Genomic DNA, 265,428 nt, shown 5'->3' on the forward strand with positions numbered 1-265,428 from the left:
CGGTCACAGCAATCTTGAGATAGAGAAGGAGCCTTTGAAAACTATTCCTCTATGTTTTGCCTGTTTTGGTCATGTTACCCATTTTACCCAATTTGAAGTGAATTGTGTCTGTCTTTGTTGTTGTAAAAAGTGGTCCTTAGGTAAACACTTACCTCTATTCACATTCCAAGCTGTAAGTTTTCTTTTCAAGGGCGTTTGGAGACTTTGGAATTGCCAAATGGTCAGAATTGCTGGCTTAGAAGCACAGTCCTTCAAGCATTTCATCACTATCACTTATTTCAAAACTTCTTAGCTGCTACCTAGGCTCTTTTGGAAGTAGCTGAATATTAAGAATTCAACACAATCCTTTTGAAAATCTAGTTCTAACTGTGGGAACGGAGGTTTGGAAATTCTATCCTTATGTGTGTTCAAATGACTACCCCAAAGTATTAACAGCTACTTTAATCTTGTTTGTGCCAAGGCAAAAACCCACTCGCATCAATTGGTCTGGGATCAGACCCGTAGGTATCACTCCCTGCTGTAAACAGAAAGTAAGGTCATATCGAGCTTGATAACTGTCAAACTACAAACACTTATGAAAAGACAAATATCATATCCCTTTTATAATAAAGGAAATGACTGTGGGAATTGCAGCATTTCAAAATCTGCATGAAAACTGAGCTTATGTATTAAATGAGTTTTATGCAGCAATTTGAAGAATAAGTCGCCTCTTGGAGAGCTCATATTATTTTTCCTCCCTATTTGTCAGTTGGAAGTAGTACTATCTTTATTGGTACGGTTCTTTTTTAATCTTTTTTGCCTTTTCTGGATGGCAGTTGAACTTGACAGATGCAAGTGGTTATGAAGTAGCTATTCACAGTGTCTTGCAATGTGAAACAATTGGGTAACTTCCTCTGTGCCTCCCCAGTGTCTCATTTAATACTAATCACTTGTAGTTTTTATAGTCCTCATCTCAAAGGATTTTCCAACGTGACACAGCTAAGCCTAAAAAGTGATAAGCAAAGTTTAACAGCAGTCATGAAAACAGATCTGCTGCAGTGGCAGAACCAGCGAAAACCACAAGGCTGGTTCCCAGTCCCTGTGCTGTAAACGTTAGACAGGTGCAGTGTTAATGAATCAGTGAGGCATGGCTTAGCTCTGTAGAGCTGCAGGAAGATAGACTTATTTTCTTGGGAGAATAATTTTCTCCAGCAATAATAAAGCCCTTAGATTTCCGTACATTTTTATCAGAAATGTTTGGTCTAAAAATGTAGCATGGTCATTGTCAGCATCAGTACCACAAGCAGCAGACAGAAGTCAGAGGAAGATGAAATGTGTGCTCCATTAGTAGCAGCTGCAGTAGTAGCTGTCACCTTGCACTCTGCCTGCAATTTAATCTTGCAGGCTTGCTGAAGAAGATAAGTTTGCAGCTTTTGTTTAAACAGTGACATCCAGTGACAGGCAGTAAGTGCGTACAGTCCATGGTTGTCTGGAGACAAGGAGTAAACTGAGGGGGACTGAGATTATTTGTTTGAGAAGGGCGTAGTGAAGTAATTTGCATGGCATATCTAGGAGATAATTGTTTTGGGTTTTTTTTTCCTGAAGAAAATAAAATGAATAAATAGCAGAAGAGCTAATTAAATCTTTTCCTGATAGATCCCTGTTTAGTGGTTGACTGACTTCAGTGCCTGTGAATGTTCAAGTTCCAAATGAACTTTTTCCTGCTTTTTTGAGCACATAGATGTCTCTCTTTGTGTAGCTTTCATTGGGGCACTTTACCCTCAGCTGAGGCATGTATTTCTGAAGAATGTCATGATTGTTGCCTGTATCTGTGTAACTAGTGCCAGATCCCAGGTCCGGTTGTACTCTGGCTACGTCCCAACTCCACGTCAGGACAAGACACAATTACATGTGTTTCACCTCCACCTGCAGCAAAGTGCACAGCTTAGGGGGACATCACAGCAAGTCCTTTCGTGTGAACGAGCACAGGACTGGGGTGTCATTGCTCTGGGAGTCAGACCAATGAAGTGTGTGGTCACAACAGCTTTGTTTCCCTAGGAAGGGAGGCTAATAAAATACAGAGCTAATTCCTTTACTTTCATGTGGCACAAGACACCATTGTTTCATACCATAACTGAGCTGATTCTACAAAAAGTGCATGCTTTAAAAAGATAGACTGAAGTTCTGGACTTGTGAGGCTGAGTCTACTCTGGTGTGAATTCAGTGGGAACAGACTGATGTGTGGCAAATGAGAAGCTGTTCTGTAGAAGAGAAAAAAATGGAGATCTGCAAATTCCTCTGAAGTGTGCTGTTTCCCATTTGTATTGCTTTACTGGCCTGCTGGCCACAGGTTAGTTTGATTCCATTGTGCCCTGTATGGTAGGAACATGCAGCAGCAAATTACAGACCCTGCTTCATAATGTAATTCGTCTCATAAACCACCCACTGTTTAATTCAGTCCATCCAAGAAAGCTGATTAACAAGGTGGATTTGGGAAGCTGCCTAGTGGGTTACCAAGACTTAGTGGATACAATTGCTGAACTGAGGACTAGAAGACCGAGCAGCTTGAAGAGCTAAACAGCTCACCTATCCCAGGTGACTATCAGTAGGCAGTAGAGGTTTTAGTAAGTCTTGTTCACTGGGCAAACTACAAAAACACTGTCTTTAGACTAATGCAATAAGGAAGACCTGATGTGGGGAAAGTAAATATATGACCAGAAAAAAAAAAAAAAGTGTTTTTAACTGCAACTGAAGCCCAAGGGAAAAGGAGCTGCACACTTCTCTACAGAAGGACTCAGCTGATCCCAACAGCAAGCTGTTGGTTTATTCCACAGGCAAGTAATGGGCTTGTCCTTCTAGGGAAAGAGAAGATGGAAACCAGAAGTTATTGCTTGTACTTTATATGTTTCTAGGTTTGCCAGAATTTGTCAACTGTTTTTTCTCACTGTTTTATTTAAGCAAATAAAAAGCTTAAATAAGAAAGTGTTCAAAATTTCCCAATGTTTAAACATTTATTATCCTCTTGTTGTGATTGATGGGTCATTTGCATTAAGTGTCAGTTCTGCAGATAGGAGTGCTTGTAGATGTTCGTCCTTTCTCTTTAATGCAAAGCTTTTGAAGAAATTTACATTCATATAAGTATTACCATAAAGAGGTTGGTTGAAAATCCCAATCCAGTCATGCTCTTTGCTTCAAAAGTTATTCTGCAATGCAAGGAATTTGGTCTGGAACAATTACATTATTTGCAGTGGCAACTTCTTAGTAAACTCTAGAATAGTTTATGTGGTTAAAAACCTTTTCAGTTGAAAAATTCTGGTATCCCATTGATCGTTTAAAGGATTCCATGTGGTACAGTTCTTTGAATATATGGGAAGCAAATGAAGCCAAAAAAGAAAATTTGGCAGGCAAAACCTGAAGAGCTTGTGTTGGCTCTAAATCTAGATATCTGAACATTAATGATCTCATTGGAGAGATCTCTATATTAAAATTCAAAAGCTTTCTGGGCTCCCAGGAGGCAAACTCATTGAATACTGTGGTGCACCATGAAACTAAACAATTTTTTCTTATCGCAAAATAACCAAGGAATCAGAAACCCATTACGTGTACATAACAAAGGACACATTTAAGAGGATAGTCTTGTGAGTAACCTTGCTCAGCAGTACTTCATTGGCATTGTCATTGCAGGGAGGCCTGAGACAGCACTGCTTTGTACTTAGATGTTTCTTTGTTGAAAGATCTAAAAATATGCCATAACTCATTCAGGCTCACAGCATCTCTATTAGCAATGTTATCTTCATCTGTCTGCAGATGTACAGAGAAGGATGCAGTGGGGTTCAGCCAACCTTCCCATGGTGCTTTAAATTTCTAGTGCTTTTTAGCCCGCTCAGCCCTTGCATTAGAGAGGACTGTTGCTTAGCCATGCTTAGTCTGAGCTCAGATCTGCCTTCATCTGTGATTTAAGTGGAGATGCTGGATTTTGCATTGCAGTAGTTGAAGTGTGAACACGCACAGCTCCTCCTGCAGCCCTCTTATTGTATTTCAATAAAAGAGAGCAGGTACAAGCAAAATCACCACACTCCCATCAACACACATCCAGCAAAGTCCAGCATGATACAGCAGTGGGAACAAGGGCAGTGCGGCCCCAGAGAGAACTCTGTTGCTTGTTCCCTGTTGAAGAGATTCTATTTTTACTTTAAAAAGCTAAACCAATAACGAATGAGGGGTTCTGCTTTTTATGGCTGTTTTAGATGGGTGTTTTGGAATTGGGAACACTAAAATGGCAGCTATGGCAAGTATTACACGTAGTTGTATTTTTCAAAACAAGAGACCGTGTTAGCAGTAGCATCTCATTCATTCAACTTCATAATCTTAGAATACCAGTTCATTAACACCAATAAGATGAGCAATATCAAATCTTCAGGATTGGGCCATTTATCCAATTTTCTCCCTCTGAGGCACAAGCAGATCAGATTTCCTATAAATTCTAAAGACTACATTTTCCACTTGCCAAGAGAAGGAGGGAATGTAGCTGGAAATGTAGCTGGAGTCCTCCTTCACAGCTGGACTCTTCAGTGAGTCCTGAGCTTTTTTTGAGACGCTTCCCATGCTCATTCATTTTGAGACCTAAATATTTGTCAGTACAAACTTAAATTACACATGTAGGATATAGGTCGGTAGGTAGACACACTGATCCAACAGTATCTCATCAATGCCATCCCATTGTTATGAATCCTTTAATTCTCTGTTTTCCCTGATCTCTACAATGGTTTCTCTACTTGCCTCTTTATTTTAGCAGAATGTCTTTTCCAAAGCTGTATCCCTTAGATGCAGACACCCCAAATAATTTGTTCTTTTATGGCACCTTTCTCTAGGAAGACCATTTTAGTGCTGCCAGAAGAAGAGAAAGAATCGTCTCAGGTTTACAGGCTGGGAAGCTAAGACTCAGGAATTTGCCCAGGGATACCCAGAAGTTTACCACAGCAGGAAAAATAAATAATGTATATCTCCTACACCCCTAAAGTTTTGAGTTTTTTGTTGTTTGTTTGTTTGTTCCTTCCATAGAATTTATTTCTTATTCATTACGCATTTAAAAATATCAAAAGGCTTCTGACCTCTGTTGGAAAATAGCTGAAGACAAACGTGTATTATAAAAGCAGTTAAAGGGATTAGATGGACTCATTTCCTACTGAAACTCAGTCTGATTCTGTCAAAAATATTTGCTGCTGGGATACCCTTTCTTTCCTTCTTCTTTCACCATTCTTGCAGCATTAAGAAGCTCTCTTCTCTGAGATCATAGGTTTCATGGCATGCTGTTAACCTCCTTCAGATCATTTCTTCCGTGAAAAATCCAAGTTACATTTACATGCAGACATAATGTCATTCAGCCCACTTTATGCCACTTAACTCTCTCTTGTTGCTACGGAGAACACTGATAAGAAGCCAATAACCAAATAAAATATTTGAGGAGGAATGTGAGAATCAGTACTTGGTGGATTTGTGTGTAATAGGCAGTGACACTTTCTTTGGCGTTTGTCCTTACGTAGCTGAGCTTCTTCCACTGCAGCTTGAGCTACATTCTCTGTAGTCAAAACATGTTCTTCCCACTGGATTTTGAGGGTTAGACATGTGTCTTTAACTGTATCTGACCCTGGGGAATTTTTACAATTCTCAATAGAAGAGGGAGTTTGCTTGTTTCGAAAGGGCTTTTGCTGCCATGAAAGTGCAAAGAGCACCATCCAGTGTTTCATCAGAGTAAATACAGAAAAATTCAATGACATTGATAGGAGGGCATCTGCACGTCTCACACTCAAGTTATGCTTGGTGGGGCCAGTGAGGATCTAAATAAGAAGAGGCTACATTCAATTAGAGAAGAGGCTTCTGAAGGAAGGCTGGCAAAGTTGTCTACCTGTCATGAAAACATGAGACAACCTGGAAGGTCACATCCTTTAAGGAAGAGCTGGATTTATTGATGACGGAGGGAGCAAAGAACACAAGCAGGAGGAGATGGAGGTAGCAACAGAAGGGAGTTGGGGAAGAATAGAAGCAAATTCAGTTTATTAAACGGATGAGATATGCCTGAGAGAGAAAATTGGGTCAGATCTTTATGTTGTAATCCTTTCTCTTAGTGAACTGAGCTGAAAAGAGGCTGGAAAGTTGCACTGGCAGCTGAGAAAGTGAGGAGGAAGTGACTCCTGCTGTCCCTACTCAGTCTCAGCAGCCTTGTATATAGCTTCACAAATGTGGGTAGCTCTGGGTTTTAAGATGTAAAATGATACAAACAAAAGATTTTGCACAGAAGAGTACGGTGAGCTGTAATTGTTATCACATAGGGCTGTGGATTTTGGTAGGCCAGAAAGAAGAGGCTGACAGGACATCAAGGGGTCTGTGAGGCTAAAAATAGGCAGAAGCCTGAGGAAAAATCAAAAATTAATATCTGCAGTGAACCTAAATAAATGTCCAAGTAAAAGTGTACAGCTTCTTCATGGAGTAGGAGTTGTGCTATCTACTGAAGCTCTAGGTAAACAAGCAAACAATTTTTGATATATTATGAAAATGATTCTATTAATAAAAAATGCAGAGTATTGGAGTGTTTGCAGTAACATGTCACTAATACATCCTCCTTAAAACCAGACTTTGGGCTGGCATAAATTAGAAATGCTATAATCCAAGACAGCCCTTCAGTTGTGTTCAGGATTTGCAAGAACAACTTAGCATGTGTTTGCTCTTACCCTTTTTATATTGGACTTGCAGAGTGGGACTCATTTCTTTCATTAATATTAAGCACTGTTTTGTTTATGCCTTGTGGCAGAAGTGCCCAGATGGCGTGGTTTGAATGTTGAAAACATGAGAGCATTTAATGTTCTGTGGTGCTCTGTTAAAGTTGTATGAATAGAACATCTGGTATCAAATCTTGGGATAAATCAATTCCTGCAAGTATTTGGGCCTGCTCTGGGTCTGTGCCTTGTTCCAGTTTTGCATTCCCTCTCTTACTTTCCTGTTTCTAGAGCCAGTGGAGGATGGTTTATTGCCTGGTGCAACCCATTATATTCCATTTGTTGGATCTTGGCAATTAGTTGAGCAAAAAGAGTATAAAAATCACTTTGGCATCTGTGGGGTTGAAATGACAACACTGACTTAAAATGCCCCTGAAAGGCTTTTTATCAGTCCTCGAGGTGGTAGAAAAAGGAATGGTCATCCAGAGATTCTGGGAAGGTGCTGCCTGATGTATGTGCAGAACGTAACCCTGCTGGGCAGCTTTTGTCAGCATAAAACTTCTCTGCCCACTGGAGGGATCTGATGTGGATACGTCCGTGCAAGACCTCCCTGCCAGGGGGAGTGAATGCTATCCCACTGCTCAGCACTGACAGATTCCACTGCCAGTCCTCCTTTATATGTGAGAAAAAGTCCCGCAGAGTTCAATAGTGAGATGGGGAAACACGAGCTGTTGTCACATTGTATGACTGATGCCATACAACAGATGCGAGTGCCCATAGTTAAGAACTCATCAGCCCCAGTCTTCCAAATCATGAGCCACTGCTGAGCATGAGGAAGGGCAGGCTCTTACGCTTTTTACTCCAATAATTCTTTTCAGCTTAGGAAGTGTTTAAAGAAAAGCTGAGAAAGGCTGATTACAAAGAGCTCCTGTTGCCCTTCCTGAGCCTTGGCTCCACACCTGGCCAGATTTTCAGGTCAGTGATATTGCAGTTGCTCAGTTTACCTCACTCCTAGATCTCTGACCAAAGCGATGAAAGAACATCAAATGGGAATTCCTGTGCTACATTTATAATATTATGAAGCAACTGACAGGTAGTGACCAGGAAAAACAGCTCATAAGGTTATACTATAGAGGAAATAAAATATTTTGAGTCTTGCTATGTGAAAAGGGCTGATTTTCTTCTCTTTTCTCCTCTTTGCAGGCTTCGAACATCAAACAAACTTCAGTGAAGTTATTCTTGCCTCACACAAATGGTAAGAGGAAAGAGAAGCAAGTTATTCATGTTTAATGCTATTTTGTGCCAGATGTTTTGCTGGTAGAAATCCATAGCTCCACAGGCACCAATTTCTTCAGGATCTGGAATGTCTGGCCCAATTTCTTTCTCATTCTGGATGGTCTGTGAAAGAAACCGCTTTATTTTGCAATATTGAATATTCTTGCTGGGAAGTTATAAGCAAAAACAAAATAATGAGAGACAGGGTCTCTAATAAGCTTCCTGTCACATGAGGCTCTGGTTCTATTGAAGCATATGTGTTTGCTGACTTGCTTCCAAAAGGTTTGTTGAGTGGTGGTGATTAGTTTCTGTTGTACTGATGTTATCTCTCTGTAGTCTCATTCAATACAAGTAGTTCTGTAAACAGTGAAGTCTTTTTTTCCTACAGACTTGTATCTTGGATTGAGTTTCAGCATGGATTCTCTGATGTTTAATGGGGATTGAGTTCATGTTTAGCCAATTTCTTCAATGAGGGATGAATAATCTGTCTTTTTGGCCATCTATTTTCACAGAATTTGCTGGAATTAAATATCTTGAATGCCCTCTATCAAAGTTGACTGGGATTTATGAACAAGTATTGGAGTTATTTGGGTCTGGCTGATGTAGACACAAGTGAGTCTCATTTTCTTACAAAAACAAAATGTAAAAATGCATTTTAAAAGTATTTTGTCCTTGTATACTACCAGCTTGATTCTATTCTATTTGTGACCAGTCATACAGGATATATTTTATTTGCAAAACTGTATGAAAGTACGGTGGGGTTTTTTTGCCCTGTTGAATGCATATTAAAGGATAGGTTAGTTTATTCTGTTGTGGGATGGTGGAGATTGCATTTTGTTGGAACGTGGGAAAAGGTGCCACACATTTAACTTCCATATTTACAGAGATGAGTGCAGAGAAAGGACATACAGTTGCTCATTTAATATTGGAATTCTCCACTTCTGGTTTGGAAAAGAAGAAAGGAAACATTGAATTGAATATGACCTTTTATCTTGGTGAGTCCAGTTTTGTGCTTCTGCAGGGAGCTAAGGTCTCAGTCCTGTTCACAAGTGGATTGTGCTGTTCAAAATGTGTACTCTTTCCTCCTTATTGTGTCTCCTGTCTTCCCAGTTACCTACTTTATTTGGGAGATTTCTCTAGGGTTTCCTAGAGAATTTTCACAAGAAGAAACCCACTAATTTCTATGGTCAATTTATGCCTTTGTTCTTATTCCAGGAAAAAAGACATCCATCCAATTTTTTGTTTACATCCTGTAGGTAGGACGGATCTGGATTTCTCTCTAACTTTTTAACCTTCTGCCAGGTTACTTTACTTAATGTAAATGAACAATTAATTTAAAAATAGGAAAGGACAGTAATTCAAGAGGCAGAAGAAGTAGATCAGACAAGAAGTCAAGTAGATCAGACACAAATGTGATGTGTTTATTATGCCATCTGTTTATGATAAAAGAGGAGCTATCACATGGAAACAGAACAAGAGGTAGAGATCAGGCCTCACTCATCTTCCCTTGCAAAATAGCCAGATTTCTTCATTTGATGATAGCACATTAAGCCCTTGATTCTGAGATGAATCTCTGGAAGATTCCAAGAAAGACAGCTATGGAAATTTTAAGCCCCATTTCTGGAACTGTGATTGCTCTTGCTGTGAAGCTTTTCCTTCAGAAGACATCGTCAGCTGGAACCAGTGCTACATTATGCAGTGACCACATTTTGGTGCTTGGCAGCCATGCTTAAACACTGGATGCTGCCTCTCACAGATACTGGCCACTGAGACCTCCTTCGGATTCTTCAGATTCAAATGATTTCTGAACAGTGGTCATCCTGGTTCCCTAAGAAAACACATCAGCAGCCAAAGGTAACTGGAGTAGAATGCGGCTACACTCATTAGCTTCCACATTGATTCCTTGCCTCCTCTAAGCCTCACCTAGTCCCAGGCCTCTGCAGGAGTGTGCATGGTGGGCAGCCCTTACCAAGGAACCTTGCCTGTGCCTGGCAGATTGAGATTGGAAGGAATATTTCCTGATTTCTGGACCGTTCTGGTACTGGTGAAAGGAAGCCAGAACGTGAGCAAAAGTTTTCCAAATCTTTGATAACTGGAAGGATGGTTCCTTTACACCCATACACCACATTGGCCAGTGGTGTCTGGGTGTAAAGGAAAAAGGGAATCAGATGGAGTCTCAGGAGTCTAACAGGAACTGCAGATGACTTGGGATGAATGTCCCAACTGGCTTTGTTGGTTTTTTTTTGTTTGTTTGTTTTGTTTTTTGAATCTTAGGTTTTAGCAACTGATGTAACAAAGAGCAACCACAGCCACATAACATGCACTTGAGAAGTGCATACATATCCCTGATCTTCACACAACTGTTGTTAATGATCTTGTTGCCATGTGATGCCACCTTTGTATTTAATTTTGGTTGTTATTCTGGCTATAAGAGTATGCTGACTACTTGTTTGGCTGCAGATTTGGACCTGTGCAGGTCTGTGTTATCTAAGATTTAATACATCAGTACCATATTTGCACACCTCTCCTCAGTTCCTGGAGAAATTAAAGGTCCAAAGTTCAGCTTTATGATAATAGATCCGGATATACCCAGAATTTAACTTCCATGGACAAAGGGGCTGCATCAAGAGTTGGCTTGTCTTGCTACATTTTGAAGGTGTCAGCACTGTGTGCTGCAAAACTTCATGCAACCTTAGGGAAAAGAGAAAAAAAAAGGAAAAGGCCGAGTGTATGCTCAATGGAAAACAGATGGAGTTTTCATTAGATATAACTTTTAATGATCTGCTTTAAATGTAAAGATATGCCATTCTGAGTAGAAGAAGGGCCTCCTCATAGCTTTGTGTAGGTCCCAGGATCATTATCTTAGCTATAGATAGGATTTCAAGATCCTTGTATCATTAGAAGTTGCAGTCAGACATCTCTGCCATTATTAGGCTTCCAAACACAGCAAAACAGTTTGGGGGCCTTAACAATATTTTTCCCTAAGACATATCTTTATTTAATGATGCAGTGTTGTTACGGGCTGGCAGTTGGTTACTTGGTTTCTGGAGTATTACCAATTAACCTAGGGTTAGAATAAAAAGCCTTGACTATTTATTCCAGGGCAGGTCTTCTGCTTCATTGAGGACTCATCTTCACAGTCAGCCATGGTATGACTCCTGCAAGTGCTCTTACTGGCCGTGAGAGGTGGCCTCAGCAGTCTAGAAAGCTTAAAGACCCTTCCTAAAAAGATGAACCCTGCACTCTGTGCCTGTAGGTACTAAATCAGCTTTTGACAAGCAGAGAACAATGCAGTCCCAGGGTTTTAGGAATAGATGGTTGCTGCCAAACCACAATAAATGCTTTTGTCTGGAACTCATGGAACAGTAACATAGCAAAGGAGGGTGTGCCCTTGTCTATTAGTCCCTCCAAGCAAATTCTCACAGACATGTTACCAGGAGTCAGATAGATTTCATGAAACTAGTGGAGAAATAGGCACTCTTTCCTTACAAAGAAAGGCAGAAACACTGTAACTCGGCAAAACATACAGCTATTTTTTTGTTCCTAAGAGTTATGCAAGAAACTCTAGTGCCCATCCCCAGACAGCACTCTCTAAAGTCAGACTCATATGAGAAAATTTGCATTACCTTTCTTCTACTACAAGTTGATAAAACTGCATTACTTTCTCAGTGTATGTACAAATACAGTCTGTGTCTCCAACTGTTTTCCACTTGGAGACAGTGAATCAGAATCCAAGCTTCTCAAAGTCCAAGGAAGTTTGGAGCTGATATTCTGGTTCACTGTCACCTCTGTAGAACATACCTGCTTAAATAATAATAATAATAACTGCATTAATAAGAAAGAAATAAGCTCCCTGCTTTTCAAAGAGGTGCTGGAAGGATCAATTGTATGCTGTTACAAACTATTAATTGAGCACCACTCTGAAATAATGTATGTTTTTCCCATTCCTTATTGAGATGAGTTTGTAACCTTCAGCTTCCAGACTAGATTTTTCAGTGACAGCAGTACGTCCGTATATATTCCTGTGCCCAAACTCTGTCCTAGTTTAGATTCTGAATTAGTTAATTTAATTAATTAAGAATTAGTTAAAGGGGCAGATGGCAAAAGAGTACTTCAGGTTTGTGTGGCTGGGAATGCTTCACCCTTGCAGCAGCAGTTTCCCTGCTCTGATAATTGCTCCTGTTATCGTATCTCCAGGTAAAGAGTCAATTTTCTTTCTTTGTGATTTATCGTGTGATTGGAGATGCAAACCTGTATGCTGCAAGAGTGAGAAAATCAAACACTTCTCATGTAATTGTTTCTTTCTTCTTCATTCACTCAGGTAGCCCTTAGCTGATTCACTGTAGCTTTCCAAGCACTGGTGAGCAGACCAGCAGCAGGCGTGCCCATCCCAGGGCCCAGCCCAGCTGGTCCTGCTGAGGAAGAGTAAAATTTCATCAAAAAATGAGACCTCACCACGAATTGCAAACACTGCCATTGAACCTGACTGGTACAACGTGTCACAGCAAGGTCACGTATCCCACTAGTTTTATGGGTTTGTTGCTCTCTTTTATGAAATGTTTTAATAAAATAATTAACAGTATAAGTTTTGTTAACTATGTACTTTACCTTTATCATATAGTTTATGAGGTCTACTCCAAAAGCAATGCCTCCTATTTTATGATGTTGGGCCCCAATGTCAGAGGTGGATATTGGTAATATGACAGTAGAAATTGGACCTTCCCACCAGTATTCCATTACATTTTGTTACCATGTGAAAGATGACAACAGAGGAGCAGTCTGACAGGATGGCATCTGATGTGGAAGTGCATAGGAAACAAAAGTATAGAATTGAATTCTTCCATGTGGAAAAAGTTGTACCCAATGACTTTCATTGATGCTTGTTGAAAATTTGTGGAGACCAAACCACAGATGTGAGCACAGTGAGGTTTCAGTGCCTTTCAGCAGGGGTGAAAGCAACCATAGGTTGCCTTCACTGGTGCAGCTTTTGATGAACATAGCATTCAGGCTCTTGTTCATCACTGGTGAAGGTGCATAGCTAATGGTGAATATGTTGAAAAATAGTGTTTTGTAGTTGAGAATTTGCTTTATCGAACAGTCACTGTGCTCATTGTATCTGTTATGAAAATAAATAGGAGGCATTATTTTTGGAATGGCCTGCATATATGTGGCCCAAGACAATTCCTCTACACTCAGTGCAGCCCAGGCAAGCTGAGGGGTTGGGCACCCATGGAGTACACCATTAGCACAAAGCCTCTTCCATGACTGGTGATTACAAGAAGTGGTAAAAAGATTCCAGATACTGTTTGTTTTTGAAGAGGGTGGATTTTCTGAGAATGAATCCTCAGCAAATTCTAAGCAGGCACCTTCAAGAGGCATCTAGCTATTCATGCCTTGGTCACTCAAGGGGGAATCTTGCCCTAAGTAAAAAATAAGCAAAAATATACACCCGACCCCAGAATTGGCCTGCTTCATCCACACGTCTTAACCCCCTGAACTGCTTGGAGTAGTAGCATATGGTATCTTTTATTCACAAATGCAATAGTGTCTGAGTGTATGATGAGTGCTGATTAAAGCTATCGTGAGTCTGAGAGTGCTTTTCTGGCATCTCAAGAGAGGCAAATGCTCAAAAAAAGTAAATTGATCTTCTGAGGACTCTTTGCTGCACCAGTATTTTAACAGTCATGACTTCCAGAGAAGTGATAGAGAAAATACTTGCAAGTGACTTCCAAAGCAAGGTGCTTCAGTTGAGAAGTTGAGTAGTTTAAAGAGATTTTAAGAGGTCCTGGATGCCTCCTAAAAGTTGCTTCCCCAAGAGTCTGCACATGGACTCCCTTCATAATTTAAGCTGAGCATACAAAAACACAGTATGAGTAGGCACTCTTGAATGTGCTGCTCTATGTGACTTCCTCCTAGTCATTGGCAGTTCAATAGAAATAAGAACACAGGGTTCTTTATGTCTATTGTATCCGTTAGAACAATGCTGCTGAGAACAACGGAAACAAAAGGCCTGGCCTTCAAAATACAGAGCTTGAAAGGAAAACTTTGGGTTTTTTTTTTTTTGTAAGGTCCAAATGTGTTTCATTCAGCTTTGCTGCTACTCCCAAAGTCTGGTTATAAACAAGTATGGTATTTACCCTGGAAGCTGCACATCTGGATTGCAGTGTCTGTAACTGTTTTCATTGTCATGGTACTTTTGAGCCTCGTAATATTCTGCGTGTGTTGAGAACAGCTTGTAAGAGGTAACCTGAGCCAACTCCATTTTATGATTGAAGAGCTTAAATATCTTAAATCACCAGTCTGCAACATAGCCTTCAACTTTCTACGTGTGACTCCACAGTCCTAAAGTTTTGCTTTTAATCCTGTAGAATTCCTCTAACTGCTCCCCATCAAATTTCCATGCTGATTTTTTGTCCAGATAGGTCACTGTCTGAAGCAATGCTGTACCAGCTACTTTCATGGGAGATGAGCATGAACTTCAGAAGAGTTCACCTCTAGGTATAAACTCTTTGGTACTGTTATGCAGCAGTAGAGCCTTGAAATGCATTTCTATACATTGCAGATATAGTGGTGTAAGCTGCCAACATTATCAATACTTAATCCCAAGTGACAAAATGCTGTGCCTGAATAACCCTGTGTAAGTAACGGGTTGTTTTTGTACTGTGCTGTGGAGGCACATGAATTAATATTTAAAATGTTTTGTTAATTAATGGCTTAGGAAAAAAACAACCAGTCCTGTGTCTTGATTCCACCCATGGTTGCCCTGACCATGACAATGCAGGTGATCCCTGAAAAGCTGCAGGAACAAACAGCCACTTTGTTCCAGTGTGAACAAAGAACCACTCAAAGGCACATACAACTCAGAGGCTTCCATTTGTGCATGATTCAGACAAAGTGAGGGTTTGAATGTACATAACTGCTGGCAGAATGGGAAGAAGACACAAACTGCTCACTGTAAGGAACTGAGGTCACCTAGAGAAGGCTGCATCTGCTTTTTATTTTATTTTATTTTTTTGCTTGGTTCTCTGCTTTCTCTTCTACTTCCTGGAAAGGTCATCTGAAAAGCTTTTCCAGACCTGAAGGCATGGTGGTAAGTGTCAGTGTGGAAGAGTTAAGATGCATCACTTCTGTTGTAAATTTACCTTCTGCTCTTAAGTTACTCCTACTCTTTGCTAAAGCTGTGGCTGGACAACTGACTGCTGACTTGTGGCTGATTACCTCATGTTCCTGGTTTCCTTTGCACTTGCCTGGGTAATTCTTTGCTCTCACAAGCAGAAATATGGACAGAGCCATAGAAGCCATTTATTAACCACGTAGCTTCAGGCAAACAAATCCAGTCTGGATAATACTGTGCTGTGGAACTGCTTGAAGCTCTGCAGATTTACTGATAGCAGTGGAAGGCCAGGCTGCAAAGTGCAGAGATAGAGATGTAACATCTGTTTGTCCAGCATCAGGCATTCTCCTACCTTTCTTCTAACTGGGCATCTCTTTCATAAATCATTAACACGCAATACTTCCAATTAAGTTCCTTCTCAGTAGCTGCTGCAATGCTGAGGCTTAATTTCAGCCTGCTCATTTATTCTGTTCTTCAGCAAGAGCAGAAATTAGTCTCTTGGACAGATTTTATGAATGATTATCCACATTTATTAAATATTATGGCCTTTCTGGATGATATAAAGTCGAATCTAGGGATCTCCCATTTGTTTTGTCTAAAATATTTTTTCTAATTCAGAATATACAGGTATTTGTAATTTACACCTTTTTTTTTTTTTTTTTTGAGCTTAAAGGTCATAAAACCCAGTGCAGTGGTGTAGGCTTGGGAAAGAGTGGCTGGAAAGTTGCCCAACAGAAAAGGACCTGGGGATGCTGGATGGCAGCTGGGCTGCACGGGCCAGCTGTGTGCCCAGGTGGCCAGGAAGGACAATGGCATCCTGGCCTGCATGAGGAGGTGTGGCCAGCAGGACCAGGAAAGTGATTGTTCCCTTGTACGTAGGACAGGTGAGACTGCACCTTAAATACTATGCTCAGCTTTGGGCCCAAGAACAAGGATATTGACTTCCTCAAACTTGTGCAGAGTGAAACAAAGCTGGTGAAGGGACTATAAAGCAGCACATATGGGAGAGTGGCTTGCTTTCTACCACTATCTGACAGGAGGTTGCAGTGAGGAAGGTGTCAGTCTCCTCTCAGGAGCAAGAAGTAATAGGACACAAGGGAATGTTCCCAAGTTGCATGAGGGGAAGTTTAGATTGGCAATGCTGGAAATATTTCTTAAGGAGAGGATAATCAGGTATTGGAAAGGGTTGTCCAAGGAGATGTTGGAGTACCCAGGTCTGGAAGTATTCAGAGGATGTGTGGATGTTGCACTAAAGGACATGGTTAGTGACAGGACTCAGCAGGTCAGGCTGATGGTTGGACCCAGTGGTCCTGAAGATCTTTTCCAACCTAAATGGTTTGAATGCTTTTCAGCTCTGACATCACACAAGCACTGGTTTGCATTTCAAGTACAAGTAGGTTTGCTGGGTTTCACACCAGTCTTTAGCAGTGCACATCGAAAAATGTTGGGAGAAACTGAGTTTATTAAGACAGTATATTTTAAAATTGGCTCCATTGCCACACAGCTGGCAACAAGGAAAAATAATCTAGGGCAATGTGTAAAAAACTTGTTCTCTGCTTAGTCTGAATTTTCCAATAACTGTCTCCAGTAGACCACCCTATGACACTGATTGCAAACATATAAAGCCTGGTTCTTTCAAAAGTCATAGAAATAAAATGTAGATGTTGAAATGCCAGCCTCCCTCTATTTCCTTCCAACCTTTTCATCTCTTACTGTTTATTTTACTTCTTTCTTTCACGGTACCTTTACTTTCTGCTGTTTTCTTTCAGTACCTCTCTGTTTCTTCTCAGAATCAAGTAGAGCTTTTAGCATTAATGGCAGAGTAAGAGCCAGCAGACAATGAAAAGAAGCTGGGGCAGCAAATTCTGCAGCATGCAAAGCAAAAAAAAGGAAGAAAGATGTGGGTTGCTGACACCAGCTTCACGCACCACACACTTGGTACCAAGTTGGAATTGCAATTCTCTGAAGTAAAGCCTAGCTCAGTATGTTTTGTTGTGTTAGCTTTAAAACTGTTTAAAACAGCTTCTAATCCTTTGCCTCACATACCTTCGTTCTAACTAAAAAGAGCTTAGTAATCAGCAAAAATAGCTGGGGAAGTAGCACACACAGCTGAGACAGAGAGGATTTCAGACTGTACCTATGTGTTCACTGATTTTGAGCTGCTACAGTCAATCCTTAGACTGCTATGGGGAATCCCACCGAAGTGGACTGAAGTCACAAAATGAAGGGAATGTTTATTTATTTATTTGCCTTACAGAGTTTGGGGTATTTTGAAGAAGCCAGCTCCACGCCCTGACAGCTCACGAAGTTTCCTCAACACATGCTGTTAGAAAACCAGGAGAAAGATGTGCAAGTAACAGTAAATTTTGGAGACACTCTTCTTGCCATCTTGGAAAATGGAGAGTATTTGCAGAGTAGGCTACTGAAAATTCAGGAAAAAAAAAAGAACTTTGAAAGTAAGAATAAAACATATATACCTCTGGTTTTCATTCATCGTTTCTTTGGCTATTTGGGTTCACAACAAGTTTCTGAAAACTTCTCTTGGATCTAATTAATGTGAAATGTACTACGAATATATCACAGCTTTCCTCACTAATAATTAAGGAAGTTGATAAGACATTCACAAAACCATAATTCACTTCCCCTTTGAGGGCAAAAAGGGTGCATTTTTTAAACAATTTTATTGCCTTAGTATTACATTACAAAAAATGCCTTCCACAGCAGAACACATTATTAATGGGGATGAACGCAAACCAAACAAAACACAAAGTAAATTATCTGTGAAACCACTTATTTCAGTACAACAGGGAACAATAATCCAAGTTTGATGCAGCTTTTTCTCCTCTGGGGAATGCAGCACTTAGTTTCCTCATTAGAGCTCCAGGACTAGGTCAAACTAATTCCACTACACTGAGATTTTGGTTTCTTCTCTCTCTGAACGACTCATACCTTGTTCCCAACAATGATGAGTTTGTTGCAATAGAGGAAAAGCCCAGTCATGAGGAAGGCTGCAACTCTGACTTGCCAGGGCAATAGCTATGAAATGTGCTCTGTTCAGATGCTGGAAAGAAAGGAGAATTTGGAATATTAAAACGTGGATTCCACACAACTACTTCTCAGATCTTCACTCCAATCAAATTTCAGCTGACTTCCAAAAGCATGACTCCTCCAGGAGCACAGCTAGCATGAGCACTTTACGATGTTTCAGCAGAACTCCACAAACCTCAAGTTCAGTCACGCCTTCTATTAGCATAAGGGATTCTTAAGTGAGGAGACAAATCAATATATTTATCTTTTGGTCCACATTAAACAATACCTTCCTGTACATCTGACTCCAAAGGAAATTAAGCACACCTAAAAGTACCCAAATTCTTGGATGTGCATCCAATCTCCTGGCACCACAGTTCTGACATCAGCACTTGGCTCTTCTGGTTAAGTTATAAATTATTTTCTTTGAAGCATTTATAGACTGGCAAATGCTTCTTGCGAAGGATGCTGCTAGCAGGGCTTCCAAGTTACAATAATCCTTTCCTTTAATGTTATGAAATAATTGACATTTCTTCCTTCTCTCTGCTCTCATTTATCAAGTTGATAATGCTTCTGAAGTATTTCATAAACTCCATCCGAACATCTTCAGGATCTTCTTCTAAGTTGGAATGTATTAGTTTCAGCTTGTTCAGTGGGTAAGCTTTGAATGTAAGAAAAAAATAATTAGGCATTATTCCTTTTAGAAATGCAGCATTCATGATCAGTGTCATGGGACAGCTCTTGCTGAAGAAATCAGTTGGAATTCAGTAGTATCTGATGTCTGCTACCCCAAATGACATATAATGTGAAGAAGAAATGCAGCACAGCTTATTGGCAGTACGAACAGAACAACTTGCTGCTAGTTTAAATCCCTTAAACATAATTAAGGCTTAAGGTACTGGGTTTGGTCTCACATTCAATTAGGCATACCTGAATAATTCAGCACTGAATTGCACTCTACTCTTGAATTGATAAGATTTTAAAATTATTTTAAAATTACAGAATGATGTTATTAAATATGTATTAATATATTAATGCTTATAATAAGCACTTGTTTAAAAACCAGAATAGATTGTCCAGAGGCAATGCATGCTTTCACTTGTAAAACATCCACAAATAATTGTGTTGCATATAGTAACGTAGCTATAATAATTTCAAGAGGAAAATCATTAACCTGGTAGTATAAAGGGCCTCTGGTCTTTTGATCACTAAAATGCAGGCTTAAGTGGCTTCAAAAGTGTCAGAATGCAAGCCACACAATATCACCAATTTCAAAGATTAAGAGATCAACAAAAAAACTCCTGTGACCAACACATTCCATCTTCTTACCTAAGGACAGATTTTCTGTGTCCTCTGCAGTGCCTGGCTTGTGATGTGCAACTAGGAGACACTGGTTATCAAGCAGTAGCTGCTGCTCCACAAAACAGGAGTACCACATCTCAATTTCTTTCAGGTGACTGGGCAGCTCAGGATTGAAAATTATTACTACACCATTGGAGTCCTTCATAAGAGCTGGCCAGCATGTTTCAAACCTTGAAAAAGAGGTGCATGGAAAATGGTAAGACTGATAGCTGGAAAATGGAAATATGCATTCAAACTTCTCTAAGTTTTCTTCTCCCTTCCTCAACAATAAATTTTGGTGGATGCTCCATTCCTGAAGACTCCCAGGGTCAGGCTGGAGGGGGCTCTGAGCCTGATGGAGCTGTAGGTGTCCCTGTTCACTGCAGGAGAGTTGGCCCAGATGGCCCTTAGAGGTCCCTTCCAACCCATACAATTCTATGACTTTATGATTTTGGTACTTTTTCGTGAATATAATGTTAGAAATCTTGCCAGTGATCTGTGATATTCCAAATATACTTTCTTACTTATTCCTAAAAACTGATCTGTCCAGTTCTTAACTGTAACCCTGGGAAATGAAGGCCTCAATCATGTAAATACATTCTTTGAAATCCATTCAAGTAATAATTTCAAGCAGATAAAGGCAGGGCCTCTGCTGTGCCTCTGATTTCATTCAGAGAGCCATGGACATTATTGTTACACTCAGTCCTTCGCCAAAACCAATGGTGTCAACTGGGAGCATGGAGATGATTACCCACTATTGCTTACAACAAAAAACAATAACAATTTATAATGAAGAGGTGGGAATCCAAAAGATCACTGGTTTTGGGGTCTTATGCATTAGAACATTGTGTAAATAGAACTACCACAAACTGAATAACCTAGAGGAAGTAACAGCAGTGCCAGCTTACTTCTGATCACCACTGCAGTCCCACAGCTCAAATCGGCACCCAGCTCCTTTGCTGTTCCCATTGAAGTTCGGCTTCTCATACTCCAGGATCCTGTGAAAACAAGCAGGTGCTCGGTGTCATCCACCACCGCCAGACCTTCTCCGGGGCAGCCCACTGGTGGGGGTGGGTTCAGTCCGCACCGCAGCACTCACCTTACTCCTTGCGTTGGGACATAGCCGCCAATCCCCTCTATGCTCTCTGACACAAAGTTTGCCAACACGGATTTTCCAGACTGGCAGATGCGAGAATAAAAGACAGCCGCATCAATTCGACACGCCAAAGGCACAGCGAACAGAAGGACACGGGGCTGCTCCCAGCACCCAGCCCACACCGAGCTACCTGCACGCAGCCCCGCCCCAAGCCCCCCCTCCCCCTTCCCCACCCCACACTGCACGGCCGCAGCCTCCACATCTCGGCGCCTGCAGCAGGCCGCGGAGACCCCGCCTGGGGACTGCGGCGCTCAGGGGGCAGGCTCGGGCCCCGGGGAGGACGCGGAGGGGTTACGTGCAGCCCCGAGGACAGGCGGCGGCCCCGGGGCTCCCTCACCTCACGAGGCCCCACCAGCAGCACCTTCGCCGTCAACATGGCGGCCGCCCGTCGCCTAGCAACGCAGGCTCGCGGCCTACGGGAGGGGGACGGGGGGTGGCGGTGTGCTGCGATTGGCTGCGCCGTCGTCACGTGGTGGTCGGGCTGCGCATAAAGGCGGGCCGCTGCGCTTTCACCTCTCTGTGTTCTGTACGGCGGCAAAGCGGGCGTTCCCTGGTGTCCCCGCGTGGTGTCCCCGCGTGGTGTCCCCGCGTGGTGTCCCCGCGTGGTGTCCCCGCGTGGTGTCCCCGCGTGGTGTCCCCGCGTGGTGTCCCCGCGTGGTGTCCCCGCGTGGGAGTGAGGGCTGTTCTATGGTACATCCGCAACTGTGGAGAGAAACGTGGCGGGAAGGGACCTGTTGTGGGTAGGGAAGGGTAAGAGGAAAGTGATGAACTGAGAGGGGTAAAGCTGGCTGCTTGCCGGCTGCCCAGAAAGCAATTAGGGCTAATTGTTAGGTGAAGTATCAGCATCCTCGCGTGTTTGTACTCTCCACTGGAGAGTCAGGAGAGCTCGGCTGGCTATGGCTGAGATTTGCAGACCTTCCCACGTGATTTCGGGTTTTAAGTCACTTTATGAAGTGGGAATTGAGCTGCCTGTCCACTTAGGGTGACGTTTTCAGAGCATCTAAGTCAGGTACACTTGCAGTCAGCCTCTGCTTTAGGAGTTCGAGTGTAGTTATGTTAATGACTGATACTCTGCTTGCTGTGGCTACACGGGTACAAATCAGCAAGGCCGTTCTGTTTCGCTTACTTAAAATTCTCTGTAAGACTGCAGAAAAGGAAACCCCAGCTGCATGTGAACAACTTCCAGAGCAGACCAGTGCATCCTGCATTTATGAGATGGCTGTTATTTCACCATAACGTTTGGGTAGCAAGCAGAAATTATCTCCAGATGATTCTCTGTGTACAGGCCCTCTTTCTTCCTTCAAAAGCAATTGCAAACTATCAGTAGTATTTGAGTAAAGTTCTTCTTTGCTCTAGAAATGCCTGTGAGAATTCGAGTGGAGATGCAGTGATTGCTCTATCACGACATGTGGTGCTTGCTGCTTGAATTGCAGATAAGAGGCTCCAAGTTAGAGGCCCACAGGTTTCACTGGAAGCAGCTGTGGATGTACTGCCAGACACCTTTCAGGCAACACTTTAGCTCTTGCAAATCATTCAGTCTTTTGGAGACCAACTATTTTAAGTTTGTGTTCTATTTTGTTGAATGTGGCATATAAAATTCTTCTTGGGAAAGCAGCCCCAAAAAAATCTTTAAGTTTGCGGCTCAGTACTGGTACTTGGTTTAATGCTCTCTAACAGTATTTCCAAACTTTATGAAACATACCCTGGAGCAGTCACATCAAGTTGTGTGTGAAAATATTGAATGCCTCCTCAGAAATACAACCACATGGCAAGACTTACCATGAGAATGAGTGCTCTGCTTGTTTATTGTGTATACCATGGCATTTAGTGAGTATGTGCAGAAACAGCCTTAGTAGATATGGGCAGAGGCCCACATTATATTTCATTTATTCACCCTTGGGGAGCAAGGCATGCAATGCAAAAGCTGAAAGGAAGAAACACTTATTTTTGTGTGCTGAAGGTAGTTTTTAAAAATTAAGGAGAATATCAGTATTGTTGTGAACTGGTAGCTTGCTGCTGAAGAAGCTCAGGGGAAGCAGTATCATTCTGATGTTGATTAAGTGGGTAGACTGAGGTAGGCAGAAGAGTTGGATGAAGTGTGGCTGCTCTCTGGATGAGGTTTTGGTAGAGCTGGGGAAAAGGACCAAGTGGAAATAGGACGTTAAGTTGCACGGACAAGGGGTGCAGCAGTGTGCTGCTCTTTATCATGAGTCTGTTTCACTTAAAAGTGGCTACCAAGGGGGTGTGAGCACTCAATCCTGTCTTTCCCCTCAGAAATCCTGTTCTGGAAGCACTTGGCAAAGCTCATACAAAGCTTGTTGCTTTGTTTATACCAACAGATCATCATGGACTATGTCAGTAGGATTTATCTGTGGTCCCAAAGTCTCTCCAAAGGAGATGAAGATCTTTACTTCCATGTCATATAGGGAGAAATAAAAGGTAGAGAAAATGTCATTGACTTGCCTGAGGAACTTAGCTGAGAGCAGAGGTGGCATTAGCTAAAATGCCTCAAAGTTTCCATTCAGTTTTTGCACCCAAGTGTGTTGCTTCTCTGCCTCTTCAGTGACAGAAAACTCAGTAGCCAATATATTTTCCTGACAAATACACACAAACTTAGCAACACCTTAGAGGCCAAATCTCTCTATGTACTTTCTATCAAAACCAGTGGCTGTTGCCAAGGATGAATTTAACTTGCTCTGTTGATAAAGTGATGCATTAAGGAAAAAAACCAAGAAGCAACACTACCTCCATGACCACTCCAAGTCAACGCACAAAAATGCTCTAATTTACCATACATGAATCCTGAGAGATTTAGCTCTGATGGTTTAAAACCTTAAGCTCTAACTGTGAATGATGCCTCTGATAGATGTTTTTGTGATTCTGGTTCTCTGATCGCATTCTGTGGAGCAACAGTAACACCTAGTGGCTAAACGTGCCAGTCCATTGCCTTCTTTTGTTCCTTCCCATCAAGGAGTACGAGTTGGAGGGGACGTGGTGTGATTGACAGTTTGACTTGAGAGGCCAACACTTGGAGTCTCTAAGGATTTGCCATTTTCCTTTCAACCCTCCACCATGTTCTGTTTTCTATTAAAAGTGGTAGATGAAATATGAAACTCTGCCTCCCACCTCCCAGCCCCCTTCACTTTTCTGGCTCATGGAGGAGGTTGTTCCAGTCCATCTTGATCTGTAGGTGGGTGGGCTGTGAGTGGCCGGGTCTACTGCTTCCAGCTTGGAGCACTCAGATTTCTGTATAGAATCCAATTTTTTGTTCTTTTTTCTTTCTTTTTTCTTTTTTTCTTCTTTTTGTTTCTTTTTCTTTCTTTCTTTTCTTTTTTGCATGAGAAGGATCAAGCAGATCATCCGATGGAGGTTTGGTGACCTTGGGACATTTGATAACGTGGTGTTAACTTGCCTGCGTTGAGGCAGACCAAACTGATCTGTTCCAAACAGTACTATTTCTTAAGATGTGGTATACAGGACTGTTGGCCATGACCTGCTGGGGCTGCTAATTTATCAGAGGGAGATCCCCTAGAAAAATAGTGTTTGAGAGGAAAGAAGCCACAGATGTTTCTTGTAGTAGCAGGGGAGCCCTTCAGAGGGTCTTCTCTCCCCTAGCAGTGGAAAGTTTCAATTTTTCCTTGGGAAAATAATAAAGAAAAAAACATGAAGCAGGAGTATTTCTGCTAAATCTCAGATCATTTGCATTCTTAAATAGAGCTTCAGCTCTCTGTGAGGATTACAGTACTGAGGTATTGTGGCCTTGTCATATTCATGCAGTTTAATCTTAGGATTCTGGTTCAGGTATTCTGAATTACCCTTTGGAAGAAGCATCTATTCAGGAGGATCTTTGTTGCCTGTAGACAGAGCCTGGACTTTTCATTTGTGCTGCGGATGCATTCTTCTTCCTCTGGCATAAACTTGTGTCACCACCCACTACTGCTTCCATTCACATCCCCAGCTTTCAATTTACCCCATTCCAATTACCAGAAAACCATTTTCAGCTGAAAACTGGTACAACCCTTCTGAAAAAAAAGAGTAGTTTGCAGTTGGACCAACTGCCTGTTCCTGCTCACTGTGCTGCACAAAAACCTGCTGCTAACAGACAGAAGGTAACAAGGACCTATGGGGATGTGGCTAATCTGGACCATTTCTTTCAACTACTGTACATATTAGCTGCATTGAAGCAGGAATATAGTTGTACCATTAGTCCTCTTAAATCTGGTATCTGTTGGTGAGAGCAGTGAGAGAAGTATTGCCTGGTGGTGAGGAATGAAGAGTATTGTGTAGGGATGAGCTGAGCACTCTTTGCTCTTAGAAGATGGCATAGCAGCCTTACTGAACTGGATAAAAAAGCCCTGGTGCCTGTGTGGCAAAAAATACTGTTTCATAGGTGGTAAGGAGTGCTGGATGACTAAACCAAGACAAACAAGGGATAACTGTGATTCGAAAGAGCTCATGCAACCTTTCCTATTAGACCCGTATGCTTCTTGTTTTGAATACAAAATTTCAAAGTAAATTTTGTTTCTCATTGACAGATGTGTCTGCCACCCCTGTGGGTCTGGAAAGAGCCTGCATTCATTAACAGCCTGATCTGTTTATTCACCCAAAGACAGATCCTTAATGCCTTCAGAGAAAGCAAGCCAAAAAAGCATGTACTGCCTTGAAGGGACTGCCTTGTGGTCCTAAATGAGAGGACATCCTACTGACAGGAAGATTTTGTTTTCTCTCATGTATTTTCTCTGTTGGACTTATGTGTTGCTTTGGCGATGATGGCCAAAGCCAGGAGTTTCTTAACCCCACAGCCCTCCCAGGCATTATGTTTCTGCTAACATCCTGGGTCAAATCAGCTGTCTTTTAAACATCTCACATTCATTTTCATTGCAGACTCAATTAACCCTTGGCAGCTTGCCAGTAGGGACAACAAATTTATACCGGTAATTACTATGTTTTGAGGAGTCTGGTACAAGATTTCCAGTCCTTGCTGCTTTGCTTAGTACAGTGATGAATGCTTAATCCTACACCTTCAATGTAAAAAGCCTGTAGTCTTGATCATTTTGCCTCAGTTCCCTTTGAAACCTGGGAGAGAGAGTAGTTAGTGTCCAATGCTTGGTTCACTTGCAAGCTCTTCATTTGAATGGTCCTCTCTAATATTTTTGGTTATAAATATGCATGTGAGACTGGCACTTTGATATGACCATGGCCAGCCAATGTGCTCCTGCTGCAAATGAAGATCTCTGCATTTCTGCAAGTGGGAGAGGAGTTAGGAGCAGCATGTTGTATTGTGTGGGGGATGTTTCAGAAGTATGGAAAGATAAATAGATAAATAGTGAATGCTATCAAAGTGTTCCTATTTAGTAAAGTTTATTGATCATGCAGTGTTAAGTTGTTCATTATTGTATTGGTCTTCAATAATTTGCAAACTTAAATATTTTACTTTTGGCTTGGGTAGTGATGTTGTCATGAGCTGGGTTATAAAAATACTGTGCTTCACCTAAGCACAGATTTTTATAGTTTTCATCTTAATTAGCAAGCTCCAGATTTAGATGGATTAATACAATCACTCTTTCTTTCTTTTTTAAGTTCAGAAGTATAATCTGTCACTTGTGAGAGCATAAAGAATTGGACTGGAAGCATTCCAGACTCTTTGCTGTAAGTGTTCAAAGATTTAATGGAGTACTCAGTCATAAAATCTTTAATTTGAACTAGCCCTTTATATCCCCCATTCTTAAATTCACTATTTCTACATCCAAGGGATTTCCTGTTATCCAAGTCTGTATGGAGGCTCTTTATTTCTGTGTTTGTGTTTTTTTTAATTCAAGTCAAATGTAAATGTCACTGGTAGACTGCACTTAACCTCCTTAGGTTCATATTTCTTATTTAATTGCATTACATTTTAAGGCTTAACACTGTATATTTACTGCTATTAATAGCATTCCATATTTTAATGAAGCTGATATCTTCTGCAAATATATACAGAACAATGGAGATTGATTATACCGGATCTTTCAAAGAAACTGTATCTCAAAGCCATTTAAAATGAATAAACACAGTGGAGGGCTTCAGTTAATGCAGTTCTTTACATAACACAGCTTCAATATTAAGGAAATGGATGGCTGGCTTATCAAGACTGGTTGCTCTTTTCTTCCTCAGCAGATCAGCAGTGTAACGGTGGTGTGCCCAGGTATATGTCACTAGCTGTGGTTGTTCTCAGAGATGTTCCAGAACTGCAGCACTGCCTTTTCCAACGTCCACTCAACTCCCCTGTAAGCTGGCCAGGCTTCCTTTCCCTACAGCCCAGCTCTTCAAACACATTGTCAGTCGGCTCAGGGAAGCCTCCGAACATGGAAAGTAATTATCTAATTTTCTTGAAACTTCTAAAAAAGGGCAAGTATTACCTAGAGATCATGTACGGAAAATCTGGGACAAATCTACTGTGCTCTGCTAGAAAGCCAGCCAGCTGAACACCTGTTTTCAATGCAGAATAGCGCGTTGCCCTACAGCTGGGGCACTGCACTGGCTTTTCACAACAGTCTTAGAGTTAAACATTCAAGATGTGAATTGAGCCAAAAAATGTCTGCTCTGAGTCGCCTCTTTCCAGGCACACAGCGAGGTTGATAATCTTGTCCTACCATTTCATTGCATACCAAAAATCTCCTTAGTCTGGTCAAAAGATTTTATTTCTTTTTTTGGGCAACAGTCAGCTTAAACATTTTGTACCATTTTATAGACTTTATAATTTTCTTTCTGCCAAGAAAAGAACAATTTATCACTTTAGATGGTGTCTCACCTTCATTCTTTTTTTTTTCTTTTTATTTCATTACTTCTACTATTTATACCATGCTGTTTTTTAAATCCATTCCTATTATCCTTACAATGCCACAAAATGGTACAAAGCACCGACCTCTGTGTCATAAATGGTGTCACCAAGAGACTGCCTGATAGCTCTTGCAGGTCAGGGATCTGAATCAAGTTCCCTCCAGCCCATGTATCCATCCTGCCTAGGACCTGGTGACATGAGGGCTGATAAACCTGTGTAAACTCAGGGGATTAATTAGGGGTTGGTTCTGCATCTGTAGAGAACTTGATCTCTCTTAGACAGAAGGGAAAGCAGGGAGATTAAGAGCTGTGGTGAAAAAGGTCTGCAGTCTGTGAAAGGAGGTGAATATTTGAGAAGTACGACTTAAAAGTTCCATTTTGGGTCATCTAGAAATGGAAGTGAGCGAGGAAGGGAGGGAAGTCTGCATGCAACCAGTTCAAGAAGTGCTCAGGCTAAAGCTTGTTTGACAAAACCACCCAGTGGCCCTGGAGGAGGGGTGGTTTCTGAATATCAAGTCAATACCAGGATGTGCTATCTATTAGTGACAACAGAGTCCACTGTGAATGCCTAAGTTAGCAGTAGTGTATGCGTGCATAGCCAAGCACTACATGGATCCAACTGCCTTGCAGTGGGTTCAGCCTTTAACACCCACGGAGATTCTTCCATCTTTAGCACCTTTGTGGCCTTTTTATCGCTTTCATGGAAGAATCTGTCGGATTCAAGAGAGATTAGGTAGCGAGCCAGCCAAGGAGCAAGACAGTGTCTCTGAGCAATGCTGAGGTTTACTTACCTTGGAATAAATGGAGCAAAGGTTCATAACAATAAATGGATAAATCTGGAGAATATTCTCTTTAAACAATCCCCAGAGCTCTCAGCCTAACACGCAGCTGTAGAATAAAGACCCCCGCCACAGAACAGGGTGTTGGGTTGCATTATGGTAAGAACAGGGTATATATATCAAAAGAGGTGTTACTGTTACTACATAAAACACTGGTGAGTTCTCCTCCCTAGTGATCTTTTTCGTATTGCTCACTTCTACCTGAGAAAGATATGACTAAGGGGATAAAGAAGGGCAAATGAGAATAATGCTGTGCCTTTTAGGTCGAAGTTATAAAGCAAGACTGAATAGCTTTCATATTACCTTGTTTAAAATGTTCTGTGATTCGGACAGTGATTTTAAAATAATAATGAGGTTTAATCACACCGAAACAGACAAAGTCTATGAAAACAAGGAAACTTAATTTGAAAAGTAGGATCTTGAGAGAAGAATGAGGAGAGAGAAGGGAGCAGCTCACGTGAATGCTTCAGGAAATATGTAATGTCAGTTATCAGTGGGGTCCCTTGAAGTCAGAAACTTAAGGCAGAATAAGGTGAAGATAGATCTGTAAGGAAAATATGGATACGATAGCTGTATTGTGGTTGACTGCTTACCAGTAACACACACAGATGCTGAATGCCATGCCAGGGCAAGCTCTGGAAAACACCTGCAGCACGGAGGAACAGAAGATCCTACATCCTGGTCCAACAGACAGTGCAGGAAGGCATTGACTGGCAAGAATTTTGCAGTGTGAGGCATCTGTATGGCAGCAGAATAAGGCAGAGAATGGAAGGAAAGCATATTATTGCTATTCTTCCACCATAACTGCAGATTTCTAAGTTTAAAATATAGGATTTCCTTTTAGAAATGTCTCTGGAGACATTCAAGACCCACCTGGACGCCTACCTGTGCAACCTGCTCTAGGGAGCTGCTTTGGCAGTAGGTTGGACTTGATGATCTCTGGAGGTCCCTTCCGACCCCTACAATTCTGTGATGCTGTGATCTTGGCTGGGAAGAATCATGGTGTTGAGGTGGCAGACCATGCTCAATGCCTACAGCCCAACCATTTCTGACTGGCAGCACACAAACTTCCGAATGACCATAGCCAACTTTTAGGGGGGGCTGTGAAAACCAGCTAAGAAAAGTGAACTGTTGTGGTTAGGCTTCATCATTGTGGGCAACAGAGAGAGTTCCTAGGAGACTGCCTTGCATTCTTCTGTTTCTTGGCTCTACAGGTGCAGATGCAGGGCTTTGGGCCCTTGTGTGGGGTACAGGAGCTGGGAAGGGAGTGCTTCTCTCTAGAGAGATTCTATTTGTCTTTACTTTTGTCAGGAAGGGGGTGAGCCTGTACCCTCTTGTATGACTTGCACAATGTGAGAGGGAACTCAGATTCCCATTAATGGTGGGGAGATGGAGTCAGACAACCTAGGCCATGGGGAGGTTGAGAGGAGCAGCAGATTTCAGGGCCACAGCCCAAATCTGAAACATTCTTTGGTCGTGAAAGTCCCTACTTTGCTAAGGTTCTGAGGGAATCTATGACTTAAGATGGATTTTCAAATCAGCTAAATGTATGGATATCAATGTACAGACTACAGATGTCTTACTGCTAGCGACTCCAAAATTGTGGCCTGACATCTGATAGCTTCTTTCACTGCATATTATGAAGTACTTTTGTGTTGTTGTGGAACTTCAAGATAGCCCATGGCTTGGGGAGTTTATAAGATCAATCTTTGTGTCCTGTGCAGAATCAAGGAAGCAGCCAGCCCTGAGGAACTGAATGATGCTTAATGAACAGTTAATGATCGTAATTTGAGGATGTAGACATGAAGACCAACCTTCCAATGTTTTCTTTAGTGATCTCAGTGATGGCAGAGGGAAAAATGCTTATTAAATCTGCAGATGAGGCAAGGCTGGGACTGAATGCAAGAACACTGGAAGGCAGGATTAAAATTTCAAATGATCTTGACAAATTGGTGATATGATGTGAATAAAAAAAGGTGAAATTAATTAAGGACAACTGCAGGGCACTACGCTTTGGCAGGGATAATTTTAACTTGCAGATATAGGATGGGGAAAGGTCAGGTTAGCTGTTCTGCAGAAAAAGGCAGGAGATCCCAAGTTAAACATGGATTAGCAATGATGTATAGATACCAAAACCATTCTCAGCAGATCTATGCAGAAAAGATACTGCATGGAGGTACAGGTTAGAGGAGCCATAATATGAAGTAGGCATAGACCAGCTAAAAAGCCCAGTGTAAAAAAGAGGAGTATAACAAAAAGGATCAGAAATGTGTAACGTATGACATACAATCTTAAAAAGTTTGGATAGTTTTGCTTCCATGTGGCAAGGTGTTCAAACGTTTTGTAAAGTAAAGTGCTTAGAGGAATCAAAAGTCAAAGAGATGGAACCATTTTCTATGTCCAGAGTGGAGAACGTAAGGCATTAAAAGCTTAAATTGCAATAAAACAGACAGGTTGCATGTTAAGAACCACCAGTACAAAGAGAGGAGCATTGGTATTCCCTGTCAGAAAACCATGGGAGATTTCTGTCTCAAGTTCTTTCAGAACAAGGCAAACAAATTTTTGCCTTCTAGTGAGGAAATGGAACAATTAGTTAACCCTTGCAGACCTTCCTACCTACTTCTGTTTGTGTCTTCACTCTGGCAGATGTTTCTGCAATGGTCCTGATGCTGTTTAATACTGCCTTTATCACACCTGTTCGAATCCCTGCACTTAGTTTTTTATTGCACTCTTGGTGAGTCTGATACATCATGAATGTGTCAAACTCCCTGCACACACGCAGATCTCTAGAGCTTCACTGCATGTCCAATTGGAAGAATTTTTACCTAACATCAGAAGTCATATGAGTTTTTCTTCCTGGGACACAATAATGCTCAGAAGATGTGTATTTCCACTGGATGTAGTCACTGTCTCGCTGATGTTCTCAATCAGCATTTTCCATCTGCTGAATTATGTTTCAACTTGAGATATTTTATCCCTAATATTACTTTAGAATATTCACACAAGTGTTTCTCTCAGGCAAAGCTCTCCTTTAAGTTCAATGAGTTTTGTCAAAGTTGTGACTTCTAGATCAGTTCTTGTGCTGTGTACAATACCACTGTGTATTATGTTTACCACTTCTATTGCATTTTGAATTCAGCTCTGATTGATTTATTCCAGGTCAAATTTAAGAAACCTTCACAAAAAAAAAACCCCAAACAAACCCAACAACACTGGCTTCCTTCTAGCTTAGAAAAAAAACAAAGTCCTCCTGGTTTTCATTTTGGTTCATGTTTGGTTGGACTCCTCAGTAACAGCCATCTTAAAATAAGCTTAGTAAAATTACTATTTAATTTAACAATAGAGATCTTTAGCTCTTACTGTCACTAAACTCTTATCCATCTCTTCTCTTTTTTTCCAAGGTTTCTTGACTACTTTGTAGGAGCAGAATGAAATATCATCTTCCTTAGGAAGATGGAAGGGTAATCCAAATTATTTTTGGTTTATATAGTCTTAATCACTGAGTTCTAACTTCAAAAGAGTCTTTCATGGCTGTAAAGTTCCACGAGGTTTCATTACGTAGAACGAAGCTGCATTTGCTTTAGTCTCATCTTCATATCCACATGAAAAATGCACTCTCAAAACCCATGGAATAGGGGTTTCAAAATTTGCCATGATTTTTATGCTCTCTAACAAAAATCTAACTTTTCTTCAGCTCAATACTGTCTCTGTGAGTGATGCTGAACAGCCCGGATGGCATTTCAGCTCTGGGTTGGGCTTTACTCTTACAGATGTGATAATTCTTTTCTACCTTCTTAGGCCACCTTAAGACCTTTCAGAAAATGAATCCCTCTTCTGCTCTGTCACGCCACTGATTTTCCCTTCTCAGTATGAACAAAAATCACACTAAAACGTTGAGTGTTCCTTTTATTGTCTCACTTCATTTGTTGGCTGCTTGCATGTGGTGTATGTTTATAGAGATTATAGGTATTTTTATCAATTTTTTATTTTCAAATTATTTTTAATGCATGCCAAATGGACTAGAAAGCTGATAAATGCTCCAGACCATGTGAAACCTCATGTGCCCACGCACGTCCAATTGATTAGTCTGCTGACATAACAGCTCGAGACCATCACTAGCATAGGAAGGGAGCAGCATGCAGGAGGAAGGCCCTCTGGGATTGCTTTTTTATGACAGCAAAGCTAAGCCAATAGAGTTGGTAAACTGCAAACCTGACCTCTGTCTCTGTACTATTTCCTCCCGTGCTTGCATGCTTTGTGGCTTTCCAGTATGCATCCCTGCCTCTTCTATCTTGAACTGAGTTGTGAAATACTTCCAGATAATTTATATAGCCTGATTGTCTAGGCAAATCTTTAATTAAAATACTTAAGCACAGGCATAAAATGTGTAGCTTTATCTTTTGAAATATAGCATGTCTGGTTTGTAAGAATTGGGCTGTTCATATTTCAAGGGTTCTCTTCTCAAAACCAGTCCCTGTGATAAATTGAATGAATTATGTTTTTGTTGGCCATCCCTGTTACCTCCATCACTGCATTTCCAATTTATCAACATAGTTTTGAGAAATTCTTAGAATACATTGTGCTTGTGAACACCGTGGGGAGAAAAAATATCCATTTATAACCACTATTGTGTTTGATTATATCACGCATATCCAAAGGACTAAAAATGAAATGTCATATTTAATTCTCTCCTTACAGTAGACAACATCACCCTTTCTTCTCTCCTTCCCAACACAGCTTGGAAATTAATTATTCACTTTCATCTTAAATCAGTCATACAGAATAGAAGCAAATATGCATTAGAGACAGGGCAGGAGAAATGGAAGCCTGGAGATCTGAGCTCTACTTCTGGCTCTGCCTTTTGCTCTTTACCCTCTTCAGCAAAGTCCTTTGACCTGTGGTCTCCAGCCTCTCAGCTCATGAAATAGGAATAGAATTAGCTTCCTACAGATGTCTCTAATGATTTGCCAAAATCATGTCTTATCACCTGCGTTTAATATCTCCCCTAAGACTCCTCCTAGGGTCTTACAAAATCAGTGAAGGTTGAAGTGGTGAACTTTGCATGCAACCAAATATAAAATCTTCTTGGACAGTCAAGAATTGAAAATGGCTTACAGCTTTCAAAGGCGCTAACTCAAACCAGAAGAAGAGATCACAAAGCCACTGGTACTGTTAAATACTGAAAAATGTTCAATCCCAGCCTGTCAGGACGTGGAAATAAACGTGCCTTCAGCAATAACTCTGTATGTGCAGGGACCTGCTGGGGTGGGAGCCTGGCACAACTGCACCCAGGCTGGCTGTGCACATGCAGCTGAGAATGATTGCTCACAGCTGATCACCCTGATTAAAGTGCGGTGGAGACTGAGTCGTGTGGAGTGTTCTGGAAGTGCAGTAGTTTCTGAGTGTGCTTTCCAGAGAAGCAGACTTGGTGCAGTTAGTTGCCCTGCTGAAAGGTGAGATTGCAGAGTAAGGTTCTTTTCTTCTTGCTGTGCCAGGCTGAGCAGAGGTTTCTTGAGAGCTGGCTCTGACAAAATGGCTCGAGTGGCTGAGCACCCTTGGGTGAGTTGCTGGGAGCTGTGCTTTGGATTCCTTTCTCATGGAGTGGAAGGGAGAAGTTCTTGCTGAGGGGAACTGAAGCAGGGGAAGGTTTTGAGGCAGATGTGAGCCAGGGCTGGGAAAGAAGGCTCTCTTATGTCGCACTGTAGGATTTTTGTAAGCAAGCAGTAGTTGCTTCTGAGCAAGCCTGGTAACTTAGCACTGCTGGAGCAGACCTGTTGAGCTCCCTTTGGGCATGGAAGGTGCTGATCCATCACCTGCACCAGCCCCAGCTTTGGGACACTGAGGGCAGTTGTAGGGTAACCCCAGGGAGGCTGTGCTGAGCTGCCCTGCAGACTTTACCCTTTCCTTCTTGTGTGATTTGCTCCAGTGATTAATGAGAGTGGCCGTTTGAAAACCTGGTGCCTTATTTGCAGTCTAAACTTGTCTGGTCACAGGCTCCAGCCAGGAGCTATTTGTCTCTGCAGGCTCCGGAGGTGGGCACTGTGGGGGGAGGGGCAGGTACTCGCCCAAGGAGGCAAACCTTGCTGCTTTCTTCATATCTTGCTGAGGTCACTTTGAAACTATGGCATCTCGCAGGGATTGTGCTTCCCCTTGGGTGGAAAGAAAGAGCCACACAGGGGAGCCCCAGAGATCTGCTTTCAGTGGTAAATGAGGACTGTGGATGGCCACACACAGTTGAGGTGCAAGGTGGGTACTGCGAGCTTGCAAGATCTGAGGGGAAGAGGCTTAGAAACACACTTGTGTGCTTTTGGAAATGAAATTCTTCCTTGTGGTGTTGGGTTCAGAAGAGCTGGTGGTGCAGACAGTGGGTGCTAAGGGCCCAGGTTCCTGCACAGCTGCTTGCTGTGGGAGCTCTGAAGGACTGTGATCCGTGACAGCACCAGACGTGGGGATGTTCAGGAGTACTAAACTAAAACTCAGCTGTTGCACGAAGAAGGGAGGGAGCTCCTGCTGGCTCCCACTTGGGGACACTGCCACATCCTTTCAGAACTTCAGAAGTGCAAGTGATCAGAGCTGGACGTGCAGTTTCCCAAGCTCTGGGCTGTCTGGGTGCTTAGCAAGGTGGGGTCTACCTGAGGTGCTGGCAAAGATGGTGCTTAAGTCTGATGTCCAAATGAGCGGGATGCACACACAGAAGTAGAGATCAGCTTTGCACTGGCTGCCTTGTGAATGAGGTATCTCAGGATATTTCTTTCCATCTTTACCTGAGTGAATGCTGTTGCACAAATGCAGCAGCAGGCACCAGCGTGACCGCTTCGGAGTGCGGTGGGTTCTCCTAGAAGCGGCTCTTGGTAAATCAGGGAAGCGCAGAGCCTTGTCGTGATCTTTGCTGGCAACGTTTTGGGTTTAAGCCCGGGGCCGGTGCTGCCTGCCCGCCCTCGGAGCCGCCCGCGGGCCGAACCGCCGCCGAGCCGGGGCTCCCCGCGGGGTCTGCAGCGAGGCCTGGCAAGGGTTAACGCCGAAGCCCCACGCCCCCTTTGACGGAGTCGAGCCAACCTCGCCAAATTTGAAAAGGCATCCGGGGCTGAGAGTGCGCCCTGCGCGCCCCGAGCAGCCCCGGACCCCGCAGCCGCCGCCGGGGCTCAGAGCGCGGCCGGAGCGGGAGACCGCGGGGTCCCGCAGAGCGAGAGCAGAGAGGGGGCGGCGGGAAAGCCCTCGCCGTGCAAACATGCACTTCGCTCTTTTCTTGTCCTGGTGCTGCTGCCTGCACGGATGCGCGCTGGGAACCGGCTTCCTCTATCAATTCCCGGCGTCGACCTTGCAGCACAACTACCCCGAGCAGAGCTCGGGCTCGCCGGGCAGCGGCTTCTCCAGTCGCCGGTGAGTACGAGCGGGTCCGCCTCCGCCGGTGGCCCGGGAGCCGCGAGGGCTGCCCGCGCCCCAACCCGCATCCCGACGTGGGCTGGGCTGCCCCATCCCCACCTGCGGTTCGGGAACGGGGGCACCGCGGCGCGGGGCAGCCGAGCCCCGGCGGAAAACTGCAGCCCCGCCCCGTGTCCCCTGTCCCTGCCGCGGGGAGGGGACGGGGCTCCGCGGCTGTGAAACCTCCTGACCCGGGGGATGCCGGCAGAGGGAACTGTTACAGCCCTCGGCTGCGAGGAGGTCTGATTCAGCTCAACAAAGGGAGAACTTCAATTGCATATCTCCCCTCGAGAGCTGCAGCTTTCGGATAGCTGTTTAAAACCCAAGCTCGGACTCTCCTCCCCACCCTCCCCAACCAGCTTCTTATAAACTTAGTATGAATCAGTTTTGATTTACTGAACCGTACTGCTTCAATAGAGCAAACAATTTAGGCTTCTCCCCCTCCCCTGTGTTTTCTCTGGGTATTTCTCTAGAGGTGAAACAGCTGTTCAGATGAATGAGCCGCACTGTATAAAGCAGGAGAGTGGCTTAACCTGATTCCAGTTGTTCTTAAATTTCACTTTTTTTTTCTTCTTCTTTTTTTTTTCCCCTGCAATTCCCTTAAATGGGAACTTGGGAATTTAACATTCAGCGCTCGTCCATCCTGTCTCTACCCTTTCCTCCTCCCCTTGCTAATAGCTGGTGTGCACGAGCTGTGCTGCTGTGCGGGGGGGCTGGGGTTGTGGCTGCCCATTGGGGCATCCGCACGGCGATTTGCATCGGTGTCACGAGTGCAAGAATGGGCACTGGCCTTGCATGGCTCTCACATATGGTGCATATTTCTTCTCCAAGTGGGGGTGGTTTTGTTTGCTGGCCTGTCAAACAGTCCTCAGTCTGTAGGGGGTGTGATGTTAAAACTACAGTAACTGTCAAAGGGTTTGAAACGGCAGAAAATTATAGGAGAGTAATGGGATAAACCTATCCCAGCTGGATCTGTTCCAAGGTACCCCCTTCCCCGAGCATGAGCTGCAATGAGAACCACATGTCATTTGTCTTACATATCTATTAGTCTGCAGATCTTTGTTCGGAGCTACCACGCTTACATGAGCAAGGTTGTGTCGCTGCTCACCAGAGACCTTCCCCAGCTCGCGCTGCTGCACGATTTTCCCATGCCTCAGTTGTTTGGATAGCTGACACATTGTCAGGAGGACGTATCCCTCTCCAAGTCTATAAAGCGTTGTATAAAACCGTCTAAAGCTGATTTAAACAATGATGTTGGGAAATCTTTTAGAATCTTCTCTGTCCAATGGAACATCGCACTGTGAGAATTTCACATTCTAGTTTAAAGCAGAGGGGGGGAGATAAAATGTCAGAGGGAGGGGAAATATCACCGGTGGATGTTTGGAAACCAAAAAAATGAGTGCTTAGTCAAATACTGTATGTTGAAGCAATTTTTTGTTTGTTTGTTTGAATTAACCATTGAGTAGCAGAGTTCTGTTGTTGGCAAATGTCGAACGGCTTCATTTTCTGCTGGGAAGATCTGTGTGGGAAAAGTTGAGCCCACCAGAAAGTCGGACCTTCAGGGGGAGCCTCCTGCAGGGTGCAGCTTCACCTTGGGGTAGCTGTGCTTTTCTGGGTTTCATGTGGTGCTGGATGAAGGGTGAGGCTTTTTGCTCTCAAATCTCACATTGATATGCTTGGATGTGAAGAGTTGTTTTTGTTTGGTTTTTTTTTCCTCGCAGGGACTGAATCATGGTGCTGTCATCTGCTGTTAACAGAGATCAGTGCCCCTCTTACCGTGTGAACAGGGGATCTTTCTTGCACCTGAATTACGTTAAGCAGCAGCACCTTTGTCACAGTAGAGCTTGCTGTCCCCTGCCCTGAAGAGGCTGTGCAGATGGAAGGCGGAGGTTGGGTGACCACCCGCAATGGCACTTGTTTCCTTCCCACAAATTTCCCAGTGAATGCTTTGTCTGGTGGCTCCTGGTATTTCTCCTGGGTGCCATCAGCCAAGGATAAACAGACCAGAGCCCTGAATGTTACTGCTGCAGCTCCAAGTTTCGCTGTGCTGCAGCACACACTGATGTGATGCTCTGCAGCTGGCATCTCTTGATACGAGACATCCTGTTACTGCAGTTGTCTTTTTCAGCCCTTGATCAGTAAGGGAAGACATGGTTGAACTGTCTAAGTATCTGCTATATATACATATTTTAGTTGTTAAAAAATTGTATTTCTCCAAGGAGGGGGAAAAACCTCAAATGATGTTGGAATCCTCTGGCACTGATGAGGAAAACCATTCCAAGCTCGATAGCTGCTTTAATATGTGATATCCAGGTTGCAGGCTGTCCTGGGGATGGGCTCCCAAAGCTCTAAGGACTGCCAAGGGGTGGTGGTTGGTTGGTTTTTTTGTCAGGTAACTGAGGCCCTGGGCAGTGTGAAAAGCATTTGGGGCATATGTGTGAAATTTGGAGGGGGAAACAGAAACCATTATTCGCATCCTTCAAAGTGGAATTGTGGAAACGTTTCTTGTGTCCTTTCTAAAAATGAACGTTCTAGGTTCTGGTTGGCTTAGTGGCAGATCTTGGTTATTAGTTATGATGTTTGCAGTCTCTTTGCATGTGCTTGAATTGCTATGAAGTTCTGTAAGGGCTGCATGACTCAGTGTCTCAAACCCATGCAGCAGTGCTTATTGGCCTTACATACTGTAGCAGCCTTGCTGTAGTGTTTGAAATACGCATTAAATTAGGCAGTCTCCTTAATAGTGTGCTTGGGTGGCTGGCTTTCAGGATCAGTTTTTAGATCAACTTAGAAGCCTAAGCAACTGCCTGCAATGTGCATAGTCCTGCAACTGCACTTTTGCTAGGAATACAGTTGACCTTCCCCGTCTCTGTTTGCAGGACTGTGCTCAACTATGCTGCAGGGTAACAAGCTGCAGCCTTGGAAGTGAGACTTCCTAAGTGTGGGTCTCTTATGCAATAGAAGCCTATTCTTACTAAAAGGTGATCTATAAATCCATGTCCTGATTTATGCAGTCTAGCAGAGCACTTTAAGAACTTATTTCTGGAGCTTTCCCAACTGTTGTCTGTTAATTCTCTCTTTCTCAGGGAAAGATCATTTGAGCATAATTTCAGCCCCAAGTTCTGAACCTCCTGTGATTCGAGTGTGGGGTATGAGACTATACGCATTGGGGAGATGCTGTTCTTTTCCCTTTTCTGAGAAAATCTTGCTCTCTGAGTTATTCCCTCTGTCACCTAATAGTCATTGAATCATTAAGGTTGGAAATGAGCTCTTAAGATCATCCAGTCCAACTGTCTACCCACCACCGATGCTGCCTGCGAAACCATGTTCCTTAGTACCACGTCTGCATGTTTCTGTAACGCCTCCAGAGACAATGACCCAGAGACAATGACCCAGCCACATCCTGGGAAGCCTGTTCCAGCACCTGACCACTCTCTCACAGAAGCATTTCCTAACATCCAGTCTCAGTTTCCCCTGGCACAACTTAAAGCCATTCCCTCTTGTCTTATCACTAGTTACGTGAGAGAAAAGGCTGACCCCCAGCTCACTACAGCCTCCTTTCAGGTAGTAACAGAGAGCAATGAGGTCTCCTCTGAGCCTCCTCTTCTCCAGACTGAACAATCCCAGCTCCCTCAGCCGTTCCTCACAGCCCTGTGCTCCAGACCCCTCTCAGCTTCGTTGCCCTTCTCTGGACACACTGCAGGGCCTCGATGCATTTCTTGCAGTGAGGGGCCCAAAACTGAGCACAGTACTCGAGGTGCGGCCTCACCAGTGCTGAGTACAGAAGGCAATTACTTCCCTGTTCCTGTAGGCCATACGACTTCTGATACAAGCATGTCTGGAAACAGTATTGTCAAGTGTAGGCTACTTCTTCTGTATTGTAATGATGAAATTCATTGGACCTCATTTCTGCAATGTGCTCTAAGCTCACAGTTCACTTCTAATTAGGTGTAGGCAGTGCTTAGATTCACTTTCAGTGAAGCATAATGTTTATTTTGAGGCTTTCAGCTTACAGCTAGCGTGTGCCAATTTAGATATCTCAAAGACTCCACTAAGGGTCATAGCTGCAAAAAGGATAAAAAAAACAAAATTACCAAACAGGTTATTGTCTTACAAATTTTCAGCTTCTTATATAGTTGGTCAATAAAGCTTCTGCTTAGTGTATTTGTGCACAATATGGCACCGGTATGAATTAAGGTTGCATAGTATTACAGAAAGGAATGAGGGTGGGAGATGAGGAACAAAACCAATAAGAAACCACCACATTTCCTTTTTAGGAAGAAACAATTATTTGTTGACTCGCAGTTCATTTTGTGGAATAGTACGGTTGGGATGTGTTGGCTTTTCTTGATGTCTTTAGCTTTTTCTCATCGTGGCAATGAAGAGATAATCAAGCAAAGCATGTGCATGAGTGAAAGTGTTTTTTAGGCCTGACTATTTGAAAAGAATTGTGTTTCGAATTACTGAAGAATAAGGGGAGACTATTTCAGGTCTGGGGCTCATTTTAAGCTTCTAGAGCAGGGAAATCATAGCTCTGGCTAAGATGAAACCTCTCCTATCTGTTTAGAAGTGGTTTTCTCACTGAGGCCTGCAGTGCGGGTGCTATTGAGATGAAAATTGAAGGCAGCTTCCAAATATTTAATGCTCAGTACAGGTCAGCTTCCTATTTCGTGCGTGTGGTTTATCTGGAGAAGAGAATCTGTGTCTTGAAAATTAGAACAGTTGGCTTTTGAAACCACTTTGAAGCTGAGAGGGTATCTGTGAGCTGCTTTTGTATAGGACTCTTCTCCATGGTCCTCTGCATGTCTCCTGTCTGTCCTATGAGAGCTGGTTGAGGCTGTTTGGCTACATCCCTTTGTGCTGAGCAAATAAACTGTTTGGTAAAGCTTTAAAGTAAGGTGCTGCCGTGTAGAAGTGCATCTATTCACATTCAATCTTGACATCAGGTTATGCAGCCAGTTATCTTTATAATTGGGACCGAGTTTTTCTGCCCCTAGGAACTGAATGGAAGTGAGGTTCTTTGCTCCATTTTCAATAGGTGTAGGTATGTGTTTATGCACAGTATGTCAGAAATTCAGTGCAGTGAACTTTTGGGGCAGGGAATATCCCCCTGGACCACCTCTTTTGAGTACACAGTTAAGAATGGGCCCTGTTTCTTCAGGGTCTGTATGTGTGTATGCTTTTGTGGGGAGTTGATCTGCTGCTGGACAGGACTCTTCTTGCTTTTTACTTCTTAATGGAATACTTGATAAAGAAAAGAGGTTAAAAAGTACAAGCTAACAGAGTACCATATGAAAACACTGTGCACTGCAGACTAAAGATGATTATTGTTATTATTTTATTAAAAGATACTGCCATAGGAGTTTTGGAGGCAGAGCTTGCAGAAGTGAGAAGGGAACCTGGCTGCTAAGTGACTGGTGGTCTGCTCTGGGTGAGAAACTGCAGTAGAATGCTCCTGACCTTCTGTGTGTTGGATGTAAGAGCACTTCCACACTAATAAAAGGAAGCAGTGTAGGTGCTAAATGAGCTAGATCTCCCTCTCCTGTGAAGATCTTGTGAGATGGAGCTGTTCAGTTATGGCATCATACAGAAGCTTCCCTTTTGTTCTCGTCTTGTCTTTGCCTGGGGTCATTCTCCATCTGCTTTTCCCCCACAGGACTGTGCTTATTTAGCCCTTCAAAAGAGTGGTGCTGGGAGCTCTCAGCTTGGTTCAAAACTCTTCTTCTCATCACAGAAAGGCTTGGGGCAGATGAGCTGCTGAGGCTATTGGGATGACATAACGTCTCTGTGCCGAGCCTCCCATTGGCCTGGTGCTGTGGTTCTTGGTGGGGTGTGGTAGCCCTGAACGGAAGGGCAGACATTTCTCTTCGCTGTGTGCTGCTCGGCCCTTATTAAACTCAGATGTTCCTAAACCCTTCCTCCGGGCTCTTGTTATTGCTGTAAACACAGTAAAGCACAAGGAGCTTTTTAAAATCCTCATTCAAGGCAGCAATGGGTGACAGCTCTACCAGCAGCTCTTCAGTGTGTGTCTGTGTGTAAAGGGGTTTGGCATAAATTTAACGTTCCAACCAAGGGAAATGCTGCTCATTTTCTCTATAGAAGGCTTTTTATCTGATGCCACTTTTCTTCCTCTTGCCTCAGGTTGCTCAGCTCCCAGCTCTCTTCTTGCCCGATTCTCTCTTACTTCCTCAGTTCCGGTCTGTTTTTTGCCACCCTGCCTGGTGTGGCTGTTTGGCTGCTCGTCTCTGTGCTCTCTGCACAAACATTGACTTGCTTACGTCTTCAAGTGGCAGTAAAAGGGACACCAGCTAAAACGTGATTTGGCACTGTGTTAAGATGACCAAAAGGGCTTCTCGTCGAAGAAAGCACCTGAATCTGATCTGATCTGAATCTCTGTAAGTTGCAGTGCATGCAGTGCAAGCTGTCATTTGCTCCCTGCACGGGAACTCATCACTCCTTGGCATCTCTAGATATAAGCCATTAATTGAGAAGTGTAACCAGGCAATTTCTAGCCTTCTTGCATACAATTCTCCAAGGACCAAATCCTTTGAAAATCTACTTCTGGATATCAAATCTTTGTCCATGTGCTGTCAATCTGCTTTGAGCTGAGAAGTTGCTGGGCCTGTGCAGTGCCAGAGCTGCTTTGTACACACTGTCCAGCTTTGTAAGAGCTGCACTCTTATGAGATTGCTGAAGATCTCAGGATTACCTGCATACTTTTTTTGGTGACATTTTTGGCAAATCTCACATGCTCAGTTGCAGATTGAACTGAAGATGCTGTTTCTGAGCTGCCAGGATCTATGTCATGCCAGGAAATTGATTCACTCTTTTTTTCTGTTTGTTTGCTTCTTTTAAAGAAATCTGGGTGATTTGAAGGCACTTGAAGATGAGGTGCTTTGCTGCAAAGTGCTAAAAATCAGTCCTGTTCGAGTTAGGCTCGGTCTAAAACGATGTTTCTGGGAGTTACCAAATAAAAAAAGCTGTCAGTACTCTACATCCCCAAGAAAGAACTGATATAATTAATGGTCGTTGCAGTTTGTGACAAACTTAGGCTGCTTTTAAAATGAGCTTAAAGTTAAAATGGCAGCAGTCCTGAGAACTGGGCTGTCAGCTTGTGTCTGTCATTGGCACTAGCAGCACAGGACAGGGAAAATCTGATAGGCGTAAGCTTCCATGTTTCAACAGGGCAAACCTCACTAACCTAAACAGTAAGGGGGGAGCCACATTCCTTGCTATGCCTAATCTCTGTATTTTGTTAAACATGCATTCCTGCCAGAACATTACTGGGCAGAACAATAGTGACCAGCTGGGCAAGTGACCCTAGCTTTTCTGGTCGGCAGAGGAATTCAGCATCTGAGGAGTCCAGATTCTCATGTGCAGCTTAAAATGATCTGGATTTAGTTGCTTTTAATTATCAGCTGGCTGATTTGTAAGGCTTTGTTTTCAATCCTGTTTCCCAAGAAAAGAAGCATTGCCTTAAATGCTCAGTGTATTCTATAGCAGCCCAAAGTCTGGGAACTGAGGCTTGTACTTTTTTTCTTTCTGACTTTTTTTCTTTCCCCCAGCTAAAGTGGAAATAGTAATCTTTCCCTTCATGTAAAGGAAGGCTCTGGGGAGTCCTCGGTGGGGGTGTGGTTAGATCTTAGATGGAAAGCTGTGAAGTCCAATGTATTGTATATGAAGCACAGAAGTTTATAATAAAAGCTATAAATGATAATACTTGGCACTTCTGTACACTTCCACTCTTGCAGAAAGGAGGTAATTGTGCTCCTTGTGAAACGTACCTCTCTGAGCTCACACGACTGACAAAAGCCTTTGGGAGTCGGTCTTTGCTTAAGTCCTACAGAGAAGGTTTGGTTCAGCAGGCAGGCTGGGGAGGGAGGGTAGGAGCAGGGGAGGTGGCACAGGGTGTGCTGCTTCCTTGCCCTTACTGCTGCAAGAGGCATGTTGCTGCTACCAAGCAGGACCCAGCTTTTGAGCATCTGGGCTGTAATGCTGTAAGCTTTCTGTTCCCATGCAGCATCTTATGTGTGAGAGCAAAAGAGGCGAATAGGGTCTACAGGATATTACAGCACTTGGCTTAATGCAGCCGAAAATCAGCATAACCTGCAGCAAAATATATAGCCTCCCTGCAGTGTGTTTCAGGGTACAGTGCTGAGCCAAGTGGTTTGAACTATCACACAGTAAAATGCTGTCTCTTGGGCTGCTGTTACTGGAAGTCACTAATGTATATCACAAATGATAGAAAAATTTTGGATTACAGAATTGTAGGAATTAGGCTATAGGGCTATGGATAAGCCTTGAGCACATGTTGCAGGCAGAAATAGTAAGGCACTATTTTGCCAAGCACCAGAAAAATATACTAGAGTCCTGATAGTGCAGTTAAAGGTCTGCTAAAACTCTTCTGAGACCTCTGCAATGAAAGCCATTGGAATTTTGTTGCAGGACTACAGCAACAAGTTCATTTTCTTGGGTAATGTCCTTGGGAACAGTCAAGAGCTCTAACTATGTCTGTCAGACACCGCCAAGTGGTTAATGGCACCTGAAGTAGAAGATTTCCAAAGCAGCTTCTAAAATTTTGCTGAAATTAAACTTTCGGCTCCCAGGTACCCTTTGGAGGAGTTGCTCCCTGACTTTTGGGAAGGTAAGGATGAAACTGTATCTGTCTTTAGTGGGTGGGAAGAGAGGAAAGAAAGGGGGCTGCTGAAGTGAAGGGAGTGAAGCAGCTTGGCTGAATGCAGCTGAAAACTGGAGGGGTTTGTACAAGACATTCCACCTTATGTCTCACTTGACTCTTGGAGTCACTTTGTACTGACCCACGTGTGGGTTACTGACTTGCATTTAATGTATCTCTAAGGCAAGGCTTGCTTTGCAGGGCACCACCATGAGCTCTGATGTGTTCTTGGGTGTGTTGTTTTTTCCTTCCCCTGAACAAAGGCACTTGATGAGAATTGCTCACAGCTGACAGGATTTGAGGCTCGGTTTGAAAAATTCATGAAGCTTCCACGAACGTGCTGAATGCTAGGGGAAGTGGTTCAGTAGCTGTTGTATCATGTCTCCCTGGTCCATGCTTTCTGATTGCATGCGTTGGGACGGTCTCAGTCCAAATTCATCTGAGTTTGCTTCCTACTACAAGAGGTGTGTGACACAGATGTGTCATCCTCTACTGAAATGCCATGTATATAGATTCCCTCAGGTAGCACTGAAAGGTGTAAAGGAAAACCACTGTGTGTATGAGGGAGAAAAAAGCACGAGCAAACTTTAGTTGTGATATGCAAAAGCTGCTTGCATATTCATTCTATACAATAATAATAAACTGTAGAGCATGCAGTTGCTGTGCAGCCTTATGTCCTTCATGGTTTTTCTGCTCTGTCTACAATAAGTAAAGCAAGAGAGTGCCCTTCCTAAGTGATGAACAAAAAGGCAACAATATGGAAATAACTCTCTCGCATCAGTCAAATGTAGGTCACAACTTTTCTTTCAGTAGAACTAGCTTCCACGCTCTTCTTTGTGTCACTCTGTCTGTCTACCTCTGGAAAAATCTGTATGAATAGGGACAGGAGGGAAGAGATCATCTGTCTTCAATGCCGCTGTCTGGAGCCTGCCCCAAGCTTTGGCAAGTAGTATAGGACAGGATGGGTATATCCAGTGTCTGTCACTGACTCTCAGCATGCATGGAGCAATGCTCTTCCCCTCCAATAGCTCTGAGCACTTCCAATCCCAATGCAATGGGTGCTGGTGAAGCCTTTGCTTCAGGAGTGCTGGTTGTTCACGTGCGTTGGTTCTCATCTCGCTAAAGTTGTGCCTGAAAGTACGCTGGAGGCTTTTCCTGCCTTGGAGAAGACAGCTGGTTCGCCCTTTGCTTTTGCATTGGCAGGTAACTTTAAACTTCAACAGCAGCAAGCCCTACAATCCCCCTTCTAACAGAACTTGCCATTCTTGCAATTCTCCACAGAGCAGGGCAGGAATTTTTTCTGGACAGCGGTCTGTAGCTCTCCTTCAGGCCCCCTGCTGTCACCTCGCTCTGGCTCGGTGCTCCTTCTCCCCGTCCGATTTCCCATGTGTGTACTCGGGAATGTTTAAGGCGCTGTTATCATTCCTAAGGAATCTACTGTGTGTGCACAGGCTATGGGATTTTTTTTCGGCTGTTATTACTTGGCCAAATCAAGCCCATTTTCCACCTGGATACCGAAATGTAGATCTCCTCCCTTGAGACCACCTCCCTTCCAAATAGAGGCTTCCAAAGCGCTAAGGCACTAAAGCTATTTCTTAGATTGCTCAAGAATTTTTTAATAATAAGGAAAGGTGTTAGTGTTTCTGTTCACGAGGGGAGGAATTTTTTATTTTTTAAAGATTTATTTCTAATGAGCAAACTGTATTGCACAAAAAAATATTCTTAGCTGGAAGCCAATGCAGAGTCTTCAAAGAAACCTGAAAACTCAGATATGTCAAAGGTAGAAGATGCTTTTAAATTGAAAATGTGTTATTAGAGCCCTTTAGGTATCTTCATGCGGTCTACAGACACTTCAGTGCAGTGGGCTGCCTTGTGATTCAAACACACGCCATCTGGCTCAGAGTAACTTTAAAACCTGATGAGGCAATACTGAGCCCAAGCTAGTAGGGGTTTGGGACTACTGTGTGCAGAAGAGCTGACCTACAGCAAATGCAATGCAGTTACATTTTATGGTGTTGGATCAGCGTGGCTGGCCACGTGCTAGAGTGGGAGCTGGAGAAAGGTGACTGGATTCTGTTGAGGTGTTACAGGTGTACAGCGTTGTTCCTACCACATCTGCACTGCAGTGCTTCTGTGTGGACCACGGCGTGAGGTTTCCACTTTGTGCAGAAGAAGTGTTTGTGGCTGGGGGTGTTGTAGGGCAACTTGTTGCTGCATTTAGATGGGCACTGGGAATGAGCGGCTTGAGAAGGAAGCAAGGAAGGGAAAGATAGGATCACCTAACCCACTGTGCATGTGGCTGCGTGCTTATGAAGGAAATTGCTACTCTACTACACTAAAGATGACTTAAACTTTGGGCTCTTGCAGAGGGAGTTTATTGAGACATCCTCCTGCCTTTGCTCACTATCTCTGGTCTCTCTCCCAGCATGCACTGGAATAAAAATGAGCTGTTGTAAAGGGCAAACTCAGCTCTGATTGCACAGCAGATCACAGTTTTCATGTTCCTACTTCCCTACACATGGAACTCCCATGGGTGTGACTGGAACAATAGGATTATTTTCCAAATTATTTTTTATTGTAGTAACGCCCATGACAGCCTTGTGCCAGACATGGAAGAAAAAGCTTTTTCAGTTTAAATAGCAAATTAATATGCAGGCTTTGGGTTTTGTTTTTCAGAATGATTAACACTTTAAACGCTCAACCAAAGGGATTTTGCAAGGTTTTGCTCCAATGGAATTATGCTCCAGTGGAATTATGGCATCAGGTGCCTCAGTCTGGGTGTCTCTGAGCTGGGCACGTGCAAGACAGCTTTCTTCTTTACCCCACTGCTGCAACTGGTTATTCAGAATGACCTGGTGTATCAGTAGAGCAGCTACTGGAGGGACATGTTCTGTTCCTGGAGTACAGGTGTGTTTGTAGGGTTTGGGATACAGCTGCCTCCCAAAGTCTTTTCTGAAGCATTGGAAGTAGCCCTGTCTTGGGCCTAAGGCAAATGCTGGCTGATGGACACATGACCTTCAGTTGCCTTGCTGTGCAGCAGTGGCTGAGCTGGCAAATCAGAAAGAGAAGTAGAGCTGTGGATCTCAAAGCAGTATAAATAAGATTATTATTATTATTTTAGATTAGTTTATTTCTAACACCTTTTTCACGGTATTGAGGTCATTAGAAAGTTTTAAGGTTTTCTTGTAGCTTGCATTTGAGGAAAGACTGTGGCTGGTGTTGTTTCTTTAGCTATTTCAGTGGGGATGCAATGGCTCTTTGTATGGCAGTCACCCGAAACAAGTGGTGAGAAATAAAGCTGAGCCTGCACGCTTACTGTGACCTAATGCTGAACTGAAAGAGGTCCCCCTGGTTCATTAAATCTAGTTCCCCACAGCGATGGGCAATCACGCAATAGGCAGCTAGAGTAGGAAGGTCAGCTGCATAGTTCCTCTGGATGTGCTCTGCAAGTTGCTGAACACATGCAAAACCTAGATTAAATGAAATGATTGTAGTACAGTACAGGAAAAAGGAAGGAGAGATGGCAGGTGGAGGAAGTGCTGCTGGAAAGGTTTGGGGATCTGTTTACCTGACACAGTTGTCTCCTTCCATACGTGTTTTATTTTTAGCTCTCAGAAGGGTGTACCTGCAGTAACAGTCATATCTCCACTGTTCAGAGCAGGGAAAAACCTGGAATATGTACATTAGATGGACGTATTAACATCATGCAATTAATACAAAGCCAAGACTTGTTCTTACCACCCTGATGTTTTCCCCTTTGATACTCTCAGCATTCTCCTTTTGACACCGCCTTTTGTTCGGGTTGTAATTTGTGGGTTTTGGTGCCAGTATAATGTTAATGAAAAACACTGCCTCATCTGGGCAGAGTCCTTGTGTTCCTGTCATGCATGTGGCTTTCATTGCTGCTGGTAAGTGCTGTGAGTTTGGCAGCAGAAGGCTGAGTTGGAGGGACAGAGATGTGCTGTGTGGAGCTACATAAGTGGAGAAAAAATAAATCTGGGAGCACACCCTCTTCAATCCATGTGGACTGGCCTCTTGTGTTGGGTTACAGGCTCTGTAAAGCTAAGTGTCTGATTTGAAGGAGATGCTGAAAACCAGCTACTTCAGCCCATAAATGCAGGAGGCTGATTTGGCCCTTTTGGTGGATGATAATTGTACAAAGTATTGTTTTGTTACGATCTAATGTAGCAGGGGATCTTTGACAGCTCTGAGTAGTGGTTTTATGGATGGTGAAGGAGGCTATGGCCACAACAGGAGCATTCACGAGGCATGGAGCACAATCATAGCGTTGCTGAGTCCCTATGCTAGTTTTCCTAACAGTTTTCTCTCTCCAGAGATCCTGAGGACAAGGTGGCACGTGTCCTGCTTCTCCACTCACAACTCTCTCTTCATCTCCTGCTACGTCAGAGTCAGATCAATTCTGAATGAAAGTATCGGTGCAAGTTTAGAGATAATGACTTTGATTAAAAACCAGTTTTATTAATAAAGACCAGAGTCACTGCCTTCACCATCAGCAGTTCTAGGTCAGATTTTCAGAGGCAGGTGCAACGTCAAATTACAGATGTGTTCTTTGAAATGTAAGTGCCTTTCATACAGTTGGTGTTATATTTTTCATCAAGGTCCTATGGATTTTTTTTTTCCTTCAGCTCCTCCCTCCAAGGTTAAGCTTTCTAGGAATGAAAAGACAGGTGCTGTGGGTGTACTGGAGGCAGGGGATCTGTCTGCAACTGTTATCCAGCTGTGCAAAAATGTTTAGACTCAGGTTCTTCTTTTGAAGGGCTCTGTTTCCAAGAGCTTTAATGTTGGAAAAATGACATCCTAGGTTGTAGTTGTCCATGGTTTCCATGCTGCATGGATAACAAATGCCAAATTCCATCGAGTCAGTCTAATTTAATAAAGACAGATTCCATGGATGTTTGTGTGTTTCCTCTTCCTTCTCTCAGTGAGTGTTGGAAACTACTGTCTTCTCATTGACTATGATAAGCCTGGGGGTGGGAGCAGCAAAAGAGTTCAGTGCATAAAGAATGCCTGTAAAAGCCCATAGCTTCGGTGGTGTGGTGGTGGATGTAAATTAATGGGATGTCGTGCTGAAGAAATCCCCCTTGAGCCCTTCTATCCCTTACTTGTGCATAGACAGGTATGTAGGCACAGAGGTGTATGTGCTGATTGCAGTATCAGTCGTTGAGTCTTGGCTTTATTTCCTATTGCCTGCTCAACCTTCCTTAGGTTCTCATTTCCATCTGCCGTTTGTGTTACTGCTGATGCAGAAAGTTGTTCTGCTCAATGAATCCAGTGCGTGTAGTAGAGGAGAGCGATCTCCTTCTGAGCCCCTGCTTTGTTAGCTGTGGCAGCTGGAAGGCCCCTTGTGAACAAGATGGGATTTTGGAAGAGAAATGGTCTCATGGCTGAGGAAGCTGAATGCTGCCTGGGGGAGTGGGATTCCCAGTCTGTCACCGAAACAGTTGCACCACAGCTCTGTGCTATTTAGCTATTCAGTTCCTAGGATTTTAATAATTCCATTAGGGAGAGGTTTTCCCTTAACTCCTGTAACTTCAATGGCTGCGGAAGGATAAGGCAAAATGTTTGAGCTGTTTCCTATGAACTGAAGTGAGTTCAGCCCCTGAGGTAATGCTGTTCAGAAGGTCAGCCATGCACACAACAAAGCACGGAAAGCACAGTGTACTTGGCTGTAGAACTGACTGAAGATTGAAACTGTTGTGCAGGCTAAATTTTGCTTTTCTCCTAAGGCAAAGGTTTCTCTGGGACTGAGCTCCCTTCGGCAGTCTGATGAGCCTCTTGGTGTGGGAGAACTTCAGACTGTTACTGGCAACTCACAAGATGGGGTGCAGTAAGCACAGAGCGCATTGATACGCACTGGGGAAGACCTGCGCTGTTGGGAGGTACACGGATAAATTGTCTGCTCTGACTCTGCTAGGCAAGAATTAATTTTCTAGCCTCTTTTTCAGACTCTTACTTGGGGGCAGAGAGATTGGAGCTCCTTCCAGTCTTTGTCTGACCGACACAGCAGAGTGGGAGATCTGGAACTTGTCTTATTCCCGTTTGTGCCTCTGGCTCTATGCTGCTTCAAATGGCTGCTGCCGTCTGGCTTCAGAAACACCAGCAACTGTCCAGTTTTACTCATTTCCCAAAACAAATGGACTGTTATAAAGATTTTCTCCCTTTTTCACAGGAGTCAGGGTAACCTCTATTAATGCCTGAAGTACTCAGTGGGAGTAAGGCATGCGTAAAACATCAATATTGACAACAAGATTACTGTGGCTTGTAACGTCTTCTGACTTGCAGACCCCTTAAAACTTTGTAATAGAAGAGCAGACTGCTTTGAAATGAAGCTTGCCATCACATGCTTCCATGCAGCCCCTGCCAGGTGGTCTTTTGTGAATGTCACAGCTGTGATCCATTGATCTGCTGTCCCAAATCAGTCCCTCATTTCTGAACATCCTCATTTCATGGGGACTGGTGCCCACTGCTGGATTCTGCTGCTGTTTTTTCTCTGGTCAACAATCAGAATGACAGCCTCTGCTCCCCAGACCTACTTACGTGGGGAGATCTTGCATGTGACTAAGAGCAGGAGATGCTTAAACTCAGCTTGATTGTTATTTGAGCTTTGCAGCGGTGTGTGATGGAATTGTCTGACTACTTTTTAGCCAGGTCACAGCAGAAAGGGGTAATCTGAGCACAGGCAACTGAACTAGCTGGTAAACTTGATCCTGATGGGAGCCAAAGCACTTTGAGGGAGGTGTGTGTTTGTGAACAAGAAAAGATCGACGTGGTGAGGCAGAACTGGATGGCTCGGGAGGAGATGCCCAGGGAGAGCATGGCAGGCTTTCAGTTGGTATTCTTGGCATGCACAGGGCATCTTCTGCTCCTGGCCTCAGTGGAGTACAGAAATAACTAACCCCTGCTAATAGTGGGCTGTAGCATGCAGTGTATAGATTGCTGTTCTGGCAAAGTGAGAGGATGCTGTACTATTTACAGAGAGAAAAGGGCATGGTTTGCTTTCATTAAGTCAGATTGGCAGCTTTTTCCCAGCAAAAGTCAGCAACCTTCTGATTTTATTGAAATTCCTCTCTATGATTGCAGGGAAACTGATAGCTCCAGTGAAAAATGTTATGAAAAAACTTGGGGAAATCTATCTAGCTATCAAAACACTCCTACTGTTTTCTGTGCCCTAAATGTTGATCTCTGCTAAGTATAACACACAGTGTCTTATCCTTATGGAAACAAAAAGATAATTCAGTGCAGTTGTTTACACAGCACAAAGCTTTAGGGCAGATCATAAGCATCAGAAGTGCCAGCCTTGTTGAGAGACATCTGCGGTATTGACTGGAGAGGTTTGGTTTGTGCCCACATGCATTGAACAGGTGCTGATGGGGCAGTTGTGCATAGAAAGCCTTTTGTTTTATTTATTTATTTATTTATTTATTTATTTCCCCCCCCCCCCCCGGAATACTGATTGCAGCCGAAGGGTTGTGATCAACCTTTGTGTCTGGGTGGAGGCTGTCACGAGTGGTGTCCCCCAGGGGTCAGTCTTGGGACCAGTGCTCTTCAACATCTCCATCAATGACATAGATGATGGAATCGAGCGCACCCTCAGTAGGTTTGTGGATGACACCAAGCTGAGGAGTGCAGTCGATACACTGGAGGGAACAGAAGTCATCCAGAGGGACCTGGACAGGCTGGGGAAGTGGGCATGTGTGAACCTCATGACGTTCAACAAGGCCAAGAGCAAGGTGCTGCACTTGGGCTGGGGCAATGCCAGGTATATATGCAGACCAGGAGAAGAACTCCCGGAGAGCAGCCCTGTGGAGAAGGACTTGGGGGTCCTGGTGGATGGGAAGCTGGATGTGAGTCAGCAGTGCGTGCTTGCAGCCCAGAGGGTCAACTATATGCTAGGCTGCATCAAAAAAGGGGTGACCAGGAGGGAGATGGAGGGGATTGTCCTCCTCTGCTCAGCTCTCATGAGGCCCCATCTGGAGTACTGTGACCAGGCCTGGGGCCCACAGCACAAGAAAGATGCAGAACTCTTGAAATGAGTCGAGAGGAGGGCCACTAAAATGATCAGAGGGCTGGAGCACCTCTCCTTTGAGGAAAGGTTGAGGGAACTGAGCTTGTTCAGATTGGAGAAGGCTCCAGGGAGACCTCATCATGGCCTTCCAGTACTCGAAGGGGGCATATTAACAAGAGGGGAAACATCTGTTTACTCGGGTTGTTAGTGACAGGACAAGGGGGAATGGTTTTATACTAAGACTGGGGAGGTTTAGGTTAGATGTTAGGAGGAAGTTTTTCACTCAGAGGATGGTAATGCACTGGAACAGGTTGCTCAGAGAGGTTTTGGATGCCCCATCCCTGGAGGCATTCAAGGCAATGCTGGATGTGGCTCTGGGCAGCCTACTGTATTGGCTGGTGACCCTGCCCATGACAGGGGTCTGAAACTCACTGATCTCTGAGGTCCTTTTTGACCCAGGCCATTCTATGATGCTACAATTCTATGAATACTTTGCTTTCTCCGTGGCTGTTGAAGGCTTGATGATTTCAGTTGCACTCCACAGCATGCATTTTCATCGGAAGCACTGAAAGCACATTACATCTTCATTTTCCTTAGCTCTACAGTGGTGTGAATGGCTTGGTTCAGTCTCACGTTGCTGAGAGTGCAGCTGGTAGGACTGCAGTGTGCCAGCATGGCTATGGAGAGCTGCAGCCACATCCTTCACTCCAGTGAAAGCATCAGCCAAAAAAAAAAAGTCCTGTGTGTGGCAGGCACTGCCTGCTGTAGGTCAGTCCTTACCCAGGCCCAGCAACAAGTCAGTTGTGTGTGTGGAGCTGAACTGTTGTCCCCCTGAAAGGAGTGATTAGGCAAGAATGTAGCTGCTTTGATTTTCGAGTTGCATGCTCTTGATTAAACAGGCTGCTTGCTGAGTCTTGATCAGTTCAGCCTGGTGGTTTCTGACACAGTTCAGTTTGTGATCACTTGTCCAGTGGAATGAAGCCTCCTAACAACCAGTTGGCTTTTCATTTGCAACCCCCTTGGAAGGCCCTCCAGGGACCAACAGGAGTCTGAGCTTGGAGAAAAGCCAGTGCCTTGGACTGGGGAAGAAGCTGAAGTGGTACTGGGGATGGGGATGTCAGCTAATTGTAGTGCAAACTGTTCTAAACATTTACAGTGGGTGAAGGCATCCCTGTTGGGTGGTGGCCTTAGCAAATGATTCTGTGCAAATCCAGATGGCCAGAAGTGGGGAAGCTTGTGGTCTGATGTTTTTCTGTCTGTGAAATGATTGCTCTAAGCTCATTCAATCATGTTAAGGAATAATCAGTCAGGAATAAAGCTTTGATGTGTGAGTATATGCCCTTCTTGAGCTTGTAGTGTTTAGCATGAGTATTTGTTACCTTAAGCTCCTGCACCTTCTGCAGTCTCTTTCTGTAAGTTTCCAAGGGGGAGAACCATGCATCCAAATAAAGCTTCTGCTGAGAGAGAGCAGCATTCTGGAAGCTGCAGGGGTGTAGAGCAGAGCCTCCTCCCTAATGTCTGCCTACAGAAGCAAGATGCAGCTCAAGCCTTCTGCACTAGTCCAGCTGCCATGGGACCCTCTCAGCCTGCTCTGGATGTTGGCCTTTTTTGACTCCAGGCACCTGAAGCCATGTGTCACTGGCCCTACTGGGTCTGCTGAGAGTGGGGAACTCTCTTGTGTGTCAAGCTCAGAACAGTAGTTCTCAGAGTAGCCTTTAATTGGCCTGTTGCTTTGTTGGCCAGTTTTTTAACAGTAGCCTGTTGAAGCTCTTCCTTTAGATAGGCTGAAATGCCTACAATAGTGTCCTGAACCTACGCATTACATGTGGTTGGATATCTTCTGGTATCAATGCTTGTGTTCCCTCTGGAATGCCTCATTGGCAGCCATGATCAAGATGAGGGATCTTGGTCTCTAGCATTGGATAGGAACTTTCTAAACCAGTAGCTTATGGGCCATGATCTGCAGATCTTCAGGGACCTGTGAACGTCTTCCAAGGATTAAATAGGCTGTGAGAGGAAGGCATCCATTTGGAAACAGCTGGGGAGAGTGGAGCAACTGAGACTCTCCTCTCCAAGCAGAGCAGTGGAAGACCAATTCCAAGAGGTACAGCAGGGCTTTGTGTTAAATGTGTTGGTGATGTGCTTGCATGAGATCCAACAGCCCCAGCCCTAAATGAGCTGCTATTTGGATCATTTAGTTTGCTGGGTTGGAATATTTTTCTCTCTGAATAAGCAGTAATGTATTCTCTGCCATCCTGGATGTTTGCCATAAAAGTTCTAAACCTTTCTTGCTAGCATATGTGTGTAATATAAAGGGTCATTTATAATCTCTGTAAGCCATGATATGGGGCCTTTCGTCACTTGGTCTGATTCCTGCTTGCGTTCTGGAGGTTGCTCTCACAGACTTCTGACTTGCAAAGAGAAATCTGGGAGTGGGTTGCTGTCTGTCTTTTCCTTTGTAATCACTGTGCTATTATATATCTACAGTGAGGCCAGAGCTAATCCTAAATACATGTCACATTTAGCAGTGCTGCTATCATTATTCTCCCTTGCTTCTATGCCATTGTAGAAGCCAAACACCTGAAAGTTCCATTTGTAGGGAAGTGATGCTGTTTATGGGAAGCAGAGAGTGAAGAAATGAGATAAATTTGTTCATGTTGGACTCAAAACACCTTTGGGGTTTGACCATTTGTTTCCCTTTGTGATTCACACCGTGCTTCAGGGAACTCACATTTCTTCATCGCTGTGATTGCACTCTGTGCTCTGATGAGGAGCATGGAGCAACACTTGTATATTCCCTAGCTCCGAGGGAAGGATGTTTCTCTGTCATGGGCTAACAGAGCTGGTCAGCCCAGCAAGCCCAGGAGATGGCTTTGGGCAGGGAATGCCTTTTTTCCCCACTGCTGCCTGTGGCTCTGTCTCAAGACTGGGACGAGGTCTACCCAGAGAGGCTCAATTTGAAGAGCTTTTCCAGGGCAGTGATTTGTTTGATCTGTGAAGGGATGTGTGTGCCTGAGCAGTTCCTTCTGAGGACCAGGTAGAACAAAGGTTCAGGAGCTCAGACCACAGAAATGCTGGGGTATTTAGAATAGGAAATCTGCATGCATGCCGACAGCACGTGCTAAATGAAAGACCTGGCAAAAACAGCTTTGTTTTTCCTCCCAATGAAACTCTGTGATGGGAGAATGCCAGAGGGGGGGCACATGTATGCAGACTGCACAACAGTTAAAACATAGTGTGTGTAAATAAATATTTGATTTATTTGGATTTTGCTGGCAAGCCTGACAAATGCTCTTAATGTGAGGAGAGGCCTACGAGTCCTCAGTAACTGTGCTCTGTTTTAGAATGTGGTAGCTGCGTTCTGGGTTTATTGCATCCGTGTTCCTCCTTGCTCTGGTGCGCAAAGTGCTGCTCTGTTCTTCCCCTCTGCCTGGACTGGTTCCTTTCCTCATCGCGTGTTAATGAGAAATTTTGTTTGTAATCATTTTAGGACATATGTTCCTGCCATTATCCCATCAGATTGTGTGTATGTGTGACTTGTTTGGCCTGACGTGAGATGTTTTTGTCCTGAGGCTCGAGCAGAATGCTTGTGCTGTCCTTCTGACAGCTGTGAGCACTGTGCTAAAAATGTGCTTGAGTTAAATGGTATAAAGTGGTGCTTTCCCAGACCTGGCTGCTGCTTCTCCTTCCATATGGCTGTTCCCATGGCGTGGGGAGACCTTAAGCAGCAGTACTCGCTGGAACACACACCCTGTGGTTAAGGCTTGGAGAGATGAAGTGAGAGGCAGTTACACCATTGCCTGAAATGAAATCCCAAAACAACAACAAGAACAAAAAGTAATTTGAGATAGCACATTTCCAGTCTCTTCTTCCTCCTGTTTTTGTCCCCTAAGCTTTGTGCAGAAGTTGTGCTGAGCTGCCTCAAGGATGTGGTGTCATTCTGTGACCTGAGGCTTTATTAATCTTATTTTTGGACTCATTGGGATGAAGTTTTGCCCTTTGCTTCCATTATATAGATGTTACTAGAGGCATCTGGATGTGATTTGATCCAGAGGTCCAGAGTATGTATCCTTAGTGCGGTAGCTATGCCTTATTGTCTGTACTGGGGGCAGTCTGGTGGCCTAAGCATTTCTCACTCCTTAAATACTTGATGTAACCTTTGGGACAGGGAAGAGAAGGCATTTCTCTGGTTTATCCCAATGAATCTGAGAGAAGGGGCTCTCCAAAACATCCCTGCAAGTCTACAAAGAGCTTTAGATATGAGGAATCGGGACTGGGTTTGCAGCATGTGGGGCAGTTGGAGCAGGGAAAGCTGCATTCCTGTGTCTTGGTACTGCTGCTGGGTGTGATGGCACTGGAGGGGAAGCCTCCATCCCCTGGAGCTCATGCATCAGGCTGGGACCACAGAGCAGCCTGCTGGCCCTGCCGTGCCTGTTGTGATCTGCAGCGTTCAGCTACTGGCATGTCTGCCTCCTGTTCATGGAGATGGGAGCAGGCAGCCTCCCCCAGAGATGGGAAGGGTGTCCAAAAAGAAGTGTGTGTGTCGGGGGGAAATGCAGGCGTACTGCAAAGAGGAAATGCTGGAAAAATTGGACCACTGCTGTGGAGGTGAGTTGTGGAAGGAGGAGGGGACATGCCTGTTGTCACTGTGCAAGCAGTTTGTTTATTTCTGGGTGCAAACTTAGGGAGCCACTGTGATGCTTAGAGGAGGTGCCAGCTGTGCTGGGGATGGTTGCCATGCTGTGGGTGAGGAGCACAGCTCTTGTCAGCGTGGAGAGAAGTGTACTGTGGGCTCAGGTATGTGCCTCCACCTCCTGTTGTTGACCCCAGTTCTGATCCCCAGTCAGTAAGAATGTGGCTCTGAAATTTGCTGCCTCAGTGCAGTTACAGAAGGAAAAACAGGAGCCAGAATCTGGCAGGTATGAATGATGTTTGCACCCTATTTTTCTTGCCCTCTCAATTGCAGCACTTGAACCTGGAAATGTTTTTCTATGAGAAGTTGGATGGTGTCTATAGGTACTGACTCCACAGCTGGCACTGCAGTTGCTGCCTTCTTGCACGCCGTGTGGTGGTGAACACTTCTTACTTCTGTTTTCTTCCCTTAGGAGGCAGCTAAATACTCTGGTCCATCCCTTGCCTGTATTTTGTGTTGCCCATTTTCAGACTGTAACCTCTCCTGGGTAGCAGCATGATTTGTTTGAGCCCTGCTGACAGTGTACTCCACCAAATAGCAGAATTCTTCAACTCAAATGTTTTTCAGCACACTAGGCGGCCGGGGAATGATCCCATAATGAGCAGGACAAAATGAAGACCAGTACAATGGGAGCTGTCTATTGGGAGATTAGGAAGACTTTTTTTTTTTTCCCCTTCTAAAACCCCATTGTTTATGATAAATTACTGAACTAATTATGTACTGGCCTCTGAGGACCAAGCAAGAGGCATTACTGGGTCTCTTGTGGTTCAGGTTGGCAGAAGTGGGGAATCTCTCTGCAGCTTTTGGGGGAGGAGGTGGAGTGGGAAATTGAGACTGCAAGATGGGTGAGCTGTGTCTGGCAGAGGCAACAACTCCACCCCATTATTTTGGTTTCAGTCATAGAATATCCTGAGTGGGAAGGGATGCACGGGGATCATCGAGTCCGGTTCCTGGATCCACCTAAAATGAAACCCTATGTCTCCCTGAGCTGCAGCAGCTTGGTGCTATGACTGTTGCTCGGGAAGCCCATTCCAGTGCCCGCATTCTGATGAACCCTTTCCTAACCTCCCCTCCCCTGTCACAGCTCCATGCTGTTCCCTTGGGTCCTATTGCTGGCACCAGAGAGAAGAGGGAGAACCCTGTTAGTGACCAGCTGCCAGCCCAGCTCTCTGAGCCTGACCCATCAGCCGTTTGTTCACTCAGTGCGTTGTGTGCCTGTCCAGCTGTGTGCTGGGCTTTTTCTCCAGAAGAATACTGTGAGAGACAGCACTGAGAAACTCTGCTGAAATTAAATCCCATCATCTGGCTTCCCTTGGTCAACTAGATGGGTTGTAGCAGTCTTATATATGTTGCTTCATCTTGCTGCCTTACTGAGAGTAACAGATTTCTTTCTCTCCGCAGGCATTGGTGTCACTACACGGTTACACGGACAGTCTCCTGTCAAGTGCAGAATGGGTCAGAAACAGTGATCCAGCGAGTTTATCAGAGCTGCCGGTGGCCGGGCCCTTGTGCCAACTTAGTGAGGTACAAATATTCATGTCTTCTTTTGCCTGTACGAACGTGCCTGTGCTTCTCATCAAACTGAACTGCAGAGTGAGTGATCAGATATTGGTGTGGGTATCGAGTGTGGATCGGATATTGGTCTTCTGCTTCATGATGGAAGAACTAAGGAGTACTCATTCTGTTATCTGCAGGGTAGCTAGGGATGTAAGCATTTGTAGCTTTAGAAGGGAGGCTGCGTGAAACAGTTTAACTTATGTTGTAATATCCACTTGTAGATGATCCCAGCTGCTACTTCAGTGTGTGGTGTAGAGCCCTGCCTTCTCAGAAAGGCGTTCTCACAGCAGAGTAATGTTACCACTCATCTGGGAATTGAAGCAAAAAGGCCATTGTCCTCTAAATTTACACCTAGCTTCTGTGACAACTTCCCATGTACACAAGGCTGTAATTTAGTCATTTTGTTGGTGTTTCCAATTCAGCCACGGAATGAGGTCCTCTTAGTCAGTAACCTAGCCAGAACATGAACTACAGCATCAATACCCAGAGAGATCTATTTTCTCATGCTTGTGGCTGCTGCACGCACCCATCTGCTCTTGTGTCTCTTCATCTGGAATTCACATTTTCCATGTGGCAGTTACCACAACTGATTATCTAGTTTCTCCTTGGCCGTTGGTCAGTCGAAGTTTTTTCACTTGTAATGTATATGCTTTGGTGTCTCTTTGGTCTTGTTTTATGCAAGACTGTGGTTGAAACACTTAATATTTTACACTGTCATGGCCAAACTTCTGTTGAAGCTTTTTAATTTCCCAGACGTTTTATACGCATAATTGTCATTAGAAACTTGTGAGCTTTCACCTTGTCTCCTAAACTTGCCAAAAATCTTGCATATTTTTCCTTGTTCACGTAACTGTAGTTTCACGAGCACTAAACAATTGATCGTGTTACTGGTAAAAATCCTTTCTGTGGGCTCCTGTGGTTAAGTTACTCATATACGTTGATTCTCTTGCTGCTAACCCAGAGACTTTAGGAGTAGTTTGCCATTGTGACATTGTTATTCACTGAATATTTACAGTTTCAGATGTAGTTTGGCTTATTTGCCTGACGAGTCCAATTGTTTGGAAACAATGCAGAATGGCAGCAGACTTCTCCATTTTTATTTTTTTTATTTTTTGTGTGTGAAAATAGCATGGAAAGAAGCTGGAGTTATTTTTTATGATTTTGGCTGGTGAAAGCTCAGCAATTAGAGGTACAGCATTTCTAGATGATGATCCCCAGGAAGGAGCTTCCCAGAAGAAGTGGAAGGATGCTAGTTGTCTGCTCCATTTGTAAGTGGAAGGACACAAGCAAAGTGAATAGTACCCTTCTAAGGGCTGACTATATAATTTGCCTTAATTATGCAGCAAATTACATAAAGTTGAGGCACTTGTTTTCTGATAATGTAATAAAAACCTGTCACTGAAACTGATGGACGTTGTGCAGTGCAGCTTGTGTGTGCAAACCTTGTTAACCCTGAGTCATGGTGTATGGCTAAGGCACGTGCTGTCGCCTGTTTGTGTCACGATGCTAGTGCCTAGGGATGTGAGGATAACTGACTTTCTTCAGTCTCAGAGGTGAGCTGAAATTAAAAAACAGACAAATGGAAAATGAAAAAAAAAACCCTCTACATCTCCCCTCCTTTAATAACGTGAATACTGTCTTTTTAGAAAATGCTCTTTCCTGTTTCAGGTGCACCCTATCTCCTGGTTTTGGCTGAAATCTACCAAGTATAACAATGAGAAATTCTCGGCTGTTGCAGGGCAGTTGGATCCCCCTTGTATTCATCATCTCACTTGCTAGAACAGTTCTCTTAACAGGAGAAGAGTTATATTCGATTTCCCTCTCTGTCAGCAGTCAAACTGACTTGGAAGAGACAGGTCAGCAGTCTGTAGGACTTCCTAGGGCAGGTCTTTCAAAACTCCTACAGAAGATGATCAGAGCAGAAAATAAAACTAAGGCCCCCTGCTTCAGTTTCCCTTCTACCTGAAGTACACACTTAAAGACCTTCTGACCCTACTCCTATTCTTCTGTTAGTGAGATTTCTGTTGCTGGAGCTTGAAGGGGAGATGTTCAGATTCATGTAGTATAACACTTGACTGTAAGCAACACAGAATGTCAGTAAGCTATTGGCATTACTTTGGCTTTTTTGTATGTCTCCCAGCTGTGACTTGAAATAAACTGTTTTCATCTCCTTGTTTGCAGGGAGTCAACCATATCTGGCAGAGCTTTCATTCTGCCAGCACCCGTTATCAGGCTTCTCACTAGCAAAAGGGACGCCAGCCAAAAGAAAAAGGCATCTCTCAGCCTCGCAGTGACAGCTGAGAGGGGCTCTCTGCTAGAGAGACGCTGCTTACAATCAGACATCACTGTGGCCAGACACGGATTTAATCTGTTTCCTGTCTCCCATTCATTCGCATTATGTTTCTTTTCCTTATTGCACAAACTGCAGCTGAGGGTTGAGCATTTGACAGAGGGATATCTTTGAGATCCCCAGCCTAGCGGCTTTGGTTGCACGATCTCCTCGCTCTCTGTTCACTTGCTTTTGGGAAGCTGGCAGCTCTGCTTCTCTTGCAGGAGTGTCGTCATCTTGGCTGGGATGGGTGAGTTGCTCTGTTCTTGCCCTCCACCCCAGACTCTTTATTTAGCTTGGGTGCTGAGTTGCTTTGGAGCAGTCTTGGCTGGAGACTTCCCCTCAGCAGATGTCCGCTCTTGAACTCTCTCCCTTAGTGCTGTGGAGGCTTCGGCGTAATGCTCCGTAGGATATGCCTTTGCTTTGTCACGCTACAAAGTGAACGGGCAACTTTCCAACTGTCTGGCTCAGGCTTCTAACGTAGAAGCTGCTTGCTATTTATCTGTATGAAGGAAGAGATAAAGTCTTTTGCTTGGTGTTTCAATGGCAACCATCTCTGTGGGTTTGCTGCCTCCATGGTTGCACCCAGCTGCCAGAAAACCCAGTGATGTGAATTGTAATCCTTCCTCCGAGCAATCATTCTGTTGCAATAGCTGCAGGCTGAGGGTGCTGCTCTTTGAGATTCACAGAGAAAAGAGTGGTCTTGTAGATTAGACAAGAGTTTGACATCAGTTGCCAGAGGCTCTGTGACTTTTTGTGACTGCTTGTCTTTCAGGTGAGGCAGCATCACTTGACCAACAGCATGGGACCAATACTTGCAGTGTTTTCTTTGCCTTGCTATGGCTTCATACTTGGAGAGCAAGACAGCTTCTTGCTGTACCCTGATAGGGCAAAATATGTCTAATTGTTATTAGACCTTGTGTGTGTGTCTATTGTGGCCAGTAAAATGTTATCTCAGCCAGGAATTAAGCGAATGGGAGAACAGCCTGACAGACCATGCACTGCTGCAGACTTATAAGACAAACTGTTGTTGTAAAAATCCATATATATCACCTCTAGAAACACGATTCTCCAGATTGTGGTGAAATACTCTGACTTCTCTCCTACTTGATTCATGCTAGAAAAACGAATGTTCCCAGTGAGGCTGCATGAGTTTTTGTCTTGCTATTTTTTTGCCATGGCCAGTGGTCTTATAGCCCTGTTTCACTCTAGCCTTTGAGCATCCAGTCTGTGCAGCACTGTCTGGCTTCAAAGAATATGGAGGCTCACTTGGAAACCCATAGCTGGTTTGTACAGGAATGGGCTTAGCTGACACCATTATTCATCAAGAGCCATTGAAAACCCCAAATGTGACGTTGCACATCTGTCAGTCTTGAACACCACTCAGAGATGGGGAGAGATGGAAAGGGCAAATGTTTCTGCAGTACAGTGAATGGCCTGTCGTGCTTTGCTGACTGCCAGTTGCTGCATCTGCCTTAAGGAGGGATCTGTGTGGGGATTGAGGATGGTGGTGTTGAAATCAAATATGTTCTTTGTAGCTTCTTGGGACTTGTTGGGTATACTCACAGGATAGTCTTTTCTATGTCAGCACTCTTTCCAATCTCCAATCTCTCCAGGACAGCTAAGTATTTCAAGATTTGCATATGCAACCTGACAAATTAGAAGTTTGATTCAGAACACTCTAAGTTTTCTTAGGACAATTTACATTTATGGCATGTCTGTAAGTCAGGCCATGGGCCAAACATTAGGAGTACTACCAATTTCTTTTTAATCTTCTTTTAATAAGCAGAATTAGTGTTTGTTTTAGCTTGGATGGATTGTCCATGCTCCAAACATGATACATATGCAACTGGTGAAGGTTAGAGACATCAGATTGATTCCTGACCTCATTGCCAGGAAAACAGTAGTAGAAGGAAAGCTTGTGTTCCTGCCTTTCCAGATGTTTTCTTACCTAGTAACAGCGGTGGCCACTAGTTGAGATTTCTGGGTTCCTCTTCCCGTGCTGCTGTGATCTCAAGGTTTGGCTGTGACCTTCAGCAAACAAGTTGGTGAATGGTATCTCCCTTGCAGTGGAGCTATAGGTTGCTCCTCTGAAATGCTTGGAAACCTTCTGAATGCAACTGTGCGTGCTGCATGTGTCTGGGAAGAAAAGAGGTGCAGGTTGTGGCTCATCTAACCTCTTACTGTGGTTTTGCAGTATTTCTGTGCCAGTGTTTGTGGCTTGGGTAACATCCAGAGGAAAGGCTTTCCTATTCTTCTACCAGCCTAATTTCCCTCTGTTGTGTTTTCTATGTGTTTTTGTTCTGAGGCTTATCATCTTCTTTTTCTATGTCTTTTTCTCTCTTTCAAGTGCAAGAGAAATATGAATGCAAAAGGAATGGTTATCTGAAGTGGTGGTTATGCTTTGGTAGAGGAGTTTTCTTTGCTCCCTTCCTGGAATGTCAGTAAGAAGTCTGCATAATGTCATAAGGTGATGTGGTGAGATGTGTGATGGCAGACCTGGGTGCTGTGTCACGGCTGAGTGAAAAAATGATGCTCTGAAGAATGGAAAAGCTTTAAAGCCAATTCAAGCTAGCAAACTAGGGCTCCTTCATGTGCCTGACCTGCATGCTGCTGAACTGAGCTGCAAACATCAGGGAACTCAGGGTGGGTGGTAGGCTGTGACAGCTGAGCTCTACGTTTGTCGTGCCCTGAGAAGTTCTCACTTGTTTGAGAATTAAAACTATAGCTACTTCCCTGTCACAGAACTGCTGCCAAGATTCCAGTCTGGCTCATGCTACTCTCCACACTTCATAATGAAGTTTGAGAGAGCTTTAACATCTTGGTGTTGGCAGAAACACGGTTTTAAAATCACGGTGTGGCTGGAGACTGGCTGGCTCTGGCCACTGGTAACAGGACTGGAGACTTTCATCTGAAGGTCAAATCCAACCGTGGTGTTAGTGACAAAGTCATGAACTTCTGACTGATGGCTGAGGGTTTGTGTGTGGAAAGATGTCTCAAGTCTGACGCCAAAACTGAGAGTTGGGAGACTTGGGTTCAGTTTCTGAAGTTTGCCAGAGCTGTTCTAGGAGTCTACCTACATCACTGTGGTGCCAAGTCCTCAAACTCACTTCTGACTGCAAGCTCCTGAAGGCCATTGGATGCAGAGGTGTGAAAAGTTAGGTGGGATGAACTGGCTCTGTCTGGAGCATGTTAGACAAATGTCTGGATCACAGTTGCCGGCATTAGCAGTAACTGGTGTGCTTTTTGGCAACTCGGATGGTGAGGACATAATGTTCCAGGGGACAGCACTGCTCTCCCATCTCTAGGTGATGCTGTACAGGCAGCTGTGTGCTCAGGAAGAAGCTTGTGCAGATCCTCTTATTCAGTAGCTGTGGTAGAATGGTTTCTGTGTTTGGCAACTGGCATAAATAATCATTCACAGCTTCCCAAGAAATTAGTTTCCCAAAACCTGCACTACCCATGACCAAGATGCTGCCTGCTTTCCAGGGCATACATAGGCAGCCTCTCCTGCTAAGTGCGTGCTACTGCTGTCCTCGTTAACAGCACCAGCATCTCTGCTCTGCTGTCCTTGATGTATGCGATAGCTGCTCTGTAGAGAGAGGTTTAGGTTGGATTCATGGAATATCTAGATCTGTCTTGGCCTTGTGTCTGGGTAGGCTGGGAGGGCACTGTTCCCTGTAGGTTCTTAGTGCTGCAGAAGGATGCTCTTCCTTGTGGAGATCCAGCCAGGCTTGTGTCTGCCCAGCCTTGACTGAGGAGCAGAAAGCTGCATCCTTTAGCACTGTAATCCCAATGCTTCAGCCACTCCCCATGGCTACCAAATACCTTTGGCTGTTACATGAGAGTAAGAATTTTGAGGGGAGCTTGTAGAGTACAGCTTCTGTTTTTTTTCTGTTTGTTTTTGTTTTTCAGCTTCATGCATAGCAGCAGTGACTTATCTGGACGTATGTGGGGGAAACTGATTTGTCAGCTTTGGAAGTCCAATGTTTTTGAAACAAAAGCTGAGTCTTATGAGACTGTCAGTCTTATGTTAACTTCAGAATAGCTGGTGTGGGTCTGCTTGTCTGCACGTAGCAGTCTGGTTTCCAATGGGGCACAACGGTTCTTGAGCTAGAAATGGAACCCAGAGGATGCTGTGTGCTGGCACAGGGCAAAATCATGTCCAGCAGAAACTCATCTGCAATGAGAAGTATAAAGCACACCCCTGGTCCAAGGGAAGATGTTTGACAGACTGAGGCAATTTGTGTGAAAATAGTGCTTTGGAAACTTTGAGAAGAAAGGCTAATGCCAGCCTTTGTTTAACCATCATCTCTGCTACTGAAAACAACTTGTTAGAGATGAGACCTCCATAAAGTATACTGGTATTATCTGGGGGAGAGATGTGACAAAGAATATAAGGGCTTTAGGAGAAAAACAAGGGTTGTTGAATCAGGTCCATATGGTGGTAAACACTTGACTGTGTTATTTTAAGTGTATTTTTTCTCTTCACTATAGCTGGGGATGAGTGGATGCTCTGCTGACATTGCTAGGCAGGAAGACGTGTTGTGAACGGGTGAAGAAGTGCACCCTGCTGACTTTTTGTCTGTGTTAGTTACAGGACTCTTATAAGGCCCACGTACAAAATGTCCTACCGAACTGTGACCACGCTGGAGTGGAGGTGCTGTCCTGGGTTCACAGGGAGCAACTGTGAAGAGGGTAAGTGATCCAGCAAAGCATCTTCCCTTGCTAATGAACAGGTCGGGTTGGTCTGGGTTTGTTAATTTGCTCTAAGCCTCTCAAACACAGGAACAGATTGCCTATTCTCTGCACTTCCAATTGTAATCCAGAAGGTGATACTGGAAAACAGACTGTGCTCATACTTGCAAAGAATCCTGAATGGGGGAAGAGAAATGAAGAAATGGGTACTTAGGTATGCTCTTCTCATAGATGCGTTCATGTTTAGTGACCCCATTGTATGGGTCGTCAGAAAATATGCTTTATACATGTTAATAAGTATCTTCTCTGCATTCCAGTGTCATCATTGTCAGTTGTTGTAGCTTAAAAAAGCTTTTGGTCCCTCAGTAACAGCTTGTAAGATTTATGCACGTAAAGTCCAGGCACAAGCTTCTCTGGGATAATGTTATTAGAATTAAAATAGCACCTAAGCACCTCCTATTCCCTTTCCAACCCTCCCAGAGACTTTTTGGTGCAACATTCAGGTTGCTTGACAATACACTTGTGTATTTATCATCTGTTCTGATGGAAGAAAACTGTGCTCTGGAAGAAAGGAAAATCTCTTCCCTTTCTTATTATGATGCATGTTCTGCATTTTTCTTCTGGCTATTCTTTGTTTTACCTCTTGCTTCTGGAACTTAGAAACAAGTCCTGCTTCTCCATTGAGCTCCATGTGGTATGTGCTTTCAGCTGAATCTCTGTTGATGTCTTATGAATGGGATGGAAATACCTTGAGGTTTTCTGTTTGTTTGCATCATGTTGGTGCATTCTGCTCGTGCTGGCTGCTGAAAGGTCACTGGGAGTGCAGTCTGTAGCTACACTTAGATATCACAGAGCAATGAAAACAGTGCTAATCACAAAACTTTACTAGTCTCCAACTAGGATGTTGTCTACTAAATCACAGAGGTGGGTGCAGACAGCAGCTCCTTCAGGCTGTTGAGGAAATAATAGTTTCCCAGGAGCTCAAGAGAAATCTAAGAGATGGGAAAGCCAGTCTACATGTAAGTGTGAGGGAGAGAGCTTTGCATTTTAACACACTGCTGAAAGAATTGGGCTTGGAAAACAATTTGCTGTTTGCAGCTTGGATTTTTACCTGTCATGGCAAGGGAGAGAGATGCTCGGGGCTGGGGCAGAACTCATTTCCTAGGTAGCTGTGGCAGAGGACCTGACTGGAGACCAAACAGCTGCGTGTGCAGCCCAGTCATGCCTGTAGGTTTGGACAGGTGTGAGTGATTACAGCTCAGTTGTGCTGCTGGTGTAAAGGAGAGCATTCAGCTCCCCCCACAGTGCCAGATCTGTCTCAGCAGAGTTCAGTGGAAAGAAAAAGCCAGTGTAATCTTGCTTTAGAAAGTCAGCAGTGATCTCGCAGGAGCAGCTCTGTGGAATGAGGTGACAACTTTACAGGACCGGCTTCCAAGGTGGACCTGTGTGTTTGGGTTTGGATGTGGACTGTGGAGTGTGAGCAGAAAGCCAGTAGCAAGCTCTCGCTTCCATGGAGGAGATTTTCCTAAACCTTTTTTTCCTTCTCTCCGAAACATCTGGAGCTGCTGACAGTCCCATGTTTTTGGAAGAAAGGAAAAAGACCCCTTTTTAGCAGGACATGGTTCTGCCACTTTACTCTTTAGCAGTAGTATTGAGTAGTATTTGAGTGGTGTGCACAGGGCCTTAAGCTGCCCAGAGGCACCAGGCTTAAGGCCGCGTTATTTACTACTTACGTTAATCCTTCATGTTAGTGTCACCTGGAGCTGTAAGAAATAGAGGTTGAGAAAGTTTCCCTGTTTTTTTTCGGCATATCTGGTCGGTACATTTGGCAAGCTGATACAAAGCCTTTTGTACTCTCTAGTTTTTTGGCCTTTCCGACTGTAAATGCTGTTCTTCTGGAAGAGTAGGGTGCTTACATCCTGTGAACAACAGAGAAAATGGATGTAAAGAAGCAACACAAACAGTACAATTATGGAGCAGTGTAGAACCTCAAAATGCTTTCATCTTTTTCTAATAATGAATTTAATCTGTATTTAATTTCATTTGTGCAGCTGGAGCTTTGGAAGTTGTGATGCAGTTATGGTTGAAGGCAGATCAGGCCTTCGTTATTGCTGACTTGTTCTTACTGTGTTGTAAATGCTTTAATCCTCTGACAGTCAGTGGTGTTCTCCACTGGCAGCAGAATGGCAGCTATGATGGCACAGCACTTCCACTTCAAGATGCTCCTGTTTCTAGAGACACAAAATGTTTTCTTTTTCCAGTTGTCACTGGAGTAGTGAGGTTGCATCCTCATAAGTCGAGCAGATGAAGCCAAGAGGTAACGACTGATTAAGCATGGAGTAATTTGGGGAGTTGAATGTTCATTGCCGTGGCGACTCTTCTTCACAAAGAGACAGTAAAGCATGGTTATCTAGCCCTGAAGTATGGCAGACTCCTGATGTACTGCTTGCTGTAACACACCGTCACTGAGAAACCCCCTTCCATGGTAACAGACTGCATGCCAATAGTGCAAGCTCTTAAATGCAATTTGAGCACTACAAAATGTCCCGACCCTTAGCTAATAAGTTTAGCTTGAGAAAGTAACCACTTAACTGTCACCAGCTGGCAGGCACCTATGTAATGCTGAAGGCTGCACATTGTTTAGATTTAAGTTATCTCGAGAATTCAATCCTTGCATTGTAACTGATAAAAGTAATAATAAAAAAAGAGCATCATCTGGAGGAAGCCCAGATCTGAGAGCTTTGCTGCCCAGCGGGGATGGCTGCTTCTAGTCTGCATCGTTTTTAAAGTCAACACTGCTCAGGCTGTCCTCCTGGCCCTCTGCTGCTGTCTTCTCACCCAAAGGTATGTCAACATTTGGAAGGTCTGATTCCTTCACTGTTTCTTTTTCAGCTGTGACCACCTAGTTGAATAGATAGCCCTGGTAAAAATGGTCAATTTAAATTTCCTGAAAAAGTTTCTTGCAACTTTTTTAGACAGATAAGGAGAATTGATGCAAACAAGTCTGGTGAATTTAACTGTCAGTAGATGCTAATTTTTTATTTTCACTTCTAATTTTTTTTGTTTAAACTGGAGCCCAAGCCTAACACAGGAAATGAATCCACTGAGCCACCCTGTCTGCCGACTGCTGATATAAAGAACATATGGAGGAGGGTAGCACAGAGGTGAAGTGGTTTAGCTGTTGCAATCATACATCAAGCTGATTGATTTGAATCCAAGATGATGCTGGCACTTCAACTCAGCCTTTTTTCTGTATGGCTGAAAGTTCAAAAGCAAGTGCAATCTCTTGGTAGAAGAAAAGTGTCCCTAGGAGCTTGGTACTGCCTTAGAGCTCTCCAACTAGACAAGGTCTTATTTTACTTCACAAACATCACAGATTTCTTTCCTGTTTGCTTGCATTACTTGAATCTGGGACAGTAGCCAGTATCTTATTTACCTCCAGTAGCAGATAGATGAGAGACAGCGACTTAGGCAAGAAGCAGCTCCAGAGTAACCTTGGCACATCTGAAGGGATCCCATTGTGACTGTAAGCTTCTATTTATTTATTTGGTAAAATGTCATAAGAATACAAGGAGAATCCGGAATTTGAGTGGCCTTGTTCAGGTTGTTCAGGTATGTCTTTAGTTTGAGAATTTACTTCGTTCCTCACTTTAGTTCAGTTCTTGGAGTTTTTATCTACTTTTACATAAAACTACTGTTTGAAACTTACCCTAATATTTTTCAAATCTGTTGGTTCCTCATGTGCTTACAATTTCCAAAGCAGCATAAGAAAACGGGGCCTTTCCTCTCTGCATGAGAAAATACCCTTCTACAGAACCCTTCTCCTAGTTCAGAATGTTTCTTTGGTCTCAAGAGGAGAAATGTGAAACAACACTGGGAACATCTTAAGCTAGCAAATGCAATTATGAGGCCAAATTTGAGGCTGTGAGCCTTACTGCTTTCAGAGCCCTTCAGTGGGCTTTCAAACTTTCAGGTCTTTAATTCTGATGTTGAGTGCGATGTTGGTGAAGACCCCTAAGATCCCCAAGTCACAGAATCACAAAATTATAGGGGTTGGAAGGGACCTCTAGAGATCATCCAGTCCAATCCCAGCCTACCTCACCATGTCTACTGACCACATCCCTCAGTGCCACATCCCCGTGGTTCTTAACACTTCCAGGGAGGGTGACCTCCCCACCTCCGTGTGCATCTGTGCCACTGGAGCAGCACTCTGTGACGAAATTTTTCCTGATATCCACCCTGTATTTCTGTACCTGTAGAACACAAGAGCTGCGTAGTATCTCCATTTTCCCCCATAGCATATACTTCTTCTGTGGCATACCTCCAGGTACTTGTTTCTGGTGCCTCTTCAGTGTAATGCAGAACCCCTACCAGCAGTTTCCCAGCTATGCACTGTATATCCTGACTGCTCTCCATTGGTGCGTGCTGACCACGCAGCAGCCTCTGCCTACAGGCACAAGGTGTGACCTTTGATCAAACCTGCAGAGCTCCTGGAGTGTGTGCTTGCTGTTGGAAGAATCTGTACCCTGATGAGAGAGCTTTCTGCCATTGGTGCTGTGTGACTACTTACAGTTTCTAAGTGTTCATCTTCTGTTTCGATGCACAGTCAAAAAATAAATTAATAAAAATCCCTGACAGATTTCCAAAGGCTTTAACACTGCATTCCAGCATCTGAGTCAGTTAAGTTTTATTGGATATGTTTAATCTGAACAGGGAGAATTTTATTCAGCACCCAACGTCAAAATATTTGGAATGCTGAATATCTACAGATGTTTTCTTAATGTAATTAGAAAAACTGTGTGCTGTAGTGTTACATTACTGTTCCAATTATTCTAGCTCCCATCAAATTACTGTGGTGTGCAGAAAATCTTTATTATTTTGGTAAGCTATTTGCTTGTTTTCCCAAGCATAATGGGTACTTTCTGTTTCTCTTAGTGCTATGTGTTTCTTAACTCACAAATTACAGACCTGCCTATTTACAATTCATGGCTATTCTATTAATTTGCTTTATTTCTAATTAGGACTGAAGATAACCTTACCTTGGTAAGGTCTGGTACAGTACCAGGCTCCTCTTTCTGGATGCTAATGCTGTCAATTCTTATTCAGTGTTTTTATCAGTTTAGGACTTTGTGATGGAACAAAACAGCCATGCAGCAGTGCAGACACATTGAGTACTGCAACTGTCTTTTTTGGATGCCTCACATCTTTTGATGATACACCTCGGTTTCTTTAAGAATTATTCTCTTTGGATTTTTATAAACAATGGTGGACAGACACTGTCCTGATATAAGTGCTCTGTAAAACATTCTCCTGCCCCTTTGGAGAAATCAGGTTTAAAAATCTATGGTAGCTACAGAGATGTTCAGAGCTTGAGGAGATGTCCCACGAGGTGAACTTGCTGCTTCTGCAGGTGGTTGCAGAAGGGTGTGCAAGGGATGGCTCCTTTGGTTTCCAGTATCCAAATCTGGAGACACTTCCTCATACCTGCTCCTTGCCATCTGTCTTCTGAACTGCAGTGAGATAAGCTGATGTTGTTGGCTTAGCAAATAGAGGAGGGATAAGCATGAGGAAGCATTTTTATTTGTGTAAGTGGGCTGTTGCTTTTAGTAAGTCAGGTAATAGAAGACAAAAGCCAGCGAGACTTTGCTAAGCCATTGCTTCTGCTGAGGACAACAAGGGCTTTGGACTAACGTGGAGCGTGTTGTAAGGTTTATTCTGGTGCTGTCAGCGTTGTCCTTCTTTCAAGGAGGAAGAAAGTACATGACACATTATCCTGTCAATCTTGCAACTGTTGTCAGTACGAAAATAACAAGAACATTCCTTAAAATTTCCACCCACTCCACTTAACAGAAGTTCCTGTCAGAGGTGGTGGAGGAACAGTGGGGTTGTGTTCATAACAGCATTTATTTGCACTCCTTACCCCATAAGGAGGTGCTAAATGAATTGTTCCTGGTTGGTGTCTACTGTTCATTGTGGTGCCTTTTGTGTCAATGGTAGGTAACAATGAAGAAGATATAAAACCACCAGTTTGAATGTGTGTCTGAACTTCCTTACAGCCACTGTAACTTGTTTTATCGGGAATAGGAACTGAGGCTTAGTCTTCAATATAAAGTATCTGCAATTGGAAGGGGTTTATCTTCCAATTGGAAAGAAAAAGCATATCCTTTCACTGAACTCTCAAAACTGTTGCCTGTTTAGCTGTTTGGTGTTATGCTCTGAAATTATATGTTTAAATGACAGCTCCCTCCCTGCTACTTTTCAAAATAACAGTGATGAAATGTGTGGACTTAATGTTGCTGTCAAAGTGCTGAATGGGATGCTTCTTTGTCGAGGAACTTGTTGAATTTCTTCCAAGAGAATGCTTGAGGCACCAAGTAGTGCCTGGTATGCAGAATGCCATTGTTCTGCGTATGAGAACAAGGGATGATGAGGGGAGTGTTCCTGATTTATTCATTTTTTACCCCTATGTGAGTTCAGAGTCCTGCTGCCACCTCTTGTTTCTATCTTGTCAAATAGAGAAATAAGGAGGAGAAATGGAAACATGCTTCACAGCAGAAGAGTTTTAGGATTCTTGTGCAGAGCTGTTCCAATGAAGAGTTGTCACTTTGTGTGAGTGATGGAGGAGTGGCTTGTACTGCTGAAGTCGAAGACACGGGAGTGAAGGAAATTCCTTAAGAGCGGGTGTCATTGCCAGGTTTCCACAGGTGACAGATGGGCAGGATGTATTAGGTCATCCATTCTGTCCTTTCAAGGCCAGTGTACTCTTCTTGTGAAGAGCTGTCTAATAATCTGAAATGAAGCCACTGACAGTGCAAGCTGTTTTCATGCGTAAGGGGTAACAAGGGTACAGGTGTTGCAAGACAAAGCAGAAAGCCTTAGGAAGATGAAAGAATATATAGGGAGTGGTGCAGTTGGTAGCAGACCAAGCTGGAGCCAAGCTTTGGGGTGAGGCAGGTGGAGATCGTGCTGTTTCTACCTTAGGGATTCTTATGTTTTTAATGTAGGCTTTTCATTAAATGAGTATGATAACATTTGTGGTTTTTCTGTGATAACCAGATCCAGTTGTGAGTTGTTTGACAGCATCAAAACACTGGAGAGTGTGAACAAGTGTGGTACCTGAGCACGCACAGCCTTATCCATGTGCTGAATATTGTGAAGAAGAAGAGATTTAGTGGGGACCCAAAGTGTTACAGCTATTTTGGGATACTTTGCCATGGCCGTGTGAGCAATCCCATGTTTTGGTAATGTGATTTAAATATTCAAACCCAGTTTCTGAAGCAGTTGTTTTTTGCATTGTTTCATGCCTCTAATTGTTCAGCTCTTTGGACAGGAAAGGGCAGTGAAGTTTTTAGTTTAGGACATATTTTACTTAGTATATCTTTATTGAACTCTTCTAAATAGGGATGCAGCAGCAGGTTTTAAACAAAAGCACGTATCTGAGATCTGGTGCTCTCTCCAAGAGGTTGGACTCCATGGACTTACCGAGTTTCCACCTTCCCACTGCAGTAGTGGGCATTTGTTAAGTGGGTGTTCTGCATTGCCAGTGCCTAGCAGTGGGCAAAGCGTTACAAAAACATCTCTAAACATTGCTGAGGAAGATATATTACTCTATTATTTAGTCAAGATTAGGAAGAGAATAAAGCTTCTGTTCTGCCAGCCCTACAAGCTATAAAATTGTCATATGTCAGCCACAGGAGAATTTGTATTGGCTCCTCCACTCTAAAACAGCAATGAAAGATGGGCTTTGTTGGAAAAGTTAATAAACAAGAGGGGTCTGGCTGAATGGGAGGAAGGCATCAGAGAAAGATTGCTCTTAGTTCCCTGACTTGTAGCACTTTGACCAAGTCCATGAGCAGTAGAGATTTGCTTGTAGAAGTGGGTCATGCAGCTGGAAATGGAATGGCATGTCCTTGAGTGAGAAAAGAGGTGGATTTACTGGAGAGGTTTGGGGTTGCATGATTTCATCTCTTTTAGGAGATATCAAGGTGAAAGCAGGAGGTAGGCATCAAGTTCCTGTGCTGTTGAATCTTAGACATTATTCATCTAGGATAAGACCTTGTTAATAGGAGTGTCCTTCCAAAGAATAATCTCTAGTAGGGTTGAACTGAAGTTCACTACCAAGAAGTTGAAGTGTGTTCCTCGCATGTATGCTATTCCAACATAATGTCTTCTCTCTGTGAGCTGGTTAGCAGGATAAAGGCAGCAAAGCCAGTGCAGCTCCATTTGCAGCTTCATAAGCTCATGTGAGATGGAGAAACTTCAAAATACAGTCAGTTCACACAGAAGACAACCTGTCCTGTTCCTAGGAAGGGTTCAGACAGACTGACTCTGAGTGGAGCTGTCAAACAGAGTTGTACCATGGGCTGTTCCCAGGCTGGTGTGGGTTGATATTTCATTTAAAAGTTGATGTGAGGAATGGAGGGAGCCCTCTAATTAGATCTGTGTGTGTTACAGGTTGAGCGGTACTGGGAATACGCAGCAGTCTGGGATTAAAATGCAGTCACATCTTGATTAAACTCGAGCTGGGCAGAAATCCATAAAGTGAGACTCAGTCAAGGACAGTCCGAGGCAGGAACAATCAAATGCACAAATCCTGAATGGAGGGAGACTTAAGATAGCAGGATCCCAGGGGAGGGAATGTGGTTTGTAGAAAAGGTGAAATTGAGCTCTTTCTGGACTCAGGAGTGGAAATGCTGTCCTGGAATCGGGTGCTACAAACACTCTGACCATGCCGAGACCTCACAGCTAATGCTTCCAGGAGACTGCCTGACACACAACATCTGAAATTTTAGGTACATTTATGGATAAGGGGTATCTGCATGTGTATGTCAGTGTTTCTCAGTGGGATAAAGTTTAAACTTTTACAAAAACCAGACTTGTGAATGCTTGGTTCTATTGAAAGTTATTTCTAATTGGTGCTGTGCTATAAGTACTGCAAGAAGTGTGTTGCATTTGTGAAAGTATGCCCTTCCTGGTTGGTGTTTGAAGATGCCATACTGCTAAATAGTTGATTAATTGCCAGATAGAGTAGTTGATGGGTACGTGTTATATGCACTACAAATAACATCAGCACAAATGATGTTTCCTAAAAATAGCCATTAAGAGCTGACTTCTGTATTTTTTTTTGTCCAGTTTTCCAGACTTATTCTAATGACTGTATGTGATTTCAAGTGCTAAGAATTATTTGATCAGTTACTAAGCAAGGAGCACTGTGAGACATCCTGGTAGTCACTGCAAACGAAAGAGCTCTTGTTGGGTGAGTGACTTTACTGTTCCTACATTGATAGAAGCTCCCATGTAACTGAAGGTTGGGAAGAACTTGCTGATGAACTTTCTGAAGACAGAAGCTCTGATTCTACATACCATTAAACTAGCTTTCAAACAGCGTTTAAGGACTTCATAAAAAATGCTTGAGAGTGTAAAATATCACCATTTTTAGACAGGTCATATTTGGTTCCTCAACTGCCAAAGCAGGAAAGGCGTTTGGAAATGGCACCGTGAAAATCCCATGTGGTGAAGTTCATTAAAGATTGTGGTACAAGTTTTTTTTTTTTTTTTTTTTTTTTTTTTTTGAATTTTGAGTATGCTTCTTGCCTGGGCTCCTGATTTGTCTCCTCATTGGATAATCATCCAAATCCACAAGTAACATGCAAGTTTGCATTTCATTTTGAGCCCAGCAGGCATACAGCAATGAGGTTACAAGACCTTTCCAAGTGAGCCTGGAGGGACTTGTTGGCTAGAGTTTGGATTTTTGGCAAGCAGCTTACTCCAGCTCTTTTCTATAATAAACCCAGGGTTCAGTCCCCAGCCTCTTGCAGATACTGAGTGCTGTTGCGTGTCTCTGGGTAATCAGTCACTGGAAAGGCACAGATGTTTCAAGATGCACAGCCATGGGTGCAGCATTTAAGAAAGGCAAGATCAGGGTCATGCTACAGATGCAACCACATCCTACGTGTTCTTTGACAGGAAAAATTCTTATGTAACACTAGCACTTCTCTAGTTGCTAGTGCCATCAAATGAACGTGTTAAAACTAGTAGTGCTTGTGAGTTTTGTACACTGTTTGTTAAGCCTTCCAAGGCCATGGATGGCTGATGCCTCTACTGCAGGCAGAGCAGTGGTGAGCAGGACTGTCCAAAGCAGTGACTTGTCTTCATTTGGAGAGCAATTCTAAGAAACTGAGCAGGGTAATAAGAACTATGGGGTTAGAAGAAGTCCTGGTCTATACCTGATTGTGGAGGAGCTAAGAGGTGGTTGAAGAAATAGCTGTAATTCTTTTGATTTTCTGAGAATACTTTAGGTTGGATACATTCCTTGTTACACACACATAAAAGAAAGCACACACTGTAAGTAAGGATTCAAAATTTAGTGTTTTGTTTGTGAATTAAAACTTCTGTAGCAGTAATGCTCAAGATGTCTTTGTGTGTGTCCACTGCAGGGCCCTATGTTGATTGCTGAGCGGTCCTTTGTTTTAAAAACCTTGATGAATATTGATGCACACCAGCCCCTTTGTGCTGCTGGGCTTTAGATTGTCTGATTCCAGTGGTGAAGTGTCTTCCTAGCTCAAGTGCTAGAGGTTTCTGTCAAAGGAGTCAGGTTGATTTCTCATGGAAAGCAGTGTTTCTGCAGAACTGCTGTGATGCCAGTGAGATGCTAACAAATAGTGAAATATCTTGCTTAATTTAGTTCTAGCCAATTTGTATGATGGATGCAAACGATTGCTGTGGTCAGCTGCTGTTGGTTTTTAGCTCAAACAGCAGAGGCCAGTGCTTAGGTAACAGAGGTTCTGGTTTTCTCTTTTCTGGTGGTGAGTCGTTAAATCCATATGGCTCATAGTACTTGTGGAGAGATGGCTCCAAATGCTGCAGCGAGTTGTATTGCTGCAGGGCTTTGCACTGTAAAATATTATAGTCCATTAAATAAGCTATTCCTAAAGTTGGCTTATTTGATATTTTCAAACTTACCCTCAAGTGATTAAGCAAACAGTGGCTTTTCCAGCAACCTCCAGTTCAATTATCTGCTAACCCCATCTCCCATTACGATCTGCCACAGATGCCTTGAACACGGCCTGTGTACTTGCTAGCCCTTGTTGAAAACACAGAAGCAGTTATTTCTGTTGCATCTCAACTGAGTGGGATGGAAAGGATGGGTATTGCTTTATGTCTAACAAAAGCTTGAAGACTCCTGTGTTTGTGTTAATAGCCCTCAAACAGCAAGAGAGCAGCTTTTTCTTAGCTATGCAGGAAGAGAAGCCGTCCTCCTTTACCTTGTGAGAAGTTCAAGTTCACTTATAGTGCACTATGTGACATATAAGATGTCATTCTTGCCCTGTGCTAGTCCTAGGCAAGCAGAGTGACTACTAGCAGTAGCAATTAGGGTAATAACAATATGACTGTAAGCTCTACACAGAACTGTGTAAGTAACAAGATCCTTCAAACACAGTAGGGAACCTGGATGAAACTTTGTACGTCTCTATTAATGTCTAGTGACAGATTTCTTTTCTAAAATTAGTGCCCCTTGATTCAACTCTGGTCCCTTCGACCTGGACAAAGGTGAACAGTGTTAATTGTGGAATATAATCTTGAGCTATGGAATGTGATTATTATTAATTTTTTTTTTTTTTTTGCTATAAACTCAGCTGTTAAGCTTTGATCTCTGTTGATTTAAGCACAAGAGAATAAGTAACTTTCACTTTTCAACTCCTTAAAAGCTGACAGGAGAAGGAAAAGACCACTCATGAAGTATATGTAAAGTGGGTAATTTATCAGTCCTGGAATTAGGGTGATCCTATAGTGAGGGAGTTACCCCTCTTTCAGTCTGCATGGTTTTAAACCTCATTTATTAAATCTCAAATCAACAGGAACTTGACTCTACCTGACTTCCTGTGGCAGCTTGTAGAATTGTCAGTGTGAATTCAGTCTGATGGCAAACCCTAAATCAACCTTTTGGTCACTGCAGGCTGAAATGATTTGAAAACCTATGTAACCTGTTGACCAAGCTCAGGCTGTTATTCAACATCTTTAACGAGAGCTGAAACCAGAACAGCCCTGCTGACTTCAGCTTTTCGTTATAAGCCAGCTGTAGACCCTAATGTACAGTCAGGATGGGACAAGAGAATTTGAAGGGCCAGCTGCAGCATTTGGGCAGGAATGTTCCCTTGGGATCCTGTGAGCAATGGCATTTTTGCTGCTGTGCTCTCCTTATCTGGCACTTAAAAGCAATGCCTGCTTACTGCTCCTTTCAGCACTGCTCATGAGCACCAGCTAGCTCAGGGCAAACTCTGCCAGCACCTGCCATTGTTTTCCATTACCCCCCAACTCTTATGGCTCTGAGCATGGTGATGCTGTGGGCAGCTCCGTGTGAATCTTAGGTATAGCTGTGCACAGAACCCACACTGCAATAGTGTACAGAGTCTGTAGGTCTGGGTATGTATGGTGCACAGGTGGCTTAAGAGGAGCATGGACCATTATTGTGGAACTAGGAGTTATGCATCACATGCTTTGCTCTGGCACAGACCCTTGTGTAACCTGGCATTGCATCAATATAAATTAGTCCAGGCAGGAACCTGTACTTGAGTGAACCAGCTGAGCAGAAGCTTAGCTTCAGTCTGGATGCTGTGGACTTGGTCCTATTAGTGCAGCACCGTGGGATCTCTTTGCTATTACAGGTTCCCTGTTCCTTAGTGGCTCTTGGAAGAGCTAAGAAGTAATCAACAAGGTTTTATATTTTTTTTTCTGTCGATGTAGGTACAAGAGGGGAGTTGAACTAATGTTTATATACATATGAAAAGTACCACAAAAACCGTAGGGCGTGTATAGAATGGGAAAGTGACTTAATTTCAAAGCACTTAAATACATTGATTCTACCCACTCACATTCTGGTGGCTGTAAGCATGTATATGGCCTGGAATGGATCACTTGTGTGACATGAAATAAAAGGGACAGCAGCTGTGGAGTCCATTATACATTGAGTCGTTCTGAGCTGGTGTTGATTACTAGATTTTGGGTAGGTCTTTCATGCTTTTTAGATGTCTGTAGTTATGATGTATCCTTTTGGCTTAAATTTGCTTGCATTTGCTTGCTCCATCCTCCACAGCTCTTAGCCTGTTGTCTTTGACCTTATTTTGTTATTTCCAGGGCTATGGTCTTTGTTTCCATTGAGATAAGAGGAAAAAGAATGGTAAAAATGAAAGACAGCGAAGGCTGCAGTACACATCACAGTTAACATCTGTGTCAAAAGAAAAAGAAATCCTTGTGACATGTCTGCATTTTTGAGATGCAGGGACTGAGTGCCACATAGTGCACCTGAAGATCTACTGTTCCCATTCTCTTCAGGATCTTTGGGTTGTCTTGCATGTGACAGCATTCCAATTGCTCTGATTCTAGTTCCTGCTCCTCCCTGGCTGGCTCTGGCATCTCGTGCATCCACACTTACAATGCCAGTTTAAAAAAAGAAAGCAAACAAAACCATTCAAACAACAACAAAGAAGGTAACCAAAACAAGACTTAGAGTTGAGGTTATGCTGCTTTCTCTACATTCTGATGTCTAAATTCCATTTTATCGATGCAGTATAGGATGCTTGAGGCCGTGCTCCCCAGGGCAGTGATTGCAGCTCCTCATGTGATTAAAGTCACTTGGCCAGCAGCCCTTATCACCGTGGGGTTCATTCCGCACTTCAGAGTGGCTGGTGCATGTTAACCACACTGTGGTTGCAGCTCTCGTAGCCTCAGGATTTATATCTCAGTGGTGAGAATACTCTGGTATTTCTTGTTATCCCACCTGAGACCCACCGGCTTATTTTACTGCTTTTTTGGATAACTGGTTTATCATATGGGCATATAGCAGGGCCTGTGTGTCTGTAGCCATCAATCTCCCTGGGCATACAGTAGATATTTATCTTGCCCTTGCTTATCTGGCTGTCCTTAGCTGTTTTAATATGAACCATACCAAATAAAGCTTCCTGAGAATTGAAGATTATCTATGGTATTCGTCACTTCTAGGAAGGGGAGTTGGTTTAACATTGGCTTTTAGCATTTGCTAGGCCTTGTCTCCTTGACAGAAAACAACAGACTAAAACGATTACCAAGAACAGCTGCTTAGAAGGGGCTTTGGATATTTTTTCCTCTTCTGCTGACCTGAACCATGGCAATTATAAGTTCTGGTTATTGTAAACTTACCACAGAACACAAGGCATACCTTAAAATGATGTCATGTCTAGACACACAATTCAGGTATAAATTATGGAGAGAAAGTAGCTTGTTCAGTGGTTAAACAGTAAAAATTTAACAAGATATTTCTGTGTCTCTAGCCTTCACTCTTGCATACGTATTTCTTTACTTCTTACCAGGAGAATTCTGAGACTGCCTCTTAATTTTTTTTTGTGTTGGGAGATGGAATTTCCTCCCTGTTCTCCGTTTCATTTCCTATTTCTGCTTCTCTGGGTCTCTGGGGGAGCAGCGCAGCCATCTACTTAGAGCAGAGAACTAGAGAGGAGGACTCTTGGGTCCAGTCATGACTCAGCTAAGATCACATGAGGGTGATATATGGCAACTTTTTCAGAACTAAGCTTGCTATTTTGGATAGATTTGCTTTGTGGGCTGGTGGGGGAAAGAGAAGAACTCAGCTGTGGTGCCCAGATGGTTGCTTTTCAGAAATACTCTCTATTTATGGCCTCAGCAGCGTTCCTGGTGTCACTGGTGGAGTTGCCTGGGCCTTATATTTAAGGGTAAGTTGGACAGCAAGCTTGACCATTCAGTTTTGCTACTAGAGTTTCTGTCTAGAATGCTACTGCTCTGCATATGAATGGTGGAGTGTAGCTGAGATGTTCTGTGCATCTTGTAGCTGGGAACTATGACCCTGCAAGTGCAGAGGATGGCTTTTACAGGTGCTATATAGAACAGTGCACATGAAAGTCATGCATTCTATCCACATCAGTTATTTGGGCATAGTTCCATTGACTTCACGGGGAGTCCTCCCACGTTACAGGACCTAGCTAGTCTGTTGGCTTAGATTTTAATACACATTTCCCCACACTTGGCCTGGACTTAATTTCATGATGAGATTGGAACTGTTGGCTTATCACCTTTTGTAATCTATATCCTTTGGGTACCTGCTATGAAACGCAGACTTTGGAGGTGGAAGAGGCCTGTTGGGTTAACAAGCCAGTGTAGGATTATTCTCTGTAGTATATTCTGTTGTGCTTTTCCTGGCTTAATTATACAGTTCTCAAGTGATGGAATTTGGCAAGAATATTCTTCCTTTTTAACTGGTATTTTGTCTCTTAGTAAGCCATCTCCATTATATCACGCTGCTGTCTAGAATTTCTTTTCTATATCCACGTAGCTGGCTGTTGTAGGTTTTTCTCCCAGGTCCAAATCTGATGCCTGTTCTTGTTTGCAGATCACCTCTCTCTCCCAGCATGGCTGCTCTGCCATCCATGTGTTTCCCTGAGGGTGAGGTTTCTACCTTGGAGTCAGTAACTGCGTCTGGATCTACGTGTTATCATTCCTGGGCCTTTTGTGATCTTTCTGCACCCATAATCACATCGGTTCATTTCCTGGAAGCTGTCTACACCACAGGTCTCCAGAGACAATTTTTAATGCTCGTGAAGCAGAGATGGCAATTGATGGTATGGAACTTGTTGCCATAGAGATAGCTTTTGATGTATTCTGAGGATCCATTTTACCCTTTCTGCAGTGTGTGCAGCAATGCTCTGGTTTACAAAGGGATATATGTGTTGGCATCTCATTATTTTGATATGTCCAACTGGTAGTTTGCTACTATGTAGAGACTTCCTTGGTACCTACAAACTCATATGGGTATGCCAAAGCCTGAATCTACTCCCACTTGCCTGCCTTTCAGATAGCACAGTGATAACTCAGCTTTCCTGCATTCTCTGTAAATCCTGGATCTCACAAAACTATGACCTTCCTGTCCTGACCTGATGTTTGTGATTAGAAAGACCTCATTTGCCTGGGGCCTTTCTGCTGTGCTGCTTCTTAGGATCATAGTAAGACTCGTTTTCATTTTGATGCATTCATGGGAATTGTCTTTTCTGGCCTGTTCGTCTATCCCAGCAAGGAATCACCACATATTAACTGCTTTTCTGCATTAGTACCCTCCTGTGTTATTTGCAAGCATTATACGAAGGGTGAACATAGCATACAGCTTGCAAAGCACCCCGTGTCCTTAGTGTGGTTAATGCCCTGTGCAGAGTGCAGTTAGGTGACAAACCTTGTGATACTTATGAATGAACTGTACCACAAATGGTTATAACATCTTCAGAGATCAATAAACCAAATGACTGTGTGCAGTGAGGCCATGAAGTAGGCATTTCCACTGAAATACTTTGTTGTATTAAGAGTGCTCAAGGAATTTAAACTTCCAGGCTCAACACCCTTCCAATCTGTTACACAGGCTGAGGTGGCCTTGGGGCCTTCTTTCAGTTTTATTGGAGTGGTGGTTTTTCTACGCAGACTTTTTTCTTCTCTTTTTTGTTCCCTCTACCATTTAATGGCTAATAAACATAGGAGGAGATTGCTAATACAGCTCTAAATACTCTGTCAGCCAAAGTTTGTCCTCGCTCTGGCATTTAAGATCTCCATTTGCTCAATTACAGTTTTCCTCTGTCCATAACTTTTTTGAAGGGGCTTTTTTCTTTGTGAGACTCTTGACCAGTTCAAGTGCAAATAGATGAAAGGCATCAGAGACCCAGCTCTATAGCAGCACCCTGACTGAGGTCTTAATTCTTGTGAAGTGATTGGTGCTTAGGGACTGGGGCCGCATCCAAGAACTGTGTAGCATGGAGCAGGATGTAATAAATTCCCCCTGTCCCTAATCTTACTTTTTCCTACTCTTTTCCCTTTCATCCCGTCTTACAGATCTGCAGCCTGGTTTCATATCTGTTTGCCCAGCTGGAGTCTGCTGCCTTTCTTGAGAGTATGGGGACTTCCCTCTCTTGGGCTGGTCCAAGGGAAGAAAGCTGTAAGCTCAGCTGACTCCAGTCACCTCCCTGGGCTGATGAGAACAGAGCTGGCAGAGACATCTGGAGAGACAGTGCTTCAGGCCAGAGCATCCTTGCCATTCTGTTCTCTCCTGTGGCTTTTGAAAGCGTTCTGCAGTACAGGAGCAGTTTCCTTGTATAAACTTGACATGCTGTAAAATCCACCTTCTGCTGCTCCTGGCATCACTGCTTCAAATGCCTTCAAAACAAACCTTCTGAGCCTTACTTAACCTAGTATGGGGTATTTCAGCCTTTGGGTTGCTTGTCCCATTGATAGGAATCCTGACTGGTGGGCCCAGTTTTGAATTCACAGATGAATCCGTTGCCTTATGAGTATGGTTGCCAGCAGAGGCTCATTCTTGTCCTGAGCGTGTGTGGACAAAGGATCATCCAGTGAGACCACTATATGTGCTTCTTATGTGGTATTACTATCCTGCCACCCTTTCAGTGTCAATGTGAGCCCCCTTCAAATGAATTTCATAATATAGAAGTTTGCAAAACCCATTGCCCCAGGGAAAACTAATTCAGTCTGAAGAAGCGCAAGGACTTGCCTCCTGCAAGTGATGCAGAAAGCAAAACTTCAGGTGGTTCTGGAATGCTGAATTGTGCAGAATCTGAAGAGTTTTCCTCCTTCTGTTCTACGTAGAGTAACTTGCAGCAATGATATACATTCAGGGAAGGGAAAATGGGAGAAATGAAAATATTGACGAGAGCTACTTAGGGCAGAGACCATGGCTGGATATGGGATTCTCTTTGGCCTCATAATTGATAGGACTTTTATGGGAAAAGGTGTGTTCTCCCCTGTTCTACAACTTTCTGTTTAGAGATGGTATTTAGGGAGTATGTGTGTTTAGACAGTCTCTAAAAATAGGAAGCTCTGCTTCAATAGTAAGTTCTTAACTGCATATCGTAAACATGATTGGTGGGAGTTCTGCATGGAGGGTTGTGTTTAATTCTGGTAGAAACACTGTCTCTTGGGGAAAAAAAAATGTTTGGGAAGTTGTGCTTCTCACTCCAGTATTGTATTTGGGTCAGTGCTAGGTTGTGAAATAAGCATGCATGGGTGAAAGCAAAGCAGTCAATGGAGTGTAGTGTAAAATATGCAGTGATGCTGACCTTGAGTAGATGGTTGGGTTGATTCACACAGAATAGTGATTTCTACTGATATAAGATGGTAATCATACCTAGAAAATGTGTACTCGATAGGTGGATGCACTTATTTTGTTGCATCTCAGAGATTTCTCATATTCTGTGTTTGTATACTGACAGCACACCTTGGCATTTTGAGTCAGGTAACCCAGTGACTCCATAGGACAATCCCACTGTTTTTCAGGTGGTGTTCTTAGCTGTACCAATGAGCTGAGAGCTCTGGGAAGACAGACCATAGCACTTTTTTTTTTTCTTTTCTCTTTTTATAATCACCATTTGAGCTCTGAAGCGAAGCTTGCAGGGACTGGTGACAGATTTGCAGTAAGTTTGGAAGCAAATGCAAATAATTTCAGAGAAAATCTTTTTTACAGAGCAAGCTTCTGCTGGCTGGGGAGGAGGGATCAGATATTCACCTAGGTTTTCTCATCTTGCCAGCTTTGCATTCCTTTCTCTGCTTCGCTCTTAATGCTTCTGTTTCTTCTTTAGTTCCCTCCAGCACCCATTGTTCCTCTGCTTTTACACTGATTGGGGCACAGCCTGGGTCAGGAATAGAATCATAGAATGGCTTGGGTTGGAAGACCCCAAGGATCATCAAGTTTCAACCCCCCTGCCACTGGTGGGGCCACCAACCTCCAGATCTAGTACTAGGCCAGGAACAGGCAAACTGTATGGCACTGGGGTCGGGATGCTGATGTGGGTTCCTAATTCCTAACCTCAGCTGTTCCTTGTCCTTGCTGGCTCACAGGAGCTCCCATTGGTGCTATTGCTCACAGCTGCTTTTGGGTACCAGTGAGATGGCTCTGACCATAGGGTAGGTTACCCAGAGTTCCTCCGCTTGTGCTTTCTGCCCGTTTATACTCTTCTAGACTATTAATAGGGGACAGTCACATCTATCAGGCTTCCCTAGGAGCAGGGAGAAGGAATTGGCACTAACTGTTTCATTTTATCTGGTGGAGATGTGACACCTCAGATGCTGTGGACAGACTTCTGTTCTGCATGAGCTATGGGAGAGTGGTGAAAGCTGGAGAAGCCTTTTTTGCTGCTGGCACTAAGCTGAGTTTCACCTGTGCTGCCAAGATGGTTGGGCAAGCATCGCTTCCATCAGTTTTTTGCCACTTCCCTCCAAATTTCCAGAGTTGCAGAGGCTGATCTATTGTGACTGCCTCGTCAGGTTGACGGAAGGTGAGCAAACTGTCTTAGCTGTCACCCTGGGATTGCACTGTGACCTGAGGGCTCTGCCTCCAGCTCTTCTCCAGCTGTTCAGAGGGCAAATCCAGCAGTATCTTCTGTCCTCAGCCACCTGAGGAAGGCATCTTCTGTGCATGCTTTCTGCAGCTGCCTTCCCTGGAGGGTTTTATGTAAATGCAGGAGGCCTGCTGGCTTGTGAGGAGGGGAAAGTGATACTTTGCAAATGATGAGAATCTAGGATTTAACCCTTCAGTTTCTAGAGGTCAGAAACACTGACTGCCCTTCAGAGTCTCACAAAGCCCTTACTTCCCAGGTGTTCACATCTGAGCTGCGAGGCAGCCCCTATCCATCTGCCCATCTTTCAGATCCCAGCTGTGCAGGTGGGAAATCAGTCTGGGCCAACACAATGAGAAGAGGAGGTGAGAGCAAAGACCCAAGCTCTGCAAAGGGAAGCTCTGGGAGCGGCTCATTGCGCTCCCCACCTTTCTAAAGCTCAGCAGCACTCATGGAGCTGGAATGGGGGCTGCATTTATCAAATTCCTGTCTGCAACAGCAATGCAGTTGTTTTAGATTAGTGTACAAATAGACATTAGTGTAATACATCTGTTGTTAATCCACATCTTGGTAGAAAAGAGATGCCAACACATCATTTATTAGCCACGCCGATCCTATAATGTCCTTTCTTTTGTCTTTAGAGCATGTAATAGGTTCCAGGATGTCTTTTATTTCATTGTATACCACGTTTCCTCTTGTCTAACTTAGCGGGACATAATATGTTCCAGGATGTAATTTATGCCATTTTAGAACTGGACGCCATAAAACGTATCCTGAATTCTACTGAAAGTTACTAGTTGTCATGTTCTACACACAGGTTAGTCTTTGCACATTTGATGGGAAGAGAAAAAAGCAGGGAGACTGGGAGGAAGAAAATCATCTTATCTGTAATCAAGGTGAGCTACAGGATCTTCAGGGACTCTGGATCCTGGTGTACAGCAGGCTGTGACTCTGACAACCTTAGTTTATTTGGAAAATCAGACAGTGATGTGGTAGCCCACCGTAAGAGCCTATCCTTGGCTGCTTGTATGAGAAGACACTGACAGTCTCGGGGAAAAGCCCTGAAGAATGTCGAGGAGGAGCTGTTGTAGGTGCATCTCTCTTTCCTGTGGAAGTAGAGGGCTGCTGCTGGAGTCTTATTTATCCGATTGTGCCAAAGCTCTGCCAGCCCAAAGCAAAAGAATGATAACCCCTTAACTGGCTCTTTCCTGTTTAGTGGATTTTGAGTAGATATTAATGGGCTTTGAGCAGCAGATGACATTTGCAGGTGATGAGGGAAGCAGGGACATGAGGCCTGCTGAAAGCTAGGGAGGTTGGTGGTATTTTGATTGCAGTATGATTGTGTGGGGAGGAATTGGCAGTGGCTATTTGCCTGATGGCTTCAGCAGGAGTGTATTCCTTTTGCTTTTCAGTCAGTCATATTTTAAAATCCCACCCAGAATGGTGGAAACCCAGTCCTACAGACCCTCACCACTGCATTACCCAAATGGTGGCTCTCCTCCCGTGCCAGGAGTCCACTGTGCAGTGAAGTAGGACACTACAGCCACGGTCTGGTTTCTGCAGGGAGAGCAGAATTTCCTGAGCATGGCCTTTGAGCTTTAGGATAGACCAATTACTCCTCTCAACCTGTGGGAAGGTTTTAGAGAGTATTTTGGCAAAGGAAAATGTTATCTTCTTATTTATTTGTTGCAGATCTCCCAAGAGACAGCTTACCTTGTGGTGTCTGGCCTCCCTGCTTTGTACCCCATTCTGTCTGATTTGTGTCTGCTTTCTGAGGCATGGATCTTGAGGACTGGAGGGGAATAATGACAATGTTAACTCCAGCCTCAAGCTTCTTGCTTTATCAGAACTTTAAGTATGTGCTGGTTTTAAGCATGTGAATCGTACAGGGAGTTTGGGAATGTGTTGCTAGGGGTAACCAAGATGTAAGACCAGGGGGAATAATGTTAATAAAATAAATTGCTGACTTGGAGAAGCCTGATAACTCAGACGGGTGAGTTCTTAGGCTTGACATCATGTTTTGCTCCTTTCCTCCCACTCTGCCCCCCATCAGCTGCCTCTCACTCCCAGGCATTCTCATTCAAAGAGATGAAGTTCAGTTAAATCCAATACAGTGTTATGCAATTAACACACAGGTCTCGTGCCAGGATCTCTTGTTTCCAGATCTCCAAAGAAATGAATGTTAAAAAAATTTAAAAAGGAAAACTATTTTTTGGAAATGACAAGCTCTTAGCCATCTCCAAACAGCTCAGCACAGTTCTTCTGTAAGAGGAGATATGGGGAAATATGAAATGGTGAACAACAGAGACACCAGACGAGCAATTAATTTTCTTGTTGAAGCATAGGAATACTGCAGGAGCCAGAGTTATCTGTCTTGTGTCTGTATTGTGCTATGTGCACGGAACAGGGTCTCCAACCCTTACTGCCAGTTTTAATTAAAAGATCACAGTTAAAGCACTTGGGAGATTGTGTTTTTGTACGTGAACTGTCTCAGGATCTCTTTGTCACATAACACCAACGCAGACAAATTTTCGGCATCGTTCAAAAGAGGCACAGAGCTTTTAGTGCTATTGAGACCAGTTCTGGTTGCATCACAGCAAGTAAAAGAACCCACCAGAGCACAGCCCAACAGGTAGACCAGGGTGCTGGAGGTGAGCCTTATTTAAAAGTAGTTTTGTTTTATTCTTCTGGTAACTGTTTCATAGAGGGAGGCTTTCACTTTCCTGTCAAAGCATCTGATCCCAGCCCCTTGCAAAATTTCATCCTCCCCAGCACTTCTTATCGGCACTTATCCTTTAGGCTGATGCCTGAGGCAAGTCATTGCTGTAGGTGGCCGAGATGTTTACGTGGCAGAAGGACAAAATTGTGGCTTAAGAGTTCTTTGTTAGGAGTGGTGTGTGTCTTTATGCACAGGAGGTAGGGAAAACCAACCCAGCATTCTTTATGTGCTTACAGGTTGGGACACTGTGGTGCCTGAGGATGCTTGTGTTTGGTTAGCAAACTGGTGATCAGTGGAAGGTACTGATGCTTAGTCCTGTCTGAACAATGGACTGCTTTGTCATCAGGAGACGGTTGACCTGTCCGTTTTGTATTAGACCAACCCAATTTTGTTTAGTAGCACTGATAATCTGATAGTGAAATACACATAGCATGGGCTTGTGTGCCCCTCTGCTCTGCATGTGTATAACTGTTATCCCAAATGTTGAGCCTCTAAGCTAATTGGCTTTCCTGGGGTTCAGATAAGACTGGCTTACAGTTCGCATCCAGTCTGTGGTGTCAGTTGGCTCTTCTTGCTCTAAAATCCTTGTTAGAGAAACATACTCTAGCTCAACAGCTTGTAATGGCCAAGTGCCTCAGCTGCATGTCGTCTTGTCGCTGTGGGCAGAAACCTGCTATGATTTCCTTACCCGTTCTGTGAGGATGTTATACTGCTCTGTGTGCCTTCGTATGGTAAATAATACGGTGGGAATGATCATCCCTTCATGGCAAATACTTCCTGTGACTTGAAGCTGTGCATTGAGACCTTGTCCTCGTTCTGGGGCAGCAGCACTGGACCTGTCTCTCAGCTCTTTCTTCCTTTGTCACTGCAGAAGCAGATGTCCATGCATATGGGAAGGGAGGAGGGAAAACTGCTTCTATTTTGTCTGTGCAGTCCCTGATTGAAGGAGAACTAAGACTGCTGATCCAGTATTGATCTGTTGGTTGAGCAGAGATGATATTGCTGGTGATGTGATTTCCAAGGCTACTGTGTGCTTGGGAGATGTGTTAAGTATGTGTAATTAAGCATAGCAGGCATCAGGCAGTATAGGAGCGTTCAGACAAATGCAGCACACAACAGGGGAACAGAATCTGTGCATTGGAAAGTGGATGCCAAGCAACCAAGACTGGAGACCTGTTGTTCTACTTTCTCAACTTAGTGCACTTTCACTTAATTGCACATCCTGTGGTCCAGTGTTTTATTTCTATCTACTATTGGCCCCAGCAACTGCTCTGAATCTGAACCAGCAGAGCTGAGGTCAGGGTGAGGTAGATGTGGAACTCAATGAGCAGTGCCTGCAGGAATTGGGCACGATGCAGAGCTGTGTGCTGCTGCCACTCTGTGCATCCAGTCAGGGAGGGAGGCTTAGGGGAGTTAGAGAAAAGGGAGAAGTCGTGGTGTGATGCAGTGTTTTGGCACCACTGAGTTATTTTGCTTAATAGCTTAGAGATGATTTAATCTCTGAGATAATTAAATTGAAGGTGTCATTTCAAAAGATAACAATGTCTGTGTGAGCTCTGTTAGGCTTGGCATAAGCTTCAGCTTGTTTTGTAGGGATTGAGGGATTTTCTTGTGTGGAGCATGGAGGAGGAAAGGCAGGGTTAGTTTGATGGTATTTATTTCCATTCTTTCTTGCTATAAAATATACTGACATAATGCAGAGCAAGAAAACAGCCCCTGAGACCTCGAAAGGGTGAGAGCAAAGCACTCCCTTGGAGTTTAGCATAGCTTCTGACAGCAAAACCTCTTGGATCAAGCTCTGCTTCCATCTGTCCTCTCCTGCAACCTGCCAAAGGAGATAGCTGGGCAGAGAACCAGCCTGGGAGCAGCAGGAGGCAAGCAGCCCTGCGAGCCCTGCAGGACTGGGTGTGGGTGTGCAGTCCCACTGCCTGTTTCAGCTGGAGCATCCCCATCCCAGCCATGGCTTGGGCCCTGCTCTGTGCCCGCTCCACGGTGGCCTTGTGCACTAAGAGTCTGCTAGCAGACTTTCTCCTCTTGGAGCACTGCACTGTTAGTAATATTTTCCCTGCTTGCTGTGTGTTGCATTTGGGTTTTTTGGCCTTGTTGCGCTGCTACCAGTGCTTTAACACCAGCTGTGTGATCCTTGAAGAAGAAAGGCTGTATGTAATGTGTCTGCTTTTTATTTTTTCCCCACTTTTCTCTCTTTTCTGCTGTGAAAGAAAAAGTCAAGGCTGGGCAGTTCAGTGGTGTGGCGTGATTTACACCCATTTATAGAGAAGTTGGCAGGGAATTTTTTTTCTTACTGGCAAGAGAAAGAAGGGGACTAGGGACCCCCTTCTGTTGAATTACTTAGAAAAACAGCCAACACTTAAAATTACAGCCATTGAACTACATATTCCAGTGAAGTAAAAGATCTATGAATAATTCGTCTTCAGGCTGAAATATAATTTGTATGCTTTAAGCAGTGGAGAGGAAATGGGATATAATTCCTATTAGTAATGTATATATTTTCCCTAATCAGGGAAACAGCTGTCCAGTGGAAAGTCTGTGTTTGCTCCATAAATATAGTTTTAACTTTAACTTTTTAAATGATATATGGAGCTTTAATCTGTTTTTCTTCAGCTGATGTGAAGGATTGCTTTGGGATTGCATGTCCTCCACAGCGCAGCCCATCTTCTCAGGGCAAGCATCTCATCCAGTGCAACACATTTAACACAAGATTTGTGAATCAAGGGCAGGTTTGTCTGCTGTTCTGACTGGCATCTTGAGGATGACCTGATCAGACTTAGAAATGCTTCTTGTATCTTTAGCGCAGAAGTGAGCAAGCCATTCCATGACTTGCAATTAAACATGGGGCCTTTTGCTTTCCTCATTTCGAGTTGGACCCAACGTGATTATAGAGCAGGTTGTAGTTCATTGGGAGCTATTTTGTTCAATCGAAATCTGAGGGACCACAGGAAGGAATTCAGCATAAGTGTTCTGGTGTCGAGGCAGATGCTGCTGAGGAGTTCATTGAAGTGTAGGATTGTTTGAGTCAGAAAGGACCCTTAAAGGTCATCGAATCCGACACCCATGCAAAGAACAGGGACACCTGCAGCTCCGTCAGGGTGCTCAGTTTAGTGTTTATTTCTTTTAGCATCACCCATCTCTTCACTGGCACAGTGGTGGTATCACAACTACAGCAGCTTGTTTCCCAGCAGGTAACCACAGAACACAAAGGATTACGTAAAACCATTTTCTTTAGAGTTGCTCTGGTGTAGCCTGTGTGAGGTGGTATCTTGTGTCTGATTTTGGAGGCTATATTTATGTAATCTGATTTCAGAGAAGTTATGTTGGCACAGAACTAGTGCAGCCTGTGGGAGAGCTGGGCTAATGTGCAACATGCTCTTTGGTCCTGAATGAGAATTAGGGATTTTTATATGTAGTTGGACCACTAGTAGTTTTTTCATATGATTATGTTTTTCCCCACCCTCTCTCCCACTCATGACTAAAAAGAACAAGATTGTTATGTTTGAAATCATAACTATTGGATCTTATAAGGAGATTTGTCTACATATTTATTTAAAAGATATGCATTTGAAGGGAGAGAAACACTTATTCAGATTTATATCAACCTTCATTTGATGGAAATAACTAAAACTGAGTGATGGCTGCTTGCCCTGGAAGGAAGATGCTTACTTAGGGTTTGGTGTGGTGTTGCTAATGCACTGTTAGGGTCAGACTTCATAGGAGATGTTATTCCTGAGCTTCTCTGTGCAGACAAGCATTTAGCTGTAGCTCCCATTTATTTCTTTCACTGGAATGGGACCAGGTCATTCAGATGTGCTGTGTGTTGGCCCCTGTGTGCAACCTGAAGGACCAGTATGACCCAGCAACGAGCCGTGCAGTAAGTGCAGACATTCGGGAACCTGGTGTGCTCTCACCACTTCTAACCAGGAGCATCAGCTAAAGGTGAGCAGAAAGCATGAGTGCCAAGCTGGCTGAAATGGCACCCTGAGAGCCCTGGGCTACGTGAGGAAGAAAGAGTTAATGAGCTCTGTCCAGAGGAGTAAGCGCAGGAGCTGCCATCCGGCGCTGACAGGCGGGGAGTCACTTGCTGCCTGCAGCTTCTATCAGTTTCCACTCTGATGTCAACAGGCCGTAAATAAAGGGGCTGCTGCTCTGGGACTGCGGCTGCAAGCACACAGGTCTGGTGGATGTGGGGAGGCCTGAGTGCACCTGGGGCTCCCCTGGCTGAGGGAGGGGATGCATCCTGCTGCTTCGTGGTGGTGGTGGCCTGGGTGGCTCTTGGGGGTGGCACAGGGCAGGAATGGGGCTGGTTGGGGAGTTTGCCCCCCAGGAACTGAAATACCATCTGAGGTGGTGTGCAGGCTGGATGTTCTGGGAGTTACAGAAGAAAAAAAAAAAGATTAAAAATCAGTGGAGGAATTGATGATGATGGTGATGAAAATGGAACGAGAGGGAAAGGGCCCAATCAGGCATTAAAACATGAAAGCTGAAAGTTGTTGCCTGCCTGTGGGCTGCCTAAAAGGATATTCAGAGAGCTAGCTTAGATGTTTTTGGATGTACTGTAACCTGATAGTGCTAGCAAGCTGTGAGATGGAGGCTCCTAAGCTCTGCTTTGAGGATCTGTGACCATCTCCTGCATGTGGTGTGGACCAAGTTACTCAGATCAACATTTCAAAACCATTTAATTGTGGGGATGTCTGATCTGGGAGCAGCCAACTCCAAGAAGTTTCCATCAGTGGTTTGAGTAAGGAGAGCCTTAAACATGCCACCCCTGCTGCCACCGTGCTCAGACATCCTAAACAAACACCCGAAGTCTGCAGCTCCCCAGGTTTGTTTTCCACACTAGGAAGCGTTGATTTCCACCTTTTGTTCCTTCCTCTGTGAAATAAGCATGTTACAACAAATGGCCTGCCCCCAATAGTTGCCATATGCATAGGCTGATATTTGCAAAATTAGTTTCCTCCGAGAATACTCAGTTGTGAAGCAGGCTTGGTAAGTTCGGCGCCAGGACTTTCATGATGGTCCTTTCTCCATGGGAGGCCACGATGCTGTGCAAATATCTGTTTTGAACAAGTCTTGTCCTCTCTGAACATGGGTGTTCCCATTCTCCGGTTTATTTTTCACATCCGTGCAGTCATCTGGAACAGCCCTGTTCTCTGGGGGAGGCCGTATAGGGAGTATTGAATTTGACCAGTATGGTGTTCGTCCCAAGGAAACGGCAGCTCAAGGCTGCCAAAGCAATAACCCTGGGAGGACGTTGGCAAAGCTGCAGCAGGGACTGTGGGTTTGAATGGTGGCTGTGGACCCGAGTGTCTGAAGCAAGTCAGAAAGCTTCAGCTTTTGTTCAGTGGGCATTTTGGTTTGCGTTTGCTAGCTGTGATGAACGCACGAGCTATTCCTGTCTCTGTGCTGAGTGTTTGGTTCTGTAACTTTAGCTGTTCGGCGTCTGCTTCGTTACCCCGTGCTCGAGGAGGGAACACGGCAGTAAACTTTCCAGGTCTGTCTGCAATTGATCTGCTTCAGTCCTACTGGCATTTTTGATGGGAATTTTATGACTTCTTTCTTGTGAGTTTGGTGCATGTTTTGTTTTCTTTGGAGCCCGTGTTGGCTCCTCTTTGCCTTTCTTTTGGAAGCTCCAGTGATCAATGCCTTTGGTTGTGGGAACTCTTGCAGAGAAGAGAGTTCTGTCATCATTTATGGGGGTACAGGAAAAACAGATGAAACAGCGTAATATATGCCAAATATTATCCTCAGAACTCCTCTTATCTAATATCTACAGCTGTACTTGCTTAATGTTAATATTATTTTACTCAGATTGACCTTTCTTTAGAAGGAAAAAAGAAAGCTACGTAGTCCTCTGCAATCAGACATCTTTGTTCAGCAACTAGAATTATCTCTGGTATTTATATGCGTGATTCACTTCAACTGCATCAGGACTGGGTCTTCAGTCCCAAATGCCTTTTTTCCAAAGTCAGCTCCTGGGGAAAGCCATCAGAAGGAAAATTGCTGATAGACTTTCAGGAGGTACTGAATGCTCTGCTGGTCAGGCTTGTAAAACACAACGAGTTTCTTTTAATCTGGCAGTGCTCTGTCAGTCTAGACTGGCAGAGTAGAAACTCTTTAAAAAATACATAGTATAAGAAAAAAATTATGAATGGTGTGGGCCAAAGGAGCAGTTTCTCCATGTATGTGTTGCATTTCCACTGATGTTTGCGCTGACTTTGTGCTAAGTGCCTGTCTGCTCCCTTTAAGTCATCTCAGCAATTACTCCAAGGTTCATCTATCAACCATTGGATATTTATTCTTATTTTTGGATCTCCCTCATGGCAGCGCCTAGATCTCACAAAGGGAGTACAATATAAATGCCAAAGCAGGTAAATGAAATAAGCAATGGTAAGTTTTTATATCCCTCGTTAACTTCAGTAATTAAATAAGCTTATTTTGGAGACAATGTATGTGCACTCGGCCTTTGAAGGGAATCTGTTGTTCTGTCTGGTAATGCAGACTCACACTTCATCCGTAATTTCTACCACAGCATGCTATGACCCAAGGCAAGACATCTCTGCATCTTGCAAAAGAATTGTAATTCAAGCTCTGACCATTCACAATAGTAATGATAATACCGGAGTTACTGCAGAGCTTACTGCACGCAGCCAACAGATCATAGAGTCATAGAATGCCTTGGGTTGGAAGGGACCCCAAGGATGCAACACCATTTTTAATAGGTGTAAAAGTGCCTTACTTTATTACCTGCCTGCATAAATGAGCTTAAATCAGAGTAGGGAATGGAGTCTTTTAAACACACCAGCCTAAGATTAAAATTTTTTTAAGTGAAAAGCTTAAATAATTTCCCCCAAAAGCCAGTTTGTAACTTAAGCCTTCCCAGGGAATGATCCAACGTGCAGTCTAATCATTTTATGTGACCATTTAATCTACTGTTTAACAAACAAAAATACTTGCAGTACCATAGCAACTAGTGCACAGTTTGGTGCCCTTGGGAAAGAGATCAGCTCCTTGATCCAAAGCAAATCTGCCTACTCAGGACTTCTAAGATATACTTTAAGTCAACCTTCTGGAACCAAGGGGAAGACTTTCCAAATTCCAGCCCCAAATAGACTCTATTGGTAAGAATATTTCATTCACCTGCCCAAACACGCATAAATGAGCTCCTTGATTTGGAATAAATAGGCATTCATAATTGTGCAAGGTTTCAAGGACATAAGGTTCTGGTCTCTGTGGGATGCAGGTGTATTACGTAGAAAGGCACTTTGATTCTGATTATGGCTGGAAAGCTTTAAGAAATCCTACAGAAACATTCTCTTTGGGAAAGGCTGTGTCTGCCATCTGTGGAGGTGTTCCAGAGCTGTGTAGGTGTGACACTAAGGGATGTGGTCATCGTGCATGGTGGGGTGGGTTGGGGTTGGACGTGGGGATTAGAAAGATCTTTTCCAACCCTAATGATTCTGTGATTCTAGGTCTAACTGCTAACCCTCTTTATTCCCCACCGTCTTCTGAATGTTTATTCCATATCTTGATCTCTCCAGCTGAGAATTTTCTGCCCCAGCCTTTCACGTGCTTTGCTGATGCTGTTGGATCAACATTGTGCAGAGGAAACTGTCCCAAACCACAGCACGGTTCAAAAATGTGGCTTAATCATGGCCACGTTTTCCTCAGCTGCATTTGTGCCACCTGATGAATATGCTCTGAATTGTGGGGGGTTTCATGGTGGTCATGGTGGAGAGCATCTGCCCTTTTTTTTCTGGATGGTATGGATTTATCCTTAAGGAAGAAATACTTCTGAGCCTTCCATCATTTGTCTTACATCCAGAGCTCCAGTCTTCATCAGCGGTTGATCCTGATTTAGCATGAACAGAATCAGAGTATATCCTGAGTTGAAAAGGACCCACAAGCATTACAGAATCCAACTCCTGGGTCCACTGGTCAATAGTTTCCCGACAGAGCTGTTCTTGCTAAGAAAATGCTGACTTGACAATGCATCTCTTTTTTTTCTTGTTGGTGTGGGAGACCTGTCAAAATTGGTGATGGGAACCAGACGCTCAAGACAGATGTTGGTGAGCGGCCTCGCAGCTGCCTCATCTCATCAATCAAGTCAGGGTGAGCTGGACAGCCATCCATCAGCTAAATCCCTGGTTCATCAGCTGCTGCAGCTCTGTGGGGTGGAGAGGTCGGGCTGGAGGGCATCCTTATGGATGCAGCCACGCCACTGGGAACACTGTAATGTGGACCTCTGCTTTTCTTTCTTCTCTGGCACACCCAAGCAGGTGTTGACAATTTGGAGCTGTCTTTGAAAAGCAGATCTTTCAGTTGTCTGATTAGCAAGGGAGAACCAAGTAAGGCCAAAGAGCCATCTACTGCCACTATTTGCTATTTACTGTTTGGGGCTGCTCTCATGATTTGTTTTGTGTTCACAGATTGAATCCTGTTATGGCATTATAGTATATGCGAGGGGAGAGAAAGGAAATATTCTGGGATTTGTTAATGTTCTTATGAATTTGAGTTGCCATAGAAGTTATTGGGTAGCAACTGCATGATCTTCTTTATGATAAATATATATCTTCTCATTCTTTCTCTTCTTTCTTCTCCTATTATTCTGTTAACTTCTGCTTTCACTGTTTCCTCTTTGGAGTTCATAGCCCCAGAGAAAGCTGTTAGTAAGCTTGCCCAAGAGGAGTGTGTTTCTCTGATACATATACGCAGAGGTTGAGAACTTTTCTGGTCCAAAAACATAAGTAGAATGTTAAGTTACCACAATCCTAAAACAATATACTGTACTTCATTTAAAAAGCATCTGTTCCACATTGCAAGATCTCTGGGCACTCTGTGTAAAACGATACCCTTCTAAGAAGTATAACTTATTAATGAAAGTTTTGACAGAGAAGATTTCATTTTGAAAATAATGTGTCCCAAAGCTTTTATGATAATTAGGTCTGAAGCAGGGCTGTGCAGACAAAATAACTTCCAGGCTGGGTGATCAGATATAATTCTTTCCTTTTTTTCTGCACCCCCAAAACCCACTTCAATAGCTCTCCCTCCCCCCCCCCCCCCCACACACACATACACAGTTGGCCATGCTGAACACTTCACATTGTGTAGTCCCATGAGGGTCTAACAGAGGTGAAAATAATTGGGGGTTGTGGAAAAAAAACACCAAAAAAACCCCAGGCAGATTCCTCCAAGCTTCTTTTGGCTTCTCACAATGTCCTCGAAGATAAAACAATTTGAGGACAAAATGGTATTGTCCTTTGCAGCCCCAGTAAGATGAAATTGAGGCCTTTCGGTGTAACTCACTCCCTTCTATAGGCTCTGTGTCTTTGCATGCAGCATGTTGATCTGAATGCTGGCAGTCCCCTGCCTTGTCATTTTAATTGTTGTAATTCTAAAGCAGTCACTTGAAGTTGCATACTCTTGGACTGCATTTGCATCCTTTACTCTGTTTTCTGGTCTGGTTTGATTACTGATGTGGATGAATGTTTTTCCTTCTATCCCTCAGCATGTGACAGTGATGTGGTGGGGAGTCTGTGAGCATCGACAGACCTGTTCTGTTTGCAGCAGGTCCTGTAGGGTCTCATCCTGATATGTGAAAGCTATGCATGAAGCAGGTGTGCTTGCAAGGCAGCTGTTTAAAGAGGTGTGTGTGGGGGGGGAAATATGCAAAACATGTTTGTTTTGGATTAAATGAGGAATGTGGGTGGCCATCTGCTATTGGCACTGCAGCTAAATGAGTTGCAGGCCATCAGTTTAGCTAGTGTAGTTGTCTTTTTGTATCCTCTGCTTGTTATGAGATCTGATTTATCAGCTTAAGCATGAGTAAATGCAGACAAACAGTGTAACTTCAGGAGAGGAGTAAGCAACTTCCTAAATTGTCATGAATTACTCTTTCACCCTTTTCCATCCAGACCCGCAGTTGGTTACTAGACTGCAATGGAGGCAACCACTCCACCTCCACACTTGCTTTAAACTGTGGTCGATATTAGCTTTTGTGAAGTAGTACCACCACTGCACACTGGATGTGTGGGTTTGTGCCCAAGGGATGTGGCACTGACATCCCCAACGAGATGAGAGAATTCAGAGTTGTGCTGCAACAGCACCAGAAAGGTAAAGTAGCTGGGCTGTAGCCCATGCATTTCTGCCCTTACCAGGTGAGTTGGGTGTAGATATTTGGAAGGTCATCCCATTTTTAAAATTGTTTGCTGGCACAGTGCTCACACCTTGAGCTCTTGACATTGGGTTTAATCCCGTACCTTGATATGGAGTAGTGCTATCTTAATTGCTCTTGACACAGTTCAGGATAGGTGCAGCATCTCTGGGGAGCAACGTGGTGTTGTTCTCTTGTTCTGTGAGTTAACTGAATGGCCTGGAGTGCAGCTGCCTGGGCGGCTGTGTTTTATTGCATAATTTTTAACTTGAGGTTTGTCAATAGGCCTGTGTCCTTGGAGAAGCATTCTGATTCTTTTCTTTTTTAGTTTTGCATAAGTTGAACTAAACAATATTGAAAATTCCTGATATTTTAACGTGCTCAAAGCTTCTCCAAATATTACACCTGCTAACATCCCAGACACCTCAGTGAAGAGCATGAATTTCAAGCCATCTATCTTTTTAGTGAATTAGATGGATAAATTAAGATGTGTTTGTATGGTCTGCCAAGGATGTTGGTCATGGAGTTGGGAATGGAAATGGAGAGACCTTTGCTATAGTCATCAGACCACCCTTCCAACCATGTGCTTATGTTTCAGGGCTCAGCCCTTTTGCAAACGCTCGCAATTAGCGATATGTGCTGTTCTGCTCATGCTATCAGAGACATCTCCATTTAATTTATTATCCTGCAAAAGATCTAAGCCTTTACATAGTTAGACCCTGGCTGTGTTCCTTTGTGAATTATTTACAGTAGTACTTTTGGTCTTCAGTCATCCAATTTTGGCTAAAACTGTTCTGCCTCCAGTTTCCTGCCATTTATCCTTCGTGCTCTAAGCCAAGCTTTTAGATTGTCCGATTACCGCGTTTCAGACGCTGTCGTTCACCTCTGCGTTGGAAGGAGCAGATGTTACAGAGGGTCAGCGTGTGGAGAGCAGATAAGAATTTTTTGCTTTTTGTAAAGGATTGGTGTCAAGAACTGTTGTGTCTCCTCTGCTTTTAGTAATGGCTGTTTATTTTGTAACACAGGGAGGGGACTTGTTTTTTAAGCGATTTAATTTTCGCTATTGATTCTGTTTACTGCCACTTGTATTTCCCGATCCGACAATGAGAAAGTGATTCCTATTTCAGCTGGGTCTTACTGTAAACACAGTTTCTCACTTCCATTGAGGAAAGTTATTCGTGGGAAGGGTGCAAGGGATCAGGTATTTATTTATGTTATTTCCTTTTTGGTTCTCATGCTCCAGGACAGTCTGTGATCTTTACATTGGCAAGCAGATATTGCTGATTTCATGAAACCCAGTAGCACATCTCAGTGAGAGTTACAGCTTCGAAACTTCAGAGCAACAGTAAAAGCTTACCTGCGGAAATGTTGTGTTTGAAGATGGGCTATACTATCTTCCCTTTAATTATAATGATGACTAAAGAGCTGCTGGAGACATGCAAAGACCAAGACATTCCCTGCAGTTGCTTTACAACCAGCACAGCTGTAGAAAATGACTTGTTTTACACTGGATGTGGAGGGAGATGGTTAACTCTTCTGATACCTGAATGGTATATTTTTATTCTGGAGGGGCACTGGAGAAAGAAATTAGGAAGACAGCCACGTGTATGTGTGCACCTTCCTGTTCTTAGTTCTGTACCACTCCAGTTCAACTCATTTTTGTTGCAGCTTTTTACAAGCTGAGCATGACTCACATGTGATCTCTAGCTTTTCTTTGTCGTGTTGGCATCACAGAGCTGTGCTGTCATGCATGGCTTTGGTCATTTTAATAGAAAGTAGGGAACTTCTTCCTGATGGCCATTTCTCATTTCTCTTCCATTGCTATGAGGCTGTCTATTTGGCAAGAAATCTTTCCTTTCATAGGAGTTTGTCTGCTGCTGTTTGTTCTACACCTGAAGTTAGGATATGGGATTTGTGATTCTGTGTCATCCCATTCACAACTACCCACTGGAACAGCTGTCATGATGTAGTGGAGATCTAGTGGGAGAATCTGGAGAAACTGGACAATCTTCTCCAGCAAAATAGAGAAACGTGAGAAGGATGGCCCCAGTGATGAGTGTGTTTTGAGGAAGTACTTGCTGTCCTTCAAATGCTCAGTGTTGTCTGGGGGGCCCAGTTGCTTTTTGTAGTTGGGTTTATCTTAGGAACAGCTCTGCTCCCCCTCCATCTGCTCCACCCCTTCACTTCTGTGCAAAACTAGCTTTGTTATTTGAAAATAACAGTGGGGGATCGTGAAGGAGCCTTAACAAAAAAAAATCTCTGAAATGAAATGGCCAGAGCTCTATGATTATTTCCATTCTATTTTATCCTTGGGCTGTTTAGGTTTGCTTTCTTGGATTAGATGTTGTGTGGATATTAGCATCAATTCTTGTCTTAGTGACTTGACTATTTTGGTACCAAATAGTGTTAACCTTCCGTTTGGATCAAAGGAGACTTTGCTTGGCTAATGACTGAGGACGTCTGGCTCAGTTGCCCTATGCAATATCTGCAGGTTACTTTGTAGCTTGCTTTGTCTTTCTTAATCTTTTTTGCCCTAAGTGTCATCTGCAAACTTGCTCGTGGTTGAGTTTATACCAATGTGATGCCCAAAAAAGGAAGAAGCGTTTTGAAACCTGATGCACAATAATCCAGGCATCCAGATGTGCGCGGAGAAGTTCAGTCCTTAAAATGAGACACTTGAAACTTTCAAGGTCAGAGGAATAAAAACTATTGTTTAAACTGTGCATTCTTTGCTGCTTTGGCAGAAGCAGCTCTATGGACCTCTAGTGGTCTAAGGATCACATTCTCGTAACCATTCCTTTTATCTAGCAGATAGCCTTAAAATAATTACAGAAGTTGGTAGAAAGTAGGAAATCTCAGGTCATTGTGTGTAGAGCTGCAGCGTATGGCTTGGGCACTTAAATGTGAAAAGCTGAGCAATGTTTGGAAAGCCAAGTGAAAAATGCTACCCAATGAAGTGGGAGAATTGGTCCACACAGTCAAAATAAAATGGAGACGTGAAGGACCAATGTAAGGCTGGGTTTCACCCTGAACCTCTGGCCCGTGTTCTCAACAAAACACCACGCTGCGTTTCTCTCAGGGTTGGATTTTGTAGAACTTTTATTTTCCCCTCTGAAAAATGCCCTACCAAAAGAAATGCCCTTCCTCAACCAAAATGTGGGTGTGCAGTACAGAATGTGGCATTTACATCCCAAGGGCTCCCATGTTTTGCTGGAACATGACCCACTGAAATGGGTGTGGGGTTGTCAGCCTGAGCAAGCCACCTTTCAGGGGGAAGCAAAGTCTGAAACCGTACAGTGTGATAAATGTGCAAAAGGGAATGCTTTCTAAAATGCTACATTTTAATAAGGTAAGGGGATCTGAATTATTGCTGGAAGCATTTCTTCATTGTTGAAATGATGTTATCTCTGTTATGAGACCATTTGCAAGTTCAGTGGGGCTGATGGGGGAGGAGTGTGCACTGTGCAGATTGCACCTGGCCCCTTGTTCTCCGCTTTAATGCAGACATGATGCTATGGAGACGCTGGGGAGCAGGGGAGCCAATCCTGGTTTATGGTATGCTGTCCCAAACAGTTCATAAAACAGCATTATTTTTAAAAAATTGCAAGCCAGTCTTCACAATAGAGCATTGTATGACCACTTAGTTGTATGTGTCCTTTCCTGCATTCACTTGTCTGCTATTCTAAAACCAGTTTTTATTGCAGTGCTAACTACAGAATACCCAAAGCATCAGAAATCAGATACCTGAAAGGAGAATTTTCTTTTCTTTTCTTTTTTTTTTTTTTTATTCTTTAATATTCTGATGATCCCCACATCAAAATAGGAGGGGAGGAATTTGGGTCATTTGATGCTTACCCAGCTGCAGCAGATAGAAAATGTGCAGCAGAAGCAGACACTGGCTGCACCGCTCCTGATGTGCGGTCAGGGTAAAGGGCTGTGAGGTTGGCCCGAGACCATCATTTCATTTGGGAACACGTTCATAGCAGTTACTGTAATTTTTCATAGACCTGATCGTGAATTTTCCAGCTTTCCTTTAAAATGAAGCTGCTGTTGGAAATAAAGGTGCAAGTTGTTCAATGTCAACTCGTGCTTCAGAGAAGAGTTGGAAGCAATGCCTGTATTCGGGTTGCCAGCCTTATTTCTTACAGGTACTGGTTGTTCACAGAAAGCCTTATTTAAATAGGATGGAGTGGGTGAAGGCACAGAACTCAGTGTCAGGATCCCTTATAATTTTCTGAGTGTTTGTAAAGTCTTTTTGTTGTTGGGTTTTTTTTTTCGGTTTTTTTTTTTTTTTTTACCTCTAATTTCTCTTGTAAAATTTTGGAGCAGGTTTTCTGATGGATTGTCTAGATTATTTTTAAAATCACTTGGAATTGATGGAAGGTGTCTGAAGTGGCGATGTGGGACCGGTCTGCCTGATGCCCATGGGAACGGCTGTTTGCAGCTCATACCTTTCTGCGGTTTTTGGGCTCAGCTGTTGGGACGAGGGGGGTGAAGCAAAGCTGCACGGCCTGAGAGTCATTATTTCAGCACTTTGCTCTAGATCACGGCTCGCACCAAGAGCCCCAGACTGCAGACTCCAGCTTTCTAATGTTCATATGTCATTTTGGCTGGGGCTACTGTTGGCTTTTGCAAAGCCAGATGTGATGATTGTCTCGCTCTTGAATTTTGACTTGCAATTAGAAGAGTTCACCTTTAGAGTGAGTGGCTTGATTCTCTTCATCCTGAAGTGTCAGAGTTTCCTGAGCAGCTATGACCATCCCATTTGGATATCGGATTTGGATCTGGGCCCATTTCTAGCTGACTAATGCAGTGGTTTTTGATGTAGGAGGCCACAATTAGTAGGTGAGATATCAGTGTCAGCATATGAAGAAGATGAAAGAGAAGGCACCTGAATGCTAGGATGCCACTCTGCAGTGTCTAAAATGGGAGATAACGATCTGCTGTGCCACGTGCAGTCTTCCAGCAGAAAAGTGAGTCTGTGTCTTGTGGGACAATGTTACGGCACAAAGCCATCCTATATGCTTTGAGTGGTGGAGAGCTTAACAAATGAGCTCATTTCTACTGAAACTCTAGCACTCTGAGCATATTACTACTATGGATCAATGTAATTTATTTTTGTCACTGACTGATTCATAGGGTGTTTTCTTGCAATTTGCTAAAGCACCTCGTGAATCATGTAAGCAGAAATTATAAAATTAAATGCTTCTTTCCTCTTGTGACGTTACCCCTTGGAGCCAGGCTATCTGGGGGAGGTGTGAGGGAAGGGTGTGTGGCTGTGCACAGCATCATGTCAGCAGTTTCTCCCCCATCCACTTATTTCAGACCACAGCTTGGGGGGACATATGGATGTCAAGGAACCTGCTAGCTTCACTCGGTACATTTGTCTTGCAGAGGGGATGAGTGTTTCTCCACAACTTTAAGGTGGTTGTAGTAGATGCAATGCTACATCCTTTCATGTGGTCATCTCTATTTTGTCTGTGTCTTTCTGCCTTAAGCACCACTGCTACCCCCTGAGATTGCAGAGCTCCATCAAACTGAAGTCAGTTTGCAGTCAGGTTTCCCAAACCAAGTGCTAGCTTTGTGCAGTCATCGTTGGGTGCTGAGCACCCATCACCCAGGCTGCAGACAGACAGGTGTCATCCAGTTCTTGCTGCTGTCTTCAGAACAGCCCCCCATTGATTCCCTCCATGGTGTCACACTGAGAATCATTAATGGCTCTTCCAGGAGTTATTCTCTTACCTCTGGAGACAAGAATTCCAGAACTGTTGGCTCTTGTTCCTCCTTCCTCCTCTTGTGGCTGGTTCTGCCTGTGCCTCAAGGTGTTTCAGGTGGTTGATGTTTTCCTTCATTACCATGCTGAAATTTTGGCATGGTGTTTTTGTGTAGCGTTAGGTGATGTGTGGCCTCAAGTAACTGGTGGACAGAACAAACTCACGGCAGTAAGAAGACTCCACGTGTAAATTTTATTTTGAATCTGTTTGTGGGGCACTTTCCTGATTTACTTTGAAGGTGCAGGTTACAACAAGCCTAGATCTTTTTGTGTTGTGCACTGTGCTTGTGGCAGCTGGGCTATTCTTTACTTGGTACCTAGATTTTTCCTCCACCTTACGCTTCAGATGGCCAACTCTTACACTATAACTACTTCCATTAAATATATCTGTAATAGTGGTTGTACTGCCCTTGTACTGAAAGACCTAACATGGGTACTCGGCTGAATTAACAGAGACCTAAAACAGCAAATACTTTCAAGCAGGTGGACAAATGAGCACTAACTGATAACAGTATCAAAACACTTCTACAATGTGATCTCTAAAGCAGACTACATTGACTGACCAGCCAGAAACGGTGAATCTGTTTTACTTTTAGTTATACCTTCCGCAGAGTGAAGACTTCAGCTGTTGTTTAATTAGGATATTCCTCTATTTGAAGGATCTTCTCTTTTCAAATACTATACTGTATCTTTAAAAACCCAGAATATTATAAACATATTGCAAGCATATGCTCTCCATGCAGAAAACCACAAAACAATAAACCTAATGTTGAAAACCACATTAAAACAAGGAAAAATCACTTCGCTAATGTTTTGTTTCATACAATTTTTTAAGACTTGGAATGGAGTGGAGTCCATTTTCTTGGCTGCTAATCAAAGAGCTGGCATGCTTTGCATAGGAAAAATGTAAACTTTGGAGGGCCAAGGCTTTTTACTTTCAATGCCCCTTTCAGGCACTGGTTTTTATGGGTTGACAAGCGTTAGCCAATACTTCTCTGACAGGGACAATCAGTGCGTGGGTATCTGAGAGCAGCTGACTTCCCTTTGGGGGACCTGGAATCATTTAGATCTTGTTAGCCCCGTGATTAGGGCTGCTGAGTTTTCAGTGTGTCACCATTTTTGTAACCTGTTAAGGAAATAAACAATATTTACAAAGGGAAGTAAATGAATGTGGATTCCTCAGTTAATTGCATTCATGTCTTCCTAAATCAAGATGCTTTATTTGGATTTGCTGGAGGGCTGCAATTCTTGTCAAGGGCTGATTGATTTGGACTTTTCTGTGCCTTCATCTGGATCCGATTCCCTCTTGGAAAGTCGACTAACAGCAGAAACATCTGATAAAAGGGCTTTTCACTTGGAGCCCTTTACAGCCGTAATTGCAAATTATCAGCCTGAATTAAGATAGGGAAAAATGATTAGTAAAAAGGTACTTGGCTGAAAAATCTCCTTACGTCGTAACTTTATCTAAGAATCTTCTGACTGCTTTCACGTTACATCCTCTGATGATTCAGAAGCATGCCTGTTGCTCTCAAATTCAATTATGTGATCTCCTGTGTCCGTGTGATCATCTCTTTAATGTTTTTAAAAATCTTTTTAAAGTCAAAGGTTATGAAACTCCAAAGGGCAGTGGTCCAGTGCTGATCACATGTGCTGTGCACTGGTTTTTCCTCAGTGGCTGATTTTATCCATGCAGGGAGAAATCAGTTGGGTGTGCAAGAGACCTGGAGATGCTGCAGGTGAGTCAGCTGCTCTGGTAATACAGGACAAGGATATTGCAAGTGTCAGCTTGGAACAAACTGTTGCTCGTTGTCTGAGTATCCAGGAAAGCGAAGTAAGAAGTGGAGATTCACTGTGGTTTATAGTCACTGATCCTGTCCATGCAGTTCTTGCCTAGGGATCAAATAAAACAAAAGCCAAGTCAGAGCTGTGCTCCCGAAGGTAAGGAACTCCAGTGCTGTGGGGATATGTGCAGTGTAAAAGCAGAGGCTCTATTTTAGCTCTTCGATTTCCTCCTGTTAGATATCCCATGGGAATAGGGCACCTGATGCTGGCTGCACAGCTGTATTTCTGTGCATTGAATCCTTCCTTGAAGGTGTCAAGCCATTAGTTTCATGTAAGGTGTGATTCAGTGACAGTGAGAAACTTGAGCTAGCAGTCAGTAGATGTCAGTAGAAACAGCCATTTCTCACCCTGTGGGACTGGGCTTTTCCTGTGAGTTCACTAGAGCTGATGGTTGATTTGCCAGCACTGAGAGTGTTCTGTTCCTTTTCCTTAATGTGTTGGCTGTCCTCCTCCTGATCAATAGTCACTCTCATGTAAACGCTCATAAGCAACCCAGATAAGCACAGATATCTTCAGTTTCCTTATCTTTATTACCCAAGCACCAAACATCAGCCTAGCTCTGTAGCTGACTCTAACCCTTCTGGGTGCCTTTCCTCCATAGGGACTGATGCCACAACACATGAAGTGCTCAGGGCTCATAGTTATCACCCCATCTGCTTTTCTGAGGTCTCCCATTTGCTCCTACCACGAACATGGATGTGGGAACCGTCAGCAAGGTGAACATGTGCAACTCTTAAAAATGTACTGTTCCTCTGCAGGCACATTGATTTGGTGGAGTTCTGCCTCCCTATCCTGACTCCTAAACCTCCCTGTGATTCAGCTGTAGTGGTTCTAGCTGTTCCTTAAGTATTTCCTGCTGTTCTGTGTACAGGACGTGCTGTGTGGAGTCCTTATCAATTCTTCCTGAGGCTCTTTGAAGCTAGCTTCTCTAAAGGAGAAAAAAACTCAACCCTACACCACTCTGCAAATGCATACCATCTCCTTAAGGGCTTCTCTGAGGTACTGATAAGGTCGGAATACCTCTAAATATCTGATGTATGTAATTCTGACAAGCGTGATTTTGAAGATTAGGAGCACTGTGGTATTTCCTCATGTTGTCTGCTCAGCACATCGAACTGAGGAGTTCCTCTTCTCCTGACATGTGTTTGCCCCTGCTTTGCTGTGCCATTGGTGTCATCTCAACCAGTGCTTGAGTCATTGGAGTTGTGGAGCAATCAGAATCCTGGCTCCTGCCTCTGGTTATTTTTTGGGGTTTTTTTTTTTTTTTTGGTCTTTTTAAGATGTGCAGCAACATCTCTAATCCACAGCCCAAATTTAGTATCCTGAGTCTTTGCCCCCTGGAAATGACAGTTGCAAAGTCTTTAAGTCATTTCACTTCCTCCATGGATTCTGTCCTCCCCTCTGTGTCTCCAGCAGCAGCTGTTTGCTGTCCTTCCTTCCTTCAGGGAATCTGTCTGGTCCCTGAGGTGGATCTCAGCAGGATGGAGTGTAGTTACCACCTCTTTGGAGCATGGACCTGGCATCTGGCACACACTGGCACATCTCATCTGCTCCCTCTTGCTGCAGTGCAAACATTCTGTACTTACGGAAGATTTTCGGTTGCTTTCATGAGAAATGCTGTCAAACTCTGAAGAAAGTGTAAGCAGTGCAGAAAAATTGACTCATCTTTTCAGGGAGCTCAGGAGCAGGTGCTTGGGTGGGAGGATGGGCTGAACTGTGCCGCTGAGCTCAGAGAGGGGAAGTTACTGAAGCATGAACTGCTGAGGCTGGGAGGTATTCCAAGGCAAGGATGGCCTGTCCTCTTGTACGCCCCACAGGCAGTGACTGTTGCCTGCAATCAGAACTGGGATCCTTGGAAAGCTGGAGCGTGGGTCTGACCATTTTAGGCAATATTCTAATGGTGATGGAGGAAAGATTCAGTTCCTCCTGCAGAGGCTCTATTATTTGCTCTCTTATGTAGGCAGTTCAGGTCTGTCTCAAAGCGCATCTTTGCACAAGATGTATAGAGTGCAGTGAATTTTTTATTCCACGCGGCAGTTTTTCCTTTCAATTACAGTTTGGGGTTATGTCTGTGGTCTTTTTTTTTTTTAATTGCATAACCTTTCTTTCCAAACTCTCCTTGACCTGTGTCCAAATGTACATCCCACGGTCCAGATGTCTGAAGCAAATACAGGCTGTGCACCAATGGGACAGGACTGCATGCTGCCAGTCCCCCCCTCTGCTTGCCCGAGGACAGGGAAATCCCTTGTACAAGTCCAGGCAGTATACTATTTCTTTTTCTTATTCCACATTGACTCAGTGTGTTTTAGAGGATTTTCATCTGGTATGGAAGGAAAAACTGCTACCTTCCCATCACAGTTATATGTAGAAAGGATCCGAATTGCCATCACAGCTGTTTATAATGTCTGCAGAAGAACAAAATACATCCTGCCGCTGTGCCAGCTCCCCTGCTGGCTGCCCTCCGTTCCTGCACAGATGAATAGGAAGTGAGCAAGTAAGTGAGAGCCTGCTGCATGCCATCACAGCAGCCTCAGTGCAACACAGCATGTAATGGTGCTGTGCGGAAGAATTGCTGTCCCTCCCTTCTGGACAGTCTGCTTGGGACACTGTTTTATGTGCAGTACCTCTTTCACGCGATGCTTGGCAGTCTGGTTTCCTGGTTCACTCAGCTCCTTTTTCTAAATAGAAGCAAAGATTTTTATTATTATTTCTTTTTTTTAGGGAGTTGTGCAGGTGATGTCATTTGAAATCCATAATTTGCTTCTCACTCGAGAGCAGCAAAACATTCCAGGAAAGGATGAGTTCCCTTTTGGCATGAAAATCAGTGGATTTGTTGTTTCTGGTTTGGTGCCTGATGTCTCAGTGATAGCTGAGCATGTGCAGCTCTTACCAAATTCACTGGGATACCAAACCATTGAGGACTCCTGGAAATCACACCTTCCTTGTCTAATGCAAGTTCCTCCTATTGGATCACTGAGGAACTGTAAGCAGCAGATCAGTGTCATTCCTAGAGTGGCTTGCATCTCACACTATTTTCTGTTGGCTAATACTGGAGAATGGTTTAATCTATACCTCCAGCACACTGTGTTCCTGGCTGGAATTTGCAAATCAGAACTCTCTACAAAGGGGTATAAACAGAAACCTACAGAATTAATTTGTCAGCCAAGAGGTTCTAGCTTGTCACAACTGCTGCTCTGCCATGAGAAGGTGTTTTTGCAGTTAGAAGTTCTTACTCCAAATGGTCTACTATATTAAACAGAAATAATATGCTGTCAGATTGGAACTCAAGCTGGGGTTATAGTGGAGGTAACTAAATAAACCAACAGAGGCTAAATAAAGGATTTGGCTATACAAATCAATTCATTTAAAGAGTTCCCCAGACGTATTGCATTTGTAATTGAATATAAAACAAATAAAAGGTAAACCAAATACAAACAAAACAAAATTATAATTAAAATGGTAAGGAATAATATTGAAGTTGCCAAATATATTGATAACTGGGGGGGGGAACTGCTGGTGAAAAACACTTCCTCTGGGGGATGCTTACAATTTCTGATGCAGAGTCTGGCAGTGCATCCCTAATCTGGGAGACTTTTTGTTGGTTTTGGTTATGTGCTTTCTATGTTTTGACCAAATACCCCAATATGTGTAACAGTATTGTGAGCTTGAAAGAAAATTGATTCAATTTAATTAAAAGAAAGTAGATATTGCCAAAAATTGAGAGTTTGAGCTAGTTAGAAACAGCTAATAAATAATCTGGGGGGAAATGGCCAAACATAACTCCTGGGGTAACCCTGCTAGCGCCCTGAGAGCTTGCCAGCAGCTGGGTGCTGGGCAGGGCTTAGTGCAGGGGAGCTCCCCAGGGCTCAGTGGAGATAGGCAACCAACTAATGAGCTGGGAAGATAAAGTATTTGCATGTTATTTAAGGAAGTAATCAAGAAGATGTATGAATTGGTGAAAAGTACGCAAATGAACATTGGCTGAGATGAAATTCAACAAAACCAAGTGCCAGATCCTCATCTTTGGTCACAACAACCCCAGGCAACACTACATGCTTGGGGCAGAGGGGCTGGAAGGCTGTACAGAGGAAAAGGACCTGGGAATATTGGTTAACACCTGGCTAAACATGAGTCACCAGAGAAGGGCAGTGAAGCTGTGAAGGGTCTGCAGCACAGCCCTGTAGGGAGTGACTGAGAGATGTGAGGTGGTTCAGTCTGGAGAAGGGACTCAGGGGAGACCTCATCGCCCTCTGCAGTCTTACAGCTGCCTGAAAGGAAGTTGTGGTGAGGTGAGGGTGGGGAGAGAATGGCCTCAAGTTGTGCTAGGCGAGGTCAGGTTGGATTTTAGGAAAAATTTTCTTCTCAGGTGATGCACTGGCACAGCACACCCAGGAAGGTGGAGGAGTCACTGTCCCTGGAGGTGTTTAAGGAAAGGGTACTAAGGAGCATGGGCTAGTGGGCAGTGTCAGTGGTAGGCGTATGGTTGTACTAGATGATCTTGAGGTATTTCCAACCTTAGTGATTCTGTGATTCAACTTTTTTTTTATATTATTTTTTTTTTTTAAGATTCCCAAGTCAAACTCCAGAATGTATAATTTACCTTGGCAATGTGGTAAAAATGCCAACGTTCGCACCGAAGGAGGTTTGTCATTTGGAGAAGAGTTGAGATCCCCCCAGATGTGGTCTACAGCGCAGTAGGTTCTCCAGCTGTGGGAAAATCACTGCCTAAATTGTAGCTTGGGATGGCCCAATCACAAAGTGGTGTGTAGTCATTAACTACATACCTGCCTGGTCTGTGTGCTTCTTCCTGCTGGTGTGAGCTGAGTCACTGCTGGGAGCGATGCAGCATAGGTGGTGGGCACTTACGTCCTCTGCTCTCCGATCTTTCAGCATCAGCGTACATGTTTAAAACATTTTTTTTTTTGGACCCAAGTGAGCAAAATTAAATGTAGCTTTCGATTTGAGATGAGCTGCTGATTTATATAAAACACACGCAGATTGCCTGAAGTGGTTGTGGAGCCTCCAGTGTTGGAAACCTTTAAGAACCACTTAGGCAAACATGTCAGGAATGATAAGAGCACTGCTGAGCCTGCCTTGGGAGGAGAGGCTGGGCAGATGGCCTCCCGGGGTCCTAGCCCTATGGCTGGAGGTCAGGGAGGCACTGCAGAATGAAATAAAACCCGAAAATCAGACCTCTGCAGACCAGCTCCAGCCAAGAAACACGCCTGTTATTAGCAAGTACAAAAGAGGAATTTGAGCCTTAAAGAAAGGAGACGGGGAAAAAAAGTCCTGAAATAGCATCCAGTTGTTTAAGTGACTCAGATTTTTGCTTTGACAGCATGCTTGGTAAGCTACATTGTTTTGAATGATTTGTTGATCAGTTCTGTGACATTTATGGCTTTTTTTTCTTTTTTTTTTTTTGATGGAAAGGAGAAAACTCCCCTAGGTCTGTTTAGAATTTGTTCATCTGTAGTTTCCACGTATGTTTCCTTATTTAGTGGTTGGAGTTGGAAGTGTGTGTTGGCATTCCCTGTTTTCAAATTTATTGAGTTACACTCAGAAGAGCCTCCAGTCCTCTGTGTTGGGCAATGTGTCCGAAAAGCCTTATTCAGCAGTTGCTAAATAGGTGATAGGTATGTGTGGTTTCTCCCCTTTCATTCAGTCTGTCCCCAGCCTCGAGTACAGCCGCCTTTTGGAGTCTCCTGGCTGCACACTGGGAGGGGAAAACCCACTCTGCTGAGCTGTCCCAGCAGCACCATGCCTGTGCCTTGGCACACACAGCCTGCTCGTGGGGTTTCAGACTGGGGAAGCAGCTTGAGGAGCTGCGGGGTGGACAGGGAGCTGCTGGCCAGCCCCAGCTGCAGGGAGCGGATCCAGCAGGGGCTTGGGGACGTTGATGTCATTGGGTTGACCTGGGACCCACCCATGTGCATGCCCAGCCCCACCGTGGCCATGTGGGAGATGACTGTCATCTCCCTCTTGCACGCCGTTCTCAGAGCACCTCCTCCCTTTTGCTCTCAGAGGTATTGTGGCCGGTGGCTTGCAGCTTCCAGACGTGGGAAGGGTTTGCATGTAGCTTTGGGAAGGTCAGCATCTTTGATGCTGTTTTTCTTGAGTATTTGGTTGTCTAGACAATCCTCTTTCTTTTAACACATTTCTTCCAGTATCGAAGGCTGATCTGTGACTCGTGCCACTGGCACTCAGAGGTAGGACAGGCAGCACACCAGGTGTGACTCCAGATGTGTTGTGAGTGAAACCTTTTGGCAGCAGAAGTTTATTTTCAATCCATTCATGAATGGTTTGAGTTGGAAGGGACCCTTAAAGGCCATCTGGTCCCACTCCCCTGTAATGAACAGGGACACCCACAGCTCCATCAGGTGCTCAGAGCCCCATCCAGCTCTTCTAGCTCTGGCTGTTGACAGACCCTTTGGCACCGTCACACTGCAAAGTTGTGTGGCTTGATAAGAACTGAAGGCTTTGCTTTTTTTCTCTTTAAAGACTTTTACAGAGAAAGAGTTCACAAGTCAGACCAAAGTGAACACGGGAGGGATATTGATTAGATCTCAGTTCAGCTGCTGTTCACTGTGTGCTTTCTCCTGTTGATAAGTGCAAGCAGCAGAAGCTGAATACACCCATATAGCAGGACTCCCTCACAGTGGAAGCAACTTCAGCAATTAATTCAGTGGTAAGGTATGGTCACTTCTGCCTTGCTGACAGAGGAATCATCAAGGAACGTATAAGCAGTAAGTTCCAGATAGAGCTTGTGGGTTCCAAAAACCTCTACCAGAATAGTGAGCAGAGGTATAAAAGTGCCAGCATTCAACTAATTCCTTCCAGAATGCTGCCAGAAATGATTTAATAATGTTCCGTTCCTAACAGCTCTTCCTTGTTGCTATACATTTCTGGAGAAAGTCCTCATGGTGTTTTCCGGACTACACAGACATTGATTGAGGTCAGACTTGAATTTCATCTCTTGCCTCCTGTATGACTCCAGTCCATGCAAGTCCCCCTTCCCCACCCTCCACAGGCTAGTGAAAATTTCCATTTTGATCACAGTGGTGTTATTAATTTTGGCATGAATAACTCAACTATGCTCTCTTAATTTCCTTTGGCCGCTGTCTGTCAGAGTGGAAAGCTGTAGCAGAGGCTGTGGCCCTTTTTCCATGTGCTTTTCTCATAGGTGAGCATATGGAGCAGCCAGGAGGATACCACATGGGAGGGACTACTTCTGTGTTCTTGTGTTGTTTGTTTTTAAGTAGATCACTTTGATCTCCTCAGAGGTGATTTGAAGAAATCTACTGTGTCAAGTGAGAATGTGTATGTGTAGGAGCAAACACACAGCTCGAAGCTACGAGGGCTGTGTGCCTTCGTGTCTGGGACCTCCGTGCTCTGTTGGGATGGAGGTTGCTGGGACAATGCTGGAGGCAGCTGGCTTGATCAAGTTGTGCTGAAAATTGCCTGGGGCTGGGAACGTGCTCGAAAAAGCTGCAGGAGTCTCTCAGGAAGATTTTAGGGAGGAAGAATGTAGTGTGTAAGGTTTGCAGTTGTGTTCAGTGCCCTGCTTGTTCCTGCCAACTCTGTTCCTCTGTCCAGGGGCTCATAAACATCTGTTAGCAGCTGAGCGTTACAGGATTGCAGGAAGACTTTTTGGTTAAGCTGCTTGATGGTGGCTGAGACGTGCCAGGAGTTAATCTCAAGCTTTGCCATGTGCATCCTAAGTGAGCCTCTTCACACTGCTCTCTGGTCTGCAAAGATGTGAGCATTCCTCTGTCTCATGGTTGTGAAATCCCTTCACTCTGCTCCAACACTGTTCTGGTTTTGTGTCTGCCTTTGCTTGGCTGTTGTGTGTGGTGTGGTTCAATCCAGCTGTTCAATGGAGGGCATGGAAAATTAACAGAAAAGTACATAAGAAAGCAGTTGGTGTATGGGAATACAGCTCTGCAGTCATTTGGAGAAACTGTAATTTTGATACCATCGCGATCCTACCCACGTGGTAGGCTACTTGTAACTTGTGGAAGAGCAGTTTTAAGAGTTTAGGCTTATGGTTGCTGGGTGGGAGGTGGAATGACTTAATGGTGCAGGCTTAAGTTTCTCTCCTCCTTCACTCCTGTGTGTGCAGCCCTTTCACATTCCCCACTCTCTCCATCTGCATTTGTTTTACGATTCCAGCAGGGGGGGGGGAGGGCAGAGGTGGGCAGAGAACAGTGCTGTCTTTTGGCACATCATATAGACTGAGCTGAGTATCTCGAAGTGTGGGACTCAAACCTTGTGTTTTAAGTGTTGTTGTGCAGTGCTTTATTAGTCTTCAAAAATATGTGGGTTTAGAAAAAAAAAAAAAGAAAAGTAGTTGAAAAAATCCTTCCTTTGCTCACTTGATGGCTATGAAATTAGCTTAGTCTTTACCTGTGTCTGTTCAAATTAAGAGGATGTGATCCCCAAGGTTTTGCAGCACGCTGTTGTCAGACCTGCCTGGTGTCCAGAGGTGATGTCAGGCAGTGCCACTGAGCCATGTGTGTTTTTTTTTATGGCACATGGAAGAGTTGCTTGGTACATGCTACCAAAACCCTGACATTAACATCCTGACTAATGCCACAGGGAAAGCAAACAGCAGTGGTTGCTTTGCCCCATCACCATGCAACCATTAGGAAGTCACCAACTGCTTTTATTGTGGCATAGCTGCTGATGAAATGAAAGTTGTGACTTTTACCTTAGAGGAAGACAAATAACAAAAATCTCTTATTAACAAGAAAAAATTACTTTGCACGTGGGCTGTGCAGGACGGACTGCAGTCCTCTGGTCAGTGACACTGCTGGGATGTGTGACAGCCAGGCTGGTGCTCTCATCAGAGCAGCAGGAAAGGTTTCCCCAGAGGTCTGTTCAGAACAGGAGCTGATAAAGATCCAGAAGGTGATTTCACTCTTCTGTCCATTGATCACAGGCATCCTAGGGAGACCAGACCAAACACAGACGTGTAGGCTGCGTCCCAGGGTTATGTGATACAAATGCTCTTGCTTAGAAGGAGGATTTTTTTAAGAGCTGCTCCTGTTGATGTGGTCAGCATGTTTCATTCCATTCTCTGCTGCATTATGAAGTGGGCTAAAATCTCCATCTCCCTTGATTTTCAAGGGTATTTCATGCTTCTCCCTTCCTCCCAAATGCCGCATTTCTGCTTGCCTTATGGTTTGAATATGCTGGAATGGGGCAGTGTGTGAAACCACTAATGCACTGCGGTGTTTAGGAGGATCGGAGCTCCGTGGTCCAGAATGAGAAAAGGTGGTTTAAAAACGTTCCACTGAGCAGGGAAGGAGGGAGGATTAGAGCCTTGCTTCCTGTTCCTTTTATGAGCATAAGTTATTTGTCGGTTGGAAACATGATAAATTAGGCAAACGTTATTCTTTCCCTCCTCCAGGTTGGATGTTCTGCTTCGCATTTTGCAGTGCAGTGAATAACGAAGCTTCATTATCACCAAGCTGTCAGCGCTGAAAAGCTATTGCGAAGCTCCGTGCGTGGTTAATTGAACAGTGTGCTGTGTGCCTAATTCATTGCCCTGTGCATTTGTCATTCACTGTGTGAATGGCGACAAAAGATGACTTTGGCTGGAGCATCGCTGTCGTCTGGTGTTTGCAGTTCCTTTTTCAAAGCTTTACCAGCACTGGGTATCCGTGCTGTGCAGTCTTGATAGTGGTGTCATGAAATAAATACCCCAGGGACCGTTTCATCATCTCAATTACGTGATTGAAAGATGTGGGGAGATGCAAAGCCACTGAGGTTAAGAATGCCATGATGTATAAATAGCCTTGGATAAGTGTAAGCATCAAATTGAATGCAGATGGGTCTGTGGACTGCACAAGCAGCTTGCTGAAGAATGACTGCACCATATACCCAGTCATGCATCCATCATGGTAAAATCTCAGTGTTTGTCAGCAGGTCTGAATTATGATACAAATATCTAATTCATACATAATTTTTCATGGATAACTGAAATGATTTACTGCAAAAGATGGCACTGATGTTCCCATCTTACATCTAGACAAACCGTGTCATAGAAAGCTGTAGTCACGGAGGGGGTCAGCTAGGAGCTGGGGAGCAAACCTGAGTTCTGGGCAGCTCAGTTTGCCTAGGAGCATCAAGGTAAGGAGGTTTCCTTGTGGAGCTGTTCCCTGCAGTGATGGCTGGTAGAAAGTACTCCTTCAGCTGGAGGGAATGAAAGCAGCTAAGAGACATTCCTCCTCTTAAGGACTGAATACAGGGCTCTCCCTCTGTCCTCACCACCAAAGCCAGCTGGGGAGGCTTTCCTTGGCATTTCTCGCCCTGCCATGAAGATTGCATCCCATCTTCATGCTCAGAGCCTGCCTGGAGCAGCTGCTTTGTGCTCTCTGCATTCGCAGTTACTGGGATCTGCCACATTATGGTTCTGCAGGGGGATCTGAGGGCACCATGATGCCTGGCACAAGCAATGTTCCCAGCTTTGCAGTGGGGTGAAATTCCCATCAGCCTCACTGGGGAGAAGCAGGCTGGGGTGGAGATGACTTGTAACTGGCTCGTGCCTTGCTGGGGTTTCGTTTCTCACCTGAAGATTAAATCTGCAATTGAATTTTTATTTTTGCAATGACTTAGTCTTCCCTGTGCTGCTGGCCAAGTGCTCAAGCTTTGATGTCGGTCTTAGCCAGACGTTCTCATGAGATGAAATCCTGCCCATCCCGAACTTCCCCTGCAGTTCCATTTCACAAAGGGATTTCAGAGTGGAGGGCTTTGGGCAGCTGCTTTCAAGTGGTGAGCACAGCCCAGGATTTATGGAGCTGCTCAGTCACCACCAGCCACGTGTCCTAGTGCACGGCTGCCTCTTCCCAGGCTGGAAAAACAAAAGGAGGACGGGGGAAAACCTTTGAAGTCTCCCTAAATGGGCCACAGCCACCTCCAGCTCAGCAGGTCCGAGCTATAGAGGGGCAGATTTGTATTAGTCTTTACCTAGAGGTGCTGCACTGAGGCTGAAGGCTGTAAGGATGTAATCCTTCTTCAGCCTTTGTAAAGGCAGCATTGTGGCACAGTGAGGGGAAGGTCTTCTTGTGAAAGTCCAACCCATGGGAACAGCAGCAGCACAGCCCTTGTTGGAGCTGCAGCAGTGGGGGATGAAGGTGGGCAGGTGTGAAGTGTGGGGCTGCAGATCTGAGCTTTTGGGGTAAAGGCTTTGATCTTTTATTTGAAAGGTAATGTTACTTTTAAGCATCAATAGCAAGGAATGATCTGAGCAGAAGGAACTTGTTAATAAATTATTACGGACTGCATAGAAAGGAAACATTACATGAAAGGAGAAGGGCTCAAAAAAGTGGAAAGAATGGGAAACCAATATGGTAGTGTTTGGTGAGTGGTCGTTCAATAATTGTTTGGAGGTTATATCTGTTCTAAATCAGCATTAAATTAAAAAAAGCATGGTGCAAGTTGTAAGTTGTTCCACCCTCCTGCAGTTAGTAGCGAGGTTTCTTCCCACAAGCGGATGGGGTTTTTAAAGATACCTTTGGTCTCTGAATGTCAAACTCGTGGCTGCTTTAAGGTTTTATGGCTGTCTAAGGTACCAATTTTCATTTTCAGTGTGTTTCCATACTGTGTAATTTTTATGGCTGCACTAGAATTACTGATGTTTGTGCATACTTACCGAGTTATTTAAATATTCTGGTGACTTTCAACCCAAAACACACACACGTGCTCTCTTGGGAAGCGTCTGCTACTCGCACACGGTTGACTCATGTGGTATATATTGCAGAGTGGATTTGAAGTACAAGCTGAGAACAGAGGCCCTATGCTGAGTGACTAAGATAAATTAGGAAAGTTCTGTTATTTCTCAACCTCCATACAGGAAACCCTGAAGTCAGTGAACCTTAGGAAAGATCAACAAATGCAAGATGCGCTCTCCCTATGCATTGTCTTTGCTGTTTTGTTTCTTTATTTCCTCTGCTTTTGGGGTGGGTTTATTTGTTATTTTGCTTTATGTCCTTGCTCCATTTTACAGACCCATCATGCTACCATCACCATCATAGGTGAAGGTGAAGGCTTGGGATGCTGCTTCCCCTTGGTCTTCTTGTGCTTGAACTCAAAACAGAGCCACCTATGTGGAGAGGAGCACCTCCAGCCCAGGCATGATGCAACAGCAGAGCTACGGCCACCAGCTGGGCTTTGCTCCCTGTTGCATGGCCTGGGCAGACATTAACTGATGTTGGGGTATTTCTGTTAAGTAGATTGTAGCAGTGAGTGTGGCCTGGAAATCTTTGTTCCTTTCTTTAATTATCATAATTAAAAAAAAAAAAAAGAAAACTTCAACCCTAAAGAAGCCTGTCTAATAATGCTAGCTAGAAAACAGGAGAAACTGTCATGCTTCTTTTCAAAAGAAAAAAGCTTTTATGCAAAAGCTTTTCCTGCACTGATTTCTGAATCTGAATCTTTCCCAACAAATATCATGAGGAATATTGCAATGAAAAAAAAAAAAAGAAAAAAGAACCTGCTCTCTAGTTAAAGGCCTTTTAACACTACTGGGAATGTAGTTCACATTTTTCGTTCTGTCTGATGTCAGCACCTGCTGCTGGGGGCTGTCGGTGTCTGATGGCTGCTGCTTTCTGCAGGCAGCCCAGGAGAACTTCAGAAGGAAGCTGAGATTTTCACAACAGCCCTAAGTTTTGACTCCTGGGCACTGAGAAGAAAGCAAATGTGGTTTATGAATGAAGTTCATCCCCAGTGCTTGTTTCCCAGGCTTGCCTCATTTGTTCAATTATTTGAGACAGTGTTGGATTAAATTTCATCTTCCAAGCCCTGTCTGATGAAGCTGCTCTCCAGTACTGTCGTTTATCAAGCACGCCACGTACTTCATTCTGCTTGCTTCTTCTGGAAACCACCGGTGAGAAAGCCTGAAAAAAAAACACCAAAACACCCAGAAATTTAAAAAATAATACATGAGCATTTCTTCTTGGAGCATGTGGCTGCCCTGCTGAGCTCCCAGAACGCATCCCCTAACCTGGAGTCCTGGCAAAAATCAGTTCTTTACGACTTCCAAAGGAACTGGGCCTTTCCATAATTCTGTTTCTCTTTTCTTTTTATTCTGATGCATCTCCAAACAATCACTTAAGATAAACACGAGAAGGCAAACCTGGCCAAGCTGTAGCCTTTCCTACTGGAGCTGAATTATGACATTTTCTGGACGTCTCTCACAGGGCTTCTCTGGAAGACTGGTAATCCCTCACCTGAGCAAAAATGCATTTTCCCCCACCGCGCTTTCACAGCTTCCTTGCTGTGCTGCATTTCTATCAGCTGCTGTTACTCCCAGGGACTTCAGTAGCTGCACAGGGAGTACTGCTGTAGTGCAGTGACCTACTCCAGGAGCTCAGCCTCTGCCTCCCATTGCTCTGTGCTCCCTTGTAACTTGTGTCTGTGGTATTTGCAGTTTCACTCCTGAGCAGCTTCCTCCCTTGGCCAGTACTGCAAGGCTTTTTGCTGGATGCTAAATGCTTGTTGTCTCCTCCTCAGTCTGAACTGCTGCAGAATGTATGTGTACATTTCACAGCATGGTCACTTTGTGCATAGGTGGAGAGAGGTCTGTTCCAGGCAACATCTTCTGTCATGAGAACTCTATCTAATCAGATAGAAGGAAGCAGCACAATGTTAAGTCTCGGCCACAGTCCCAATCCCTGAAGGTCTTTGAGTCCATCCTCCTGGATCAGCTGCTCCCTGAGCTTCCACCAGATACCTACAGCGTGTGCCATCTGGGACTCAGCCCCCAGTGTCATGGCCTAGAGAGCAGCAAAGGCTCGTTCCTTTTAGAGTAGATGCTTTTCAAGTACTCTTTCCTTGATCCCAAAGAGCAGGAAAATCATGACAGTATTAAAATGGGATTTGCTTGCTGCAAAATCCTTAGCCAGCTGTCTTCTCAAAGCTGCATATTTTAGCCATCCTCCTAGGAAGGTCCAGATGGAGTGCAACACTTTCAGCAAGGTGAAGACTCACCCTATCCCTCTCTCCCTTTGTGCTGGCCATTTCAGTGCCCTGGTGTACCTAAAAGTCCCATGGGAAAGTAACAGCTACATCAAATATTTTTGGTCTTCATATATTTGTGATAAAGACTTGAAATTCCTTATAAAATATCTTTATCTTGGAAGTTAAAGAGAGCAGAGGGGGAATAAAGCTATAAGGATCATAGTAGTCACATGGGATTGAATCACATCTCTCTCTCTCCCTGGTTCTTGGCTCTGACAGCAGCCTGGAGTTGATACCAATGGAGAAATGTGAGTAAAAAGTCAAGCGTGCAGTAGTAGTCCTGGCTACCTGCATTCAACAGGTGATGGTTCAGGCTCTTCCTTAGCTGTGAGCTGACTTCCTTTTCTTCTGCTGCCTTCCATGGGTTTCTCTGTGAATTGGTCCAACCCTTTTTGAATCTGTGAAAAATGCAGTTGAGAGCAGTGTCCTTGGCAAGGCATGACAGTGCATCCCTGGTAAGCTGTTACACAGTTTAACTATACGCTGCGTGAGGGAGCTGTTTTCTGCCATTGACTCTGTGATCTTGGTCAAGGCATTTTGTTCTCCTGCCTATAAAGCGGGGATTATGTGTTCCTGTTTCACAGAGAATAGAGAGAATAATATTTATGGGTTGTTCAGATACAAGAGCTGTGCAATTCATGGAAACATACATAATAAATTAAGCAATTTGTTCTTAATCTGATTCCTTTCTGGCTCCCAAAGGACTAAGCTTTAAAACCACATGGTAATCTTTCTAATCTAGTTTATCATAAGGAAAAGGAGAAAAAAAAATCCAACACAGGCAAAAAACAAATTCTGTTGTCTTTACCATACCAAGCATTTATGCCAGATGATCCCTTGAGGTGTGTTTTCTGCATTTGACATGGAGATGCAGGATGCTCTTGTACCTTTTGTGGGATATTGTTAATAAAACCTGCCCTGGAAACCTGTCTCTATGAGCTGGGTGCCTGACAGCTGCTAGCTAACACAGCAGTCAATGCTTCAGCTGAGATAATCTTCCAGTAACCTGAGCTTTTTGCTCTGAGGCTCTCCAATGAAAGGCACAGGCCACCTGAGAGTCCAGCAAGAATATGTTGTCCTCAGCACATTCAAACATGAGATTTCTCCGTAATGAGACTGGGTGGGGGGGGGGGGGGAAGGGGAGTGGTTGGGGTGGAGAGAAAGTCTGCTGTTTGGCTGTTTAAAGAGCCAGGATGTCTTTCCTTCCCATCTCAGAGTGCAACACATATCTCCAGAAAGAAAGGAGGAGAGAAATAGGTGCTGTGATGGTGCTGGGTCTGCCTTGGCTGATGGGGGGAGAGTGACAGTCAGTGGGACTGTCATTTCAAAATGATCAAGTGGCTTCCCTTGTTTCAGTGGGTTTTTAATGACTTCCAAAGAAATGCTTCAAGTATTCATCCTATGAAATGTGAAGCTGTTCCCCTGCCTGCTCTGTTCTCACAGAGCAACAACTCTGAAAGAGCTGTTTTATTCATGCATTCCATTTTCTTTAAAAATGAAAGGCATTCCCACTCCTCTTCATATATATAGCTTTACTGCACTCAGCACTTGTGGCAGAAATTGGATCATTTAATTGATTTATAGTCAATCAGTGTTTGTAAATCCCTTGCATTCCTCGTAAGTGGTTTATAGAGGTCTGAGAGGTCACCCCCTGAGCTGCAGTGCTTGCGTCAGCCTGGCCCAGAGACTCACTGGTCATAATGTGGGGTTAAAACTGGTTGCCACCATTGGTCTTGCTGTCCTTTAACATTTCAGATGAAGGAAGGTGTTAGCTCTGTAGTGGAAGCCAGGGGACGATGAGAGCAGGCAGGTGCCTGCAGACTGAAACCCGAAGTGGAACACTCAGGTGATGGGCCAGGGTTGGGAGCTGCGTCAATGGGATGCATCAATCTGCAGCTGGTGGTGACGTTTCATCTGTAGCATCTGTTTTTCCTGAACAGGTGTGATAACAGGAGGTGGAGGGCTCAGCTGGCTCTTCTTGTTCCTGTTTGAGATGAAGATTTGGGAATGCAGATGTGTGTGAATTGTTTTATCTTTGTGTGATGCTTTCAGTGATTGTAATTGTGTTACCTAAAGACTTTATTTTAGTTTTGATCACTTAAACAACTTCTAAGACATTTAGGAGTAGTATATGAACTGTCTCCACTCCTCCTCGTGTCTACTCCTAGGAAAATACTGGAAACGTTACAGCCTCCATCCCCCAAACCACCTCAAACACATCTCCCCCTGGAAAAAGAAGCAGGAGAAAGGTGTACGATGTGCTGGTGAACCAGCAAGCATTGGGTTTGGATCTAGCCACGCAGGTGGGTTTGATTGCCTCACGTTCTTTCCTTTTCCTGGTTATAACTTGTGAATTTCCAAGTAAAGCCCAGCATGTTATCATCCATCCACACACAAAACCCTATAACCTTTAGTTATTAATTCCCTCTTCCCATTGCCTTGGCTCTCCATAAATCATAGGCCTGGAATCCTTCTTCCTTTCTTCCCCTCTGCTCCCACCTCTTTCCCTCTTTTTCTCTTCTAAATTAAACACATTCCAGAGAGAGGCTGGGAGCTGTCAGGAAGCTCTGCACTGATGGGCCTTCCTTTGGGATGTGCGAGCTGATGCAATGCCCACCAGTGCTTCTCCAGCAATGAGGAAGGGAAGGCATCAGCCTGTGGTGTTCAGCCTGAGACCCACTTCTGTGTCCCTGCTTTGTTAGCAGAAGGGCAGGAGGTAACTGATGGCGTGGAGACAGCAGCCCAAACTAGGATTACTTCAGGTCAAAGCGTTAAATGCGTACGTAGGCTTTGGGGGGGGCTAAGCAATGCTGCTGTGTGACACAGAGCAGAACCTTTATTTCTCCCACCTGCATATGCCCATCGTGCAGCCCTTATATAGCAGAATTGGGCAGACTCTGTATCCTTCATTACCTTAGGAAAATGTCACAAAAATCTAGGGCTAAAGCTATGCCTCAGTGAAGACATCTGCAAGCTACTACTTTGACCCTGTCCTCGAGGGGGCTGGTATTTCATCAGAGAAGGAAATTAGATTAGTTGGACTTGATTTGTTCTCGACAGATGTATGCTGGCTGTTAAGTGATTTGATGGTTATCTCCCAGGTGCTTATAAATAGTCTGACTGTTTACTGGGCATTGGTGTAAAAATGGCTGGCTTCAGTTTTCCATTTTGCAAGATAAGCATCACACTTCCCCTCTGCCTCCGCTGCCCTTCAAAAATTCTGGAACCTGATCGCCAGGGGCTCGGCAGGACATTCTCTAACTGTTCTCAAGTAAAGGTAGTGTAATCTGAACCTGAAGTATTCATTTATCAAGGTGATTTCTAACAAGATTTTGTCCTCTGGATGGCATGTTGGTGAGGGACACATTGGGTGACCTTTTCATATTTTAGCTTATGGTACTTGATCATCCCTAAGAACTTGGCCTCCAGTTGGGTGAGTCTATACTGGCACAGTGGGTTTTTTTTTTTTTTGCCTCTAAGAAAGCACTAATGAACCTGGGAAACTAGAAAAGGGGTCTAAGGGTGCTGACTGAGGTCAGCCCAAGAGTGGTTGTGGTACTGGAGGCCTTGCTAAAGAATAACAGTGAACCAGTGGATATCCTACCTATTAGTTCGTGTTTGGATTTGCTGGATTCTTTTTACTGTAGCACTTAACACAGTAACTGGTGTAAAATGTTTTAACTTTTTCAGAAAGGTCCAAATACTTCTAACAGATGAGTTGATCTCTTGTGCCAACGAGTGTATGCTTTAGTTTCTGAGCAATTTCCCTTTGAAAGAGTGCCCAGCCCTGGGTGATAACAGCCAAAGGCACAAAGTAATTTGATCAGAATTCACAGGCACCTTGAGGGATCTAAGGTTTGTCTCACTGAGAGCCACTTTTCACCCTTCCCTCACTTCTTCCTCTTAAAAATAGATAAATAAATAAGGAAAATGTAGAAGCTGTCTTTTTCTTGCTTTTCTCTTTGAATCTCTTCATGGCTCTGCCAAGCTCGGAGCCCGGACTGACAGCTGTGGGTTTGTGCCATCCATTTTCATATATGTGTTCCACAGTAACTACCTGAGAGATCACATGTTGAGCCACAGCATGCAGCCCACAGCCAAGGCAGAGGAGATCTGCTGTTGTGTAGGAGGAAGGGTCAGTGCAAATCAAATGTGAGCTCCGTTCCCCTGTGAAAAGGAAATAAAACCTCCACATGCAGGCATGTGTAGAAGCTTCTCGTTGGTCCCTTAGCTAAATGTAACCGAGCAGGAAAAATGATGCTGGCAAGAGAATGCAAGTATGTTTATTAGAGTTCAGCATCCAGCAGCAAACTCTTCTGCACTGCTTTCTTCGTTAATGCTCTGCTGGCAGTCCGAGCTGCCTGCTCGGTTTAAAAGCTGAAAATCTTTGTGCCGGAGGCATGAATAAAAAGTTGGTAGCAGAGGACATAAAAAACAAAGGTTAATGCATATCATGTAAGGCTGTGAGCTCTGTGGGTGGAAGTTTGAAAGCTGGAGTTCACGCTGTGCTCTCCACAGTTAATGCAGAAGAGTGCATTCCTCTGGTGTGTGTGAGCACCTGGGAGGTCTCGCAAAGATGTGGATTGCCTGCACTTTGCCTCTGAGCCTGGAGAATCACGGAATTATTATGGTTGGAAAAGACCTCTGAGATCACCTAGTCCAAGCGTCTGCCTGCCTACCACCAATACTGCCCTCTAACCATGTCCCTAAGTACCACATCTACCCTTCCCTTAAACACTTCCAAGGACGGTGACTCCACCACCTCCTTGGGTAACTGGTTCCAGTGCCCAACCACTCTCTCTGAGAAGAAATTGTTTCTAAGAAGAGGCATAGGTGGCTGCCTGGACTTGTACACCTGGCTGTCAGGTGCCTAAGTTAGGGTAGGTGAGTCCTGCACTAGTGATGTTGGCAGGGATTGATTGTCTGTCTGGGGGAAGTAGGAGTCAGTACGTGCCCTCATGTCCTGCCAGACTGGTACACTCAGAGCTGTCAGAAGCAGATCTAAAGGCCGTGGGCTGCTGGGTCTGTTCTCTTTGTCCAGGATGTGAAATCCATCACCTGATGCCAACAAGAGCAAAGGGGCAATCCCTACTTCCCTTGCCAAATGTTTGAGTGGCTTGTCTAACAAGCAGTGCTTTGCTCTTGGCTCTCATTTCCTCACTTTTCCCACTCTTGTCAAAACAGGGCTGAGTGCTGTTGTGTGTGGCATTGCTCTTTGTTGTAATGGATCCCTGCAGAGATGTGCTTGCACTGTGCAGACTGCAGGAGGAATAAGGAGTCACAAGGACTGTGTTATCTGAGTGTTGTTTGTTCCAGTGAGGGAAGTTGTACACCCCAGCTTGGAGTCACATCCTGCACCTCTCCTGAGACCCAGCTCAGGGAGCAACAAGCAAACATTCTTCCCCTATAAAACTTCACATCAGTGCAGTCTAAATTTAGGCACTTCAGCCATAGCTAAGTGGGTGCCCCCAGTGTAAAGCAGCAACAGGAGTGTGAGGAAGCAGCAAAGCATTTGTCCTGCATAGAAACTAAATATCCACTATCAGCCATCTCTCTGGCTTGCTTCCTCTGTTGTTTCTTTCTCTCTGGGGAGTTGGCAATTGGATTGATTTGTTGCCTGACTCACTGTCTTAGATTGAGATACTGGGAACTGCTGACAGTATTAATAAAATTAGCATTAGGGAGGATGTTGGAACATTTGCCTTTGACGTTTTTAAGGCAGAGAACTGACATTTAGTCTAAATTAAAAAGTTACTGAATTGCCTTTTTTCTTTTTTTTCTTTTTTTTTCATTTTTTCAATTTTTCATTTTTTTCTTTTTTTTTTTTTAATTTCCCTGACTAAAGCAGTGACAGTTCTCTTCTGAAAGCTTAGTTGGGAGTTAAGGATTTGGGGTTGCAAGTCTTGGTCTTCCTTTTCATTGAGAATCTCTGGCTAGTTTAGAAAGCACTAGATATTGGACAGAGTTCTTGGGAGAAATATTTTCAGAAAAGCATAAGATAAATACAATAGAAGTGTATGTAGCGTTGCTGTTTTATGATAGTGAGGATTGCTTTTTTTCCTCTCCGGTGACACAGAGGTCAAACTGCAATAATAGTCTTAATGTCAAAATCTAAGGACAGGCAAAGATCTAGTTTTTATTTTCAGAATGGCTTGCATCATTACTTTTAAATGCAGTTGCCTGGTCTTTAGGTTATGTGATTAACTTTTGCTCCCTGTGGGAAATGACTGAGTTCAGGAGACATTTGTTTCTTTTCATAACTGCTCTTTGTCTGTACCTCTTGCCCTCCGTTTTCATGTGTTACAGTTTATCCTCAGGTAGAAACAGGGGATGCTTTAACTTTGGGGTTGCTCTGGTCTGTAGGAAGATAGTCATATTGTAAGCAATTTCCAGTAGCCCTTGAATTTCTCATTCAGATGTTTGCCCACCAAGCGTAGCTGCCCTGTATCACTGCAGGCCTTCTTCGACACTTCTATTCCTTATCCCATGAAGCTGCTGCCACCAGTCAGTGGCCACACGAAGTGTGAAAGCACTGGAAAGATCCACACATTAACTCTTGCTGACAAATTGCATCCTTTCATGGGAAAAGGTGAGAGACTGCAGCTTAAGAAAATCCAACTTTGCTGCACTGCCCAAGTTCTGCCTCTGTTCCCGGCAGTCTCTGGTCGTGACTGGTGGGAGTACAGGATTTTGGCATTGGAACTGGTGTTACTTCATGCAGGTACTGCTGTGAGGTCGTGCATGCAGGCTGTGCACTCCCATATCCAGAAGCAGCTGCCCCTCAGTGAATCATCTGTGAGGGAAGCATAGGCCGAGCTCTAACCATAAGTGTGTGCCACTCATGGCTGCATGTGTTGTTGTGTTCCTGGTACCTTTGTTGAAGGGTTGAGCCAGAATGTGAAGAACTTTTCCTGCTCTCCTAATGGCAGTGCTGCTTGTTCTGTCCCACAGAAGGTTGCTGTGCTCTTATTCATTTCTTTTTCCTTTCTCGTTCTTTGACTGCAGAAAGTATAAATAATTGTAGTGCTGAATTTTGGAAGGTTTTCTCCCCCTCCCCCATTTCCTGAAAAGCTTGCATACAGAGTGAGACACTCATAAGCTTTTCCGAGATAAGAATTTAATTTATTTATGCTCCATTGTTCCAGGCATGGCTACAGACTGGTTTGGAAATTTGCTGTTCCAACTTTAGCAGGTCACAGCATGGAAAGGAGCAGCTGGATTTTCCTCCAGAGCAGCCGTCAGCTGTTGGAAATCTCTTGATACTCCCCTGGCTTCTCCATGTTCAGCGTTCACTTCTCCTTCCTGTAACAGGAATTACACTACGTGCTGTAGGCTCTTTAGCTAACACAGAGGAGAAAAGTACAGAGGCCACACCATTGCTATGACTCCTTTCACCTTCATGAGGACAAAGTGTGAGAGAAAACCACTTGCCAACTCCACTCTTTGTTGTTTGCTAAATAACTTCTGTGGCTCAAGCAACTACGCAATGAGGTTAAAGACAAGGAGTGCAAACTTGTACGTTCTGTTACTTTACTTTTCCTTCTGACCTCTTCTACTTTCAGAGAGAGCCTTCTCCGTTCCATAATGCAGTGTTCCAGTCAGATAGCTGAGTTTTGAAGGCAGCAGACCCATTTCTTGTCTCACACTCACTACCCAGCAGTGTAGTTCTGTTGGCTTTGGTGATGATACTCCCGATTTACACTGTTAGGATGACCCATGTGTTAAATCTATACGAAGACATATGTAGGATATGTAATATAGCCAAGTAACTTTGCCATGAGAACAGCATTCCAGTGTTGCTTGACTTTCTTTAGAATACAATGGTAAAAATGTTATATTGTATTAAATAGTACTTAATTGATGTAAGCCATGAGAGAAATGCAGGCAACTTGTTCTCTTTAATCTGGATGTTTTACTGAGAACCAAGACAGAGGAGCAGAACTGGCAACTGCTCTGCAGAAACTGGGCTGTTGGTTGCCTCTCTTCTGGGCTTGATGGTACTTGCTGCAATCTGTCCTTCAACAGCAGCTAAAAAAGAAATTGAAAGCAGATTTTCTTCATCTTTCATGTTCTCTTAACCAAATCCCTCATTATAGTGTTTCTTGGTACTATCTGTGTGCTGTAAGTTGTTTGTCTTGAATGTCCCCAAAGTCTGTGGGCAGAGCCATCACACAGGGACTGCAAAACGCTGGAGGGTCCAATGGCCATTTTAGCACATAGACACAATCAGTATAATTTTTTTCATATAACTAAAGCTCTTTTAGGGAGAGAAAAAAAGTGAAAAGAACAAAGAAAAGGGAAAATATCTCCATACAGTTACTGCTTCTGGTTAGTAGAACTTGCAATTTATGATCTGTGAAAAACATGGGCAAGTAACTGGAAGTCAGGTGGGAAGAGTTACTAGCCGTGACATCATTAGGTCAGTTAATATAAAACTTTATATCCTCACAATTGGAGACTTGTCTGTTGAACTGATGGTAAAAGGGGATCCTGCTCTGGTGTAAATTGTCATGGTTTCCCCTTTGACATGTCAAAAAATTCACTGTTCTTTGGCACAGTGATGTCTTAGATGGAGTTTCAGTTCCGTGGGGTAACTGTGTCCTATTCTCCGTAGCCGTTCAGGTTAAGGTACAAGAGAGTGGATATGAATTTGTTGCTGGCCATATAGGTAGCAAGGAGCTTCAAGAAATTAGAGATGAGGACTCCAGGTTCATTTCTTGCATCGTTAACTGTTTTCAGGCAGTTTGTGTCTTTTATGTGTTTTGAACTCGGGCTGTTCATTAAAAGGGAATAAATCAAAAGCAGTTTCTTCTAGTTAAGGCACTTAATCGTGTTTCTAAGATCCATGGATGCGACTCCCAGAGTGGCTGGCTGAATGTGAGCCCCTTAACTCTCCCCAGGGAATGTGAGGGGATCACCATTCACAAATCTAGCTTCTGTGATGATGAATGGGATTATTAGAGAAAATCCCCATATGCATCGGTGAATCCAAAGTCATGCGATCTTTTACCTATGCATTTAGACTCTAATTCACAAAATGAACCAGCTGGACTGGAACAGGCAGGGACAAGTTCTCTGGGGAAAGAGGTACATTGTGTTTTGCTAGCAAAGTGCTAGTGTGTGTTCGTGTTCTCACGTGAGGTGTGACTTCATGGTACAGCTTTCCTTCTGAAATTTTTCACGTTGTGCTCAGAACACCCCACGTTTCAGCCAGTGCTAAACATGCTTGTTAATTGAAAAATGATGAGGAGAATTCGTAATCCTCTCTAGAATGAAATATTCCGTAGACATCTGGCGTTAGATGCGTATATCCAAGGAGTGAGAAGTAGGAAAGCAATTGTCTGAATCCCTGAGGAGCTGTAAGCCTGTCGGCAATGCTTTTTGTTCAGGAAGTGCAGCAGGGAAGGTGTCTTCACTTGTGAAAAGTATGGGCAGAGCATTGGCCTTGGGACAGAGGATTGCCCTGCCAGCTCTGAGGGCAAGAGAGGGCTGAGGATGTTATCTTATGCAGAGTCTGGTGCAAATGGAACAGTCTGCCCAGTCCAAATGTCAACAGGAGATGCCCTTCAGCCACTAACCAAAAAATCAGCTGAGCTCTAGAGATGGAAAATTTCATTTACCCTTCTGTAAGCAGAATAAGACATCTACTTGCATTCCCATCCTGTAAATCTGGGGTTGTGATTTTGGAGGAGCGGTAGATTGAACACAGGCACACCAGCTAAAGCTAACTCTGATTTCCGAGTTGGGGGCGTTATGTATTTGTTTGTTTGTCTTTCAAATTCCTTCACTACTGAAGGACACAACTGGGTTCTCAGACACTAGTTTAAAATACTGCTACTAATAACAGCCTAGCGTACGTGCTGTTTGCCAAAAGTTGAGAATCAGCACCGATGAAAGATGAAACTTGGCAAAAGTGATGCAGACAAATATTTCAAAGGTCATTTAAATTTTAAAATTCGCTTCCTTGGAGATTGTGCTGTGGCAACGTTTGCCTTCTAGATGTTATCAGAGAAGCGCTGGAATTTCATCATGACTGAGATGAAAGAATTTTAGGATGTAGAGTCTGGATGTTGGAGATTTGTTCCTGCTATCTCCTGTCCTGCTGTTCTCATTAGCCTTACCAGTCTGACAGGCATTTATTTGCTGGTCCATCCAGTTTAGCATTCCACAGTGAACACGTTGCACTGTAAGACCAAAATGATTTGGTTGTCTCCATTTTCTGATAGCACTTTTGACGGTCCTCGCCTATTTGCAGCACGCTGTCCCTTTGATAAGCTTGTATGGTGTTCAATTAAAAACAAAACGAACAACAAAACGCACAAACCCTACTATGCTCTTGTAGTAATTGATTTTGCAAGTTAACTACTGCTGTTATGTAGCAGCAGTGCTTCAGTAGCACCGAGAGAGCACTCAGGCCAGCCCTGTCCGGGCGCTGAGCACGCTCACGGTCACAGTAAGGGCTGCCAGATGGAACATTCCCGTTTGTGCATGGGAATAGTAGAGACCTTGAAGAAGTGCTGCACTGATGGATTTGGCGAAGTGTGTTTTATGCAAGGAACAGTTAATAACAGCAGAAACCTTTTCTCTCCGTGCTTTATTTCTCCTCTCTAGAGCAGGGCTACCTAATAGCGTATTCTGAGTTCAGCTGAGTATCTTCCTTGAGATCTGCTTGTTTTCTGCCCTGCTTTGCTGGCTAAGCTCCTGGCATATATAGAAGCTGCTATCCCAAAAAGCTGGAGAAGGGCAATGCAGTGTGGAACAAGGGATGTGTGATGCTATGAGAGCTGCTGTGCCTGTTGCAGACTTCACAGCTGGAGATAGCCCTGCTCTGCTTGGGCCAGAGAAGGACCTGCTCCTTTGAACTCAGTGCGGGGTTTTGGAGGGCTTTCTTCACACAAGGTCACGCATCGCCTGATTGCTTCCCCAGATTTTATGCAATTGATTTCTCTCACTGGGAAACCAGTTTGCAATGCCTCTGAGTCTGCTATAGCTGAAAGGTAACAATGCAGGAAAACCAATAACTTATTTTCAGCGTTCTGAGCATATTTTGACTCCATTCTAATTTTAATCATAGAATCATTAGGGTTGGGAAAGACCTGTAAGATCATTTAGTCCAACCATCAACCCATTCCCACTGTGCCAGCTGTCCACGTCCCTCAGTGCCACATCTCCACATTCCTTGAACACCTCCAGGGATGGCGACTCCACCACCATGTAGCACCATACAATTGCACAGCGTAAAACTTGTTGCTTTTGGTTATTAGGAGACATGGGCTGAACAATCCAACCCCATCTACTCTTTTCAGATTTGTAGTCTGCTGGGTGAGCAAGAAGGCTGTGCTGATCACAAATGGGGTGCCCACCTCTCTGAGCACGTGGCAGCACCCCCAGGTCTGGTCAGATAGGGGGAGGTGTCAACACCCATTTATTTCCTTATCTCCCAACAGCAATCAGAGGCCGTGGAGAACACCTTTTCATGGAGAGGAGACACGGATTGAAAAACCCACTGCAGTAAATTATGAGCTGGTTTCTGTTTTGACTTTTGCAATTTATATCGCTGAAGACAAATTTTATTATTAAAATCTTGGGCAACTCAGCAATGGATTTTTAGGCTCTGACTGGGTGCCTGGAGCTGCCTTTCTTTGAACTGTCTTTTAGAGGAACTGCAGCTGTATAAATGGATGAAGACTGTGGAAAGAAACTATAAATATAGCTTTATTAAGGTGGGTTTTTAAATCAAAGTAACTTTTTGAAATATTTTAATGAAGCTTAAAAACTATTTTCCAGCTCTTTCCAACAGCTATGTTACTTTTCAGCAATGGAGGGCACGTTACTGAGGGAGCTGTGGTTGTTGCATACATGGCAATGCTTTTTCCATGAGGCTTTGACTGGACAGACAATTTAAGACTGGGCACTAGTTAGAAGGTGTCTTCTGCTGCTGTGTTTCGTGGTGCAGTGTGCAAGTGGTATCACAGAACAGTTGTGTAAGAAGGGGTCTCACAGCCCATCCAGCCCCAGCCCCTGCCATGTGCTGGCGGCCCCCAACCTGCTCAGGCTGCCCAGGATCCCATCCATGGCCAGGGGCACCTGCAGGGATGGGGCACCCGGGCAACAGTGCCAGGGCTTCACTGCCCTAAATAGTTGTTGCCAGGCTAGGCAGACACTGCTGGTATGGAGCTGTGTGCTTGGGGTTAGGAACGAGGAACTTTGGGGCTTTGGAGATGTTTCCTGCTACCTTGTGGATTGTGCCTTACTGGAGAGTGTGGCAAGCTCACTCAGTATATGTTTTCTTGCTCAAAGTTAATTGAAAACAACGATTTAACACATAAAAACGTGTTAGTGTAGCTTGGTGATGGTTAATGCATTGTATTCCCCTCATGTTCTTGTCACAGATGGTTTGGGCTCTCTCTGCTGAAGTGAACGTGGCAGGTATCTGAAGTCCACAAGCCAGCTGGTACTTAGAGCTGCTGTCCTGGGAGTTAAACATAGGTTTGGAAAGTGCTGCTGAAACTCTTGTTTTCTCAGCAGCTGCAAGCTGATAAAACTGTTGAGGCCTTGTCTGTTCCAGTTGAAACAGTGTCCTGTTGCACCACATCTCAATGACTCCAGAGCTGGCCTCATTGAAAAATAGGGGCTGAGATGGACACGGGGTGGCAAGGGGTAGTTGGGGTGGGACAGGTGGTGATTGGAGCCAGTGTTGAACCATGGGCAGCTCTGTCCTGTGGTGCTGATGTATGGGTGTATCTTTAAGGAGAGTACTGGACAAAGTTTGTCACTGGAGCTCAACGCTGTATTGTGAAGGAAGCTGTTGAGAAAGCTTCACGATAGTAGTCTGAGAGTCAAAATAGCAGTGATGGAAGTGGTTTCCTTGTAGTGCAAACACAGGGGTACATGCACGTGTGCGTGCATCTGTATAAATGCATATGCAGATGAAAAGGTGCTGGATACATCATCCAGAGGTGGTCTGAGCTGGGATTTCCATCAGTAGAGCCTGGACCAAGGAGCCATGAGGCAACCTCAGTGTTCTGTTTCAGGAGGTAGAGGTGTTCCAGATAGCACTGTACCATTGTGGTAAAAATGCCTTTGTTTTTGGCATAGAGGTAACCACCCCTTTTTTTGAGTGTCACATTTTACCCACTTGCAGTTTCCTGCTTGTGTGTTTTGGCTTTTGACCAGGACCTGGGGCTATGTGTGCTCATATGGTTTCGATAAAACACTGAACTTAGACAATACATCTTCTCGGACATTTCTTCCTGTTAGATTCAAGTGTGATACAAAGCAACCAGTACTTGATCAGTAGCAGGCACTGCTTTTATCAAGCGTTGTTGGATGTTCATTAGCCATGAAAGGATTGTAGAGAAAACTTGGTACAGTGGGAAAAACCTTGGTGCAGTAGAGAAAACTTGGTAGGTGCTTCCTCTTCTGAGCCCTTCCTTCAGCCTCATCAGCATACTCTGTGAGGTATGGGGCACTTTGGAAATCCATGTTCACATACCAGGCTGTAGCAGCTGAGCTATTTGGCTAGCATTTACCTTACAGTCTTGTTAGTCTGTGGAGAGAGATAAACTGCTAGTGAGATACTGAGCAGTGGCAGATGAATGGGAGCAGCAACCTCGTTAAAAACCATCTCGTACTTCCGACGTTTGAGATACTGTTTAATGAACACATGAATTTGCATTGCAGTGATGTATTGGGTAAGAAGATTAGGAATAGAGTGCTTTTCATGGTCAGCCCAAGGAGCGTATGTGACCTCTATGGTGAATCTTTCAGCCTCTATCATACAGCTAATATCCTTCATGTATGCAAGGAAAGGATGTGTCACCTTTGCATTTAGTAAGCAGGGATATGAAACAGAAAGATACTCTGTTGTGGGCACGTGGAAGGGTCTGTGGGGCTGTCTGCTCATTGTCCTGGGGTAGCAACCTGCCCATAGCTGCCCCTGCCCTGCTCAGTGTGCCATCAGGCAGCAGCCATGGGGTACTGCTCACAGCAGCCTCCCAGAGGAGGTTACTGTGATCGCAGCACGCTGGTGCACAGATGGGTGAAGTGCTGCAGGGCAGGTAGGCAATGGCTAGGGTCAGTGTGCTATAAGGCTGTGCACATCATACTGGAAATGGTGCTATGCAGAGTGCTCATCTGAATGTGTTTACTGGTGTTGGGAGTAAGGCAGTAAGTAGATCAAAAGCATGCAACCTGCTTTAGGTTTTTGTTCACCTTAGCTTTAATCCTTACAAAGCTATCTGACTTGCTCTTTTCAGGTGTGTCACACTTACAAAAACATGTAATATGTACTCATATCGTTTACACCTTACACAGAGGAGCATGCAAGGAATAGGAGCATGGGGAAATGAGATGGACGCTGTTCAACCATGCTGCTCTGTGTGCTCCAGGGAAGCCGTGTCACACAGGCAGATAAAAGACACTCAGCCTTACAGATCACCATTGTCGGGGCTTGCAGCCTGACCTCCCTTTCTCAAGGTCTGACAGACATGTTTATCCAGCACAAGAGAGGCTAAGAGACACTGTGTGCACCCCTTTGTTCTCTGCTTTTTTATCTCCTTATGTCTCCTCTCCCTTCTTCCATCCGGTGGAACGAGATGAAAGCCGTGTGCACCCTTCTGCAAGCTTCCTGATAGATGCAATTAAAATACCTCGTTCTTGTAGCATGTGTGAGAGTTGAGCCATTGAACCTCTTCAGCTGGAGGGTTACAATCCCAAAGCTTTTGGGTTTTCTTTTTCTCTTCTGGCTGTGGATTACAGGGCTTCAAAACTGAGATCGAACGTTTAAGCTTTTAAGGGGAAGGATGATAGAACTTAGTGTGGTATTACTTTCTCAGCAGTTCTTTGCACAATATAGAATCGAGTCTTGTGATGTTAAATACTTTACCTCCAGTAAATAAACATGGTAGGATCCTGTTTAATTTGTGTGACTTGTACCCCTCTAAAATCCTCTAGGCTATTTGAACAGACGAGAAGCCAAAATCCAGAACTTTTTCCCCTAATTTCCCAGCTGTGCAAATGCAGCTTGAATATTAAAAAGACTGAGTCTTTTTGCACATTTTCTGTCTCTCATATCTTGGCCGATAGGCTAGAGTTACCACAGATCTGGTTCTCAGTGCACTGTAAGTAACAACAGTGGTTTTCTCCATCATATCTTAATCCTGAAAGGGAAGAGATTCTCTCAGTGGTCAAGTACATTTTTCTCAGTGGTACTGAACCACTTTATATGCCCACATTTGATCAATTTCCAGGCCTTGAGTTTAGAAGGAAATGGACAGTGTTGTTAACGATACGTAGGATGAGCGGGGAATCTTCTTTTTATTATTATTGCTTATAATTCCTGCACTGATTGTTCCAGTGATGATGAGATTTTACTTCTTAATTTTACGTTCCATACGTAAGAAATGCACAGCAGAGGTTCCATTCTGTTTTTTTGGTTTTTTTTGAAGCATCACTCATCTAAGCCATCTCTGATTTAAAAAATGAAGTTGCTGTTACAGAAACCATACAAAACCGTTGTCAAGACTTCTATGAAATACTGTAGCGTCCTAATAATAACTTCTAGCTGAAAAATCTTGGCATCCTGCAGTTTAGGAAAGGGTTTTAAAATTCACCTTCAGTTTTTGGGCAACAGGCAAAACATGTGGCTCTGTTTAGGAGCTATTTTCGTTAAAGCTTGACAATACAGGATGATAAAATACAGCTGCATTGTTTAAACTTTCAATTTAATTTCTGGTTTCTGTCCAAGTTGTTTCATCAATATGGCGCCATTCATTTCAAAACAAAGCTCTTGGAAGACTCTCCATTACCCCACCATTGATCAAGAGGGTGTTAAAATACAGTGCCTAATTATGTTCCTGGCCTGTTTGGAATTCCTAAATTGAATTTTTATAACTGTCAAATTTGCAATCAGGGTAACTTTCCATGACAATTAGTCAGAATTATTAGGGTTCTTGTTGCCAGCAAGTTATGACTAATGACAGTGTTTCACTTTTCAAGGCTCTGTAAGTATCAAAGGCAGCATATATCTTGAAGAACAGCCATTTGACTACAGCGTTGTCTGTACTTAACTGCACCCAAATATCTCCTACTGTTACACTCATTTTTATCCTTTCTCCAGGGTTGAGTTGTTGCCACAACCTCTACTGCAGGCTCTGCAGATATAATTAACTGCTCAGTTCTGCCTCGATGTAAAATGGGACTTATGAAATCATGACATGAGAAAGTTCATCCCTGAGTATTTCACTGAAGTCCAGCTTGGTAAGGGCCAGTACTCTGAAGGCTATTAACGTAGTTGATGATGGTCAGTTGCTGCTTTGATTCTTTAAAATGAGCCAAACATAGCTATGTATCATCTGGATGAATGCTCTCTCTTCTCAGTCTGACCCAAACCTTATGTGCAAATGAAATCGTTACGAACAAATTCAAAGATGTATTAAAGCTAGCTGAGATCTCTACCCTATGCTCTCTTTTTCCATGTTGACCAGACTTCTGGAGAAGCATGGTGCTTTAGCCTGAGTGCTAATGCATGAATGTATGTGCTCACAGAATAGCAGACACAAAAAAAGACTTTCTTTACCTAATACTTAATCCCCATCCTGGGATATATATGTGCAAGGCCAGGTTGGATGAAGCCCTTAGCAGCCTGGTCTAGCAGCTGGCACCCCTGCCCGCATCAATTGGTTTGGTACTGGATGTGCTTTGAGGTCCCTTCCATTGCATACCATTCTGATCTATTTCAGAGGTATCTATCCAAGTTACAGATGATGTGTTGCCTGTTGATGACAACAGATTTTTGTCATCAACTTAAAGCTTTAGGCTGAGTACTAACTACATCCATCTCTGCATTACTTTCAGTAGCAGCGTTTGCTTACATTTTACCTCCTTCAACCACACCTGCTGTTCCTCCCAGTTAAGCTTAAGAAATAATGGTACCTGGGGCTATTTTTCTAAGCAGAAAGCCAGATTCTTCCTTTTTCTTAACCAGTGCCTAAGAATATCTCTGTGTCCACTGATGTGTACTGACCTGCATGGTGTGACTGCTTTTGACAAGAAGATGTGCAATACAGCCTCAATGGTACAGGGTTTGAGTTGTTAAAACTCCTAATCCTGCAGAAAGTTTGCCCTGGAAGGAAGAAGGACTGTAATCAATTCAGTTTAATTAAATCAACCTAAACTAATTATCAGCTAATAAAATAGTGTTGGTCAGCTCATAAAGTAGAAATGAAGATTAAAAGAGTAGTTGCCATGAACAGGTGGTAACTCTGTTTCCAAGTTAGACTACATTACTCTCTGGCACAGGATCATCTGAGAATACCTCATATTCGAGTTTTTTTAAAAAATGTTTATGAAACTTATAAAATATAGGGCTCATTTTATAACCAATTTTCTATCTCACCTGCCAAGAGCAGTGGGGGTTGAGCCAGCATAAGGCGGATGCAGAGTTTTAGGCAGCAGTCCAGAAATGGATTCCCCATGCAGGGCTGTGGGATAGATGTCTACCTTGGCCAGGCCTTTCTTACTGCAGTTCTTGTGATTCCGTTTTCTTTTTCTTGTTGCTGTTACAGAAAAGACCTCGTAAACATTTCTCGGTGTCACTGATAGCCTCGCACTGTTGTGCTAAGGGAGAAACTTCCAAAGCTGCTCTGGGGATGTGGTTTGACTCTAGATGGATCTTGAGTTAGTAATGGGATCCCTCCAGAGTTGGCCTTTGGTATTCTGTTGACTCTGCAGTTCTTGCAGAAGGCATTAAACATTAATCTAATTGTAGCTGGTAAGGACTAAACTGGGATCATAATCAGCTCCTCAAAGTAGAGGGTGGTTGTTTGTAGTTGCTGTTAATGGTAGAATAATGAAAGAAAAATTTATTGCATTGTGGTTATTGAGTTACTCAGCTAACAGTGCAGAACTATGTGAGAATTTTGTCATGGCTTGCAGCTAGCTTGAATGCTCTGCACTGATGCAAGGCTTTCTGTATCAAAGCAATTTACTGCACTAGCTGGGAGTTCCCTCTCATACCTATTTCTGGCTTCCAGTTCCCAGAAATTCAGGCTGCAGTTTGTTTCTTGTACAGAATGGTAGAATTCTTTGAGTTGGAAAGGACCCTTAAAAGCAATCTGGTCCCACTTCCCTGCATGAAAAGGGACACCCACGGCTCCATCTGTGCTCAGAGCCCTGTCCAGCCTGACCTTGGCTGTCTGCGGGGATGGGGCACACACCACAGGCACTGTAAGTCTAGATTAAGTTTCTCTTCAGCACCAGTAACTTCTTTGAGGAATTGCAGTCATGAAAAGGTGAGCTGCACTCATACAGAGCAGTGTCAATCTCATTGAAAATGGGACACTCTAGGAGAATTCCCACCTAAGAGTTTCAGTTCGTGAGTGAGCAAGACAAATGCTCTGTGGCCTTGTATCCTCCATAGTTTGTCTGGGGTTTTGACCTGGCTTGCATCCACCTGCGTTCCTGATCTGACCTATGACTTGAACCCACATCTTGGCTTAAGCCAAGTAAAAATGTTCCTCATGCTGGGAGTCCTGTGAGGGGCTTGGGGGCTGGTTCCCCGAGACAGAATTTCTTTAAGAAGAAAAGAAACAAGGTGAGTCTTCATTTGGGGCAGAGTTCTGTTCATTCATGTCTTCTGTGCTTGCTCCCCAACGTTATGGAAGCTTTCACAGTCTGTATTAGCTTCTCTTGATGGACAAATTCAGGAGGAATGTAACACTGGTATGAACCACTAATCCTCTAAGGAGGTCTGTGTGGGTTTTAGTTGAGTGGTTGAGGGTGTTAAGGGACTCCAGGCTTTGTCCAGATGTATACTGGTGGAATTTTACCAACATCTCCATGTTAGGATTGCAGTAGGGCAGTGAGCAAGCCTGCTGCTCAGCTCTCTAGACACATGTGCAAACCCATCCAGCGCCCCAAACTAACCAAATCCATGCTCAAAGCAATTATCTGATCTTGTCTGTTTGTTTTTAATGTGATGTTTCTAGACACTGGTACAGCAAACACGCTCTTGTAAAATCTCCTAACAGTTGTTTGTAGTTAGCATCTTCAAGATGATTTTATGTGTGTAGATGAGGACTAATATAGGTCGCTGCTGTGTCACCATCATCTGCCAGTGCTGTGGGAAATGTCTGGTACCAAGACAGTTTCCTCAGCTTGTTTAGCAGTTTTCTTTTTCCTTTTTTACCCTTCTCTGCAGAACACATAGATAGTGAATTGCTCATCTGTTGTGCTTTCCAGATGAAAGTGCTTTGTGGTCCACAGACTTAAATAATTAAGTCTTCTCAGACCTTGGGGTGGTTTACAAAGGCATCACATGGAGACAGAAAAATCTCTAGAGGTGAGGTGACTTTATGGGCTGGTCCTGCAGAGCTGGGGGCAAACCTGCCCCTCTGGAGCGTGCTCTGCCTCTGTGAGCATCAGGAGATGCTGCTGTGCACACTGCCCAAAGCCCTTTTGCTTCCCTGTGTGATTCCTTCTCTTGCCGGCACAAACTTGGGTTTTAGTACAGGTTGCAGTGTCTGGGAAGGTGCTGTGCTCTCCTCCTTGGCTCTGCTCTCCCTCCTTGATCCTGGGGCAGTTCTTCCCCATAGCATGCAATTGAGTCAGGGACTGCCCTTCTCAAAGCAAAAAGCAAGTCCCAAACTCCTTGTATGTTCAGCCAGGATGGATTGCTGCAGCCTGCTTCATTCAGCAGGTATTCCTGTGCTTGTATTTTAATTTCTTTTTTTAAGCATCATTTCCAGTAGAGCACGGGGCTCTTTTACAGGCTCATTTCAGCACTTTAAGAGCACATGAGTGCACGTCTGTGCCTTGCTGTGGGTGGGAAGGGGTTACATGTTGGCAAGAGCCAAACAAGCAGGGAGGATGAGGGCACTTTCATTCCCCACCAAGTTTCACTCCCCACGCCGAGTAAACTTTTTCTCTGCAGAGCTGATGTTGCTCAGGGTGAGGGTTTCACCCATCCCCAGTGGTAATTGCCTCTTCTGTCCCTGCAGGTTCCCTGGGCCGCCAGCTTGGTCGCTCTTCTAGCCAGGACCGTAAGTGGGCAACTTGAACATCAGGGAATAGCAGAACTCAGAGCAGAGTGGGGGCTGGAGCAGCCAGGGATACCCTCTGCTTGTAGGGGAGGTGGGGGGGAGGGGAGGGGGCTGTGAGTCTATGCCTGTTCTGTGCTTTCCTCTCTGCAACTAAAGCTTCCCACCCTGCTTTCGCTGACCAGATTGTGCTCCTTATCTGTCTTTGTGCCACTAAGTAGTGATCACCTTGTGGAGGTGATACTGCAGAGCTCTCAGAGGGGAGGTGGCTCTGACCCTGTTTGAATGCAGACTTCACATAAGGAGCTGGATGTGGTGGCCTTGATGTCTCCTCATGTCTGAGTGCTCCTGTGGCATTGGTGCTGGTGTCTCTGATCTGCCTCCCCTGGGAAAGCTGAGAGGGTTTTAAAGGTTGAAAGTGGACCAGCAACAAAGCAGTGCCTGTTGCTGCAGGAGCCGTGTGCCTCCGAGCTGACATGGTGAGCAGCTTGGAAGCTGGTGCACGTGCAGAAATCCAAGCAGGGTTTTCAACTGGACTGTCAATCTGTATTGATGGCTAATGGAAAAGCAGCAGGGATTCATACAGCAGTCTTTGTACCTGATGGCCACGTGCAGGTCTTGTGGTAAATGAAAGTCGCAACAGTGCCAAAGCTGCACATGTGCTGAGCAGACAAATTGCTCCAAGAAGGCTGGTTTTGTGAGAGCAGCTGTATGGCAAGGAGATGGGGAGCTGATGCTGATCTGCCTCTCTGGGGTCCTTACTGAACACAGACTTGGAAAAGAAAGAAATGTCCCCATTGTCCATTGAGCTCCAGGGAAGTCTTAAATCAGGACAAGCTTCTGTCTCTCTGCTCCTTTTGGAGGTGTGCTTCATGCTCAAACTGTAGCTCCTCTCTTCGTGTGCTCTGCTTGTGGATGTTACAGAATGTGCTCTGAGGCCTCATTGGCCATGGATGCACAGCACAGAGTTCCCATATGGAGGAACTAAATGATTTCCTAAAGGCATGTGGGGAAGGTATTGAGACAGCAGGGATTGTATCTGAATCTTCAGAATTCTTAATTATTGTTCTGTCTACAGGGTATTCTCATTTCTAGATTGCATTTTGTAAGTGATGTTACTGTCAAGTCCCTTCTTTCTTACCTGGTGTGGTCCCTTCTTGGCTTTTATCATCACAGGCAGTGTGCTGCAATCTATCCAACAGCATTTTTTATATTATCTTGTAGCAAGCTCTGCAGAAGAGTTTATTAAATAAGCCTAGAAGCAACTGTGCACTATTCTGCTTACTACTGCCCTGAGTCTTTTCAGCCTTCAGAGGTGCATTGCCCCTAATGTGCCTGGGACTTGCTTACTGAGGGCTGGGGAGGGGAGGGAACTGTTCTGCTGGGCAGGAGGGCTTCCACTACTTTCCTGTGCAGCATGGGTAGCATGTTGGCACCAAGTGGCTTCTCCTTTTCAGTAGGAAACATACTAGATAAGTAGAGAGCAGGTACACTGAGGATCAGCTCCTTCCACGTTCAACATTTATTAACTTTGATATAAGGAGCACCAAGAGAGAATAATGGAAAGCTGCAAATTAGGTCTGTTGTAGAGATCTGGCTGCTGATGCTTTATTATGAAGACACTGAAATTTTTTTAGTGTAAGTGTCTGGATTTTTTCATGGGCTTTTTCTTCCTCTTGGAGATCCCAATCCCATCACCTTGGGAGTGTCACTCCAGGCATCTTGCCCGCTGCCTTGGGTCAGGCAGGAGGATAATGTGGTGCTGTGCATACATACTGGAAGTGCTTCAGAAGTGTGAGCTGCTGCTGTATCTCTAGAAGGTGCAGAACGGTCTGCCTGTTTTCTCTAACAGTGTGATGTTCCTCGTAGACTCATAAGCTCTACAGCACAGAGAGATCTGCAGATGCTTCTGGCCACAGTTGGTAATGTAAACCCTACCCAAGGTGGGTGTATCTGCCTGGTGTTTCCTATTGGCTGTTTCCAAGCATTCAGTCCATCAGAAACTTTACTTTCAGGGACTTAAGTGGAATTTAAACTATCTGAATATAGTCCTCTGTGTCAAATCAAATGATTTGTTAAAGCGAGGCCAGATTTGCAGGGAGAATCAATCTTTTTTATTAGATCAACTGATGTGGAAAAAGCAGACGAATGTTCAGGCATATTAACCCTTCTTCTGGTCTGCAGTTGTGTTACAAGAACGGAGGGAGCAGGCTGCCAGAGGAGGCTGTACTTCAGGATGAGCATTCAGACAGCGTTGGTCTGAGCACAGACCTGGGTGGCATTTTGGGGCATGGCCATGTGCTATTTTGGCAAGTGTAAGGCTTGTGTCCCTGTGCATTTGGACACTAAATGTAACCACACAACAAATAATAGGCTCTGCTCTGCAGCTGACTCATTGTACAAGTCTGGGGCTAATTACTGAATCCCTCCGTGCCTCTACTTCCATCTGTAAAATGTCACAGATGCCCACCATTCATAAATCGCTTTCAGATTTCCAGATGAGGTGCTGTGTAAGTGTAGAATAGCGTTAGTTTATACATATTGTGCTAGAGTATAATATAAAACACGTGCCATGGAGGAGCCTCACAGATGTGTCTCTTTCCACTGCAAAAGGCAAGGCCTGGGCTGATGATTTAGCACAGCACTAATTGGGCTAAAATAGGAGGTTGCTCTTATTCTGATGCAGTCGTCACCATTAACGTCCTCATTTACCAACAGCATTTGGAGGTAATCCAGTTGTTTCCCATTGAGGAGAACTGTAGCATTTTGAGTCTCAAAGCACAGCAATTTATAGCAAACTGTTGCTGCCTTTATAGCACACCCCACACTGAGTGTCCTCACACTTCTGGAAGGGACTGTGCCATTGTTTGTTTTGAATGTGCATCTCGCCTGTCCCATCGCTGCTGCCTGAAACCTCCGGGGCACTTCCTCATGTCCAAGCAGTGGCATTTGGCCGAGTCATTGCCATGGCCATTATGGGGTGTTGCATACACAGGAATCCCCATTTATTGATAAGAAAGCTGTTCCTGTGGCTGCGAACGAACGAGTGCCTGGCAGCTGTTCAGCATGGAGTCAGTTCACAAAGTATAAAGGATTTGTGGGCTGTGATGGTGTGGGTTCGAGTGATTAGCTTGGGTGAAGTGCTCGAGAGTGTCTTCCAGAGACCTTTCATGCAGAAGGATGAACACAACCCGTTATGAGATTTAAGTACCCTCGTTTCCTGATTGTGCCATTGGGGCTGAACTCTCAGGGGCTGTGAAATCTGGGAGCGTTTTTGGCTGTGGGAGAACTCTGCTTGTGTGAAGCTGAGACGTGCCAGCATCAGTCCTGATGCCAGAGGTGGTGGGCACTGGTGACCGTGCCCTGAGCCTCTGAGTCCTCTGGCTGCATGACAGTAAAGCCCTGATCAGAGCTTATTTTCCAGTGTATTGTTGCCTGTTGCACAGGAATAGTGCTTGGTGATGCTGCAGGAAGGTATGGGGTTGGGGTTGGATGAAAGTTCCCTGCAGATGAATTCAGCCATTCTGACGTTGTCCACTTTGGACTCAGAGGCTCTGTCTGTTATCTCTGTTCCTCTTCACTGCTCAGAGAGATGTTCAAGATTCACTCATTCACAGCTGTCAGGGTGACACAACGCTAGAGCTGATCATGTACGGTGACAGACGTGAGAGGAGGTGATGGACAGCCTTACCCAGTGCTTGCCACGTGCCAGGAGAAATCTCCCCTGGTGCTGGGCCTCCATTCCTGGGTCTAAAAGTGACATTTTTAGGATAATTTTCAAAGTGGAGACAACCACCGACACAGTGTCTGATAGGATATGCATGGGGGTTCTCAATACTGTGTAGATATCAAAAGTCAGACCAAGCACAAGTAGGCATGTCTGGGGTAAGGGCTTGGATCCACCAGGAAGGGTGTGGATGTTCAGGCTGGTGAATTCGGGGTTAAAGTATCAGGGTAAAGGAATTCTGAAAAACTTTTTGATTCAGGACAGCATTATGGATATTTTCTGAATTTTTTTTCATCCTAAAGTCGATCAGAAATGTAGCCTGGCACGGCTGTTTTGAAGCTGAAAATGAAACGTGCCTGCCTGACCCCAACTGGATATCTCCTTCACTCATTTTTCTTCATCCAGAAGTTACCATTGAAACAAAACGAGACAGAGAAGTCCTCAGCGTAGTGTTGTGCTAGCCTCTAATCAGATGCAATTGTTACCTTGTTCCTTCCATCATGGGGACCAGCTGATATCAGCATCTCTGGGGCTGTGGACTCCCTTGTGTCCCCAGAAGTGATGTCATAGCTGCAGAGAGATGTGGAAGGTATTCCTTGTCCTGCTGCTCAGATCAGTGAGGACCGTTGTGGGGTTCTGATGAAGGCTAGCAAAGGGTAATTGGCAGAATTAGGCAAAGATCCTCAGGAGGCTGAGAATCTGGAAAGATTGGAGCTGTTTGCTCGGCCATGCTGAGTGATGGGTGCTTGCAGTGCTGTGTACGAGAGTGGGAATTGTGTCTTGGCTGAAGAATGCCAGTGTCAAATGTGCTGAGAGGAGAAGTGATGCATCCTAAATGTAACGTGTATGGGTTACAGTGACTTTCTGCAGAGAGCAGGCTTCTAACCCTAGAGGTGTCTTTATTCCTTGCAGTCTGAAGTGTAATAAAACTCAAAGCAGAGGTAGAACTGATGTCAGAAATCCAAACTGGCAGCGAGATGCATAGTTTTAATACAGTGGTTAGCCTTGGATGCATTTTGCAAAGGAAACCTAGGCTGTCTGGCTCTAAAGCATCTCTCTGAGAGATGAAGTCCAGTTAACGTACATACTTTGGCTCGGGACCGTGAGAGATCCCCGACCTGTGATGCACAGGTGCAGGGCTGACATTGCAGGGGTCCCTGCAGAGCTTGTGGTGAGCCTCAATTCCTTTCGTCCTGTCTGCTTCCTTGTTTCACGTTACACCGCACCACATCTTGACCGCGTTTTCCCCCCATCACTTCTCCCAGCAGGGAAGGAAAGCCACCTCTGGACTTGAGATTCTCCCAGTTAGGGGGTGAGTTTGCAGGGCTGTGTGATTCTGCACGTGGACTAGGGTCAGTGAGCCATTAAGTGTCCCTAAAGTGCGGAGGAACAGAGGAAGGAGGCCGACACAATGGCTGTGGGGATCAGACCTGGGATTTTGATGTTGGTGGGAAGCAGGGAATGGGCAGGAGGATGTTGGCATCTGGCTTCTGTGGCAGGGAGGCTTTGGGATCCCCCCCTTTGATTCAGGGATGCTTAATCTCACTGTAGATGGCCATACAAGAAATGACTGGGGGAAGCAGTGGATCCCTTATCCTTGATGTCATTTACAGCCAGGTTGGATGTGCCTGGGGCAGCCTGAGCTGCTGGGGGTCCACCAGCCCATGGCAGGGGGGTTGGAGCTTGATCATCCCTTCAACCCAAGCCATTTTATGGGTTTTGTACCTTGCTGAGGGAGGCTTGTCTATGCATGTTACTTATGCTGCCTCTGTATCTGGTCCATGACTTGCTTTATGTGGGCAAATTTCACATCTGGGCATGGAGAGGAGGCTCCAGCAAGGATATGTGCATATCCTCATGTCTGACAGCCTGGTATGGGAGCACCATCCTCTGCAGCCCCATAGAGCCTTGATACTGAAGGAAAATTCCTTCTCATTGGGGTCATTTCAGTCTTCAGGCTGCACTAGTGAAATGTCCATGGTGCTTCTAAAAATAACCTATAATACATTTCTAGCAAAATGTGTTGCATCAAAATTCAGCCATTCCCTGCTAAGCCTTGCTTAGCAGGACAGAGGTGGATGGAACACACATCTCTCAGCTCATGGCTGCCCATGAATAAATGATCGTGATCTAATTCCATCTGCTAACAGAGCACAGACTGAACAGCAAAATAGATCCTTGGCATTGTGATAGAGCACAAATCTCCAGGCTGAGAGCAATTATGTATAAAATTAGTTGGTGGTGTGGGAGTATGCATGTGTGAAATTTTAAAACAATGTGAGTGCTGTGTGCTGCTTGAGAATAGACGTGGGTGAAAGATGGAGGGGTTTTGGGAGGGGGGTTCATTTACCAGACAAAAAAAAATGGAAAGGAAAATGATTTGGGACAAAGTGAAATGAAAATATTTATTATTTATTTTTCATTATTTTTTATTTGCACCTTTATTTATTTTGACGCAACATAATGAGCAAAGTATGGTTTGGGGTCAATTCAAATTATTTCCTTTGACCCAAAGTGAACTATTTAGTTTCACTTAAGGTTACTTAATCAGTTCATTTCAGTTTTAATTTAGGTGAATTTTGAAATAAATGCCATTTCGAGAACAAAGAACAAAAGATGTCATTAAGAAACTATGAAAAACATTTAAAAAAAAATCTGGAGAACATATTGAAGATGTAGATATATTTTTTAATGGCACCCATTTTTTTCCCACTTGAGGCCATGTAATGGATTTTTCTGTATTCTCAAATAGTAGTTATTATATTTTGTAATAAAATTCCTTTTCCCTTTTTTTCCCCCTTTCCCTTTTCCATTTAAGAAGGTAGAAGAAACACACAAAAAATGTCTGAATATTTTTCAAGCAGGAAATGATCAGATAGCACTTCTCATAAGAAGGGAGAATGGAGCTTAAAGATAGCCAGTAAAGTTTAGGGAAAGGGTTATTATAATTGATATATATATATAATTTGTATATTAGAGAGAAAGATCACAAACAGAGAAATGTTGGCAGTGATGGGGGTCCCCTAGTAGAGACATTGGGCTATCTATAATGATGCTAAACCTACAAAAACACTCTAGAAATGTTCTGTTTCATATTGATAAGCAGCCTAATAATTTACAATTTATGAATGAAAGTGAACCTTTGCATTCTATACAATCCTGATGTCAAAACTGGGAGAGAGCAGAGTGTGGTCAATGGGGATGGTCTCTGAGTGTCTCTGAGCCTTGGGTTCCCTACCTGGGAAATACTTCCATCACACTAATGGCTCTTTCAGTGGTGAACTCAGGTTTAGAGATATCGTGTGTTGAAAGTGAGAGCCTTCTGTTTTTGGGCACTTACGTGGCCCAGAAAGGGGATGAGAAGACAGATGGTTGTAACCCAAGGTGCTGGGAAGAGGAAGGATGTGATGAGCTCCACGTTTTCCTGTTTGGTGCCTGGGGTGGATCCCAGCACCTCTGCCATGTGTGGCCCCAGCAGGAGCCCACACTTGCTCAGCCCATGGCTCCTGTTCCCTCTGCAGCCCCATGGCTCCCAGCCATACACTCCCCTCCTCCTGTGGCTGCTGTCAGCCTGGTGCCCTCCATGTGCTCCAGCTCAGCTCCAGAGCCATGGACATGACTGATACCAAACAAATACAATTAATAAAGTGTATCTAGCCAACATCTGACTCTCATTAGAGGAAACGTGTTGAAAAAACAGATCCCAGGTTGGCTGTGATTTATGGCTTGGGCCTGCTATCCTTCATGAGCACTGGCGAAAGCTATTGCAAAGGGCCAGAACATAAACTACTTAGGGAAACTCGGTATCCATGTAAAGAGGCTGGAAGGGTCAAATCAGACAAATTAAAGAGGGGTGGATGTGCAAGCTGGGCTGGCTGTCCCCCACTGAGGGCCACCTAGGCAGGCGCAGGAGGTCTGTACTCACATTTCTGCTGTGGAATTTGACTTGAAATTTCTTCTGGTGCCTGAAAATGACACTGCTTCATTTTTTTTATTTCCTCCGGCTAAGCTGTGTGCACATGTGTGGGAACAAGTGGATGGAGGGGGAGCTGGTCCAGTGGTTCATTGTGAGTGTCCAAGTATAACATCTCTGGTGGGGTTTCGCACTGAGCCTGACGCTAGGAGCTGGACGACCTGGGGATGGTGACGGTGCTGTTGTCACCTGAGAAAGACACATTGCTGTTCTACTGCTGCACTCTGGATATCTTTGTCACTTCTCATTCCCTGTCTGCTCACCAAGTTGACAGTAGAAGTTAGCAGTGCTTCCTGCTCCCCTTGGGAGTTTTGAGCTTCATTCTTTCCTCCTTGTGAAGGAACCCGGTTGCCTGGATTAATTTAGCTGACTTTACTGATGCTCTTCCAGATTTGTTCAGAGACTACTGGACAATGCAGTTTTCTCCAAACTGGGCCATACTCAACTTATGTGTTCAGGATTTGTAGCACTGTGCACTCCAAACCACCCCGTTGCATCGCAAGGTTTGACTTTCTAGTAATGGCAAAATATGACCTAGAAAAATCTGGCTGCAAAGGTTTTATTTGTTTAAACAAAGGCGTTGTGATTCCAGAATTCTCTCCCCTTTCATATGCTATAAACCACCTCCTCCGCCTCCTCTCTGAAATATGAATTTTGGAGCAATCTATCATGAAAAAGAGAGACAGAGCCTTGATCCCTTGACTTCAGTTGAGCTGTGCAATTTATATCTACTGAGCATCTGGCTGCAGGAAAACCAAAAGCCCTTTTAATATTCTACAGAGACTCTGGGTATACAAATGAGAGTGGGCTGTCAGAGCTGAGAAATGGGGCAGAGATGCCAAGAGGTTTCTTTGCCATTTGCACTCTCTGACTTGTGGCCCCGTGCTGGAAGTTGGCCTGATAATTTTACTCCCTTTGGTGCCACTGCAATAATTATGCTGAAATCATCCCTGTTGGTATACAGCTGCTATCACACCTTTTTTGTTAATCTCAGTTTGGGCGAGGAGCTGGGAGACTTGTGGGACTTTCAGCCTCGAGTAGATGAAAAGCACAACTGTTTAATCATGAAATGGTGCTCACGTTGTTTGAGCAAAGTAAGAATGCCAAGTGTAGCAGGACAGCTTCAAGAGGACATTCAGTGTTGTCCATTGCTTGTCATAGGTGCATATCCAGAGCCCAGTGCTTCTTCGGGCAGTGCTGGAGGTGCCATTGAAGACCGACCAAATGCAGCAGCCTTTGGATCGGAGCTCAGTGGGTCACCACCAACACGGGGTGTGCAGCCTGCTGTCTTCCAGCACACTGAGTCTTGCTCATCTCTGATGTTACTCACCTTCCCTGTCCCTCCCACTGTGCAGCTTTACCCATGTGGCCAGAGTGGGGACAGAAGGCAGGAAGGCAGAGATGGGCTATGGCAGTGACAGCAAGACACTATGAAGACAGACTGGGTGGCACATGATGTGCTGGTATGGTCTCGTGGTTGTTATCTCAATTATTTATCCTCCCTGCTGGAATATTTCTGAAACAAATCCTACCATGTGTTTTAAGGTTGGACTTCACAGAGTGAAATCACAACTCTTTCCTCAGAATTGAGCTGGAGAAATACAAATCTGCCAACTAGGAATAGGGGGGGAAGTAAATGGTGGTTCTGTGTAGCAACAAGTGATGCATCTCTGTAGAGACAGAAAGTGTCTGCTCTGGAGTTTCAGGTCACGGAGCGTGTGTACTTGACCCAGTGCAATATGCATTGTGGAATAATGATGTGAGATTCTCCGGCTAGCTTTAATGAAGCAGAATGCTTTATCCCTTGTCAGAAAATTTGACTTTATGGTGCCAGGCCTTGGAACCACCAGCAATCAGGATTAAGACTAAATACATAACTGCAGAATTGTTAGGGAAGGTATTTACTATAGTCTTGTTTTTTTCACCATCATCTTCAGGCTTTCTTCAAGGACATATAATGACCCATAACTGGAAATGGCCTGGTCCCTCGTGTGCTGTGAGCAAGCTGTGAGTGTGGTTTCTCTATCAGAGGTACTAAGTGTTGGTCTCACTCTGTGTGTGTGTGTGTAAGCATCGTCCATCTGCTGGTTAGTTAGATAAACATCAGGGATTTGTTGGCAAGACAGTTTTCCACAGTATGTATATTGCTTTGCACTAATATATCCACTTTCTGCATTAGTTAAATGTCTTCTGGGTTTAGACTAAGTACGCTGGATGTGGATGGGGAGTTTCTGGGCACTTTGAGAAGGACAGGATGAGAGTTCAAATCCAGCTTGGGTGCATTGCAGTTCTCTTGAGAGAGCAGGGCTACATTTTTCCTGCGTTTCACAGTCTTCACTGATAATAAAAAGGACTTTCAGAGATGCTTAGAGAGCAGAAGGGCTGCTGGGCTGGTGCTGGTCAGAGTGCTTTCCCCTTGTGCTGCTTCGCCCTGCACATGGGGGTGGATGGTACAAGCCCTTTTTGTGAAGTGAGCTCTCCAAACAGAGCTTAAATTATCAACATGTCTCAAAATCTGCACCAGAGGTGGTTTTCAGGCAGTCCAAGCCAGTCTCTCTGAAACCTATGGGAGTCATTAGTATGTGCAAGCCAGCAGAAGGGAGAATAGGACTCCATATTTTATTAGCTCTGTAACACATCTGGTACGCCTTTTGGCTCTTGGGAGCACTGGATTTATTTTTCCTTATCTTTCTACGGAGATGAACAAGATCAAAAGCATGAAGCTGGTTACACACAGAGCATAACTCGCCGTTTCGTACACTGCAGGCAGATCCAGACCAAAGAAGCCTCACCCATTTCCTTCCCAGTGGGACAACACACCTATGGCACTGGTGTATCCCTGTGCAGCTCAGGCCGAAAAATGTTGTCCAGGATCAGTTGTGGAGAATAACAATAAGCAAACTTTATGTGTTGTTAGAAGAAAGTCCATGTCAGCATTGACCTGTGGGGAAATGCCTCCATAGAAGCATATGGGAACCAACAGATGCTTTGTTTGCAAAATGTCCAGCACCATCAGTTGGAAGCTGTGTGTCTGACTCCTTTGGGCAGCTGTGCTCCCCAGGGAGGATTTCTGTGACCCTATGGGGTCAAGGAGAGTATTTCTTTGGAAGGTTTACACAGTGGGGGGTTGGTTGCTGTTAGTACTCAAGCAATCTTCTTGGGCTGTAAATCACTGCTGAGGAACAGCCAAACTTCCTGGCCCTCCAAGCCACGTACTGAAATCTTTGTATGGCTGAGAGCCATCAGTGCATACCATGTGCTCCATAAAACCGGGAAGCATTTGTGGGTGAAGATCTGAGAGGTTCCCCAGGGGTCCTCGTGTAGGAGGAGACATGGCTTGTTAGGGATGACAACTGAGTGCCAAGTGTCCTGGTGGTGTTCGGGTAGGGCAGAGCCCACATTCGCCTGAACATACGTCCTCTTTCTTCTCCATGGGTAGGCAGTGAGGTTACTCAACATCCTCTGCATCAGCACAGCATCCTCTGGAGCCACACCTGGACAGTTTGTTCAATGGCTCAAGAATTATGGATCAGCCTCCCCAGTCCCATGGAAATATCAGGAATAAGTGCTGCTTCAAAAAAAACCCCAAACTGGTACTGGCCCTTAAGGAACCCAGAAATGCACAAGGAGATGTGCATCTGCTGTCTGGGACATGAGCTGGAGATGATTCGTCACCAGAGCATGGATAGTTTACTTTCTGTAATGCTTTATGTTGCAAGTCATTTTCCTTTTTTAAAATCAGTGGAGCTTCAGAAGTTGTGATAGGTGAGCGGGCCGTCTGGAAAGCTTCTCTGCTAGCTGGGAGCAGGCATCCAGCACCACTGCAAAGCGCTTGGTGATTAAATCTCTGGTCAGGGCTTCATCCTCCTTCACTCACTTTAAAACTGCTGAAATGAAAACAGAGGCAAAGCAGCAGGCCTCCTGTTTAGATAAGTGATGTCCTTTGTACCAAGCAATCATTTTAAACAGCACTCAGAGCCCATTAAGTGAACGTTTGTTCTTGGTAAGGCATCCTGTCAAGACCCCTTTGGTGGCTGCTGCCTATCAGTTGTGAAGTGAGATGGAAACCACTTCATGCTTCAGCCCTGGGGTCGGTTTTGGTTTTTCTTGCTGTTGCTGATACTGATGAGTTGTTGTGGGAGTGGTTACAGAGCCTGGGGATGCAGCAGGACCCCGCAGAGATGGGGATTCTGTATGTGCATTGCTTCCTTCAGCATTTCAGCAGGATTGCAGTGTCTGTGCAGCCTGGTGTCCTGAGGTGGGAGCACAGCCCCTCCTCCCCCCCACTGCCACCAGTGACAGAACGCATCTCTGCTGATGGCAACAGGTCATAGTGACTGGCAGCATGAAAAGTCCTAAAACTCATTTCTCTCCCTGTACCTTCTGCCCTTTGGGAACTTGACTTCACACTCTGCAGCACTGAACAGCCCCAAACATTTCAGGTAACGTGGTTGTGGCTGCCTACCTGCACAATGGCATCAGATACTTATTTTCTTCTCTGCATAACAGATCTTAAAACACTTTGCTGTGTGCTTTGAATTGAAAAGGGACTCCGGCCTGCAGAGTGAAAGCTATGGATGAAAATGCAAAGTGCATAAGGATTTCATGTGATTCTGTTTTGTTCTTTCCAGAATGCATGAACTGCACGAGATTAGCAGATATGACCGAGAGGCTGAACACGCTTGAGGCCAAGGTAAGGATGTGCCTTTATTCTTCTGGTTGGCAAAAGATTTCCAGGAGTTGCTGGAGAAGAAGATGGGGAGTTGGCAGCCCTTGGCGTTGTAGTAGGCATGCCTGATGCTCCAGTCACGCCTACTACAACACCTTGGAGAGATGAGGAGCCTGTCCTTCTGTCTGCACAGCCAGAGCTCAGCCCTGGAGGCATTCAAGGTCAGGCTGGCTGTGGCTATGGGCAGCCTGGTCTAGTGGTTGGCAACCCTGCCCATGGCAGGGGGGTTGAAACTAGATGATCTTTGAGGTCCTTCTCAACTCAGGCCATTCTGTGATTCTGTGGTATGCATCAAGCAGGGACGTAAAGCACGGATCCATCTGGCTCAGGAAAGAGGTAGGCTCCAATTCTGGTCTTGCTCACTCAAATGCTCATGGCACCTTACCAAGCAGAGTGCAAACCAGAGCAGTACAGGTTTGCAGATTTCTGTAAGAACAGTCGTTCAGCCTGCTCTTCAGTTGCCGTCCATTCCTGTGGTTTCAGCCCTATTCTCAAAAATGGGAGGCTTCTATGCACAATTTAGTGGAAAAAAATGTTAAGGGGAGACCTTCGTGTTGTGCTTTTTTCCTGTGAACTGTTTTTATTTCTACCTACTGGGATTTGGAAGAGTTATTCCAACCTGGTTACGGAGAAGCTGAGTCAGTTGGTCTGCTTTGGTTTGGGATCTCTTGGTGCCAGCCCATCCTGGTTGTTGGATGTGGTGCTTTGGTTCCTTTAAGGCATGTGCTGCTGTTATTATTCATTAACAGATGGTTATCAGTGACATAAAAGAATTTGGAGAGAAACCTTTGGTGGGGGGAGGTTGGATGTGTGGTGATTTTGAGGCCAGTGCATGATAGTCTGGTAATTTGGGAATTGTCTGAGCTGAAATGAAGTGAGCAATGTTGTCTGGAACTTCCTCAAAGCCTTCGCAGTTATATTTCACTTTGGGGAAAATGAAAGGGGAGGGGGGAATGAAATTGTGGGGAATTGTGAATTGTTCGAGTGGAAACAACTGTTGTAGTGCAAAGGACAGAGCTGAGTTGGGCTGTGTTTCAGCGCAGCGGGACCTGGCAGGTGGGTGTTCTTTGGCAGCAGTGAGCTGGAGGCGTTGGGAGAGGAGAGGGGCTGGTGGCCGACCTCTGTGCATGCAGTCCCGAGTCCAAGTAAGACACGGACCAGCCTCAGAGAGATGTAAATCGGCCCCCCAAGCTCAGCCTGCAGCCAGCTCTACCTTCCTTCCCTTTCCAGGGCTTTCTTCACTTGACTAGCTGGAAATTCATAACCAAGGCCTTGTTTTGAAGTCCTGACAGCAGAGGACCTGGACTCTGCTTGCTTGCATCAGGCAGCAAAGTGTAAGAGCTAAATCCAACCTAGACTATTGGCCCGGCAGGACCTGGTGGAGCCTGCCCAGACCCCCTCAAGAAGTCTTAGCCCACAAGTGAACGTGCACCCAGATCAGTGGGTCCGTTGTACAGATGGGAAGGGATAGATCAGGCGTATAATGTTCTCTTACCTTAAAGCAGTCTGCTCTCTGGTGTTGGCACCCACTGCCCAATGCCCACGGTATTTGGGAAGTGCTGCCTGTTTCCCTTCTCCATGGGGGCTTTGCTGAAGGCAGGAACACATCTCCTGCTCTAATCTGGGGCTCTTGTGCAGCAAATGGCATTGTCCCCTACTTGGCAAACCCAACGTATTCTCTCAGAAAGGCCTTGTGTGTTGGCAGCTATTGTGCTGTGTGCCGCTGAACTCAACAGACGTGAGCCACGTCGGTGGTGATGATCTTCAGCAGCTCCATCAGCTGATCCTGGTCTCTGTGTTTTAGTGCTGCAGCACTGTGTGGTCCCAAGCACCTTGTAATGCTGAGCAAACACTGCTGCTGGAGGCTTATCTGGCTTGGAGGAGGACTGCTGTCATCTTCTGTTTTAGCCGTGTGCTTCTATGTGTGAGTGTTTGTGTGTGACACCTCATCTTCACTGAAGTTTGAAAAGTTACAGCTTGGAACACTTGCATTTCCAACCTGACCTTTCTCTAGCTAGTTACATTCATTTATTTCTTAGCCAGTCGCAAAATCGAGGAAAATCCCTGATCTGTGCAGAGATAATGAGGCAACTTATGTTGTCATTGAGATGGGTTTCCTTTTGTCTTTGCTACGCTCCCACGGGGACCTGAGTTGTGAGCAAAGCTCATCAAAGGGTTTACTTTTATGGAGGGAAATGAGTTATCTGTTTATACTGTGATGTGCTGAAGATAATATATCTGGTAGAAGAGCATCTTCTGCAGCACAGCCTAACAGCAGTGATATTCATCTGCTGGCTTCCACTTTGATAAGTGTGGGTGCAGTGCAAAAATTGATGGTATATAGCTATTAAATGGAGAGTGAAGCAACATTACAAGAGCACAGATGCTATACACAAGAGAAATATGCTGATTCACATTTTTTTCCAGGTTAATTTAAGTTCATTTTGATCTACACAGCAGTGCAGTGACCTCAGTTGTTGTAATTCAGTAATTGCTAGCGTGGTAAAAAAAGGTGCTTATGTTCAGTTTTTACAGTTCATGTTCCTACTCTGGATTGTGAAGAAGGATCCCTATTTCGCATCGAGTGATGCTCAATAAAGCAGTATTGTCTTGATATCGTGTCTTAATATGCCTTTGGTGAAAATATCTACAGGATAGCTGTGGGATAGCTGTTCCCTAGAAGCTCTTGGTCCTGAAGGGATGTGGAAATGTGTCTTATTGGATATGAGAAAATACAGAACTCCTTTGCCCTGCACGGGTTGTGGTTGGAGTACCCTGTGTGGGAAACCTTGAGATAATCTCTGGGTTATTTATGACAATCCCAAATCAACAGGGAGTCTGCATTCCAGTGATGTGAGGGGGCACTTGCGCTGAAGAGTGTAAATCAGAAGAGGTCACCCATGAGTGGCTTTGCTGCTTTTGTCCTTTTGAATTTCAACCCAGCGTGACCTCAGCTCATGGGGCTCAGGGAATGGCCATAAGGAGGAACAGCCACCTCAGTGGAGCTTCAAACAGGTCTGGCCATGGTGTAAGGATATGCAAAATGCAAGTTTGTCTCCAGTGGCTGTGAAGAGTAAGGGTATCCTAACCAAGCTAAATAACCACGGAAGAACTGACTGCAAGTCTGCTGTTTCTTCTTTCGTCCCTTCTCTTCTGCAGGCCCCTACAGCTGTCCCCCTAAGAGTGGGGAAGTAACCAGAAGTGCTCTCATCTCTTTTTATTACAAGGATGAGTTGGTTCATCCAACTTGTAAGATCAGCGTCCAAATGAGGTAATAAAAGTAACGCTCTGATTTTTGTAATATGAGAGTTGGATTAGAAAGTGAGAGGCAACAAAACAGAGTGGAAAATGACTCAGTAGGGATTGGTGCTTGCATTGCTCTTGGGGAGGAGAAGAGACTGAGACGTGGCTGAACTGTGGGGCAGAACAGATGTACCTCGTGCCCTCCTTAGTGCTGCTGTAGGTTGTCCTCGTGGCTGTATGAGATGTTTCTATGTAACAAGAAGTAAAGGGAGCTGAATCTGGATCCATCCTTATCTCCCTGTTTTGACTTACCCTGCCGTCAGCCTGGGATGGATTTGGCCCTTTCCATTTGCTTGCTACCACAGCCCTTGGGTGCCAGAGGTTTGAAAGTTTAGCTGATGGTTTTGAGCTTGACACCTACGTGGTGCAGGAATGTATGTCAGGGAAGATGGTGGAGAGGCTGGAGTTGAGAATAGGAAAGTGTGCAGGGATGAATAAAAACTACCCCCTCTGCTATGATATGCCAAACTTTATTTTTCTCCTGTTACATCTGGCCTGCTATGACTACAGCATCCTGCACCCCACTTTTAAATTAAAAGCTTCTCCTTATGCCACTGTGCTTTCCTAGAGCACAGCCCTTCCTTTCTGGTGTTCCTGGGACCGGGTCTAAGCCCAGACAGACTGTGCTGAAGCTCAAAACTGCTGCAACATCAGAAGAGACCAGAGCTGCTGCCCACCTCCTGCAGTGCTAGCAGGAGAGCAGGCAGCTGCCTAAAGCTTTCTGTTCAGTTGGTTCTCCACAGCCCCATTTCTTTTAAATGAACTGCACCACGGAGTTATGGGCAGTGGGATATTAATCCCAGCTTTTGGTTGGAGCTTGAGTGCAGCATTTGATCTGAGTTGATATAAGCCAGTCTTATCTCCTGACACCGCTTTTGGGAAGTTCATGGCATTTCACTTACAGCTTTAATGCAGGGAGATAACATTACATATCTAGTGTCTGATTGATTCATTGTGTGATTGATAAATGACATGCATATTTTTTGCATGAAAACAGTCCTTGTAATGTGATTCCCTACGCAGGAGTTTCTGAAGGGTTTTAAAGAAAATCTTTGTACTGTTTGGAGGTTCGATCAATACATTGCTATTTATATGAAATCACTCCATTTATGTAGAACAGATTACTACACAGCACCTTCACTACCCATGTCTTTTGATTACGAAGCACCATTCCTTGGAGTTGTACTACAGTTGTTTTCTATCTGCCTGCTCTTCCAAGCAGATGTCTGTGGTGTTTTATGGGGCTGTCCTTTCCTTCTCTGATAGACATTTCAATAATCCCCTGCTGAAATATTTGGAAAACAGAAAATGTTTTGAGGTACTGTATTGTGGCTGAGGGACTCAAGGGGTGATGCCCCAGTGGTTCAGCTGTGAGGCTGAGTGGACAGTAATGGTTGCCTGATATTTCAAGGACCTTTGTAGATATTCCATGTTATGTATTTGATTGCCACTAGCAGTTATTTTCCTTCTCTTCTGAACAGGGAGGTGGTTTAGAGCATCTCTGAGGTTTCCTGATGACCTGTGCAGAATCTGTTCTTCTGGTTCCAGCAAAGAACTGAATTTAACGAGGCTATTTTTGCAGGTAGCTTTATCTAGAAGCAAGAACAAACTGAACTGGATCCCTGCAAAATGTTTAACTGTATTCAGTTAGTGTTACAGCATCCCTAAGAATGGAACTTGAAAAGTGACTTTTAAGGAGAGATGGTGTAACAAAATTTGGTGGGTAAACTGAATTCTGTACGTAAGGTCTTCATCTGAACTGCACATTTTTCTGACCAGCAATACTGCTTAGCAGGTACAGGCCTTCCACTGACGTGAGCATGCCTCTGTCTTTCAGAATGACAGTTAAAATCCTTCCATTCTCAACCCTAATAATCTTTGGATCTTATTTCTTATCACTGTTGGATAGAAGGAGAAATCTGTCCCCCGAGACTGTTACATATGTTTGACAAATGCTGTAAATAATTTGCCAGATCTACAGAAACACTTAAAAGACCTCCCGCTCCACCACTCCATCCTGCCAAGTGTTTTAGTTAAAAGTTTGGCATTTTTAGTCAAATATATTTAATATTTTCATAAAATAACTATGAACAATTCTATTTTCCTTTAACATGCAGCTTAATTTGCCAAGCAAACCCTCTGTCTGCAATAGGAAGTGCTTTTGGTGTGTTTACTGCCTGGGAATATTAAGTTGGCAAGCTTTGGTTTTAAGAGAGGTACTCTCGTGTACAAAAAGTAGGTAATAGCAAGGGAGGTACACGAGGAGCCTATGGGATGTATGTACTCAGTCTCTTCACTGCATGTTTGGGCACAGGATTAAACTTCCACTTAGCTCTCAGAAGTTCTGGTAGAGCTCCACAAGGGAAACAGGATCCAAGAAGTGACTTGGGGTCCTTTTTCCTGACCAGGAAAGGACCAAGCCACTCATTTTTTCAGCTTTGCTGCTCTATTCCTGCAGCTCCTCATCCAGAGCCCAGTGCAGGAGAGGAGCACAGAAGGCATCTCAGCCGACTGGAGCTGATGGGAACGTCTCGACCAGAGCTGAGTGCTTCTCACCTGATGGGAACCAGAGCTGATCTCAAAGCCATTGCTGGGAACAGATGTTACTTTCTCAGGACTGACTTCATCTCAGGCTGGCCTGGTTCCATGTCCATAGAACTGCTACATCCCCAGCAGGTGACGAGCAATAAATTGGGCAGAGAGTAATGATGTGATTTTGAGAGTGGAAGGTTACAGCTCCGGTTTATTTTTATCAGGTGTTTTAAAGTAATGGTGGGGAGTCTGATTTCACTCTGAGCTCCTTTGTGCAATTCACTCTGCAGCGAGCTCTTAGCACGGCATTGTGAGGACTGCTGGACCCTTTCCACATCCAGCATCTTTCCCTGGCTCTAAAACACAGGGGTGCCAGGGCTTTACAGCAACAAATCTCTGATCTGTAGCAAGAGCTGGTGAGGCATTGGAGCGGGCTGCTCAGGGAGGTGGTGGGGTCACCATCCCTGGAGGTTTTCAAGGAAGGGATAGATGTAGCACTAATGCGATCACGTGTGGGTCCATGGTTGGACTAGATAATCTTAGTGGTCTTTCCAACCTTAATGATTCTATGATTCTAAGTTCCTCAAGTGCCTCTGAGTGCAGTGTCACAGTGAGGGAATGCCAGTCCTACCTTGCTACTGCTCTCAGGCAAAGCCCTGATGGTCTGGTGATCTGCTGAACTTTGCCTGGACTTCCTCTAGTAGGTCAGCCCATGCTTTTGTGCTTCCTCTGTGTCTCCCTCACAGAAGATGTCTGCTGATGAAACAGTCACTTTTTGCCACCTCTTTTTTGGGGGAATCCTGTAGAACTGTACAAAGAAACCATGTACCTTTGCAGAAGGAGTGTGGGCTGCATTACCTACAGATTGGCAGAAGCCTTTTTTTATTTTTTATTTTTTTATCTTTCATGCAATAGCTGATGACATAAACTTTACCTTTTGGTCTACATGTCTAAAATGACATCAGCTATTGCTCCCAATTGTAGTTTATCATTTATGAAGGCAACTCCATTCACTAATTATCTTGTCTCCTTTGGCTGTAGCCTCTAAGATGCTGTAAAGATGAAGTCATCCAGACTCACTGGGTACTCAGTCCATCAGACTGTAGTGGACACTTGCTGGATGTCTTTTGGCTTTTGAAACCAAACAACTGTGACTGTATTGGAGCCTTGTGTTCACAGGTCTCGTAATACTACGAGAGATACCATTCACCATCAAATTTTGTAAAGCTCCCTGTTTAGCTCTGTGCCTGGATGAGTGATTAAAAACTCCTTGCATTTTGCCAAATAATTTGCTAGAAAGAAGTTATGCAATTACCGTTATTAATCAGCTCGTGTCTATACGAGATCAAGGGAATCGTATTTTACACTGGAATTTTTAGCTGATGAGCTAGATTCATGCAGTTTCTTTCCCTCTTTTTCAGAAAGGAATGGAGGGGAGTTCATTCTGTTGATGCTTCAAGAGAGCAAATATCCCCTGTTTCTTTATTAATAATATCCATCTGGATTGTGTTGAATGATCCCCTACATTTCCATGGGTTTTTATCCAAAGAAAAACATTCTGAGCCCTGTTGTATCCATCTTGAAGTCTCTGGGAGCCCGGCTGTTCTTCCCTTGTTTCTAGCACCTACTAGTTACAGGACGTCAGGAATGTGAGCAGAGGGCAGATGATGGGAGGAGGCTGTTTTTGTGAAATCTTCTTTTGATGTGTGCAAACAACCAAAATAGGGCTCTTGAAAGCCACTGTAAGCCAAAAAAAATCCTATGACACTGACCATCTCAAGAAGATGAAAACCTTCCTCCCATTTCCATTGTCCCCAGGCTGAGCTTTTGATCTGACGCAAGAAATGTGGTATGTGTCTGAAGTTCAGAAAGTTTATGCTGGCAAAAGGAAAAGGGGAGCCGGCCTGAGCGAGCTGGGACTGAGCTTCAGGCATGGAGTGCTGACGTCCTGCCGAGGGCCCTGACACGAGCAAGCCATGCCAAGGAGAGCCAGACCTCATGCCACGGGAGGACAGCGAGCTCCAGGAGCCACTGAGATGAGCCTAGGGGCTGGTGGGACCTGCACAGACCTCACAGCCATCAACCCTGTCCCTGGCATGGCCTGCAGGTGCTGTCAGGACTGCTCCTGCTGCAGTGCTGGCAGCAGGCAGACCCAGTGCTCCTGTCCTCCCAGCCCGGCTCAGCCGAGCAGGAGGTGGGGTCTGGAAGGCAGAGGCAAGTCCTGCTGATGGTGGGACCTCCCCTGCCAGAGGCTCTGGTTCAGCACATCCATTTGGGCTCCAGTTTGACTTTTTGCTTCAGTACGTGCAAAAAGACAAAAGCCTGAGTGCTGTGCTGCCTCCAGGCCATCCTTCCCCTTGTGCAATGCAGTGCAAGTTGGGAGGAAAGGTCTGCACGCATCGAGCAGCGATCTGCCCTCCAGGTGCTGCCCTTTGCACCATCTCTGTGCCTTCTGCTTGGCTGTGTGAGGGATGTGATCCGTCGCATCAACGCGTTTTCTTTATGTGGGCTGAGTGCGCTGCTTTCTGCTCCTTTATTTTCCCCACAGCCTTTGTTGTGGGTGGTGATGAGAGAGAGGTGGGCACTGTGGGCAGTGGGCATTCCCACCCTTCCCTCCATGCCACCCTCCTGTCTCCCTCAACCGTATTGACTGGGAAATGCACAGTCTTTAACACATTGCACATTTTGCTCATTTGCCTTCTGGCCGTGTGCCCCTGTGGTATCATTTTCCGGCAGTTTATTCAGAGGGCTAGAGACTTTCTATTTTTGTTTAATGAAAGTGGGAACTCTCTCTGAGTCCCTTGACTAGGGCAGTGGCAGCTTTAAGAAAAACAGAACGTGACAAAGAATAGATGAACGTGTCCAGTGCTCTCGCGAGGACCTGGTTTGTGCTGCGTGCTGTGCTAGCTCACAGAAGGATGCTCCTCGCCGAGAGAAGTGTGTGTGCACTTTGTGAACGTGACTGAATCCCTCGTGCTTTCCCTCCTTCACTTTGGCTCTCTGGATCTCACGGATGTGAAAGCTCTCCTCTTTCTCTTTTACATCTCTTGGATACGTTTTCAGACCGAATCATAAAAACTACATTTTCTCAGAAATTTCAAATCCTGAGACTTCCCAACCTCTGTCATTTTGTGCCCTGGGAAAATAAGCTTGTTACCATGGCTCGAGCCCTGGTGACCACGAAGTACACTCAGCCAATCTATAAAAGCACACACTAGATTATTCCGTGCATGCCTTTAAATCCTTTTCAGTGTTTATCAGCAATGCACTCATTTAAAACATGTTTTTTTAATGAAAAGGATACCGTTGCCACTGCTTAGTGTTGATTATGTGGTAACATGCTTTTATTATCACCCATAAAAATGATTTGGAGCCATTCCCGCAGCCAGGCTGTGCTAGCTGTGCGCACACTGCCCCAGGGCTGCAACCCCTGCAGTTTGATTATTGCTCTCCTCTCTGATTATTGCTGCCATGGATTTACTGTCGCCTCATCCTGCAGCACACCTGAGTCATGGCAGAGCAGTGCCCAAGGCAGCCTGTCATCCTCTTGCCTTAGCAGGAGCATCCAAACCCCAGCCTGGCTCTGCTCCCTATAGTTCACCACCACAAGGATTGGTTTTGCCTCTAGTGCTGAGTCTGCTTTGGCAATGTTATCCAGGTATTTTGCTGGGGAAGCAAGAGGATAATATAACAGTATAAACTGATTCAGAGAATGCCTTCAATGCTCACTCGAGCCGCACGTCAATGGGAATTGAGCCCGATGGTGGCAAGGCACATGGCTTGAGTGTTTGTTGAACTGAAGGCGTATTTCCTTCAGCCTGACAAATTACAGGGCAGGAGCACAGAAGTGTATGAGTTGTACGGAACCAATTCCTTTCTCGCCTGGCATCAGAGAAGCTGTTGGATAGAAGCAGGGCTCACGGTGGCCTGATTCCTTTGTGCTTTTTTATTACTATTAAAGTCAGGCTATGGACCCAGGAACAGTGCAACAAAGGAGGAGTTTCCCTTGTTTGCAGCAGCTGAGGTTCAGTTCCCCTGCACTTAAGCTAGCTCCCAGTTTAATTAGTTTCTGATTCAGTCCTTTCAGGCCAGTGCATTCTGCAGGAAGTTCATCATTTCTGGCATTGCTGTAATTCTGGCTCTCACCAGGCCTTGTAATAAATAAGTGATAAACCCCATAATAATTGCAAGTTAAAAACAAATGAGTGGAGCCAAGTCACTCTCATTTATAATTGCAGTGTGACTTCATTATGTAAAGACAAATGCAGCATGTAAAAACTGAAACTTCTAGGGATTTAGTGGAAAGTTTGAGCTGGATTCTCTTTCATTTCCCCTACCCATAAGTCAGTATTGGGTTCAGTGGTTTCCAAACAGGAGGAACTGGTGCTATAACAAATCAGTGATGTACTCCTCAAATTGTTTTCTGGTGTAGAGTTTGCTGGGGCTGCTGAGTGCTTGGATCAAAACTCTTGTTCTGAGAACCTCAGCCCTGCTCCTGCCCAGTGGGCACCCTGTGTCACTCCTGGGCTTCTCCAGGTGAGTGCAGGGCTGTGGCTGCATCCCAAGCACAGTGCCTTGGCTGCCCTATGGGGCGAGCAGCTCTGCCCTTGGCTTTTCTGAGCAGCTTCTGCCTAGCAAGTAGGGTAAAACTCATGTGCAATGAAGCACAGAGGCTTGGCTGTCCTTGCTTAGTGGTTTGGAAAGCAGGGGGAAGGAGCATTTAGATTGAAACAGAAAAAAATATTATATAAAAATATCTTTATGAAAATTCTAACTAAAAATGTTGATTACATTGCAGTGACCATTCCCTCAAGCTTTGCTTTAACAGGGTTTGTCAGCGGGCAGTGTCCATCTGGATCCTCCATCCCTCCACCTCTCCTGGATATTCAGGGACATGTGGGCACCGTGGTGATGGGTTGACAGTTGGACTAGTAATGGTCTTTTCAAACCTTTATGATTCTGTGATGTTTAAGCTTCTTGCAGTTCCGTGTGGGCCACCAGTGGAGGGGAGGCACAGCCAGAATCATACAGGACAAACAGGATCACTTGGCCAAGGAGCTTAGGTTGTGAATGGCCCAAACAGCTCAGGGATGCACAGTGAGATGGGGATTTATCTGAAGGTGGTGTGTTTACAAAGTATAGGAGCAGCTATGAGCTTTAATAGTACTCTGCCACTGCTATGCAGAGCTTTTTGAGGAAACTGCCTCTTTTTTTCATTTGCTTCAAAATTAAAATACTTCAGCTTTTTAAAAGCTTCGTATTCTCTCTCATCCCTAATTAAATAAGCTTTTGTCATTTGACTTGCAGCCAGTAGTTGTCCCAGTCACTGCAGTCTGTCACCTGGGACATCCCACAGCCCTCTGCATGGTATTGGCTCTCAGTTCTAACCTGATTTCAGCCTAGCAGTGAAAAGCTGTGTCCTCACTCCAGTTCTGCTCCCTGGTTCCTGTTCCTCACTAGGGAGAAGTCTCATTGAGGTTAATGTCTGCAGGCAGCAAAGCTCTCTATGGAGAGGGCATGCAGCACTGCACTGCACCCTCCTGCAAGAAAACATAGCTGATTTCCAAGCTAATTACTGCTTCTTTCCAGAAAACCAGGAAAGCGTCAACGCCAACCCCCCTGTGGTCTGTGCTGCAGTTATCCACAGCTCCTCCTGGCAAGGAGAGCAGTTTCAAGACTTCTGCGGATTGAGATTGTGTATGAAACCATCCCAGTGACCATGTCTGCCTTCCCTGTGTCCCCTGTCCAGATCCTTCTGCTCGAAGCTGCGGAGCGAAGCCCACCACTGGAAAACAACCTGCCCATCACCGGGACCACGGCCACCTGGTACGACGACTTGCTGCCAGATGCCTTTCCCCTGCTAAATCCTGGGAGTGTCCTGAGGAAAACGGTGGGACCTGTTGGTAAGCATGGCCTGCTCTCCATTGAATCCCTCTGTCTGCACATATGGTACCTGTAGGGTATCTTACAAACACAAAAGGCCGTGCCAAGCTGACTTAGCACTGAGAGCTTCTCTGGAAGGAAGGGGGCTAAGGTTTTCAGATGGGCAACTCTTTATTTGCTTGTAGATATGTTTGCTGATGCTGCGGGGTGAGTGTGGGGCAGGCAGCCTTGCTGCAGGAGGCTCCCTGTTTGCTTTGCACCCTCGGAGGGGACACTGGGGTTGGCTGCAAGTGCTCGCTGCAAGGTGGGATTATTCTCAGCAGTAGATGCAGTTTGAGAGCTTAGCCTTGGTATTAGGGTCAGAAACAGCTTTATTTAACTCCAGAGCCATAGTTCCTCCAAAACAGGGGTTGTTCATTCTAAAGGTATAATGTTGTCTGTGTCTGAGTGGATCTGCAGACCTGGATAGCTTGAAACATTCCTGAGGAAACTCCAGAGTGCCATCACACTGGGATGCCAGGGGACCATCAGTGCTGCCCTATTGAGCTAAATGTGGCAGTTCCCCATCGGGAGTGGTGTGGGGAGGTAGAGGACTACAGCAGGGGTAATTCTTGGTTTTATTAGGAGAAACAACTTTCCCATGAATATCAGCATCAGTTGCACTCTGCATTATATTTTTTAAATTTACCATAAACACAATGGGCTGTTTTATGATCCCTCTTGTGGCATGAAAAAAAAATACACTTACAAGAAATTCCCTCCGAGGCCACTTGGCTAGACAGATCACTCCGCATTGAGTTTCCTTGACTTTAGCATTCTCAATTCAGGCTCCCCGCTCTCTGCTTCCAAAGCCCTGTCTGTCAGTTGCTTCTCTTGCTCCCAAAGCAGTTCTTTATGCTCTGTAGGGCCTACTTTCCTTTTTTTCCTTCCTTTTTTTTTTCCCCTTTATTTTGTCAGAGCAGTTTATTATGGCAGCCTTTCACGACTGCAGCAGACTTGGAGCAACCAACATAGACCAGATGTCGTCCATGCTTATAATTTGACAGGATGCCACAACATGGAGGGAGGTTCACTAACAATATGTTCTGCAAAGTATTTTCAGAACCACACTGACAGCTGCCAGGAACTGAATTAAAGCAGTTTCCCCCAGTGTTCGTTATGTGCTCGTTCTGCTTTCTCCATGTCATTTATTTTTGCTGTTGTTGTATCTCTGCACCTGCACTTTGTTGTGCTAAAGTGATTCTAGCAAATGTACAGACAGCTCTGTCCCTTCCACTCAGTGTCTTCTACTCTCTGTGGCTCTGTACTCATGATAATCTGCTCAGCAAGGAGCAACGAGTGCTGCTCTCCCAGACATTTGGCAGTGCTGTTAAGTAGAACACCCTCTTGTAGCACTTGCATCAGGTTGACTCCATGGCCAAGTATCAGCACCCTCCACCCACCAGTAACTCCAAGAGTTAGCAAGAGAGCATCTCCCAGAAGAGGATGTTGTTGTCTGAGGTATACACGAGTGCTTGGTGTCATCAGCTGGACTCCCATGCTGGATGTACAGCTGCCTGCGTGCAACCAGGTGTAGTTTTTACTCGTTGTCACCCTTTTATTTTTCTAACCTTGATTTATTTAACCTAGTGTGGAAAAACAACTCTAGCATAATAACTGGCAGTCAGGCATGCATTGGGCCATTTCAGGTCAGCACAATGTCTTTCAGCAATTAGAAGTAATCAGTTAAGTTGCTTATTGACATGTGATTGCCTCCTCAATGCTTCAGCTGAGCTCTGCATGCTTTGCTAAGGAGCTTTGGGGACATTTCATGGATCAGGGTTCACACTTGGCTTCCTTCCCTCCCCACATCAGTTTGCATCTACAATTCAAAGCCAGCCAAGAAATGCACTGTGGGTTTGGGTGAAATGTAGGGAATTTGATGCAGTTGGTTTAGGACTGTGGGGACTGCCCGTTTTGTGTGATTTCAACACGGTTCTGTGACTTGTTGCTTAAAGTTAGCTCCAGGTTCCCTTGCAGCAATTGCAGACCTCAGGAGATCTTTCAACAAGTGTCATCGTGGATTAGGTATAAGTCAAACCCGAGTTCCCTGTGTGATTTGAGGCTGAGAAAAGCCAAAACTCTGTCCCTCCCATTGCCTTCCTCAGAGCTTTTGTGACATACTGCCTACTCTGCCCTGCATCTACTCTTTCAGCCAAAGTAAATCCACATCCCAGCTTGCAGGCTGCCAAGTTTCTAAAGCTGATGGACTAAAGGCAGGATGTTGGTACCTAACACAGAGATGGGTGATATGGACTGGATGCTTTGAGCAGTGGAAGTGTTTTTGGATGACCTTACAGCTCTGAATTGGCTGATGCCTCTCCAAGTTGAGGTCCAGGAAAACTTGCTACTGGTCGTTAGGGTGGCTGTTTCTTTTGTGAGTGGCAGGGCTGGGAATAGACAGTCATTTAAAAGCAATCAGAGCTGTTGAGACAGCTGCACCGTTGGCCTTCCTGATCAGCTTGTTAATCAACAGGATACATTTTACTGAGAATTAAGAAAATATATATACTCTAGCTAAGCCAGTTGGCAGCAAGAGACCTAATTTTTCTTTTCTTTTTTTCTTTTATTTTCTTTTTAACCCTGACTATTATAATTAGAGCCTAAAGGACACAGGGGTGCAGAGGAGCAGCTAATAACACAGGGTAAGTGAATGGTTTCTCCTATTTCCTCTTTTAAAGCACAAAATGTTGCTGTGCCCAGAACCTGTATGTGGTATTTCCCCCCCCAAAAAAAAAAAAAAAACAAACAGGAAGGTCCTGTGGCCATGAGTCCTCAGCAATTCAGAGCCTCACATAGAGGCTGGATTTCCTCTTTGGGTTGTATTTGATCACGGGAGGCAAAACATCAGGTTTATTATCTCTGGGATGTTCCGTTCCCCCAGCACACGAAGGATGGAAAGTGCTGCCCACAGGAGAGGCACTGAAGGACACATGGCTAGAGCAAATGAGGCACATGCTGAGTGATGGGAGAGCACACCATCATTACTTGGGTGATGTGGCATGCCAGGGGCACGGAGAGCTGCTGGCAATGATCAGGGCATTGATTTGGTGCACTGAGTACACAGAATAACGCACTCCTGTCTGCATAGAGACCTTGGGGAGGAAAGGGAGCAGGTGTTGTGTTGTGGGCTAATGAGAGGAAGAAATGCCAGGAAGAAAATCGTGCCCTCTGCCTGTCTGATTTGGTCTCTAGCAGGAGGATGCTCATCCTCTACCTGTTTTAATTTTTTTTTTTTACTGAGGGTTTTTCGTTCATATATTTCAAGAAATGAATGTTTTCCAGAGGCTTTAGCTTCTAAAAGCAGTGTCATTGCAGCAGATTCAGAAATGCCAGCTGAAGATTTGGCCTGTTTGTGTTTCCTCCCTCCCCCCACTTTTTCCCTGAATCCTTCCCTCTTTCTTCTCCCTTTTGCACTTGTCTCTTTTGTGCTGGTAACACCATTTGTCACCAGTATGAGCATTTGCCTGACACATTACCCAGTGCTGCTTCCCCCAGCCTTTCCTTCAGCACTTTCCTCCTTCAGGGAAGTAAATGCCAGCTTCTTTAAAGCTCTGCTGCTGCAGCACAATTGAGGATGCTAGCAGCAAATGATTGCTCTTGGTCTGCAGAAGTTCATAGGATTGATTTATAAAGATTGAACTGAAGAATTGAGGTCGACTTCTACGAATGAGGAAATGTTTTGACCTGTGCTCAGCAGCATGGTGTGTTATGTTTGCAAACACTGTTTCTGCTGTTCCCTCTGTGCTGAGAAAAATTTTCTGCAGTAAAGGTGTGATGGGGGGAGTGGTCTGGTAGCATGGAAGAAGATCACCTGCCTCAGCTTGCCTATTGCAGCACCCACTGTGCCTGATGGGATTTCAGCCTCCATCCATTGAAGGTGCCCTCCTTTCTATTCATAGAAAAATCTGCAGCTTGCATCCTGTGGGTAAGCAAATTGATCCAAATGAAAATCTTACCTTAATTCTTGCTTCAGCACTCAAATTAAATTAGACCTTCACTAATGACTGAGTAAAACAAAAGTGCAGTCATACACTCCCATGCAAAACTATTGAAAATCTCATTTCTTTAGATTGTCAGGATTAGAGATGGGTGGATTTCATTTTTGAGCGAAGGATATTTTGGACATCTTTCCAGAATGGCCAAAAAGAAGAAAAGAAGAGGAATCTTTCAAGGGGGTGTAGTACTGGGGATTACTGCTTTGCTCTGAGAAACACACACAGTTTGGATTAATGTCTGTAGGGAAACATGTTTTTGTGTCTCAAGTGGGAAGCTGCAAATCCCCGAGCCTGGTGCTTTAGAGCATAGCCTGATTCCCTTTGGGGCCAGCGTGGAGGTGCTGCCTGGCCCACTTGTTTCTTTTCTTCCTTCTCTCCATGTCCATCCATTCCTCTCCACTCCCTGCCCACCACAGGTTCTCCTGCCACTGGTCTCAATAAGTCCAGAACTTTTCCTCGTAGAAGGGACGGGAAAAGACGGTGCCTAAAAATGAATCAAATCTATGCTCTGCTGGATTGTTCTTGAATGTAAAATATAGGTAGAGACTTGAAGTCTGAATGTGCTGAACCTTGAACTCAGCCAGATCTTCCTCTGGCTTTGTAGCATGTCTGCTGCTGCTTTCAAAAGCTCTTCAGTAGCCTGGAAACCAGGAACCCGTGACTCTGTCAGTTATTGCCTTTATTGTAACTATTAACCACTTAATCTGAGCAGACAGAGTAACTCTCCTACCTCTCTAAGGAATTAAAGGCTTTACTAATGTTTGCAGAGTATTCATATATATCTTTCCATAGAAGTTATGACCTTCGTGAGCAAAAGACACAGTGTTTTTCTGAAAAAATACTGTGCACTTGCCAGTTGTTGTTGTTATTTTGGTGTTCTAAAGGAAGCAACATTAAGATTTTATTTAGAAATAGTCACTTTCAGATTATGAATGCTGCCTGCATCTTCCTTAGGCTTATGTAGGCTTATCTACTTAGACTGAGTAGAGATGCCAAGGGGCTGTAATTACTGCATAACTGGTATTTCCAGGTGGGCTTCCTCAGCATCCTACCCACTGATATAAATTAACAACATCTTGTTACTTCAGAATGTGGGTGTATTCATTTCACTTAGGGGTGAAACACCATGGGACACTCATTAGATAAATGAAAACAGGAGAGAACAAGGAAACATTTCTGACACGGTGGCTCTGGGTGGCATGTGGATGCCATCCAGAGCAAGTGGGAGACAGGGCTTGATTTGCTTTTGCAGATATCACAGGATGGGCTGGGTTGGAAGGACCTTAAAGATCATCCAGTTCCAACTCCCCTGGCCTGGTTGCACCCTGCCAGCTCAGGCTGCCCAGGGCCCCATCCAACCTGACCTTGGGCACCTTCAGGTGTGGGGTGCCCACAGCTCTCTGGACAGCCTGTTCCATATATTTTATGTGTTATTTATTTTATGTATTGTGATACATGGAGACTATCATGGAGCTGATGTGCCTGTCTGGATGAGGCTATCAAAGAAGGGCACGAGGGAGCAGCCAGAGCCTGCCCAGAGCTGTTCAGACCTTGACATGGGGCAGCTGTGCTCAGGTTGGCTCTGAGCAGCATGTCCCAGCTGAGGAGCACATCCTGCTGACTGCTGCAGGTGGGGATGGGGATGCACGTGGTTCTTCGAAGACTGGTAGGAGAAGTGGGGAAGCAAGATCCAGTTTGGCTCTTCTCCCCTATGCAGGCTCTTGTGACCAGTACCACCCTGTCTGTGCTACCCACACAAAGTTGCATTTCTCCCCCTTGCAGAGTTCCTCTCTGCTGGTTTCTGGGTTGCTAAAGATCTCAGTAGTGCCTTAATCTCTAACTCATATCCTCCCTGTATATTTTCAGGACTGCCAGGACAAGTTGGTCCTCCGGGCCCAGTTGGACCAACTGGTCTTCCAGGACCACCGGGACCGAAAGGCGAGAAGGGACAGCCAGGGGAGAGGGGCCCAGCAGGGCCACCAGGTGAGTCCCAGAACATGACAGGAGACATTTCACGTTGTGCAAATTGTCTGTGCAGACAGATCATAGGAGACTGAGACACACGGTGTTGAGATTTTAGTTTGTATTCAATCCATTCCTCGAAGTCCCCTGAGCACAGAACTCAGCCAGCAGCCCTTGGAGCAGGAACCAGCTGCATGGAGAGCAATGGTGGTCCCTGGGATTTCCTATGGAGCTGGGGGGAACGTGTTCCAGAAAGCAGAACAGCAGGATGATATTTTCCCATCCTGCTCAGGAGCTATGAAAACCAGTCTCCAATCTGTCAGCCTTTGGAAAAGAGCATTTTCTGCTCAACCCTCTCACTGTGTGCCTGTTTTAACTGCCTTTTTTCTCCATCATTTGTGTCAAGCTGTCAGATGCCAGAATGTCAAACTAATGATGCCATTGTGTGCTAAGGGAAAAGGTTATGAGGCCACTCATTCACAGTGCACTCCATTCCTGAGCTCAGAGACTTTCTGCATCCCCTAAATCTTTTGATGAAGGCGATACTACACGATAGGTGCCAGACCTCAGCCTCTGTGCTTTGTATGCATTTGAAAGGCTGTGCCTTGTAAATCTGAGCTCAGGAAAGGTTTAAAACTTGGAGAGTGCCTTAAAATGTGAGAGTGGCTCTGAACGCTTTTTTTGGCATTTTCTGGCAAACTGTCAATGGCTTTTCTTGCCAAAGATGTGTCTGCCTTTCAGTTTCTCTATTTGCAACAGGAGCTTTCCAGCCCCAGAGGAAGCAGCACTGCTGCTGGTCTGGTGGTTTCTGTTGCTATTTCTGTGCTTTTGTGGTGGTGAGGTGACATACAGGTGTACCTGGAGGGGAAGAGGAAGAGCAGGAGCTGTGCTTGCTTTCAAGCTGCCTTTAGTTTCTTGCTCAGTTTCAGGGGAAAAGGTTGTTTTCTTTTGTACTTTCTGAGCTTTGTAGCACTTTTGAGCCAAGTAAGGCCATTTGCTTTTCATAGGGAGAACCCAAAGGCAATTGGCTTCCCAATTTTCAATTTTTTTTCCCCGATTCCCACAATTGTAGTTCAGGGCAGAAATTCTCTGTTTACCAGGAGAGGAAGAATATGCTGTGATATTCCCAGACCATGGTAAGACCTGCTGAGAGAGGATCAGTTGTTAAACAGAAATAATTTGAGACCAAATTGCCATCCCTTTATCTTATTTCTCTGCATGCTTTCCATCACATCTGACAATGGTAAGTATTTTCAGGTAGCATTTCTCTTCTGTCCTTGAGGCATTATTGCTATCTAGACTCTTCTTTCCAGGAAAGAATGGACTTCCTACTACTTTTTACAGCCATTAGCACATCTTCAAGTGCACTAACAGATCCTGTCCTGCCTCTGCACAGGACTGCTGGGACCTCAAGGACCAAGAGGACTTCCAGGAGAAACTGGGATTCCAGGTCCCCCCGGTCCTCCAGGGCCACCTGCCACCCCGAGCCTCCCTCTTACCTTCCAGCAAGGGGTTCTCTACTCCCTCCAGCCCACAGCTGAAAAAGAAAGTAAGTCTCTTTCTCTGTTCCCATTTTTTTTCTCTGGTACATCAGCAGAATGGACAGCCCCAGAACAGCTCACTTCTTCTTCCCACCTTTCCTGTTGTGCTCTACCAGGGCTCTGCCTTCTCTGGCAGCTGCAAGGTGAGCTGCCTCTTGGAAGTCCCTGTACAAAATAAAACATGGGTAAAGAAATACAGCATGTCTGGCCAGTTATGCGCTGGTGCAACGAAACTGCATGGTTGTGTGATCTCATGGTGCTGCTGTTGCAGTATCACAGGGCTCAGGGATATTCAGAAATGAGCAACTACTATGTGCTTGCATCTCTGAAATTATATAACATAACGAGGACATCTGTTCGATGCAGCTCTTTTCCTGCCCCTGCAGACATGTCTCCCCACCTGTGTTTTTGGCACATCATCCCATATCCATGCAAAACACAGAACTGTGGACTCAAAAGCACAGACCAAGACTGTAATTTATTCCTTCCCTGTGGCTGGAGGGTCAAGGTTTCTTTGAACTAAAGATATTTTTATTTTTACTTTAAAGATATATTTAAAGATATATTTGTGCATGGCAAGAAAAGCCTTTCTTGGAAAGGCACGTCATGCACTCTTATCTGGGCAGTCATATTCAGGCTTGATTGGATTTCTTCCGGTCTGGTCTTGTGTTGCTGGCATCTAATAATGATAAAGCAGAACTCAGACATATCTTTGCTTGGTGTGTAAACCCCTGGAGCCCCAGCTCTGCTGGTCTCCCATCTCCACTCCCCCAGACTTCAGCTGTGCCTTTTCCCCAGCTTTTCTGCTCATGTGCAGCTTCAAAGTGCAGTTGTATTTCTTACAGCCAGAGATTAGTAAATCTCCCTGTCTCTGATGGCTTTCTAGAGCTTTCCTTTTCCTTCCACCCACTCCCCTCTCCGGACTCCTTTTCCTGAAAGTGAACAGATGTAGTTTTAATTTGGAAAGAACTTTAACAGCTCTATTTTATATTCAGTTACTTAAAGCATATGGACAAGATTACATTAATTGAGGTTCAGTGCTAAGGTTTTTCACAAAATGCAGATTGGCTGCTGCATTCCTGAGTCTTCTAACAAGGAAGGTTCTGCGTTCAGCCTTTTATTCCAGTAGATCTTGGAGGGTGGTTTTGCTACTGCCACAGCCCCCTTTCTCCAGCCACCCTTTAATTTAACTCTTGCAAGATAACGGATGTGCTTAAAAGCTTGCAAAGACATAGATTGCAGGGCTTCCCTGCTGATGTGTGAGAAGAGTAAACACTGTATTGTCCCAAAATAGGAAGAAGATAAACAAGTGGATAAATATCCATATTAATTCAGCCACCACTGTACAGCAGCAGGTTCCCACATGGGTTTGAGGTTCATAAGTAAATGATGTCTGCTGCATCATGGGGCAGCCCTGTGCTTTTCCTACCTGTGGTGGATTTCTTGGTGCAGAAGGAGTTACCAGGGCACTTATCTCAGCAATGTATGCTGCTTCATTTATCTACTCTTGGGAGAACTAAGCAGCTGATGTAGTCTGGAGGTTTCCAAATGAAGACCTAATCCTGTATGGAATTAAAATTCTGCAGTTGCAGAGATTGGCACTGGTAAAGCTGACAGGCTCTCTCTCCTACATTTGTAACTCAGGTCATGTAAGAAGTGGAAAGCTCTGTACTCCCTGGAGTTTTCTTTAGTAAAGGACTGATTAAATAACCGAGTGTTACCTGCTAACTGTTGCTTGGATAGAGCAGGCAGCACAGGCCTTTCCCCTTGCACAGCTTTATCTCAAACCTCATGTCTGAAACATCCAGGAATGGTGCTCTGCCCCACTCACATGTCCTGGGGTCCCCTCTGCCCCTCCTTTAGCTTTTGGCAGTAGGTGAGTGAGCCAGGCAGTGCCAGCTCCTGCATACTGTCCACTCACCAAAACTCAGGAGTTAGAAGTGTGCAGCAGGGCTGTCTGCTGGGGGCACATCATTCAACCAGTTCCTTTCAGGGCTTAGGGTTAGGGTTCTGCAGTGTTCTGTGGAGATGAAATTTCCTCTGGGTATGTACAGCAAAGACTGCATTAGACAAGTGGAACAAGCTGGCTTTGTTGGTGTACTGAATTGGATATGTAAGCCCAAAATCTATACAAGTTCTGTTGTTTAAAAGAAAAAAAAATCTCAGTACTGGTCTGCCAGTATAAGTCATCTTCATGGTCACGGTAAAGTTATGCAATACTGAGACCATTTTCTTACAAAATGTAATGTTTTCCTTACGTGCTGGCTGATTTTGCCTACCACAGGTTGGTGGAAAGCTGATCCTCAACAGCCAATAAAGCTTAGCCTTGCAAATCCTGCATAGGTTTTCCTTCTCTTTTTATTTTTTTTTCCTTTTTAATGGAGCACAGCTGAAAACGATAAACACAAGATTCCAGCTGCTGACAGCAGAGGGAAGCATATTCCTGGTAATGGGCGTGTGGACCCACGGAGATGTGAGAAAGCTGTATTGGATTATTATTAATACTGCAGTGTTTGGTTCCGCCTGAACACGGTTAATGCGTGTGCCTTTATTAATCACAATAAGTTCCTGTTGGCAATGTTTATCAGTAGGCAGAAGCCAAAAATGGGGAGACGTTTTCTCACAGTTTCACAGTGTGGTGGTAAAGAAATTGGTCCCAGTTGTCTCCCTCCGGATCAGGTAGCAGAAAAAAATTAGGACAGGATTACTTCATTTCCATCCTGTCTCAACAAATCAAGCTTATAAAGGGGGAATTTATCCCTTAGTCAGAAACATGAGATACAAGCCAGAAGCCAGACTGCCCTGCCCCTCTGCTGGGGCTGCTGCTGCAGCATTGCTTTCCTTCTCTGCCACTTACGAATGCATGCATCAGGTATGTGGTGTAGAGTCAGCTCAGTGTTAGAACTGAGACATTGCTCTCTTCTGTGTCACTGTTACCAAACCACCCTTCATAAGTAACTCTGAGTCCAGTGGGTCTAACGTCAGGGTGGGTGGATTTGTGGGTATAACTCCATCACTGTAATAACGTACCACTTAGCAGGAATTTTTTCTAACCTTCTTCCTGGTTTACCTCCAGCAGTAATTAAATCCCAGTTCATTTGTAGCTTATCCTCTCCTCCTCTCAGTGGATGCACATTTCATTTTGTTGGCCACTTGTTCTTTAAAAATGAAAGACTGCAATTGCTCTTTGATGCTCATTTCTCAATCTCATCTTACTCCCAAGCCATGATGGATTTTGACATGGTCAAATAAAACTCAAATTAATTGGATTACACACTTCACTTGGATACCTTCCCTTCTGAACATAAAAACAGTCTCAGCTGTTTTGTTTCAGGGCTGTGAAGAAGGGAAGATGGATGGGTCTGGAAACAATAGTCAAAGAAATACCTGTTTACATTCAGGCTTTAAGCTCGAAATGTGGTTCTCAGAGGGACCTGGGTTAGATCTTGTGCTGCTCTGCTGCCAGGAAGGCATTGCAGACGTACTGTCGTCCCTGGCAGTTAAGAAGGTCTCACAATTTCCCTTGGAGATGCTTTCAAACAAGGACACTGAATGTTTTCTCTGTTGTTGCCAGTGCTCTAGAAGTTGAAAAGGCTTCGTGATGTGTCTGATAATGTTTCTAGAGATTTCACCGTACGTTGTTTTGTCAGGATCCTGCAGAGTGAACAAACATCCTTCCCATCTGCCTGGTATTATTTGATATTCTCATCAGGAGAGCCGTGAGCTACTTGCACTATTTTACACCTGCAAAAAGCTCCCTAGAATTTCAGCATAACAAATTAAAGGGATGGGTGAGAGGGAACACCAGTGTGTTTGAGGTTGTGGGCTGGACGACCTGGGCTTTCTACATTTCAGTGGCCTCCAGATGTGGAAAATATGGACTTCTCATAGGGTTGACTAAGAGTGAAGATCTCCAGGCATGATCAGGAGACCTGCAGCACTGGTCAGGGGAACGGACTGTGAATCTTCATAGAATCAGGACATGGTTCCCTCCCTTGCTTCGTGTTATCTCCTTTCCTTGATTTGTGTTATTGGTGTCTTTGCCAGTTGTGGTATTTCTGCACCTTGGTTTCCACACTGTCAAGTAGCATTGTGGGATGCTCAGGTGAGAGGTACCCCACTGGCATGCTACAGTGCAGGTCTGCAGGGAACAGAGTTATTGATTGTGGTTTTGGTGTTGCAAAAAATAAACAGGGGTTTTTATTTCATACGTAGTTGTATTTTTTTTCTCTTCAGTTACCAGCTGAGGTGGTAAGCCCAGTGGTTCAAAGGTGGGAGCAGCTACAGGCTGACAAGCTTTACTCCTAATGGGAAACAATTAAGAAAGATGTGCAGAAGCACAGGTTACTCCAGTTTCTGCTAATGCCTTCCCTGCTCTGTGACCATCTCCACCTGTTCCCCAGACCTGCACAAGCTGGCTAGTTGAATTCCTAAAATAATTATTCCTGTACAGTGCAGAGTTACATTTAAACTGCTTCAGCATTTCAAAGATAATACAGTATGAGTGTGCAGGAACACCAGTTTTTGGACAGAAAGGACAATGCTTCGGGGGTTAGAAGAGGTGGGATGAAATCTGGGGGATATACAGCCTGTGATCTTGGATTGCTCCTGGAGTCGAGGCACTGCATCCAGAGCACTGCCTGTCCTTCACCAGCAATGGGCACCAGAGGATTCTGGAGAGAAGACCTGGGACTGGACAGCTTTTTCTTCAGGGGCACTGACTGTTCTGCTTTTTAACACAGATGGAGAACCCCAGTTGGCCTCCACCGTCATAGATACCATCATGGCTGGCCTGCCAGGACCACGGGGAGCCCCGGGCCCTGTAGGACCCCCAGGTAATGCACTTAGTTGAGCTGCAAAGCTGTAATGCTGGGGAAGAGGAGCAAAAGAATCTGAGGGAGAGTGGAAGTGTGCTGTGGGATGTCTGCATGTGGTCCTCAGTGGAAAGAGCCGTGGGTCCAGGAGTGGGCAGGATGGCAAGAAGTAACCAGGAATTGAAGAGTGTCTTTTAAGAATGGGTTGTCCCATGAATTCCTCTGTCTGAGCAGAGCTGCTCTCACTGCTGGTGCAGTCCTGTCTAGTTGCTGTAGAGCTCTACTGAGCAGGATGTGGACAGCTGTTCTCAGTGATATCTCTGCAGACTTCGAAGCTGGTTTGAGCTACTCCAGATTTGCACCAGTATAATGAGATCAGAATCTAGGAGCAAAATTCAGTGGCAAATCTGTTTCTCAGTGCTGATAGGTGGCTTAAATGATAATATTCCTGCAAACATCAGCATTTCCCCTTATGATGCATATTTAGGAGTGAATTCCCACCAGTTGCAGAATTTTCCTTTCGTTATGAGGGCCTTTAATTTATCTTTCAGTTCCTTTATTCTCTGACTTAAGCGTTTGTATGGTGCATTAATGATTGAGGTTAATTCAGCTGTACTTTGTATATCATGTCTGCATTGTTTCATCTCAAGGGTTGTGACAACCAAAGCAGAGAGGAGTATTACTAAATTCAGACTAAGCAAATATCCTGTCTCTCATTTCCAGGTACAATTTAACAGCCGCAGTCGGGATATAATTATTTTTCCAAAAGTAATGAATTTGTTCTGTGACTGTAAAGCAATTTGGCCTGTTCAGGCAGTGTTTAACATGTCCTGAAAGCAGCCTCTTCAGTGATACAGACTTAAAAAGAATTTTTTTGCTACTGGAGTGAGCCTGCAAAGAACGAAAGAGTGCTTTGCCAATAGTTGGCTTCTCATTCTGGCTGCATCCAACCTCTGTCTCCTTAGTGTTCATCAGCACCAGAGACAGACTCATGTAGGCTTGCAGACTTCCCTAGCCACCTACAGGACTTCATTTCAAAAATATCAGTCTGCTCTGATGTTTCATGGACCTAGCTTAAGATTTCTTCAGAGCTGTTATTTTAAACAATGGAAATGCAGCATCTTGCTGGCATCCTTCCTGCCTGTTTTCACCTCTTTTTCCTCCTAGAGCTTTAAGATCTTCCCTAGGGCATAAGGATACGTGATATTAGGATATGGGTGTCCAAGAATCCAATGCATGATGTAGTACTTATATGCTCTATTCCTGGGATCAGTGACTGGCTCTCACCCATTGAGAGATGGGGTACAATAAAAGGAAGTGCATATGTTTAGAATCTAAGATCCTTCTAAGTCTCCTTAAAATTGTCTCAATTAATGATTCCTACCAGGACCACCAGGTGCATCGGGACCCAAAGGACCCCCAGGACCTATTGGAGTCCCTGGATCACAAGTGAGGGTTTTCCTGCTTTGGGCTGGGAGGCAGAGTTGGGGGGTGGGTGCAAAGCATCTCCTTATTGCAAAAAGAGGAGGATTACTTAATAGGTCTTAGATATGATGCTAAGTTCTTCATGAAATTCTGTGATTTTAATACCCGTTTTTCATACTGAACTGAAGTTAAAATGGTTATACTTTTCATTTTTTCCCTCAGTCATAACAGCACATCTTGCTATTACTGTGTCAAAACATTTCACCATAGCCTGGGTTGATGCAAAGGATTTGATGTGGGCTTTACTAACACTGTGATTGAAAAATACTGCATTTCCTGTGGAACACTTGAAAGAGTAGAAATGTGTTACTGAGAATTCGCCAGTTCACCGAGGTGAATTCCTTCATCCTCATTTATTGGAAATAGCACTTTCCATTCAATGTATACATCACAAATTCCAATCAGTTTGATTGATTTGACATTGATACCAAAATTGTGGAGGGGGGTATAATTACAGAGTGTTGTAAACTCACTCAAAAGGATTTATTATGCTGGAAGGGCAAAGAAGTCATATGCATGAAAAAAAAACTTGAAGGAGTGGAGGTGGTGATGAATAATGAGTGCCCGAAGTGCTCCAGGTGATGGTTGGCTGATACAATGGGACTCCAGTTTGGGAAGAGTGTTTCTTACTGTAGTGGTAAACCAGTGACATCAAATATTTCAATATTAGGAATCTTATGTGACTAAAGAGATAGAAGTGACTGAAGAGAACAGAAAAGAGGGAAAGGTTAAGTCATTCAGACAATGGATGTAACTTAGATCTTGATATGACAGGTTTGGGAATGTTAGAAATTAGAGAAAGGAGACTTCTGCTATGTATTTATTAATCACTTTGAAGAAGCAATGAGAGCAGGTTAGTGAAATTTTGCCAGTGTAGCAGAATCATTTCAATTAGTGAATGCTCTGGAGAGCAGTGAGAAACTCCAGATAGATATGAACACAGTGGGAAATTTGGCAGCAAAATGACAGTTGCAGTTTAACGTGATTAAATATAAGGTAATTCACAATTCATAAATAGGTTCTTTAATAGAGTCTGGCTTTTTCACATGCAGCACACATTATAAATTTTTTATTTTTAACAACACTCTTGTTTAGTTCAGTGTTCTTGAGTGTCCCTGTGCAAACATGCACTGAAATCGAACGTTGAGAGCTGTCAAGCACAGAGGTCAACTGTGGACACCTGAGTTTTGTTCACGCTGCTTTTTGATGCAAGGCCAAGCCTGGGCTGTGCCCTACCTCCTTTGCCAGCCCTAGTTAACCTATCTCACACTTGAACTTCTGTATCTTTTGTGGGTCTGGGGGTGATGCAGCTAACTGCCAGCCTGTGCAGGCTGGTGGTGAGCTGGTTGGACTGGTGGCAGGCAAGGAGCAACGCGTTAATGGTGAGCAGTGCTGCCAAACTGGGAGAGTGCTTCTCCTTTAGTCCCTCAAAACACTAAAACTGGGGGAGTGTTCCTCCTGCAGTCCCTTGAAACACTGAAGCTTGACCTTGTTGAGCCACTAAAGCACAGATTGAGCTTCCTGGCAGCTATGCTGCGGAGTCCATTTCTCTGAATGCTGAGAGGTGGTGGTTCCTGGGGGCTGTTGTTAAACAAGTCAGCTACCTGGAGTAAAGCTGGGGTTCCTTGTGCTGCGGACTCCAAGGAGATATCCAAGTCATCTGAGGTAGAAAAAAGGATCTTGCATATGGTCATGTGGGGCTGACATGCTGAATATAAACAGTCAATATTGCTCCCATCCCACCTGGATTTTAACTGTGGCTTCACTGGGTGGGCAATTTAAGAATTTGGATCAATTTTTGCAAAGCAGTTCAATTAGTAGAAGTCTGGAGACAATGCCCTTTATAACTGCTGGTGACATGCTTTATAGATTTACTCGACCCAGGGAGCAAAATTATTAGTAGAGATTGGGCTTAATTTGAAAATTGTTTATTAGGGTGAGTGAATCGCTTCAAAATAATTTCCACTGCACAATCCAATTAATTTTCAGGTATGTATGCCTACTCATGCCACCCACTGAGGCAATTATGAAGAGAGGGGAAAGCAGTGGGGACTTTTAGACTAACCATACCATCTATGTGTTAATTTCTTCTCAGTCACCGAGAATAAGAACTATCCTGTCACACTGACCCTTTGTAAGATGTTATATCGGTAGCATTGAGTTCATTAAAAGACCTAAAGAGAGGGATATGTAGAAAATATAGGGCTCAAGATATCTGCAAAAAGAGCTTTCATTGTTGTTGCTTGAGGGCAAATAAGAATCCAACCCAATCACTTAATGGTATAAGGTTTACAGGGGTTGGGGACCACTGGGAAATGTATTGGCTATATCTTCATAGTGGATGCACAACAGAAAGTGATTTCTTCTTGTCCTGCATCTCTTTCAGGGTTTACCAGGCTCTCCGGGACAACCTGGGCCCAAAGGTTCCAAAGGAGACCGAGGAGAGAGGGTAAGGTTTTATGCACACAGAGGGATTCCCAGCAAGATCTGGGGGAATGCCTTAGAAATTTATACAGGTCTTCCAGATTCCATGGGACTGCAGCCATGACCAATTTTAAATGCAGAATTTCTCTTTTGCAAAAAAAAAGAAAAAAAAAGGAACAAGGTGATGATTTCTTGAACAGATAAAACAGAATGACCTGCACAGAGTCTGGTGTTCCCTAAAGAGATACAGGTAATAAATACCTGGAATGTTAAACCTGGCAGAGGCCAGCCCTCTTCAGCCGACCAAAGCTCTTTCATGTGGACTGTTTTAGATATTCTGACTTCTTCCATCTGTGATGGTTACGCAGTAAAAGCTCATCAGACTCCTCCTGAACCAAAGTTGTTCCCCAGGTCAAGTGATGCTCTTTATTCATTTAGAAACTTTGCTATACTTCACTCCTCAATGGGCTATGGCAAGTGATAATAACTGCAGCAAGAAGGGCTCCTTGAATATTATTTCCAAACAGGCAATATTTAGGAAATAAATGAGAAAAATCTAGCAAGGATATATCCATGTCAGATCCCCACCCCAGCATTTAAGAAAGGGGTTCACATGGCACTTTGGCCTACAGCTGTTCCTGTCAAGCTTACTCTCCAGAAGGCCGTAGTCTTTGAAATTGCCTCTGAGAAGCACAAGGGACACAAAATCATGAGAACTTAGTAGATGGTGCAATTATTCAGCAACTAGATCTGCAAAATGTGGAAGTGGGCACAGATGGACTGTGGAGTGTTACTCTGATCCTAATGTGGAACAGAGTCAAAGAATTAAAGAAAGAGAGAAGAAAAATGTTGGCTGGTGCTTGTTAAAAAAAAAAAGAAGGATGTCTCTGCAGTCATGGCTATGTAAGCACACTCTTATGCTGCAGCTGTAGGGAACAAATTCCATTTTCTTCTAAGTGCCACTTTTACCATCACACTGGAGATCACTGCCTGCAGGTAGGTAGCTGTAGATGATGTGCATCTCCTTTTCTCCTTTACTCACTCTCGCAGTCTAAAAAGCAGAAGAGTGTCTGAAAGAGCAATGAAGGGCAAATACTAATTGTTTAGCTCCTATTTGATGACTTTTCAATTTCATGAGAATAACTAGTGAAATACATAGGTTATGCTCTTCTGTCCAGACTGTGCAAGGCAAGCAAGGCCCAGGTGTGGTGTGTCATGCTCTCTTGAGGAACTTCAAGTGAAGGAGAAGAGGATACCTGAGAGTGATTTTACGGGATTTTGGTCCCCATTCTTACATATGATATCACCTGAAAGATAGAGAGCATTTTAAGTGACAGTATCTTATGCAGATCACCTACTTCAGGCATTTATTGGCTTTACTATTAGGCTCTGATGCATTTCTAGGTTAGAATTTAAGGTTCTAATAAGGAGTGAAATAGAGAGTGAAACCATAACAGATGAGATTTCAGTACCTACTAGCCACTGCAGCTCATCACCATTAAATGCTAACTTTCAGTTTAAAAAAAAGAAGGCATGCCTTTTGGCAAGGTGGATGGTTTCCATCCAGGAAACTGGTAAGAGCTCTTCCTCAATGATTCCCTTAACACGGTGCTTTAGTTTGTGCTTGATCATATTGCTAAGACTATTACTGCACTTCCTTTGAAACAAAAGCTGTAATGCACAGCGTCCATTCAGTACAGACAAATACTTGAGACTCTGACCTCATTCCTTCCTCGTACGTATTCACAACTGTAACTCTCCTTCTAGGTTTAGGACAAATGAGATTTTCAAATACACAATGCTGTGCTAAATAGAAAAATGCTATTTCCTGTCCTTTCTTTCTTAGCATGGAAAGCAGAGCTGATCGTTTTTTGTGGCAGAAATTCTGTAGGACGTTCTGTGTGCTTTTTGTCTTTTGTGAGTGTGGGTTTGAATGCTGGTTTTGACAACAACATGCTGCAATTTGGGGTTTGGTGGATACAAATTAGGGCTGGCTTTACACAGAGCAGACGAGCTGCGCAGCTGCAAAGGAAAGCAGAGGAGGGCTGGCAGTATCTGTTGAGGTATGAGAAAACATCATTGTACATTCTTCCTGCTTAATCTCAGAAGGAACAGATGTAGAAAGAGACCTGAAGCAGTCTGAGCACAACCCCTCGATGGCAAATTTGTGTGTGCCACTCATGATCAGTCTCTGTTCATTTAGTTCTTAATGAGTGCCAGCGAGGGATGCGTCACATCATCCGCAGGCAGTCTGCAGAGGTACAGTTCTTGAGGGCCTGGGATAAAAGATATTTCGAACATCCAGCCTAAATATCCTTTGATCCCCTTTAAGCTGATAACATCCTTTTCTGTTCCCCCTGGACACCAAGAAAAGTCTGTTTATGTATTTCAAGTGTGTTGCTATGTCTCCTCTCTGTGGTTTGCTGCTTGCCCGTGCTGTCTCACAGCTCTTGCTCCTTTCAGTGTACAATCCAGGCATTTCCCTTTGAAGATGCTCAGAGCACCTGACAAACTGGGCTTCCTCCTGGCACTGTCCGTGTCAGAGTGGGCCTTTGTCTGGTGCTTCTTGGCCGTGCATTGCACAGGTCTCCACAGTAAAGTTTTGAGATGCCCAAGGCCCATTTGTGTTCTACAAAGCAGCAGTGGGATGGACAGAGTAACAAAGCAGCTCTCCCTTCCTGGCACATGCTACAGAAAGCCGCCGCCAGCTAGATGGTTTTTGAGGAACAAAAGGATGGATTTGTTTCTGTTTATGTTTAGGGAAGAAGAGCTGGTTTCAATATGTGTCTGTTTCATCAATAGATTTCTAAGGATGCTTTTAAATTTTGCCTCCCCTTCCTTGGCTCCTGCTTTCCCATGAAATAATCTATAGCTCTTCTCCTAGTCAGGGATTCTGCCCTGTCCCAGCCTGCCCTGGGGTGGGAAACCAGAGCTGAGGAGGAAGACAGGGACTAAAAAGATGTTGAATTTGATGGCGTTTCATTCCACCCTGAACCAACACATACTGTTCCAAAATGTTTTAGTTTAGCCAAAAAAAGAAAAGAAGAAAGAAAGCACAGAGAACAGTGTGAAAATCAGCACGAGGGGAAAAAGAAACAAATCAACCAAAATGCTGTGTGTGGGTTTGATCAGTAGCTGCTGGGGTTAATGCGGGGACGTGTGTGTGGAGCAGGAGGCAGATTAAATCAGTACTCTGTGGGAGTCCTGGGCTCTGTTTGCTGTCTGGAGCAGCATCAGCCTGTCTGTTTTACTAGAGAGAAGAATGCTCTGTCTTTGTAAGAAACAAATCTCCAGCCAAATTCCTTCCTGCTATAATGTAACTGACTGCTGTAAAGTTCAAGAAATTGCTAATCATCTTATGGAGAGGATATCAAGTGGAGTAGCTCTGTATTTAACCAAACTTCTCCGAAGTGTGATAGGATTTGGAGCTGATGTTTGACAGAAAACCATGACCCCCTTTTGCTGTCTCTAAGTGATAATGTCAAGGGAGAGGAATTTCTTCTTATTATCCCAAGTGTAAGGTTTTTCATTAAGCCATCTTAATTCCACTAGTGAAAAATGACACTGTGTTCTTGTCAAATGGAAAAACATCTCCTAATGACACTTACTTTATTTCCAACAGGGGCAAGCAGGTCTGACTGGAGAGAGGGGCATTAAGGGATTTCCTGTAAGTGATGTACTTGCGGGTGTGTACAAGACTCAGTTGGGTTTGGTGCCTTCCTGGCATGTCTGGTACCATAAAAACATCGAGCTGGTCTGCAGCTGGTTCAGCCAGCTCTCAAATACAATGCTGAGGTCAACTGACTGCAGCTCAGAGATTTTGCTCAGTAGGAAGCCTTACCTTAAGTATTCCTTATCGAATGGAACATGAAGTGCATCAAGCGTAGCACTGAAATGCAGAGTGTGTCAGAGTGATCCTATAGGGTTATCTCCACCTTGGGTCGCTCAAGGGATGGAGCTCGTGCCCTGCAGCTGGGGGTCTTCCTTCCATAGCCAGAAGTGAGTAATGAAAACTTATCACAGGGCAGCCAGATTCCTGCTGATTTCTTTACGAGAGGAGAATGCTTGCTCTAAAAGTTAATAGCATTTGACTCATGGGAAGTCCTAACAGTACAGTGCAAAGCAAGGTAGCATCCCTGCTCTGCAGCCTTACCAGCTATCTTCTGCTAATGGTGTTCTGTCTACAGGGCACTCAGTGGCATAACGTGCACTGCAGGAAAGGACTGCTGACAAAGTCCTTTTGAGAGGTCAGAGGTGGACAGCAGTGATGAAGAAGGCAGTGTGCCAACAGAGGAGATATGCTGTGCTTGCAGATCCCCTCTAACCAAAACCTGGCAGACAGAATCCCCTCCCTGCTCTGTGAGGTTCCTGGCATTACCAGAGTGCAGAGGTGGGCACTGTTAACCCAAGGTACCTCAGCTGCTCTTGGTGTCCTCTCGCACCTTGATCTGCCAAGCTGAGCTGGAAAACCTTTTAATGAGATAAGAGACTTGGGCAAGTGATTTCTTGGCAGTAGCTAAACTGATGCACGCAGGAGATGTCTGCACAGGCACATAGGGCTAGAGTGCAAATAGAGTTAAGGATTGTCTGAAAGTGAGTGGACAAGTAAGTTGGTTGTCTTGAGTGGCAGCATTCAGAGAGGCCCTGGTTTCTCTGGGAAGTTTCTCTTCACCATACCTTAATTCCATCTCCTCATACTCTACACTTCCTGCAACCTTTTCTTCACTCCTTCCTCCCATCCCCAGTCCCTGCTTTGCAAGTGTCTCAGGGATGTCCAGTGAGTCTTAGGAGTCCAGGCATTTCCATCTTATTTCTTTCAGCCATTTGTTAGGCTTTGTCTTTAGCTTGTGGCTTAATCTGTTTGTGTCTTCTGCTCCTTGGGAAATACAATAAATCCCCTGGTTAGGGGGAACATCAGACCAATGTTCACAGCACATGGAGATCTTTGCTCACAAAAAGCTTAATGAGCATCTTCAGAGGCAGCAAATGATGTGAGTAATTAATGAAAGAAGAATAGAGAATTTTTATGGTGTAAATCAAAGATGCACAATTGCATGTTTGGGGCAGGAGAACAGCATTTCTTTCTCAGCCTTGCATCCTAAAACATTGTTCACTGAGATCTGTTGTAGGTGCAGGCCATGGCAGCCAGCCCCTCCTGCAGTGTGGCCACGCCAGCCAAGTTTATCAATGTCAGAAATAGCAGTGACCTCCTGGGAAGCTGCTGGGAGCTAGGACAGAGCTCAGGAGCCATCCCTGCTGTGGTCCATTGATGGGAAGTAATTCTGGGCAGGATGCTCATTCATATGGAGACAAATTTCTCTTTCTTGTTTGTTTTAGGGTGAACCAGGCAAGAAGGGAGAGGAAGGTGATAAAGGTGCTGATGTAAGCATGTGTTTCTACTGTTTTTGTTTGTTTGTTTGTTGCTTTTCTTTGTATCTCTTTACTGTCTTTTAAACATATTCCCTTCGGTTTGTGAGGGACAAGGCTCCTGTTACCAATTAAAAAGGCAGCAGAAGAGATATGAGCCTTGGCTTACAATATACTGCATGCTAGAAAGCCAAGTTTTAGTGGTTCGTTGGCCATGTTGTCAGCTGCTCTCCTGCATGCTGAACACCTCCTCAGCCCCCAGCTGTTATTCTCCCATACAGAGACTACCTGTGGTCAGCCTAGGAGCTTGCTGAGAGGCAGCCCAGGGTACTGTGGGCCTTCAAGCACACACTGCTGGCTCTAGTCCATCAGGATGGGCACATATGCCACTGCTGCAGTTTGTAAGGCAGAAGCAAGATGGGGCTTGCCAACCTGCTCAGTTTCCTGGTGTCTCAATGAAGAGAAAGCCCAAGAAACTCAATGATGCTCTGAGTAAATGTCAGACAACAGCAAAACCTGTTTTCCAGGTAGCACAGTATAGTTATTAACATAAGCTGCATAACATAACATATTTGACAGGAATATACACCCTGGGTTTGGCTCACTGCAGAAACAGGAACCAAAGTGAAAGGCTTGGCTTTGAGTCAGAGGCCCTGCAAACGTGGGGTATAACTGAGAAGATTTGCTTTGCAGATTTCCCCTGCATTCCAACTTTACTCTTGCAGCTTATCTCATTTTTTTGTGACTTCTCTTTTTTTAAACATTTACACTGCACCATTTGGTGTTACAGAGCCAACATGACGTGCAAGAAGTCTATTCTGCAAACATATAGCACTGTTAGTTTTCTTTTCTGTCTTGCAGGGGGAAGGTGTTCAACAACTTCGAGAAGCTCTGAAGATATTAGCTGAGAGGGTCTTGATTCTAGAGCACATGATAGGGATTCACGGTAAGCAGTGCTTAAGTTTTCTTCTCTAGACAGCTGGGTCTCTATTCAGGAAGCTGCTTGATGATTAGATGTCCTCCCAGTATTGTCTCTGTCAATGTTACCCAGAAAATGAACAATCCATGAAGGTCTCGTTGTGACAACTTATACCAAACCTATTTTCACAATCAGATTTAAAGAAAGTCTCATGTGTTCCTCATTCAAATAGAATTTCTGCTTTCTGATGAGGCTACTCGCTCTCCCATCACGGGTGCAATGTGTGGCATCATCCCTTTATGACTGTTTTCTTTCCTTAACCAGAGAGTGGTGTTGTGTAGTCATCACAGATCAGACTTCTCCCTTGGTGGTATTTGAGGATCGGTTCTCTCAGAGCTGCCAAAAGTTGCTGTGATGATTTCTTCCCGTCAGAAACACAGCAGAAGCAAAATATTGGTTGGATCTACTATCTCAGGCTGTGAGAAGCAAGGCTGTTCCTTGGCACGGAGCTGAACATTTCTTAACTGGGTAGTTTAATTAGGAACCTCACATGGCCTTGCTAGGCCCTGGAACCTCATTCTTGGCCCTTCTTGTAAATGGAGCTGCTACCACATCTTCCCTCAGACCAACATCCACTTCGATTTGGAAGTGGCTTTTGGATATTTCTGTAGAAACTCTCCAGAAGTTCCAGGTGACTTAAAGCAGTAGTGCAGCAGGTTTGAGAGCCCACATCCGCTCCTGCACCGCACGCTGCTCCAATGGAAATGCCATTGGGTGCTTCAAAGCCAAAATAGTGTTGGTGCATAGAGCTCCACTGTATGGCTGATCAGGCTTGGTTCTCTGCACTGTCTTCACTGTTCAAAGGAGGTGTACCTTTTAGAGGCCCAAAGCACTAATTCCAAAAGCAATAGGCAGCAGCATGAGCTTTTGGGAAATCGTGAATCATGAACCCATAACTTTAACCGCAGTCAGCCTGACCTTACCTCTGCATTAATCCTTGTTTGCTTCATGTTTTCACTGGATGTTATAGACCAAGAGGAGATATTTTTATGCTTGTTTGCTTTGACCTGGTGACAGTGAAGATGCCCATTAGGTTCCCTACACAGCAGTCCATACCCACCTATGTGGTCTTCTGGTGGGAGTGGAAGGGGAATCCTGTCTGTAACTACAGTCCTGTGAATTTCACAGGGATACAGGGCCCAAGGTCTGAGTGTCCCATGGTCTTTTACTTTGGGTCTCCATTTTTACTGCTATAAAGCGAAAAATCAGCTCTAGAAGCTTGTATAGACAGTGGTACATGAACTGGAGAATGCATGCAAAATCTGCCACTGCAGAGCTGCCTGGTTTCCCATTTTTACATGTTCTCTGTTTGCCAATGCAGCAGCACTTCAGCAAACCACTTTTACTGGTTTGCTTTCTGTTATTCCCTGGGATGGACAGAAGTTATTTATACCTATATATACTCTATACCAATGTAACTACATCAGCAAAAGTAGATGATTTTTAATTGCACAGTGTTTAAGAGCTATGTTTAAACACCTATCTTGCATGATTTTATATAAATAATTCCTTTTTTACCCAATAATAGTGTAGATATTATATTTTCATTCTGTTCCTTTGAAATAGTTCCTTTCTTAAGGCATATTTAGACTCTACAAAAATACTACTTAGAAAAAGAACTTAGAAAGTAAAGCATGTTTTCCTTATGCTATTATGTTCATCTCTGTAAATGAATATGGTTAAAAAGAAAGAAAGAAAGAAAAAAAACTGGAAAAAGACATAAAGCAACAAAACAGGGTTTCCTTGAGCACAGACCTCCCTGCAGTGAATGGCACCGTGCAGCTTTAAGTCACCCAGCACCAACTGTCCGGTCGTGTTCCCAGTCTGAGTGTCACAAATCTTACCACAGGTTCCTAAGTAGCCCAATTCCCTCCAGTTCAGAGACCCACGCAGAAATGCCAATCGTGTGCTCTCATTTTCCCAGGAAACTTCGCAGTCAACAAATGCTTTCAAAACCACAGCCACCCAAGCAACAAGGCAAAACATACCAGCAAACAGAACTCTTCTCTGCAGTGGGAGGGCAGTATGAGATTATCTGGCCCAGCAAACGGTAGAGAGCAGCCCAGCAGGACACGGGAAAGCCCAAACTGTTTGGCAGTGTGTGCTCACAGTGAGCACAGCACAAATCCTGCAGCTGAGCGCTGCCTTGGCAAAGAAACGCTGCCTCAAGTGAGGGAACCAAGGCCTGGGGGGTCTGGCATGTGAGGTTGAAGCCTTGGCAGGGAAATGAGCAAACAGACATCCATTTCTGAAGGTAAGAGGAAGAAAGCAGGGCATTCCAAGTGATGAGGCAGCATTGCATTGTCAGCATCTGCTGCTGGCTGCTGGGAAAATGGAAGAGTGGTCGCAGTCAGAAGCACATTTAGCTCTGTAAGGCAGGAGGCAGGATGCTGTAGAAAGAGGAGTTCTGCGTTAACATGAGGCACGCTGGGAGAGTGGACAGCTAATATTTATTCCCAGCTTTATTGCTAATGTGGCTGTAGCCTAGGGTGGATCAAGGTTTTTGTTCAGTCCTTTCAGGAAAGATGTCCACCTTTACAAGGATGAAATGATACCTATATCCTCAGGAACATCATTTCTGTGTGACTCCACCACAATGCTTTATCCTTCAGTAACAGGAGTCTGTGGGCAATGCCGAGTAGCAGTTGCAGCCCAAGGCAAATTGTGATCAATAACAGAGCAGTGCTTTTATAAATGAGGTGACAAATAGGAACAGGAGCTGCTGTGTTGCTTGCAGTAGTAGTGTTTACCCCAAAGAGTTTTGTTAGAGCAGAGGGAAAAGGCTAAATATTGAGTAGTGTGATGGCAGCAAACACAACTGCTTGCTGGACAGAAAGACAGCAGGAGGGACAACGCTTCTTCCAGAAGAGGAATCATTCAGAAAGGCCCCTTCACACTTACCTTAGCCTCCCCTTTTAAATAGTGCTTTCCCGTGACTTTCTCTCCTTACAGACTCTTTATCTTCCATTGAGCCAGGCTCTGGACAAGACGTGATCCCGGGTTCCCCCCTGCGAAGCAGCATCAAGATCAAGCGTGGAGGACCCCAGCAGCCACAGGCCTACCAGATCCTCTCTTCGCTGCTGGATGACAGTGAAGCCAAAAGGAGGAGCAGTCGGATGAAGTAGGAGCATCTCTGTGTTCTCCGTGACCGTCCGCCAGTTAAAGATACAGTATCCCAGTGTTTAATTACAGAGTGCAAGTGAAGTGAGTAGAAAGCTCTAGTGTTGGCAATTGAGTTTACTTACGTGGCCAATGCTATGCCCTTACTGCAGGGAGTCTCTTATCCATAGCTTGGAGATGGTCTAATGAACATTTTTCTTGATTTTCTTGTTTTGCCTTTGGAATCCCGGATGGCAGGTATCCTCAGAAGCTGTCCACAGAAATCGTGTGTTCTGAATGTGTCTCCAGAGTTTTATCATTCCTTTATTTCCCCACAGCCCTTGAAAGTTATTCAGTAAAGCCCTGCTTAACTGGTTGATGCAACCCTAACTAGGCTCAATGCCAAACCTTAGCCTTGCCCTTTGGTACAGTTGGTGGCATCTGCTTTTGTTTCGTGTAGCAGTGTCAAGCTGACTCCCAGTTGAAGGTAATGCTTTCATAGGCCTTCAAAGCATTCTCACCTGCAAGGATTTCTCTTAAGCAAAGAACAAACTGGAGAATTTCAAGAACGTTTTGAACTGTTACTCTGAAAATTCAGATTACTGTTCAGAATTTTGCATCAAAATCTCTACTCTTCATGTCACTGATTGCATGTGAATGGCATTATTCCTACTGGAGAGAGGAATCTATCTTCAATGAGATTAGACTGTTTCTGTGAAAATGTAGAGCAGTGTGTGTAAGGAATGATGGAATTGCAATAGAGTTTTCCCATGCTGTGTTCATTTTGTGCAGACATACAGAGAAAAATCAAGTAGCAGAAATAACTATTCTCAGACCAAAAAAAAAAGGCAAGTTTCTTAACTCTACATCAATAAGGAATGATACAGGCTCTTTTATTCTGTGGGTGAATCTTTGCTATTTGGATCCCCAGACATTGTAGCAGTAAATCACACTCTGGGATTAGTCTTGACAGGAGCTTATTCTGTACTCAGAAGCTAAATGCAAAATCATTTTACTGTTTGCAATAACAAGTTTTTGAGGAAAGTGGAGTGCCAGCATTCAGGGTGAAGAGGCTGAGCCTGCCCTTCAGTGACCAATGAATCACTACACCTGCTGTGCAAATCCAATTGGACAAGCCATTCATGCAGACATTGTATTTTGTTAGAAAGAGTAAGACTGATGGACTCAAGCAATAGTACTATTTTTCCTTATGTGCGTACATATTTGTCACTGTTCTGTCAAATTTTTAAATTCAGAACAAAAGTGAGCACATTTTGTTTGTGTTTGTCAGCTTAACACATCCGTGGCATAAATTTGTTGCATTCTCTGTGCTTCCTAGTGCAAGTTACAGCTATTGGAAAGAGGCAAACTGTACTGCTACAGCTCTTTTTTGCCAAAAGCTTTTGCAGAAACCAACAACTGTATGATCATTCAGGAACCCTCATCACCCAAAGTGACCTTCCCAAGGTAAAAGCTCAAACGTGTTATACTGGAAATGAGCCTTAAAATGAAGGAGCTCTGCGAGCCCATTGGCTGCACATTAAATTGACTGCAATACAGAGACACCGTAACACCCAAATGTTTCCTCTGAATAGCATTGTATTTTCAGAAATGAATGGGATAAAGGCTACTTCAGAATGACCAGGTTTGCCAGATGGGTTCATTTGGCCCCGTTCCTTAGAAATCCAACCATCCAAAATAGCAGAAGTTGATGCTTAGCAAGTGACAGAGAAACGTGTCCACACAGAGAAGCTTTTACTGCTGTACAGCTGAACAAAAACTCAGCTGAGGAGAATTCACAGATCAATCTGAACACATATGCTGAGCAGGTTGGGGCAAGCTGGAGGCACTGGCTGCATTAAGGTTTTCTCATGGCAGTTTCAGGAACCAAACCAAACCCAAGCAGTCTTTAAAAAAGGAAGCAGCAAAATTTGTTTCCCTGCTCCTATAACTTCAAGGTTGAATTTGGAGCAGGAGTACAACAGGTGCATTTCCATTTCCCTGGCATTTTGGAGCCTTCACATTGAATTGAAGGAGAAATTTTTTTCCCACCAAGTTTGTCCTTATGAATTCCAAGCTATCGCATTCGCTTAATGAGTACTCTCTTCATTCATATTGATAGGATTTCAGATTTTAAATGAAGAAATTATTTAAAACAAATTAGTGGTAAGAAGAAAGGAAATTAAGTAGAAGTTGTTTGCAATTAATCCTGCCAAGCCAACTGTCAAAAGATTGGTTAGGTTTGGGTTGCAGTCGTTTTAATTATTGGCTTCTCCAAACTTATTTAAGAGCTATGTCAGTTTTTGCTCTCCACGCTTCTTGCTTTGTTGCCTATCTCTCTTTCATGTGGTACTGTATCTTTAAGTTGGGTGACAGTGGGATTAAACCAACTGGACTTCCTCTTGCATCTGGAGTTTCATTCCTCACTACTTACACAACGGTTGGACCACACTCGTGTACAGGCCCGGTTTCAATGTGCTTTAAAGGTGAACACAGCCTCACACTCAGCTATTAACAGTATTCATGACTAAGACAACCACTCCAACCACATTTCCCATCTTAGGCAGGATACTAAGATTCATTTAGCCAGGGCATCTACGCATCTTGCCATGTCTATGTAACTTAGTGGATTTGTTTGGATGCGTGCTCATTTAGAAATATATTTTAATTAATTGAAATGTTTAGTGCTTTATCTTACATGCCTACTGTGCAATACCATAGTGTGTTCTTTTCCTTCTTTTCCTAAGACTTTGAAATTCTTAATGTTTCTTTGAACCCAGCGTGTTTTTGGCTTGGATCAGTTCTGGTAGTAGAAATGCGTTTTCCTTGCCATGAGCTAACCAGAAGCACATTGCACGACTGCAAATCTTTGCAACTCGTGCACCCTGACATTCACCAGCAATCTGGTACTCCTGGGAGGTGGAGAATGCTTCTCTCCAGAGTATCCAATTTGCACTTACCATAAAGAATTGATAGCAACCTGGGGAAATGAGAATAAATGAGAGAGAAGAACCCTCGTCTGCTCCCACCAAACTCTGCAGTAATTTTGCCATCACCTTCCATAGGAGCAGGGACAGGCCCTAACAAGCAGATCCAAGTCTCCAGCCCGCAGAGCTGGTGCTGCTTGCAGTGGAGCAGAGCATATGGCTCACACGTGGCTTTCTGAAAGTTTGGCTCTGGGGTTCAGCTTCAATCTCAGTCTCTGCAATGAACTGCTTTAATGTAACGAACCTGACCACTGTGACAAAGGCTTCCAAAAGACAATCAGCTTCTGGAATTACTTCTCAGTACAATATATTGGAAATTCTTTCTCATCCATGTTTACAGCTTCTGCTTTACTCAAGATTACATTCCATGGTTGGTGGTATAGGGGTTAAGCTACTTGCAGTTTCCATGATTGCTTTGAAACCAGGCAATTCCAAGGTGCTATAACTGTCCACAGCGCACATTCCCACCCATAGAAGGAAATGTTAACTTTTTCACTACTTATTTTACACGGTATCTTTTTATTTATATCAGTGTGTTTTGTATGTGTGCAAATGGTCCCACTGTTATAAGCTATACAGCATTTGGTCTTTAATGGGGCAGCCATAGGCAGTGTTTTGCAGTCGTGTAGTTACTTAACTTTGAACACGAATAAATAATCTCTTCTGACACGATGAATTAATTTATGGCAGGCTCTAATGTTTGTTGTAAACACAACCTGTTTGTTCCACCTCTTGCATGGTTACTTACCTGTTTTCATATTGCTATGTTATTGTTCAAGATACCTATTCCTCTTTATTTGCTATGGGTTTTGTTACTGTATATGGAATGTTTTGTATTCAGCATTTTCTTACAGAGCAGAGTGGGAACAGTATTCAAGAACCCACAAATACCAAAGACCTTTCATGTAATGCACTGAGAAATAAACATACTGTAAACGAGTATGATGTCAGGTGTCCTGTATTTACAAAGTTCATAGCAAGTTCAAGCAGAATGCATCCTGAAATTAAGGCATCTGTTTTTCTTCCCTGCCATCTCAGCTTTCTCTCACTGTATGTATAAAGGAAAAGGAAAAAAAGAAAAAGGAAAAGGAAGGAGAAGGAAAAAAGGAGGCCTCAGTAAGCCTTCAAGCAGCATAAAGTTTGCACATCCTACATTGCGAGGAAGCCTGCACAGCCAGGCACGTGAGGAGATGGTGACAGGTCTGGTTTCTGAACTCACACAAACAAGAGGTGTGTAAATCACAGCCAGTTCTCTCCCCACTGATCAGATTACAATGCAGATGCACTGAACCACTGTTGCAGCAAAGAATTGTAAACAATGGGAAATGTCCACAGAGCCAAGGCCACAACTTCATGCAGATGTTTTTGCAATGCTGACCATGAGATGCTTGAGGTAACCGTTGCCAAACATTACCATGCAGCACTGCTCTGGGTCCTTCAGGGTGTATTTATCTTGTTTTTGTGTTCAAACACCTCCAACTCTGATATATTTACCCTTGCCTAAGTCCCCTGAGGGAAGGCAGGGCTGTTAATCACTACTGTACAGAGTGGGAGCTGCTGGATAAAAGGCCAAATTAATTTCTCGGGACGTTTGTGGCTGCACTGCTCTGCCAAGTACCAATTAGCATCAGGTCCATGCTGGTCTCTTGGCCATTATGGCCAGGGACTGTAATCATGGGGGAAATGGTTCTTTTCCCCATGCTTAACACAGCACAGGGAAAATCAATGGCAGAGTTAACAGCTTGCACTTCTAGCAGGAGCTGATCCCCGAAACACACACAGGCGAAATACTGATAGCCTTTGGATACAGTCTTAACCCTTCAATCTCATTTTTTATCCACGTGACAAACTGGATAACACATCCTTTACAGTTTAGCAAGGAGAAGGTATATTAGCCATTGTCCATTAAAGAAAACACAACAGTCTGCTCTTAACAATGACAGTGATTAATTATTGCAACAATTTGCCAGAGGATGTGGTACAGCCTCTGCTACTACACATTTTTCAAATTAAGTGAACTTTCTCCTCCTCATTATGTGTGTGTGTGTGTGTCTGTATATTCCAATTCCGAGCAGAATTAATTTAGGGAAGCCATACCATTGCCATCATGGACATTACAAATGCCCGTTCTTGAACCTGCTTGCATGGTGCACAGTTCAGCACTGGGTAGATCTGCTGCTGTCTCACCATCTATACAAATCCATTAGTGTGTGCCAACAAGAACTTTTTAGTAGCTTCATACCAAATGAGGGATGCCATGAGCATACCTCTAGGACATGTTCTCTTTGGACAGCCCGCAGAGGTCCAAGTTACACAAACTGACCACCACTGGTTCAGGATGAAATACACTGAGCATTGTAATCATGGGCTGAGACTGACCAAGGACCAAGAAGAGCTGGAGGTGTTCTGCTGATCCTGCACGACTGAAGGAAGGGAAAGGCTGAGTCAGAAAGATCAGAACTGTGTGTAGCACCAGTATGGCTGTGGCAGCACTTGTACTGTGCCAGAAAAAACTGTCTTACACATAAGTGGATGGAATCACAGAACTGTAGGGGTTGGAAGGGACCTCCACAGATCATCAAGTCCAACCCCCTGCCAAAGCAGCTCCCTACAGCAGTTTGCACTGGTAGGCATCCAGGCAAGTCTCAAATATCTCCAGAGAAGGAGACTCCACCACCTCCCTGAACAGTCTGTTCCAGTGTTAATGGAGTTAATGTTCAGCCAATAACACCAGCAAACACTGTGAAGGTAGACTTTAGACTTAGATCAGAAAACATATGGGTTGAGATATCAACAGTGCACGATGGGATCTCAACCACAGCCTTCTCTCTGCTCCTCAACCACAAAAATGTCCTCAGAAACGGATGGAGCCCAGATCTACCTGGTGACAGGAGGATGTGGTTTTATTGGGGAAAAGATCACAGAGCTCCTGTCTCAACAAGACTACATCAAAGAAGTCAGAGTTTTTGATTCAGTAGCAAGAAAAGAAGTAGAAAAAGTTGCCACAGGTAAGAAAAGGGCATCAACTTGTATTTAGCAACTATAACTCTCCCTTTCAGGACAGGTGGTGTTATGCTGGAGATGACAGTTGCAGGCATGGGGTGGGAACCTGGATTAAACAGACAAACCCCATGCCCCTGATGTGCTCCACTAGCTAACAATTCCAGAAAAACAACCAAAAGGCAGACAATAATAGAATCAAGCTCAGCATCTGCTACAGATATTGTGAAATGAATTACTGTAATAATGAGAGAAACCTATAGCCAATGTACTGTGCATAAAATGGAAGAGGTGAGGCTCAGTAAACACTCTCAAAGATATTAAATTATTCAATTTGATCACATTCCGAATGCCTGTTTCACCAGAACTGATTACAGTGAGGTATGTAGGGGAGAAGCAACTTGTTTTACAGGATTTGAGAACACCCACCCCAAACAAGCCAACACAGCTCACACTGCTTTGCAGGGTTAGCAGTGGGCTGGGGCTCCCTCTCTGACAGCCCAACCCCTCAGTGCTTCCAGTGAAAAAGAAAAAATGGCAAAATGTTTTTTTAACAACAACCTTCATGATCTGAAAGCCACGTCTTACCACTCTACTGCTTTCTCCTTCAGGTTAGGGAGGACTGTTGTGCTTCTTCCTTTTCCTTAGTTCACAATTCTACATCCCTGGGCTCTTCTGTAGCAGTGACATTGAGGGCAGGATAGAAGCCAGCTGTGGCCTTCCCAGTGCTGAGTAAAGCAGATAAAATTCATAGAATCATTAATGTTGGAGAGACCACTAAGATCACCTAGTGAAACCATCAACCTATAACCACTGTACCAATAACAATGTTCCTCAGTGCCACATCCGTTCTTCTCTGAAAACCTCCAGGGACAGTGACTCCATTACCTCCCTAGGCAGCCTGTGCCAGTATCTCACCATTTCCTGCACACTTACTCCCTGTTCTTGCCTGTCAGTGTAGTTATGCCTTTTTCCCACTTGTGAGTCCCTGCCAACAAATGCTCTGGCCCAAACCAATTATTTCACGAGATAGGATGTGTCTGTTGCCTCTTCCCTACTACACCCATTATCTTCTCTTTTTCTCTATTATACTACCAGTCTCCCTTTTCCAGACTATCAGCTCAGCTCATGCTCTTTATCATCCAGCATACTTTGAGACCCTCCCAGTTTGTTATCTGCTGATTTAACATATATATGCCACGATCCTGATGAAAACATTAAGAAGACCTTGGGGGAGCTACCTACCACATCTGGCAGTTCCCTTGGAGCAGTAATTCAGCTTTGCGCTCTCCCTGATGTAGCTCCCTGGGGCTGTGTTTGACTGACTTGATTGTGGGAGTGACACGGAGTCTCCAAACCCCTTCTAAATCAAGATAGATGACACTGACCTGCTCTCCTACATCCACGTTAAGTTGTCATCAGAGAAAAAGAGATTTATCTGACATGATCTGTTCTTGTCAAAGCCATGTCAGTTGCTGCTATCCTCATGGTTATCCCATGGGTGCTTATTCACATACTCTTTAAGTATCTGTTCCTGAAACTCCTGGTGTTGACATTAAGCTTTTCCAAACTTTCCTGGCTCTTATTTTACCTCCTTTCTAAACACAGGTGTTGCAGTTGCTCTGCTTCAGTGTTCTACTGCCACCACCGTAAGTTCTCCGAAGTATTTGATAAAGCAGTAATCCTGCAGTTACACCAAGTACCCAAGTACAAGTCAGCAGCTCTGGATGACGCTCACCAGGCCTTAACAACCTGCAGACTTCTGGTGCTTGCCACCTCCCTGCCTTTGGCTGACCATACTCTTATTTGCAGCCAGCTGCCTTAAAGCAGGTCATCAGAATGAAGCTACGTAACACTTCAGCCCAGCGTGACAATTAATGGTAGATGCCAACAACTGCCATGTTTAGAACAGCTATTCTGAGACACACAAGAGGGGGAAGGAAGAAAATAAGCCATTCTCAGTGGCTCAAAGGAAGGAATTTTCTACAAAACTTTAACTGACGTATTATTTTTCTTCCCCCACCTACAGCATTTGCAATTTAAATGGAGCTCTGTACAATATCCCTCAAGCTTGCTTAGTATAATTCCCACCATGTTCTAGATGTCTTCTTCATGTGTCCCAGAGTAAGCCCTCAGCCAGCCCCAGCTCAGGACCAGCTGTCTCCCCATGTTGCTCTGCGCACATGCAGTCGGGGATAGCAATGTGCAATGACAGCTGCTGTTATTCTGACCCACAGCTGGTGTAAACTGGCAAAGTACTGCACTGAATTAAACCAGATGTGTATCTGGTTTCTTGGGGTCCATGAAATGGGGATGTATTTCCCCCCAGGGTGATGTATTCCAATAGTATAGTTGGCAAGCTGCTGCTTGCCCTGCTGAGAAGAAAGCTTTCCAGGCAGGATTGTTATTCTGCAGGAATGTGAAGATGCTGTTTTGTATTTTTTCCCCTGCATCTATGCTTATATTATTCTTCTGCAGCTACCACTCATGTGACAGTGATGAAAGGAGACATTCGAGACTACAATCTGCTCCTTGCTGCCATGCAGGGTGTTCACGTGGTTATCCACACAGCTGCTATCGTGGACTACAGAAACACTTTGCCCTTTTGGGAAATGAAAGCTGTCAATGTTGGGGGTAAGTTCTTTAAAACAAGCAATTTCGCAAACTACAACCTTAGAACTGTAGAATCATTAGGGCTGGAAAAGACCTCTAAGATCATCCAGTCCAACTGTCCACCTAACACCAGTATTGCCCACTGACCACGTTCCTCAGTGCCATATCCCCACAGCACTGGAACACCTCCAGGGCTGGTGACCCCATCACCTCCCTGGGCAGCTGTGCCACTGCTGCACTGCTCTTTCTGAAAAGTTTTTCCATTTATCCAGCCTTAAATACACACAGCTTGGTGTAAAGCCACACAAGAGACATATGTATCCCCTCAGATTTAACATTTCTGTGTGCTCTGAATTTGCAAAGTCAAATCTGGACCCAGACGATATGTAAGTTATTCTGATCAAGGACATTTGCTAATAGTACTGATTCAGAACATAGTTATAGTGGTAGGAAACTTTGGTATGTGAGAAAGACATCAATTAAAGTTAGTTAAGTTAAATTAAAGTGATGCTATTTCAAACTATTATATATCAAAATGCCACACCTAGCCAAGAGCTCTGCAGCATTTTCTTCCTATCACCGAGAGCTGATTTCATGCTAGGTTTAAGAACTGATTAGAGAAAAATTGTTCATCAATCTCAGAAATAAGCACAGCCTATAAAAACAACAAAATCTCAATTACAGCAGCAACTCCAATGGCACCTCGAGCTGTTACCTACTAAAACAGCTGTTCACCACAAGGAAAGGATTTTATACATATATCTACACGCACGCATACACATGCACCTCCAACCTTGCAACAGCTTAGGGCTCCTACTTAGGGCTGATGCATTCAAGGACAACATTAAACTACATTGCTGCAGTTGTTTCCAAAACCAGATGCTTTTAAGAGCCTGTACTGTGCATGCACACCAGGAACACTCAGAGCTGGAGGGTTCCCACTGCCCTTCAGTCTTCTCGAGATCTTCCTCTTCATTGCCAGCATGCAACTGTGCCTTGGATGACTCCAGACAGACCTCCCTACATTGGGCTGCTGCCTTCACCAGGACTGATCAAAATCTAGAGCTGAAAGATAAGTCTAAGGTTTTCCATTCATCACTGCAGAGAGAAGAATACTGAACTGTATTTCATACCTACTGTAGAATACATGGAAGAGAAATGAGTCATGGAAGGTCAATTATATCATCCTAGCTGGCTCCTGTGTAACTCAGGCCACAGAAATTCACACAATGACTGCCTTAAGCACAACAATTTGTGGATAAATTGAACAGTCAAAAGATTTTTGCCCAGAATTAAGAACTGCAAGCTAATGGGCAATCTATCAACACTTTCAGCAAATCATAACAGTGCTTAAGAATATTAGTGTGGCTGTAGTTAATTACTATTGCTGGCAAAAATTTACATCTTTGTTCTGCTTTGATTCCCTCCACTGCTTCAACAACAGGTCTCTGAATCCAGTTACAGTCTTGCCTAGATTGAGGAGCCCATACTGTCACTTAGTCTTTTAGTCTGCTTTTTCTTAAGCTGAATGATTTTAACTCATCTGTTTCCACTGATGTTTATCAACAGAGGTTCTCAGTAACTTTATATGTTGATAGGTTAACAAAGAAGTAAACTATTTTCTACTGGTCTTCATATTGACTTATGTGCTCTGAAATTATCCTGAATTCATGACTTCCTTGATAATTTCACTAGGTGTCTGTTGCAGTAGTTTTCACCCTTTAATCACCACTCATTTCTACAGAGCAATAAATACAACTAAAACACCAATTCTTTTGCCAGGTGTCTGCAATTCACCACGTTGCCCACACATGAAAAAAGATGAGCAACATGGAGTTTTGCTCTGCCATGCTGTCAGCTTCTTTTTTGCTAGCAGCTGTTAAGTCCAAGTTATGTCAGTTGTTAATAACTGTAGAGATCACCACATTATAACCAAAGCTGTAGCTGCTGCTCTCATGTTACAAAGCATCCACATCTGTGCAAAGGTACCCAATGAACAACAACTTTAAACTACGGATTTTTTGGCTATGAAAAGGATGGATCTATTTCAAGTCTGGATATCTCACATGACTTGTATAAAAGAAACCAAAGTAGCTGATATTTATCCTTCCCAACCTGCCTTACAGGCACTGAAAATGTGTTAAAGGCCTGCTGTGCTCTGAACATCCCATATGTTGTCTACACAAGCTCCATTGCCGCAGTGGGACCCAACGTTTTGCATGAGCCCATGCTGAGGTAAGGCCCAGCACATCTTTTCCATCCTCATGGATTTTTGCTATGAATCCAAAGCAGAACATGTGTGCTCTTATTCCTGTTGATTCCTTCACTCCGTCTTGAAAATCATGACCCATTCCAACCTAAACTTGAAGAACTTTGGATGCCCCTCACTGAAAGTGTTGGTTGCAAGATGCAGGACTGAACAGCACCTCCAGGCTATCTTCCAAATGTATGGACTTGTTCTTCTAATTGCTAAAATCAGTCTGACATTGTATCTCATCTGCTCAGGGTTTGACAAAGCTAACTTTTACCTTGCTGTTGGGTAAAAGATTTTTTTCTCTCCCTCACACAGGATTGACCCAAAGAGCAGGTGATGCTCCATTGCATAACCACTTTCCCTCCCTCATTAACCCCACAGTGAACTGCTAGCAAACCTGTGGCAAGCTCCTAGTATCAAAAGAGATTAAATGTGCTCAGACTATTACAGCACTACCTCAGAAGGTTAGTTTGTCACATAGTCTTAGGCCTATGTTATTAAACAGCTGCATTTAAGGTGGAAATGCCTTGCAGTATTGATGTGTAACTACACTGACTAGGTTCTGACCCACGAATGCCATCCTACCTCTCAAAATACCTTTTCCTCATGAGGGATAACTCTTTGACTCCCTGTTTCTGGGTACATACTCAACCCATCACCTCCACCTGTGGCTCCATCAAGACTGACCCACAGACCCAGAAGTAGCAGAGCTTTGGAAGCCCTCCTGAAAAGATGGTATTTGAAACGATGCAAAAGCAAAGGTTGTAATTACAAACTGGGGTTGCTTTTTCTCATCTTTGATTTCCAGAGTGGACTCTCACAATCAGCTGACATCACTGCTCAGGACCTGGATACCTTTTGTATTCATGGGGCACAGGAATTGCCCCTTGAATTGAGATGCTCTTTTTGAAGACCAAGAGCTGAAGTGTTAGGTGTGGCTGAAGTCAGGTGGAGATGAGTGCAGACTGACACATAAAATTGCAAGGCAATCCAGTTGTTTCTCTACAGGCAGTCAGTCTAGACACAGCTGGCTTCAGCCACTGAGCTCTAGCAATTTGGACCTGGCTAGAAAAGGCTGCTGAAAGCAAAACTTAAAATGACCTATATGCCTAAATTTCATACTCACGAGTAAGCTAAGCATAACACAGTAATTCTGAAGAGCATTTAGGTACCTAAGTCCATAGAAATACATTCTCTCTTATGAAAAAGTCCCTGAGAACAAGAAACCCAAACCCACACAGGAGCATGAGCATTAGAAGCTCTGGTATCAGTGGAACACTATGGAATTTGGTTATTAACATATCTAAATCACTTCTAAAAAATGAATGTATGTGCATGGCCTTGTTAAAATTTTAGTCCTGTGATGCATGGAAATAGGTGTTCTGGAAAAGATTTGTGGTAGATAACCCAAATGTTGCTTGAGAGGACAGATCCTTGCCTTACAGTCATGCCTTTGTAGGCGCAAGCAAAAACCTGTCCTGCTGCTCACAGAACACATACACATATGAACATCCTTTCCTGCCACAAATGCTAATAAAACCACCAACTAGAGCCTGCAACTCGTTTTTTCAGAAACATACTCATGTTCTCCCATCATACCGTGAGAAGAAAGCCTGTTTCTGAGAGTGGTTCTTCTTCTCCATAGATTTTTTCACTTTTAACTCCTAGAACTTAAGTGAGAGAGGAGTCAAAAATTATACAGCTCGCATCAACAAGGAGCCTAGTAGGTACTGGAAGGCAATATAACATGGCTGTGTTTGGAAGAGTGGTGTTGGCACAGCTGCCCAGGGAGGTGATGGGATCACCATCCCTGGAGGTGTTCCAGAGCCATGGGGATGTGGCACTGAGGGATGTGGGCAGTGGGCACGGTGGGATGGGCTGATGGTTGGACCTGATGACCTTAGGGTTCTTTCCAGTGTTAATGATCTTATGATTCTCTGGCTAAAAAAAACAAAGGTGATGCAGTTTCCCTATCCGACCCAATGTGTTCTGCTCTTCTTTGCAGTCTGTGATCAAGTTTGCCTTACTTTTTTTTTTTCCTCTGTCTCTTTTCTCTATCACTCTTTGTATAATTTTATTTAACGCACTTTCAGGTGCTGGGGAATTGACACAGACAAAGCGTGATTAGTCTCTGGACAGGGTGATGGGTGCAGGGATAATGCTCACACCTCAGCATCCTACAATAATAGAAAATGCCTCTGTCAGTCTCAATCCCTCTGAGACGGCCACCGCTGAGATACCTTCTGACAATGCTGCTCCAGTCTTATTAGCGTTCAGTTATCTGTGATCGTTTTGAAAAGCAAGAGCATTATGCTGAGCTCTTTGTTACTACCAAGCTTCAAAAGGGGTGGGGGAAGGCAAACAGGAGCAGAGCTCTGCAGCCCAGAATGGCAGGCAGGAAGGATGCCCCTTTGTGAAGCTTCACAAGGTAAAACAATAAATTCAGATAGAAAAAAGAAAGCAATTAAAACAAGAACTTCTAGATAACCCCCCTAATTGTCTTGGGCCTCTCTTGGGCTCTCAGCAAACCGTGCACAATCAATCTTTTGCTGTGCTTGTTTGCTGGTTTGTCTCCTGTTCATCACCCGTAAACACGGGGAGGGGAGGAGGGTTTGTGCTACAAGCCTGGGTGCGTGGGGAGGCTTTGTTTTTGAGGCTCCTCATTTATTTCTGTTGCTCTCAGCTGGGATATCTGATGCACAAGATACTGACTGAAGAAAGGCAATAGCATTATCCATGTTTTACACGCAGTGATGTGGGCGCAGAAAAGAGCAAGAGAGTTGCCCAAGGTCAAAGCAGGAGCCTGAGTTAGAGCTTGCTCTCCTGAGGCCCAGTGCTTAACAAAAAGACCTCTGCTGCAGATCTGCTGCCTGACCTTGTCACAGTCCACTTAGCCCTTCCTTAAAGTGCATTTGAGCTCCATTCTTTGAAAGGAGTGAGACAATCTACAACCTGCAGCTACGGTTCTGCAACTACACCAACACTACAGTTTGGTGTTTGCCTAGGGTGAATTTCTGTAGGATGGTGAAATAGGAAATAAGCATGAAATCTCCTGCAGGACACTGAATAGGGAGAGAGCCTTCCCATGCAGCAGGGAGCAAGTGGACACATGGTCTGCATGTGTGGTCCCTCCAATGCTCCAAACAAGGCTTCTTTGCTCTTCAACAAATCCAGAGTCCCCTAGTCTACGTAACCAAACCCTGGAACGGACTAACGTTGAGCTAGAATCACCTGTGCCTGTGTGGGGAATGGAGCTGCATTCTTGGTTCTTCTTGGAATTATTTCAGGGTAAGGCCAGTTATGTGTTGGGTCCCATTGACTTAGGAATCACATCCAGTTGAGGAGTATGTCATCTGGCAACCAGGGGTACCCAGCACAGCTCCAAGCCTTGCTTACCCTAAATCAGGGACCTGGTTTTCTGTTTTTCCTCTCAAGCACAATCTGCTGGAGCAGATGGAAGAAAACCTCAGCACAAATCTAGTGACTGCCCATCTTCCAGGAGCTCTTTTGCATCACTACCAAACATCTCCCAGCTGTAATCAACAATATGAGAAAGTTAAGGTGCAGCTTCCCTTATAGCTCACAAGAGGCTTCTCACTACCTCTAATGAAAAAACGAAACAAGATTGCTTTCATTTTCCTGCCCTCCATCATCTTGTGCTCTTTCCACCTTGTTCAGCCACTTGAGAGTTGCTTAAAAAGGTAAATGTGCTGCCTTCTAATTTCCCTGCCAGAATATTGTTTGCTTCAATCACACAAAAGCAAATTCACCTCTCAGAGATTAAACCATTGCTCTCATACAAACCTGCTTTTGCCTAATGCTGTGGAATCACTTGGTATTTCTCAAGGCTTTATTTCTCCTGAGCTGCAGTAAGGACCTTTCTTTCAGCCCTGTATAACTCACCATCAGAACTTATACACTGCAGAACAGGGGTTAAAGTAAATCACACAGAGATAAATGTCTCCAAGCCCTGGACTCCAGGGTCACTCACCATCTCCATCTATTTCAGAGGAAATGAGGACACCAAATACAGTGGGGAAGTGGAGCTGCCTTATGGGAAGACAAAGGCCATGGCAGAAAGACTTGTATTAGAAGCCAATGGGAAAAAGGTAAAAAAAAAAATCAATGATAGCATCCCTGGGGTTTCAACACAGGATGAGAAGTAAGAGAGAGCTGCTTAGAAAGAATCATAGAATAGAATCATTAAGGTTGGAAAAGACCTCTAAGAACATCTAGTCCTAATGTCCATCTACCACCAAGACCCCACAAGTTGTACCTCACCATGTCTCCAATGGCTTCTCCAATGGGATATATTCAGCACATTGCCCCAAGCTCACCAAAGGCTGATATTCCCACAGCATCACAGAGCTGCCACGTATTTGCAGGACTGAAGAGCTCTGCCCTCTGTCCCTATTCTTAAGGTCCACCAAACAAGCGAGGAAAGCATTGTGTTAAAATAAGGTTTGCAAAACCAGGTTCACCTGGTGCACAAAGGTGTATTTTCAGACATGCCTGAGTGATTTAAGAATCAAAAGTTTGACTCCTCCAGCCCAATTTCCCCAAGTATTTTGGTTCCACCTTCCACGCCAAAGATTACTGTGGAAGATTCTACTTCCAACTCCATCACTTCCTAATACTCCTCCATGAATTTTCAGCTCAGCAACGGTGGTGAACTCGCAACCTGCATCATCCGAGCAAACACAGTATATGGGGAGAAAGCAATGTTCCTTCATGACTTGTATTTGTCTGCCAAAGCCCAGAATGGTGTGTTGAACTATCTGGAGCCCGAACACACGGAGCGCAATTCCACGTACGTGGGTGAGTGAATGGTGGAGCTCTTTGCATGAAGTGCTACCAGGATGCTTTGGCCACAGGAGATTTTGTATGTCAGCTTACCCACAATCCCTGAAGACAGAAAATGAGTACAGTGACTGAGTATAAATAATTCTATAACCACAAAACTCGGTCTGGCTTAAAACTTATTAACGTTCTATGATTTCAAAGAACCATTATGGTTGCCAAGAACACCAAGACCATCCAGTCCCACCATCAACCCATGGCTGTGACCTCTCCAGACCACGTCACTCAGTGCAACATTCACCCTTTCCTTGGAAATCATGAGGAAAGGGTTTTCTTTTGTTAATTCACTTCAACATAAGGGAAAATGTTGTTTAGAAAACTGAAAAATAGCAGAAAAGAATAAGAAAGTTCTATTTTTTTTCTTTTTCTGGTTTCAAATCTATGGAGGAAGACAGAGAAATTTAGGGAATATGCTTACAATTTTTTTTTTTTGTTGCTGTTTGAAAAGGCAAGTTTATTTACAGAAAATTAAACCAATGATTTATAAAATTAGGAAAGGCATTCATTGTAGGATTGTACTGCATAACTGATTTTTGTGAGCATGAGAGACTGCTCCCAAAACCTCTCCAAATCATAGAATCGTTGAGGTTGAAAAAGACCTCTAAGATCACCCAGCCCAGACATCTACCTACCACCAGTTCTGCCCACTAACCATCTGAAGTACCACATCTGAAGTGGTTTGTTGTTGCACTGAATGTGTTACAGGAGGAATACAATTCACCTCTCAATCATGCGGGGCTTTGGTTATTTCTGCAAAGCTCACATGTCTTTTTCCAAAAGTGCAGATAACAGTGCTTTGAAAATGCTGTTACAGTGGAATCAGGCCTGGATAAATCAAATGACTTCTTCAAAGGCGCACAGCAGAGTCAGGAATGAAAAACCCCTGAGCTCTGCCTCCCATTCATCCTGATCCCACTATAAAACAGCGCCCTTTTGCTTCATGTGAACCCATGTCACAAGGGACATTAATTGTCCAACTCGAAGGGGAAACCAAAGGTTGAAAGGACCTTTGAGGTCTGGATTAACTACCTCGTCCCTCCTCAGTACAGCTGAGCATGCAATGAATGCCATCCTTACTTTGTAGCACTGCAGCTGGGATCCAATGCACTCACTCCCACAGTAAATAGGCAAATGTCACTCCTCCTGAGCACCTGTTTCTCTCCCCCTCCTATTTCTCCAGGGAACGTCGCATGGATGCATGTTCTTGCAGCAAGGCACCTGCAGCTGAGACCAGATGCACTGGCTGGACAGGTGTATTACTCCTATGATGACACTCCAACAACAAAAGGTTTTCTGATCAGGTATCAGCTCTTGTCCTCTATGGACTCCACAATAAGACTGGGCTCACGCATCCCATATTGGAAGATGTGGTTAATGATACACCTGCACAGGATAATCGAGATTATCCTGTCTCCTTTCTGGAAGCCACGGCCCTTCCTAAACTTCCCTTTGCTGAACACGATAGTCACCACCTTCTCCTATGAGACAGACAAAGCCTTCAGGCACTTTGGGTACAAGCCCCTGTACAGCTGGCAGGAGAGCAAGCTCCGGACGGCGCGGTGGCTGGGAGCAGCTGTGGGGAACTTGTCCCCCCAGTGATGGAAAGGACCCTTCTTAAAGATCCTGTTTATCCTTCATACGTGGCTTATTACATCTGTTTTGAAGTATTATCCCTATAAAAATAAACTGCCAGCCTCTTGCACTGATAGTGCAGGGGCTGACTTGCATTCGAACCCCATGCTTGGGCAGCCAGTATCTACAAGCTCAGACAGCTCCCACTTGAGCTCGGAGAAGTGGGCTGTTTTTACAGTAGTGGTTGAAATCCAAAATTAATTCTGTTGATTTGAGACTGTTTAAGTACTCCTGTGTTCTGTGAACATGTAATCATCTCTTGAGTTTTCCTACAGTTGAAGTGTACATATGCACAAATAAAAGCTCATTTTAATTACTTCCCTAATCCTCCTGGTAAAAAAAAAAAAAAAGAGAAAGAGAAAGAAAGAAAGAGTGAAAAAAAAAAAGAAGCAAGTTTCAGCATGGCATCTTTGATAGAAACGATCAAGATTTGCTCCTTGTTAGTCATAGTAATTACTCTGGAAAGAAAACGAAGGAATACACTGGGAGCTGCCAAGTTAACTCCACGGAAATTCACTCACAGAAGAGTTCTTTGCAAAATGAGCTTCCAAACCGAAAATAATTTGCACAGGTAATTTGTGAATAATTTCATATGACAAATAAATTTGGGGCAAACCATTACAATCTGTTCATAGAGAATGTGGGGAGGTGAACCGTGCAAGTTTTGGAATCACAGAGCTGCTTGAGTTGGAAGGGACCCTCCAGGGCCACCTGGTCCCACTGCCTGCAATGCACAGCGATGCCCACAGCTCTCAGTTCCTCGCTTTTTTACTCTACTAATTTGTGCAGGGAAGTTTTTAATACAGTGGTCAGTAAGACTGCTGGACTTTCTGTTTCACTAACAGTTGTTTTTGCAGCTTTCTGCTGTAAGTTAAAGGGTAGGTGACAGCTTGCTAAGAATGGGAGAGAGAAATACATACCCAAGTTTTACGCACATTGCCAGAGCTTTGCTACAGTATGACCTCAACAGGTTTTAAAGCTTCTGAGACCTTGGTTTTATCTTGCCAAAAAAGAGCCACTGGGTGGAGCTGCGAGTCTGTGAGACAGGTAACTTGGATTTCAGCGTTGTAGCAGCTTTTGCTGGAGCTGTTTTTGACAAGAGCTCCAAGACCTGCCCAAACAGCAACGCTGATGGATGGTCTGGGGGTATGGGTCTGTCCTCAGTCTGCAGTACTTGCAGCTTTGGACATCCCTCAGCTGCCTGGACGCACTCATCATTTTATCCTCCATGTAGTCATGCCATCAAAGAGACCAAGGAAATTATTTTTTCCACTCATAACTTCTTAGAAAAGAATCAAAGTTTGCTTTTAACTTAACAAAATATAATGAAATATGGCACTCTGACCTTCTGGAAAACTGGCCTAAGTACAGGAGCCGATGCTTTCAGTCCCACTCAGAGCCTCTGGCTTATTCCTCCGTGGGCTGTGCAGCTGCTGAAAGTACCAAGAAGGGTAATTGTCAAGCCCCAGTCCTACTTCAGCAATAAACCTTATGTGCATGCCTCCTTTCAGAAGCCTTACTGGGAATCTCCTCTTCCTGTCCTGCCCGTCATCACCCAGGGTTTTGATGTTTATCAGGACACAGATGACACGAAGGATAAGGAGCAGGCATTTCTCAAAAGGACCTGAATCATTCACCTGCTTAACTCTTTCCATACCTACCCACCTCCCAAGCTTTGACAAAAGCAAGCGGAGGATTCCCTTTGCCTGCACATTTAGCAGAAGTCGAGGGGAAAAAGTTAGACAGCAAAGCCTCTGTAGTACTATCCAAAAAGATGAGTAAGCTTCCTTTGGCTGCGCTGCAGCTTGGCTCCCCCCGAGCTAGTGCTGCTGCAGACTTCCTGCTAGATCCTTGATTTTATCAGATTGTAACTTGTTTTCTCCTGGCAGTGCTTTCATTCTCTCTGCTGCACTGGGTTGTCATTGGCTTTTCTTTGCAGGGTCCCAGCCCTATTATGTAACAGCAGCAAAAAAAAAAAAAAAAAAAAAAAAAAAAAAAAAAGGAGGGGGGGAATATTTCAGATCTGTTTCTACTTCTGGAGAGGAGCCTTTGTGCACAATTACTCATCCAAGAGATTCAGCAGGTATAACTGCTTCCCCCAGGGGCTCCATTATATAATTGGATTTCAGCCATACAAATTAAATCCTATCTTACCCCTTAGTTAAGCCAGGCAGTAAGTATTTAATGCTAATATCCTTAACAACTATTGCAGGGAGAAGCAGAGATGAAGCACAGAGGAGACAGATGCGTTTGTCCCTACTGGAGGAGCGCACTGCCAAAGACACCTGCCATTTGGTAAAGGTGGCTGCACTTCCCAGTGTGACCCATGGTGTCTGCTGGAGCTGTCTGGGCTGGAACATGGCTTTCCCTTCATTTTCCACCCTGCAACATTCCCATGCATGTGCTGAGCATTCATTCCCCCAACACAGACACACACACACACAGTTCAAAGAGCCTCATGCCTAACCCTGCTTGAGTTTCCATGGAAGTCTCTGGTCTTGTGAAACATCTGAAAGAAGCGAGTTTAGTAATACTAAAACTCCAGCCAAACACACAAACAAGCAAAGAATCTCCAAATTAAAAAGAAAATCTTAATCGAATTACTCATTCATCTGCATTTTCTATTGCGCTCTGTCTTCTCCAGGCATGTTTCCTTTAGACAAAGCCCTCTGGGCAGAGACCATCTCTTTTGGTGTCTGGTACATCAGTCACATAGTTAGTGCATAGTAATAAAGGAAAATAGATTCATGGGAGGAGTTAAACCAGTCAGTCTGGTACCGTAATTGGAACGTAATCTCATATTGACAGTATTTAACACAGGATGCACAGGGAACAGATGGCAGCATGCCAGGCCTCAATCGTTCAGCAAACATTGGGAAGATATTTTCCAAGTCCAGCTTCTGAGCCTCACCTCCGATATCGGAAGCTGTGCTTCCCCAGACAGGACCAGATACGCTCACTAATCCTGGAAAAAGCCCAGCACACCCATGTCCTTCGGAGCTTGCTGACCACTTGGCTAGCAGCATTCCCATTGCTAACTATCTTACAAATGCTCAGAGAGATTTGAAAAGGCATTGAGGGCAGAGGCTCTGAGATCTGCTGGCACAACCGTGCACATCCTCGCCTTGCACAGAGACCGTGGCCGTGACACGCAGTTGGAACTGGATGATCTTTAAGGTCCCCTCCAACCCAAGCTGTTCTATGATTCTGTGTCTAAGATGCACCTTACAGCATGGAGTGTGACAATGTGGGTGCAGACAGACTCAGCTTTCTGAGGGTATGGGAGTGTACCTTGCTTCCTATATCTGCTCTGGAAACTTTAAATTGATTTTTTTCCATTTCACCAATTAATTCCCGTTAATCAGTTACTGTACAATGCTTCACTGTAATTCACAAGTTTTATGTATTATATGAATAAAATTGCACATATATTTTTATGTGATTTTCATTTAATTGAATTCCAAGGAGATTTATCTCCTGGGTTATTAATAAATCTTAATACGGCCTATAACACTCAATTGATATTTAATTAACCTGCAATAACTGCCTTGTAAAATGTAAATTAAATGCTTTATTTTTCTAGGCATATAACATTAAATCAAATTCTTAATTCTATAGGCCAAGCAAGAAGGGGTGGGGGAGAAACCAGACTTCGGGCTGTGAAACCTTAGACCTGAAAACATTTCATGCTTAAAGAGGTTTCAAAATGGAAACATGTTTTGTAATCACTTCTCCCAAGGAAGTACTTCTCCACCGTCTCCCCACCTTCAAAGGTCAGGAGTATCTGGGTGGATTTAGATGAAACACCAAAATCTCAGGAAACTTTAAGAGAAGAGAGAGAGGCCCATTATTAATAATAAGGGTGCAAATTCCCATATGTATTGTGGTATTTGGCATTTTTCTTAAAGTCTTGGCTCCTACAGTCACATTATCAAACAAGAATGTCAATTTTCATTTAAAAATATAAAAGGAAAGATGTTACAGTCCTTTGATAGGGGAAAAAGTTTGCAAACATGAATGTCAAAGGTATGAGAACTAAGGCACAAAAACTCATAACATTTGATCCTTATCTTTAAAAGTATCAGAACTTTTTGAGAAGCTTGAGATGGCTGAGAACTGGGAGGTGGCCACAGATGATCAAAACAGCCTTTACAAGAAAACATGAGAACAATCCAGATTATATTTTAAGATCAAACTGTTCTCTTCCCCTTCCTCTAGCAATTTACATAGATCTCCATTAAATGCTCCAAACTGCATCAACAACTACTTCTGATTTCAAAACCAGGAGAGCTTGCTACCTTTGTAAAGTGATTTCAAAACTTCAGGTAGCTATGACTGTCCAAAATTCATAGGCCCGTAAAGTTTTACTGCTATAGCATCTGAAGTTAGGAGATATACTTTATGTACCAAGTAGCTAATCTGTCTTAGAATCATAGTTTGGGTTGGAAGGGATCTTTGAGATTGCCTAGTTTCAACCCCCCTCTGTAGGCAGGGACACCTCCCACTACTCCAGGCTGCTCACAGCCCCCTTCCAGCCTGGCCTTGAATACTTCCAGGGCGGGGGCATCTTGTCCATTGCTGATAGGAATACACAGCTAACGGTGGTGATTATGTTGAAAAAGAGTGTTTTGACACTGAGAATTTGCTCTATCAAGGAGCGTTACTGTGCTCTTTGTATCTGTTGTAGCTTCCACAGAAATAAATGAGAGGCATTACTTTTGGAGTGACCTACATGTATGTATCCCTAACTGCCCATAACCTGTCTGCATGAGATCACTTTACAAGGTATTAAACGAAAATCAAAAGTCAAATGTGCCATAGATTTTAAAGGTGTCGCAGCATGGAAGAGTAAAAATGAAGAGAACGGATTCTGACTTGCAGCAACTGAATGAAAGTAAATGCAGATCTTCTGGAATGGAAAGCTTCTCCATCCTGCCATCCATCCCTTCCTTACTCAAGGGCTTGTGTGAATTGCATTGCCCAGAAAAGAGTTGCTGACTGCTCCAAATTTTGCCACTCTTATGCTTTGTGAGTAGCTTCACTGCTTCAGGAGTACCCGGAGCAGGGAGTCAGCAGATACAAGTGGCCTCACGCTTGCAGTAATTGGCTGCAATTTTGCAGACCTGGGTTTAATCTCCAGTTTCAGCATGGACTCATAGGTTCATTTATTCAGGTCTCTTCCTCTCACTCCACATTTTACAATTTTGTCAATTGAACAAAATTAGTCTCTTTTTCTCTCGCCTTTCATCTTGTTTCAGTGGAGGAAGATGTATCCTGCAGATGTGCTGTATTGGACCTGCTGGCAGCAATGGCTGCAGGGGCACTGAGCCCAGCATGAGTTTGACATGACATGGGAGGTGCTTTCCCCAAAGAGTGGGTTTCTAATCGAGCTGAATCTAGCACAGCTTTCAATAAGCTGACCATGACTGGCTTTTTAAATGCACTTGGGTAGCACTGTTTCTCAGGCCCGAGGTCACCCAGGAGCTGCACCAGGAGGAGGCACAGTCCCACCCACCCACCCACTGCTCCTAACAATGCTCCAGGCGATTTGGCTGCCACTGACAGGGACAAATGGAATGGGTCAAAAATCAGGAGGCTGCAAATTCCCAGATGTGCTTAGGGCTGATAACCTGGTGGGCTCCGTACAGAATTTTTACCAATGAACTGAAGAGAAGCAGACATGGAGCTGATGTAGGGCTGCCTGTGCATCTTGGGGATCACCAAGCAGTGCCACCATCACCGAAACCATCCCCCTGTTCTCTGTCCACTGCACAGCAATCCACTTGACCCCCTCGGCATGCTCCAGCCTAGTCTTAGCCCTACACCCAGTTATGACTGCACCACTCCTTCTCCTAAATCCCAGCTCACATCTCCTTTCTTTTGAGAAACAAATTTAGCTAAGTATTTCAGACATTTCCAACATCAACTTTTGTACTGGAAACAACAACGTCAGTGGGAAGAGGGCCTTCATTTGTGTGGTAGATACGATGGTAGCAAACCTGCTTCACAGCAAGCAAGAAACCAAGAGCCTACAGTCCTGCTGGTGCCCATACTGCTGGGAGTAACCCCATTTACATGTACACAGGCAACAGCGATGGAGATCCTTAACACAAGACAGACACAGCACTTGCAAGCTTTGTCTTTCTCAAAACTCACATCTGGAAGTGAGCAATTGAGCAAGAACCAGCCCCATGAGACACATCTAAACCAGCCCATCTTAATGTTGGGCACATGCTCTTAACTCACGCATCACTGTGCATTCAAATGATGAATGGTTCAATACGGAACGCGCACAGCATTGTACAGCAGTACCATAGCACACTGCTGAGATCAATACACATGCCTTGTCCTGGGGAAGACTTGAGATTTTTAAACCAAAGAGAATTAGGTGCTTGGTTTCTATTACATTTCAAAGGGATTTAGAAGCTCTGCTCTCCCTCAGCTACCTCGCCCAACTACCTTAGAGGCTGCACACGTGCTTGATGTGACATCAGAAAATATTTGTGGGCTATGGCATAAATGGGGATTACTGCCTCTGAAAAGGAGGACTTGCTGAAGCAGCTGTGGTTTAATGAAGGATTTGAAAGAAGAGAGAAGCACAGGGGGAAGCTGCTCTAGACAGTAAGTCACAGAAGAGAAGGCTTAAAAACAGAGCAAGAGGAAATGAAGGGATCTGGAAAGGAAAGGGTTTGGGATAAATGACAGGAGGAGAAGAAGGAACATCAGCTAGTAGCACAGGAGAAAATGCTTCAGCTCTTCTCCATGGCTGACTGGAGTGATGGGAGAGGAAAAACTGTACCAGAGGCTTCTGGATCATGGTGGGAATAGAAAGAATCTGGTGAAATTACAGCTCAGGGCATCCAAGCAGAGACTTTTCACTGCAGCACAGATCAGAAGTGAGCAGTGTGGGAAGGAGCAGGAAGCTGAGAGAAGGCACAGCTACACCCCAAAGCGGCGCTGGCGGAGTGCAGTGGTGTAATGTTCAGTCACCAGACTGAATTAAACAGGACTGGCTCTGTTCGTGGATTTTCCTGCACTAGTTTGCACTGGTTATCACAGATAAGCCATGTTAATGCAACCCTGTTATGATGTTGGGAAACCTCAATAATGGAAATTAACTGCTCCGTATGGACGGATGAATGGAAGTTACACAACCACTGACCTATTTCCGAGAAGCAAGGCAATGTTGAGTGGGTGCAGCCAAATTTAATAGCTGCTATCAAAATCAAGAAAAGGACTTCCATTCAAAAGTTAACCAGGAGAAAAGCAAGGACTTGGTAGTATTGCTCAAGCACAGCAGCTCTGGACTCACACCAACAACAGTAACTCCAATGTCGGAACAATGTACCGGCTTAGTGATTTGACACGCGGCCAAGGTGCTTACAAAATACCTCCAAACAGTTAATGCAAATCCATATTACCAGGTCTATTAATGGCCTGTCATTGCCTGTCTGCAGATCACCATTTTGTGCCAGTAAGCTCTATATTTCCCTAATTCTAACAATGCTATCCTTAGCTGACACTTCAAGCATTGGTGGGATTCCATGAGGACCCACAAAACGTCACCGTAACGTCACACTCACCATTCCCACCATCAACTGATGGCCTCAGTTTCTTCTTTTGTAAACTGGGGACAAGTTCTTGCACTTCCAGTGCAGCTGCAGTACACACGCTCAACTCTTTTCAGACCAGGACATGAGTTGAGTACCTGAAGCACCACCTGTTATTTCAATTTTCTCACTGCCTCGATTAAAATTTCAAACTGATTCTTACAGTCATTTATAGCTGGGCTTAAACATGTGCAGGACTTAGTGAAACCTGGTATTTCTGCCCCATTTGCAGAGCACTTGGCAGGGAGGACAAGGAGGGTTGCCTCGTTTCCCTTGTCTGTTAAAGTAAAACCTAAAATGCTCCCCTCCATTTTGGATCAATGTCACATAACCTCATTTCCTCAGCTTAAGAAAAAGCCTTAGATTTTATACATTGCACTAAAATATGTCAGCACCATTAGGTTAATAAACAGTGCTAAATCAAAACCAGGCCTCAGTTCGTAGATCATCTGAGCTATGTCAAACACAGGGAGCGATACCATAGAAGAGATGTAATGGGCAGCCTCCTTAGCCTGGATTTTATGGCTGTGAAAGAGAAAAACCTGGTGTTCAGCCACTTTTCATTCACTAGAGGCTGTCACACAATCTCTCACAGCTTTTGGGGCTGTGTTTATTTTTCCTGGGATTCCCAAGAGCCCTACTTTCTGACCCCCTTGCAAACCCTCCTGTGTGACTACCTAGAGAACTAACCCTAAGTTACTGCCAAATCTGAAGATTTTACTGCCTGGGAGACCAGATCCTTACCTGATAAATCAGAATACCCCTTCCCAATTTACACCCACAGAGGTAATCATTTTCACAATTAAGAGGATCAAAGGTTTGGTTTTTTTTTTCCCCCTCTTACTGACCTTTCCTACGTGACAACTCTACGAGAGCCAAGAAACTTCTCTCCCTCTCCTTTGCCCATGGGACATCCCATTGGCTTGTATGGCCATAAATCAGCACATAGGGTCACCCTGACCCTGCAGGTGGCAATTCCCTCCCTGCAGCCCAGTGGCCACAATGCTGTTCCTATGGGGCTCCTGTTGAAATAAAAGGAATGAATGAATCCCTTAATGCACTCACCTCCTCAGAGGCTGTTCTTATTAGCAGCATCTAACCAGTATCCTCAACTTGGGGTGAAAACAGTCAGAAATACCTAAGTGTTTACCACACACCTTTGTTCAACTACCATGACCAGACACACACCGAGACCCCCAGGCAGATATTTCCCACCCTTCCAGCCTGAAGCATGACCCAATAACTGTCTGCCTTTCCAGAGTAATGGTGGAAATGCCCCATTCTCACCCAGTGCTGGAAAGAAAATATTTTTGGAAAGCTGTTCGTGTTATTTGATAGTGTCCAGTTTTTCCACTGAGAAAAGCAAAACCTGAAACCTACACTTCAGTTTTCTGCTTCAGTTTTTCCCTTGGCAAAAGCCAGCAAAGTGCTGTTCAGCATATATATAATTTTATCTCTATATGCGCACTCTTCTTGGTGCTGCTTCCCAGATTTGCCATGACTCAACACAGTGATGGAGGCTCGGTTTGTAGGGGAATACCAGAGACCATGGCAGAACTCACACACAAGTTGCAGTCCAGCTAGAAGGATGTGCGGTGCTGCAGTAGATTTGGATGAGGCTCTAAGCACCTGGTGAGCTATAGGCATCCCTGTTCTTGCAGGGGAGTAAGACCAGATGGCCTCTAAGTGTCCCCTTCACAATTCTGTTCTTCTATGATTGTCCCACTGGGATTGGGAGAGTGTCACCACACTGCAAGAAGTCACCCCTGCTACTGACAACAGAAAAATAGCCACTTAGAAGCTAAAGTTCAAGCTTTCAGCCTCCACTACAGTCAATGGAGAAAGAAACTGGCAGCTCCAGAGGGCTATTCAACCCAACCTGAGATAGCCATCTGAGACTGGGAGAATGAATTGATGCTGGAGGTGCCAGTACCTTTCGACAAGGACTATAAAAGGAGTCCAGATCATTATCTTGGATGAGATGCCTAACTTTTAGGCAGAGTCAGTTAAGGTGAATCTTTGTTGAGCTGAAATCCGTGGTGGTTTCAGCTTTGACTTTGGTGGAGCCAGGTTTTCACCACGACAATCTGAATAGATGAGAAAAAGAAGAACAGAAAAGGGAAATGCATCTACAAGGGAATGAAATATTTATTTTCCTCTATTCACAGAGAGCAATTAAGATATAAAGAGATTAGGGGAATTCTTCGCAGACACACAGTGTGCTTGTATGGAACAAGAAAGCAGGCTTTGGAGTCTGCAAGCACAACTTGAGCTATTGGCCACCCTGCCTCACTCCCAGAAAAAGCATCATGCAAATCTGAGGAGCAAGGAATCGCGGTAGACATGCCATCTGGAAGGATGATGGACAACAAGCTGACTAGGAATAAATAGCAAAATATAATGAATTCCAAACCATGCCAACAGCAACTGTTGTGCTATGAATTAACAGTGCTATTAAATGTTTACGCACACACTTCTGTCAGCACCTGTCAGCATTTGTGCAATACATACGTTGGCAAATCTGTATTACGTTATTTCTTGCAACTGATCTGCATTAATACTGCCCGTGCACATGTTCAAGCAAATTGCTACACTTCTTTTTGACCTATCCATGTGCAAAAGGTGCAGCAGTTTACAGTATTTTATGCCTATGCAGCAAGTTATGGCTTCATGTGATAGACAGCTGAGCAAGGCTGGGGGATAGGGGGCAGCAAAAGAAAAAGAAAGAGGAGCAGGGAAGGATGAGACCTGGAGGATGCCCAAGGAGGGGGCAGAGGACAAAGAGGAGCTCACTCCAAACCAAGTCAGAGAGGGGGAGCCACACAAACAGCCTTCCAGAACTGGAGGAGATGGGAAAAAAGCCCCATAAAGCAGCTGCAAGCTGCACAGACAGAAAGGAAAAACCACTAGGCCAAGGCTCCTGCTAAAACTGTGCAGCAGTGAATGGAGTTATGCTACATCCATTGAGATGGGCTGCAGTGTTCTTTGCACCCAGGTACTTAAATTAACTTCCCTCTTTGGTTCCTTCATTCTGCTCTTTCCTCCCTTCCCCCAGCCCTGAGCACAGTAGCTGGGACGGAGGAGATAAAAGTGTATAATTAAGGGAGTTGCCACTTGCTAAAGCTGGAGACACTCAAGCAAAAGACAGGGTTTGTGGTGACAGAGCTAAATCTGGGACCCACCAATTGTTGCTAATGATGAGAGCCTGTGGTTGCTGTGCCACCCAGGCAGAAGCTATAGAGAAGCAAGTTGTTATTGCAAAAGGAGCATACGTGCCACACCTCTCCCCTATGCAAGCGGATTTCTGAGGCTTGCAAACACAGGAAGACCGCACAGATGCGGGCAGAGGGGTGGGAGCTGCATTAAGGACCAGCAACAGTACCCGCTCTAACCATTGCACACGGACATCCCAGCTCCTTGGCTGTTCCATCTGAGCACAGGCCCTAGGCCGGGGGGGACACACACAGCAGAAGAGGAGACATCCAGTGCCTTTAAGGTCTGCTTCAGGAATTAGGAGATGCTTCTCTTCATGGAATGGCTGAGGTTGGAGGGGACCTTAGAGATCACCTAGATCCAACCTCCAGAGTGCATCCAGCCTGGCTTTGATTGCCTCCAGGAATGGGGCACCCGCAGCTCTCTGGGCAGCCCATGCCAGTGCCTTACTGCCCTCCTGCTCTCTCCCTGTGTTTGTACCTAAGCGCATCAAGACAGTGAACTTTTGTCTCTTTACCCTCAATTAAGCAAGCAACTTGAAGTCATCTAAAAGATCAGATCTCCTGACCTAACTGGGAAGAAATTCTGAGCAGGATTCAAAGGCACAAAAGAATCCAAATCCTGGTCTGAGCTGCAGCAAGATGCAGGGCACCCAAAGTCAGCTGGTGCTCCTGATGTACCATGTAAGACCCCATCAAGTTCCTCCTAAGCCCCTGCTCTGCAAAGACTACTTGTGATGAGCACAGTCAGAAGGCCCACTGAAACCTGAAAATCATCGAGCTGTTGGGGTTGGAAGGGACTAGAGATCAAGTCCAACCTCAAACCATCAAGTTCAACCCCAAAAATGTGTAAGGATATATATTTTCTTTACAAATCAAATGAAGTTTAAAGAGAGCAGGGAGGGAAAGGTTTAGCTTGGCCATGTTTATCCCCATTCAGAAATACATTCATTCAACAGCTATATTCTTATGCCTTTACAACATATGATTTTGATTCAAACTAAAGCACTTTCATACCTTAGATTGGAATTAGCAAGATAAGTGATTAGTTGGACAAGACTTCTCTTAATATTTCTAACAAAAAAAGTAGATATTTTTAAGTGCAGTTCCTTAGAATTAATAATTTCCACTCTGATAAAGTCAGAATTTCCAGCATGAGCCATTCCCTCCATTGCCACAGGTGCAGATGGATGAAGCAGCTCAGACAAGCTGAAGTTGATCACATTTTCCATGTAAAATAGCACAGTAATTACAACTGATGAGGGTGCTGGAGCCAAAACTCTGGGTCTTGGTAGGTAAAAAAAGCAGAATCATAATCAACAGGGGTAGCCACAGGAGAAGTTTTTAAATCCTAATTTAAAATCACTTACCAGTAGCATGCTACGCTCCTACAGTTACTGAGTTCAAGGACGTTAGAGGAGAGGTAATAAATGGCCCTAGGAAGTGCTGCTATATGGGGTGATTTGTGCTTCTCTGGGATTCCTGGTGCTCACACGTAAAACGTGTTTTTTTTTTTTTTTTTTTTTTTTTTTTCCTGTTTCAGAAGGATGTCGCAGAGTATTTTAATGCATCTCCAAGATTAAAGAGAAGAGTAAAGTGGTTGCTGCCTAGGATTCAGTTTTGAGGACTGAAGTCAGTCCTTAGGGATAGCAGCTTCATGTCCTAATCCCAGAGCTGGGATGGGACAAGGGGAAAATGGTTTCCAACTAACAGAGGGGAGATTTAAGCTGGATATAAGGAAGAAGTTGTAACCAATAAGGGTGCTGAGGCACTGCACAGGCTGCCCAGAGAGGGGATGGTGCCCATCCCTGCAGACTCCCAGGGTCAGGGGCTCTGAGCACTGATGGAGCTATAGGAGTCACTGTGCGTTGCAGCCAGTGGGACCAGATGGCCTCTGGGGGTCCCTTCCAACTCAAACAATTGTATGATTCTCTGATACCCTGGCAAACAAGAAACACATTTAATAATTTGCGTCCATGTTAGTGCCTTTAAATAGCATTTGCTTTGCTGAAAAGGATGCAAAGATCTTGTCTTGCTGAACAGTAAAGTGGCAGCACTTAAAAGCTGAACTTCCAAATGAGCTCTGCCTCCAGTTTGCAGAGCAGCTTTGTGCCTCAGACCGGTTTGTGTTTGTCTAAATGAGTGCTAAGATCCTTGGAAGTTTTTACTCCTGGTTGTGGGTTCTGAGTACTTTAAAACGTGCCCTTGGCCTCCTCTAACACATTGAACCCCGAGGAGAAATACCAACAGGGTTAGAAACCACCACCATATATATTTTGAGCTTTATTGCCTGTATTATCTTAACACCCTATTACTCCAAAACCTCTGAAAACGACATATCTCATCTTTCTATTGTTATTACACCCAAAGGATATGTCTACACCGCAGTGCTGTGCTGCCCATGCCAGCTCCCAACAAGCTTGCTCTGGTAGGAGCAGGCTCTCTGCAGCAACACCCAGCACAGCTCCTCCGTGGGCTCATAGGAGGATAGGACAAGATGGAATGGTCACAAGTTGGGCCAGGGGAAGTTCAGGTTGGGTATAAGGAAGAATTTATTACCTGAAAAAGTTGTGATGCACTGGCACAAGATGCCTAGGGAGTTCACTGTCCCTGGAGTTGTTTAAGGAAAGGGTAGATGTAGTACTAAAGAACATGGGCTAGTGGGCAACACTGGAGGTACGCGGATGATTGGACTAGGTGTTCTTAGAGGACTTCCCAACCCTAACAATTCTGTGAGTCTAAGATTCATTCACCTGGCTGCTCTCACCCTGCTGAAGGTGGCTGTGAACGAAAGCAGCATGGTCTTGGTTTGGCTCTCCTGGCAATGCACAAACGCAATGCAACCACCCTTGACGAGCTCTCTCCCACACCATCTGTTTCTCCAAGGCTACACGGATTATCTGGCACAGAGGCTCCTGTTTGAGGATACGAGTACAACAGTTTGCCATAACCAGCAAAGCCAAGCTGACACTCCCTCCCTCAGAGACAGCAACAGTTTTGCTTGTTTTTAGTAAACCCTTTCCCTGTTTTGCATTGCTGGGTACCATGCTGCAAAGGGCTCAAGGCAGGTTTGCTGTCACTGAGTACACAGAGCATATCACCTCATGGCTATGGAACATCACCAGGCCAAATTGGGAAGGAGAAACCAGTCCTTGAAATCCCAACAAGTTTCAGGCTGCTCTGTGTTGGGCTCTCATTGGGAAGAAGGGCTGAAACCTCTGTGGGATGCAGGACAAGGGAGCAAAGCTCTGCCCCACGCCTCTCCCCACTCATCTTCCTCGTGCTGGCAGCAGCAGAGCAGCTCAACACAATGCAGAACCTATGCCAAAACCCATAGCCACTCTGTCTGTCTAACTCTGTCTGGCAGTGGTGCAGTACATTATTACCTTCTGTAATTCCCCCAAGTTATTTAGGGCTGTCTCCTTATTATCTTGATATCTTGGCTCCCATAATAATTACAGACCCAGTTTTACAAGGGCATTTTTTTTTCTTGATTAGTTTCCAGGATTCTGTTGTTGCATCAAAGCTGTGCTAGCTTTTGTGTATTCCTGACAGATGTCTGCTGAAGGAATTACAGAATGGGCATGCAAAGAGGAAACCATCCATGGTGGATGGTTTAAAGAAGAAAAAAACAAAAACAACAACAACAAAAACCCACAACAGTTCGATGGATTTAAAAAGACTACTTCTCACATGTGTGCACAGACACACATCAGGTCAGATGAACACATTAACTTGAATGATATTTCTCTCTGGTTCTGCCTCCCAGGGTACGGCATATTACAGATGTGCTCTAAGAACACCGTGCAAACGTTGGGATACAATGAGCAGAATTTGCCCAACTTCATTTCTTACTGTTTCTGCTCAAGTTCATTGCTTGTAGCTGAAGTTTCCAAAGCCCTTTATAAAGCAGCCGGTCATGAATCCCACATCTCATTGGAAGGAAGCTTTGGTGAAAAGTAATTAAGTGGCTCAATTCACCATGAACTCGTGCACGGATTTGCCCTTAGCTCAGCCCATGCCACAAAGCATCCGTTGCACCTCTGCATGCTTTCAACCTGTGAGCAGGGTTTGGCCAGGGGTAAACAACAACAAAAACCACCCGGGTTATTTGTACTGCAGCGGTGCCTAAAAAAAATACTAATTATCTGTCAGAGAGCAGTGCCTGCAGGCCTGGGGTGAGACTGGCACCCCATTGTGTGAGGTGTTACACATAACAGATTATAAAGAGATGGTCCCTGCCCTGGAGAGCTTACAGTCTCATTATGCAAGAAGAGTGGGTGGAAACAAGCTTGGTGAGATAGAGTAACTGATCTGATAGCTCCCCAAGCAGAGCTAACAGCTCCCTGGCGTCTGACCCAGTGCCTAAGCCACACCAACTCATCAGACTTGGGGGTCCTGGTGCTGTGTGCTGCTTTCTGCCTCCAGGCTTCCCAGCAGCTGAGGAAAGCACCAGCTTTGAGGCATCCCTGGATAACACCTCTGCTCTATTGCTTACACAGAGAGAGACTGGGTCCCAAGCAGTGCTGGCTGGAGTTTGGTGGGGAAAGCACCCAGGGGACCACCAGCAGCCATCCCACAGCCACTGCTTCCAGCAGCCCCTCTGCCTGTCCACCCTGTCACCAAAGGCTTCCTCCTTGAATGCTTGATTCTAGATACTACCAAGCGCAGACGATTGGATTTGTTGGACAAATAGCTCTATCTGGAATGGCAAATCCCATCTATTAAGGGCTGGTGATGAGTAGATCAAACCGTGTGTCAAATAAATCACCCACTCAGTCCAGAACCATACATGAAAATACAATTAGAGATTAGCCCATAGAGTGCATAACTGGCAATACGTCAGCTACAAATCATTTTAAAAGCATGTAGCTGATCTAGCCTCCTTAATATCTTGAGTTGTTGATTCCAATTATCAGCAGCCAAGTAGCAAAAGGTTTTTTATCCCAGAAGATTTCTTACTTTTGGATACAATAAAAGTCAATTTATCCAATGATTACTAGGACATGGGCAGTTAATAGGCTGCGTCTGTTCTTTCTCCCTTCAGATCCTTCAGAGTGGCTCCATTAACACATTTACAGACCAGACTTAAACAATAATAGTGCTTCTCCTTCTCTGGGGGTAACCAAACCAACCCACTTTTTGCACAGGGCTTTGGGATGTTTTTTACTATTACAGCTCCAGAGGAATTTACATAATTGGTTATGAATAATTCGTAACTTGTCTAAGAGTCTCCATGTAGCTATCTGATTTACTACGGCTTCCCACTCCAGAACCAGCAGAAGATTTTAATACAGTTTTTAATTGCAAGATCATAATTTAAGCATATCAGTGCTGCCTAATACAGAGGGGATGTGAGGAAAAACTCCTCTCCATTGCCCTGTACCCTGTCTAGCGACGGGAGGAATGCTGGATGGGCAGCTGAGATTGTCTGCAGGGAAGGGGCAAACACTTTATTCCCCTCCATTATCAGCTTGCCTCCAAATCATTTGCTTTTTATGGGAAAGAAAGGAAGAAAAGACTATGAGGATTCAGCTGATAGCTCAGCCCCAAACATCTCTGTACATCCTTGGGCTCTTCTTTTATCTGACCATAAGAGCAAAAACACATCCCTTCCCTGGGGTGAGGCTGCTGGAATGGAGGTGGGCAGTGCTGCAGGTCTGGACATAGGAGAGCAAATCACTGCCATCAAGGATGGTGTGCAGGGGAAATGGTGTGTAAGTTAGACATGGATTCGGAATAAATAACTGATAATGGTGCAGTGACACCACTCAATGCCAATTCTAGGTATTCTCTTTTGGGAAATTGCCCCTGTAACACAGGTGGGGATTGAAATCAATCTCATTTTGCATAGGCATGCCTCTTGCTTGTACAAAACTGGAAATAAGCGTATCTGACTGAGTGAAAAACAGAGATCGTGGATCCGAGAGAGCCCCATGGCCTCCAGGCATGTGCCTGAGCTCCCAGCAGGGCTGTGCCATGGTTCTGGTTGCCCTCTGGTGTGTGCTTTACTCAGGGTAGTGAGGCACCAACACTGCCCAGAGAGCTGTGGGTACCCCATCCCTGGAGGAGCCCAAGGCCATGGATGAACCCTGGGCAGCCTGAGTTGAAGGGCAGCCAAAGCAGAGAAGTTGGAATTGGTGATCTTCAAGGCTCCCTCCAACCAAAGCCATTGTATGAAAATGACACTAAAAAGAGAGCCTACCTTTTCCTCACAGTTGGTAGAAAGTATTGACCATAGGACTGCAACACACTCTTGCATCTTCCCTGCCCCCCTCCCATATGATGTTTTTGCTTCAGCAAAAGAAATTTAAGACTGGGTCACTGAATCAAATCCTGAGTTCCCATAGGAAAGCTTCTCATGCAACCCATTTAATTATTAATATTTCTGCCCCCAGTTCAACAAAACCACAAGAGTTATACGTTCGTTTAACTTAAAGCAAACACAGCTCGTCCATGGACCCCAACTCACATTTTATAAGACAAAGGACACACTGAATTTAATAAAATAAGTGCTTGATTTAATAGAAGATGCTATATCTCTTTTCTACAAATTTCACTACTCAAAGGGTAAATAATTGCTTGAACTCAGCCTTTAGTCAAGAGAGCATAAGCTTCATTGCAGCAAGTCCCCAGTGAGACATTGGCATAAGCTTAAATGTTTTCTCTGGATTTGGGGCTGAAAACTGATTTCCCTTTGCTGTATGCTATGATAGGACCTTTCCTGTAATTTTTTCTTTTTAATTACTCTTTTTTTTTTTTTTTATTAAAAATCCCCTCAAACTACTACAAGAGCCACCTCACTTCCTTCAAGTTTCTTCCCAGGGTTTATAGAAAAGATGGTTTATTGTCCTGAAACCAAAACCATTAGAGCCTGTCAAAACCTTTCTGCAAGGCGGCAGCCAGCTGAATAATACATTTCACATTAAATTACACAACTGTGTCATTGGGCTAACATTAAAGGTAAGTCATTAATAAAAAGAGAAAATAAAGTGGTCCTTAATTATACAAGACATTAAAAGGCTGAGTGTTGTGCTTCTGCAGCACACTCGCTTTGTGAGAATAAACGTTTTAAGACCAGTGTGAACTTTTCTCCATGGAAATTACAGCTCAAAAGATAATCCCTTACAGCCGCTAATGCAGCGCGTTGCTGCGAGACACGTCCTTATGCACCTTTTGACATCTTGGTGCTGGGCCTATGGGTGAAGCCAGTTTGCAAACCCGCTGCTCACGCTGCAGCTATTGCTTTTGTTTTGTTATTTACTGGGGATGTTTTCAAAAGACTCAGGTGAAAGCACTTAATAGCTAAATCCCATTGATTTTCTGTAAAAACAGGACATCTTGGTGCTTTCGTCTGACGTCTGAATGCACTTTGGAAACTGGAGCTTAACAGGATAAAACCAAAAGAGTACAGAGGGAATCCAGATCTCTAACTTCTACATTCAGAACTAGGTAGAGCTGTAATAAGTACAGTGGCAGGAAGAGAGGGGTACCTGCAAACACATGGCCACCTCTGCCCCAGCTGAGGGCTGGTCTGCATCGGGCAGCTCACTTCTCTCCCAGCTCAGTCCACACAAGGGAAGCCCTGCAACCATGCTTCATCAACAGACCTCACACAGGGATGACATGTCTTCTGCAGAGCTCCATACTTACTACTTTCTTTGCCTTCAGACTAGAAGTGGAAACTCCTTTAAGTCTAAGCTCATAGAGGAAAACCACATATTTGAGCTTTTAGGAACTGTTTCAGTTTTTGGCTGTAAAATAACTCTTTCAGCAGGACATCTATCTTCTTTTTTCTATGTACTCCTCTTGGCTCCTCCTTGACTCTCCAGAAATACAAGTCAGTCATTCCTCATTGACTGAGACAGCCTGTGCATGGCAGAGGACAAGGAGAACGTGTGGTACCATTCTGGTGGTTGCTGGGAACCGAAACCCCTGAATCATAGAATCATCAAATCACCAAGTTTGGAAAGGACCTCTATGATCATCTAGTCCAACAATCACCAATATTTCCCACCAAACTACATTCACCAGAACAACATTAAATGTTTCTTGAACATAGGAATTATGTTGAATCATGAACTAATGAATCCTTTCAGTTGGAAGAGACCTTTAAAAGATCACCAGGTCAACCAGACCTACCAAGGCCCATCACTAACCATATCACTTAGTGCCATGTCCACATGTTTCTTAAGTACCTCATGGGATGGGGACTCCACCAGCTCTTTGTAAAGCCCATTCTAATGTCTGAGCACCCTCTCCATGATAAAATTCTTTCTAACATCTTCAAAGATTAATCTTTCAGGCAGAAGCCATGACATACTTATCAGCATGGTCACCATTGTTTGGTAGCAGTGTGCTACAGCAAGGTTTAAGAAAAGAAAGGTTAAGGGTACACAGGAATATCAGTGATATGATTGTACCAGTGATAACCATTCTCTCCCCACAGAATCACCTAGAAGGGCACTGTCTGCTCATTAGCCTGTTTCTGAGGTCCTGAGTCAGGTAGGATGCAATCCTTCCCCTGGGGCAGTGGTGGAAGAAGAGTTCTCCAACAAAAAATTAATTAGAAAGAATATTTCCCAGGAAATATGAGAGACTGTGAAGAAAGTTGTTCTGGATGGAAAGCTTTTGACTTTTTTTTTTTCCATGAAAAACAAAATGCTTAAAAAAAACCCAAAAAACAAACAAAAAAAAACAAGTATTTTGTCCAAAACCCTCAGTTTTACAGCATTCAAATTTCTGAACTGTAAAAAGAAAAAAAGAAGAATTTTTCTTGGGAACTGCAAATGAAAAAAATCTTCCTGTAATGAATTTCCTTGTAATTTTCATTTAGATTGTCTGCTTTATTATTATGATATTAATTCAAGCTTTTTTTCCTTAAACAAATAAACTATGCAGCACTGCTATATCGAGATTCAGAAGCCCTCTGTGCTGTTGATACAGCCTTTTATTAAGTAGATTAAAGTTTTCCACAAAGCTTCAGTGCTGGAGAGCCGTCACTGAAGGCTTTTCCTCATGTAGCCAAATTGGCCAGGAATGAGTTCGCAAAGAAAACATGCAGGGTTGAACCATACACACGTCCCAAGTCAGGAATCTACAACTTATTCAACTGGTTTTCTTTCTGTAAATGCCAGTGGAATATTTGCTACATATTAAAAGATGCTAATAAACTTTACAAGATGTGATTCTTCCCATGGAGCACAGTGCCTGTCCCTACATTACACTCTGTGCTTCAGCAGTAGAACAAGACACACTGGGTGTATTGAAATCAGCCTGCAAACTGGAGGGGTGCTCGGGTGATTTCCTTGCACGAAGGCACCCTCTCTCTGGTGCCTGCTAAATCTTCCTTGCCAAACATTATTTACCCCTGAAGCTAACAACACTACTTTGAAGAGCAAGTCTCAGCATACCAAGTGTTAAATATTTCACACAGGCAGGGGTAGCCTTCACATTAAAAAGGTCTTCTTTACCTCGGGGTAATTAACGCTTTCAAACTGTCCTGGGTTTAAAAAAAAAAGAAAAAGAATCAAAACAAAACAGAAAAAAAAAAAAGCAACTCAGTAAAGACCAAGCACCTGAATTTAACCATCAAGTTCACCCCTCAGTGTAAGCCCAGGAGAAAAGAAAGGGCTGTTTTGGGGGAGTGCTAGTAGAGTGGGCTTCCCTTCATTTTGTACGTTTGCTGTCTTCATCAGGAAAAAAGAAGAAACAGAAGAATAGAAGGAGGAGCTGTAAGGGGGGTTTACCCTCTGCGACACATTTTCAGCCCAAAGGGAGCAGCTGAGATGAGCAGGACAGGCCACCATGGGACGCAACTGAGCAGCACTTTCATTTATTCCTTCTGCAGCAGCACAGCAGGACTAATTGCCTGTGCCAGTTTCTCTCGTGTGCTCAGTCACTCCCCTGCCTGCCTCCCCCAGCAGCACATTTCCTGTTCCTCCAGAGCAGTCAGGTGAAAGGAGCACATCTTTTAGGGAGTCCTCTGCTAAAATGCCAACAGCTTGTTCTGGCCGCATTTCAGATCTGCTTCCTCTCCTCCTCTCACCCCCAGTCTTTGAAACGCTAAGGAATGATTCACTTCCAGACACTGCTGTACTCCCATTGTTACTATTTTCAAATGCTTATAACCACAGAATCATTAAGGTTGGGAAATATCTCTCTGCTCATCTAGTCCAACCATCCCCCTACCACCAATACCGACCACGTCCCTCAGTGCCACCTCCACGGTTCTTCAACACCTCCAGGAATGAGTGACTCCACCACCTCCCTGGGCAGCTGTGCCACTGCCCAACCACTCTTTCAGAGAATAATTTCCTAATATCCAACCTTGCAGGTGAATGAGCACCTCCTGGAGTCATTTGTGCCGCCAGGTCCATGGAGCAGCTTCGCAACCCACAGTGGTGCCAAGGCACCAGCAGAGCATTGCTGGACTCTCAGTGATCAATGGAGCAGCTCCGCTGCCTGTACTGCTGCCAGGCAATTACGGGAGCTGTGCTCAGCAGCATTACTGCAGGCTGCTCCACGGAGCAGCACTGATATCTGTATTGCTGCCATTTCATCAGCGGAGTGGCACTGGAGTCTGTCTCCCTGACAGCCGATCAATGAAGAGGAATATAATAATCATAATGTGGTGTTTTACAGGATATGGGCCTTTAACCTGAGGACCTCGAGTCCCCTCTCAGACATTCAGTAAGCCACAAATTCCACACACACAGACATGGGCACAAGTACCCAGATCACCAAGGTATTGCTGTACAGATGCACGATCTGAGATACCATGGACAGGCTAAGTGCCCCAATTTAATTCTCACTGATACAAAGGGTAGATTGAAAAAAGTTCCCAAGTGCAAAGTTATCTTCCAACTTCAAATCTAAAACGAATTCAGGTGTTTCCATTCCCCGTGCCCTCACCTGTCCCTGTGCCAACATCTCGTGCACAGATTCAGGTCAGCTTCAGTGCATTACAGTAGAGCTGCACTCTCCAAATCTTTCATGGATTTTTTTTTCCCCAGCAAGTCTGTCAAAGAGCTCAGCTAAAGTATTCCTTTCCCAAGCTTCCCATTCACCATCACCCTGCCCAAGCAAGCTTTTCAGCTCAACACAATTCTTGTTTCAAAGTTATAGAGGCCAAGCCTAGCTAATCTTTCTTTATAATTCATTCCCCAAATCCCTGAATAACTTTGGTTGCCCTACACTGCTCCTGCTGCATTCTCAAACGTGCGGCACGCTTCCCATAATAAGGTAACTAAAACTGCACACAATAGCCTACGTGTTTTATTTCACATTCCCCGCTGATTAATGCTGAATGCTTCCATACAGCATATCACTTAATGCTTCAATATATATATAGTGCAATAACCTCGCTACTTTTACTTTACAGCTGCCAATTTGTGCAGATGGCCGTGGTGTATTAGTCACCACCAGCTCTCCCCTCCTCCTCCTTCCAACAGCCTTGTTCTCGGTCAGTGTTTCACATGGTATTTCCTTTCAAGGTATCTATGGCTATTTTTGGCCCAAGAGTTCCTGGTACATAAAATTCAATGAGCCACATCCTCAGCTGGTGTAAATCCACACCGCCCTAATTCAGTCAGCAGAGCTGCACCAATTCACGAGTGGAAAGCATCTCATAAATCAGTTATCAGACCAATACATTAAGGCAGCCTATTCCAACAACTTCTACATTGTTTTAATTCACTTACAGATGACCCACACCGCAAAGTCCACAGGGTAAGTGCGGACTGACCAGGTTAAGGACAGCAATACAGACCCACCAGCTCCGACTCAAGCACTGCTCCAACAATAGTGAGAAGGCCTTCCCTCGTTGGCCTCCTTTTTACTGAACAGCAATTTGTTTCGAGCTCAAGATGAGAAATCATTTTACGTAAGGAAAAAACAAAGGCATGGCTAAAATTGGCCCTAGCCACACCGCCCCAACCCAAACAGCTTCCCAGCTATGACATCCTCTATCTTCTGTCCAGAAGCCAATTTTTAACCGATCTCTAACCGAAGCCCTAAGCAAGCTATTTCCTACAAAGTCTTCCCAGACACTCCATCTGGTTCAGCAGCAGCTCTGTATACCTACAGCCTAGAGACACAGCAGAGGAGAAAGGCACAAAGGAAAAAACAAGCTATTAGACTCCTGCCTCAGTTCCTTCATGTTTTGAGGTGAATTAGACTGCAAAAAAAAAATTCTCCTGACAACAAGATCTATTAGCATATGGAATAATCTTCCAAGGGAAGTGATGGAAACATTGCTGCTTGGCACACTACTCGTGTTTGTCCAGACTAGTTTTTAAACATACAATCCTGAGTTGGCAGAGGAAAAGTCTAGTCGAAGTAGTTGCTCTTATCTATCTCCATATTCCAGGATAAATCAGGTCATCTCCTTTGTTCTCGTCTAAAAATTGAGGAATGCACTTAAAACAATTCATGCAGTTTTAATCAGCTATGATCTCCCTTTTATGATCCACATGGGTTGTATCTTATTAAATTAGATATATCTAGCTGTTTCTTTTTAATCATCAGGGTTTTTTTTTGTTTTGTTTTGTTTTCCTAAAATAAGGCAGCACTGTTCAGCACAGCTGGTATGAACCAGGGCTGGGAACACCTTGAGGTCTCTCTCTTTGGCTATGCCCCAGGTTTCTAGGCAAACGAATAAGCCCCTCAATGCAAATGGATAAATAATAAAAATTACCCCCTAATTTTTTTTTGCCACTCAGCTTGGAACTGACTTTCAAAATCCACCAATATTCATGGCTTTAGTCAAAGTCATTGGTGGAGAGGAGCTGGGATAATTCCATGAAAGAGAAGGAAGTACTCAATGTCACGTAGATATCACAGCACTGTGTAGGATATAACCCACCCCTTCCCTTTCCCTCCCCCCAGCCACCCCCACCCCCCCCCAAAAAAAAGAAGCCCAGAGGATTTGAGAAATTAAGATTGGAAGGCATTGCACCCTGAAACCATGTCTGGAAATTTCAGCATTAGTGGGGTTTTTTGTTGTTTTTTGTTTATTACGAGTGTAGCAGATAGACATCCTCCTCAAAACTTGAAAGCAAGACTAAGTCCTGCAGCTCAATGACTGACCACTATAAAAGGACTGTTGCCAAAACTAAATGGATTAAAATAAAAAGAGTAGATAGTGTTGAATTCCTTTCTGCTGGAATGTGAGACCTTCCTTCCGGAGCTCCCAGCCCAGCATCCCCAGATCATGTACATGGTGTCAGTAAAGCAATGACTGGAAGCCATTTTAATGTTGCTTGTGCAACAGTCTGCTGGATAAAACATTGGAGGATCCCCTGGAAAATATCAGATCTCGGCTTTCTTCCCCTCAAGAACTATGCATGGGACCCTCAAACATGGCAAACAACCACGAAATTACAAAAATAAAACCTCTTCAGTATACTTAGATATGACTATTTTCTACAGCAATCAGCTCTCCTACAATACCCTCTCAGAAAGCGTTTATATGCATCACCTTTCAGTACAAGAAAATCTCATTGTGATAGGTATCCAACTGCTTTGGTTGCCTTTAAAAATTTCATCCCCAACAAAAGAAACTTCAGATAGGAGGCACTAAAAGATTTTGTTCATTTCTTATACTTTTTTCCTTTCCCCATTTTCCTTTCCCTGAGAGTTCCTTGAGTTCTTCGGACATAATGTTTTAGTGACAGAAAATCATTTGAGAAGCAATAAATATTCATTCAGATGAATGTAAAATAAAAAAAGATAAATAAGATATAGAGCAGTCACTCCAGCAACCATAAATTTAGCCGTATTTTTTCTTTCTGAGGCCTCTACATCAGATCTTATCTCCTGCAGGAGTCTGGTTTTCCTTCCCCTAGCTCCCAAACACTCATCTATTGTTTTGAAAATGAAGAGTCTGACAGCAGAACAGGATGTCCTTTTAAGAACATCTGATATTAGAAAGGCACAGTAACTCCGGTAGCAAGATCCATACCGCTGTGATTTAGCTTAGTCTGCACCATTACTCAGTGTGTGTAGAGAAAATGAACTATATTTGGGTAAACTGCGACTAAAAAGGTTGTAGCAGGTCTGACTATAGTCAACGTGCAGTTAATTTAACAGGGCAGTCACATTTGGGACTCTGAACAGCTCTCTCAAGCATGAGCAAAGAATCAACAGTAAGACACGTTTTCCTGAGCAGTTGTTTTGTAATCTGCTTCTAACTTTGGCATGAATTTGTGAGCTTCTTATAACTACGATGGTAATGGTATTTCAAGTATTAAAACAACTGAAAGTCTTCCTGTTATTGCAGCTTCTACTCCGTAGCTGCTGCTTGAGCAAAAGAAGAATTTCTAACCTGATATCCAGAAGGACAAATCCACTGATCTCCCCACGAAGAGGTACTGGCAGTTGCTAGCATTGCCTATTCACTCACATTTTACTGTCTGAGGAAGCGTTGCATCTAACAAAGCATTTTCAACCCTAAAGGTATACATAGGGATCTCAAAGTTCTTTAGAATGCCAAAGCTATTGGGGGGTTCCTGGTCTGCTTGTTATCACTTTGAAGCATCTGGCCCGTGGTCAGCCGTTTCATGTTACTAACTTCTACATTTGTTTCTGAAGAAATCAGTACAGCTTCCTCCAGTGCTACATTTTGGTTTTGATTGTAAAATCTCGTTGTTCATCTTGAAATCAAAGTCATTTATGAAAGCTGCAGAATTTTAATGCTCCTCAGACTCGAAAGCATTTGCTTAACCACCATCAGACAAGGAGATGAATAAGAGAGACCGTCTGCTCTTGATTTAGCAGGACCACATTTTTAGGAGAGCTCAACAACTAGCGTATGTCTTCAACACGCTGACTTCTTTGGACAGCATGGCTATTTATTACAGTGCTTAAATGAGAATGATGCTCGTACACACAACATATTCCTACATTTTCATCCGAAGCAGGGGATTATAACGTAACTTCTACCAGCACTTAAAAAGCAGCTTTTGATTCTTGCTATTTCTGCATCTGCTTTATTGTTCACCCCAAAGGTTTGTCTATACGGTTGTTGAGCTACGAGCTGTATTTAAGAATCACTGCCTAACACAAAATGATATGCAGGGCAAAAACAAAGAGACCGTATCTTCTTAGGTTACTTTTGTTTAAGCCCTACACAGAGAACAGAATAGATCAAAGCAGTGGGAAAATAAGGGATCGAGTCTTATGATGTGGTGCAGGGTGCTCCTTACAGCCAACCGCACTTCATTTTTCTCTGCTGATGCTTCCAAGTGGTTTTCCAGGATACCCCTGAGCAGAACTCATTGTAATAACTGGAGGAAATAAATTAATGGAGAATTACCGCAAGGTTCATCTAAGAGAAATTTTGATAAACAACACTTCCAGGCGGAGATATTCAGTGCAGCCTAAGGAATGTGGACTTTCCCACTCCCATCAAACTCAATGGGAATCTGTACCTCTGAGTCAAGCTGGGAAGTAGCTACCACAACCACTGAAGCAATTTTGGATTCAGGTGCAACCAGAGATCAAGAAAGTACTCAAACTGAAAAATTCTGACAAAGAAAGAGGTGAAACAGAGTGTTTGACCCATTCAACTGTTACTGCTGCCAGATCTACTCTCAGCAGACAAAGCTGCAATCTCTGCATTCCCAGAAAATTGTTCAGTCTTCCAACAAAACAGGAGACATTAACAGACAGACAGCAATGGAATCACAGCTCAAACACTGCTGCAGACAGATGTCCTACATGCATGCAAAAGGATGCATTCTCCTTTTCTACCATGCATGGTAGAAAGGATGCTTATCAAAATCAGGGAGAGTTTAATACGATCATATTCCTTCTGTCTGGATCCTCCTGGAGGCAAAATCCCCCCTTGGCAAAGTAATAGCTCACCCCGAGCATTATTTAAGTCCTTTCCAGAGCGAGGCTTGGGTAAACCCTAATTGGTGCATGAGGTTTAGGCAGGTTCTCTGTATGGTCAAAATGTTTTCCACTTGAAATGCTTTGAAAACCACTGCTGACAGCTGTGCAGTCACATATATACCAGGTACTTCTCTATCTGTAAAAAGCAACACGCACACCTGGCACTTTGAACCCAGATTCTACCTCATTTTTACCCATGGGTTGTTGGTGAGGTCATCGTGATCACACAGGATAAACGAAGGCTGAGGTCGGCCTGTTTAAATTAGAGTTGTGTTGTTTTTCTTGGTGTGTGCGCTGTGTTTTTTTTAAACCTTATGTATTCTTCCCATTGCTAAATCTTTTCACAGAGGCTACTAAGGCAGGGAGAGAGCTGCTGAGCTAATCCTCTTTGACTCCCTGCCATCCTGGCAGGTACAGCAAAGCCTAAGGTAAAGTGAAGCATCAAAAGGAAAATTAATGTCTTCTAACAGCAATTAGAGGAAATTATTTAGATATAAATCTTGTTTTATATCTTCTCATACTTGTTTTTCAATCTTCCCCCTTTGATTTTTTTTTCCTTTCAGGCTTTTCAGAAAGAAACATTTAAAATCCCTCCTGTAAACCAGTGGCATAATTAGCTGCATGTTACACCTGGTATTTTACTCTTCTACAGAGCAATTCCTTTGAGCTTTCTTTTTTACTGAGCCCCGAGGCCTCCCGAAACCGAATCTACTTGTTCTCTCCTCTGTTGGCTGACAGAAAAGAGGCTGAGGGGAACCAGTGCTGGGGCATGGACTGCAGGGTGCTGCCCGCTGCCCACCAGCCCCACAGCCACAACCAGGGCTGCCAGGCACAGCCGGGCCCTCCCGCAGCAGACCCACGCACCTCCCCATCGCCCGTGCCTGGCCTGGGCTGTGAAGCAATGCGTGTAGCCTAATTGTACTGCGATAACATCAAACAAAGTCTCTCTGATCCAGTGTCTGGCAAGCCGCCACGCTATCTGGGGTCCGATCTGACAAGCACGCCGATTGATCAAATCATTATCTGGTGGTGTAGGTGTATCATCTAACAAGAGCCAAATTCCTTCGGCTGCTGCTTCTCCTTTCTAGAGAGGATACGGCTCCAGAGGGCTCCTTCTCCCCTGGTACGCGGCTGATGGCCTCAGCAGCCTCTTCTACAGTAAAACTGCAGAGCAGCTCATGTTTGCCCAAGGGACACTGTGCCTTTTGCTTCCCAAACGTAGAATTACTTTGCCTGCTGAGAACATACAACAACAACACGTCTGCTCTTCTCAGGGATACAGAGCAGCAGTCTGCCATTCAGAGCCAGGCACAGGGAAAAGTGCTGATAGCTCCAGTTTTGCCTGAACTTGTGCAAGGAGTAGCACTGGAATTTTGGGCTCCCTTTCTGCCTCCATGCTACCACTCAGGAGATGATATGCTGGTGTTTTATTAGTTTGTTTTTCAAACAAGCAGAAAACAAAACAAAACAACAACCCTTAATTATCGCATCCCTGCAAACCTTACCTTACTTCTGAGAGCCACCTGACACTGACCTTAACAAGACCATAGATCAGTTACAGAATCATTAAGTTTGGAAAGGCCACTATGATCATCGAAATCCAGCCATAAACCCAGGGCCCTGACTGCTCTAGACCACACCACTCGGTGCCACACGCACCTTGAACACCTCCAGGGAGGGAGAACCCATCACATTCCTGGGCAGCCTGTGTCAATGCATCACCACTCTTTCAGAGAACAAATTTATCCTAATATCCAGCCTGAATCTCCCCCAGTGTAACTAGAGGCCATCACCTCTCATCCTACTGCTGTTACCTGGGAGCAGATGCTGACCTGCACTTTGCCCCAACCTCTTTTCAGGAAGTTATAGGAAATGATGAGGTCTCCCAGATCTCTTCTCCAGCCTAAACAACACCAGTTCCCTCAGTTGCTCCCCATAAGATTTGTGCTCCAGACCCCTCACGACTTCATTGCCCTTTTCTGAACACGTTCCAGGGCCTCAAAATCTTTCTTGTAGTGTGGTGATGTGCCCTTCTCTGGAAATGTATCCCCATTACTGCTCACAGAGGCCAAGACCTAACTTTTATGCTTTCCTCTTATGGCAGCAAGCTTCTTAAACTCTGTGTAGAAAATCTAGAGACATCATTTCTTTTTGAGCAGCAACACCCCATTTTGTGGGAAGGCTGAATTTGTTTGGAGCTGAACAGCCACACTTCAGCCAGCCAAGATTGGAAGACTGAAGGTGCCCAACTTATACAGGAGCAAGGCTCACGGAGCACAGAACCTAGCAAGCCACCTTTCTTTTCAAAGCAGTTCTGCTCCTGTTTCCATCCCAAAAGGCTGAACAGTACACTCTGGGATCCAAAGACAGCTACCCTGCACAACTCTGCAGACACCATTTGTAGCTAAGTCTGTGATGAGGCCATTCTGTTTCCAACATGTTGCCCGCATCTAATCAGTCCCAGAGGAACGAAGACAACAGAGGTGGATGTTTTTCCTAACAGCCTTTTTCCTCCTTTTGCAATCCTCAGTCTCTGAGTTAAATCGAGAGCAGGAGATGCTATCCTCATTTTAACACCACTGCTTCAGGTCAGCATTTCATTTGGCCACCTCGTGGCACTTCCCGGGGTCCTATTTCAAAGTCAGCTATCCAAGGTAATTTATTTGGTTTATGTGCTTTATTTTATCCACATAAATCATGAAACAAAGTCCACAGGGAACAGGCACTCTATACTTATCATAATATGTAACTTAGTACCCCAGAGACTGAGTATGTACAGAACAGCTAATAAATGGTTCAAAAAAACCGGGTCATTAAATCTTGTTTTATATCTTCTTGTTTCCATCAAAGTATGCAGGAGTGGAAATTCTCTTTCTAAGACAGGCTCCACTTTTCAGCCAACTGGGAATAGAGCCAGCTGAAAAGAGAGAACCCCACATACAGCACTGACAGCTGTGCACAAAATTCATGAGCTCAAGAGACAGACTGCTGCAGAGACAGGTGTCCGAGATCTAAGTTTAGCTTGAAAGATTAAAACAGCATCTACAAAGAATGCATTTATTCTAATCCTCTCGCTGCTAGAGACTACACATGCATCACTGATGTACATATCCTGGAAACATTTGAGACATGTCTTCTGTAGAATTTCTTTCTATTGTGTTCAGGGATAAAATAGGTTACAGCACTAAGGCCACAGCCATCCACCAATCCAGCAGAGAGAGAGATGTTCCCAATGGCTGAGGAAGGTTACTGACATGGTTACTGACATGGTAGGCACTGACTGCTGCCCATCCTGGCAGGCAGCAACCCCACCCCAGATGTTCCCAATACAATGAGGACATCTTATGTAAGCAAGAGCTGGGAGGCAGATCAGGTGTGGCTCTTGCAAGACAAATGTGCTTGGGAATTATGTATGATTCCACGTTTAGCTGCCCTGGTATAAATCTCGAGGTGATTCTTTTGATCTTAAGGCAGCACTGCTCTAAGTATACATTAAATGGAAGAACATACCCACTGTCCTCAAAAGAGCCAAAGGTACAAGAGTACTCAGCCCTTCCACCTTCCCAGCACAGATCCAGGTCTGATGGAGTCTCTGCTCCCCTCACTGGTGTAACTGGGAGAAGAATCAATCTCCTTGTAACAAATCATATGTATAAGCATAGCAGTTTTTGATGCCTCAAGCTCATAGCCTCTAAATTAGAGACAGTCTGGGAAGGCAGGAGACCCAGTTTTTAGATTCGCAAGGAACAAAGGATGAATCACTCACATATTTAGCATCACATGATACAATGCAGTTGCATGTGTAATTATCTATCAATATAGCTAGGAATTATCATATGCTAATGGCACAGAGAATTTGATAATCGGGAGGACATCAAAGCCACAAAGTCAACAAGATGACAGACTTAATAAATTTCACCTCCTTCACTCAGCAAAAGAAGGGGCATGTGCTCAGCTTTGGAAAGCTACGGAGCAAAATTCCTGGGATGGGAATAATAAAAGATTCAGATTTTTTCCCCTCTGTGATAGAGCATATCTGACCATAGCACCAGTATATTCAGAACAATTCTCACTCTCAAGGAAACAGGAGCAACAGAGGGTAGAATTCTTTCTATTTTGCTCTTTAGCAGATATACTGTTTAACTGCTGTATTCCCTTACATATCTGATTTCCACATATTCAAGAAAATTCCCCAGCTTTCTGTTCAGGGAATGGAATTTCACTGTCATGACTATCTGCCAATACTTGTTAAAATCAGCACTTTCACAGGGAGACAACGTATCATTTCTAAAATCTCATGGCAAAGCTGCTCCTAAGGCTATCACAGAGATTACTCAGCTGGCGCCAACCAGCATGGAATTACAGCATGTGGCTGGAACTGCCATGCAACTCTTGCACACAGAAGTAATCTCCAGCCTTGCATCATCAGCTCTACCAAGCAGGAGGTCATGTGATGGCTGCTCCAGACAACGTGGGGGAGGACAAAAGTAGGGAGGATGTTTTTCATTTATGTATTTAACATATCTATAATGGGCACCTGAGAACTGAAGCTGCAGAGTAAAATTTTAGCAGCCTCTGGAAAAAGATTTGTGGGGAATTGGCTGGAGAGAGTTGGGATGCAGGTGAGAGGAGCAGGGCTCATCAGCAGCTGATGGATAAACCTACTTTAGTGGGCAAGACTGATGGTAAGTGAAGGGTTGGACTAGATGGCCTTAGAAGTCTCTTCCAACCTTAATGATTCTGTGCTTCTTCCTATGAGCTGTCACAACTGCCAGGTTTATAGTTTTGAACACCCCCACATCATGCTGAAAAGGCAGAAAAAGAATCTCTTTTCACTGGGGAGCAACTCCCCTACAAACCCAGTTTTTCCAATACTCCAGCATCCCAAACATCTCAGAAGTAATAAGCACTGCCCCCACAGAACTTAGCACAGTAGAAAAGCACTAGCAGTCCCTCCTGTGCAGAGGGACATGGAGAGCACAGACTGAGCATCTTGCCTCAGGCTTCCCCAGGATGAAACATGGCAGTCTTCCAGCACATGGTGCTTTCACAGCAGTCTCAGCTTTCCATGCTGAGGAATAGTTTGGAGGAGGAGCACTGGGGAACTCCTTGGGCTGTACGTCAAAGTCTCCTCCTAGGGCTTTCCCACAGATGGCAAACTGGTTTCCAGTTTGCAACTCATCATAAAATGAAAAATATCTTCCCCTTCCCCTCTCATTCACAGCAGATTCATGTATTAACTGTTTAGCTTTTTTTTTTTACAGGCTCCTTAGGGTTAGGCTTTCTCCTTCTTCCTACCCTCCCCCCCACCCCTTTAGATTCTTGCCCTTCCCCAATAGCAGACACCAAGAAAAGAAAGCAATAATGATAGAAAACATCAGTCCAACACAGAATTCGTGAACGTCACTCTGGTTTCCAACAACCCAAGTTGTTTTTGGCTTTTCTGAGATTCCTGGGTAATTCAAAGCTGTTTCTCTCTCCCTAGCTTGCCCCCAGGGTCCCAGGCAGCCTCACCATGTCTCCAGCATGGGATGGAGCCAGGAGGTCCTGTACCCTGCAGCAGAAAGACCTTCCAAGTCAAGACCACACAGACAGATTCCAGGACAAGAACTGGTTTCCTCCAAGGCATAAGACTAAAATGTAAGGGGGAAGGGGCATTAACATTTATTTGAAAGGGAGACAAACAGCCTGAGTAGAGAATCTAACATCTTTAGCCCAGAGTTAAAGCCTGAGAGTCACTTCACATCAAGGGCAAGCAGCAGTCTCTTACAGGAAAGAGGACACCACTGCCACCCTGCTCCACCCATCCCATGTCAACACAGGAAATGCAGACCCAATCCAGCCACCAGCCTCATTCTATCCTCCTCCTACTCAGCAGCATATTACAAGGCCACTAAATTAAAAGGAATGCTCATTAATTCTTCAGCTTTCAACCCTTTCCATGTGCTGTTTCTTTATAGATTTCAAACCAGTTCAACAATATAGTGCTCTTCTGGTGTATGTGTGGGTTTTGGAGCAATATTTAACAGCTAAATTAGATACATGCATAAAATATATTCAAAGGTGTCTAGATGTTAGGTGGGGTGTTATTACATAAAGGCAAGAACAAAGGGCATTCGTATTATAGTACACAAAACGAGCACACATTTGTGCACAGGTACACTTGTTACAAGCAAACTAATAGCTCAAATATTTTATGCAGCATTATTCATGAGTTTCATATTAAGCCATCTGTATTCTTTAAATTCCATTTTATGTTCCCCATATTATTTTTAATCCGTGCCATTTACAAGGTCTTAGTGGAAGAGCTCTGCAGTTGTGCTGCGGTAAAGCCTCCGTAGTGTGGCCACCTTTGTATTTCATAAGTACAAGGATAATCGTTGCTTCAGACAAAGCCTAGCGTAGCATTAGGCAGACAATGAGGACCATGAGCTATGCTCCCTTGCATGTAAGAAGTAGCTCACTGGCCAGAGGCCAGCACTCTTCAAGCCATCCTGCAAATAGCCTAATCAGAGCTGTGATCTGCTCTGTATACTCAATTTGTTGAGTCACATCAATTTGTTGAGTTTCCTCTCCCATTAGAGAGACATGCAAGTGCCGTTTTCTAAACATATTAACTCTCTTCAGGCTATTCTGTTGTGTAAACAGAAAGACAAGTGACTGTATTGCATTCAAGGCAACTGATGTTTGCCATGCCCAGCTTCTTTTCAACTTCACCGGTTTTGTTACACTAGTTTTATGCCTCTTAATTCACGGTACCATTTTGAAAATTATACTGCATCATTTTCCCTAGATAATTCCAGCTTAACTGCAACTGAAAAATAAAATTGTACATCATAAAGGGAAGGGCTCTTGTCAGTAAGAAGTTCCAGCTTTTCAGCCTTGCTCAGACCCACCCAACACCCAGAAAGCCCTTAGCTTTAACCTCAGGGTTGCCAATGCCACATTTACCAGTGGTTCCATCACCATTCTGGGACTTCTGGTCAATTACACAGAAGAAATCATTCCCACTGCTTCCCGTCTTCCAACTTCATGTTCCCCTGAACGACATTTGAAGGCATCACAGGCTAAGGGCACAGAAGCCAACCTGCAACAGCACTATCACTCCCACACCTCTCCAGTTCAGTTTCTCTCTGCTGCCTTGAGGGAAATGCAAGCTGGCCTCAAAACAAGACTTAGGAGTGCTCAACCTGCAAATCAGGAGGGCAGTATACGTGGCTTTAGTGCAGACTGCCAGAAGCAACACAGACAGACTAGTTAAGGTAACTTCAAGGTCAACATCAAACATTGATGCAGGCGTACCCTTTCTCTTAAGTTTCCTGTTGGTATCTTCTGTCACCTTCTCACCATCACTCCTGTAAAGCACAATCACTGTCTTGATTACTTGTTCTTCATCCCAGAGCTGGCCAAGTTTGGATAAGACTCTGTACAGTGTAAAGCGAACTAGAATATTGTTATTCATAAGCCGCTGCTTTGCAGGATGTTTTCCATGCCACCATGCACAACTCGTACAAGAGTAAAATTTTTCAGCATTCTCTCAGCGTAGTAAAAAATTAAAATAAAAAAAATTAAGGCCATTATTTGTTCCTTTTTATGTTAAAAGATGACAATCAAACTGCCAATCATTTGGTCAAGAGGGTTATGCAAAACACGGGTTTACTGTAAAGTTGTACAAATTTTATAGCACCACAAACACTTCAACTACCACGATGCCTAAAACTCAAGAGCATTTGGAGAACAAGGAGGGCTATTCAACCTCCACACCATTTTGGCTGCATGTTTTCCAGGTGTATGATTTCACCACATGGAAAAACACAGCCATTGCCAAAGTGAACTCATAAAACCCTTTGATGAGTAAAGTTTGGATAAGCACAAATCATTTGAGCCGACAGCCAGTCCAATTCTCAAAGGGGGTTGGCAGACATAATATAATTCGTGGTTTCACACATGGGCCATTTTCTCCCCCGCCATCCCTCCCCCCAAATCTTCACAAATTCGGAAGATGTTGTTCTAGAAGGTGCACAGGGTTAGTTTTGCCATGTTTTTCTTCTCACCCCCCCGAAGGGTTAGGCACCACACTATTGCAACTCAAAGCCATTTGGGGCTGTGAGTAAGCTAGCAAACAGGTTTTCCAGAACTGCATTTAGATAGTTGCACGATCTGCCTAATGGAGAGGGAGGAATTAAAAGAAAAAAAAAAAAGAAAGAAAAAACCTCTAGGTCTCTCTCACCACCCATTTGCTAGCAGGCAGGTAATATAAGGCAAACGCTTTAACAATCTCTTCCTCTGACACATTCGGACATGTTATTTCAAGATGTGTGGCGTCATTCAAGGTTGTGCCATGAGATAACACAGTATTTGCACCTCTGGGCTGGGAGCAATATTGCTACAGCTTTTAGATATTGACATAATATTTTCTTTGATAAACAATCTATCAGGAAATAGTCAAACTCATAATTGAGGTAACGCCAAGAACTAAGTATTCATACGCAGTCCAGGAGACAACTTGAAACAACACTACAGAGCACAAGCAAGATGAAGACTACTCCTGCTATGAAAGGCTTACATTAAGCCCCTGTGCTTCCTTCCCAGATGCATAAATCAGACCAACACTGGAGTTATTACTGATTAACCTCTATAAAAGAAAGATTAAAATCCCCCCAAAGTGAACACAAGTTCACTACTAACTCATATATTTCAGGTACTTGGGTGTATTTGGACAGTAGAAGTCCTATGTCTTGCACATCACAAAGCAAATTAGGAACAGAAAAATCAGAAACTAAATTTCTACAACATGAACTATATCTCTCTATAGTTATACACCTCATTTTCATCAAGTCACTGTCATTGTACACTTGGGTGAGCAGACTTAGAGCAAATAAATGGGGTTTTCTCCCCATTATTCAACCTATGATTTTTTTTTCCACAGGTCAGAATAATTTAACAAAGCAATGCTTGCCATTTGTAACTTCCTAACATGCAGACCTAATCTAAAACATGCAGATTGCCTGAGCAGAAATCCTGAGTGGTCATGAGCTAATTCCGTCCCTCGGTTAGAGGTATAAAAGCTTCCTTACAAGCTTTCTGATTAATGTTCCTGAAAACTCATGCCTGCAAATCCACTGGAAGCAGTAACCTCGGTAAGCATGCGCAGAGATAGAGGCAAACTGAATCACCTTGCTGATCACTTTTCTGAAATCTGTAGCACTTCCACACTTTGTCAAAGTCCTCCCCTTCTTTACACTCGTAAATAAATCACATTTCCTCCTGCAGGAACTCCATAAGTTGCCTCTGTGCAAAAAAGGAAATGACATTAGAAGAGCAACCACCAATCTCAAAATACCACGGCCTAGTCACATTGCCTCACAGCAACATCCAATTTTCCAAAGCAAACCTATATAACTGCATTACATTTCCTTTCTCTTTCAAGAGATTCTCATTGCTCAGGCAGCACAAGGCCTCAGGTGTGCTGCTTTAATACACACAATGAGTTTGGCCGTGTAGCCCATATGCCCCAAATGAGCCCAGGTCCCTTCTTTAGCGCTTAGTGCTGACCTACTCCCATCGACATCAATCAAGCCCCTAAGTCATAACATGCTTCCATGTTCAGCTTCTTGGTTTGTTTTTAGGTGATCAAGCTCACACAAGCCTAATGATTCCCTTCAGTTTTACAAGCATATTCATGTTTGCTGTCAAACGCATGAGTTAGTTTTCTGGAGGCTATTGCAAGAGAACAACCATTAATTACTGCAACTGCACAAAATGTCTTTTTATTTAGAAAAATATTTCAAAATATATTGTTCTCCTAAACTAGGTACTCACTGGTAAATAGTTCATCTCCTCGGAATTTGTAGGAGCCGGTATATATTGCTTTCCTACAGAATAGCATTTCCTCTGCCCTTTCCTTTCCCTTCTGCATGGAAAGATATGCACTTTTATTTTTTTCCCATTCTGTATCTTTTGGGGCTTAATGGAAGACTTCCAAACACAGGGAAGTGTCTGAAAGGGCAGCACAGCTACTCATTACCGAAGCTTTACAACACAATCTGTTTCAGCAGAGACTCAGGAAGATGGTTCCAGTGAGAGCCCCAGGCAAGGCACTTCCCTTTGCCTGCACACAGTGGCACCAGTGCTGATCGCTCACAGATTCATTCTGCAGCAGGACACCTCACAACCACAGCATCAGTAAATGCTACCCAATTGGATGCACTCTTTTGTTAGTCTGTTATTCAGCTGTCCAAATTCAGCTTGGAACTCCTTCAAAACCAAACCCCATTCCTTCAGGAGAGACCCTAACGCTCTAACTTCCCAATAAAGGAAAGCAGAAATAGTAGTTCCAGTTCATTAATATCATATACACAAACTATATACGCACATGCGTAGCCCCCCAGAATGTTATCCCTTCCAAGGAAGTCCTGTGCTGTTTCCTTGGGTATTGGTGAAGACCAACAGTAGGATGATCAGCATGGTAAATAATTACAGGCTCAATCCTTGAATGACACCAGATTTCACAGATGGACAAGCTACACAAAGTCATATTTCTTTGATCAGCTATTAATCAAGCACAAGCAAGTGAACATTTAAACAGCTGAGACTGGATTCACCTTTTAGAAAATTTATTCTTCCAACAATTAATGTTGTAAACTTTTCCTGTTGTCCTTCTGCAAGGAGAAAATACTTGTTGTCAGCAACTAAAATAAACCCTGTATTTTCATCCCTGGACACACAAAGAGAACAGAGGTCCTATATTTTAGCACAATAGGCTCAAAACTCTTCCATGGCTCGGTGTGAGGACTGGCTGATGACACCAGTCCCACTGGCAGTGACCCCAAGCTGGAGCTTTGGGATGGCAGCTCTAACCACACACTTGTTCAGCTATATAAACCCCTAGCTCGGGTGATGTGCAGAAGATCACTGCTCAAGGACACTTCAGAGATGGGATAACATCACCAAAGTCATGGCAACACCTTCATAGTGACAGGCTAATCAGAACAGCCAACTTCTTCCACACTCTACAACTAATTCCATGAAAATAGCCCCATAAATTAGGCTTACTGAAGGGTTTTAATTAATGTCATGTTGTTCAGTTTCTTTCAATTTCACTTTTTGTCAGTTAGTGTGAAATTCTCAACTCAGACAGTGCAAGTGCTGACTTCCTGGGTTTCGTTTCCACTCAGATATTTGTGTGTTTGTGAATGAAGGTATCCTTAGACAGAAAATGTTGTCCAGATTAAGAGGCAGGCTGAGTTTCCCAGCTGAAACTTTTATCCCTGCCCAAAGAAAATAGGCAGATTCGGGTCAACAAAAACATTGGATTTGTCGCTTCAGCTGAAAAAATAAGAGTTACCAGCCTGAAAGTGCTTACATATTTTCAAATCAAAATTAATAAATTAGTTTCAATTAGCAAGTAAAGATTACAGGCACTTCAGTAAAAGAAGGTGTTACGTGTTGAGGAAAACAAAATATTTCATCCAACCAATCCCCCTTTTTGATCTTTCTGCTAATGTTATCATCTATGTTTTAAAGGCACAGCAATACAGAGCCACAAGGAAGGTGGTTTTGCCCCTGCCCAGCCTGCCAGGGCAGGAGCTTCCTTAGCCAGGAACATTTTGACTCATTACACCCAAGCTAATGTTCCTTAACTGAAAAAAGGTCAGCTCCCCCTTGGCCACTGTCACCCGTGGGTCAGAAACTACTTAAAATATATAGATGCATCTGAAGCAGTTTAATGGTCTGTAATGACAGATACAGAAACCCTGCAGCTGGATGTCACAAAAATTAGAGCAAGCACTTTAAAAGGAGATGTGGGAAGAGGGATCCCTTTGCTACTTCTTCTACTAGAGAGCCAGCTAATTATCCACCAGATGGATGCTAATGCACTCAAAGGGCCTTGCTGCATTGAAGGGGTGTTAACACCCCCTCCCCAGACACCTGGGGACTGCTTAGCTGCTGTCCTCTGGCTATGCCTAATCTTCATTTTCACACAAGCACTCAGGCTGATGATGCCCAGCTCTCAGCTAGGACAGGATATGGATCCATCAGACACTTCAGCAATGCTCTGCAACAGTTTTCAGTGATTTCACCTCTCAGCCCCAGTGGCTGGCCAGTCTGCTCAGCTGGGCTCACTGGCTGAACCAGCCCCTTGCAATTGCAGCCCTTCAGCACAGAACATAGCTGCCCCATCCCTCTGCACAACCATAAACACAGCCTCTCCTTGTGGGCAACGGCTCCAGACTTGGACACACAACAGAGCAGGATGCACTTTTGAGGAGGTTTGGCCTACAATGAGTCAAAGAGCAGGAGCCTGGACTGCTCACATCCATTCACTAGCCTTTTCATCTCATAATTGTGACCCTACTGCAGTCTTCTCCATAAGCAGAAATAATGGCAGGGACCCCACAGCATAGCAGGCAGCGAGACTCCACCAGAGCAGAGCAACCACAGTAGAGCACAGAATATTTGCATATCCAGCACAGTTTGGAGCAAGATGTCTTGCAAATCTGATCTACACTGCCCTACTTGTTGCTTCCTCAAAGAAAGCCTCTTCATAATGGAGAAGAGCAATTCTTATCTGAGAAACATCCATGGGGCTCATTCTTACCACTTCCCCCTGTCCTGCTTATGACCAACCCATTATCCCACAGCACTGGTGCCATGCAAAGCTGCGTTACAGATTTGGCTTAAAGGACAACAAGAGACAAATATCTGATCGCAAAAGAAACCTCCCAGTCTTAATAAGCACACCTCACCCTCTCACTAAGACATGGTTTGGACTGGCAAATTTTACCCTGTTAAACTGAGCAACATCACAAATTACAGTGTGCAAACATTAATCGGGACCACACCCTGAAAGAAGGAAGGGAATTGATGTGCAGCAGCGTGACAGAGCTGGACAGTGAAAACAAGGCAAGGGTTTCTATCACATGAGAGCTACAAATCAGAATGGAACTTGCCTAACCAGCTCCTCTACATCACATCAAGCACACAAATCTAACACCACCCTGGTTTGTGCTCTCAGGTCTACACTCCTGGGTTGTCAGTACACATTGCGTGGTTCAGATAAAATCAGCAAAAGCTCTCATGAAATTGGTCTTGGTCTGTGTGTAGTTAAAATGGATAAGCTGCAAATGGCAGCTTGAGATCTGGTGTGGCAGGGTTAAGTTTGCTCCATCAGAATCCACAGGAGATCAAATTGAGATTCCCCAGGCAGTTTTTCTTGGAATTCCACCTGAAGTCTGACCTTACAGGAAGGTGCTGTGGGACAGTTATGATAAGCTGTCCTGTGATCTCTGCCATGTGGCTACAACGCAATGTCCAGAAATGCACACGGATAACAACCCTCCTGCACGGCAAAGGGAACCATCCCAGCCACAGCTTGCCCTTCACAGCAGAGAGCCTCCATCAGCATGGCACTGCTATGTCACCCAGGTAGAGGCCAACCAGGCTCAGCTGCTCCTGATGCACCACTGACCCAGAGCTAAACCAATTATCTCATTTCCACTTAAAGTGTTCTAAAATGCCACTTGGCCATACCACTCCATGCCAGAGAACTCCGAAGCAGATTAATGACACAGGTAAATGTTTGATGGAGAATTACTTTGAAATGACGTACACTGCAAGAGGTTACCTCCCTGCCAATGCAAAAGGCCTGATTCAGGGCACTTTAAAGTCAGTGTAATTCTGCAAGTACAGAAAGCACAACGAGAGTAAAATAAACTTATTTTTGGCATGCAAGCCAGATTCATTTTGCTTGCAGTCCATTTCTGATGCTGATGCAGCCCAAATGTAGCTGATGAGCCTGATTCAACCTTGACCAGCTCAGATGTGGGCAGGAGGAGGGGAACACCAGCAGTATTCTCCATTGGCAACAACAGCTTAGAGGCACACAAGAAATTTAAGAAGCTGAAAAGCTAAGCATCAGAGTGAAACTGTCCCAAAAACTTCCTGTGGGTTACATTTGCACCTCAGTTTCTCTACCTGTAAAATAATAATTACCCAACACACCAGTTCTTGTAGGACTTAATTAGCACTTGTCAACCTCTTAGAGCTCCTCAAGGGAAGAGGAGCTATGCACCACAAAGTACTAATTAATGGAAGAATCCTTCAGAACAAAGTATATGACTCTGTTGTTGTCAGATCTAATAGAGTCATAAAAAAATAAGAAAAAGAAGAGGGGCTGGAAGGGGTATCAAGAGGTAACTTAGGCAGTTCCTCTGCCCTGAGGCATGATAAAGTATATCTAAATCATTCTTGATAGATGAGTACCCCAAATCTTGGGATGCACAGACTGCAGATTAAAATAGATAATGGTGGACTCAGATGTGCATTACACTCCGGCTCTGCTGAACGCAGGTAAATTCCCCCTCACATGTGGCCCACAGGGCCTCTCAAGTGCTCATTGCATTGGCTTGAAAGAGGCTTTACTGCACCCACAGTGAGAATGCACTGTGAGATCTACCAATCTTTCCAACTCATTATTACAGCTCAGGCAATAAAGAGCCCCATTGTAACATACAATCCCCAAATCTCAAGATCTAAATTAATAAGGCAAAAGAAATGGGAAGAGAAAAAAAAAAAACACCAAAAGAACCTCCAAGAGAGGAATGGGACACAAAGTGTTAAAGGATCTGCTCGTGGTTATGTGGGGCTTCCGTGAGAACCAGAACCTCAGAGCAGGTCGCTCAGGTTTTACAATTGAGCCATGCATCAGACTGCCCCTCAATAATACCTACACATAATTCACATTGCATTTTCCCCACTTCTCTCTCCTTCCCAACCCCAAGGGTCCATCTTTTCACTGGCACATCATTCAGATACCAAAGCACCGAACAGCCTGAAAAAATAATAAAAAAATTAAACTTCTTTCTCTTCTCCTAAAACAAAATTAAATAGGTCAGACCTGGAACAGTACCTAAACAAAGATTTTTTTTAAAATGCTTTAATTGTAAAAATGTGTCAGCTCGAGCAGCCTTTCCAAGACACACATACAGCGTACAGTAGGAGATACCTTTTCTTTGATTAACTTCATACAGGAAAGCTTTTGAAACTTATACTTTCTTCATCAGGCCAGTGGATAAAAGCTAAGCCAGGCAACTGATACAGTGCTTCAGAAGTTTATTAAATTAACCAATTAAACGGAGGCAGTATACAATACACAGAGGCCAAGGCAAACAATAGAAGGTGGAACGCACTCCCGGGGCTGAGACAATAGCATTGTGTCAGCAATTACATTATGAAGCTCCTTCAGAGTTACTGTGGGGAGGTGTGCAGTAAAGGGAAAAAAAAAAACCTTAAACCACTGAATTCAGTCATTCTAAGGGATTCCCAAACATGCCCAGGCGGATGGAAAAGCAAGATGCAAACCAGTTTTTCACTAATTTTGTCACTTGAATTAGAAAGCAGGTTTGGCCTGGAGACACAAGCTGGCACGTCACACAGGAAACAAAGAAATGTTGGTTCTCTGCTCAGTGTCCAGTGTAAGGGAGCCCTGCTCTTGGTAGCTTGAAAATGCAGCTCTTATGAACACAATTAATCAAGTACAGCACATCCGTGTGGGCTGACACACAGAGCTTACTCAGTAACAGAACGCCTGCAGTAAGGCTGACATCTTGTATAGCATCTTACCCTCAGTCACAGAGTCCTTATGCAGCAATGTACCACAAATACGAAGACAAATGTTAAGATTTCACAAATTTGAAAAGCTTTGTTCCTATCAGCTGAACCACAGAAGCTTACCCAGCTCAAAGATGTGTCATTTATTTATATACTACGCAAGAACCAAGGGGATTACATTTAATGACAGAGAGAGCTGAGCATGAACTGAACTCTCCAAAACTTTTGGGTGCTCAGTGCCAGGTTCAGACATCAGTTCCAAGTTTCCCTCTCCCTAACCCAAACTTCAGGATTCTTTGGCTAACAGAGTCACTGTTTCACATTACATTTTGCAGCACGTGAAAACCTTTTCATTATGTGCAAACCTTTTCATGCAGCCCCAGAACAACTCACCGGAGGGAAAAAAAAACAGACCAATAAAGGAAACACTGACATGACATTTACAGTAACAGCATGATCAGCAGCAACTGTAATTCTCCTTCAGAAAGTTACACCCACACTGCTTTCTTTGGCCTGTATACCTCGTAAGTTGCCTTGGTCTAACTAGTTAATTTAATAAGCTTCAGAAATATTTAGTCGCCTGGCTCAAAAGAGTTGGATGTGATTTCAAACCAGGTCACCTGGTTTGTGGCCACAAGTTGTTGTTGGTATGGCACATCCACGGTGCATCATCCCAGCTCTGCTCTGCAGTCCTGCCACGCTCCATTTCCTCTCTGGAAACCAAACAAACCCAGGTCCATTCCCAGCAACGCAGACTGGCCACACTGCCCTGGGTAGGTGAGCAGCTTGACAACCAGGATAAATTGAATTAGCTGGACCCTCTTGATATTTCACCTCTGCAACACAGTTTAAGAGAGGTTGAATAGCCCCTGGAAGGACACACACAGTGCTTTAGAAGAAAACGAGTGCCATGGTGGGTGAGCACCAATTTGGAGCTGGGAAGACACACTGCTGCTCCTGTTTCTGCCAGCAACCTGCCACAAAATGCTGAACGAGTCGCTCCATTCCATATGGTTTTCTTTCCCTTCCTGCCCTTTCTCTGCTTTGATTCTAAAAGTTTTCAAAGTGATTGTGTCATCCCTTTTGCACAAAATATGCATTTACATCACATCTAGCACAAGACCTTGATTGCAGCTGTGGATTCTAGATGCTATTAAGAACAGTATTAGAAAACCTAATGTGTTTAAATGCCTAGTATAGGTATTCTATAACCAACATCTCCTCTTCTCCAGAGTGAAGACAGTCAGACTAGGTGATCTTAGAGGTTTTTTCCAACCTCAAAATCATAGAATCACTGAAGATTCCACCACATGGTTTCACCTAACAACACAGAATGGGGACGTCCCAAGTTGAAGGTGTTAGCCACTGCTACTTCTTGCCAGCAGAACCTGAAGATGGGTGACAGAGAAAAAAAATAAGATGGACTATTTTGCAGGCTAACACTGAAAACCTAGAACAGCTGATTTGCAAAACTGACCAGAATTTGCAGACTTGTATCCCTCTAACAACAAGGTAAAGACATTTTTCTATCCTAAGCTCTAGTTTCACTAGATTTGAATGCACCTGCCTCCTAATTCATTGGTTCAGCCTCGTGTAGATAGAGCTCTGTCCTAAGAGACTGTAATCCAAAAAAAGTATTTCAGCTCACTCCCAAAGTCAGCTGTTTCTCTACCATCCCTCACATTCACTTTCAAAATTGCTACAGATCAAATAGAAAGTGGAGAAATTATGACAATATGATTTGTAGTGACCAATCTTCCACACCCTAGGTTTGCAACTAACAACTGCATAACCAGAAAAATGGAAAGGATGCACACAAGTCAGCAGTAGCAGCAGGAGCTGAGCTGGAGCCTCAAGCTGTGGCAATAGCAGTGCCCCAAGAGCAATGCTCATGTAGAGCCAGGCCAGCAGCAGCCCCTGGGCTGCTCAGCAGCCAGGACCCCCATCTCTCACTGAAGGTGGTGAAACAGCACCCAGCAGTCTGGCTTCACAACCTGGAGGGAAGAAATTAGTTACAACCTTGATCCCCTTTTAAAGAACCACAGATTTCCTAAAAACAGGAAAGAGAATGGGACCCACAGTCCTTTGAATAGCACAAAAGGTGCTCTTCCCTACACCTATCTCCAAAGCTTAGATTTCAGACATTTTCCTCATGAACTGAGCACACAAACCAGGTCTGAACGAAGTCATTCCACACAGCCTAGGAAACAATTGTGAATATTCAAGTTACTGTAATCACTCTTGCAAGGCTTGAAGACTTCTGCAAAACACTCACCCATACAGGGCCAACAATCTTAAAGCACCAGCACTGATCCAAAGAGAATGAGATGGGCAAGTACAGAGCCATCTGTTGAAGAGTTCATCAAGCAACACTTTGAGCTTTCTTAATTTTCACCTGCTGTGCCTCATCCCCACCCTTCACTTCCCCATGACCACCCATGAGGAAGCATGGGATTCATGAGATCATCAGTGCTGACCAGCTTCCACTGTGCTCAGTGGAGATACTGCCACAAATTCCACCTGAGATTCAGGTACTTGCCAACCAATAGCATCACATTTCCTGCACCAACATCACAGTGCAACTGCTGCATTAATCACACCCACTGTTCAGAAATTGAGTGCTAACACACAACACCACAGTATGCAGGTATTCTGTCTGAAATAAACCCCTTCACATCCCCCATTCTTCCTCTGCATGCTCAAGCTGAAGATGAATGTTTGTTTCTTAATTCCTCTTTAGGGGTCTCAGTGGTGGTGTGAGGTTTGCTGTTGTGTTGGTTTTGGGTTGTTCTTTTTTGTTTGTTTTTGTTACCGAGAGGTTTTATTTTACATTTTAATTGAAGAAAAAAAAATAAAGATCACTCTTTTTAAAACAAAGGAGAAAAAGAGGCTAGAATGTGTGAAACACCTTTCCCTTTAACAATCTGCAGTACAGCCAGCTGGGGCAAAGTTAGCTATGATGTCAGATCGCTGGTGCTTTAACACAACAGGGCTGTTTCCCCTAAGTATTTCTCTAACCAAGCAGAGCTCAAAGGTTTTCTTCTCCACCAAACACCTGAGCAGAGATGACTCACTATGTCAGTAACTGGCACAGTTCCTTCAGCCTTACCACCAAGCCTGCTCACGTTGATGTAATAGTGAGAGGTGAGTTTTTCTTCTGTGACTTCCAGAAAGGTTCACCCATCCATATTTTGTATAAGTAGCCCTTCTCCCAGTGGAGAATAGGGATAAACTGGGATTAAGCATACTCTTGTAAGACCAGCCATAAGAGCAAAGTCATTTTTTCAAGCTCACGAAGCATTCTAATGAATTCATCTCTAATCAAATCACTTCTTATTTTTTCTGCCTACTTCCTACAAAAACATTGCATATATCATCATGGTATGTATGAGCATGCATCACTAATAACTTCTGAATGAGTTGGTTGCTTTCAGCTCAATTTGATAGACAGGAATTTCAGAGCTGTCCTACCACTAGAAGCTTTGTGAAAACAGACAACTGGATAGAAGAGAGAGCCCTCAAGCCTGAAAGGCTGCAGCATGAGTACACCCAGTGTTAGAAGCCATTGTAAAGGCACCAACACATGGGATAGCCACAATGGAAGGCTAAGATATAGAAAGAAGTACATCAGGCACTGCCCAAATTGTTATTTTAAAGGATGCTGTTAAAAAAAAAGTCACCTCAAACAGCCTTCAAGAGATGGTCCACTCTTCTAAGCACAAGACAGCTAGATAATTTAAAGGAAGCCTATAAACAAAAGCACTTACTATTTTAATGAAATTCTGGGCTGGACACTCCTCTTACACTCACTTAATAATTAGTTTCAAAAGACTAACTTCTGACATAGCTCACAGTAAGTCCCAGATCGTACAAATCCAGTCCTTGATGCCTGAGTAGCACCATTAAAATCAATAGGGTTACTCATAGTGGTAAAGTTAAGCACGTATGAAAGCCTTTGCAAGATTGAGATGTAAGGCCTGGTCCAGGCACAGCTTTTGTACTTGAAGAACTGGTTCATTTACAGGTTTGGTTTGGGTTTTGTTTTCAAAGAAAACAACAGAATAATTAAAGCCATACAACCGCTTTAAAGTGGACAAATTTTTATTAGTGTAACGGTAACTTCCAACAGCACAGCCTTGCCCAGGTTGGCTGTGATGTCCCAACAGAGCTCCCACATCAGGGACTTCTGTCAGTGTGCTCAAGAGCTGCCAACCCATTGCTTCTACTCAAATCTCTGCAGACAACTCATCCATGGAAGACACCTTATGGAGCATCCCAGGTTCTAAGAACATTTGGCCTACATCATATCAGAAGTGGGATTTTTCTTCCTGTAATACCTTTCCAAATGTGCATGAGCTTGCCCTAAAGGAAGAAAAGAGCTGAAGAGCTCAGACTTTCATATGTGTAAAACTGAGAAAGGTGGAAAACAGCAAGATCATCTCATAAGAAGATGACAAAAAGGAGCATCCATTCTAATGAAAGTATTCAAAGCTTCAGGAGTTGCAAGGGGAGGAGCAGAACAGTGCACCAATGTATTCAGATTGCTAAGAGGTTAAAAAAATTGTCACACTTTCAAAGAAAAAGATCGAGACAAAAGACATTAAGAGTAAACAGGAAATTTGGGAAATCTATTTCGTTCAAAGTAGCAAGCATCTGGAATAAATTGTCAAGAACTTAAGACCATCAAAGTGAAGTATTAACGAGGTTAAGAGGCAGCTAGACTGGAGGAGGAGACTGAAGAACACAGTGACAAAGGGGAGAAGTGGAGATGAGGTAAAACCTAGAGACAAGAGGCTCATGACCCTTAAGGACTTTGTTGTTTTGTCCCCTGTTCAGTATTTCCTTATCATCTCATTGCTTCAGGCTTAAAGTAATTTCTTGTACTGCTTTTTGGTTTATGGAAACAAAAAAAGTACCTTTTTCTTAGTAATTCTAACTGACATGATATTTCATTGTTGAGCTTCCATACCTTTAAGTTTAACTCAGAAAAGTACAAGAAAACCAAATTCATGCTACTACTCCTTACACCAAACAGAACCTTCTGAAGTCTGGAGTTGTTCCTCCCTTTCAGTCTTCCAATTAAGGATTATTTTTGTTAGAGAACATTTTTTAAAGAATAAATAAACTGGATCTTTTAATAATAACAATAATAAACTTTAGGAATCACTCTCATGGATTTAAGAGTTGGGTTTTTTTGTTTGTTTGTTTTTGTTTTTGGACATTTGTTTTGAAGTAATTCAAAACAGGCTAAACAACACCTTTAAAATGACAAAAACCAGTAGGCATAAATGAATAAAAGCCTAATAAGGAAATACTTAGTGTGTATTATCCCTTAATATCCAGACCCTTCTCTAGGAGGTTTGATCAGAAAGCTATGTTGGCCCTAACTCAAAAGGAGAGAGCAATCTTCCATCTCTGCCTGGACTGTTATTAACTCTATTGGTTACATTCGTGGTCATTAACATCCTTTAGAAGTTGATCTTGGGATTTTGTTTTCCACTTCCCATTATTGAGCAATGGAACATTCATAAAACAGTAGACAGAAACAATTGAGAAGAAAAAGAAAAGAAAGCCTCCAAGTTCCCATCTCTGGAAGTTCATTTAAACTAAGCTGAAGATTCAATGTGAAATCAGTTCAGGAGTCACACTATATATGTACACATCAAGAAGCCCATTGCGGGAGGATACAGAACAGTAAAACACACACTTGCCTGTCCTGTGCTCTAATAACCACTGGTAGACTTCAGCCAAGGCTGACAGAGTTGGGAGAGGTTTCAAAGATACAAAGTGCCTGTGGGTTTCACAGGACAGGCAGCTGGGTTAGGGATGAAGATGCTCTCAGAAGCACCAACTGAAGTAAAACCACTTATTAGACATGAGAGAATTCACTCTTTACTTGCAAACACATGAACAGGCCCTGTGCTATCAGCTGAGCACCCACATCTAAGGAGTCAGAGCTTTATTGGGAACATCTGCTCCTGGTTTGGCAAAAGGCAGTGGGAGCTTTGCTTCAGCCTCAACAGCTTCTTCATTAACTGGCCCCAATCACCTGCCTGCACTTTTCAGCCTGAGAGGAGCCCCCATGGCTGCCACAAGGCCACCTCACATAGGCAGAGGTCTGGGGAGCCATCAGGAGAAAACAGGGGTACCAGTTTACCCCACGGGCTGTGTGCCAGCAGACAGCTCCCCACAGGAGAGCCCACTGCTCAGTGCCATTACGTTATCACCAGTATGCTCAGGCATTAACACACATCTCCAAAAACAAAGCTGGCAGTGACTTTCCAACTGACTAGGGGGCACTTTAATGAGCACACCGCACTGAAGGAACCAAGAAAGAGGTGATAAGCTTCATATGGTACACAAAAAACCAGGGGGTTACCGTATATAACCAGACTCAGCTGACTAAACAAGGCACCACAAGTCATTCACAGCTCAGGTAAAACAGAATGACAAAAAAGCCCACAGTTCCCCATCCCACCTCTCCCAAGAACCAGGTCCCCAGGCACAAGCCCCAGTCTGATCCAATGTCTCCAGTACCCTCAATTAACACACTGCTCAGAGAAAACTTCTGCCTTACCTTGCTACGCTGAGCCAAGCCAGAGCAAGAACAGGAGAGCCAGAGCCACAAGCATTCGCCACAACTTCACCTCGTGGTCCTTCCCAGGCAGCAGTTCCTGTGGGGCTGAGTGGAGCCCATTAGCATTAATCCCCCACACCTGCACAGCTCCACACAGGTGTGGAAGAGGTCCCAGGTGTTGGTGATGTTCGAAAGGGCCCTGGACGGCCTCAGGAAAGCCCCACTGCCATTTGCAGAGCACGGCTGCAGCTGAGGGCAAGCTCTGCTCCATGTTCCAAGTTGTGAATTGTTCACCTTTTTAATCAAACTATGGATATTTCTACCCATTCAGCCTTTAATTCATACAAGTGTGATTTTTCCCCAGCATTAAATTCTGTTGCACTCAAGGCCCTGGGAGGGCAGAGGTACTTGCTGAAACCAGCTGGCTCCTGCTCTACAAATAACCTTCTGGATGCTATTTAAACTGTGTTCTTTTTTTGCATATGATAGCTTAAAGGCACCAGCTTACAGTGAATTTGTAGAGATTTATCTGCTTTTTGGCCTGCTGGAGGGGTGTACCCCACTGCATTCTCCATAGTTCAGTGTAAAACAACTTGTTTTGGGGGCACGTGAGCCTGCGATGCAGAGAGCAGCAGCAGTTTTAGTGCTGTGGGTGTAGGTTTTTGAACTAGGCCCAAATCCTATCAGTCTATCAGGAGATATGTTAGCAGGCAGCTTGGTAGGATCAGTGTCTGAAAAGACAATGTAGCTAACAGCTGCTGGTCGTCAGGAGACATGTTTGGTCCTAACGACCTACCTGCCGGACTTCTTTCTACCTGGAACAGGCTGCTGAGAAAAGCTGTGGGTGTCTCATCCCTGCAGATGTTCAAGGTCAGGTTGGATGGGATTCTGAGCCACTTGATCTAGTGGGGGCAGCTCTGCCCACAACAGGGGGCTGAACTAAATTAAGTCATTCTATCATTCTATAACTGCTGTGATCTCAGCCAAGACAGTTTGTATCATTCGTTTTCCCTCCAGCTTTTGGTCTATTTGGATCTCTCATCAAACCTGTACATAATTATTGCACCACGAAAGGACAGCTACCATCTTCTACCCATTAAAACAGAAAAATTCCTGTCTGGCCTAACATTTGAGCTCTGTGCTCCTGCTGAAGCAGCTGACCAAATGCTGAGCTTGGTAGTGTGTTTTGTCAAAAAAAAAAAATGATGTACCTCAGGTCAGAAGGCACACTAAGCCATCATTTAGACCGAAAGGGCCAGAAACAAATGGCAACAATTCCCCAGATAAGGACTCAAGGAGGTATTGCCATGCTTGACCTTAAATACCTGAGTTAGCATTCCTGGGTCCTTGCTTTATAACTAGCAGAGTCAGATAGATGCTTGCAGAGGCTGAATCAGAGTAGTAATGAACTCAAGTGCCCTGTAATGCCTATTCAAGGACCTCTTTCCCTTCAATCAATGAAGAGAAGTCCTGCAGAGACAAGCCTACTTGAACGTACACTGGATTAAATGGCCAAAGTTAAGTGAATGCACATGAGCATCTCCCAAGTTACAGAGCTCTAACAAATTGCATGTTTGCATTTAGGAAACCTGTGTTATTTTAAGTACTGTGCCCTGTGCTTCAACCTATGCTTTCATATGTCTTGAGTTTGGAAATAGGTGTGATAGCACATTGAGAGACAAGGGACGTCAGACACAGTAACTGTGGCAATGCCTCCACACAGCATCAACATGTCCAGAAGCGTTCCTTTGTGAGTTACGTACAACAGCCTCACAATCAGAGCTGTGGGAGAGGAGTCTTCTGTGGTGCAAGCCATGGCCTTGTGTTTAGGAATCCAAGTGCTGGATTACTACCCAATATCAGGCACTTATATACACTGAAGTTCTTCCCCAGTCCTCTTCCCAAGGCTGAATAACACCAGTTCTTTCAGCTTCTCTTTCTATGTCAGATGTTACCCCTTAATCACCTTCATGGTTTCTTGTAGATGTTCTCCAGCACATCCACATATTTCTTGTCTGGGGGAGCCCAGAACTGGACCCAGCTCTTCAAATGTGTCTCACCAGAGCTGAGTAGGGGGGAATGCTCACCTTTCCCAGCCTTCTGTCAGTGCAGGTCAGGATGCTGCTAGCCTTCTTTGCTGCAAGAACACACTGCTGGTTCACCACTTGTTAACCACTAGGTTTTTCTCTGCAAAGCTAATTTTTAGATAGAATAGAACTGTTCTATTGGAAGGAATCTATGATGGTTGGCCCAGATCAGTATTGCTGGAAGGGTTATTCCTCCAGCACATGAATAAAAAAATGTATACAGAATTAGTATTGCATTTTCACATTGAAAACTTAAATTTCAGACAATCTGCATCTTTTTACCATTAGTGAAAATTTGAGATGTGTCCTCAGATAACCTGTGCTGGCACATTACCAGGGTAACAGAGACAGAGGGGAATCAAAGCTATGAAGGTTTCTAGGATAGGAAGAACAGACTACAGGAGATCAGAAGTCAGCAATTACTAAGAAATAGAAGTCTGGAATAAACTTTTCCCCACACTGCCTAGAAACATATATAACCTTCACTGCTGCTGCTTCAGAGAGAATTTTTTGTCCAACTTGACATACCACGTTTTAAGAAGAATATCTGCATGAAGGACAGAGGAACAAGGACCAGAAATGGAGACGAGATCACTGAGAGGAAAAGTTGTAAAAAGAATGCTGAAAACCAGAAAACTAAGCAGTCTTCCAGTGTACTGATGTTCATTACAAAGAGGGTGGAAAGGATGAAATTGATTTAATTTGCAGACAGAAAGTTTTTGTTAGATGGCTGAGAGGAAAAACATACACATATATGTAAGGACAGTACTTGAATAAGGCTTGGTTTGGACTTGAGGCTACCTAGAAAGTTTTAGACAGGTCTGAAAAAGAGTTTTAACAACTCTGCCTTCAAGCAGAACAACCAGCTAGGGGAAGCTCATGAGAACCTGTCTTTCTTTTATGCCTGACAATGTATCTCAGATGCTGCTGCACCCATTCAGGAAGTTTCAGAAAGGTTTACAGGGTTAAAATTTTAAGTGTTAATAAAGCAGATTGTCAACTCTACAATGTATTTTTTCCTTTTCCCCCTATCCAAATAAGCTATTGTGAAGGGGCTGACACTAAAGAGCTACTGCCAGAGTTCACACAAGTTCAGTTCCCAACTGAGCATTTCAGTGATGCTTTGGTGAGAATCTTGTTTTTGTGGAAATAACCTCAGCTCTTTGTTTCCTTTTGTTAGCTGAATCTGCATCCAAAACCCTTAAGCACAGCTCCCTGTTCCCGAGTGAAAATGGGAACTGAAATGAAACCAGGATTGATAAAGATTCTGAGAACAATCATCGTATTCATCTGAACATTTGTCACTTCCCCTTCTAGAGGGTCCAAGGAGAAACACAGATCCAACAGAGTAGCTCAAGTTCCTTTGCAGTAAATGTTGAGAGTATGTGAGCTCCAGGGTTGACCCGAGGGAGGGAAGGGATGCAGCCAGGAAAGAGGTGGAATACAGACTTGCTCACTCAGACTGCCGTCTGCTGCAGAGCTGCACTTGAAGAAGTTGTGTAACTAGGTAATAACAGATGAAAAAGGATCCATCAAAAAGTGTGTATGCTTTGATGGAAAAATATGTGACCTCGTCTTTCAAGAATACCATCCTCAAAGTTTTTGTCTATCAACTCACACAAGGAAAAATAAATCTCTCTGGATAGAAGGTAAAAGATGAGTCTCTGTGCCATTTTATCTACTCTGAGATCTCATTCTGAAATCTTTAAACGGAACAAAAACCATAAGCACCATCTGACATCTGATGCTTGAATGACTTCAGCTCCTATTAGTGGGTCAGTATTCACTTAGTGGGGTCTGTGACTTTGTGGAACTCGTACCAAGGCAGTGCTAGACTTGCTACATGTTTGTGTCACAGTACATCATTTTCCAGACCCACTACTCAAACAATTTCCAAATGTACAACCTCATCCCATAAGCAGCGCTCCCACAAATAAAAACACTTAGAGGATAAAGGTGCAGTCATGAAACAGAGGTAGGAACTGTGCTCATACAGCAAAGCTCGGCTTCTGGCAAATAAACCAGGAGGTGGAAAAAGAGGTCATGCACACTCCTGTGTTGTGTGGAGTTTTACTAGACTCTAAAACCCAGTCAAACTGCATAGCCCACACAGAAGGAGGGGTTTGGAGCACCGTGCAATCGTTTTAAATGTTACAAGAGCATATGCCAGTAAGTGTCAGCTATCTCCACACCTTCAGCAACACTTCCATAAGGGAGGAACAAATTTTGCTTCTAGTTGTGTCTACCAATATTCTGAAGTGATCGAATTCTTGGTAGATACATCTGGGATTCACGTACTTACACCAGAAAATCGCATCTCCTTACTAAGGTACTTCTCATTCCAGTTTTCCCATATTACTGGTATGCACTGTGTGTAGGGATTTGTTAGAACAACAAAAAATGCAGGTGGGGCTGAATGTCACTTCCTTAAGCCATGCAGACCTAACACTTCTTCATCTAAGCTCTGCCTTTCCTGATGTGAAAAGAGCCACCTTGCCCTCAAGTTCTTTTTCTTCAAAAGAAACAGAAAAGAAACGCCTCATTACCTCTCTTCACGTCTGCAGGACTGTGGTGCCAGCAACACTGATGCAGAAGGAAACCATTTTCATTAGTTGTTAAAACAGCAGAAGCTTGTTTTGCTTTGGCTGTAACATCCTTCTGACTCCCACGCAGGAAGTATTCATGCAATATTACACACAGACAGAACACGTCCAGTTCCTAGAAGTCCAAATACAAGAAACTGTAGCCCATTTTAGAAGCTATGCTGATCTCGAATTGTGAAAGTGAGGGATAGTTTGCTTTCACTTGTAACCCTGGGCTAAAGTTCCTGAGTTCATTTCTTGTATTTTCCCTAGTCTTTCAAATGACCTTTGGCAAAATACATCCTTTCAACATGTCCTTCACCCATAAAACAAAGATCATGACCAACTGCTGAAAGAACTAGCCCTTACTGTTACTTCATGGACAACTCCCTACTCAGATGAAGATGCCTCTGACGGGGAAATTCATTCCTGCTGGCTTCTATGAGTGCCGAGGTACATTTTGCTATGAGAAAAATACCCACTGTTGCACTATTTCTATTCTTTTGCACCAAAGCAAGAGAATCAAGTCGCTTATGAAACTGGCCACATCACCAAGAATATTCACAAGAGCTTAAGATCGTTTTATTTGCACTTTCATTGCAAGGAGAAAGAATTTTATTTACCAAATGCTCTTCCCAGTGCACTAAGTTAGAGGATTTCTCAATCAGCACATGGAGTATATATAAAAGACAAGAGGTTAAGCAACACTGCAGTGCCCAATGGACCATCTGGTGAACATTAGGATTGTCAATAAATCACAACAGCATCAGTTCATCAAGAAAATTCCATTTCAAACCACTGACAAAAAAGAAAAAGGATGGGAAAAAACTCACAAAAATTGTTATTTTCATCTTCTATAAAAACAGGAGCATTAAACAACTTTAATCTAATTTCACTTGTTTTATTGGTTCTCTTCTGATGACCACATGGCTTCACATACTGAATGTTAAGCCTTTTGTCTTGCACAGGAAAGCATAATAACTTGGTGCACTGACACAGGAGAAGCTCATCTTTCATTTTAGTCCTTCTCCTCACCATGGGTGATAACGTAACAGAGGTTCTTATAGTCAAGATTACCAGAGACATCTGGAGGGAAAGCGGCAAACATCTGGTTGATCTGCCAAGCAAACAGGAGATAAGCATTACAAACACAGGACTGTAGGAAGCAACAAGTACTGCTTTTCCTTTTCAGCTCCCTTCTGGCCTGATCTGTTAACTACTGTGGAAAAATTTTCTGTAGTTTCAGTAAAATTGAAATGGGAACTAGGACAAAACTTTTTAACAGTCCTGTTCAAATCAAAGTATTAAATCAATGTATCAAATAGCTCTCTCTAAGGTCCAGATAAGCCTTGACTAAGTAATGAATTCCAGTGTGTACCCCAGTCTGGTCCTGCCATGAACAAACTCCACTCACTCTCTTCTTCTGAAAAGAGAAGTCCCTCTGAATTCCTTCCAGCCAGCAGTTCAACCTCTCACAAACCATGAAGGCAGTACTTCCTTTCAGAACTCATTTCAGACTCATTTCAAACAAAATAACTCATACAGAAATGAAAAACAGATCACAGTCCCCACCCAAATACATTTGAGCTCGAGTTCAGCTCACCATAGGAAAGTACAGCAAGAGATAGGCCATGCTTACTCTTAGATGGAAGTCCAAAGAATCTATTTGACTTTGGTTTAGCCATGGAGCTATTTAGAAGAGATGCTCTGAGATGTCCCTAATTCCTAAAGCTGGCATCAGCCTTCCCTCAGTCTGGATTTGAGCTGACTTCATGCATTTAACGAGGGGCAAATGCTTATTGCTGGAGAGACATCCCTATTTTGTGTAAGGCAGAAGGTCCTTACCTCTTCTTGACTGAACCGGTCTGCTTGTGTCATAAGCATTTCTTTGATGCTGTGCAAATAAAATGAAATAACCTGATTAAAGGGTGATAATGGCACATGACGATTCAGATGGCAAGATCCCTCCTGAAGTTGCATGAAAGAAAATCTGTGTGACTGCATAAATTAAAGCTGTTAATCCTTATATGATATTGTAAGAGATTTTTTGCGGGCACCCATCAGTGTCAGTGCCTCCCTCTGCCAACTTATTTTGCTTTTGTGACATTTTATAGAGGTTTAAAACTGTTTAAGGTTATTACTCTAATTGTAATACAGCAATTTTGTATGCTTATCTTAACCTAAAGTGGTACGTTTTCTCACTCACTCTTTAAAGTTTGGATCACTTAACAAAACCAAAAGAGAGAATATTTTCTGTAAAATCTGAGGATGAAAGGAACAGAGCATGAAATAAGAAAGAGAACTTGAAAGAGAACTCCAACAGCTATTCCAAATCATCATGTGAGAATCCCTTTATTTGCATGCAGTCATTCCCAGAGGAGACTGTGAAACTGTGTGAGACCTGTTGTATTTCACAGTGCAAGATCTTGATCTGGAGTTACGGAACTGTAACAAGGAGCTTATCCACACACCATCTGTATTTTATGCAATTACATCAAAGAGAATATTTTGGGGACGGATTCTCAGCTGATTTACCCTCTGCTTTCCAACTCATTGTAGGAAGTCAGTTAAGCATGATTTTTTTTTTGCCTAAATGTCTAGGTGAATAGGAATGCCAATCTGACCCCTTTAGACAAAATGTCTGTATTGCTCATTTGGAAGGTAAGAAATGAAAAACTGGAAAAGGAAGATTCTGGGCAATGTATAAGGACCATACCCACAAGGAAAAGCTTGGAAATATTCTGGCAAGTTCTGGGAAATACTCCAAACTTGCAGAGAGAGCTTAAGCCATCCTGTATGTTTTCTTTGCTCTACTTTCCCATGCTCCTTACTTAGCAAAGTCTTTCTTCATCTCTTCTTCTCATATTGCCTTTTCTGTCTTGTTGGGCTGGTATTTGTTATGTGACTGCATTTCTTGCTGTGGAATTCCCAAATGATCTCTGGTTGGGGGAACAGAGAGATCATTCTCATCGACATAAATTGATTACTGGATGTATGTGCACTAGGGTAAATGGCATCAGCAAATGTAAGTAGGAAGTGTGATCCAGGAAGGAGCTTGGTGAATAGAAGGAAGCACTTACAGCAATTTTGTCAGAAGTCACAAATAAACTTCATCAAAAACAGGACTGAATTAAAAAGAGGTCTGGGCGTGATGTGTCTTCTACTTACATGCTTGAAGTATTTAGGGGAAAAGATCAAATATCTAATTATAATCTCCTGATGCATAGCCCAGTAGGCTCTGGCACACTCACAAGGAAGAAGGTCTGAGTTAAGGATCTATGCACATTTTCCATTATTTATTTTATAGGGAAATGAACGCTCACCGTTTCCAAAGCTAGAGATTATGCACTTTTTTCTTTCCTTGTGTATCTTGATTTCTTTTTTAAAGACTACTTGTTTCTAAAAAAAATTAAAATTAAAAAAAAAGTCACCACCTCAAGGTCTTCTGGGCAAAAAAGAAGATCAATTTCCCTTGTTGTGGTTGTCTAAATGCTATCTCTTGTCTTGCCTGACAACAGTTCCTTCTCCAGTTGCGAATATTTTGTTGCCTCCTTGTATTTTCAGAACATTTTCCCAATGTTCTGTAAAGCTCTAGAACACTTCGTTATTCTCCTGGGATTTCCCTTCGTACGCAGATTTTTCTCAGGAAAAAATCAGGTGAGTTAGAATGAGCAGAGCTCTATAGTTATGATGAGAAACGTTACCAGCTCAGCCAGAGCAATCTCCAAAGAACCAGAATGTGTTTATTCTCTCTGGGTCCATTTTCATCTGGTACAAATCTGTAAAGCTTTATTGGCATCACCATTAGACACAGTTGATGTTGGCCTGACTCATTTTGTCCAACGAATGGCATTTAGAACTGAATCATCTAACCTTTCCAAAAGCAATGCCAGTTTACACCAGCCGAGAATCTGATCTAAAACACTTTTTCTTTTTGACATCATGCTAGAGGAAGGACTTTATGTGCGGTACAATGACGCAGACAAACAAAGTCTGTCATTGAATTTGGAAGTAAGTTATAAACTCCCTAAGTTTCTGGAAAGGTTAGAAGGCTCCATCCCAGCTACCATCAAATGGACTAAGTGAGTCATTTCCAGACTAGAGGTGAAAACACGCAGAGGGAAGAGACATAAAAATCCCCAGAAGGATGTTAACTCCATGAACATAAAAAGAAGTTCTGATTAAAAGGTCAGTGTGGCTGGTTTAGGAGAGGAACATTCCAGGATTTTTTTTCATATGGAGAAATATTATTTATTAACATTAACTGTCATATTGAAAAGGCTGCCCGAGCCAACATAAAAATTATTTCAAAACCTTCAAATGTCTAAATTTTGGAAGCATATGAATAGAAGTTAAACCTCAAAGACATTCATGGAATTGATTTAATGGTTTGCTCTGTAATGATCAACAATACCCTCGGGTCTAATAAGTAAACATTATGCTCTGTTGTGGTGATGAACTAAAACAATTGTCTAATGTTAGCAGCGTAATGGGGGTGGGAACAAGGCTGACCTTTTCCATTAAGTTAAAAAAAAGTATTTTTCTCTCATCTTCATTTTGGGGTGTGATACTGCATTCCTAATTTGCCCTGAGCTCCAACTGGTTTCCAGCATCTGAGGAATGTAGAACTGGACACAGGCTGGCAAGCTGCAGATTTTGTATGCAGTACATTGTTACAGATAGTGGTGGGAAATACAACATTTCATGGGTTTTTTACCATCAGAACGTTGTATTTCATGGCTGTGATTTCACTACCGTGTGATCTGGCCTATTAGACAACAGGCTACATTTTATTCTGATAATGTTTGAGTCACTTCTGGTGTGTTACTGTTCTTCCCATGCTATTTGATAACGCTAACCTCAAAGTAACCAAAACAACTGTTAACCCTCTGTTCCTTCCTGTTGTTTACTACATCCACTTGTTGCATCTTGATTTAATTAATTTGGAAGTCCTTTAGTGAAAATACTGTCTCTTGGCTTTGTTTTTTCACATTTTTCACATAAGACACTTGTACCCACTGGGAATTGAGTACCAGTGTCACAAAA

At 44.0% G+C, this 265,428-nt stretch overlaps 4 protein-coding genes across 4 annotated transcripts in view; 2 read left to right on the plus strand and 2 right to left on the minus strand.

The window, feature by feature from the left end:
• Positions 1-18,492: 18,492 nt before the first annotated feature.
• On the minus strand, positions 18,493-21,006 carry IFT22 (intraflagellar transport 22). Its single transcript, XM_065731722.1, has 5 exons — positions 20,943-21,006; positions 20,549-20,628; positions 20,358-20,447; positions 19,438-19,640; positions 18,493-18,769 (listed from the first exon to the last, which is right to left on the minus strand). The coding sequence occupies exons 1-5, from the start codon at positions 20,979-20,981 to the stop codon at positions 18,621-18,623; spliced, it is 561 nt and encodes a 186-aa protein (XP_065587794.1). The 5' UTR covers positions 20,982-21,006; the 3' UTR covers positions 18,493-18,620.
• Positions 21,007-56,932: 35,926 nt separating this feature from the next.
• Positions 56,933-190,259, plus strand: COL26A1 (collagen type XXVI alpha 1 chain). The gene is made up of 17 exons (XM_065732225.1): positions 56,933-56,987; positions 57,223-57,298; positions 58,474-58,596; positions 65,553-65,656; positions 139,566-139,607; positions 151,936-151,997; positions 163,618-163,771; positions 166,391-166,435; positions 169,655-169,771; positions 171,147-171,299; positions 176,034-176,126; positions 177,493-177,554; positions 179,977-180,039; positions 183,637-183,681; positions 185,352-185,396; positions 186,243-186,327; positions 189,313-190,259. Exons 1-17 carry the CDS (start codon positions 56,933-56,935, stop codon positions 189,483-189,485), a joined length of 1,497 nt encoding a protein of 498 aa, XP_065588297.1. The 3' UTR covers positions 189,486-190,259.
• Positions 190,260-195,243: 4,984 nt separating this feature from the next.
• Positions 195,244-207,816, plus strand: LOC136045692 (3 beta-hydroxysteroid dehydrogenase type 7-like). Its single transcript, XM_065731754.1, has 6 exons — positions 195,244-195,454; positions 197,925-198,080; positions 200,186-200,294; positions 204,323-204,422; positions 204,969-205,131; positions 206,354-207,816. The coding sequence occupies exons 1-6, from the start codon at positions 195,250-195,252 to the stop codon at positions 206,770-206,772; spliced, it is 1,152 nt and encodes a 383-aa protein (XP_065587826.1). The 5' UTR covers positions 195,244-195,249; the 3' UTR covers positions 206,773-207,816.
• A 53,120-nt stretch (positions 207,817-260,936) lies between these two features.
• The window catches only part of MYL10 (myosin light chain 10), a 20,579-nt gene continuing 16,087 nt past the window's right edge, over positions 260,937-265,428 (minus strand). The window contains exons 6-7 of the mRNA XM_065731723.1: positions 262,228-262,276; positions 260,937-261,499 (exon numbers count right to left, since the gene is read on the minus strand). Coding sequence (XP_065587795.1) covers positions 261,401-261,499; positions 262,228-262,276 — 148 coding nt within the window. The 3' untranslated portion in view covers positions 260,937-261,400. The remainder of the gene's footprint in view (positions 261,500-262,227; positions 262,277-265,428) is intronic.

The sequence above is a fragment of the Cyrtonyx montezumae genome, unplaced genomic scaffold (assembly GCF_038088225.1).
Source record: "Cyrtonyx montezumae isolate F1298 unplaced genomic scaffold, pur_monq_1.0 scaffold_15, whole genome shotgun sequence".
In the NCBI taxonomy this organism is placed as follows: Eukaryota; Metazoa; Chordata; class Aves; order Galliformes; family Odontophoridae; genus Cyrtonyx; species Cyrtonyx montezumae.

Excerpts from the sequence above, each read along its gene's own strand:
- IFT22 (XM_065731722.1), bottom strand. The coding sequence starts at position 20,981 with ATGTTGACGGCGAAGGTGCTGCTGGTGGGGCCTCGTGAG. Across the intron at positions 20,448-20,548 it reads GTCCCAACGCAAGGAGTAAG|GATCCTGGAGTATGAGAAGC; the intron begins GTGAGTGCTGCG and ends TTGTTTTCACAG. Across the intron at positions 18,770-19,437 it reads CACAGAAAATCTGTCCTTAG|CTTACCCACTGAACAAGCTG; the intron begins GTAAGAAGATGG and ends TTACATTCAAAG.
- COL26A1 (XM_065732225.1), top strand. The coding sequence starts at position 56,933 with ATGCAGGCGTACTGCAAAGAGGAAATGCTGGAAAAATTGGACCACTGC. Across the intron at positions 166,436-169,654 it reads GGAGCAGCTAATAACACAGG|GACTGCCAGGACAAGTTGGT; the intron begins GTAAGTGAATGG and ends GTATATTTTCAG. Across the intron at positions 177,555-179,976 it reads TTGGAGTCCCTGGATCACAA|GGTTTACCAGGCTCTCCGGG; the intron begins GTGAGGGTTTTC and ends CATCTCTTTCAG.
- LOC136045692 (XM_065731754.1), top strand. The coding sequence starts at position 195,250 with ATGGGATCTCAACCACAGCCTTCTCTCTGCTCCTCAACCACAAAAATG. Across the intron at positions 200,295-204,322 it reads TTGCATGAGCCCATGCTGAG|AGGAAATGAGGACACCAAAT; the intron begins GTAAGGCCCAGC and ends CATCTATTTCAG. Across the intron at positions 205,132-206,353 it reads GCGCAATTCCACGTACGTGG|GGAACGTCGCATGGATGCAT; the intron begins GTGAGTGAATGG and ends CTATTTCTCCAG.